Raw genomic sequence first — 261,978 nt, 5'->3', positions numbered from 1 at the left:
CATGACCACTTTATCCTAGCAACGGCTTGTATACGCTTGGAAAAGGGGTTTATCTACCTTGGGGGCACCCTTGCAGCACTGTGGGGAAGCCGGGGAACCCTTTTACTGGTTGCTATGGGATTTTACATGACCAATTTATCCTAGCAACGCCTTGTATACGCTTGGAAAAGGGGTTAATCTACCTTGGGGGCACCCTCACAGCACTGCGGGGTGGGTGGGGAACCCTTTTACTGGTTGCTATGGGATTTTACATGGCCATTCTATCCTAGCAACGCCTTGGATACGCTTAAAAAATGGGTTTATCTACCATGGGGGCACCCTCGCAGCACTGCGGGGAAGCCGGGGAACCCTTTTACTGAGGAAGGAAACAGCACAAAAATTCAAAAGCTGACTTAGGCCATAGTATACCCCCGGGGGATAAACTTTATACCAGGGGGTATAAAATAGTTTTTATAGTATTTCTCTAGGCCATAATGTTATCACTTCACTGTTTTTCTCACCCTATTGCTTATTTGTTGAAAAGTGTGCAGATCTGAACTGACAGTAGATGGCGCTGTCCTGTCAGTGCATAGTTAATGATAACTTGTTTTGTATGTTCTCTATGACACCTCTCTGCTCTCTATGACACCAAATCTTTTCCAATTTTGACAACCATGGAAGATCAATTGTATGACCAGCTTTTGAGATTCTACACTGCAACAGAACAAAGGTACCCTCAGTATACCTACGATCTACCTCCTGAGAAACGTGCAAATGCCAAGTCCCAGTTTAGACAAACAGCAAAGCCATATCGAGCCCAAGGAGGAATTGTTTATCATAGGGAAAAGGAGGTTCTTACTAAAAGTCGACTGCCAAATATCCTGAAGGCCTGTCATGACAACCCAATATCTGGGGGCCATTTTGGCAGAGATAAAACTTTAGCCAAAATCTCTGACCGGTTTTACTGGAAGGGAATGAAAAATGACGTTCACCAGTATGTGAAAGCCTGTCAAAAATGTTTTGTTATAAATCCCAAAATCACAAAGGAAGCTCCACCACTCAACAGTATATCAGTGCCTGGAAAAGTATGGAGCTTAGTTGGGATTGATATGATTGGCCCTCTTCAGGAAACATCAAATGGCAACAAATATATAGTTGCTGCCACTGATCATTTCTCCAAATGGACTGAAGCAACAGCTGTCCCAGATAAGAGTGCCAAGTCAGTGGCAAATTTTTTGTACTCCGTTATCTGTCGCCTTGGCTGTATGGAGACTCTGATTAGCGACCAGGGACGAGAGTTTGTAAACTCGATCATTGACAACCTGATGGAACATTTTCAAACAGATCACCGTATTTCATCTGCATACCACCCACAAACAAATGGCCAGCGGGAACGTGATAATCGGACACTTAAAGAAGCTCTTAGTAAGCTTGTCAATGACCAAGGAAACAACTGGGATCAATTCATCCCTGGTGTTCTGTTTGCCTATCACACATCTGTGCATGCTTCAACCAAGGTTACTCCATTTGAGGTCATGTATGGACGGAAGGCCAAGCTTCCCATGGACCTTAATCCCTCAAAAGATGATACGGTGGATCCCATGCCCATTTCAGATCATGCCACCCCTGATGTGCTAAATACACTGTCAAGCATTCTTAAAAAGCTGCACTCAGACGTCAGTACCAACATCCACTCTGCTCAAGAACACCAGAAGTGTGCCTTTGATCGCCGACACAAAAGCAACAAAGAAATCACTGCTGGTACCATAGTTTATATCAAGAATCAGCGCCGTATTCAACGCATAGGTTCAAAGATGGAACCACGCTGGATTGGACCTTATTTAGTTGTGGAATCCTTGACCAAGGGACGAGTAAAACTTAAGAACAACAAAACTGGCAAGATATTAAGCAACACATACCACACCAGCAACCTAAAGATTTACCAGGATAAAGAGGCTTCTCCACCATCCGATGATGATTATTCCAGTGACTCTGCCACACAGAAAAATAAGCAAACTAAGGCTTTCAACCTACTACCAAGTTCAAGAAGGAAGTATCTTAGCACCACTCTTGGCCTTACGTTTAGTAAGGTTGTATACTGTGGATGCAGACGAGACCTTGAACAACCACGGCGTACATATAAAACCAAAGGTGATGGAAACTGCTTCTTCCGGGCCATCAGCTACATCTTGACAGGAACAGAGGACAACCATTCCCTTCTCAGAGATAAAGTCATCCACCATATGAAAACTGACTTGACAAAAAAACTACAGGACTACTTGAACCAAAATGTGAATGAATATGTGAACATCTCTGGAATCTCTCGTGATGGAGTCTGGGCAACTGATGCAGAGATCATGACCACGGCGAATCTGTTGAGTTGCGACATAATAATCTACACAAACGTCGGTGACTCCATGGATTGGTTGACATATCCTGCAAGCTTCAATCTGCAGTCAACAACTGAACATGCACTGTATCTTGAAAATAAGCACGATCATTTCAATGTTGTTATCAGTGTTTAGCTTTAAACGTTAATTTGGTAGCAAGGACATGCTAGACTAAATGTCATAATACACAGAATGACTGTTGGGCGATTTGTTGCCCCAGATAATTGCATTGCATGATAAGTGACTTATAGCTAATGAGAAATTATTGCCCCCCCTCCCACCGCTAGGTGGTGCTGGCTCTGCTTCTACAAGCTCCAACGGCACTAGCCAGGTGCCGCTCTCCTCTATGGCGCCTGGCTGTGACGTCGGCGCATGGAGAGGCAGCGCCACCTAGCGGCAGGAGGGGGACCCCGTCTACCAGGAGACGGGCAGCGGCGGTTAGCGAGGGGGGGTAATCGGGCAGCCCCCCTAAGGTAACTATAAAATGGGGGGGTATTTGTAATGCATATGCATTACAAATACCCCCCTTTACAACTACTTTTGCCATGGGCAAAAGTTTTGTATAGTGGGAGGTACTCTTTAAGAATTGTCAGTTTGGTTTCTCAATAAAATGTTGAAGCATTAAGTAATTCTTGTGTATATCACTCAATGCAAATGATTTCATTGGGGTATAATATGAGCTGAGAGGTATAAATTGGGCTAGGCAACTTTAACCCCAGATTAGTTACATAATCTGGCCTGGAGGGGTATAGTTTGGCCTAGGCTATTTTACACCCCGGGGTATAGTTTGGCCTAGGCCAGTTTATGCCCGGGTATACTCTGGCATAGACCAAATTATACCCGGGGTTAATCTGGGACAGGGTTACTTTGGCCTGTTACACCGAGGAACCCTTTTACTGGTTGCTATGGGATTTTACATGACCACTTTATCCTAGCAATGCCTTGTATATGCTTGGAAAAGGGGTTTATCTACCTTGGGGGCACCCTGCTTGCTATAGGGTTTTACATGGTGTAAGTACCTTAGATTGATCATTTGAAATCGCTTAGCAACCAGGAAAAGAGTTCCCCAGCCTCCATGCAATGCTGCGACAGTGCCCCCAAGGTAGATAAGCCCCTTTTCCAAGCGTATCCAAGGCGTTGCTAGGATAAAGTGGCCATGTAAAATCCCATAGCAACCAGTAAAAGGGTTCCCCGGCTTCCCCGCAGTGCTGTGAGGGTGCCCCCAAGGTAGATAAACCCCTTTTCCAACCGTATCCAGGGCGTTGCTAGGATAAAGTGGCCATGTAAAATCCCATAGCAACCAGTAAAAGGGATCCCCACCCACCCCGCAGTGCTGTGAGGGTGTCCTCCAAGGTAGATTAACCCCTTTTCCAAGCGTATACAAGGCGTTGCTAGGATAAATTGGTCATGTAAAATCCCATAGCAACCAGTAAAAGGGTTCCCCGGCTTCCCCGCAGTGCTGTGAGGGTGCCCCCAAGGTAGATAAACCCCTTTTCCAACCGTATCCAGGGCGTTGCTAGGATAAAGTGGCCATGTAAAATCCCATAGCAACCAGTAAAAGGGATCCCCACCCACCCCGCAGTGCTGTGAGGGTGTCCTCCAAGGTAGATTAACCCCTTTTCCAAGCGTATACAAGGCGTTGCTAGGATAAATTGGTCATGTAAAATCCCATAGCAACCAGTAAAAGGGTTCCCCGGCTTCCCCGCAGTGCTGTGAGGGTGCCCCCAAGGTAGATAAACCCCTTTTCCAACCGTATCCAGGGCGTTGCTAGGATAAAGTGGCCATGTAAAATCCCATAGCAACCAGTAAAAGGGATCCCCACCCACCCCGCAGTGCTGTGAGGGTGTCCTCCAAGGTAGATTAACCCCTTTTCCAAGCGTATACAAGGCGTTGCTAGGATAAATTGGTCATGTAAAATCCCATAGCAACCAGTAAAAGGGTTCCCCGGCTTCCCCGCAGTGCTGTGAGGGTGCCCCCAAGGTAGATAAACCCCTTTTCCAACCGTATCCAGGGCGTTGCTAGGATAAAGTGGCCATGTAAAATCCCATAGCAACCAGTAAAAGGGATCCCCACCCACCCCGCAGTGCTGTGAGGGTGTCCTCCAAGGTAGATTAACCCCTTTTCCAAGCGTATACAAGGCGTTGCTAGGATAAATTGGTCATGTAAAATCCCATAGCAACCAGTAAAAGGGTTCCCCGGCTTCCCCGCAGTGCTGTGAGGGTGCCCCCAAGGTAGATAAACCCCTTTTCCAACCGTATCCAGGGCGTTGCTAGGATAAAGTGGCCATGTAAAATCCCATAGCAACCAGTAAAAGGGATCCCCACCCACCCCGCAGTGCTGTGAGGGTGTCCTCCAAGGTAGATTAACCCCTTTTCCAAGCGTATACAAGGCGTTGCTAGGATAAATTGGTCATGTAAAATCCCATAGCAACCAGTAAAAGGGTTCCCCGGCTTCCCCGCAGTGCTGTGAGGGTGCCCCCAAGGTAGATAAACCCCTTTTCCAACCGTATCCAGGGCGTTGCTAGGATAAAGTGGCCATGTAAAATCCCATAGCAACCAGTAAAAGGGATCCCCACCCACCCCGCAGTGCTGTGAGGGTGTCCTCCAAGGTAGATTAACCCCTTTTCCAAGCGTATACAAGGCGTTGCTAGGATAAATTGGTCATGTAAAATCCCATAGCAACCAGTAAAAGGGTTCCCCGGCTTCCCCGCAGTGCTGTGAGGGTGCCCCCCAAGGTAGATAAACCCCTTTTCCAACCGTATCCAGGGCGTTGCTAGGATAAAGTGGCCATGTAAAATCCCATAGCAACCAGTAAAAGGGATCCCCACCCACCCCGCAGTGCTGTGAGGGTGTCCTCCAAGGTAGATTAACCCCTTTTCCAAGCGTATACAAGGCGTTGCTAGGATAAATTGGTCATGTAAAATCCCATAGCAACCAGTAAAAGGGTTCCCCGGCTTCCCCGCAGTGCTGTGAGGGTGCCCCCAAGGTAGATAAACCCCTTTTCCAACCGTATCCAGGGCGTTGCTAGGATAAAGTGGCCATGTAAAATCCCATAGCAACCAGTAAAAGGGATCCCCACCCACCCCGCAGTGCTGTGAGGGTGTCCTCCAAGGTAGATTAACCCCTTTTCCAAGCGTATACAAGGCGTTGCTAGGATAAATTGGTCATGTAAAATCCCATAGCAACCAGTAAAAGGGTTCCCCGGCTTCCCCGCAGTGCTGTGAGGGTGCCCCCAAGGTAGATAAACCCCTTTTCCAACCGTATCCAGGGCGTTGCTAGGATAAAGTGGCCATGTAAAATCCCATAGCAACCAGTAAAAGGGATCCCCACCCACCCCGCAGTGCTGTGAGGGTGTCCTCCAAGGTAGATTAACCCCTTTTCCAAGCGTATACAAGGCGTTGCTAGGATAAATTGGTCATGTAAAATCCCATAGCAACCAGTAAAAGGGTTCCCTGGCTTCCCCGCAGTGCTGTGAGGGTGCCCCCCAAGGTAGATAAACCCCTTTTCCAACCGTATCCAGGGCGTTGCTAGGATAAAGTGGCCATGTAAAATCCCATAGCAACCAGTAAAAGGGATCCCCACCCACCCCGCAGTGCTGTGAGGGTGTCCTCCAAGGTAGATTAACCCCTTTTCCAAGCGTATACAAGGCGTTGCTAGGATAAATTGGTCATGTAAAATCCCATAGCAACCAGTAAAAGGGTTCCCCGGCTTCCCCGCAGTGCTGTGAGGGTGCCCCCAAGGTAGATAAACCCCTTTTCCAACCGTATCCAGGGCGTTGCTAGGATAAAGTGGCCATGTAAAATCCCATAGCAACCAGTAAAAGGGATCCCCACCCACCCCGCAGTGCTGTGAGGGTGTCCTCCAAGGTAGATTAACCCCTTTTCCAAGCGTATACAAGGCGTTGCTAGGATAAATTGGTCATGTAAAATCCCATAGCAACCAGTAAAAGGGTTCCCCGGCTTCCCCGCAGTGCTGTGAGGGTGCCCCCCAAGGTAGATAAACCCCTTTTCCAACCGTATCCAGGGCGTTGCTAGGATAAAGTGGCCATGTAAAATCCCATAGCAACCAGTAAAAGGCTATAGTCTGGCCTGAGGGTATAGTGTGGCCTGTTATAGTTTGGCCTAGGCTGTTTTACATCCTTAGGTATAGTTTGGCCTAGGCCAAAATATACCCAGGGTTAAATGTAGCCTAGGCCACTTTAACCCTGGGGGGTATAATGTGGCCTGGAGGGGTATAGTTTGGCCTAGGCTATTTTACACCCCGGGGTATAGTTTGGCCTAGGCCATTTTATGCCTGGGTATAGTTTGGCCTAGGCCAGTTTATACCCCGGGGTTAATCTGGGACGGGGTTACTTTGGCCTGTTACACCGGCAATGGCCACAAACCAAGGTGCAGCGCTGCCGTGAACTGACAGCAGCAGATTGTGGGGGGCTCCTGGTGTCAGACCCCCACTGATCTCAGAGTCATAGGTCATAAATGTCTAAATCACATTTAACTAACAGTACAGTTGTAACGACCCCCATTACTAGTGCAGAGTGTCCCAACACTAATAGTACAGCCAGGGTGCCCCCATTATTAGGGCAGAGTGTCCCAACACTAATAGTACAGCCAGGGTGCCCCCATTACTAGTGCAGAGTGTCCCAACACTAATAGTACAGCCAGGGTGCCCCCATTATTAGGGCAGAGTGTCCCAACACTAATAGTACAGCCAGGGTGCCCCCATTATTAGGGCAGAGTGTCCCAACACTAATAGTACAGCCAGGGTGCCCCCATTATTAGGGCAGAGTGTCCCAACACTAATAGTACAGCCAGGGTGCCCCCATTATTAGGGCAGAGTGTCCCAACACTAATAGTACTGCCAGGGTGCCCCCATTATTACTGCAGAGTGTCCCAACACTAATAGTACAGCCAGGGTGCCCCCACTATTAGTGCAGAGTGTCCCAACACTAATAGTACAGCCAGGGTGCCCCCATTATTAGGGCAGAGTGTCCCAACACTAATAGTACTGCCAGAGTGCCCCCATTATTAGGGCAGAGTGTCCCAACACTAATAGTACAGCCAGGGTGCCCCCACTATTAGTGCAGAGTGTCCCAACACTAATAGTACAGCCAGGGTGCCCCCACTATTAGTGCAGAGTGTCCCAACACTAATAGTACAGCCAGGGTGCCCCCATTACTAGTGCAGAGTGTCCCAACACTAATAGTACAGCCAGGGTGCCCCCATTACTAGTGCAGAGTGTCCCAACACTAATAGTACAGCCAGGGTGCCCCCATTACTAGTGCAGAGTGTCCCAACACTAATAGTACAGCCAGGGTGCCCCCATTATTAGGGCAGAGTGTCCCAACACTAATAGTACAGCCAGAGTGCCCCCATTACTAGTGCAGAGTGTCCCAACACTAATAGTACAGCCAGGGTGCCCCCATTACTAGTGCAGAGTGTCCCAACACTAATAGTACAGCCAGGGTGCCCCCATTACTAGTGCAGAGTGTCCCAACACTAATAGTACAGCCAGGGTGCCCCCACTATTAGTGCAGAGTGTCCCAACACTAATAGTACAGCCAGGGTGCCCCCATTATTAGGGCAGAGTGTCCCAACACTAATAGTACAGCCAGGGTGCCCCCACTATTAGTGCAGAGTGTCCCAACACTAATAGTACAGCCAGGGTGCCCCCACTATTAGTGCAGAGTGTCCCAACACTAATAGTACAGCCAGGGTGCCCCCATTACTAGTGCAGAGTGTCCCAACACTAATAGTACAGCCAGGGTGCCCCCATTACTAGTGCAGAGTGTCCCAACACTAATAGTACAGCCAGGGTGCCCCCATTACTAGTGCAGAGTGTCCCAACACTAATAGTACAGCCAGGGTGCCCCCATTATTAGGGCAGAGTGTCCCAACACTAATAGTACAGCCAGAGTGCCCCCATTACTAGTGCAGAGTGTCCCAACACTAATAGTACAGCCAGGGTGCCCCCATTACTAGTGCAGAGTGTCCCAACACTAATAGTACAGCCAGGGTGCCCCCATTACTAGTGCAGAGTGTCCCAACACTAATAGTACAGCCAGAGTGCCCCCATTATTAGTGCAGAGTGTCCCAACACTAATAGTACAGCCAGGGTGCCCCCATTATTAGTGCAGAGTGTCCCAACACTAATAGTACAGCCAGAGTGCCCCCATTATTACTGCAGAGTGTCCCAACACTAACAGTACAGCCAGGGTGCCCCCATTACTAGTGCAGAGTGTCCCAACACTAATAGTACAGCCAGAGTGCCCCCATTATTAGTGCAGAGTGTCCCAACACTAATAGTACAGCCAGAGTGCCCCCACTATTACTGCAGAGTGTCCCAACACTAATAGTACAGCCAGGGTGCCCCCATTATTAGGGCAGAGTGTCCCAACACTAATAGTACAGCCAGGGTGCCCCCATTATTAGGGCAGAGTGTCCCAACACTAATAGTACAGCCAGGGTGCCCCCATTACTAGTGCAGAGTGTCCCAACACTAATAGTACAGCCAGGGTGCCCCCACTATTGGTGCAGAGTACCCCAACACTAATAGTACAGCCAGGGTGCCCCCAATATTAGTGCAGAGTGTCCCAACACTAATAGTACTGCCAGAGTGCCCCCATTATTAGTGCAGAGTGTCCCAACACTAATAGTACAGCCAGAGTGCCCCCATTATTAGTGCAGAGTGTCCCAACACTAATAGTACTGCCAGAGTGCCCCCATTATTAGTGCAGAGTGTCCCAACACTAATAGTACAGCCAGGGTGCCCCCATTATTAGGGCAGAGTGTCCCAACACTAATAGTACAGCCAGGGTGCCCCCATTATTAGGGCAGAGTGTCCCAACACTAATAGTACAGCCAGGGTGCCCCCACTATTAGTGCAGAGTGTCCCAACACTAATAGTACAGCCAGGGTGCCCCCACTATTAGTGCAGAGTGTCCCAACACTAATAGTACAGCCAGGGTGCCCCCATTACTAGTGCAGAGTGTCCCAACACTAATAGTACAGCCAGGGTGCCCCCATTACTAGTGCAGAGTGTCCCAACACTAATAGTACAGCCAGGGTGCCCCCATTACTAGTGCAGAGTGTCCCAACACTAATAGTACAGCCAGGGTGCCCCCATTATTAGGGCAGAGTGTCCCAACACTAATAGTACAGCCAGGGTGCCCCCATTACTAGTGCAGAGTGTCCCAACACTAATAGTACAGCCAGGGTGCCCCCATTATTAGTGCAGAGTGTCCCAACACTAATAGTACAGCCAGGGTGCCCCCATTACTAGTGCAGAGTGTCCCAACACTAATAGTACAGCCAGGGTGCCCCCACTATTGGTGCAGAGTGTCCCAACACTAATAGTACAGCCAGGGTGCGCCCATTATTAGGGCAGAGTGTCCCAACACTAATAGTACAGCTGTAATGCCCCCACTATTGGTGCAGAGTGTCCCAACACTAATAGTACAGCCAGGGTGCCCCCATTACTAGTGCAGAGTGTCCCAACACTAATAGTACAGCCAGAGTGCCCCCATTATTAGTGCAGAGTGTCCCAACACTAATAGTACAGCCAGGGTGCCCCCATTACTAGTGCAGAGTGTCCCAACACTAATAGTACAGCCAGGGTGCCCCCATTATTAGTGCAGAGTGTCCCAACACTAATAGTACAGCCAGAGTGCCCCCATTATTACTGCAGAGTGTCCCAACACTAATAGTACAGCCAGGGTGCCCCCATTATTAGTGCAGAGTGTCCCAACACTAATAGTACAGCCAGGGTGCCCCCATTACTAGTGCAGAGTGTCCCAACACTAATAGTACAGCCAGAGTGCCCCCATTATTAGTGCAGAGTGTCCCAACACTAATAGTACAGCCAGGGTGCCCCCATTACTAGTGCAGAGTGTCCCAACACTAATAGTACAGCCAGAGTGCCCCCATTATTAGTGCAGAGTGTCCCAACACTAATAGTACTGCCAGAGTGCCCCCATTACTAGTGCAGAGTGTCCCAACACTAATAGTACAGCCAGGGTGCCCCCACTATTAGTGCAGAGTGTCCCAACACTAATAGTACAGCCAGGGTGCCCCCATTATTAGGGCAGAGTGTCCCAACACTAATAGTACAGCCAGGGTGCCCCCATTATTAGGGCAGAGTGTCCCAACACTAATAGTACAGCCAGGGTGCCCCCATTACTAGTGCAGAGTGTCCCAACACTAATAGTACAGCCAGGGTGCCCCCACTATTGGTGCAGAGTACCCCAACACTAATAGTACAGCCAGGGTGCGCCCATTATTAGGGCAGAGTGTCCCAACACTAATAGTACAGCTGTAATGCCCCCACTATTGGTGCAGAGTACCCCAACACTAATAGTACAGCCAGGGTGCCCCCAATATTAGTGCAGAGTGTCCCAACACTAATAGTACTGCCAGAGTGCCCCCATTATTAGTGCAGAGTGTCCCAACACTAATAGTACAGCCAGAGTGCCCCCATTATTAGTGCAGAGTGTCCCAACACTAATAGTACTGCCAGAGTGCCCCCATTATTAGTGCAGAGTGTCCCAACACTAATAGTACAGCCAGGGTGCCCCCATTATTAGGGCAGAGTGTCCCAACACTAATAGTACAGCCAGGGTGCCCCCATTATTAGGGCAGAGTGTCCCAACACTAATAGTACAGCCAGGGTGCCCCCACTATTACTGCAGAGTGTCCCAACACTAATAGTACAGCCAGGGTGCCCCCACTATTACTGCAGAGTGTCCCAACACTAATAGTACAGCCAGGGTGCCCCCATTATTAGGGCAGAGTGTCCCAACACTAATAATACAGCCAGGGTGCCCCCATTACTAGTGCAGAGTGTCCCAACACTAATAGTACAGCCAGGGTGCCCCCACTATTGGTGCAGAGTACCCCAACACTAATAGTACAGCCAGGGTGCGCCCATTATTAGGGCAGAGTGTCCCAACACTAATAGTACAGCTGTAATGCCCCCACTATTGGTGCAGAGTACCCCAACACTAATAGTACAGCCAGGGTGCCCCCAATATTAGTGCAGAGTGTCCCAACACTAATAGTACTGCCAGAGTGCCCCCATTATTAGTGCAGAGTGTCCCAACACTAATAGTACAGCCAGGGTGCCCCCATTATTAGGGCAGAGTGTCCCAACACTAATAGTACAGCCAGGGTGCCCCCATTATTAGGGCAGAGTGTCCCAACACTAATAGTACAGCCAGAGTGCCCCCATTACTAGTGCAGAGTGTCCCAACACTAATAGTACAGCCAGGGTGCCCCCACTATTACTGCAGAGTGTCCCAACACTAATAGTACTGCCAGGGTGCCCCCATTACTAGTGCAGAGTGTCCCAACACTAATAGTACAGCCAGGGTGCCCCCATTATTACTGTAGAGTGTCCCAACACTAATAGTACAGCCAGGGTGCCCCCACTATTAGTGCAGAGTGTCCCAACACTAATAGTACAGCCAGAGTGCCCCCATTACTAGTGCAGAGTGTCCCAACACTAATAGTACAGCCAGAGTGCCCCCATTATTACTGCAGAGTGTCCCAACACTAATAGTACAGCCAGGGTGCCCCCACTATTAGTGCAGAGTGTCCCAACACTAATAGTACAGCCAGGGTGCCCCCATTATTAGGGCAGAGTGTCCCAACACTAAAAGTACAGCCAGGGTGCCCCCATTATTAGGGCAGAGTGTCCCAACACTAATAGTACAGCCAGGGTGCCCCCATTACTAGTGCAGAGTGTCCCAACACTAATAGTACAGCCAGGGTGCCCCCACTATTACTGCAGAGTGTCCCAACACTAATAGTACAGCCAGGGTGCCCCCACTATTACTGCAGAGTGTCCCAACACTAATAGTACAGCCAGGGTGCCCCCACTATTGGTGCAGAGTACCCCAACACTAATAGTACAGCCAGGGTGCGCCCATTATTAGGGCAGAGTGTCCCAACACTAATAGTACAGCTGTAATGCCCCCACTATTGGTGCAGAGTACCCCAACACTAATAGTACAGCCAGGGTGCCCCCAATATTAGTGCAGAGTGTCCCAACACTAATAGTACTGCCAGAGTGCCCCCATTATTAGTGCAGAGTGTCCCAACACTAATAGTACAGCCAGGGTGCCCCCATTATTAGGGCAGAGTGTCCCAACACTAATAGTACAGCCAGGGTGCCCCCATTATTAGGGCAGAGTGTCCCAACACTAATAGTACAGCCAGAGTGCCCCCATTACTAGTGCAGAGTGTCCCAACACTAATAGTACAGCCAGGGTGCCCCCACTATTACTGCAGAGTGTCCCAACACTAATAGTACTGCCAGGGTGCCCCCATTACTAGTGCAGAGTGTCCCAACACTAATAGTACAGCCAGGGTGCCCCCATTATTACTGCAGAGTGTCCCAACACTAATAGTACAGCCAGAGTGCCCCCATTATTAGTGCAGAGTGTCCCAACACTAATAGTACAGCCAGGGTGCCCCCATTATTAGTGCAGAGTGTCCCAACACTAATAGTACTGCCAGAGTGCCCCCATTATTAGGGCAGAGTGTCCCAACACTAATAGTACAGCCAGGGTGCCCCCATTATTAGTGCAGAGTTTCCCAACACTAATAGTACAGCCAGAGTGCCCCCATTATTAGGGCAGAGTGTCCCAACACTAATAGTACAGCCAGGGTGCCCCCACTATTACTGCAGAGTGTCCCAACACTAATAGTACAGCCAGGGTGCCCCCATTATTAGGGCAGAGTGTCCCAACACTAATAGTACAGCCAGGGTGCCCCCATTATTAGTGCAGAGTGTCCCAACACTAATAGTACAGCCAGGGTGCCCCCATTACTAGTGCAGAGTGTCCCAACACTAATAGTACAGCCAGGGTGCCCCCATTATTACTGCAGAGTGTCCCAACACTAATAGTACAGCCAGGGTGCCCCCATTACTAGTGCAGAGTGTCCCAACACTAATAGTACAGCCAGGGTGCCCCCATTATTAGGGCAGAGTGTCCCAACACTAATAGTACAGCCAGGGTGCCCCCATTACTAGTGCAGAGTGTCCCAACACTAATAGTACAGCCAGGGTGCCCCCACTATTAGTGCAGAGTGTCCCAACACTAATAGTACAGCCAGGGTGCCCCCATTACTAGTGCAGAGTGTCCCAACACTAATAGTACAGCCAGGGTGCCCCCATTATTAGGGCAGAGTGTCCCAACACTAATAGTACAGCCAGGGTGCCCCCACTATTAGTGCAGAGTGTCCCAACACTAATAGTACAGCCAGGGTGCCCCCATTATTACTGCAGAGTGTCCCAACACTAATAGTACAGCCAGGGTGCCCCCATTATTAGGGCAGAGTGTCCCAACACTAATAGTACAGCCAGGGTGCCCCCATTATTAGGGCAGAGTGTCCCAACACTAATAGTACAGCCAGAGTGCCCCCATTATTAGGGCAGAGTGTCCCAACACTAATAGTACAGCCAGAGTGCCCCCATTATTAGGGCAGAGTGTCCCAACACTAATAGTACAGCCAGAGTGCCCCCATTATTAGGGCAGAGTGTCCCAACACTAATAGTACAGCCAGGGTGCCCCCATTACTAGTGCAGAGTGTCCCAACACTAATAGTACAGCCAGAGTGCCCCCATTATTAGTGCAGAGTGTCCCAACACTAATAGTACAGCCAGGGTGCCCCCATTACTAGTGCAGAGTGTCCCAACACTAATAGTACAGCCAGGGTGCCCCCATTATTAGTGCAGAGTGTCCCAACACTAATAGTACAGCCAGGGTGCCCCCATTATTAGTGCAGAGTGTCCCAACACTAATAGTACAGCCAGAGTGCCCCCATTACTAGTGCAGAGTGTCCCAACACTAATAGTACAGCCAGAGTGCCCCCACTATTACTGCAGAGTGTCCCAACACTAATAGTACAGCCAGGGTGCCCCCACTATTAGTGCAGAGTGTCCCAACACTAATAGTACAGCCAGGGTGCCCCCATTATTAGGGCAGAGTGTCCCAACACTAATAGTACAGCCAGGGTGCCCCCATTATTAGGGCAGAGTGTCCCAACACTAATAGTACAGCCAGGGTGCCCCCACTATTACTGCAGAGTGTCCCAACACTAATAGTACAGCCAGGGTGCCCCCATTATTAGTGCAGAGTGTCCCAACACTAATAGTACAGCCAGAGTGCCCCCATTATTACTGCAGAGTGTCCCAACACTAATAGTACAGCCAGGGTGCCCCCACTATTAGTGCAGAGTGTCCCAACACTAATAGTACAGCCAGGGTGCCCCCATTATTAGGGCAGAGTGTCCCAACACTAATAGTACAGCCAGGGTGCCCCCATTATTAGGGCAGAGTGTCCCAACACTAATAGTACAGCCAGGGTGCCCCCATTATTAGGGCAGAGTGTCCCAACACTAATAGTACAGCCAGGGTGCCCCCATTATTAGTGCAGAGTGTCCCAACACTAATAGTACAGCCAGGGTGCCCCCATTACTAGTGCAGAGTGTCCCAACACTAATAGTACAGCCAGGGTGCCCCCACTATTGGTGCAGAGTACCCCAACACTAATAGTACAGCCAGGGTGCGCCCATTATTAGGGCAGAGTGTCCCAACACTAATAGTACAGCTGTAATGCCCCCACTATTGGTGCAGAGTACCCCAACACTAATAGTACAGCCAGGGTGCCCCCAATATTAGTGCAGAGTGTCCCAACACTAATAGTACTGCCAGAGTGCCCCCATTATTAGGGCAGAGTGTCCCAACACTAATAGTACAGCCAGGGTGCCCCCATTATTAGGGCAGAGTGTCCCAACACTAATAGTACAGCCAGGGTGCCCCCATTATTAGGGCAGAGTGTCCCAACACTAATAGTACAGCCAGAGTGCCCCCATTACTAGTGCAGAGTGTCCCAACACTAATAGTACAGCCAGGGTGCCCCCATTATTAGGGCAGAGTGTCCCAACACTAATAGTACAGCCAGGGTGCCCCCACTATTACTGCAGAGTGTCCCAACACTAATAGTACTGCCAGGGTGCCCCCATTACTAGTGCAGAGTGTCCCAACACTAATAGTACAGCCAGGGTGCCCCCATTATTAGGGCAGAGTGTCCCAACACTAATAGTACAGCCAGGGTGCCCCCATTATTACTGCAGAGTGTCCCAACACTAATAGTACAGCCAGAGTGCCCCCATTATTAGTGCAGAGTGTCCCAACACTAATAGTACAGCCAGGGTGCCCCCATTATTAGTGCAGAGTGTCCCAACACTAATAGTACTGCCAGAGTGCCCCCATTATTAGTGCAGAGTGTCCCAACACTAATAGTACTGCCAGAGTGCCCTCATTATTAGTGCAGAGTGTCCCAACACTAATAGTACTGCCAGAGTGCCCCCATTATTAGTGCAGAGTTTCCCAACACTAATAGTACAGCCAGAGTGCCCCCATTATTAGGGCAGAGTGTCCCAACACTAATAGTACAGCCAGGGTGCCCCCATTACTAGTGCAGAGTGTCCCAACACTAATAGTACAGCCAGGGTGCCCCCACTATTACTGCAGAGTGTCCCAACACTAATAGTACAGCCAGGGTGCCCCCACTATTAGTACAGAGTGTCCCAACACTAATAGTACAGCCAGGGTGCCCCCACTATTAGTACAGAGTGTCCCAACACTAATAGTACAGCCAGAGTGCCCCCATTACTAGTGCAGAGTGTCCCAACACTAATAGTACAGCCAGAGTGCCCCCACTATTACTGCAGAGTGTCCCAACACTAATAGTACAGCCAGGGTGCCCCCATTATTAGTGCAGAGTGTCCCAACACTAATAGTACAGCCAGGGTGCCCCCATTACTAGTGCAGAGTGTCCCAACACTAATAGTACAGCCAGGGTGCCCCCATTACTAGTGCAGAGTGTCCCAACACTAATAGTACAGCCAGAGTGCCCCCATTACTAGTGCAGAGTGTCCCAACACTAATAGTACAGCCAGGGTGCCCCCACTATTACTGCAGAGTGTCCCAACACTAATAGTACAGCCAGGGTGCCCCCACTATTAGTGCAGAGTGTCCCAACACTAATAGTACAGCCAGGGTGCCCCCATTACTAGTGCAGAGTGTCCCAACACTAATAGTACAGCCAGAGTGCCCCCATTACTAGTGCAGAGTGTCCCAACACTAATAGTACAGCCAGGGTGCCCCCACTATTACTGCAGAGTGTCCCAACACTAATAGTACAGCCAGGGTGCCCCCACTATTAGTACAGAGTGTCCCAACACTAATAGTACAGCCAGGGTGCCCCCACTATTAGTACAGAGTGTCCCAACACTAATAGTACAGCCAGAGTGCCCCCATTACTAGTGCAGAGTGTCCCAACACTAATAGTACAGCCAGAGTGCCCCCACTATTACTGCAGAGTGTCCCAACACTAATAGTACAGCCAGGGTGCCCCCATTATTACTGCAGAGTGTCCCAACACTAATAGTACAGCCAGAGTGCCCCCATTATTAGGGCAGAGTGTCCCAACACTAATAGTACAGCCAGAGTGCCCCCATTACTAGTGCAGAGTGTCCCAACACTAATAGTACAGCCAGAGTGCCCCCATTACTAGTGCAGAGTGTCCCAACACTAATAGTACAGCCAGAGTGCCCCCATTATTAGGGCAGAGTGTCCCAACACTAATAGTACAGCCAGGGTGCCCCCATTACTAGTGCAGAGTGTCCCAACACTAATAGTACAGCCAGAGTGCCCCCATTACTAGTGCAGAGTGTCCCAACACTAATAGTACAGCCAGAGTGCCCCCATTATTGGTGCAGAGTGTCCCAACACTAATAGTACAGCCAGAGTGCCCCCATTACTAGTGCAGAGTGTCCCAACACTAATAGTACAGCCAGGGTGCCCCCATTATTAGTGCAGAGTGTCCCAACACTAATAGTACAGCCAGGGTGCCCCCATTATTAGGGCAGAGTGTCCCAACACTAATAGTACAGCTGTAATGCCCCCACTATTGGTGCAGAGTGTCCCAACACTAATAGTACAGCCAGGGTGCCCCCATTATTAGTGCAGAGTGTCCCAACACTAATAGTACAGCCAGGGTGCCCCCATTATTAGTGCAGAGTGTCCCAACACTAATAGTACAGCTGTAATGCCCCCACTATTGGTGCAGAGTACCCCAACACTAATAGTACAGCCAGGGTGCCCCCAATATTAGTGCAGAGTGTCCCAACACTAATAGTACTGCCAGAGTGCCCCCATTATTAGTGCAGAGTGTCCCAACACTAATAGTACTGCCAGGGTGCCCCCATTATTAGGGCAGAGTGTCCCAACACTAATAGTACAGCCAGAGTGCCCCCATTACTAGTGCAGAGTGTCCCAACACTAATAGTACAGCCAGAGTGCCCCCATTATTAGGGCAGAGTGTCCCAACACTAATAGTACAGCCAGGGTGCCCCCATTACTAGTGCAGAGTGTCCCAACACTAATAGTACTGCCAGAGTGCCCCCATTATTAGTGCAGAGTGTCCCAACACTAATAGTACAGCCAGAGTGCCCCCATTATTAGGGCAGAGTGTCCCAACACTAATAGTACAGCCAGGGTGCCCCCATTATTAGGGCAGAGTGTCCCAACACTAATAGTACAGCCAGAGTGCCCCCATTACTAGTGCAGAGTGTCCCAACACTAATAGTACAGCCAGAGTGCCCCCATTACTAGTGCAGAGTGTCCCAACACTAATAGTACTGCCAGAGTGCCCCCATTATTAGGGCAGAGTGTCCCAACACTAATAGTACAGCCAGGGTGCCCCCATTACTAGTGCAGAGTGTCCCAACACTAATAGTACAGCCAGAGTGCCCCCATTACTAGTGCAGAGTGTCCCAACACTAATAGTACAGCCAGGGTGCCCCCATTATTACTGCAGAGTGTCCCAACACTAATAGTACAGCCAGGGTGCCCCCATTATTAGGGCAGAGTGTCCCAACACTAATAGTACAGCCAGGGTGCCCCCATTACTAGTGCAGAGTGTCCCAACACTAATAGTACAGCCAGGGTGCCCCCACTATTACTGCAGAGTGTCCCAACACTAATAGTACAGCCAGGGTGCCCCCATTACTAGTGCAGAGTGTCCCAACACTAATAGTACAGCCAGGGTGCCCCCATTATTAGTGCAGAGTGTCCCAACACTAATAGTACAGCCAGAGTGCCCCCATTATTAGGGCAGAGTGTCCCAACACTAATAGTACAGCCAGAGTGCCCCCAATATTACTGCAGAGTGTCCCAACACTAATAGTACAGCTGTAATGCCCCCACTATTGGTGCAGAGTACCCCAACACTAATAGTACAGCCAGGGTGCCCCCAATATTAGTGCAGAGTGTCCCAACACTAATAGTACAGCCAGGGTGCCCCCATTATTAGTGCAGAGTGTCCCAACACTAATAGTACTGCCAGAGTGCCCCCATTATTAGTGCAGAGTGTCCCAACACTAATAGTACAGCCAGAGTGCCCCCATTACTAGTGCAGAGTGTCCCAACACTAATAGTACAGCCAGGGTGCCCCCATTATTAGGGCAGAGTGTCCCAACACTAATAGTACAGCCAGAGTGCCCCCATTATTAGGGCAGAGTGTCCCAACACTAATAGTACAGCTGTAATGCCCCCACTATTGGTGCAGAGTACCCCAACACTAATAGTACAGCCAGGGTGCCCCCAATATTAGTGCAGAGTGTCCCAACACTAATAGTACAGCCAGGGTGCCCCCATTATTAGTGCAGAGTGTCCCAACACTAATAGTACTGCCAGAGTGCCCCCATTATTAGTGCAGAGTGTCCCAACACTAATAGTACAGCCAGGGTGCCCCCATTATTAGTGCAGAGTGTCCCAACACTAATAGTACTGCCAGAGTGCCCCCATTACTAGTGCAGAGTGTCCCAACACTAATAGTACAGCCAGGGTGCCCCCATTATTAGGGCAGAGTGTCCCAACACTAATAGTACAGCCAGAGTGCCCCCATTACTAGTGCAGAGTGTCCCAACACTAATAGTACAGCCAGGGTGCCCCCACTATTAGTGCAGAGTGTCCCAACACTAATAGTACAGCCAGGGTGCCCCCACTATTACTGCAGAGTGTCCCAACACTAATAGTACAGCCAGGGTGCCCCCACTATTACTGCAGAGTGTCCCAACACTAATAGTACAGCCAGGGTGCCCCCATTATTAGTGCAGAGTGTCCCAACACTAATAGTACAGCCAGGGTGCCCCCATTATTAGTGCAGAGTGTCCCAACACTAATAGTACAGCCAGGGTGCCCCCATTATTAGGGCAGAGTACCCCAACACTAATAGTACAGCCAGGGTGCCCCCAATATTAGTGCAGAGTGTCCCAACACTAATAGTACAGCCAGGGTGCCCCCATTATTAGGGCAGAGTGTCCCAACACTATTATTATTATTATTATTAGATGGTAGCCCGATTATAACGCATCGGGTATTCTAGAATATGTATGTAGTTTATTTATGAAGATTTTAGAATAATACATTGAATACACAGGATTCGTCCGACCGCGACCAATTAGCGAAGCGTGGTTCAAGTCCCGCGCCAATTCGCAGCCGGACTGTGCCTGTCTCTGATTGCTCGCGGCCGGCCATGTAGTATATAACAGTCCACGTAGTATATTGCACAGCCCACGTAGTACACTGCACAGCCCACGTAGTATATTGCTCAGCCCACGTAGTATATTGCACAGCCCACGTACTGTAGTATATTGCACAGCCACGTAATATATTGCACAGCCCACGTAGTATATTGCACAGCCCACGTAGTATATTGCACAGCCACGTAATATATTGCACAGCCCACGTAGTACACTGCACAGCCCATGTAGTATATTACACAGCCCACGCAGTATATTGCACAGCCCACGCAGTATATTGCACAGCCCGCGTAGTACATTGCACAGCCCACGTAGTACACTGCACAGCCCACATAGCATATTGCACAGCCCACGTAGTATATTGCACAGCCCACGTAGTATATTGCACAGCCACGTAATATATTGCACAGCCCACGTAGTATATTGCACAGCCCACGTAGTATATTGCACAGCCCGCGTAGTACATTGCACATCCCACGTAGTACACTGCACAGCCCACGTAGTACATTGCACAGCCCACGTAGTACACTGCACAGCCCGCGTAGTACATTGCACAGCCCACGTAGTACACTGCACAGCCCACGTAGCATATTGCACAGCCCACGTAGTATATTGCACAGCCCACGTAGTATATTGCACAGCCACGTAATATATTGCACAGCCCACGTAGTATATTGCACAGCCCACGTAGTATATTGCACAGCCACGTAATATATTGCACAGCCCACGTAGTACACTGCACAGCCCATGTAGTATATTACACAGCCCACGCAGTATATTGCACAGCCCACGCAGTATATTGCACAGCCCGCGTAGTACATTGCACAGCCCACGTAGTACACTGCACAGCCCACATAGCATATTGCACAGCCCACGTAGTATATTGCACAGCCCACGTAGTATATTGCACAGCCACGTAATATATTGCACAGCCCACGCAGTATATTGCACAGCCCACGCGGTACATTGCACAGCCCATGTAGTATATTGCACAGCCCACATAGTATATTGCACAGCCACGTAATATATTGCACAGCCCACGTAGTACACTGCACAGCCCATGTAGTATATTGCACAGCCCACGTAGTATATTGCACAGCCCACGTAGTATATTGCACAGTCCACGCAGTATATAGCACAGCCCACGCAGTATATAGCACAGCCCGTGTAGTATATTGCACAGCCCACGTAGTATATTGCACAGCCCACGTAGTATATTGCACAGCCCACGCAGTATATAGCACAGCCCACGCAGTATATAGCACAGCCCGTGTAGTATATTGCACAGCCACGTAGTATATTGCACAGCCACATAGTATATAGCACAGCCCACGCAGTATATAGCACAGCCTACGCAGTATATAGCAATGTGGGCATCATATCCCTGTTAAAAAAAAAGAATTAAAATAAAAAAGTTATACACTCACCTTCCGTTGGCCCCGGATCCAGGCGAAGCAGTTACCGATGCTCCTCGCACGCTCCGGTCCCAAGAGTGCATTGTGGTCTCGCGAGATGATGACATAGTGGTCTCGCGAGACCGCTACATCATCTCGCGAGACCGCAATGCATGGAGCGGTCACCGGAGCGTCGCGAGGAGCGGGAAAGACCGGTTCTGGATCCGAGGGGCCAACGGACGGTGAGTATATAACGATTTTTAATTTTTTTAATAATTTTTAACATTAGATCTTTTTACTATTGATGCCGCATAGGCAGCATTAATAGTAAAAAGTTCGTTACACAGGGTTAATAGCAGCAGTAACGGAGTGCATTACACCGCAGCATAACTCGGTCCGTTACCGCTGCCATTAACCCTGTGTGAGCGCTTACTGCGGGGAGTATGGAGCGGGCACTGACTGCAGGGAGGAAGGAGCGGTCATTTTGCCGCCGGACTGTGCCCATCGCTGATTGGTCGTGGCTGTTTTGCCGCGACCACTCAGCGACTTGGATCTCCTTGACAGACAGAGGCCGCGATGTTATGACCTGGTGGGTACGGAGCGGTACTGAGATGACCTGGTGGGCAAAACCAATCATGGACTCACTAAGGAGCAGCGCTGAAATGACCTGGTGGGTAAAACAAAAATAGGACTAGCTCTGAGGAGGTGGTAACTTTACTGACCGCAATCCCTACTCCTAACACCAACACTAGAAATAGCCGTGGAGCGTTCCTATCTCTGCCTAGATGCCTCTGCACAGCCTAAGAACTAACTACCCCTGAAGATGGAAACGGAAAGCTATCTCGCCTCAGAGAAACCCCCAAAGGAAGATAGCCCCCCACAAATATTGACAGTGAGTGAAGAGGGAAATGACAAACTCAGAAATGAAACTAGATTTTTTAGCAAAGGAGCCAAACTATCTAAATAGACAGAGATAGAAAAGGCTACTGTGCGGTCAGTATAAAAACTAAAAGTCTACGCAGAGTTTACAAAAATAACCACCACACCGACTCACGGTGTGGAGGGGCAAATCTGCGACCCCAGAGCTTCCAACTAGCTGGAATATTTCATAATGACAAGCTGGACAAAAGAGACATAAATTGAACTGAACAGAAGGTCATAAGCAGGGAAACACCCAAAAACTAGCAGAACTTATCTTAAGCTGAAAATGGACTGGCCAACAGAGAACTTCCAGGAAAGGACTGAATCCACAGGAAATACATTGACAGCTGGCATCCACTAAAGCCAAAAGCCCAGTTAAATAACAAGGCCAGGAAACCGATTAGTGAACGCAGCTGCTAAGTTCCACTTGAAACCACCAGAGGGAGCCCAAGAGCAGAACTCCCAAAAATACCATTCGCAACCACAGGATGGAGCCCAAGAACGGAATTCACAACAGTACCCCCCCCTTGAGGAGGGGTCACCGAACCCTCACCAGAGCCCCCAGGCCGATCGGGACGAGCCAAATGAAAAGCACGTACCAAATCGGCAGCATGGACATCAGAGGCAAAAACCCAAGAGTTATCCTCCTGGCCATAACCCTTCCACTTGACCAGATACTGAAGTTTCCACCTTGAAAGACGAGAATCCAAAATCTTCTCCACCACATATTCCAGCTCCCCCTCAACCAACACCGGAGCAGGAGGGTCAACGGAGGGAACCATGGGCACCACATATCTCCGCAACAAAGATCTATGGAACACATTATGAATGGAAAACGAAGCTGGAAGGGCCAAACGAAAAGACACAGGATTGATAATTTCCGAAATCCTACAAGGACCAATAAAACGAGGTTTGAACTTAGGGGAAGAGACCTTCATAGGAACATGACGAGAAGACAACCAGACCAAATCCCCAACCCGAAGCCGGGGACCAACGCACCGACGGCGGTTAGCAAAACGTTGAGCCTTTTCCTGAGACAATGTTAAATTGTCTACCACATGAGTCCAAATCCGCTGCAACCTGTCCACCACAGAATCCACCCCAGGACAGTCCGAAGGCTCAACCTGCCCTGAAGAAAAACGAGGATGAAAACCGAAATTGCAAAAAAAAGGCGAAACCAAAGTAGCCGAACTAGCCCAATTATTAAGGGCAAACTCGGCCAACGGCAAGAAGGTCACCCAATCATCCTGATCAGCAGACACAAAGCATCTCAAGTAGGTTTCCAAGGTCTGATTGGTTCGCTCCGTCTGTCCATTTGTCTGAGGGTGAAATGCCGAAGAAAAAGATAAAATTAAAGGGCACCTGTCACCCCGTTTTTTCAGTATGAGATAAAAATACTGTTAAATAGGGCCTGAGCTGTGCATTACAACAGTGTATTTTGTGGACCCCGATTCCCCACCTATGCTGCCAAAATACGTTACCAAAGTAGCCGTTTTCGCCTGTCAATCAGGCTGGTCTGGTCAAAAGGGCGTGGTGTCTTCCCCCAGATCTTGCTTAGTTTTCCGTTGGTGGCATAGTGGTTTGCGCATGCCCAAGGTCCCGAATCCACTGCACAGGGGAGTTAAAAGAGCGCGATGTGCACTATTTCATTGGTGATTGGTGGGGGCGGCCATCTTCCTTTGGCCGCGCGTGCGCAGAAGCGGCGCTCTGCTGGCCGCGGCTTCAGGAAAATGGCCGCGGGATGCCACGCGTGCGCAGATGGAGATCGCGGCGGCCATTTTCCTGAAGCCGAGATGCGAAGACACCACGCCCTTTTGACCAGACCAGCCTGATTGACAGGCGAAAACGGCTACTTTGGTAACGTATTTTGGCAGCATAGGTGGGGAATCGGGGTCTACAAAATACACTATTGCAATGCACAGCTCAGGCCCTATTTAACAGTATTTTTATCTCATACTGAAAAAACGGGGTGACAGGTTCCCTTTAATGCCCATTCTACCACAAAAGGCCCGCCAAAACCTAGAAACAAACTGGGTACCTCTGTCAGACACAATATTCTCCGGAATACCATGCAAACGAACCACATGCTGGAAAAACAAAGGAACCAAATCAGAGGAGGAAGGCAACTTAGGCAAAGGTACCAAATGAACCATCTTAGAAAACCGGTCACAAACCACCCAGATGACAGACATCTTCTGAGACACAGGAAGATCGGAAATAAAATCCATGGAAATATGCGTCCAGGGCCTCTCAGGGATAGGCAAGAGCAAAAGCAACCCACTAGCACGAGAACAGCAGGGCTTAGCCCGGGCACAAATCCCACAGGACTGCACGAAGGAACGCACATCACGTGACAAAGAAGGCCACCAAAAGGACCTGGCAACCAAATCTCTGGTTCCAAAGATCCCAGGATGACCAGCCAACACCGAACAATGGATCTCAGAAATCACCTTATTAGTCCATCTATCAGGAACAAACAATTTCCCCACAGGACAGCGGTCGGGTTTATCAGCCTGAAACTCCTGAAGCACCCACCGCAAATCAGGGGAGATAGCAGAAAGAATCACCCCTTCCCTAAGAATGCCAACCGGCTCACGGACTCCAGGAGAATCAGGCAAAAAACTCCTAGACAGGGCATCAGCTTTCACATTCTTAGATCCCGGAAGATACGAGACCACAAAATCAAAACGGGAGAAAAACAAAGACCACCGAGCCTGTCTAGGATTCAAGCGCTTGGCCGACTCAAGGTAAATCAGATTCTTATGATCAGTCAAGACCACAACACGATGCTTGGCTCCCTCAAGCCAATGTCGCCACTCCTCGAATGCCCACTTCATAGCCAACAACTCCCGATTGCCGACATCATAATTACGCTCAGCAGGCGAAAACTTTCTGGAGAAGACAGCACACGGCTTCAACACAGAGCCATCAGAGCTTCTCTGAGACATAACAGCTCCTGCCCCAATCTCAGAAGCGTCAACCTCAACCTGAAAAGGGAGAGAAACATCTGGCTGACGCAACACAGGGGCAGAAGTAAAACGACGCTTAAGCTCCTGAAAGGCCTCCACAGACGCAGAGGACCAATTCACCACATCTGCACCTTTCTTGGTCAAATCGGTCAGAGGTTTAACCACAGTAGAAAAATTAGCAATGAAGCGGCGATAAAAATTAGCAAAGCCCAAAAATTTCTGAAGGCTCTTCACAGATGTGGGCTGAGTCCAATCATAAATAGCCTGGACCTTAACAGGGTCCATTTCAATAGCCGAGGGAGAAAAAATGAACCCCAGAAAAGAAACCTTCTGAACTCCAAAAAGACACTTAGACCCCTTCACAAACAGTGTATTAGCACGAAGAATCTGAAATACCATCCTGACCTGCTTCATATGAGTCTCCCAATCATCGGAAAAAAACAAAATATCATCCAAATATACAATCATAAATTTATCCAGATACTCCCGGAAAATATCATGCATAAAGGACTGAAACACAGATGGAGCATTAGAGAGCCCGAAAGGCATCACAAGATATTCAAAATGGTCTTCGGGTGTATTAAATGCTGTTTTCCATTCATCACCCTGTTTGATGCGGACCAGATTATACGCCCCTCGAAGGTCAATCTTGGTAAACCAGCTAGCCCCTTTGATCCGAGCAAACAAATCAGAGAGCAAAGGCAAAGGGTACTGGAATTTGACCGTGATCTTATTGAGAAGGCGATAATCTATACAGGGCCTCAAGGAGCCATCCTTCTTGGCAACAAAAAAGAACCCCGCTCCCAACGGTGACGAAGACGGGCGAATATGCCCCTTCTCCAAGGACTCCTTTACATAACTCCAGAAAGCGGCGTGTTCTGGCACAGACAGATTGAAAAGTCGGCCCTTAGGGAACTTACAGCCTGGAATCAAATTAATAGCGCAATCACAGTCCCTATGAGGAGGCAGAGGACTGGATTTAGGTTCCTCAAATATATCCTGGAAATCTGACAAAAACTCAGGAACTTCAGAAGAAGGGGACGAGGAAATTGACATCAGAGGAATATCACTATGTATCCCCTGACAACCCCAACTAGTCACAGACATAGATTTCCAATCCAGCACAGGATTATGTACCTGTAACCATGGAAACCCCAGCACAACAACATCATGCAAATTATGCAACACCAAAAAGCGAATATTTTCCTGATGTGCTGGAGCCATGTTCATGGCTAACTGTGTCCAGTACTGAGGTTTATTCTTGGCCAATGGCGTAGCATCAATCCCCCTCAAGGGAATAGGACTCTGCAAAGGCTCCAAGGAAAAACCACAGCGCTTGGCAAATTCTAAGTCCATTAAGTTCAGGGCAGCGCCAGAATCCACAAATGCCATTACAGAAAAGGATGACAATGAGCAAATCAGGGTAATAGACAAGAGAAATTTAGGCTGTACCGTACTGATGGTAACCGACCTAGCAACCCTCTTAGTACGCTTCGGGCAGTGAGAGATAGCATGAGTAGCGTCACCACAGTAGAAACACAGGCCATTCTGACGTCTGAACTCCTGCCGTTCTGCTCTCGTCAAAATCCTATCACATTGCATAGGCTCAGGACTCAGCCCAGAGGACACCGCCATATGGTGTACAACCTTACGCTCGCGCAGGCGTCGATCAATCTGAATGGCCAGAGACATTGATTCATTCAGACCAGCAGGCGTGGGAAACCCCACCATAACATCTTTAAGGGCTTCAGAAAGACCCTTCCTGAAAATAGCCGCCAGGGCATCCTCATTCCATTTTGCAAGCACAGACCACTTTCTAAATTTCTGACAATATATCTCTGCCGCTTCCTGACCCTGACACAGAGCCAGCAAAAATTTTTCTGCCTGATCCAAAGAATTGGGTTCGTCATAAAGCAATCCAAGTGCTTGAAAAAATGAATCTATATTGAGCAATGCAGGATTCCCTGGCTCAAGGGAGAATGCCCAATACTGCGGGTCACCACGCAGCAAAGAAATAACAATCTTCACCTGCTGAATGGGGTCACCAGAGGAACGGGGTCTCAGAGCAAAAAACAATCTGCAATTATTTTTAAAATTCAAAAATCTAGATCTATCCCCAGAAAACAAATCAGGGATAGGAATTCTAGGCTCAGAAACAGGAGTTTGAACAACATAGTCTTGGATACTCTGTACCCTTGCAGCGAGATGATCAACACGCGCAGACAAACCCTGAACCTCCATATCAGCACCAAGCTCCTGCACCATCCAAAAATCAAGGGGAAAAAAAAAGGACAAAACAAGCAACACAAAAAAAAAAAAAAAAAAGACTCAGAACTTTTCTCTTCCCTCTTTTGAGATGCATTTAACACATTGTGGGCCAGCTGTACTGTTATGACCTGGTGGGTATGGAGCGGTACTGAGATGACCTGGTGGGCAAAACCAATCATGGACTTGCAGCGCCCCAGAGTCCTGGTCGTTGCAGTAATGTCGCTCTGCCGCTAAGGGGAGTGATGTTACGTCTGACTGCACTAAAGGAGTTCACCTGATCAGGTAACACTCACATTACACTTCACACTCCGGCCACCAGGGGGGGTGGTTCTATCTAGTAGGCCACTCCTCACACTCTGGTAAAACTGGGGGTTGGACAGGAAGACAGGGAGAAGTAATTGGGAAGAGCTAGAGAGAGGACCTGTCAGGGATGGGATCCTGACAGGTTCCTAAGAAAGGACAAGAAGCGAAGTTTATGGTTCCGAGTGAGAAAAGCAGGAATACAGCAAAGAGGCAATAGAATACTAGAAGGAGTCGTGCTGTAAGATAGAGGCAACATCTTTTTGAGGTGCAAACAGTCGGTGGCCGGAACGCCGAGAAAGTAAGAGACTTTAAGCAATACTTCAAACCACGGCAAGACAGCCAATTATAGGTTGGCTGTCTCACACATATCACCTAAGCAGACAACGGAGGCAGCTGTGGGAGAGGGGCGACTCTAGAGTCCCAGAATAACTCCAGGCCTACCCCGTCATACGGGTGCGTCCTAGCCATATCACCTGGGGGACGGAGAGAACGAACATCAGAGACAGACAGAAGCAGTTGTGAGGACTATCCCGGGGTGCTCAGCAGGGAAGGACTACAACACACAGGCACTAGAAGGTAGACACTGATTCCCACCTGTGAAGGGGGCTCCTGATGTGCCTTCGGACCGGCCGGTCTCCGACAGCCCGGTTAACAGTGCCCTGGATTGGACACCTGAAGCCTTCAGTAAAGAGGTAAAGAGACTGCAACCTGGTGTCCTCGTTATTAACTGCGACCGGCACTACACCGCACCACCACCACCATCCACATCTATTATTGTACGCCCCTCAGCAGGGTCACGGACCGGGTCTAGCCACCGTGACAACCCCAGAGCAGAGACTCAGAGGCCCGGTACCGGGTACCCCTCGGCCCTGCGGCAGTGGGGGCGCTACAACTTGGCGTCACGAACAGGATCTACTTAAGCCTGAAGAATCAGGTCATGTGTGCCTTGGAACTGTGATTTATTGTGCTTGGACTGTGACTTATTGCAAAGACTGTGCATTACTATTGCCGCCCAGAGTTCCCGCCACAATTCGCCATCGCCGCGCACGGCGGAACTGGTCAAAAGAAGCGCGGAACGAGAAAACGCGGCAAAGCGCCAACCCCGGAAGAGGAACCCTGACCTCCAGCAGGTTAGTGGGAGGAAGGGACAGCCATGTCCGAGTCGGGAGGAGAGGAGGTGGCGGCCGCAGCCGTGGACGCAGGGGCAGCTCCGGTCCCCGCAGCGGGTGAAGCCGCGGCCCTAATACCACCACTGGCAGCCCCGGAGCCCGCTGCCCCCATCAGCCCGTCGGACACCGCCACTACCGCAAAGGCTATAATGCCCTTCTCTATGCCGTACCTGCCCGGGGCGGCCTGGCTCCCACGATACTCCGGGGAGTTGCATACCTTCGCTGACTTTAAAGAAGGGATCTGCAGCCTGCTCGAGTTCTATCCCCTGACAGAGCCTCAGAAGGTTAATATGATAACCGGCCAACTCTTTGGAGCGGCTCTGAGAGAAATGAAGTCCTGGCCCGCCGCGGATAAGGGAACAGCACAGCAGGTTTTTGCAAAGCTTAAAGCCACCTTCGATACCCGTACAGCTACAGAAATTAAGTTGACTTTCTATGGATGCAAACAGAGACCGCAGGATAGCTTACGGGACTATGCCCTTAATCTCCAGGAGGCGATGCGGGCCATTAAGCAGAGTGACCCCGACAGCATGCAGGATGAGGATAAACTCCTGAAGGAGCGGTTCATTGAGGGCCTCCTGTGCAGTCACCAACGGAGCCAATTGCACTTCCTGGCCATGCAAAATCCAGACTTGACTTTTGCGCAATTCAAGGATAAAGCTATCCAGGCATTGCAGGAGCGACAGCCTAGCCGTGCAGCACCTTCCAGGCGTCCCGCTCTCACATACCACCAGGAGGTGGCGTCGGATGTCCCATTCGCCGCCGAGGCCGATGCCCAGAGCCTAGAAGACGACTCCCCTGCAGGACTCCGCCTCCAGATGCAGGAGCTGACCAAGAGCGTTGCTGCCCTGGCCCGGACGGTGCAGTCCCTACAGGAGGCCCCCAAGGAGAAGGTCCAGCTGGCCTCCCGACCGGAGGATGTTCCTTGGATGCGACAGAGGAGGACTCCGCCGACCAGAGGCCGGGCCGACGATCGCTTCCATCAGGATGGACGACCCATCTGCCGCCGCTGTCATCAGGTGGGCCACCTTGCAAGGTACTGTCCTTTAAACGAGCAACCCCTGGGGCAAAGGGCCAACCCCCAGGAGTAGGACGGTCAGGCCCACAGCATTGGAGAGCCAAATACATTGGAGGGCGACCAGTTCTTCCTGTAGTGGTTGACGGCATCCCCCTGAATGCTTTGCTGGACACCGGTTCTCAAGTGACGACTATGCCTTACATACTCTATAAACGGTATTGGGAGGACACCGATATTACTCGTGGCCCCGATGACGATTTCACCATCATAATGGTGAATGGCCAGTAATGGTCAGCCATTGCCACAAGTGGGGTATAAAGAAGCCACCATCAAAGTGGGGCGGGTGGAATTGAAAGCCCAAGGAATTGTAATTGTTGATATTGACTGCCGAGAATGTAACCCCATGATGACTATCGGTACTAATGTTATAGAAAATTGTCTCGCAGAAGTTATTGTTTTGTTGCAACAGGTAGCAGAAACCGCTGGCCACAGTGAACAACGCGCCCTGCAAAAAGAAATCAGAGTTCTGATGCAGAGACAGCAGGTAGAGCTGAATGGTGGTGAGATTGGTCGTGTCACTGTGAGTGATTCAAACCCCATCGCGGTACCCCCCAGGAGCGAGATGTTAATATGGTGTCGGGCAGCCATAGGCCTCAGGGGTAAAGACTACCAGGCCTTGGTAGAACCCGTGTATTCGGATAATAGGCCTACTATCCTGACAGCTCGGGGGGTGGTTGACGTCCGCCAGGGGAGAGTGCCCATACGTGTCCTCAATTGTGGGGAGGAAGAGGTTCACCTCACCAAGTATGCCACGCTCGCCAAACTGTTCGCTGTCAATAATAATGTGATACAGACACCTGAACCCTTGGTCCCGTCAAACGTGGCGGAGGACAACGGTTCTGCAGGGCACTTGAAAGATTGGTGTCGGGAATTGCATGTGGGCACTGACTCTACCCCATCCCATCAAAAACAAGGGGCTTACAGGGTGGTTCACAAGTACGAGCAGGTATTCAGCAAACACCCCTTAGATTTTGGGCAGGTGAAAGGGATCCAACACCACATCCCCACAGGAGATCACCGACCCATAAAAGAGAGATACCGCCCCGTACCCCCAGCCCATTACCAGTGTGCCAAGGACATGTTGCGAGAAATGAAGGAGGCTGGGGTGGTGAGAGACAGTTGTAGCCCCTGGGCAGCTCCATTAGTCCTGGTTAAAAAAAAAGATGGTACAATGAGGATGTGTGTTGATTACAGGCAGTTGAATCGTATTACACATAAGGACGCATACCCACTGCCCAGGATAGAGGAGTCTCTGGCTGCCTTAAAATCTGCTAACTACTTCTCTACCTTAGATCTCACCAGTGGGTACTGGCAGGTTCCCGTGGCGGAGGCGGACAAAGAGAAGACGGCCTTCACGACACCGATGGGTCTCTGCGAATTCAACTACATGCCCTTCGGATTGTGCAATGCCCCGGGGACGTTCCAGAGGATGATGGAGTGCTGTCTGGGGCACAAGAACTTTGAAACCGTACTGCTGTATTTGGATGATGTCATTGTCTTCTCTAAGACCTACGAAGACCATTTGAAGCACCTGGCTGAGGTGTTTGAAGCCATGTCCAACTTTGGCTTAAAGGTGAAACCGTCCAAATGTCATCTGCTGAAACCTAAAGTGCAGTACCTGGGCCATGTGGTGAGCGCTGAAGGAGTGGCCCCAGACCCCGACAAGGTCACGGTGATCCAGGATTGGCCGAAGCCCAGCAACCTCCACGAAGTCCGGCAATTCCTCGGGCTGGTAGGCTATTACCGGAGGTTCATTAAGGACTTCACCAAGAAGGCCGCACCCTTGCAAGACCTGTTGGTGGGCCAATCAAAGAAGACCAAGGGGAAGAACACCCCATTTGATTGGAACGAGGGGCTGGAAGGATCCTTCACTTGCTTGAAGTCGGCACTGACGGGAGAAGAGGTACTGGCCTACCCCGAATACGACCAACCGTTTGTGCTGTACACGGACGCCAGCAATGTAGGATTGGGAGCCGTGCTGTCCCAGGTCCAGAAGGGCAAGGAGAGGGTCATCGCTTACGCCAGCAGGAAACTTCGTCCCATGGAAAGGAACCCTGACAACTACAGTTCCTTTAAGCTGGAATTCCTTGCCATCGTCTGGGCCGTGACAGAGAGGTTCAAACACTACCTGGCCTCAGCGAAATTCACTGTTTTCACGGATAACAATCCGTTGACACATCTGGACACCGCCAAGCTCGGGGCCTTGGAACAGCGGTGGATGGCCCGGCTGTCCAACTACAACTTCACCATCAAGTACCGGGCGGGACACAAGAATGCAAATGCTGATGCCTTGTCTCGAATGCCCAATTTGCCAGAAGCAGAGGAAAACCCGGAGGCGCTTGAAGAGGTGGAGCTACCTGCATTCCATCGCCCTAAAGCCACTCAGAACTCCCATCATGTGAGGAACGGGCACAAAAACCAACCGGATGCCACGCTGAACCCCCTTCCCCACCACGGGTGGGTGGAAACCCAGGATGGTGACCCCGCGGTCCGTCGGGTGAAAGAGCTCTTGACGCAGGCAGGGTTGCATCCCGGCCCAGATGATCCACAGGAGACCCAACAGCTGTGGCGAGGGAGAAGCAAACTGTTTATCCATGATGGCAAGCTGTGCCGGAGGAGCATCGACCCACGTACTCATGAATTGGTGTGGCAGATAGTGGTACCGAGGCGGGATGCGCCCATGGTTCTGGGAGCCTACCACGATGGAGCCGGACACTTCGGATGGAGGAAGCTAGAGAGGCTGCTCCGAGGGAGGTTCTATTGGATTGGCATGAAGAGAGCCATTGAGAAGTGGTGTCGGGAGTGCGGTCCATGTAGCCTACGCAGGAAGGACCGTGACAGCCAACGGGCTCCCCTGCGGCCTATCATCACCAAACGGCCGCTCGAACTGGTCGCGCTGGATCATGTGAAGCTGACACCTAGCCGGTCAGGCTATATCTACGCTCTTACCATCGTAGATCACTACTCCAGATTTTTGGTGGTTGTACCTGTCAAGGATCTAACGGCCAGGACTGCCGCCAAGGCCTTCCAGCAGTACTTTTGTAGGCCCCATGGCTACCCGGAGAAGGTACTGACCGATCAGGGACCAGCCTTCGAAGCAGAAGTGTTCCAAGAGTTCTGCCAACTGTACGGGTGTAAGAAGATCAGAACCACCCCGTACCATCCTCAAACCAATGGGATGTGCGAAAAGATGAACCAAGTGGTGATTGACTTAACCTGTGGCCGACAAAGTTGCCTGACTTGGTGGATATATACAATCACATCCCAGTAAATTCTACCAACTGCACTCCAGCGTACCTGATGCGAGGAAGGTCTAGCCAGTTACCCGTTGATCTGGACATGGGGGTCCTAGTCCCCGAAGATACCTCACCGGATGCAGATTGGGATGTAGAGAGGCAGCAAAGATACCGCAAAGTACAGGAGTGCGTAGAAAGAAGTCTCGCCCAGGCTAGGCAGAAACAAGAAAGGGACTACAACCAGCACGCTCCTGCGATTCCCCTGTCACCTGGTGAGCAAGTACTCAAACGAAAGAGGAGGCTACACAAGCTCGATGACCAATGGGAAGCGGAACCGTATACCATCCTGCCATCCGATTTCGACAGCACGAAGGTCTGTCTCATCAGCAAGGACAGAGGGGAGACCTCGACGGCGGTATCCAGGGATCACCTTAAGGTCTGCCCTGATAAGTTGAGAGAGAGGGAAACGGCTCCAGGAATCTCCCCACCTGTAGAAAATGTCCTTGGTGACTTTCCCCAGTCCTGGACTCAGATAAATCAGGCCATCGTGGTACCTGTTCTAACGTTCCCCCAGCTGAACCCACCAGAAACAAGGGTGGTACCAGATCATCCGGTCCCGCAGCCTCAGCAAGCTCAGCAGATCCGACCTGAAGATGCCATGCCAACCGTTGAACCGGCAAGTCCTCCCTCTGCTATCGGCGAATCTGTCGTACCCACTGTTGGTAGCAGCAGCCCTGAGCGCTCTAGCCTGCCAGTGCTACCCAGACTCACTAGAAGTGTAGCCAGAAGACAGTGCACTACACCAGCGGTAGCAAGCATAGCGGGCCCTGTTAGGTCAATAGCGACCACTGCGCTGCGATGGTCCACACGCAGCACTCAGAATCAAACTCCCCTCCGCTACAAAACGTGGAGGTATTAATGAGGGCTATTTAGTTGAAAATGTTTGTGTGCATATTTTCTGTTACAGGTTTTAAAAATGGACAACGGAGTAATGGACAGTGAATTGCTCCAAAGACTTTTAAAAGGGGACCCCTTTGTTTACCCGGGGTCCCCGTTGTTTTAACCACTGAACTGAGAGTCATAAACTGTGCATGACCTAACTTTCGCAACGTTCAAGAAATCCTCACCTCCCATAAGGGGAAGCACTGTTATGTTTAATTGTTTATAATCTTTCAAATTGTTGTGTGTTTCCTGTTAACATGTATTGTTGTTCTTGTTTTCCCAGTCCGGGAGTACTAGATTTAACCGGGGGGGAGTGCAGCGCCCCAGAGTCCTGGTCGTTGCAGTAATGTCGCTCTGCTGCTAAGGGGAGTGATGTTACGTCTGACTGCACTAAAGGAGTTCACCTGATCAGGTAACACTCACATTACACTTCACACTCCGGCCACCAGGGGGGGTGGTTCTATCTAGTAGGCCACTCCTCACACTCTGGTAAAACTGGGGGTTGGACAGGAAGACAGGAGAGAAGGAATTGGGAAGAGCTAGAGAGAGGACATGTCAGGGATGGGATCCTGACAGGTTCCTAAGAAAGGACAAGAAGCGAAGTTTATGGTGCCGAGTGAGAAAAGCAGGAATACAGCAAAGAGGCAATAGAATACCAGAAGGAGTCGTGCTGTAAGATAGAGGCAACATCTTTTTGAGGCGCAAACAGTCGGTGGCCGGAACGCCGAGAAAGTAAGAGACTTTAAGCAATACTTCAAACCACGGCAAGACAGCCAATTATAGGTTGGCTGTCTCACACATATCACCTAAGCAGACAACGGAGGCAGCTGCGGGAGAGGGGCGACTCTAGAGTCCCAGAATAACTCCAGGCCTACCCGTCATACGGGTGCGTCCTGCCATACCATCTGGGGGACGGAGAGGACGAGCATCAGAGACAGACAGAAGCAGTTGTGAGGACTATCCCGGGGTGCTCAGCAGGGAAGGACTACAACACACAGGCGCTAGAAGGTAGACGCTGATTCCCACCTGTGAAGGGGACTCCTGATGTGCCTTCGGACCGGCCGGTCTCAGACAGCCCGGTTAACAGTGCCCTGGATTGGACACCTGAAGCCTTCAGTAAAGAGGTAAAGAGACTGCAACCTGGTGTCCTCGTTATTAACTGCGACCGGCACTACACCGCACCACCACCACCATCCACATCCATTATTGTACGCCCCTCAGCAGGGTCACGGACTGGGTCTAGCCACCGTGACAACCCCAGAGCAGAGACTCAGAGGCCCGGTACCGGGTACCCCTCAGCCCTGCGGCAGTGGGGGCGCTACAGACTCACTAATGAGCAGCGCTGAAATGACCTGGTGGGTAAAACAAAAATATGACTAGCTCTGAGGAGGTGGTAACTTTACTGACCGCAATCCCTACTCCTAACACCAACACTAGAAATAGCCGTGGAGCGTTCCTATCTCTGCCTAGACGCCTCTGCACAGCCTAAGAACTAACTACCCCTGAAGATGGAAACGGAAAGCTATCTCGCCTCAGAGAAATCCCCAAAGGAAGATAGCCCCCCACAAATATTGAAGGTGAGTGAAGAGGGAAATGACAAACTCAGAAATGAAACTAGATTTTTTAGCAAAGGAGCCAAACTATCTAAATAGACAGAGATAGAAAAGGCTACTGTGCGGTCAGTATAAAAACTAAAAGTCCACGCAGAGTTTACAAAAATAACCACCACACCGACTCACGGTGTGGAGGGGCAAATCTGCGGCCCCAGAGCTTCCAACTAGCCGGAAGATTTCATAATGACAAGCTGGACAAAAGAGACATAAATTGAACTGAACAGAAGGTCATAAGCAGGGAAACACCCAAAAAGTAGCAGACTTATCTTAAGCTGAAAATGGACTGGCCAACAGAGAACTTCCAGGAAAGGACTGAATCCACAGGAAATACATTGACAGCTGGCATCCACTAAAGCCAAAAGCCCAGTTAAATAACAAGGCCAGGAAACCGATTAGTGAACGCAGCTGCTAAGTTCCACTTGAAACTACCAGAGGGAGCCCTAGAGCAGAACTCCCAAAAATACCATTCGCAACCACAGGATGGAGCCCAAGAACGGAATTCACAACACCGCGACCAATGAATATCCGTGACAGACAGACAGACAGAAGGACAGACAGACGGAAGTGACCCTTAGACAATTATATAGTAGATTATTATTTATTTATATAGCACCATTAATTCCATGGTGCTGTACCATGGCAGCTGTGGTAGTGGTGAGGCGACAGCTCTGGTGGTGATGAGGCGGCAGCTCTGGTGGTGGTGAGGCGGCAGCTCAGGTGGTTGGTGAGGTGGCAGCTCTGGTGGTTGGTGAGGGAGCAGCTCGGGTGGTGGTGAGGTGGCAGCTCGGGTGGTAGTGAGGTGGCAGCTCGGGTGGTGGTGAGGCGGTAGCTCGGGTGGTGGTGAGGCGGCAGCTCTGGTGGTGGTGAGGCGGCAGCTAGGGTGGTGGTGAGGCGGCAGCTCGGGTGGTTGGTGAGGCGGCAGCTCGGGTGGTTGGTGAGGCGGCAGCTCGGGTGGTTGGTGAGGCGGCAGCCCGGATGGTTGGTGGGGCGGCAGCTCGGGTGGTTGGTGAGGCGGCAGCTCGGGTGGTCGTGAGGCGGCAGCTGGGGTGGTGGTGAGGTGGCAGCTCAGGTGGTTGGTGAGGCTGCAGCTCGGGTGGTGGTGAGGTGGCAGCTCTGGTAGTGGTGAGGTCGCAGCTCTGGTAGTGCTGAGGCGGCAGCTCTGGTGGTGATGAGGCGGCAGCTCTGGTGGTGGTGAGGCGGCACCTCAGGTGGTTGGTGAGGTGGCAGCTCTGGTGGTTGGTGAGGTGGCAGCTCTGATGGTTGGTGAGGGAGCAGCTCGGGTGGTGGTGAGGCGGCAGCTCGGGTGGTAGTGAGGTGGCAGCTCGGGTGGTGGTGAGGCGGCAGCTCAGGTGGTGGTGAGGTGGCAGGTCAGGTGGTTCGTGAGGCGGCAGCTCGGGTGGTGGTGAGGCGGCAGCTCTGGTGGTAGTGAGGCGGCAGCTCTGGTGGTGGTGAGGCGGCAGCTCTGGTGGTGGTGAGGCGGCAGCTCTGGTGGTGGTGAGGTGGCAGCTCAGGTGGTGGTTGGTGAGGCAGCAGCTCGGATGGTGGTGAGTCGGTAGCTCGGGTGGTGGTGAGGCGGCAGAATGGTTTTTGCAATACTAATGGTACAGTCACAGTGCCTCCATTACTAGTGCAGATTGTCCCAACACTAATAGTACAGCCAGAGTGCCCCCATTACTAATATCACTTAGAGCCCATCCATGATGGTTGTCATCCAACCTAGAACAACATCTGCAGGGAGTTTGTATGTTCTCCCCATCCTTGCATGGGTTTCCTCCGGGTTCTCCGGTTTCCTCCCATATTCCAAACACATACTGATAGGGAATCTAGATTGTGAGCCCCGATGGGGACAGCGATTATAATGTATGTAAAGCTCTGTGGAATTAGTAGTGCTATATAAGTGAGTAAAATAAACTAGATGGGTATTTCCTGAAGGAACTACAGATAGTGCTTTGGAATGGTGCCCGGGCTGCCCCTGCAAGACTTTCACACTTGGGTGCCCCTCAGGCGGTCCGATTTGGTGGGTTGGGTCAATCTGGGTCTGATTTTGTGGGCGGGGTAAATCTAGGTCCGATTCGGTGGGCGGGGTCACTTTTGGTCCGATTCTGTGGGCGCGGCCACTCTGGGTCCGATTCGGTGGGCGGAGCCACTCTGGGTCCGATTTGGTGGGCGGGGCACCTTAGGGACCAATTTGGTGGGTGGGGTCACTCGGTCCGATTTGGTGGGCTGGGCACATCAGGGTCTCATTTGGTGGGCTGGGCACCTCAGGGTCCGATTTGGTGGGTGGGGTCACTCTGGGTCCGATTTGGTGGAAGGGGTCACTCTGGGTCTGATTTGGTGGAAGGGGTCACTCTGGGTTCGATTTGGTGGGCGGAGCCACTCTGGGTCCGATTTGGTGGGCGGGGTCACTCTGGGTCCGATTTGGTGGGCGGGGTCACTCTGGGTCCGATTTGGTGAGCCGGGCCCCTCGGGGTCCGATTTGGTGAGCGGGGTAATCTACTATATAATTGTCTAAGGGCACTTCCGTCTTTCTGTCTCACAACACCGCTACGTCATCATCTCATGAGACCGCAATGCACTCTTGGGACCGGAGCGCGCAACAAGCATCGGGTACCGGCCACTCCAGGTGCAACAAGCATCGTGTACCGGCCGCTCTAGGAAGTGCAACAACCATCAGATACCGGCCGCTCCAGGAGGTGAGTATGTAACTTTTTTATTTTAATTCTTTTTTTTTTTTTTAACAGGGATATGCAGTATACTATGTGACTGGACAATATACTACGTGACTGGGCAGTATAACTACGTGGCTCTGCGCTGTATACTGCGTGGCTCTGCATACTACGCGGCTCTGCGCTGTATACTACGCGGCTCTGCGCTGTATACTGCGCGGCTCTGCGCTTTGTACTGCGCGGCTCTGCGCTATATACTGCGTGGCTCTTCGCTGTATACTACGCGGCTCTGCGCTGTGTACTGCGCGGCTCTGCGCTGTGTACTGCGCGTGTCCGTGCTGTGTACTGCGTGTGTCTGCGCTGTATACTGCGCGGCTCTACGCTGTGTACTGCGCGGCTCTGCACTGTGTACTGCACGGCTCTGCGCTGTATACTGCGGGGCTCTGCACTGTATACTGCGGGGCTCTGCGCTGTATACTACGCGGCTCTGCGCTGTATACTGCGCGGCTCTGCGCTGTATACTGCGTGGCTCTACGCTGTGTACTGCGCGGCTCTGCGCTGTATACTGCGCGGCTCTGCGCTGTGTACTGCGCGGCTCTGCGCTGTATACTGCGCGGCTCTGCGCTGTATACTGCACGGCTCTGCGCTGTGTACTGCGCGGCTCTGCGCTGTGTACTGCGCGGCTCTGCGCTGTGTACTGCGCCGCTCTGCGCTGTGTACTGCGCGGCTCTGCGCTGTGTACTGCGCGGCTCTGCGCTGTGTACTGCGCGGCTCTGCGCTGTGTACTGCGCGGCTCTGCGCTGTGTACTGCGCGGCTCTGCGCTGTGTACTGCGCGGCTCTGCGCTTTATACTGCGCGGCTCTGCGCTTTATACTGCGCGGCTCTGCGCTCTGTACTGCGCGGCTCTGCGCTGTGTACTGCGCGGCTCTGCGCGGTATACTGCGCGGCTCTGCGCTCTGTACTGCGCGGCTCTGCGCTGTGTACTGCGCGGCTCTGCGCTGTATACTGCGCGGCTCTGCGCTGTGTACTGCGCGGCTCTGCGCTGTGTACTGCGCGGCTCTGCGCTGTGTACTGCGCGGCTCTGCGCTGTGTACTGCGTGGCTCTGCGCTTTATACTGCGCGACTCTGCGCTTTGTACTGCGCGGCTCTGCACTGTGTACTGCGCGGCTCTGCGCTGTGTACTGCGTGGCTCTGCGCTGTGTACTGCGCGGCTCTGAGCTGTGTACTGCGCGGCTCTGCACTGTATACTGCGTGGCTCTGCGCTGTGTACTGCGCGGCTCTGCGCTGTGTACTGCGCGGCTCTGCGCTGTGTACTGCGCGGCTCTGCGCTTTATACTGCGCGACTCTGCGCTTTGTACTGCGCGGCTCTGCGCTGTGTACTGCGCGGCTCTGCGCTGTGTACTGCGCGGCTCTGCGCTGTGTACTGCGCGGCTCTGCGCTTTATACTGCGCGACTCTGCGCTTTGTACTGCGCGGCTCTGCGCTGTGTACTGCGCGGCTCTGCGCTGTGTACTGCGCGGCTCTGCGCTGTGTACTGCTCGGCTCTGCGCTGTGTACTGCGCGGCTCTGCGCTGTATACTGCGCGGCTCTGCTCTATGTACTGCGCGGCTCTGCGCTGTGTACTGCGTGGCTCTGCGCTTTATACTGCGCGACTCTGCGCTTTGTACTGCGCGGCTCTGCGCTGTGTACTGCGCGGCTCTGCGCTGTGTACTGCGCGGCTCTGCGCTGTGTACTGCGCGGCTCTGCGCTTTCTACTGCGCGACTCTGCGCTTTGTACTGCGCGGCTCTGCGCTGTGTACTGCGCGGCTCTGCGCTGTGTACTGCGCGGCTCTGCGCTGGGTACTGCGCGGCTCTGCGCTGTGTACTGCGCGGCTCTGCACTGTATACTGCGTGGCTGTGCAATATACTACGTGGACATGCATATTCTAGAATACCCGATGAGTTAGAATCGGGCCACAGTCTAATAATCATAAGACTACAGATAGTGGTTTGGAATTGTGCTGTACTGTCACTTTAAGAGCTGATATTATCTGACAAAACTTGTGACCTGGTGAGCTGATGTAGATTTCATAGGAGTTGGCATAGTAACTGTGTCTGACTGCGCATATCAATGAGCTAATCAGCCAGGTGGCAGTTATTTTTAGAAATTGCCTCAGAAACCAGCCCATTATAAACGTATGGGACAATTTCCCTATTGAAACGCATTGAAAGACTTTTTTCAAACACAAATTGCGCAAAAACTACAAATCCGATCGGCACGAAAAATACTTAGCGCACCTCTCAGGAACGCTGGCTTCGAAATGACACCTCACTGGAGTCTGTGAGTTTAGCGGTTCGGGCCGCATTACGTGCGGACTGAATAATAAGAATAAGAAGAAGTTTACCACGGTGGAATAACAGTATAGTGCTTTGTTCCAAAGCACTATAATAAATTGAAAAAATCTAAGAGTCAATAAAAAGTAGCAAAGTGAATGCTGTAATACCTATATATGACCACAAGGTGTCAGGCACACTCCACCTACTGACATACAGAACACTGCCCCCTAGCACAGACCGCTGCTTTACACATTTGCAGCCTAGATGTGGATTTAGAGTCACTTTCTGTGTACAAACCTGAAAATTCACTTTTTGAAGAGATAACGATCTCCCAGAAAATGATTTAGTTTCCTTGAATGTATTCCCAGTGCCGTCCGCCAGGCCACAGATAATAATGGAGACAGCCATCCAGTTTGTCCTTGCAGAATAATGCTAGAACCTTCAGGCGTCTGTGCAGATGTCTCCTTCCACCCCGCACCGGCGCTCATCTTTACATCACTGCACCCCTCACTGTCCTGGTGGTTTTCAGCTGGAGGAGAGCAGCCATCTTCAAGATCTCTGCTTGCTGTCAGTGAATGAATGGCTAATTAATCGAGAGCGCCATGACACACGTGATCTGCGCCGACACTAGAAGCAATGACCGAGCCGTTCAACCAGGCACAGGACCAATGCAAATTGTGATTGGCTGCAGCGATCAAACAACCTAAACTGTGCGTCATTTGATGTTTTTGTGATTCAAGTCACCTGACTGCTGCAGCCAGTCACCAGCAGCAGTGGTCCTGTGGCTGGTTGTGCAGTGATGTGATCAGATCACAGAGTGACCTGCGCTGGATCCAGGACGGTGACAGCAGTGTGATTTGTTTGGGTGTCACTAGTTTGGAGGTTCTGTGGTTGTCACTAGTTTGGGGGCACTGTGGTTTTCACAAGTTTGAGGGTTCTGTGGTTGTCACTAGTTTGGGGACTCTATTGTTGTCACTAGTTTGGGGACTGTAGTTGTCACTAGTTTGGGGGCTCTATGGTTGTCACTAGTTTGGGGGCTCTGTGGTTGCCACTAATTTGGGGACTCTGTGGTTGTCTCTAGTTTGGGGGCTCTATGGTTGTCACTAGTTTGGGGGCTCTGTGGTTGTCACTAGTTTGGGGGCTCTGTGGTTGTCACTAGTTTGGGGGAACTTTGGTTGTCACTAGTTTGGGGGCTCTGTGGTTTTCACAAGTTTGAGGGCTCTGTGGCCGTCACTAGTTTGGGGGCTCTATGGTTGTCACTAGTGGCTGTCACTAGTTTGGGGACTCTATGGTTGTCACTAGTTTTGGGACTGTAGTTGTCACTAGTTTGGGGGCACTGTGGCTGTCACTAGTTTGGGGGCTCTGTGGTTTTCACAAGTTTGGGGACTCTGTGGTTTTCACAAGTTTGGGGGCACTGTGGTTGTCACAAGTTTGGGGGCTCTATGGTTGTCACTAGTTTGGGGGCTCTATGGTTGTCACTGGTTTGGGGGCACTATGGCTGTCACTAGTTTGGGTACTCTATGGTTGTCACTAGTTTGGGGACTGTAGTTGTCACTAGTTTGGGGGCTCTATGGTTGCCACTAGTTTGGGGGCTCTGTGGTTGCCACTAATTTGGGGACTCTGTGGTTGTCTCTAGTTTGGGGGCTCTATGGTTGTCACTAGTTTGGGGTCTGTGGTTGTAACTAGTTTGGGGGCTCTGTGGTTGTCACTAGTTTGGTGGAACTTTGGTTGTCACTAGTTTGGGGGCTCTGTGGTTTTCACAAGTTTGAGGGCTCTGTGGCCGTCACTAGTTTGGGGGCTCTATGGTTGTCACTAGTGGCTGTCACTAGTTTGGGGACTCTATGGTTGTCACTAGTTTTGGGACTGTAGTTGTCACTAGTTTGGGGGCACTGTGGCTGTCACTAGTTTGGGGGCTCTGTGGTTTTCACAAGTTTGGGGGCTCTGTGGTTTTCACAAGTTTGGGGGCACTGTGGTTGTCACAAGTTTGGGGGCTCTATGGTTGTCACTAGTTTGGGGGCTCTATGGTTGTCACTGGTTTGGGGGCACTATGGCTGTCACTAGTTTGGGTACTCTATGGTTGTCACTAGTTTGGGGACTGTAGTTGTCACTAGTTTGGGGGCTCTATGGTTGCCACTAGTTTGGGGGCTCTGTGGTTGCCACTAATTTGGGGACTCTGTGGTTGTCTCTAGTTTGGGGGCTCTATGGTTGTCACTAGTTTGGGGTCTGTGGTTGTAACTAGTTTGGGGGCTCTGTGGTTGTCACTAGTTTGGGGGAAATTTGGTTGTCACTAGTTTGGGGGCTCTGTGGTTTTCACAAGTTTGAGGGCTCTGTGGCCGTCACTAGTTTGGGGGCTCTATGGTTGTCACTAGTGGCTGTCACTAGTTTGGGGACTCTATGGTTGTCACTAGTTTTGGGACTGTAGTTGTCACTAGTTTGGGGGCACTGTGGCTGTCACTAGTTTGGGGGCTCTGTGGTTTTCACAAGTTTGGGGGCTCTGTGGTTTTCACAAGTTTGGGGGCACTGTGGTTGTCACAAGTTTGGGGGCTCTATGGTTGTCACTAGTTTGGGGGCTCTATGGTTGTCACTGGTTTGGGGGCACTATGGCTGTCACTAGTTTGGGTACTCTATGGTTGTCACTAGTTTGGGGACTGTAGTTGTCACTAGTTTGGGGGCTCTATGGTTGCCACTAGTTTGGGGACTCTGTGGTTGTCTCTAGTTTGGGGACTCTATGGTTGTCACTAGTTTGGGGACTGTGGTTGTAACTAGTTTGGGGGAACTTTGGTTGTCACTAGTTTGGGGACTGTAGTTGTCACTAGTTTGGGGGCTCTATGGTTGCCACTAGTTTGGGGGCTCTGTGGTTGCCACTAATTTGGGGACTCTGTGGTTGTCTCTAGTTTGGGGGCTCTATGGTTGTCACTAGTTTGGGGTCTGTGGTTGTAACTAGTTTGGGGGCTCTGTAGTTGTCACTAGTTTGGGGGAACTTTGGTTGTCACTAGTTTGGGGGCTCTGTGGTTTTCACAAGTTTGAGGGCTCTGTGGCCGTCACTAGTTTGGGGGCTCTATGGTTGTCACTAGTGGCTGTCACTAGTTTGGGGACTCTATGGTTGTCACTAGTTTTGGGACTGTAGTTGTCACTAGTTTGGGGGCACTGTGGCTGTCACTAGTTTGGGGGCTCTGTGGTTTTCACAAGTTTGGGGGCTCTGTGGTTTTCACAAGTTTGGGGGCACTGTGGTTGTCACAAGTTTGGGGGCTCTATGGTTGTCACTAGTTTGGGGGCTCTATGGTTGTCACTGGTTTGGGGGCACTATGGCTGTCACTAGTTTGGGTACTCTATGGTTGTCACTAGTTTGGGGACTGTAGTTGTCACTAGTTTGGGGGCTCTATGGTTGCCACTAGTTTGGGGACTCTGTGGTTGTCTCTAGTTTGGGGACTCTATGGTTGTCACTAGTTTGGGGACTGTGGTTGTAACTAGTTTGGGGGAACTTTGGTTTTCACTAGTTTGGGGACTCTGTGGTTGTCTCTAGTTTGGGGACTCTATGGTTGTCACTAGTTTGAGGGCTCTGTGGTTGTCACTAGTTTGGGGGAACTTTGGTTGTCACTAGTTTGGGGGCTCTGTGGTTTTCACAAGTTTGGGGGCTCTGTGGTTTTCACAAGTTTGGGGGCACTGTGGTTGTCACAAGTTTGGGGGCTCTATGGTTGTCACTAGTTTGGGGGCTCTATGGTTGTCACTGGTTTGGGGGCACTATGGCTGTCACTAGTTTGGGGACTCTATGGTTGTCACTAGTTTGGGGACTGTAGTTGTCACTAGTTTGGGGGCTCTATGGTTGCCACTAGTTTGGGGACTCTGTGGTTGTCTCTAGTTTGGGGACTCTATGGTTGTCACTAGTTTGGGGACTGTGGTTGTAACTAGTTTGGGGGAACTTTGGTTTTCACTAGTTTGGGGACTCTGTGGTTGTCTCTAGTTTGGGGACTCTATGGTTGTCACTAGTTTGGGGGCTCTGTGGTTGTTACTAGTTTGGGGGAACTTTGGTTGTCACTAGTTTGGGGGCTCTGTGGTTGTCACTAGTTTGGGGGCTCTATGGTTGTCACTAGTTTGGGGACTCTGTGGTTGTCACTAGTTTGGGGACTCTGGTTGTCACTAGTTTGGGGGCACTGTGGTTGTCACTAGTTTGGGGACTCTATGGTTGTCACTAGTTTGGGGACTCTATGGTTGTCACTAGTTTGGGGACTCTATGGTTCTCACTAGTTTGGGGACTCTATGGTTGTCACAAGTTTGGGGACTCTACGGTTGTCACACGTTTGGGGACTCTATGGTTGTCACAAGTTTGGGAGCACTGTGGCTGTCACTGTTTTGGAGGGCACTGTGGCTGTCACTAGTTTGGGGGCTCTATGGTTGTCTCAAGATTGGGGGCACTGTTGGCTGTCACTGTTTTGAAAGGCACTGTGGCTGTCACTAGTTTGGGGGCTCTATGGTTGTCACTAGTTTGAGGGCTCTGTGGCTGTCACTAGTTTGGAGGCTCTGTGGTTGTCACTAGTTTGAGGGCTCTGTGGCTGTCACTAGTTTGGGGGCTCTGTGGTTGTCACTGGTTTGGGGGCTCAGAGGCTGTCACTAGTTTGGGGGCTCTATGGTTGTCACTAGTTTGGGGGCTCTGTGGCTGTCACTAGTTTGGGGGCTCTGTGGCCGTCACTAGTTTGGGGGCTCTATGGTTGTCACTAGTTTGGGGGGGCTCTGTGGTTATCACTGGTTTGGGGGCTCTGTGGCCGTCACTATTTTGTGGGGCTTTATGGTTGTCACTGGTTTGAGGGGCACTGTGGCTAATACCAGTTTGGGGGGCTGTGTGAACTGCAGAGGCCTCCATATTAAGTCTGTGAGGACAGGGCATATTGGATGACGGGGCGGGTGCGGCATCGGCTGATTGAGCTGTCGGGGCTTTTGCTGTCACTGGTCACAATGTCGCGGGATGGTCACAGATACTGGTATAGATTAGGCGTCTCCTCATTAATTAGTCCCTGTAAATTAGTGGAATTTACAGGGGCTTTATCTGATGGGAGTTATCTCTGGGGCTCCTGATTGCCCTTGTCCTTTCCTCTCCCGTCCGCTGGTGTCAGATCCACTGACAGGTGCCAATTGATGGGGTCACATTTTTGGATTGTGTTGTGCAGAAATCGCTGTACAGATCATATCTCCGTGCCACAGACTGCGCCTTGAGCTGCCGCTTTTGGGCACAATTATAAAGCGTGGAGTCCCAAAAAGTCCTCTGTAATAGACTACACCTGACAACATACTGAGGCCAAGTAGAGCACATACTGTGTATTTTTCCATAGTGATTTTTTTTTAGTAGAAAGTCGACTGCCTTTAACGGTTTAAGCAGAGAGTGGGTGTGATGGAAAGTGGCGCCACGGTGCGTTTAATCCCCTCCATTTTTTCATTTTTGTAATTTCCTTTTTTCACCTTCATCTCAAGTCAAAAGATTTGATTTTTCTCTTTTCACGGCTGTATGAGGCCTGGAAAATGGGAAAAAAATGCAAGTGCAGAATAATGGTAAACAAAAGAAATGCAATTTTACCAGGTTTTTTTTTCAAGGCGTTATTGTGCAGCAAAAATGATCTTTTATCGTGATTCTCAAGGTCACAACGATTACGGTGGTGCAAAACGTTATATGAGCATAATCCGATAGAATAAAAGTAGCAATGGAGTGAAAGCGGTGTGCACAGTCCCGAGCAGTGTCCAGAGGCGATGGCCGTTTCGTGCATGGTTCCACAAGGCTATCTATCTACAGTGAAGGAAATAAGTATTTGATCCCTTGCTGATTTTGTACGTTTGTCCACTGACAAAGACATGAACAGCCTATAATTTTAAGGGTCGGTTAATTTTAACATTGAGAGATAGAATATAAAAATTAAAATCCATAAAATCACACTGTATAAATTATATAAATTTATTTGCATTTTGCAGTGAGAAATAAGTATTTGATCCCTCTGGCAAACAAGACTTAATACTTGGTGGTAAAACCCTTGTTGGCAAGCTCAGCAGTCAGACATTTCTGTAGTTGATGATTAGGTTTCCTCACATGTCAGGAGGGATTTTGCTCCACTCCTCTTTGCAGATCATCTCTAAATCATTAAGATTTTGAGGCTGTCACTTGGCAACTCGGAGCTTCAACTCCCTCCATAAGTTTTCTATGGGATTACGGTCTGGAGACTGGCTAGGCCACTCCATGACCTTAATGTGCTTCTTTTTGAGCCTTTCCTTTGTTGCATTGGCTGTATGTTTTGGGTCATTGTTTTGCTGGAAGACCCAGCCACGACCCATTTTTAATGTCCTGGCGGAGGGAAGGAGGCTGTCACTCAGGATTTTATGGTACATGGCTCCATCCATTCTCCCATTGATGCAGTGAAGTAGTCCTGTGCCCTTAGCAGAGAAACACCTCCAAAACATAATGTTTCCCCCTCCATGCTTGACAGTGGGGATGGTGTTCTTTGGGTCATAGGCAGCATTTCTCTTCCTCCAAACACGGCGAGTTGAGTTAATGCCAAAGATCTCAATGTTTGCCTTATCTGACCACAGCACCTTCTCCCGATCACTCACAGAATCATCCAGGTGTTCATTGGTAAACTTCAGACAGGCCTGCACATGTGGCTTCTGGAGCAGGGGGACCTTGCGGGCTCTGCAGGATTTTACACCTTTACGGCGTAATGTGTTACCAATGGTTTTCTTGGTGATTGTGGTCCCAGCTGCTTTGAGATCATTAACAAGTTCCCTCGTGTAGTTTTAGGCTGATCTCTCACCTTCCTCATGATCAAGGATACCCCACGAGGTGAGATTTTGCACGGTGCCCCAGATTGATGTCGATTGACAGTCATTTTGTATTTCTTCCATTTTCTGACTATTGCACCAACAGTTGTCTCCTTCTCACCCAGCGTCTTACTTATGGTTTTGTAGCCAATTCCAGCTTTGTGCAGGTCTATGATCTTGTCCCTGACATCCTTATAAAACTCTTTGGTCTTGCCCAAGTTGTAGAGGTCAGAGTCTGACTGATTAATTGAGTCTGTGGACAGGAGTCTTTTATAAAGGTGACTATGTAAGACAGCTGTCTGTAATGCAGGTAACGAGTTGATTAGGAGTCTAACTGGTCTGTGGGAGCCGGAACTCTTAATGGTTGGTAGGGGATCAAATACTTATTTCTCACTGCAAAATGCAAATAAGTTTATATAATTGACACAATGTGATTTTCTGGATTTTATTTTTAATATTCTATCTCTCAATGTTAAAATTACCCGACCCTTAAAATTATAGACTGTTCGTGTCTTTGTCAGTGGGCAAATGTACAAAATCAGCAAGGGATCAAATACTTATTTCCCCCACTGTATTATCTATTATCAATCTATTATCTATCTTTTATATATCTATTATCTATCTATGATCTTTTTATGTATCTAATATATTTCTATTATCTATACCTTTATACAGTGTACGATTCCTTTATTCATTTTGTCGACTAACTTTTAAGATTACATAGAGTATTATGGCAAGTAAAAGATGATGTTAAAAACGCATGTCATACGGATGGTAGACGAGAAGAAAAATATTATGGCATTCGCATAACAATAGGCAAATCATACGGATTCCACTCATCCAACTTTTCTGGAAGAGAATGGGACAGATTTTTTTTTCTTCACCAGTGTGAGCGAACTCTAAATCTGATTGATAAATCGAAAAGAAATATATGTTCTGGAATACAGCCAGACGTCCATATTACTGCTCAACAGAGGGAGGGGGCACTCGGTCAGGATCCCCCAATACTAACTAAATTGAAGAAAACCTAAAAAATGTATGAACACAGAATATTCTAAGTAAACACCATTAATGCTGCAGTATCCAATGTAGGCCTCTGAGAGGGTGGGATCATCACTGGAAAATCCATCTGATGGAAGGACAAATCCGCCCAAGGGAATCACAGGCAAAGATAAAATCAGGAGACGACTTTATTACCTGTCTGTAATAGTGATGGAAAACAAAGTAGATAAGAGGTAAAAAGAAATTGTATCCCCTGCCCAGAACATACCATGCACACAAGCAACCGAGCAAAAAACTACAACCCTGAGCATGTCCTGACAGCCACAGGTAAAAGGAAAGAAATGATCCATCACATGTGCAATTCACAGCTGCACTCACTATTCTGCTGGTGCAGTCACTGTGTACATACATTACATTACTGATCCTGAGTTACATCCTGTATTATACTCCAGAGCTGCACTCTCTATTCTGCTGGTGCAGTCACTGTGTACATAGATTACATTACTAATCCTGAGTTACATCCTGTATCATACCCCAGAGCTGCACTCACTATTCTGCTGGTGCAGTCACTGTGTACATACATTACATTACTGATCCTGAGTTACATCCTGTATTATACTCCAGAGCTGCACTCACTATTCTGCTGGTGCAGTCACTATGTACATACATTACATTACTGATCCTGAGTTACATCCTGTATCATACCCCAGAGCTGCACTCACTATTCTGCTGGTGCAGTCACTGTGTACATACATTACATTACTGATCCTGAGTTACATCCTGTATTATACTCCAGAGCTGCACTCACTATTCTGCTGGTGCAGTCACTATGTACATACATTACATTACTGATCCTGAGTTACATCCTGTATTATACCCCAGAGCTGCACTCACTATTCTGCTGGTGCAGTCACTGTGTACATACATTACTGATCCTGAGTTACATCCTGTATTATACTCCAGAGCTGCACTCACTATTCTGCTGGTGCAGTCACTATGTACATACATTACATTACTGATCCTGAGTTACATCCTGTATCATACCCCAGAGCTGCACTCACTATTCTGCTGGTGCAGTCACTGTGTACATACATTACATTACTGATCCTGAGTTACATCCTGTATTATACCCCAGAGCTGCACTCACTATTCTGCTGGTGCAGTCACTGTGTACATACATTACATTACTGATCCTGAGTTACATCCTGTATTATACTCCAGAGCTGCACTCTCTATTCTGCTGGTGCAGTCACTGTGTACATAGATTACATTACTAATCCTGAGTTACATCCTGTATCATACCCCAGAGCTGCACTCACTATTCTGCTGGTGCAGTCACTGTGTACATACATTACATTACTGATCCTGAGTTACATCCTGTATTATACCCCAGAGCTGCACTCACTATTCTGCTGGTGCAGTCACTGTGTACATACATTACATTACTGATCCTGAGTTACATCCTGTATTATACCCCAGAGCTGCACTCACTATTCTGCTGGTGCAGTCACTGTGTACATACATTACTGATCCTGAGTTACATCCTGTATTATACTCCAGAGCTGCACTCTCTATTCTGCTGGTGCAGTCACTGTGTACATAGATTACATTACTAATCCTGAGTTACATCCTGTATCATACCCCAGAGCTGCACTCACTATTCTGCTGGTGCAGTCACTGTGTACATACATTACATTACTGATCCTGAGTTACCTCCTGTATTATACTCCACCAGCAGAATAGTGAGTGCAGCTCTGGATGTAGTACAGCCAGCGATGGACATGGTATAACTCTCATCACTCAGCCCTCTGCTTGCTGTCATTCGCTCAGACCCGTGTGCCCATCACAGGACAGGTCTGTAACCACTGACAGGTCCCTAATTAATGACAGCAGAGATCCAGAAAACCGTAAGAAATGAAGATAATGCCGAGTGCAGTATGAGACATTTTATTACACACGGAGCCTGATCCCCGGCGGTGATAGAGGAGAGTCTGCGCCCCCAGCCGTGGTGCCACTGAGCCCCTCTCTCAGGATTTTGGATATTTGGGCCGAGTCCTTCACCATGGGGCGAGGTGCAGTGAAGATGTGGATGGAGGAAGATGATGACATGGTCCCAGGGCGGGTGAGTAACTAGTCTGTAATGGCGGTAATTAGGGTTGAGGGAAACGGATCGGACAATTTAAAAAAATCGCCGACTTTCGGCAAAGTCGGGTTTCGTGAAACCCGATCCGATCCCAGCGTGGGATCGGCCATGCGGTCGGCGATCTTCGCGCCAAAGTCGCGTTTCGTATGACGCTTTCAGCACCATTTCTCAGCCAATGAAGGTGGACGCAGAGTGTGGGCAGCGTGATGACATAGGTCTCGGTCCCCACCATCTTAGAGAAGGGTATGACAGTGATTGGCTTGCTGTCTGCGGCGTCACAGGGGCTATAAAGGGGCGTTCCCGCCGACCGCCATCTTACTTCTGCCGATCGTAGCATAGGGAGAGGTTGCTGCCGCTTCGTCAGAAGCAGGGATAGCGTTAGGGAGGGAAGATTAACCCCCAAACCGCTTGTGCTGTAGCGATTTCCACTGTCCAACACCACCTTTTGTTTGCAGGGACAGTGGAGGCTAGATTTCTGTGCATCAGCTCTGTAGCTTATAAGGCTCCCTGATAGCTGCATTGCTGTTTGTATGCCGCTGTGCAAACCAACTGCTTTTTTTAAAGCAAAAGTCTTGTTGCTCCTTTCTGCACAGTTATCTTGTTTATTTGTCCACACTTTTGTGTGTAGCAGTCCTTTTTATTGCTGCCATACTTGTCCTGAGATCATTGTAGGGAGATTGTTATTGAAGCACAGCCCCTTTTTTTAATATGTCTTCCAGCCACTTTCTGCCACGTACATTGTGTAGTGTAATACAGTGGGCCTGATTTTTGCAGCAGTCTCCCACACATAAAAAGGGAGAGTTAAATTCTCAACAAGTTTACATACACCTTCTACCTTGCTTTACAGTACCATATAACGGTTGATAGTTTGCTTACACTTTCCCAAAAATGAGGAAGTCTGGTGGAAGACGCCGTGGGCGGTCATTGCCAGCTGGTAATGATGATGGTGGTGGTGGTGGAGCATCTGGTGGTAGTGGGAAAAGCAAAATAGCACCTAAGGCTCGAGTTGTTGAGCCAGCGTCATCGTCTGGCTACACAAGGCCTCGAAGGCTCCCTTTTCTGGGAGTAGGAAAACCGCTTTTAAAGCCGGAGCAGCAGGAAAAAGTTTTCGCTTTCCTTGCTGACTCAGCCTCTAGCTCTTTCGCCTCCTCTTCCGAAAGTTCCAAATTTAAAAGAGTCATCAGTGGATGTTCATGGTCAGGAACAAGTCGCTTCCTTGTGTCCTTCACTCAAAGCAAAAGTGAAGGATGTGTCAGGTGACACTACAGTTTACTCCATGGAGCTCTTTACACATACCGTGCCTGGGTTAGAAAGGGAAATAGTTCACAGCCCATTACAAGATGAATCGGACATGGAGTGCACAGATGCACAGCCACAGCTAGATTTTTATGCTGTTCCATTGACTCAGATCACAACATTGCCCTCGCAGTGTACTGAGCCAGAATCTGACCCTGATGAGACTATGGTGCCCCGTCCCGAACGCTGTAGCACCTTACACGGTGACACAGAGGAAGGTGCACAGGACATTGAAGAGGAGGTGATAGATGACCCAGTTGTAGACCCAGATTGGCAGCCATTGGGGGAAATGGGTGCCGCTGGCACTAGCTCTGAAGCGGAGGAGGATGGTCCGCAGCAGGCATCAACATCGCAACAGCTTTCATCTGGCAGGCCAAAAAGGTGTGTCGAAAACAAAACCAGTTTTAGGACAGCGTGTCCATCCGGTGAAAGCAGCACAGCGTGCAATGCCTGAAAAGGTATTCGATAGTAGGAAGAGTGCAGTGTGGCAATTTTTTAACCAAGATCCGAATGATCAGTGCAAAGTGATCTGTAAAAAATGCTCAAAGACCTTTAGCAGAGGGCAGTATGTCAAAAATTTAAATACAACGTGCATGCGTAGACATTTAACCAGCATGCACTTGCAAGCCTGGACTAACTACCAAACGTCCCGTACCGTTGGTGCACCTGCTCAGAATGAATGTAGTCAGCAACGCTACATTGCTTCCCTCACTGTAAGCCCACCGGTTAGGACACCACCAGCAGCAAATGTGGAGGTATCGTTGCAAGGCCAAAGCAGTCAGGGAATCACAAGGTTATTGGTAGGAAACACTGTATGTAGGCCAACATCAAGAATACCATCACCAACCCTCTCTCAATCCGCCATGTCCACCACCGCTAGTTCCACCCTATGCAGCTCTCCAGTCCAGCTCACCCTACAAGAGACTCTCGTTAGGAAAAGAAAGTACTCATCCTCTCATCCACGTACACAGGGTTTGAACGCCCACATTGCTAGACTAATCTTGTTAGAGATGATGCCCTACCGGTTGGTTGAAAGCGAAGCTTTCAAAGCCCTGATGGCCTACGCAGTACGCTATGACCTACCCAGTCGACACTTCTTTGCGAGAAAAGCCATCCCAGCCCTCCACCAGCATGTCAAAGACCGCATTGTCCATGCACTCAGGCAGTCTGTGACTGCAAAGGTGCACTTGACAACAGATGCATGGACCAGTAGGCATGGCCAGGGACATTACGTGTCCATCATGGCACACTGGGTTAATGTGGTGGATGCAGGGTCCACAGGGGACAGCCATAGTGGGACAGTTCTGCCTAGCCCAAGGTCTAGGAAACAGTTGGCAGTAGGCGTTCGACAACCCTCCTCCTCCTCCACCTCCAGAAGCGAAAGCTCGTCAACAGAGTGCAGTCGCCCTACCACTCCATCTGCAGCTGCCAGTGTTGCACACGAGGTGTCCCATTATGGAACAGCTAGTGGTAAGCGTCAGCAGGCTGTGTTGGAAATGAAGTGTTTGGGCGAAAACAGACACACCGCGGAAGTTCTGGCCGAGTTCTTGCAGCAAGAAACTTAGTCATGGCTGGGCAGTGTACATCTTGAGGCAGGCAAGGTAGTCAGTGATAAAGGAAGGAATTTCATGACTGCCATAGCCCTTTCAGAACTGAAACACATACCTTGCCTGGCTCACACCTTGAACCTGGTGGTGCAGGGCTTCCTGAAAAGTTATCCGGGGTTACCAGCCCTGCTCCTGAAGGTGCGAAGACTTTGCTCGCACATCCGCCGGTCGCCCGTACACTCCAGCCGTATGCTGAACCATCAACCATCGCTGAATCTTCCCCAGCACCGCCTAATAATCGACGTTGCAACAAGGTGGAACTCCACACTGCACATGCTTCAGTGGCTGTGTGAACAGAGGCGTGCTGTAATGTATTTGTGGGAGGATACACATACACGGGCAGGCACTTGGATGGCAGACATGGAGTTGTCTGGTGTGCAGTGGTCGAAGCTACAAGACCTCTGTCAAGTCCTTCAGTGTTTTGAGGAATGCACACGGCTGGTTAGTGCAGACGACGCTTCATAAGCATGAGCATCCCACTAATGCGTCTGCTGATGCAAAGTTTGACGCACATTAAGGAACAGGCGTCTGCAGCCGAGGAGGACGGAAGTCTTGATGACAGTCAGCCATTGCCTGCTCAGGGAACTCTCCTGGACGAGGTGGCGGACGAAGAGGAGGAGGAGGATGATGGGGATGAATATATATTGGAGGAGGAAGCTTCTCAGGGGGCAATAGGAACTGGTGGCGTTGCAAGGTCAGGTACAATGTTTTTGCGGGAGACAACTGATGTTGATTTGCCAGAAAGTGCTCCTCAACCCAGCACAAGCAGTGAATTGACACCTGGAAACATTGGCCCACATCGCTGATTATGCCTTGCGTATCCTAAAAAGGGACCCCCGCATTATAAAAATGATGACCGATGACGATTACTGGTTGGCCTGCCTCCTGGATCCACGCTATAAAGGGAAATTGCAAAATATCATGCCACATGAGAACCTTGAGCAAATATTGGCTACCAAACAAGCAACTCTTGTAGACCGTTTGGTTCAGGCATTCCCAGCACACAGCGGCGGTGATGGTTCTCACACGAGCTGCAGGGGGCAACATGGCAGAGGTGTTAGAGGGGCACAAATCAGAAGTGGCGTTGGACAGAGGGGTTTTATGACCACGTTGTGGAGTGATTTTGCAATGACCGCAGACAGGACAGGTACTGCTGCATCAATTCAAAGTGACAGGAGACAACATTTGTCCAGTATGGTTACAAACTACTTTTCCTCCCTTATCGATGTTCTCCCTCACCCGTCATTCCCCTTTGATTACTGGGCATCTAAAATAGACACCTGGCCTGAACTGGCAGAATATGCATTACAGGAGCTTGCTTGCCCAGCTGCTAGTGTGCTATCAGAAAGAGTATTCAGTGCTGCTGGTTCAATACTGACCGAAAAAAGGACTCGCCTGGCTACCCAAAATGTTGATGATCTAACCTTCATTAAAATGAACCAATCATGGATTTCAAATTATTTTGCCCCACCTTCCCCTGCTGACATGTAGCTTTCCTGTAAAAAGGTCTTGCTTTTGGCCTCCTCTTACTGACTGCTCCAATTCCTCCATTTGCAGCTGCTGAATGTCCACCATAGGCCATTTTTACACCTCCCAAAATGGGCTGACTCCCCCCACAGGGCCGTGGTCACCACTTGGCGGAAGCACCTGTGCGAGTGCCTTTTGCCTGGACAGGTGGGTGTGCCCACTTTTGGGCGACGGCAATGGCACAGGGTCCCTCATAGTACAATGAAGTGTCTCTGGCGGTGGTGGTGCACACCCAACGTCAGACACACCGTCGTAATATGAGGGGCCCTGTGCCAGTACCGCCACCCACGAGTGTTCCCCCCCAGCTCAAACAGTGCTCTACCACTTGCAAAATTACCTCTCACTGCTCCACCACTGTTTAGTCTGTGCTGTTAAATCCTTCAATGGCACTGCCAATACCAATTTGTTGAAATGATAGATGATAGTAAAAATATACAGGGGCCCTGCCCTCCATTTAGACCTGTGAATACTATGCGCGAACTACCACTGTCTGCTACTCAGCAGAGGAACCCACCCCTGTACCTAGCTTTGCCACCTGTTTATTTAGGAACATTTTTTTGCAGACATTTAGCCCACTTTACTATTTTGGCCAACTAGCTGTGTCAGCCACTTCTTCCAGTTGTCATCCACCGAACAAAGCAATGCTGCCAGTTCACTCCTGTTACCAGTTTTGAACTGCATTTAGCCAACTTTTTTATTGTGGGCCTACTACCTGTGTCTGTCTGCGCCACTCATTACAGCTGTCCTCCACTGATCAAAGCAATCCCGCCCGTTCACTCCTGTTACCAGTTTTGAACTGGATTTAGCCTACTTACTTTTTTGGGCCTACAAACTGTGTCTGCCCCTCATTACAGCTGTCCTCCGCTGAACAAAGCAATGACGCCACTTTACTCCAGTTACCAATTTTGAACTGAATTTAGCCTACTTTTTTATTTTAGGCCTACTAACTGTGTCTGTCTGCGCCACTCGAGTCATTACAGCTGTCCTCCACTGAATAAAGCTGAGCTTCAATCTTGAGGCTTTCGGCCTGTATTTAGAATATGAAACTGCATTTGGCCTACTAGTTTGGTTGGGCCCTACTATTGGTGTCTGCCGCTCCTTGGTGTTCTCCTCCACTGATCAAAGCTGAGCTTCAATCTTCAGGCTTTCGGCCTGTGTTTAGAATATGAAAATGCATTTGGCCTACTAGTTTGGTTGGGCCCTACTAACGGTGTCTGCCGCTCCTTGGTGTTCTCCTCCACTGATCAAAGCTGAGCTTCAATCTTCAGGCTTTCGGCCTGTATAACATATTAAACTGCATTTGGCCTACTTGTTTGGTTGGCCTATTAACGGTGTCTGCCGCTGCTTGTTGTTCTCCTCCACTGAACAAAGCAGTGCCGCCTGATTACTCCTGTTACCCATTTTGAACTTTATTTGGCCCACTTTATTATTTGGGCCTACTCACTGTGTCTGCCTCTCATTACATTTGTCCTCCAGTGAACAAAGCAATGCCGCCTGGTTAGTCCTGTTACCAATTTTGAACTGCATTTAGCCCACTTTATTCTTTGGGCCTATATCTGTGTTTCCTCCTCATCCTGCCCATTGCCCAGCCACTGCTAGATGAGTCTGCTGGTACATTGACCCAGACCACTACATTCCCCTTGCACTCTACACAGCCAGTATCTGACCCTGCTGAAAGTCTGGTTCCCCTTCCCGCATACTATACCACCTTACACGGGGCCAAAGAGGAAGGTGCAGATGAAAGTGCAGGTTCCTTCATCAGGTGGGGGGGCATACTCGTTGGCGACATCACTGGCACAGGGCCCCTCATAGTACGCAAAAGTGTCTCTGCCGGTGGGAGGCGCCCCCGCCGTCAAACACCGCCGTACTTTGAGGGGCCCTGTGCCAGTGCCAATGCGAACGAGTGTGCCCCCCCTGCTTGCTCAGGATCACAGCACTTGCAAAGTTGAAATACTTACCTCTCCCTGCTCCACCGCTGTGACGTAGTCCGCGTTGCCTGGGCCCACGAAAAACTTGAGCCAGCCCTACGCCCCCCACAACTTTAGCCAAATGACCCCCAATTTTCAATGCCTAACTATTATTATAAAGTAAATTAAGATTGACAAGCTTCAGTAATAAGAATTGATGTTTTTGGCATTAAAATGGGCACTGTAGGTGTTTTCCTGTCCTCCACTCACTGCAGACTTTGCCTCCCCATTGACTTGCATTGGGTTTCGTGTTTCAGTCGGCCCCCGACTTTTCGCAATAATTGGCCGATTTCACCCGACCCGACTTTTGAAAGTCGGGAAACCTGACTCGATCCTAAAAAAGTAAAAGTCACTCAACTCTAGCGGTAATATGATCTCTGGTTACAGCAGCTCCATGGTCACATAAGGCACCCGGGGTGATGACTCACGGTGGCCGCGTACAGGCCACTAATGGCCATACGGTGAAACGACATCCTGACAAACGAGGGACTTCTAAAGATAGATATGTCAAAATCAGCAGCCAATTCCCCCCCGGGGGTCTGTGCAGATGGGTCGTATACCGTGATGACAACCTGGGTGAGATTCTACATCACTATTCAAAAAACTGCAGAATGTCAATTTACGCTGCAGATTTCTCAGCTGATTTAACCCTTTGAAATGAGGGAAGTGAGCAGCATCCTCTGGGAAAGAGGGGGTTTAGTAATCTGGTGGTCCCATGTAAAACACTTAAATCGAAAGTATAGCGGCTAAATGTATGATTGCCAGGATCCTGACCATGAGAATGGGGATAAGACAGTACCCTGTGATAATGGAGATGGTGTTAGTGAGCATGTGCGACCACTGCTCCCTCACTGTGGGAGAGAGGTCGCACATGCTCAGCACAGTTCCAGTCACTATAGGGGTTGTGGTCGCACTAACTCATTACTTCTCCACTCACTGTCTATAGGAGGTGGTCACAAGCAGTCACTATCGCTCCACGCATCGTCTATAGGAGTTCTAGTTGCACATGATCAGTACAGCTCCAGTCACTGTCTGTAGGAGTAATGGTCGCACATGATCAGTACAGCTCCAGTCATTGTTTATAGGAGTGGTGGTCGGTCGCTTATGCTCAGTACAGCTCCAGTCACTATCTATAGGAGTAGTGGTCACACATGCTCGGTACAGCTCCAGTCACTATCTATAGGAGTGGTGGTCTCACATGCTCAGTACATCCACATTCACTGTCTATAGGAGAGGTGGTTGCACATGCTCAATACAGCTCCAGTCACTGTCTGTACGTGGGATAGTTGCACATGTTCACTACATCCCCATTCACTGTCTACAGGAGTTGTGGTCACACATGTTCACTACATACCCATTCATTACCTATAGGTGTGATAGTTGCACATGCTCAGTACAGCTCCAGTCACAGTAGTTGTGATAGCTGCACATGCTCAGTACAGCTCCAGTCACAGTAGTTGTGATAACTGAACATGCTCAGTACAGCTCCAGTCATAGCAGTTGTGATAGTTGTACATGCTCAGTACAGCTCCAGTCACAGTAGTTGTGAGAGCTGCACATGCTCAGTACAGCTCCAGTCGCTGTAGTTGTGATAGCTGCACATGCTCAGTACAGCTCCAGTCACTGTCTGTACGTGGGATAGTTGCACATGTTCACTACATCATCATTCACTGTCTACAGGAGTTGTGGTCACACATGTTCACTACATACCCATTCATTACCTATAGGTGTGATAGTTGCACATGCTCAGTACAGCTCCAGTCACAGTAGTTGTGAGAGCTGCACATGCTCAGTACAGCTCCAGTCGCTGTAGTTGTGATAGCTGCACATGCTCAGTACAGCTCCAGTCACTGTCTGTACGTGGGATAGTTGCACATGTTCACTACATCCCCATTCACTGTCTACAGGAGTTGTGGTCACACATGTTCACTACATACCCATTCATTACCTATAGGTGTGATAGTTGCACATGCTCAGTATAGCTCCAGTCACAGTAGTTGTGAGAGCTGCACATGCTCAGTACAGCTCCAGTCGCTGTAGTTGTGATAGCTGCACATGCTCAGTACAGCTCCAGTCGCTAGTTTGTGATAGTTGCACATGCTCAGTTCAGCTCCAGTCACTGTAGGTGTGATAGTTGTACATGCTCAGTACAGCTCCAGTCACAGTAGTTGTGATAGCTGCACATGCTCAGTACAGCTCCAGTCACTGTAGTTGTGATAGCTGCACATGCTCAGTACAGCTCCAGTCACAGTAGTTGTGATAGCTGCACATGCTCAGTACAGCTCCAGTCGCTGTAGTTGTGATAGCTGCACATGCTCAGTACAGCTCCAGTCACAGTAGTTGTGATAGCTGCACATGCTCAATACAGCTTCAGTCGCTGTAGTTGTGATAGTTGCACATGCTCAGTACAGCTCCAGTCGCTGTACTTGTGATAGTTGTACATGCTCATTACAGCTCAAGTCACAGTAGTTGTGATAGCTGAACATGCTCAGTACAGCTCCAGCCGCTGTACTTGTGATAGCTCCACATGCTCAGTACAGCTCCAGTCACTGTACTTGTGATAGCTCCACATGCTCAGTACAGCTCCAGTCACTGTACTTGTGATAGCTGCACATGCTCAGTACAGCTCCAGTCGCTGTACTTGTGATAGTTGTACATGCTCATTACAGCTCAAGTGACAGTAGTTGTGATAGCTGCAGATGCTCAGTACAGCTCCAGCCGCTGTACTTGTGATAGCTCCACATGCTCAGTACAGCTTGTCGCTGTACTTGTGATAGCTCCACATGCTCAGTACAGCTTCAGTCGCTGTAGTTGTGATAGTTGCACATGCTTAGTACAGCTCCAGTCGCTGTACTTGTGATAGTTGCACATGCTCAGTACAGCTCCAGTCACTGTACTTGTGATAGTTGTACATGCTCATTACAGCTCAAGTCACAGTAGTTGTGATAGCTGCACATGCTCAGTACAGCTCCAGCCGCTGTACTTGTGATAGCTCCACATGCTCAGTACAGCTCCAGCCGCTGTACTTGTGATAGCTCCACATGCTCAGTACAGCTCCAGTCGCTGTACTTGTGATAGTTGCACATGCTCAGTACAGCTCCAGTCGCTGTAGTTGTGATAGCTGCACATGCTCAGTACAGCTCCAGTCACAGTAGTTGTGATAGCTGCACATGCTCAGTACAGCTCCAGTCACAGTAGTTGTGATAGCTGCACATGCTCACTAATGTTCTATTAACACTGGGCACTTTGTGAACCTGTTCTCATGATTGGTTGGGGGGGTCCAGTAGTCAGACCCCCAGAGATCACACAGTTATCATCTTTCCTGTGGAAAGGTACAGTAGTTTATGTTATTGATGGGACAACCTCTTCCCACATGTGTCTAATATATTCCACCCCTCTACTCAGGCTCCGCACATTTTTCGAATACGCTGTATAATTTTTAGCTCTGCTTACAGCGGAAATCTATCGTGAAGTCAATAATAAATGTATAAAATCATAATTCAAAAATCAAAATCTATAAAATATTTCAATATTAAAAGAAATCCATGTAAAAAAAGCAAAATTCTAATATTTTTAAATGTTTCACTAAAGTAATAAAAATCCACATTCACATCATATTGTAAGAATATTTGACCATGAAATATCATCATCCCCTCCCCTGGGGAATATGACGTCAGGTGAGGTCCAGGTGCCGGCCCCGGGGGGCCCCGTCTGAGCCTCCTCAGTCCGGCCAATGGGCGCCATGATGAATCCCATTGACTGGTGGGGGATGGAGATCATATCTAAGGCACTGTATATACATAGGATGGGGGTCATGCTTGGTGTTTGGGGGGACGTCGTTGCTTGGTGTTTGGGGGGAAGTCAGGTGTGATACATGAGGCTGCACCTTGCCCGGCGGGTCGGAAGGTGCTTACAGTAAGTCTGTCCCAATGACGTCCAGGTCTCCTAGTCCTCGTCTGAGCCACCCTCGGATGTGGGCACCTGCCAGGGCAGACTCTCGAAGAGGGAAACGGCTGTAAGATAAGGCAGAGATCAGCAATTAGTAATATTAGACAGAGCCATGCCCGCATAATACCGCTACAGAGTGCAAAGACAATACCGCCAATTACAGAAAACACCCCTAAAAGATCTCACATTACACTGCCATATAGTGTCAAGGTAATACTACCAATAACCGTACACGTAATGCCACCATAGAGTGCGCGAATAATATGCAATGCTGCCATAATACTCCACATTATCCTGCCAAGATAATACTGCTATACACAGATCACATAATACTACCATATCGTGCCCGAATGACATGCAATAATCTATAATACTGCCATAGAGATCTTGTATAATACCGCTATATACTGTAGTACATACATAATACTACAAACGACTTCTAAATTGTATCACCATACAGCGCTAAATAATAGACAGAGAAAATAGTTTCTCCGTCCTGCAGAAACCCTAATAAACTGGGGTCCTAATCACTAGCACTACATATGTGTGGGACAGAGCGGTCAGTACTTGGGGGGCTCCTGGACGTCCGGGTGCAGGCTTTATATCCCTTCTTAGACAGAGTGGGAACCCCGGCTCGGACGGGCACAGGTCGGATTCCGGCGTTCCACTCAGTACTCTTCGCCAGGTTCTTTGCTGCCGCCTTGTTGGCGGGGTATTCTCCAGACTGATGTACGGCCCAGCCCGGCCTGGATGGGGTCTTGCCTAGATTCCCAAATTCGGCTGAAATCGACATCTATGGGAACACAGCACAATGGTTAAACCTGCAGATCTGGACTTTGTAGAACTATCAAACAAGCTGCACTTTTTTTTTCTTTTTTTAACCCCTTTTTCTAAGAGTCACAATTTATTTTATTTTTTTTCTGTCCTGGTAGCAGTATGAGACAAGTTTTGAATGACACTGTCGTAGAGAAAAACTGTAAAATTCATAAAGACACCTCCAGAGAGGGGACATATCACCCTCCTCACATTGAACATATGGGATTAATATTAACTGGGGAAGTTAGAAAAAGTGTACAGTTCAACCTCCATTGAAGTAGGACCTCCTGCCATGAACAGGTAATTACAACAAGGGATCTCTGAGAAAGAGCCAACAAGTCTAGGATTTGCATACTGAGAGGCGGATAAGTACAGGGTCTTCCTCTGTTAAAAGGAATTATCTCTGGAGTAAGTGGTCAGTGATGAATATTGGGGGTTTGCATCAATCCAATATTTATGGAAGGTATATTTTCGAGATATTTTTTAGCGAAGGGACGAACATAACGCATTCATTCACATCATCGTAAGGCCTGACAAACGCCTCCAACTTAATATCGGAAAGATGGATGATGCAACCCACGCCATGTTTCATCTCTATAAAAAGGTAAAATCGTCATAGGAAACATAACAACGATATCCCGCACCTGGGACCTCCAGGGGTAAACATATCCTGTAAGTTGGGGATCTCGTAAACGTCTAAAAGACCTAGCAGATCCCACGATCAGCCATGTATGAGCTCATCAAGGGGAGGTATGTGGCGTAACCTTCATTTAATAAAAATCAGAGTTTGGGTTTCTGTCATTTGTCAGTTCTGGAAGACACAGTACTCTGTGGTTCTGTTGGTTGCTAAAAGGAGTTGTTCTAAGGCGTGCTTCCTTCGGCTAAGCTTTGAGCCATTTCCGTGACATCAGGTTTAGTATTATTTTGTTATCCCTTTTAATCTGTATGGTTGTATATTGATTTGTTCCCATTTTGTAACATCTTTGCATATTTTTTTTATAAACACTGCCTGTCTTTCTGGACTAAATATATAAAATGTAATAGCTCTGTTCCTCTTGCTCTGTACACCGCACCCCTGAGGCCATCTGCTACCTGTATAGGGTGTCCAATCGACCTGTATAAACGATTGGTTGTGGCATTTAATAGATCCTTTTCTAATTGTGAAGCTGGTTGTGATCGTATTGAGAATATATATATATATATATATATATATATACAGATATAATACAAAATCGGTAGCAACAATTACCAATTACTGACGAGTGATAGAGGAAGCCGTGGCTGCTTCCACTACTAGGCCGATTATTGGGGAACTCACAGTGAGCGTTTGGTATATACAGTACACCTCAAATTCCAACACATGGAATATATATATATATATATATATATATATATATATATATATATATATATATATACGATATATATATATTCCATGTGTTGGAATTTGAGGTGTACTGTATATACCAAACGCTCACTGTGAGTTCCCCAATAATCGGCCTAGTAGTGGAAGCAGCCACAGCTTCCTCTATCACTCGTCAGTAATTGGTAATTGTTGCTACCGATTTTGTATTATATCTGTATATATATATATATATATATATATATATATATATATATATATATATATATATATATATATATATATATATATATATATATATATATATATATATATATATATATATATATAAAATTATTATTAACATTTTGCAATGCTACTTAAAAAAAACTAAAAAATATAAGAAACCAAAGAATTTGCCATCAATCACCACATCATGTGAACAACAACTATTTTCTGGTCAATGGATGACGGCTTGTTGTTTGTGGGGCGAGCGGTAGTTGTAATTTTTTGGGGGCGGGAGGTGATGTTATAAAATATAGCAATTCTGGCATTATATTTTCTTTCACAGTGCATGATAAATATTTAAAAATGTTATTATCTCAGGCACTTGTGAACATGGCGATACCAAATATATACATATGATACTGCCCCCTGAGGAGGCGGATGCGAAACGCGCGTCGGGGTGCATGTTTGCACCTACTGACATGGATATGGATAAGAGCCATTAAATGGAATACTATCTCCCTTGCTATGTAGGTATTGCAAATGAATGGTCACTGACCTTAAAAAACTTTGACATCTTGTTGCACTCTACCTATGTGGTAATAGGGAGCCAGTCACCCCCTAATAGAATTTTCTGCACTGTCATTTTGATTATATGACTGGCTATGTGATTGCCTTTCCCCATATTTAATGTCTGTGATGTAACACCACTTATTTGGTGCTGAACTCAAATAGCTCTGTTTTTGACCTGTGATACATGTGATTGATTGTTTGTCATGATTTATTTTTGTTATTTAATTTGTACTTTGCGCATTTGTCTGGTGGTTGATATGTTCCATATTCTCATATTATAATTTCAAATATATATTTATTTAACTTTTCCATTTCCCTATTTACCTTTAGGGAAAATTTCAGACTCATATTTTGGGGGGGTTTGTTTGAATATTTTTTTGTTTAAATAGTTATTTTTCCTAATTAGTCACCTAAGGGGGATTTGAAACTGTGAAGGTTTGATCGGCCATACGATACACTGCAATACTTAGTGTAAAAATCTCCTATGTGATCCATTCTCCGGCAGGCCCCTCAATACCCCGAGATCACATCCCGTGACAGCTGCACACAGCACCACTGACAATTCATTGATTTGAATGGAAGCCGTGTAATGCCTTATTTCACCTCTGGAGGCGCTGCAGAGAAATGTCACGCTTGCTGCTATACTCTCCTACAGATCACAGCTTATCATTAGGAGACTTATGTGAAAGAAACACTGCGATCAACAGATCACTAAGGATAAGCTGTAACCTGTGGCAGCAAGTGATTGATTTCCCTACAGCGCCCCCGCAGAGCAAATTAGGTATTACATAGAGAAAATAGAAATAAACAAACTATGAAAGCAATGGACATGTTGGGTCCTCCAGTGTGTACCCACCTCAAAATTAGGTATTTAAAATTATTTTTGACCCTTTTAACCAAGTTCTATTAAAAGTAAAGTCTCTAATAAAACATTATTAAGGACAAGGCTCCCTAGGTCCAAGCATCCAAGATCAGCACCCTGATCTGATTCCAACCATCACAGTCCTAGTGATGAGGCAGTACACATAGAAAGCTGGGATCTTACCCAAGTAATATGTACCCCCTCACAGGAGCCCCCCAAGTGCTATAAATGTAGAACAGGAGAGACCTTTCTCAGGAGAGCTTTGATGTGAATGTGATTACTAACTCCAGGTAACAGAGGTGTCTAAGTGTGACAGCACCACTGACAGACAAGGACTGAGGAGGCCCAGGTGTGAGATCTCCCCACAATGAAGGCCCATGAAAAGAGAATGTGTGAACAAGGTGAGGAATGTGAGCCGGGACGTAAACACCATAATCCACTACACCAGGACGTGACGGGGGTAAACTGAGCGTACCGGGGCCTGTTTACTTAGCTAAAAACAGGAAAAATACACAAAATAATAATATTATTATGATAGACATGTACATCAATATTGGTAGACACAAACACGACCTCGCAATATTCCTGTATGCGATGGGGCAGTATTATAGCAGTTAGATTTTTATACAGAGGGGCATAGGGGCAGTATTATAGTAGTTATATTCTTGTACATAGGGGCAGTATTATAGTAGTTATAATCTTGTACATAGGGGCAGTATTATAGTAGTTATATTCTTGTACATAGGGGCAGTATTATAGTAGTTATATTCTTGTACATAGGAGCAGTATTATAGTAGTTATATTCTTGTATATAGGAGCAGTATTATAGTAGTTATATTCCTGTACATAGGGGCAGTATTATAGTAGTTATATTCTTGTACATAGGGGCAGTATTATAGTAGTTATATTCTTGTACATAGGAGCAGTATTATAGTAGTTATATTCTTGTACATAGGGGGCAGTATTATAGTAGTTATATTCTTGTATATAGGGGGCAGTATTATAGTAGTTATATTCTTGTACATAGGGGCAGTATTATAGTAGTTATATTCTTGTACATAGGGGCAGTATTATAGTAGTTATATTCTTGTACATAGGGGCAGTATTATAGTAGCTATATTATTGTACATAGGAGCAGTATTATAGTAGTTATATTCTTGTACATAGGGGGCAGTATTATAGTAGTTATATTCTTGTACATAGGGGCAGTATTATAATAGTTATATTCTTGTACATAGGGGCAGTATTATAGTAGCTATATTATTGTACATAGGAGCAGTATTATAGTAGTTATATTCTTGTACATAGGGGGCAGTATTATAGTAGTTATATTCTTGTACATAGGGGCAGTATTATAGTAGTTATATTCTTGTACATAGGGGCAGTATTATAATAGTTATATTCTTGTACATAGGGGCAGTATTATAGTAGCTATATTATTGTACATAGGAGCAGTATTATAGTAGTTATATTCTTGTACATAGGGGGCAGTATTATAGTAGTTATATTCTTGTACATAGGGGCAGTATTATAGCAGTTATATTCTTGTACATGGGGGGCAGTATTATAGTAGTTATATTCTTGTACATAGGGGCAGTTTTATAGTAGTTATATTCTTGTACATAGGGGCAGTACTATAGTAGTTATATTCTTGTACGTAGGGGCAGTTTTATAGTAGTTGTATTCGTGTACATAGAAGTGCAGCGCCCCAGAGTCCTGGTCGTTGCAGTACTGTGGCTCCGCCGCTATGGGGAGCTATGGTACGTCTGATGGCACTGAAGGAGTTCATCTGACCAGGTATCACATACACCAATACATTTCACAGTCGGGCCTCCAGGGGGAGCTAAGGGTGCTATTTATTAGGCCACTCCTCACCACTGTGGGTAAACTGGGGGTCAGGCAGGAAGTTAGATCAGAAGCTGACTGGGTTGGACCAGACAACACCTTGTGGCAGAGGGTGTTGTGGGGGAAGATTCGGTAGGGTCCCTGTCAGGTTTGGGACCCTGACAGAGGCCTGGCTACAAGAAGGAACGTCACGGGACCGTGCCTGCTCAGCATAGCGGCGGTGCCCTAAGAAAGGAACAGAAGCGAGATATATTGTGCTGAGTGAGAAACGAGATCAAAGCAACAAGGAGAAATACCAGTAGGAGTCGTGCTGTAAGACCGAGGCAACATCCTACTGAGGCGCACAACCGGCGGCCGGAACGCCGAGGAAGTATTTATATATCTAGCTCCAAGCAATACTTCAAACCAACGGCAGGACAGTCAGTCATAGGCGGGCTGTCTAACATACATCACCTATGAAGACATGGGGGGCAACTTGTGGAGAGGGGCGACTCTAGGGTCCCGGAAGAGCTCCGAGCCTACCCGTCATACGGATGCTGTCCTAACCGTAACATCAGGGAGGGACGGAGGATTAGCAGAACATCATCTAATCGAGTTGTGAGGGAACTTAAGAAACAGACACAACAGTTGTGGGGACTTTCCGTAAGCACAGCAGGGAAGGACCGCAACACATAGCGCTAGAAGGAAGGCACAGATTTCCACCTGCAAAGAGAACTCTGGAGGTGCCATTGGACAGGCTGGACTTGCGCAGCCTGGTGAACCGTATTCCGGACTGAGGACCCAGAGACCTTCAGTAAAGAGGTAAAGAGACTGCAACCTGGTGTCCTCGTTATTTACTGCACCGCACCACCACCACCATTTACCATCCGCAACTATCATTCACTGTACGCCCCTCAGCAGGGTCACGGACCGGGCCTAGCCACCGTGACAACCCCAGAGCAGAGACTCAGAGGCCCGGTACCGGGTACCCCTCGGCCCTGCGGCAGTAGGGGCGCTACAGAAGCAGCATTATAGTAGTTATAATATTCTTGTACATAGGGGCAGTATTATAGTAGTTATATTCTTGTACATAGGAGCAGTATTATAGTAGTTATATTCTTGTACATGGGGCAGTATTATAGTAGTTATATTCTTGTGCATAGTGGCAGTATTATAGTAGTTATATTCTTGTACATAGGGTCAGTATTATAGTAGTTATATTCTTGTACATAGGAGCAGTATTATAGTAGTTATATTCTTGTACATAGGGGCAGTATTATAGTAGTTATATTCTTGTACATAGGGGTCAGTATTATAGTAGTTATAGTCTTGTACATAGGGGTCAGTATTATAGTAGTTATAGTCTTGTACATAGGAGCAGTATTATAGTAGTTATATTCTTGTACATAGGAGAAGTACTATAGTAGTTATATTCTTGTACATAGGAACAGTATTATAGTAGTTATATTCTTGTACATAGGAGCAGTATTATAGTAGTTATATTCTTGTACATAGGGGCAGTATTATAGTAGTTATATTCTTGTACATAGGAGCAGTATTATAGTAGTTATATTCTTGTACATAGGGGCAGTATTATAGTAGTTATATTCTTGTACATAGGGGCAGTATTATAGTAGTTATATTCTTGTACATAGGGGCAGTATTATAATAGTTATATTCTTGTACATCGGGGCAGTATTATAGTAGTTATATTCTTGTACATAGGGGCAGTATTATAGTAGTTATATTCTTGTATATAGGGGCAGTATTATAATAGTTATATTCTTGTACATCGGGGCAGTATTATAATAGTTATATTCTTGTACATCGGGGCAGTATTATAGTAGTTATATTCTTGTACATAGGGGCAGTATTATAGTAGTTATATTCTTGTACATAGGAGCAGTATTATAGTAGTTATATTCTTGTACATAGGAACAGTATTATAGTAGTTATATTCTTGTACATAGGAGCAGTATTATAGTAGTTATATTCTTGTACATAGGAACAGTATTATAGTAGTTATATTCTTGTACATAGGGGCAGTATTATAGTAGTTATATTCTTCTACATAGAGGCAGTATTATAGTAGTTATACTGTTGTACATAGGAGCAGTATTATAGTAGTTATATTCTTGTACATAGGGGCAGTATTATAGTAGTTATATTCTTGTACATAGGAGCAGTATTATAGTAGTTATATTCTTGTACATAGGGGCAGTATTATAGTAGTTATATTCTTGTACATAGGGGCAGTATTATAGTAGTTATATTCTTGTACATAGGGGCAGTATTATAGTAGTTATATTCTTGTACATAGGAGCAGTATTATAGTAGTTATATTCTTGTACATAGGGGCAGTATTATAGTAGTTATATTCTTATACATAGGAGCAGTATTATAGTAGTTATACTCTTGCACATAGGAGCAGTATTATAGTAGTTATATTCTTGTACATAGGGGCAGTATTATAGTAGTTATATTCTTGTACATAGGGGCAGTATTATAGTAGTTATATTCTTGTACATAGGAGCAGTATTATAGCAGTTATATTATTGAACATAGGAGCAGTATTATAGTTGTTGGAAACTTGAAAGATGTGAATGGACTTATCTTGTAAAACCAGACAACATACCAGTGATTTTGCTTTGCGCAGTTTATAACATGCGGATGTTGGTCTCTTCTTTTTCTCTAAGTTCTGCTTGTTAAGGTTTGTTGTCCCAGCACTGGATTTTTGCCTGTGAAACATTCAGGATAATTATTACCCAGTAAAATCTCCAGTAATATATGGGAATACAGCTGGTCTTATGTGTAGATTTAGTTATGTTACTGACTTATATAGCCAGGGCTCTTTACAGACATTATCATCACTGTCCCCATCGGGGCTCACAATGTAAATTCCCTATGTCTTTGGAGTGTGGGAGGAAGGATAGATGTTACCGCTTATTAAATGGGATATAAAAATAGTGCTGAATGTAAAGAAAAGTACATAAATGTACTAAGACGGAAGCACAGGAAATAAACTGGGGCATTCAGGACAGTGGGAAAGCTGGGTGATTCCCTCTATGAGAGCGGCCATACTGATGATCTCCAGCTTTCCCAGAAAATTATAATGAAACGTCTGTAAAGAATGTAAATGAATGTGTGGACTAATCCTCGGATTGCCGCATGGCGCGTCTTTCATCGGGCCGGCGCAGGTATTTACGCCGAGTCTTTGAGGATGACGAGCTGTTTCCTGGGTGTCGGAGAATATTTATGGTGCAGGATTTGAGAAAGCAAACAAGCAGGATCTACCGATCCTCCTAATGTGATCTGTCAGCGCTGATCTGCAGGACGGATTGTGAACCTGTATGGAGCTCAGAGGAAGGCGAGACCCTGTAAATAAGGGCGACTCTCGAGGGTGCTGTTATGGCTAGTAAAACTCTAAAACCGGGGTGCATTGGCTTCACACATTAAATTTATTAACACCCCACCCTAGTGTGCTACAGTTCTCAGGACAGCACCCTGGGTGCCCTGTACTGCACGTCTGTACCTGGGAGACACGGAGCAGTTCTGCTCCAGAAACAATGAATAGCGCCAAGTACATGGCTGCCGAGCTCCAGCGTCATGGACGAGCAACTTCAATCCATCACTGCAGGGAGGCGGGAAAACATTGGAGAAAAGTGATCTATCACACACCGCACCGCACCTGTCCGCACCGCGCCTGGGACAGTCCAATAACGCACCTACATCCTGCCAACAACTGACAGGTCGCTCCATATGACAGATTTCATTATTTTCCCCCGCCAGCAGAATAGTGAGTGCAGCTCTGGAGTGTAACGCAGGATGTAACTCAGGATCAGTAGTGTAATGTATGTACACAGTGACTACACCAGCAGAATAGTGAGTGCAGCTCTGGGGTATAATACAGGATGTAACTCAGGATCAGTAATGTAATGTATGTACACAGTGACTGCACCAGCAGAATAGTGAGTGCAGCTCTGGGGTATAACACAGGATGTGACTCAGGATCAGTAGTGTAATGTATGTACACAGTGACTGCACCAGCAGAATAGTGAGTGCAGCTCTGGGGTATAATACAGGAGGTAACTCAGGATCAGTAATGTAATGTATGTACACAGTGACTGCACCAGCAGAATAGTGAGCGCAGCTCTGGAGTATAATACAGGATGTAACTCAGGATCAGTAATGTAATGTATGTACACAGTGACTGCACCAGCAGAATAGTGAGTGCAGCTCTGGGATATAATACAGGATGGAACTGAGGATCAGTAAAGTAATTTATTTTGTACAGTGCTTTCAGAAAGTATTCATACTCCGTGAACTTTTCTGCATTTTTTCACATTACATCCTCAAACTTAAATGTATTTTACTGGGATCTTATGTGACACCAACACAAAATAGAAAGCATTTGTGACATCTAAAGGAAATGATACGAAAGTTTTCTAATTGTTTTAAAAATAGAAATCTGCTAATTTGTGAGGTGCATTTGTATTCAGCCCCCGTAGTCTGATCCTCCTAAATAAAATCCTGAGTGACCAGTCACCTCCAGAAATCACATAGTTGGTAAACTGAGTCCACCTGGATATGATTTCTTCTCAGTATAACTACAGCTGTTCTGTGAAGGCCTCAGATGTTTGTGTGAGAACATTAGCGATTAAACAGCATCATGAAAACCAAGGAACCCACCAGACAGGTCAGGGATAAAGTTGTGAAGAAGAGTAAAGTAGGGTTAGGTTATAAAAAATAAAATTGCCCAAGTTCTGAACATCTCACAAAGCTCTGTTCAATCCATCATCCAAAAATGTAAGGAGTATGGCACAACTGTAAACCTAAAGATATGGCAGTAACTAAAACTGACATCCCAAGCAAGGAGAGCACTAATTAGGCCCGTGGTCACTCCGAAGGAGCTGCAGAGAGCCACAGCTCAGGTGAGAGAATCTGTCCACAAGACAACTATTAGGCCTCCTACTCACTTGCGAGCAACTCGGATGAGTCTCGTATGTTAAAACCCGGCTCTGCTGCCGGCACTCAGATCGGAGCGTGCGGCCGCATAGGAATACTTTCAGCCGCACGCTCCGCTCCTCTGTGCCAGGTGCAGTGCCGGGTATTGACGTGCAAGACTCATTCGAGTCTCACGCAAGTGAGTAGGAGCCCTGAGTCGTATATTCCACAAGTATGGTCTTTATGTAAGAGTGGCAAGAAGAAGCCATTTTCAAAAGCAAGTCACAAGAAGTCCCATTTCCAGCTTGCAAAAAGCCATGTAGGGGACTCAGCGAGCATGTGGGAGAAGATGATCAGGTCAGATGAAACCAAAGGAGAACTTTTTGGTCTAAAAGCAAAACACTATGTGTGGTGGAAAACTAACATTGCACATCACCCTAAAATCATCATCCCCACCGCCACACATGGTGGTGGCAGCATCATGCTGGGGTGATGCCTTTCTTCAGCAGGGGCAGGGAAGCTGGTTAGGTGATGGGAAGAAGGATGGAGCTAAATGCAGACCAATCCTGAAGGAAAACCCGGTACAGGCTGAAAAATACTCGAGACTGGGGCACAGATTCAATTTCCTGCAGGACGACCCTAAACCTCCTGCCAGAGCTACAATGGAGGGTTTAGATTCATGTGTGAACGGCCCAGTCACAGTCCAGACCGAAATCCCACTGACAATCTGTGACAAGACGTGAAAATTACTGATCACAGACGTCTCCATCCAATGTCACTGAGGAAGAGCGAGTGTGCAAAGAAGAAGGGGCAAAATGTCACCTCTAGATGTGCAAAGCTGGAGAGACTGACCCCAAAAGACTGCAGCCGTAACTGCAGAAAAAGGTGGTCCTACAGAGTACTGACTCAGGGGGCTGCATACAAATGCACCTCACAGATTTATATTATTAAAACATTTAGAAATCCCTGTACAATGTCACACTTCGCACATACTTGTTTATTTGTGCTACATTTAAGTTTGTGGGTGTAAAGTGAAAGAATGTGGAAAAGTTCAAGGGGTATGTAGACTTTTTCGAGGCACTGTACATTGGTGCACATTCATTTTAATTAGAAGTAAAAATCTTAATCCGGACACAGGTGACTTACGCCTGCCGCGCCTGCTCCATAGGAGCATAGTTATCCAGGTAGTTGAATCTGACGGTATCGGTGGGGTGTTTGTCAGATGACCGCCATGGTGGGAGGTCCTTCTTCCCTTCCTGAAACTTTGTTGTCCTCTGGGAGAACGGAGACGTGTGTTTTGTATCTAGAACTTCTTTACTAATTGGCTGCACGTCGATGACCACAAAGTCTTCCCTCGGAGGAGTCTAGAATGGAGGAGAATCAGATGTGGTCTTATACAACCTGTACAGATAGATACAATATCCGGGAGGACTCGGCTTACTCTACGCACCTTGGGCCTCGTCACATGAAGCTCTTTCACCATCTCTATGTACTGTCTCTTCCACACACCCTGCTCGAAAGGCGTAGGGGAAAAATTGACGTACCAACCGAAGCGCAGGCATTTTGGCATCCAGAGCTGGTCCAGTTCTGTTAGGTTCTTCCAGTGCCAGCTTGCCTACATGTCACCAAATGAGAAGTTGGTCAGCTTGGCATTGAGACTGAGGCACATTTGTTCTACTATGGTCTCGAAAACGTATAAACTGTTACAAATTTGAAGGCAGAATTTGCATGGAAAATATTTGACGTCTGAACATTATATTAAAGGACACTGCCACTTTAAAAAATAGTAGAGATGAGCGAACCAATCCAAGGATTTCCTGGAAACATCAGACCGCCCCTGAGGTTCCTTCATATTCTGCTCTAGCCCCCACAGGCGACCTACACTAGATCAGGCACCAAAAAGTAATCACTGAGGATGCAACAAACTCCAAGGACATGGAATATGGGCATCGTTCATGTTTTTAACATTGTGGGATTTAAGAAAACTCCTCATGACAGGTGAAAATTTAGTTTTTTTTGCATTTTAATTTTTTCCAAGTCCTGACTTTGCTGTTTATTCGTTGGCACATCAGTGAGAGGTCTGGTTTATTTTAGTTTTCAATGACCCCTTTCATTTTTCCAAACAAAAAACGGGGGGAAAAATTCACAAGGGGGGGAGGGTAAAATACAATTCCGCAATTGTTTTTTATGATGTCCTGATTCTCTAGGTCGGTACAATTACAACCACACCAAACATGGACCATTTTCAGAATTTTATTAAGGGAAAAGGATTAAAACTTGTAAAAAAAGAGGGGATTTAAAACTTTTATTGTTATAGATTTAAAAAAAAAAAAAAACTTTCTTTTTTTTCTCCTATGCATGCATACCTATTGGCAACCTGCAATCGGGTGGTGGTGATGGGTGTCACAATGACCACGTAACACGTTCGCAACACTCAAGGGAAGAGGGATAACTAACAAATGAACTGATTCCTCAAGTTTTGCAATTCACTTTTGGCAATATGGAGCAAAAATCTGGCAAATCTATTCTCCCACTGACTTTAGATCAGATATGTCAAACTCTGGCCCGCAGGCTAAATCGGGCCCACAGGGTGAGTATATTTGGCCTGCAATGACTGGCGGGTTCCCCTGACAGACATCGCACTTTCAACCGGTATCGCACTTTTAACTATATGGCATCCAAGCTGCCGATACAGCTGAAGGCAATGATGGAGGAAGGAGCGTCAGCTGACGGTCCCTCTCCCATCATTATACCTCTGCGTCTGACGTCTCAGGGCAGTGGGAGCAAAGACATCATTACCACGCGCCCGCTGTACCGAGATGTGCGGAGGATCTGAAGACAACATGAAGAGACAGGAGCAGCGGGGGAACGGGTAGAGGGAAGTTTTTGTGTGGGGCCATTATACTGTATGGAGCACTATGTGGGCCCATTATACTGTATGGAGCACTATGTGGGGCAATTACTGTATGGAGCACTATGTTGGGCCATTACACTGTATGGAGCACTATGTGAGGCCATTATACTATATGGAGCACTATGTGGGGCCATTACACTATATGAAGCACTATGTGGGACCATTATACTGTATGGAGCATTGTGAGGGGCCATTACACTATATGAAGCACTATGTGGGACCATTATACTGTATGGAGCATTGTGAGGGGCCATTATACTATATGAAGCACTATGTGGGGCAATTACTGTATGGAGCACTATGTGTTGCCATTATAATGTATGGAGCACTATGTGGGTCATCACACTGTATGGAGCACTATGTGATGCCATTATACTGTATGGAGCACTATATGGGGCCATTATACTGTATGGAAGGCAGTACAGGGCCCTGTTATACTGTATGGAGGACTATATGGGGTCATTATAGCGTTTACCATTATATACAGTTGGAGAATCATACTGTGATGGAGTCACCATTCCTTGTAGGTGGATTGAGGGAGGGGGTACAGTAGGGTCACCATACCGTGCATTTGGAAAATAAATACTGTACAGGAGTTCACTGTGGGAGTATCATACTGAGTTTGGGGGCATTTGTGTTTTCATCATACTTTATTATCTGTATTATTCAAGCTTTTTTATCCTTTGTTATTGCATATTTATATTAGGCCATTGGGCCATCTGCTTTTACTGCTCTTACCTAGCATATTATATTATTATATTATTCTAAAATCGGTTAATTAAATTGTACTTTGCTTGTGGGACAACCCCTTTCAATTTGTTTCCATATGAAAAAGTTCATCTTAATATTTGATGATCAGGAAAAACTTCCTCAATTGTAGACATTTTATTAATAAATATCAAGGTTGGTCCCGACTTTTACCGAGCTTTTAATTTGGCCCTCTGTGTATTTGACTTTGACATCCCTTTTAGATGAAGCTAACAGAATGAAGCCGCAAGCTGCTACTTGTGGTCTACCCCGAATAGGCACCTTACGGGGGTATTTCAGTGTCCCTTTCTAGTGCAGAGGTGAGAACTTTGTGTCTCTCGGGACTATTCCCTGACTACTCGGGGAATGACCGCTTCTTTTACTGGATTAGACTATGCCGGGCTCCGCGTGGGCGGGATCTTAATCTATAATGGCCACTGTGTGCCCACCTGTGCGCAGCGGCAGAGGCTGCGAGGATCCAGGAAGGAGAAGATGTAGAGGCTGAGAACTCTCGGGAGCACCGTGCTGAAATCCACAGCGTCTCGGGGGGCTTTCTCCTGGAGATGGCCACTGCAGAATCGAAGCTGCGACACACTGCATCGCTCCAACAGGTCACACAGGACGCGGCGTCTTTGGGCGTCCGACCATTTGTCAAACTGAGAGCGGAAGGAAAAAATGGCAGAATTACTAATGGGTAGAACAAGCTTTGGGGAGACGTCGGAAGAGGAAGGGGCATGGAGTATTTCTAGCGCCACTGTTTCATTGAACGGGGGCCATAACGATCGGACCCTGGTGGCATGTCCCCCAATGGCGTTTCCTCTTGAAACAATGCGCTTTATGGCACTACTGCAAATCCAGCATAAGTTTTGCAGATGGAAATCCTCAGCACAGGAAGTAAGGATGTGAGCTGTGGATAGTAGTCACCGTGGATGGGCCCAGGAATTGGCCCCTGTACAAAAATGGTATATGGGCCCCTTGCAGTCCAATAGCTCATCATAATGCACAATCCCACCTGCTTTGGAGGTGGTAGTGGCCCCGTTTACAATAGGGCCCCTGTGAAGCTGTCCAGGTTCCACCAATTTTATGTCTGCCCCCGTTTGGCCCCAACAAGGCAATGAACCTGAAGGGAACCATCTTATTAAAGTCTACGATGCTTTTTTGAAAAGTTTCTAATTACGGCTTCATGTAATGGAGGCTAATTAAGGTGGGGCCAGGAGAAGGGGTTGATTGATGGATGGGGTTCTTGGTTAGTACATCAAAGACCCCACGCAATAAGAGGCCATTGTACAGGTGTCAGGGCCGTAGCCTGGGTACACAGGTCATCAGATCTCAGATTACTTTCCGTAATGGGGCATCAATCAGCACTCTACCTACAGGCTCAGTCCCCGGCGCTGCAGAACCTCTTACTTCTATATGCTGGAATTTCCAAAGAGCTCAGACAGAGAGGATCTGAATTCAGGGAAGTTCGAGGGCGAAACATAAAATAATTTTTGAAAAATCTGATTGACAGTGCTGATTAGTGTTGGCAAAATCTGCCGGTTATACTGGGGCCATTAGTCAATCTAATGTACTGTATATGGGGGGACACCTGAGAGGTGATTATCGGGGAGAGAAGGATCAGCTTTGCTGAGCTGCAACATTCCCAAAACTTTTATAGGGCGTTCCATTGGGCATTTTACACCATAGAACTGGCGCCAAGAAGTCACTGATTTTTGCGCGTCTCTGTGAGTCATGTCTCAGATCTCAGTCCTGTAAATTCACAGCGGACTACCTGCACTGATACATTGTGACAAACCCTCAACTATGAAAAGTGTTCAGTCTTTGTAGGTGATCCTGCTGTTGGACATCCCCTTTACGTGTCTGTCTATGCATGGGGGACCTCCTCCATCATCCTCTGGTCAGTGCCTCCCATCATTTGCTGAGCATACAGTCCTCCATACAGACACCTGCGCTGGACAAATGTTTGCTCGGCTCTAGAAGGAGCTGAAAAGTAGAACTTTCCTCTACTAAGGGATGTCATTGTCCAGGGAGATGAACGGATTAGAACTAAAAGTACCGAAAACGTCCGACAATCCGGCATCAACATTGGATTTCCAGACTAAAGAGTGTCCGGTACTGGCAGCTTTTAAAACCTGAATGTTATGTATGTATACAATTAGGTCCAGAAATATTTGGACAGTGACACAAGATTTTTGCATTTTTGCTTTTTACCAAAACATATTTTAAGTACTATAATTAATCTGGGGGTAAAATGTCACCTCTCGGCTTTAATTTCAGGCTAGTCACATCCTAATTGGAGGAAGGGATTAGGAATTACAGCTCGTTAATATGTAGCTGCCTCTTTTTAAAGGGACTAAAAGTAATTGGAAATAATCTCAAAAGCTTATTAATAGGTTGCATGGGCTATTCCCTAATTAACCCATCATCAATTAATCCACTAAAAGGTCTGAAGCTGATTCCAGGCGTGGCATTTGCATTTGGAAGCTGTTGCTGTGAACCCAAAAAATGCGGTCAAAGGAGCTCTCAATGGAATAGAAACAGACCATCATTAGGCTGAAAAAAAAATCCATAAAAGAGCAAAAATGTTAGAGGCGGCCAAATCAACAGTTTGGTACATTCTGCAAAAAAAAAAAAAAAAAGGACATTGGTGAGTTTGGGAACTCAAAAGGCCTGGACGTCCACGAAAGACAACAGTGGTGGATGATGGCAGAATCCTTTCCGTGGTGAAGAAAAACTCCATCATAACATCCACCCAAGTGAAGAACAAACTCCAGGAAGTAGGTGTTTCAGTATGTAAGTCTATCAAAAAGAGAAGACTTCATGAGAGTAAACAGAGAGGGTTCACCACAAGGTGTAAACCAGAACTGGCAGCTTCTTTAGATGTTTTTTTGGCAAAGTCTAATATGGCCTTTCTATTTTTCAGGCTGATTAATGGTTTGCACCTTGTGGTCAACCCTCTCTATTTGCTCTCATGAAGTGGAGTATTCTGCAATGGCCGAGGCTTCACCAGATCTCAGCTGATCGAGACGCATTTCACAGGCTGAAGACAAAAGGCAGAAATATAAACAAGCAACATTGAAGTCAAAACAGTAAAGCCGGCAAAGCCGCACACCGGAGGAGACTAGCGATGGTGACGTCCATGGACCCCAGACTTCAGGCCGTCATTGCTGCAAATCCTCACACAAAAGGAGACCAGCGATGGTGACGTCCATGGATCCTAGGCTTCAGGCCATCATTGCTGCAAAGTCTCACACAGGAGGAGACCAGCGATGGTGATGTCCATGGACCCCAGACTTCAGGCCATCATTGCTGCAGAGCCTCACACCAGAGGAAACCAGCGATGATGACGTCTATGGACCCCAGACTTCAGGCCATCATTGCTGCAGAGCCTCACACCAGAGGAGACCAGGGATGGTGATGTCCATGGATCCCAGGCTTCAGACCATCATTGCTGCAAAGCCTCACACCAGAGGAGACCAGTGACTTTGACATCCATGGACCCCAGACTTCAGGCCATCATTGCTGCGAAGCCTCACACAGGAGGAGACCAGCGATGGTGACGTCAATGGACCCCAGGCTTCAGGCTATCACTGCTGCAAAGCCTCACACAGGAGGAGACCAGTGATAGTGACGTTCATGGACCCCAGACTTCAGGCCATCATTGCTGCAAAAGCCTCACACCAGAGGAGACTAGCGATGTCCATGGACCCCAGACTTCAGGCCATCATTGCTGCAAAGCCTCACACCAGAGGAGACAAGCGATGGCGACGTCCATGGACCCCAGACTTCAGGCCGCCATTGCTGCAGAGCCTCACACCAAGGAGACCAGCGATGGTAACGTCCATGGATCCCAGACTTCAGGCTGTCATTGCTGCAGAGCCTCACACCAGAGGAGACGAGTGATGGCGACGTCCATGGACCCCAGACTTCAGGTCATCGCTGCTGCAGAGCCTCACACCAGAGGAGACCAGTGGTGGTGACGTCCATGGACCCCAGGCTTCAGGCCATCATTGCTGCAAAGCCTCACACCGGAGACCAGCGATGGCGACGTCCATGGACCCCAGACTTTAGGCCAACATTGCTGCAGAGCCTCACACCAGAGGAGACGAGCGATGGCGACGTCTATGGACCCCAGACTTCAGAGAGTCATTGCTGCAAAACCTCACAATGGAGGAGACCAGCGATGGTGACGTCCATGGACCCCAGGCTTCAGGCCGTCATTGCTGCAAAGCCTCAAAATGGAGGAGACTAGCGATGGTGATGTCCATGGCGCCTAGATTTCAGGCCGTCATTGCTGCAAAGCCTCACACCGGAGGAGACCAGCGATGGTGACGTCCATGGACCCCAGGCATCAGGCCGTCATTGCTGCAAAGCCTCAAAACGGAGGAGACTAGCGATGGTGATGTCCATGGCGCCTAGGTTTCAGGCCGTCATTGCTGCAAAGCCTCACACCGGAGGAGACCAGCGATGGTGACGTCCATGGACCCCAAGCTTCAGGCCATCATTGCTGCAAAGCCTCACACCGGAGGAGACCAGCGATGGTGACGTCCATGGGCCCCAGACTTCAGGCCGTCATAGTTACATAGTTACATAGTTATTAAGGTTGAAGGAAGACTTTAAGTCCATCTAGTTCAACCCATAGCCTAGCATGCCCTAACATGTTGATCCAGGGGAAGGCAAAAAAAACCCATGTGGTAAGAGTAAGCTCCATCATGGGGAAAAAAATTCCTTCCCGACCCCACATACGGCAATCAGACTAGTTCCCTGGATCAACGCCTTATCAAGGAATCTAATATATATACCCTGTAATATTATACTTTTCCAGAAAGGTATCCAGTCCCCTCTTAAATATAAGCAATGAGTCACTCATTACAACATCATACGGCAGAGAGTTCCATAGTCTCACTGCTCTTACAGTAAAGAATCCGCGTCTGTTATTATGCTTAAACCTTCTTTCCTCCAGACGTAGAGGATGCCCCCTTGTCCCTGTCTCAGGTCTATGATTAAAAAGATCATCAGAAAGGTCTTTGTACTGTCCCCTCATATATTTATACATTAACATAAGATCACCCCTTAGCCTTTGTTTTTCCAAACTAAATAGCCCCAAGTGTAATAACCTATCTTGGTATGGCAGACCCCCCAGTCCTCTAATAACCTTGGTCGCTCTTCTCTGCACCCACTCTAGTTCAGCTATGTCTTTCTTATACACCGGAGACCAGAACTGTGCACAGTATTCTAAGTGTGGTCGCACTAGTGACTTGTATAGAGGTAAAATTATGTTCTCCTCATGAGCATCTATGCCTCTTTTAATGCATCCCATTATTTTATTTGCCTTTGTAGCAGCTGCCTGACACTGGCCACTGAATATGAGTTTGTCATCCACCCATACACCCAGGTCTTTTTCATTGATGGTTTTGCGCAGAGTTTTAGAATTAAGCACATAGTTATACATCTTATTACTTCTACCCAAGTGCATGACTGTCATGAATCCCCAATGGCTAGGGATAGCACAGGACAAGCAAAGTACAAATAAATAACGGACGAGCTCTAGGGTGATGGAACCTGGGCTGACCGCTGCCCTACGCCTGACAAACGCAACTAGAGATAGCCAGGGAGCGTGCCTACGTTGGTTCTAGACGCCACGCACCAGCCTAAGAGCTAACTAGTACTGCAGAGAAAATAAGACCTCACTTGCCTCCAGAGGAATGAACCCCAAAAGATATAGTTGCCCCCTCACATGTATTGACGGTGAAATGAGAGGAAGGCACACACATAGAGATGATATATATAGCTTTAGCAAATTGAGGCCCGCTGTAAACTAGAAAGCAGAAAGATACAAAAGGGGACTGAGCGGTCAGCAAAAAACCCTAATCAAAAATACCATCCTGAGATTACAAGAACCCATGTGCCAACTCATGGCACATGGGGAGAACCTCAGTCCACTAGAGCTACCAGCTAGCATAGAGACATAATAAGCAAGCTGGACAAAAAACCAAACAACTGAAAATCAGCACTTAGCTTATCCTGAAAGATCTGGGAGCAGGTAGGCAGGAACCAAACTGAGCACATCTGAATACATTGATAGCCGGCAAGGGAATGACAGAAAGGCCAGGTAAAATAGGAAACACCCAGTCTCTGATGGACAGGTGGAAACCAAAGGCCGCAACCCACCAAAGTCACCCAGTACCAGCAGCAACCACCAGAGGGAGCCCACAAACAGAATCCACAACAGTACCCCCCCCTTGAGGAGGGGTCACCGAACCCTCACGAGAACCCCCAGGGCGATCAGGGTGAGCTCTATGGAAGGCGCGGACCAAATCAGTCGCATGAACATCGGAGGCGACCACCCAGGAATTATCCTCCTGACCATAACCCTTCCACTTAACCAAATACTGGAGTTTGCGTCTGGAAACACGAGAATCCAAGATCTTCTCAACAACATACTCCAATTCTCCCTCCACCAGCACCGGAGCAGGAGGCTCAACCGAAGGAACAACGGGCACCTCATACCTCCGCAACAACGACCGATGGAACACATTATGAATAGCAAACGATGCTGGGAGATCCAAACGAAAAGATACAGGGTTAAGAATCTCCGAGATCCTATAAGGACCGATGAACCGAGGCTTGAACTTAGGAGAAGAGACCTTCATAGGGACAAAACGAGAAGACAACCACACCAAATCCCCAACAAGAAGTCGGGGACCCACGCGGCGACAGCGATTAGCAAACTGCTGAGTCTTCTCCTGAGATAACTTCAAATTGTCCACCACCTGATTCCAAATCTGATGTAGCCTGTCCACCACCACGTCCACTCCAGGACAATCCGAAGACTCCACCTGACCAGAGGAAAAACGAGGATGAAACCCCGAATTACAAAAAAAAAGGAGAGACCAGCGTGGCAGAACTAGCCCGATTATTAAGAGCAAATTCGGCCAGTGGCAAAAAAGCAACCCAGTCATCTTGATCAGCAGAAACAAAACACCTCAAATAAGTTTCCAAGGTCTGATTAGTTCGCTCCGTCTGGCCATTCGTCTGAGGATGGAATGCAGACGAAAAAGACAAATCAATGCCCATCTTGGCACAAAACGTCCGCCAAAATCTAGACACAAACTGGGATCCCCTGTCAGAAACGATATTCTCCGGAATCCCATGCAAACGAACCACGTTCTGAAAAAATAAAGGGACCAACTCAGAGGAGGAGGGCAACTTAGGCAAGGGCACCAAATTAACCATCTTAGAAAAGCGGTCACACACAACCCAGATAACGGACATTTTCTGTGAAACCGGGAGATCAGAAATAAAATCCATGGAAATGTGCGTCCAAGGCCTCTTCGGGATGGGCAAGGATAACAACAACCCACTGGCCCGAGAACAGCAAGGCTTAGCTCGAGCACACACTTCACAAGACTGCACAAAGGTACGCACATCCCTAGACAAGGAAGGCCACCAAAAAGACCTGGCCACCAAGTCTCTAGTACCAAATATTCCAGGATGACCAGCCAACACAGAAGAATGGACCTCGGAGATGACTCTACTGGTCCAATCATCCGGGACAAACAGTCTTTCTGGTGGACAACGATCCGGTTTATCCACCTGAAACTCCTGCAATGCACGTCGCAAGTCTGGGGATACGGCGGACAATATTACCCCATCCCTAAGGATACCAGTAGGCCCAGAGTCTCCAGGAGAGTCAGGCACAAAACTCCTGGAAAGAGCATCTGCCTTCACATTCTTTGAACCTGGCAGGTATGAAACCACAAAATCGAAACGAGAAAAAAACAACGACCAACGAGCCTGTCTAGGATTCAAACGCCTGGCAGACTCAAGGTAAATGAGATTCTTGTGATCAGTCAAGACCACCACACGATGTTTAGCACCCTCAAGCCAATGACGCCACTCCTCAAATGCCCACTTCATGGCCAAAAGCTCCCGATTACCCACATCATAATTGCGCTCGGCGGGCGAGAATTTTCTAGAGAAGAATGCACATGGCTTCATCACCGAGCCATTAGAACGTCTCTGTGACAAAACTGCCCCCGCTCTAATCTCGGAAGCATCAACCTCAACCTGAAAAGGAAGTGAAACATCTGGTTGACACAACACAGGAGCAGAAGAAAACCGGCGCTTAAGTTCCCGAAAGGCCTCCACAGCCGCAGGAGACCAATCAGCAACATCAGCACCCTTTTTAGTCAAATCAGTCAAAGGTTTAACAATACTGGAAAAATTAGCAATGAACCGACGATAAAAATTAGCAAACCCCAAGAACTTCTGAAGGCTCTTAACAGATGTAGGTTGTGTCCAGTCACAAATAGCCTGAACCTTGACGGGATCCATCTCAATAGTAGAAGGAGAAAAAATGTACCCCAAAAAAGAAATCTTCTGGACTCCGAAGAGACACTTTGAGCCCTTCACAAACAGAGAATTGGCCCGCAGAACCTGAAACACCTTCCTGACCTGTAGAACATGAGACTCCCAGTCATCAGAAAACACCAAAATATCATCCAAATACACAATCATAAACTTATCCAGATATTCACGGAAAATATTGTGCATAAAGGACTGAAAGACTGACGGAGCATTGGAGAGTCCAAAAGGCATTACCAAATACTCAAAATGGCCCTCAGGCGTATTAAATGCGGTTTTCCACTCATCACCCTGTTTTATCCGCACCAGATTATACGCACCGCGAAGATCTATCTTAGTGAACCACCTAGCCCCCTTAATGCGAGCAAACAAATCAGTTAATAATGGCAATGGATACTGATATTTGACTGTAATCTTATTCAGAAGGCGATAATCTATACAAGGCCTCAGGGAACCATCTTTTTTTGCCACGAAAAAAAAACCTGCTCCCAGAGGGGACGAAGATGGACGAATATGTCCCTTTTCCAAGGACTCCTTAATATAATTCCGCATAGCAGTATGCTCTGGCAGTGACAGATTAAATAAACGACCCTTAGGGAACTTACTGCCAGGAATCAATTCTATAGCACAGTCACACTCTCTATGAGGAGGGAGCGAATTGAGCTTAGGCTCCTCAAAAACATCCCTATAGTCAGACAAAAACGCAGGGATCTCAGAAGGAGTAGATGAAGCGATTGAAATCGGAGGTGCATCACCATGAACCCCCTGACATCCCCAGCTTAACACAGACATTGTTTTCCAGTCCAGGACAGGATTATGAGTTTGTAACCATGGCAGACCAAGCACTAGTACATCATGTAAATTATACAGTACAAGGAAGCGAATCACCTCCTGATGAACGGGAGTCATGCGCATGGTCACTTGTGTCCAGTACTGCGGTTTATTCATAGCCAATGGTGTAGAGTCAATTCCCTTCAGAGGAATAGGAACTTCCAGAGGCTCCAGACTAAAACCGCAGCGTTTAGCAAATGACCAATCCATAAGACTCAGGGCAGCGCCCGAATCCACATAGGCATCGACGGAAATGGAAGACAGTGAAAAAATCAGAGTCACAGACAAAATGAACTTAGGCTGCAGAGTACCAATGGCAAAAGATTTATCAACCCTTTTTGTGCGTTTAGAGCATGCTGATATAACATGAGCTGAATCACCACAATAAAAACACAATCCATTTTTCCGCCTATAATTTTGCCGTTCACTTCTGGACTGAATTCTATCACATTGCATAGTCTCAGGTGCCTGTTCAGAAGACACCGCCAACTGATGCACGGGTTTGCGCTCCCGTAAACGCCGATCAATCTGAATGGCCATAGCCATAGACTCATTCAGACCTGTAGGCGTAGGGAACCCCACCATAACATCCTTAATGGCCTCAGAAAGACCATTTCTGAAGTTTGCAGCCAGGGCGCACTCATTCCACTGAGTAAGCACCGACCATTTCCGAAATTTTTGACAATATATTTCCGCTTCATCATGCCCCTGAGAGAGGGCTAATAAAGCCTTTTCAGCCTGAATCTCCAGGTTAGGTTCCTCATAGAGCAATCCCAATGCCAGAAAAAACGCATCCACACTGAGCAATGCAGGATCCCCTGGTGCCAATGCAAATGCCCAATTCTGAGGGTCGCCCCGCAGGAAAGATATTACAATCTTGACCTGTTGAGCAGGGTCTCCAGAGGAGCGAGATTTTAAAGAAAGAAACAATTTACAATTATTCCTGAAATTCAGGAAGGTAGATCTATCTCCAGAAAAGAACTCTGGAATAGGAATTCTAGGTTCAGACATGGGAGTGTGAACAACAAAATCCTGTATGTTTTGAACTTTTGCCGCGAGATTACTCAGGCTGGAAGCCAAACTCTGGACATCCATGTTAAACAGCTAAGATCAGAGCCATTCAAGGGTTAAGAGGAGGTAAGAAGCAGCTAGACAGCAATTAAGGGCTAGGCAGCAAAACTCTGAAGGGAAAAAAAAAAAAAAATTTCCCTTAAACACTTCTATTTCTCCTGCTTCAGCCCAAAATATTAACACTTTGTGGGCCGGCTATACTGTCATGAATCCCCAATGGCTAGGGATAGCACAGGACAAACAAAGTACAAATATATAACGGACGAGCTCTAGGGTGATGGAACCTGGGCTGACCGCTGCCCTACGCCTGACAAACGCAACTAGAGATAGCCAGGGAGCGTGCCTACGTTGGTTCTAGACGCCACGCACCAGCCTAAGAGCTAACTAGTACTGCAGAGAAAATAAGACCTCACTTGCCTCCAGAGGAATGAACCCCAAAAGATATAGTTGCCCCCTCACATGTATTGACGGTGAAATGAGAGGAAGGCACACACATAGAGATGATATATATAGCTTTAGCAAATTGAGGCCCGCTGTAAACTAGAAAGCAGAAAGATACAAAAGGGGACTGAGCGGTCAGCAAAAAACCCTAATCAAAAATACCATCCTGAGATTACAAGAACCCATGTGCCAACTCATGGCACATGGGGAGAACCTCAGTCCACTAGAGCTACCAGCATAGAGACATAATAAGCAAGCTGGACAAAAAACCAAACAACTGAAAATCAGCACTTAGCTTATCCTGAAAGATCTGGGAGCAGGTAGGCAGGAACCAAACTGAGCACATCTGAATACATTGATAGCCGGCAAGGGAATGACAGAAAGGCCAGGTAAAATAGGAAACACCCAGTCTCTGATGGACAGGTGGAAACCAAAGGCCGCAACCCACCAAAGTCACCCAGTACCAGCAGCAACCACCAGAGGGAGCCCACAAACAGAATCCACAACACATGACCTTACATTTATCCCCATTAAAGCTCATTTGCCATTTATCAGCCCAAGCTTCTAGTTTACATAAATCATCCTGTAATATAAAATTGTCCTCCCCTGTATTGATTACCCTGCAGAGTTTAGTGTCATCTGCAAATATTGAAATTCTACTCTGAATGCCCCCTACAAGGTCATTAATAAATATGTTAAAAAGAAGAGGGCCCAATACTGACCCCTGTGGTACCCCACTACTAACCGTGACCCAGTCCGAGTGTGCTCCATTAATAACCACCCTTTGTTTCCTATCCCTGAGCCAGCTCTCAACCCACTTACACATATTTTCCCCTATCCCCATTATTCTCATTTTATGTATCAACCTTTTGTGTGGCACCGTATCAAAAGCTTTTGAAAAGTCCATATACACTACATCTACTGGGTTCCCTTGGTCCAGACCGGAACTTACCTCTTCATAGAAGCTGATCAAATTAGTCTGACATGATCGGTCCCTAGTAAACCCGTGCTGATACTGGGTCATGAGGTTATTCCTCTTCAGATACTCCAGCATAGCATCCCTTAGAATGCCCTCCAGGATTTTACCCACAGTAGAGGTTAAACTTACTGGCTTATAATTTCCGAGTTCAGTTTTTGTCCCCTTTTTGAATATTGGCACCACATTTGCTATACGCCAGTCCTGTGGTACAGACCCTGTTATTATGGAGTCTTTAAAGATTAAAAATAATGGTCTATCAATGACTGTACTTAGTTCCTGCAGTACTCGGGGATGTATCCCATCCGGGCCCGGAGATTTGTCAATTTTTGTGATTTTTAGACGCCTCCGTACTTCCTGCTGGGTTAAGCAGGTAACATTAAATTGGGAATTATTATCACTAGTCATATTGGCTGCCATGGGATTTTCTTTTGTAAATACTGATGAAAAAAAGTCATTTAGCATATTGGCTTTTTCCTCATCCTCATCCACCATTTCCCCCAGACTATTTTTAAGGGGACCAACACTGTCATTTTTTAGTTTCTTACTATTTATATAGTTAAAGAATATTTTGGGGTTATTTTTACTCTCTCTGGCAATGAGTCTCTCTGTCTCAATCTTTGCTACCTTGATTTGCTTTTTACATAATTTATTTAATTTTTTGTATTTATTTAATGCCTCCTCACTACCTACTTCCTTTAATTCTTTAAATGCTTTCTTTTTGTCACTTATTGCGCCCCTTACAGCTCTATTTAGCCATATTGGTTTCCTCCTATTTCTAGTATGCTTGTTCCCATACGGTATATACTGTGCACAGGTCCTATCCAGGATGCTAATAAATGTCTCCCACTTTCTTTGTGTACTTTTATGTCTCAGGATATCGTCCCAGTTAATTGCACCAAGATCCTCTCTCATCCGTTGGAAATTTGCCCTCCTGAAGTTTAGTGTCCTTGTCACCCCTCTACTACACATCTTATTAAAGGAGACATGAAAACTTATTATTTTGTGATCACTATTCCCCAAGTGACCCCCAACCCTTATATTTGCTATGCGGTCTGGCCTGTTGGTTAATATTAGGTCTAGCAGTGCCCCCCTCCTTGTTGGGTCCTGAACCAGTTGTGAAAGGTAATTGTCTCTCATAGTTGTCAAAAAACGACTACCTTTACTGGAACTGCAGGTTTCTGTTCCCCAATCTATTTTAGGGTAGTTGAAGTCCCCCATAATAATGACTTCTCCTTGAGTCGCAGCTTCATCTATTTGCTTTACGAGGATATTCTCCATTGCTTCCATTATTTTTGGAGATTTATAACAAACCCCTATCAGTAATTTATTATTTTTTCCCCCTCCCCTTATCTCCACCCACAGGGACTCTACATTTTCATTAGATTCACCTATATTATCACGCAGGATGGGTTTTAAGGTCGATTTTACATACAGACACACCCCACCCCCTCGCTTATCTGTACGGTCATTTCTGAAAAGGCTATAGCCCTGCAAGTTAACAGCCCAGTCATGGCTCTCATCCAGCCACGTCTCAGATATCCCCACCATGTCATAATTATGCTCCAACAAGATTAGTTCTAATTCGTCCATTTTGTTGGCGAGGCTTCTGGCATTAGTATACATGCACTTGATGTTCCTCTCTGTACCTCTATTCTTTCTTAAATTACTAACTGTTCTAACCCCACCCCCCATGCCACCGCCACCCCCAACTTCCTTATTTGTGCCCAGGTCTCTATCTGCACTATCTTCCCCTCCTATAAAATGAATACCCTCCCCCCAATCCCTAGTTTAAACACTCCTCCAACCTTCTAACCATTTTCTCCTCCAGCACAGCTGCACCTTCCCCATTGAGGTGCAGCCCATCCCTAGCGTAGAGCCTGTAGCCAACTGAGAAGTCGGCCCAGTTCTGCAGGAACCCAAACCCCTCCTTCCTACACCAATTCTTGAGCCACTTATTAACCTCCCTAATCTCCCGTTGCCTCTCTGGCGTGGCACGTGGTACAGGCAGTATTTCAGAAAATACCACGTTGGAGGTCCTTGCTTTCAGCTTGCAGCCTAATTCCCTGAAATCATCTTTAAGGACCTTCCACCTACCTCTAACTTTGTCATTTGTGCCAATGTGCACCATGACCGCTGGGTCCTCACCAGCCCCTCCCAGTAATCTGTCCACCCGATCAGCGATGTGTTGGACTCGAGCGCCAGGTAGGCAGCACACCGTCCGATGATCCCTGTCTTTGTGACAGATTGCCCTATCTGTTCCCCTAATAATTGAGTCCCCCACTACCAGCACCTGTCTGGCCTGCCCTGCTCTCCTATTTCCCTCCTTACTGGAGCAGTCACTCCTCCGGCTTTCAGAGGACATGCCTGGCTGCAGCAGTGCTACCCCTGTACTGGCACCCCCCTCATCTGCCAACTTAGCAAACTTATTGGGGTGTGCCAGATCAGGACTAGCCTCCCTGGCACTCTTCCCTCTACCCCGCTTCCTAACTGTCACCCAGCTAACTGCCTCACTGTCCTGCAGCTCCATCCTACCATCCCCCTCCTCATCTATCCCATTGAGCGTCTGCTCTGTGAGCAGAAGACTCCTCTCCATATTGTCTATGGATCTTAGTGTTGCCAGCTGCACATTTAGATCCAGTATCTGGGTTTCCAAATGCACAACGTGCTCACATCTCGCACAGCAGTATGCACCCTCGACCGGCTGATCAAGGACTGCATACATGTGGCAAGATGTGCACTGGATGGCATTAACAATAGTGGAGCACATTTCCTAATGGGGATTGCACCAGACAGAAACGTTAAATAAAAATAAATACAAAGTATTAATTAACACTTGGAACAGCAATTCCTCCCTTGGAAACTCCCTGATTCCAAAGTCACTGAATCACAAGTCACACTTACCGCCGTCCACACTTACGCTCAGGTCACACTCAGCTCGCTCACACTCGCTATGCTGAAGATTTAAAGATTTTTTTTTCCTCTATTTCCCTTCAACAACAAGCCACCTTGCTGTTCAAATGCACTTCCAAAAAGGAAAGCAAAGCTGCAAAGCCTCAAAACAGAGGAGACTAGCGATGGTGATGTCCATGGCGCCTAGGTTTCACACCATCATTGCTGCAAAGCCTCACACCGGAGGAGACCAGCGATGGCAACATCCATGGATCACAGACTATAGGCCGTCATTGCTGCAAAGGATTCTCCATAAATTACTAAAAATGAACATTTTACTTATGGTAAAGTTAATGTGCCCAATTACTATTGAGCCCCTGAAATGAGGAGGCTTTGTAGAAAAATGGTTGCATTTCCTAAACGTTTCACAGGATATTTTTTGTTCAACCCCATTAACTAAATCTGTTTCCATTTTGATTCCATCTCAGTTGTTTCATTTGACATAAAAAAAAGTGGCCTGCAGAGCTGAAATCAAGAAGATTCGGTTACAGCCCAAATATTTCTGGACCTAACTGTATACAACTATATTACGCTTCTTTCCTGTTAGCTCTCAGGTTGCTCACCTCCACATCCTATCATTGCCCTCTGCTGATTTTGGGTCTATATAGGTAATAATTACATAGTGCGCCACCATATAGCATCAGGCCTGTGTGCTCAGGAGCTGCCGGTATCTCTGTCTGTGTAGGAAATGTACAGAATATTCACTATCATCACCATTACACGGCTTACATACAGATAAAATGCAATTCTCAAAATTGCTCCTGGAAACAGTCAGCATGTTTGTCATCAGGCACACCACAAAAACGTATCTAGGGCACTTTGGCCTCAACAGCAGAATAGTGATTGCAGCTCTGGGGTATAATACAGGATGTAACTCAGGATCAGTAATGTAATATATGTACACAGTGACTGCACCAGCAGAATAGTGAGTGCAGCTCTGGAGTATAATACAGGATGTAACTCAGGATCAGTAATGTAATGTATGTACACAGTGACTGCACCAGCAGAATAGTGAGTGCAGCTCTGGAGTATAATACAGGATGTAACTCAGGATCAGTAATGTAATGTATGTACACAGTGACTGCACCAGCAGAATAGTGAGTGCAGCTCTGGAGTATAATACAGGATGTAACTCAGGATCAGTAATGTAATGTATGTACACAGTGACTGCACCAGCAGAATAGTGAGCGCAGCTCTGGAGTATAATACAGGATGTAACTCCGGATTAGTAATGTAATGTATGTACACAGTGACTGCACCAGCAGAATAGTGAGTGCATCTCTGGAGTATAATACTGGATGTAACTCCGGATTAGTAATGTAATGTATGTACACAGTGACTGCACCAGCAGAATAGTGAGTGCAGCTCTGGGGTATAATACAGGATGTAACTCCGGATTAGTAATGTATGTACACAGTGACTGTACTATGTGTGTAGACTTTATATAAGACCTGCAGCCGGATGGGACATGAATCTCCATCTCTGGGGCAATAATGAGCATTTCTGTTACTATGATGACATTACAGAAGTAGAATAACATACAAATGCCGATGTCACACAATTTCTATGGACACAATGTAATGATATTGATCATGGGCGACAGGCGCAGAAGTGACTTATACATCACGTGAATGGTGGACGGAGGATCGCCTCGTACCCACTTTCCTAATAATGCTCTTCTTTCTTCGAACACCTATGTAAATATAAAGGATGACAGCAGTAAATCACATGTATGGAGCGCACACAGGATACAATGCAGCACACTGGGAAACAAGCCTGCGGCCCAAGGGCGACACGACGCCCCGCTCTCTGCATTTCTATATAAAGCCGAGTCATTATCTTCTGCTCTCATTATCGTTAACTGCTCAGAAGTTTTCTTTTTGGGTTCTTCCACCATTTCCAAGATCTCTGCTTTGCAAAGTGGAAACCTTCCTGTTTACATTCAGGGGCCGAAATCCCTTAAGGACCGCGCTCTCCCTTGGGAACAAGAGCAAAGAAGAATGTTCTCATTCACTGACAGCAAGTTGTGGATCTTAACCCTTTCCTGATGGCGACAATTTTCATTTTTGCATATTTTTCCCCCTTTTTTCCTTTTATTTTTCCATCTCTATCGCTGTATAAAGGCTAGTTAGTTGCAGTTTGACACCGTTCATCTTACCATATAATGTATTGGGGAAAAAATTCCAAATGCGGTGAAATGGGGTAAAAAATGCAATTCTGGCATATTTTTTTAGCCTCCATAGGGAACTTGAACCTGTAACCTGTGTATTATATACTGCTATACTTAAATGGATGTTATCCATATTATTAATTAGCTTTAATTAGTTAGACAGCATGAACATAAGCAAGTTTGCAATTGACTTGCTTTTCCTAGCTGCTGTCGTTCTCCTGCAATGACAGCTTTTATCTTGCACAGTGTATAGCTAGCTTCCATGAAGCCTGGCCTCCAGACCCTAGCTGAGAGTGTGCAATGGTTACATAGTTACATTCCGGTAGAAGAGTTAACTTCTAACAGCCCAGTGACCTCTCTCCATCAGTAAGCTGCACACCTCTTCCCTCTCCCTCCATTCTAGCTCCTGACAAGATGCTGTTATCTATCTTGTAAAATTATCAGTTCTCAGCTCCGGATTCTTCCAGCACAGTTCTTCTAATAACGGCTCTCATTGTCCCAAACTTGTTCTAATGCCCTGTTATCTCTATGTGAAATTACAGTGACACCACTATATATATAAATAGTATAGTATATTAGCAGAACTTGTGCTGAGCTTCATAGTGCTACTAATACTACAGCTCTACTGCTCACCAGAACTGACACTCAAGGAAAAGACCCCAGAAGTGAGGAGACTGTAAGGAGACCACATAGGTCTGAGATGCTCAAAAGACAATTTGAAAGTACCCTTTTAAAGAGCTTGTACAAAACTTTGCGCAGTGGACCTGATGTGTGAATAGTATGAAACTCTGCCATATTCTTCTATCGGCACTCCCCTGGATCCAGCGATGGCTGCTCTGTGGTCTGCGTGGATATAGAAAGCTGGGATTTCACGGGAGCACTGCAGGCAGTGATTGGCTGCAGAGGTCAGGTGACTTAAACAGGGCTTCATTGGATGCTTTATGCTGACGGGCTGCTTAAAATTACCGGACTGCTCCACTGATACATTGTAACAAGTTTTTGGGGACAGAACTTAGTGGTGCTGCTTTGCTACGCTTACTAAGATGCCCTGAAACGATACACTGTAACAAAGCCTCAGCCGGACCGGTCTGTCTTAATGTCTGATGAATGTTTCCATTCTCCAACAGTAAGGAGAGATCTTGAGGCAATACAAAGAATATTAGAAAGTTTCAGAACTCTTCACTAAACTTTAACCATTCTTGTGCGCCCCTGGCCTCCCACCTTGTCGTTCATCAGCGGGTGGTTCAGGGGGGTCCAGGTGCTCATTTTCGTCTGCATCTTCGCCCCCTCCGTGTTCTTAGGTGGAGCAAACGCCATTTCTTCTATTTCTACATTTTGGGAAAAGAAAGAAGAGAGTTGACGGTGCGTGCTGCGCCATATTTACCCAGTCCACTCGCCCGTGCAGCGTCACCGTCACACAAAGACTTCGCTTATTTTAGTTTCGCTCACACAGAAATGGAATTTTTCCCGGTCACTCGGGATTACAGCTCCGGGGTGTTTGACTTGCGCAGCGGCTGCAGCCATTTGTCACAGGTGACATGTTTGGACAGATTATGACACGCGGATTGTGGATCTGATTCCTGTACGTTACGTGAAATTTAAACAAGAGCCGCACCTACGATCCCGAGCCGTCCTGCACCAGCGCGGGGGTCCGAAATATTCCTGGGGGCTGACATACTATGTGATTAGGGAGGTAAAGAACCTGCACAACCCATTAAAGAAGGACTCCGGCTTTTCTCAGACCCAACGCTCATACATGACCAGTTATGAGAAGGAAAATCAACGGGATTCAGAAAAGCATTTCATAAAATCCGGTCATCACCCCAAAAACTAATAGAGAACACACATTAAAGAAATATATGACCCCCAAATCAGATGCCTCAAATAGAGACCCCCCATTATATACAGACCTTCAACCAGGTGATTTGTAAAGAGACCCCAGACCAGATTCTCCATCTATACAGACATCAGGCCATGGCCCCCCAAACTATACAGACCCCAGACCAGTTCACCAATCTAAAAAGATCCCAAGCTAGATCCCCATCTATACAGATTAACCCAATCTATGCAGACTCCAGATCCCCAATTTATACAGACTTCAGACCAGATCCCCAATCTATACAGACTCATAAAAAAAAGAAACCCAGACCTCCACACTATACAGACCCCAGAACAGATCCCCAATCTATACAAATCCCAAACTAGACACTAGAACCAAATCTATGCAGACCCCAGAACAGGTCCCCAATCCATGCAAACACCAGACCAGATGACCTCCATCTATACTGACACCAGACCCTCAAACTGAAGACCTCAAACCAGACTACGATCCACACAGACCCAAATCTATACCATCTACTGTATACAGACCCTAATCAATATAAACCCTGTCACGAAAAGGGGGGTGACCTTTGGCCAGCACACGGCTATCACATGTGCAGGGGGCTTATCTTAGTTATCCCGCCACTACAATATGATGAAAACACAAACAAGGCCATTGACCTATCAATTTACCGCAGGGGCTTATTTTAGTTATCCCACTGCTGCTACAATATGTTATGAACTGCAGGGATTTATGTATATCCCGCTTTCCAATTCCCCTTCGGAACATGCAGCTCTCCAGCGCCCCCCTTACCCTCAGGTCAGTCAGAGAACTACACCTAGGATAATTAGTTCCGGATAGGCTGCTTCACTGTGGACTGACTAGCAGGAACGCTGCAGCGAGGGAATTATAAATGCTCAGGCCACAGCCAGACAATAGCTTATAAAACCACGTTCCGTTGCACCCAGCTTTACCCACCTAGCCCAGAACACACTTTGCTGCCACCAGCTCATATTCCTCAACATAGGGGTTCGAGCCAACCCAAATTAGTAGTGTAATTAACTTCAGGCACGTGAAAATTCGCATAGAACATGGAGAAGACGATCTAGTAATTTTATAGTTTACTCCAAAAGGTAGGCAGTGTTTACAGAAGGTATAAAAAAATTTTATAAAGTGAGGCAATCAAAGTATATACAAGCAATTAAAAAAAAAAAACAGGGATTAAAGAAGATAAACACTCACATGTTGCTTAGACCATCCTAGCTAACCATGCTGGGGGGATGAGCCAGACATCCCAATTCATCAGAGGGTCCTGCTGCAACAGCTTCTCAGGCAAGACTGAAGGCTAGGCTAACTGGCAGTAACTTATACTTGTAGGCTTGTGACATCACTAAAGGGGCTGGTTTACCTGCACCCTCCCCTAGCTGCCAGGGTGCACATTTTGGTACGAAAACTTATAATACTCATAAATGTGCTTGAGAACCTAGCAGAATAACGGAACACCCATCACTCATCTTATATTGAAATTAGGTTTCTAATGAGTCTAAACTTGGGCTAGCTTTTCCACTCTGTTTAGGAGAAATCCATTTCTCTGGTTATCTTGGTGCTAGATTTTGACAAAAGGCCCTGCAGAGAAGCTCTTTCAAAGCATGTTCCAAATATGTATCTTTCATATTTCTATCATACACTGGCGTCGCATTATGGCTTCTTTAATATCTCCCCACACACAGCAAGCCCAGGTGACAAAGAAATTCCTACAGGAGGGAAGAAGGAAGGAATGAGAAGGGTCAGAGCCCCACACTGGAGTTTCAAGTTACACAGGGTCTCGGCCATAGGGGTTTGTGCCTACACCAGCAAAGGCAGTGGGAAGGGAGAGAAGGGGGTCAGAATAGCCCACAGCGTGTGTCTTGTAAAGCTAAGCAGATACTCAAACATGGCATATTCACATTATCGTGACACCTCCCCCTTTTGGACTGTGCTACGGAGGCAGAACCTCTCGGTATTCCTCCGTGCGCATCTCAGCAGGTTCACCCCGGCGGGATAACCCATCTGCATTGCCATGCGCCCTGTCATGGTTCCCAATGGCAGGGACTCAGGCAAAAACGGACTAGCTCTAGGAATGATGGAATCTCAGATGACCGCGACGCTGAACCTAACACGCAACTAATAGTAGCCAGGGGGTGTGCCTACGATTATCCCTAGACACCTCGCACCAGCCGGAGATCTAGTTACCCCCTAGTAGAGGAATACACAGACCTGGCTTGCCTCCAGGGAAACCCCAAAAGTGATAGTAGCCCCCCACATATAATAGCGGTTAGGTAAGAGGAAAACACGTACGCAGTATGAATATAGATTCAGCAAAGAGAGGCCCTCTGACTAGATAGCAGAAAATACAAAAGAGGACTTCGCGGTCACCTCAAAACCCTAAACAGCCATCCTGAAATTACTTTAACTCCGTTATCAACTCATGACACCGGAGTAGTAATTTCAGATCACTAGAGCTTCCAGCAGCAAGAGAAATATAAATGCATGCTGGACAAACAAACACAAAAAATGCCAAAGATCCAACTTAGCTGAATTGCAGACTTGGAGCAGGTAGCAAGCAACAGAGGTGCTCTGGTAACATTGATTGCCGGCACTAGAATGACTGAGAAGCCAGACTAAATAGGAAACTCCCAGTTTCCTGATGGGAACAGGTGCAAGACAAAAGTCAGCCAGTACCACCAGTAACCACCAGAGGGAGCCCAAAAACAGAATTCACAACAGTACCCCCCCCTTAAGGAGGGGGCACCGAACCCTCATGAGAACCACCAGGGCGATCTGGATGCGCCCTATGAAAGGCGCGAACCAAATCAGAGGCATGAACATCGGAGGCAGTCACCCAAGAATTATCCTCCTGACCGTATCCCTTCCATTTAACCAAATATTGAAGTCTCCGTCTGGAAACGCGAGAGTCCAAAATCTTCTCCACAACATACTCCAATTCACCCTCCACCAGCACAGGAGCAGGAGGCTCAACAGAAGGAACAACCGGTACCTCGTACCTCCACAACAACGACCGATGGAAGACATTATGAATAGTGAAAGATGCTGGTAGGTCCAAACGAAAAGATACAGGATTAAGAATCTCCAAAATCTTATAAGGACCTATGAACCGAGGTTTAAACTTAGGAGAAGAGACCTTCATAGGGACAAAACGAGAAGATAACCACACCAAGTCCCCAACGCGGAGATGATGACCCACACGACGATGACGATTAGCAAACTGCTGAGTCTTCTCCTGAGACAACTTCAAATTGTCCACCACATGACTCCAAATCCGGTGCAGACTATCCACCACCGTGTCCACTCCAGGGCAATCCGAAGATTCCACCTGGCCAGATGAAAAACGAGGGTGAAACCCTGAATTGCAAAAGAAAGGAGAAACCAGAGTGGCAGAACTGGCCCGATTATTGAGGGCAAACTCTGCCAACGGCAAAAAGGCGACCCAATCATCCTGATCAGCAGACACAAAACACCTCAAATAAGTCTCCAAGGTCTGATTAGTTCGCTCCGTCTGGCCATTAGTCTGAGGATGGAATGCAGACGAAAAAGACAAATCAATGCCCATCCTGGCACAGAACGCTCGCCAGAATCTAGACACAAATTGAGACCCCCTCACAGGGATTGTGATTGTGCTATAGACTTGATTCCGGGCAGCAAGTTTCCCAAGGGTCGTTTGTTTAATCTGTCTGTGCCTGAGCATGCTGCTATGCGGGAGTATATTAAGGAGTCCTTGGAAAAGGGACATATCCGTCCATCCTCATCCCCTTTAGGAGCAGGTTTTTTTTTCGTGGGTAAAAAAGATGGCTCCCTGAGGCCCTGTATTGATTATCGCCTGTTGAATAAGATTACAGTCAAATACCAGTATCCTTTGCCACTATTGACTGATTTATTTGCTCGTATTAAAGGGGCAAAGTGGTTCTCTAAGATTGATCTTCGGGGTGCGTATAATTTGGTGCGGATTAAGCAGGGAGATGAGTGGAAAACTGCATTTAATACGCCCGAGGGCCATTTTGAGTATTTGGTAATGCCTTTTGGTCTTTCTAATGCTCCTTCAGTCTTTCAGTCCTTTATGCACGATATTTTCCGTAAATACCTGGATAAATTTATGATTGTGTATTTGGATGATATTTTGATTTTTTCGGATGACTGGGAGTCGCATGTTCAACAGGTTAGGAAGGTTTTTCAGGTTTTGCGGGCCAATTCTTTGTTTGTAAAGGGTTCAAAGTGTATTTTTGGGGTTCAGAAGATCTCCTTTTTGGGGTATATTTTTTCCCCTTCTTCTGTTGAGATGGATCCTGTCAAGGTTCGGGCTATTTGTGATTGGACGCAGCCTACTTCCCTGAAGAGTCTTCAGAAGTTCTTGGGCTTTGCTAATTTCTATCGTCGATTTATAACTGGGTTTTCAAGTGTTGCTAAACCTCTGACTGATTTGACTAAGAAGGGTGCTGATGTTGCCAATTGGTCCTCTGCGGCTGTGGAGGCCTTTCGGGAGCTTAAGCGCCGCTTTTCTTCCGCCCCTGTGTTGCGCCAGCCTGATGTTTCGCTCCCTTTTCAGGTCGAGGTTGATGCTTCCGAGATTGGAGCGGGGGCGGTTTTGTCGCAGAGAAGTCCCGATTGCTCAGTGATGAGACCATGTGCATTCTTCTCTCGAAAGTTTTCGCCCGCCGAGCAAAATTATGATGTCGGTAATCGGGAGCTCTTGGTTATGAAGTGGGCATTTGAGGAGTGGCGTCATTGGCTTGAGGGTGCTAGACATCAGGTGGTGGTCTTGACTGATCACAAGAATCTGATTTACCTTGAGTCTGCCAGGCGTCTGAATCCTAGACAGGCGCGCTGGTCGTTGTTTTTCTCCTGGTTTAATTTTGTGGTTTCATACTTGCCGGGTTCAAAAAATGTGAAGGCAGATGCCCTTTCTAGGAGTTTTGAGCCTGACTCCTCTGGTGATTCTGAGCCTACGGGTATCCTTAAGGATGGGGTGATTTTGTCTGCTGTCTACCCAGACTTGCGACGTGCTTTGCAGGAGTTTCAGACTGATAGGCCTGATCGTTGTCCGCCTGGGAGACTGTTTGTTCCAGATGAATGGACCAGTAGAGTCATCTCGGAGGTTCATTCTTCTGTGTTGGCAGGTCACCCTGGAATTTTTGGTACCAGAGATTTGGTGGCCAGGTCCTTCTGGTGGCCTTCCCTGTCTCGGGATGTGCGTGCCTTTGTACAGTCTTGTGATGTTTGTGCTCGGGCCAAGCCTTGCTGTTCTCGGGCTAGTGGATTGTTGTTGTCCTTGCCTATTCCGAAGAGGCCGTGGACGCACATCTCTATGGACTTTATCTCGGACCTCCCGGTTTCTCAGAAAATGTCCGTCATTTGGGTGGTGTGTGACCGTTTTTCTAAGATGGTTCATTTGGTACCCTTGCCCAAATTGCCTTCTTCATCTGAGTTGGTTCCTTTATTTTTTCAGAATGTGGTTCGTTTACATGGTATCCCGGAAAACATCGTTTCTGACAGGGGGCCGGCAATACTGTCATGGTTCCCAATGGCAGGGACTCAGGCAAAAACGGACTAGCTCTAGGAATGATGGAATCTCAGATGACCGCGACGCTGAACCTAACACGCAACTAATAGTAGCCAGGGGGTGTGCCTACGATTATCCCTAGACACCTCGCACCAGCCGGAGATCTAGTTACCCCCTAGTAGAGGAATACACAGACCTGGCTTGCCTCCAGGGAAACCCCAAAAGTGATAGTAGCCCCCCACATATAATAGCGGTTAGGTAAGAGGAAAACACGTACGCAGTATGAATATAGATTCAGCAAAGAGAGGCCCTCTGACTAGATAGCAGAAAATACAAAAGAGGACTTCGCGGTCACCTCAAAACCCTAAACAGCCATCCTGAAATTACTTTAACTCCGTTATCAACTCATGACACCGGAGTAGTAATTTCAGATCACTAGAGCTTCCAGCAGCAAGAGAAATATAAATGCATGCTGGACAAACAAACACAAAAAATGCCAAAGATCCAACTTAGCTGAATTGCAGACTTGGAGCAGGTAGCAAGCAACAGAGGTGCTCTGGTAACATTGATTGCCGGCACTAGAATGACTGAGAAGCCAGACTAAATAGGAAACTCCCAGTTTCCTGATGGGAACAGGTGCAAGACAAAAGTCAGCCAGTACCACCAGTAACCACCAGAGGGAGCCCAAAAACAGAATTCACAACAGCGCCCTGCCCATTTTGTGCTCGATGGTAAAGTCATACTGCTGGAAGGCAAGACTCCAGCATAGCAACCTTCCGTTGGTTCCACACAAGGCGTATAGCCAGCGCAGAGGGTTGTGGTCGGTCAATACAGTGAAGGTGCGACCATACAAGAAGGGCTGCAAGCGTTGCAGGGCCCAGATTATGGTCAGGCACTCATTCTTGACGGTGGAGTAGGCCACTTCCCTCGGCAGAAGTTTCCGGCTCAGGTACAACACGGGGTGCTCTTGGTCCTCCGAGTCAACCTGGCTGAGCACAGCACCAAGGCCAAACTCGCTGGCGTCGGTCTGCACCAAGAACGGTCGATTGTGTTGTGATTTTGCTTTTTGCTCCCTCTAGTGGTCATTAGTGATTTGACTCTGGAGCGTCTGTCTTTTCCTATATCCTCACCTGGGCCGTTAGTTCAGGGGCGTTGCTATATAAGCTCCCTGGACCTTCAGTTCAATGCCTGGCATCGTTGAAATCAGAGCTAATCTGTTGTGCTCTTGTCCTCTGATCCTGGTTCCTGTTTTTCAAGCTAAGTCTGCTTCTTTGCTTTTTGCTTTTGTTTTGTTTGGTATTTTTGTCCAGCTTGTTCCTATCTGTATCCTGACCTTTGCTGGAAGCTCTAGGGGGCTGGTGTTCTCCCCCCGGACCGTTAGACGGTTCGGGGGTTCTTGAATCTCCAGCGTGGATTTTTATAGGGTTTTTGTTGACCAGATAAGTTATCTTGCTATATTCTGCTATTAGTAAGCTGGCCTCTCTTTGCTGAACCTGGTTCATTTCTGTGTTTGTCATTTCCTCTTACCTCACCGTTATTATTTGTGGGGGGCTTGTATCTTGCTTTGGGGTCCCTTTCTCTGGAGGCAAGAGAGGTCTTTGTTTTCTTCTCCTAGGGGTAGTTAGATTCTCCGGCTGGCGCGAGTCATCTAGCGATCACCGTAGGCATGATCCCCGGCTACTTCTAGTGTTGGCTTTAGGAGTAGCTATTTGGTCAACCCAGTTACCACAGCCCTATGAGCTGGATTTTTGTATCTTGCAGACTTACACGTTCCTCTGAGACCCTGTCCACTGGGGTCATAACAGTATGCCAGGCCAGTATTAAATGTTTAATGCATTGCAGAAGTGGGATTATAAGAAAGAAAATTTTGAGTTTTTTTTTTCCCTCTCTCATTTTTTTTTTTCTTTTCCCCTTTACCTCAGAGTGGCTTAAGCTTGCTGCAGACATGAATGTCCAGACCTTGATTACAAGTGTGGACCAGCTTGCCGCTCGTGTGCAGGGTATACAAGATTATGTTACCAGAAATCCTAGGTCTGAACCCAAGATTCCGATTCCTGAACTGTTTTCAGGAGACCGATTTAAGTTTAGGAATTTCAGGAATAATTGTAAATTATTTTTGTCCCTGAAACCTTGTTCGTCTGGAGACTCTGCTCAACAAGTAAAAATTGTTATTTCATTCTTACGGGGTGACCCTCAGGATTGGGCTTTTTCGTTGGCGCCAGGAGATCCGGCATTGGCTGATATTGATGCGTTTTTTCTGGCGCTCGGTTTACTTTATGAGGAACCCAATCTTGAGATTCAGGCAGAGAAAGCCTTGCTGGCTATGTCTCAGGGCCAGGACGAGGCTGAGGTGTATTGCCAAAAATTTCGGAAATGGTCCGTGCTGACACATTGGAACGAGTGTGCACTGGCCGCTAATTTTAGAAATGGCCTTTCTGAGGCCATTAAGAATGTTATGGTGGGTTTTCCCATTCCCACAGGTCTGAATGATACCATGTCCCTGGCTATTCAAATTGACCGGCGGTTGCGGGAGCGCAAAACCGCAAATTCCCTCATGTTGTTGTCTGAACAGACACCTGATGTGATGCAATGTGATAGAAAAACCGCAAATTCCCTCATGGTGTTGTCTGAACGGACACCTGATTTGATGCAATGTGATAGAATCCTGACTAGAAATGAGAGGAAAATTCATAGACGCCGGAATGGCTTGTGCTACTACTGTGGTGATTCTACACAGGTTATCTCAGCATGCTCTAAACGTATATCTAAGGTTGTTAGTCCTGTCACCGTTGGTAATTTGCATCCTAAGTTTATTCTGTCTGTAACTTTGATTTGCTCACTGTCATCTTATCCTGTCATGGCGTTTGTAGATTCAGGTGCTGCCCTGAGTCTTATGGATCTCTCATTTGCTAAGCGCTGTGGTTTTATTCTTGAACCATTAGAAAATCCTATCCCTCTTAGGGGTATTGATGCTACGCCATTGGCAGAAAATAAGCCGCAGTATTGGACACAGGTTACCATGTGCATGACTCCTGAACACCGCGAGGTGATACGTTTTCTCGTTCTACATAAAATGCATGATTTGGTTGTTTTGGGGCTGCCATGGTTACAGACCCATAATCCAGTCCTTGACTGGAAGGCTATGTCAGTGTCTAGTTGGGGCTGTCGTGGTATTCATGAGGATTCCCTGCCTGTGTCTATTGCTTCTTCTACGCCTTCGGAAGTTCCGGAGTACTTGTCTGATTATCAGGATGTCTTTAGCGAGTCCAGGTCCAGTGCATTGCCTCCTCATAGGGAATGTGACTGTGCAATAGATTTGATTCCAGGCAGTAAATTTCCTAAGGGAAGACTGTTTAATCTGTCGATACCTGAACATACCGCTATGCGTTCATATATCAAGGAGTCTCTGGAGAAAGGACACATCCGTCCGTCTTCTTCCCCTCTTGGTGCAGGATTCTTTTTTGTGGCTAAAAAGGACGGATCTTTGAGGCCTTGTATTGACTATCAGCTTTTAAATAAGATCACTGTCAAATTTCAGTATCCTTTGCCGCTGTTGTCTGACTTGTTTGCCCGGATTAAAGGTGCCAAGTGGTTTACCAAGATAGACCTTCGTGGTGCGTACAACCTTGTGCGCATTAAGCAAGGGGATGAATGGAAAACCGCATTCAATACGCCCGAAGGTCATTTTGAGTACTTGGTGATGCCTTTTGGGCTCTCTAATGCCCCTTCAGTTTTTCAGTCCTTTATGCATGACATTTTCCGGAACTATCTGGATAAATTTCTGATCGTTTATCTGGATGATATTCTGATTTTTTCTGATAATTGGGACTCGCATGTGGAGCAGGTCAGGATGGTCTTTAAAATTTTGCGTGAAAATTCTTTGTTTGTCAAGGGCTCAAAGTGTCTTTTTGGTGTACAGAAGGTTCCCTTTTTGGGGTTCATTTTTTCCCCTTCTGCTGTGGAGATGGACCCAGTCAAGGTCCGAGCTATTCTTGATTGAACTCAGCCCTCGTCAGTTAAGAGTCTTCAGAAGTTCTTGGGTTTCGCTAACTTCTACCGTCGTTTTATCGCTAACTTTTCTAGCATTGTGAAACCTTTGACGGATATGACCAAGAAGGGCTCCGATGTGGTTAATTGGGCTCCTGCTGCCGTGGAGGCTTTCCAGGAGTTGAAACGTCGGTTTACTTCGGCGCCTGTTTTGTGCCAGCCTGATGTCTCGCTTCCCTTTCAAGTTGAGGTGGATGCTTCAGAGATTGGAGCAGGGGCCGTTTTGTCGCAGAGAGGCCCTGGTTGCTCTGTTATGAGACCTTGCGCCTTTTTCTCTAGGAAGTTTTCGCCTGCGGAGCGAAATTATGATGTGGGCAATCGGGAGTTGTTGGCCATGAAATGGGCATTTGAGGAGTGGCGTCATTGGCTCGAGGGTGCTAAGCATCGTGTGGTGGTCTTGACTGATCACAAAAATCTGATGTATCTCGAGTCTGCTAAACGCCTGAATCCTAGACAGGCCCGCTGGTCATTGTTTTTCTCCCGTTTTGACTTTGTTGTCTCGTATTTACCAGGTTCAAAGAATGTGAAGGCCGATGCTCTTTCCAGGAGCTTTGTGCCTGATGCTCCTGGAGTCGCTGAACCTGTTGGTATTCTTAAGGATGGTATTATCTTGTCAGCTATTTCTCCTGATCTGCGACGTGTGTTGCAGAGATTTCAGGCTGATAGGCCTGATTCTTGTCCACCTGACAGACTGTTTGTGCCTGATAAGTGGACCAGCAGAGTCATTTCCGAGGTTCATTCCTCGGTGTTGGCAGGTCACCCAGGAATTTTTGGCACCAGAGATCTGGTGGCCAGATCCTTTTGGTGGCCTTCCTTGTCTAGGGATGTGCGGTCATTTGTACAGTCCTGTGGGACTTGTGCTCGAGCTAAGCCTTGCTGTTCTCGTGCCAGCGGGTTGCTCTTGCCCTTGCCTGTCCCTAAGAGACCTTGGACACATATCTCCATGGATTTCATTTCTGATCTTCCGGTGTCTCAGGGCATGTCTGTTATCTGGGTGATATGTGATCGCTTCTCCAAGATGGTCCATTTGGTTCCTTTGCCTAAACTGCCTTCCTCTTCCGATCTGGTTCCTGTGTTTTTCCAGAACGTGGTTCGTTTGCACGGCATCCCTGAGAATATTGTGTCAGACAGAGGATCCCAGTTCGTTTCCAGATTCTGGCGATCCTTTTGTAGTAGGATGGGCATTGACTTGTCGTTTTCGTCTGCTTTCCATCCTCAGACTAATGGACAGACGGAGCGAACTAATCAGACTTTGGAGGCTTATTTGAGGTGTTTTGTCTCTGCTGATCAGGACGATTGGGTGACCTTCTTGCCGTTAGCTGAGTTTGCCCTTAATAATCGGGCTAGTTCCGCCACCTTGGTTTCGCCGTTTTTCTGCAACTCTGGTTTCCACCCTCGTTTTTCTTCGGGTCATGTGGAACCTTCTGACTGCCCTGGGGTGGATTCTGTGGTGGATAGGTTGCAGCGGATCTGGAATCTTGTGGTGGACAACTTGAAGTTGTCACAGGAGAGGGCTCAGCGCTTTGCCAACCGCCGCCGCGGTGTGGGTCCCCGACTACGTGTTGGGGATTTGGTGTGGCTTTCTTCCCGCTTTGTTCCTATGAAGGTTTCCTCTCCCAAATTTAAACCTCGTTTTATTGGTCCTTACAAGATATTGGAAATTCTTAATCCTGTATCCTTTCGCCTGGATCTACCTGTGTCGTTTGCTATCCACAACGTGTTTCATAGGTCCTTGTTGCGGCGGTACGTTGTGCCTGTGGTTCCTTCTGCTGAGCCTCCTGCTCCGGTGTTGGTTGAGGGCGAGTTGGAGTACGTGGTGGAGAAGATCTTGGATTCTCGTCTCTCCAGGCGGAGGCTTCAGTACCTGGTCAAGTGGAAGGGCTATGGTCAGGAAGATAATTCCTGGGTGGTCGCCTCTGATGTTCATGCGGCCGATTTAGTTTGTGCCTTTCATGCCGCTCATCCTGATCGCCCTGGTGGTCGTGGTGAGGGTTCGGTGACCCCTCACTAAGGGGGGGGTACTGTTGTGATTTTGCTTTTTGCTCCCTCTAGTGGTCATTAGTGATTTGACTCTGGAGCGTCTGTCTTTTCCTATATCCTCACCTGGGCCGTTAGTTCAGGGGCGTTGCTATATAAGCTCCCTGGACCTTCAGTTCAATGCCTGGCATCGTTGAAATCAGAGCTAATCTGTTGTGCTCTTGTCCTCTGATCCTGGTTCCTGTTTTTCAAGCTAAGTCTGCTTCTTTGCTTTTTGCTTTTGTTTTGTTTGGTATTTTTGTCCAGCTTGTTCCTATCTGTATCCTGACCTTTGCTGGAAGCTCTAGGGGGCTGGTGTTCTCCCCCCGGACCGTTAGACGGTTCGGGGGTTCTTGAATCTCCAGCGTGGATTTTTATAGGGTTTTTGTTGACCAGATAAGTTATCTTGCTATATTCTGCTATTAGTAAGCTGGCCTCTCTTTGCTGAACCTGGTTCATTTCTGTGTTTGTCATTTCCTCTTACCTCACCGTTATTATTTGTGGGGGGCTTGTATCTTGCTTTGGGGTCCCTTTCTCTGGAGGCAAGAGAGGTCTTTGTTTTCTTCTCCTAGGGGTAGTTAGATTCTCCGGCTGGCGCGAGTCATCTAGCGATCACCGTAGGCATGATCCCCGGCTACTTCTAGTGTTGGCGTTAGGAGTAGCTATTTGGTCAACCCAGTTACCACAGCCCTATGAGCTGGATTTTTGTATCTTGCAGACTTACACATTCCTCTGAGACCCTGTCCACTGGGGTCATAACACGATTGCTGTCGACTGCTTTCAACACAGGAGCGTTGCACAGTGCTGTTTTCAATGCCTGGAAGGCTCTCTCACAGCCGTCGGTCCAGTTGACGATGTGGGGTAGCTTCTCCCTGGTGTGGTCCGTCAAGGGTTTTGCCAGGCTACTATAGTTCTGTACGAAGCGCCTATAGTACCCAGCAGTGCCCAGAAAGGACATCACCTGTTTCTTGGTCCTGGGGGTGGGCCAGGACACAATCGCGTCCACTTTTCCCGGCTCTGGCTTCCTACCTACCCTGTGCCCCAGGTAGTGGACCTTTCTCATGCCCATCTGGCACTTTCTGGGCTTGATGGTCAGACCGGCTCGGTGAAGTCGCCTGAGCACCTCCTCGAGACGCTGCAGGTGTTCGTCCCAGGAGGAACTGAAGATGGCAATGTCATCCAAGTAAGCCACCGCGTACTTCTCCAGTCCCTGAAGCAGGTGGTTGACCATCCGCTGGAAAGTGGCAGGGGCATTCTTCATGCCGAAGGGCATGACCGTGGACTCGTACAGTCCTAAGAGTGTGATAAAGGCAGAGTTCTCCTGCGCCTCGAGGCTCAGAGGGATCTGCCAGTATCCTCGACTCAGATCCATTATGGTCAGGTATTTTGTGCCAGCTAACTTCTCAAGCAGATCCTCGATGCGCGGCGTTGGGTGCACGTCAGAGGCTGTGTGGCTACACAAACGGTGAACGCAGTGATCGCAGTCAGCCTGCACAAACAGTGAAAGCAGTGATCGCAGTCAGCCTGCACAAACGGTAAACGCAGTGATCGCAGTCAGCCTGCACAAACGGTGAACACAGTGATCGCAGTCAGCCTGCACAAATGGTGAACGCAGTGATCGCAGTCAGCCTGCACAAACGGTGAAAGCAGTGATCGCAGTCAGCCTGCACAAACGGTGAAGGCAGTAATCGCAGTCAGCCTGCACAAACGGTGAACGCAGTGATCGCAGTCAGCCTGCACAAACAGTGAACGCAGTGATCGCAGTCAGCCTGCACAAACAGTAAACGCAGTGATCGCAGTCAGCCTGCACAAACAGTGAACGCAGTGATCGCAATCAGCCTGCACAAACAGTGAAGGCAGTGATCGCAATCAGCCTGCACAAACGGTGAACGCAGTGATCGCAGTCAGTCTGCACAAATGATGAATGCAGTGATCACAGTCAGCCTCTTAGCCCTACTACCAAGGGACAGGACTCTTAACTCTACTATTCAGGGACAGTTTTCTTAGCCCTACTACAAAGCGACCATTTGGCAAAGTGGGCAACAAACCAATGGGCACAGTGAGTAACTAATCAAGCAGCACAATAAGCAACCAACCAATCAGCAGAATGAGCAACAGACCAATTCACACAGTAAGCAACCAACAAAGCATCACAATGTGCAACCAATCTATCAGCATAATGAGCAACCGGCCAATTGATACATTAAGCAACTGAGCTACCAACAAAATGAGCAACTGACTAATCAGCACATCGGGCAACCAACCGATCAATGCACACAATAAGCAATGAGCAACAATGACGGCACAGAACGATCATTAATAGATCAATCTGTTCACATACAGTATCAGGTTTTCAGCAGCACATCTACAGTTTTCACCAGGCAATGTGCTGCTGAGAACAAGAATTTCTGTTCCCACATAAACAATCCAATCATAATGAGTGAGCAGCATTTTGTTTGTTTAGTATAATACACCCCATAGTCCTCCATATATTATAATGTGCACCACAGTCCTCTATATTGTAAAATGCGCACCCCATGGTCCTCCATATAATATAATGTGCCCCATAGTTCTCCATATAGTATAATATATCCAATAGTTCTCCACATAGTATAATGCACCCCATAGTCCTCAATATAGTATAATACATCCCATAGTCCTCCATATAGTATAATGCACCCCATAGTACTCCACATAGTATAATGCACCCAATAGTCCTCAATATAGTATAATACATGCCATAGTCCTCCACATAGCATAATGCATACCCCATAGTCCTCCAAATAGTGTAGCATGTCCCATAGTCCTCCACATGGTATAATGCACACCCCAGTCCTCCATATAGTATAATATATCCCATAGTTCTCCATATAGTATAATGCACCTCATAGTCCTCAATATAGTATAATACATCCCATAGTCCTCCATATAGTATAATGCACCCCATAGTCCTCCACATAGTATAATGCACACCCCAGTCATCCATATAGTATAATATATTCCATAGTCCTCCATATAGTATAATGCACCTCATAGTCCTCCATATACTATAATTATATCCCATAGCTCTCCATATAGTATAATGCACCCCATAGTCCTCAATATAATACATCCCATAGTCCTCCTTAAAGTATAATGCACCCCATAGTCCTCCACATAGTATAATGCACACCCCAATCCTCCATATAGTATAATATATCCCATGGTCCTCCATATAGTATAATGCACTTCATAGTCCTCCTTATACTATAATATATCCTGACGACACGCAGATCTACCTATCCGGACCTGACCTCACCTCCTTACTCACCAAAATCCCACACTGTCTGTCTGCTATTTCAGCCTTCTTTTCTGCTCGCTTTCTACAACTGAACATGGACAAAACAGAATTCATCATCTTTCCCCCATCTCACTCTACCCCTCCACCAGACCTATCCATCAATGTCAATGGCTGCTCACTTTCCCCAGTCCCACACGCCCGGTGCCTTGGGGTGATCCTCGACTCTGCCCTCTCTTTCAAGCCACATATCCAAGCTCTTGCCTCCTCCTGCCGCCTCAAACTCATAAACATTTCCCGGATCCGCGCATTCCTTGACCGCAACACTGCAAAAACACTAGTGCACGCCCTTATCATCTCCTGCCTCGACTACTGCAACCTCCTACTCTCTGGACTCCCCTCTAGCACTCTGGCACCACTCCAATCCATCCTACACTCTGCTTCCCGAGTAATCTACCTGTCTCCCCACTATTCCCCAGCCTCTCCCCTATGCCAAGCCCTTCACTGGCTTCCTATCGCCCAGAGACTCCAGTTCAAAACCCTCACAATGACCTACAAAGCTATCCACAACCTATCTCCTCCATACATCTGTGACATGATCTCCCGGTACCTACCAACACGCAACCTCCGATCCTCTCAAGATCTCCTTCTCTACTCCCCTCTCATCTCTTCTTCCCACAACCTGTCATGATTCCCAATGGCAGGGACTTAGGCAAAAACGGACTAGCTCTAGGAAGATGGAATCTCAGATGACCGCGATGCTGAACCTAACACACAAATAATAGTAGCCGGGGGGCGTGCCTACGTTTTATCCCTAGACGTCTCGCACCAGCCGGAGATCTAGGCTACCCCTAGTAGAGGAATACACAGACCTGACTTGCCTCCAGGGAAACCCCAAAAGTGATAGTAGCCCCCCACATATAATAACGGTTAGGTAAGAGGAAAACACGTACGCAGTATGAATATAGGTTCAGCAAAGAGAGGCCCTCTGACTAGATAGCAGAAAATACAAAAGAGGACTTCGCGGTCACCTCAAAACCCTAATCAGCCATCCTGAAATTACTTTAACTCCGATATCAACTCATGACACCGGAGTAGTAATTTCAGATCACTAGAGCTTCCAGCAGCAAGAGTGAAAAAATGCGTGCTGGACAAAACAAACACAAAAAATACAAAAGATCCAACTTAGCTGAATTGCAGACTTGGAGCAGGTAGCAAGCAACAGAGGTGCTCTGGTAACATTGATTGCCGGCACTAGAATGACTGAGAAGCCAAACTAAATAGGAAACTCCCAATTCCTGATGGGAACAGGTGCACTGGAAATAAAAGACAAAAGTAAGCCAGTACCACCAGTAGCCACCAGAGGGAGCCAAAAACAGAATTCACAACAACAACCGCATCCAAGACTTCTTCCGCGCTTCCCCCATACTCTGGAACTCTCTACCCCAGCACATCAGACTCTCGCCTACCATAGAAACCTTCAAAAAGAACCTGAAGACTCACCTCTTCCGACAAGCCTACAGCCTGCAGTGATCCTGAACCTACTGAACCGCCGCACAACCAGCTCTACCCTCTCCTAGTGTATCATCACCCATCCCCTGCAGACTGTGAGCCCTCGCGGGCAGGGTCCTCCCTCCTTATGTACCCGTATGCCTTGTTTTTTGCTCATGTTTAATGTATTTGTTTATATTTGCCCCGTATTTCACATGTAAAGCGCCGTGGAATAAATAGCGCTATAAAAATGTATAATAATAATAATAGTCATCCATATAGTGTAATGCACCCCATAGTCCTCAATATAGTATAATACATCCCATAGTCCTCCACATAGTATAATGCACACCCCATAGTCCTTCAAATAGTGCAGCATGTCCCATAGTCCTCCACATAGTATAATGTTCCCCATAGTCTTCCATATAGTATAATACACTCCCCGTAGTCTTCCATATAGTATAATACACTCCCTGTAGTCCTCCATATAGTATAATACACCCCCTATAAACCTCCATATAGTATAATGCACACCCCATAGTCTTCCATATAGTATAATGCACTTCCCATAGTCCTCCATACAGTATAATACACTCCCCATAGTCCTCCATATAGTATAATGCACACCCCATAGTCCTCCAAATAGTATACTACACACCCCATAGTCCTACATATAGTATTATACACACCCCATAGACCTCCATATAGTATAATACACTCCCCATAGTCCTCCATATAGCATAATACACACCCCTAGACCTCCATATAGTATAATTCACCCCATAGTCCTCCACATCTATATATATAGTTGTCTAAGGGTTTTTCCGTCCGTCTGTCTGTCTGTCCTGGAAATCCCGTGTCTCTGATTGGTCGAGGCCGCCATGGTTGCCATGGCGACGATGATGTCATAAAGGTTGCCTCGACCAATCAGCGACGGGCACAGTCTGCCGCAAATTCTGGAATCATCATTGTCCATATACTACGGGGACATGCATATTCTAGAATACCCGATGCGTTAGAATCGGGCCACAATCTAGTAGTATAATATTCCCCATAGTCTTCCATATAGTATAATACACTCCCCTTAGTCCTCCATATAGTATAATACACCCCCTATAAACCTCCATATAGTATAATGCACACCCCATAGTCTTCCATATAGTATAATGCACTTCCCATAGTCCTCCATACAGTATAATACACTCCCCATAGTCCTCCATATAGTATAATGCACACCCCATAGTCCTCCAAATAGTATACTACACACCCCATAGTCCTACATATAGTATTATACACACCCCATAGTCCTCCAAATAGTATACTACACACCCCATAGTCCTACATATAGTATTATACACACCCCATAGACCTCCATATAGTATAATACACTCCCCATAGTCCTCCATATAGCATAATACACACCCCATAGACCTCCATATAGTATAATTCACCCCATAGTCCTCCACATCTATATATATAATTGTCTAAGGGTTTTTCCGTCCGTCCGTCTGTCTGTCTGTCCTGGAAATCCCGTGTCTCTGATTGGTCGAGGCCGCCATGGTTGCCATGGCGACGATGATGTCATAAAGGTTGCCTCGACCAATCAGCGACGGGCACAGTCTGCCGCGAATTCTGGAATCATCATTGTCCATATACTACGGGGACATGCATATTCTAGAATACCCGATGCGTTAGAATCGGGCCACAATCTAGTAGTATAATATTCCCCATAGTCTTCCATATAGTATAATACACTCCCCTTAGTCCTCCATATAGTATAATACACCCCTATAAACCTCCATATAGTATAATGCACTTCCCATAGTCCTCCATAGTATAATACACACCCCATAGTCCTCCATATAGTATAATGCACTCCCCATAGTCCTCCATACAGTATAATACACTCCCCATAGTCCTCCATATAGTATAATGCACACCCAATAGTCCTCCATATAACATAATGCACCACATAGTCCTCCATATAGTAAAATGCACACCCCATAGTCCTCCAAATAGTATACTACACACCCCACAGTCCTACATATAGTATTATACACACCCCATAGACCTCCATATAGTATAATTCACCCCATAGTCCTCCATATAGTATAATGTTTCCCTTAGTCTTCCATATCGTATAATACACTCCCTATAGTCATCCATATAGTATAAAACACTCCCATAGTCCTCCATATAGTATAATACACTCCCCATAGACCACCATATAGTATAATACACTTCCCATAGTCCTCCATATACAGTTGTGGCCAAAAGTATTGACACCCCTGCAATTCTGTCAGATAATACTCAGTTTCTTCCTGAAAATGATTGCAAACACAAATTCTTTGGTATTATCTTCATTTAATTTGTCTTAAATGAAAAAAACACAAAAAGAATTGTCCTAAAGCCAAATTGGATATAATTCCACACCAAACATAAAAAAGGAGGTGGACAAAAGTATTGGCACTGTTCGAAAAATCATGTGATGCTTCTCTAATTAGTGTAATTAGCAGCACCTGTAACTTACCTGTGGCACCTAACAGGTGTTGGCAATAACTAAATCACACTTGCAGCCAGTTGACATGGATTAAAGTTGACTCAACCTCTGTCCTGTGTCCTTGTGTGTACCACATTGAGCATGGAGAAAAGAAAGAAGACCAAAGAACTGTCTGAGGACTGGAGAAACCAAATTGTGAGGAAGCATGAGCAATCTCAAGGCTACAAGTCCATCTCCAAAGACCTGAATGTTCCTGTGTCTACCGTGCGCAGTGTCATCAAGAAGTTTAAAGCCCATGGCACTGTGGCTAACCTCCCTAGATGTGGACGGAAAAGAAAAATTGACAAGAGATTTCAACGCAAGATTGTGCGGATGTTGGATAAAGAACCTCGACTTAAGGTACCTTCACACGAAACGACTTTGTAACGATATCGCTAGCGATCCGTGACGTTGCAGCGTCCTCGCTAGCGATATCGTTTAGTTTGACACGCAGCAGCGATCAGGATCCTGCTGTGATGTCGCTGGTCGCTGAATAAAGTTCAGAACTTTATTTGGTCGTCCGATCGCCGTGTATCGTTGTGTTTGACAGCAAAAGCAACGATACCAGCGATATTTTACAATGGTAACCAGGGTAAATATCGGGTTACTAAGCGCAGGGCCGCGCTTAGTAACCCGATGTTTACCCTGGTTACCAGTGTAAAATGTAAAAAAACAAACAGTACATACTTACATTCGCATCCCCCGCCGTCCGCTTCCCACACTGACTGAGCGCCGCAAAGTGAAAGCGAAAGCACAGCACAGCGGTGACGTCACCGCTGTGCCCTGCTACTGCCGGCGCTCAGTCAGTCAGTGCAGGAAGCGGACGCCGGGGGACGCATGTAAGTATGTACTGTTTGTGTTTTTTACATTTTACGCTGGTAACCAGGGTAAACATCGGGTTACTAAGCGCGGCCCTGCGCTTAGCAACCCGATGTTTACCCTGGTTACCCGGGGACCTCGGCATCGTTGGTCACTGGAGAGCTGTCTGTGTGACAGCTCTCCAGCAATCAAACAGCGACGCTGCAGCGATCGGCATCGTTGTCGCTATCGCTGCAGCGTCGTTTCGTGTGAAGGTACCTTAACATCCAAACAAGTTCAAGCTGCCCTGCAGTCCGAGGGTACAACAGTGTCAACCCGTACTATCCGTCGGCGTCTGAATGAAAAGGGACTGTATAGTAGGAAACCCAGGAAGACCCCACTTCTTACCCCGAGACATAAAAAAGCCAGGCTGGAGTTTGCCAAAACTTACCTGAAAAAGCCTAAAACGTTTTGGAAGAATGTTCTCTGGTCAGATGAGACAAAAGTAGAGCTTTTTTGGCAAAGGCATCAACATAGAGTTTACATGAGAAAAAAAGAGGCATTCAAAGAAAAGAACACGGTCCCTACAGTCAAACATGGCGGAGGTTCCCTGATGTTTTGGGGTTGCTTTGCTGCCTCTGGCACTGGACTGCTTGACCGTGTGCATGGCATTATGAAGTCTGAAGACTACCAACAAATTTTGCAGCATAATGTAGGGCCCAGTGTGAGAAAGCTGGGTCTCCCTCAGAGGTCATGGGTCTTCCAGCAGGACAATGACCCAAAACACACTTCAAAAAGCACTAGAACATGGTTTGAGAGAAAGCACTGGAGACTTCTAAGGTGGCCAGCAATGAGTCCAGACCTGAATCCCATAGAACACCTGTGGAGAGATCTAAAAATGGCAGTTTGGAGAAGGCACCCTTCAAATATCAGGGACCTGGAGCAGTTTGCCAAAGAAGAATGGTCTAAAATTCCAGCAGAGCATTGGAAGAAACTCATTGATGGTTACCGGAAGCGGTTGGTCGCAGTTATTTTGGCTAAAGGTTGTGCAACCAAGTATTAAGGTACCTTCACACGAAACGACTTTACAACGAGAACGACAACGATCCGTGACGTTGCAGCGTCCTGGATAGCGATATCGTTGTGTTTGACACGCAGCAGCGATCTGGATCCTGCTGTGATATCGCTGGTCGTTGATTAAAGTTCAGAACTTTCTTTGGTCGTCAGATCGGTGTGTATCGTCGTGTTTGACAGCAAAAGCAACGATGCCAGCAATGTTAAACATGGAGCTAACGACCTGTGAGAACGATAAGTGCGTCACCGCTACGTCACAGGATCGCTCCTGCGTCGTTCTGGAGCTGCTGTGTTTGACATCTCTCCAGCGATGTAAACAGCGACGCTGCAGCGATCAGATCGTTGTCGTTCTCGTTGTAAAGTCATTTCGTGTGAAGGTACCTTTAGGCTGAGGGTGCCAATACTTTTGTGTGGCCCATTTTTGGAGTTGTGTGAAATGATCAATGTTTTGCTTTTTTATTCATTCTCTTTTGTGTTTTTTTCATTTAAGACAAATTAAATGAAGATAATAATACCAAAGAATTTGTGTTTGCAATCATTTTCAGGAAGAAACTGAGTGTCATCTGACAGAATTGCAGGGGTGTCAATACTTTTGGCCACAACTATAGTATAATGTTCCCCATAGTCTTCCATATTGTATAATACTCTCCCATAGTCCTCCATATAGTATAATACACTCCCTATAGTCCTCCATATAGTATAAAACACTCCCATAGTCCTCCATATAGTATAATACTCCCCATAGTCCTCATATAGTATAATACACACACCATCTACCTCCATATAGTATAATACACCTTATAGTCCTCCACATAGTATAATGTTCCCCATAGTCCTCCATATAGTATAATACACTCCTTATAAACCTCCATATAGTATAATACACTCCCCATAGTCCTCCATATAGTATAATACACTCCCTATAAACCTCCATATAGTATAATACACTCCCCATAGTCCTCCATATAGTATAATACACTCCCTATAAACCTCCATATAGTTTAATGCACCCCATAGTCCTCCATATAGTATAATGTTCCCCATAGTCCTTCATATAGTATAATACACTCCCTATAAATCTCCATATAGTATAATACTCTCCCCTAGTCTCCATATAGTGTAATGTTCCCCATATCCTCTATATAGTATAATACACTCCCCATAGTCCTCCGTATAGTATAATGCAGTCCCCGTAGTCCTCCATATAGTATAATACACTCCCTATAAACCTCCATATAGTATAATACACTCCCCTAGTCCTCCATATAGTATAATGTTCCCCATATCCTCTATATAGTAAAATACACTCCCCATAGTCCTCCGTATAGTATAATGCAGTCCTCATATCCTCTATATAGTATAACACACTCCCCATAGGCCTCTATATAGTATAATGCACTCCCCATAATCCCCCGTTTAGTATAATGCAGTCCCTATAGTCCTCCAGTATTACAGCCACTGTATACTCACTTATTTAAAAATAAATAAATCCCTCCGTTCCCCTGCTGCTCCGCTCTCTGCAGCGCGTCTCCTCAGCAGCTCCACCGCTGAGCACTGTGTGGTATGCGATGAAGTGATGTCATCACGCCCGCTGTGTGTGAAGCAGAGGGGGATGATGGGAGAGCGAGGGTCACCTGACACCATCTCCTCCATGATTCATTACAACTATATCGGCATTTACGATGGGGTGGTCTGGAGTCGGCGCTGGCAGCGGGTCCCTGTCTCATGGGCCTCATAGCGGCATGTCGCTGGCTGAGGGCCCCTGGGGGCATCGGGGCCCTAGACAAAAGCCTAGTTAGCCTGCCCTGGGAAGAGGAGCCAACAAAAGCTGAAGGAAAGGAGCGGCCAGAGAGATAGGAGGAGAACCAGGAGAGAGCGGGGTCCTTGCTGTGATGGAGCGGAGCACAGTGAGGAGGAGCTGGTGATCCACAGTGTCCGATGCTGCAGAGATCCAGGAGATCACCAGGGAGCAGTAGATTTAGCTGTTAGTAGATCATTAGAGCTGTGCGCTCAGGACACACATTCTATGATGTCACCCCCGGTGACGTCACACACCGGCAGGCTCCGGTCCGGTTACCTGGTCAGCGCAGGATCTCGGGCTCCGGGAGACGCGGACACAGCGGCGTGCGTCGTTGCTATGGAAACTGAACAGAGCCTCCTTACACGTCAATCACTGAGTGGGCGGTTCTGACCACGCCTCCGTAAGGGGCGGGACGTTGTTATAGCGACGAAAGGAGACCCCCTCAGAGCGGAGAAAAGATGCAGCAGCGATGGGCGGGGCTAGTGCTTCCTTCAGCGAAGCCTAGACTGAAGGGAGGGCGTGGCGTTACCAACGTGAAGGGTTGGTCATTCTGTATTCGGGGCGTGGTTACACAATAGGGTGGGGTCAAGCTGTGCGGCTACCGCCTGGCACTGAGGAAAGGGCGGGGCGTAAACTAGATGTGATGGGTGTGGTTCTGGGAGCTGGAGGCGGGGTTTGTTCCTGCCACCAGCAGCGAGAGCAGAGCGGAGCATTAGACGGCTCGCCTTCATCTGGAGAGGAGCTGCTGACAGCTGGTGAGTGACCGAGTGCTGGAGAGTCATAGATAGAGGCAGCCCCTGTACAATGGGCACAATGATGATGATGATGTGTATATAATTACTATAATCTGTTGTTATTGATTGTCATGTGACCATGCAGCACTGTGCATGATATCCTATAGATCTGTGATCGCTTGTGCTCCATTGTAACATTGTATCCAATAGAAATATAGAGATCATGAAGTATTGAAGGCTCATGCTTTATTTTGTTGTGTGTGTATGAAATATTATATATATACTGTATGTATTGTAATATATATATATATATATATATATATATATATATATATATATATATTCAGCAGATAGTGACAGATTGCACTGTGTTATATCACGTCCTTTTTGTTGCAATACACCTAATACACATACCCACAATTATATGAGTTATATCATCTGTATTGTAGTAGACAGCCTGTGACCCATTGGATGCTCCCCCACCCCCTATACATGACGCCCCCCGCACTGCAGCCCGGCCATTGTCGCCCATCCTCGCCCTATTATCACTCGGTTCTATTCTTCCCTGTGATTTAGGATGTAGCAGAGCCGGCTGTGACGTCGGCCGCTGTGTGCACCGGGCTCTATACCTGTATACATTACACGTTATAACGGGGCCCGGATTGTGGTTATTGACGCAGGGGCCCGGTCACCACCGGTGCTGCACAGGTTTATAGGATGAGGCCTAGGGGTGATGGGTGTCACATTGTATCACATGGTCGCCGGGGACTGATTATATATTATATCGCACTGATGCTGGATTACAGTATACAGAGAAGACCACGTGTATATAGAGGGAGCGTGCGTCCAGTGGCTGCACCATATATCCATATAGAGGTTGCAATCGCACCCGGGCCCTGGAGCCTAGGGGGCCCCAAAAGTCCCTTTGGCCTATAGAAAGACTATTGCTATTGCAGATTTAAAATATTTTGGGGCCCCGTTGGAGCTTTTGAATCGGAGCCCATGAGTTTCAAATTACGCCACTGGGTATGTCCCTCCTGTGTATACAGCAAGTGCACTGTGTGAGTATATATTGTCAGTGAGGAGGCTGTATATACACCGTATACTGTCTGCATCGTGTGACTGTACAATGAGTATAGAGTGAGCGCTGATTGTAGAGCATGTGCTGCCTGTATAGAGTGCGTCATATATAGTGTATCTGAAGAGTATATGATGTAATGTGCAAAACCTCCATCATCAGTATCTGGTGACCGCCCATCACCTCCATCATCTTGTATCTGGTGACGGGCGGTCACCAGATACTGATGATGGAGGTGACGGGCGGTCACCAGATACTGATGATGGAGGTGACGGGCGGTCACCAGATACTGATGATGGAGGTGACGGGCGGTCACCAGATACTGATGATGGAGGTGACGGGAGGTCACCAGATACTGATGATGGAGGTGACGGGCGGTTACCAGATACGGATGATGGAGGTGACGGGCGGTCACCAGATACTGATGATGGAGGAGACGGGCGGTCACCAGATACTGATGATGGAGGCGAGGGGCGGTCACCAGATACCGATGATGTAGGCGAGGGGCAGTCACCAGATAGTAATGGGATTTAGATTTTTCTTGTTCATTCACTTTTCTTTTTTAATTGCTAAAAATAAACTATTAACACTAATATTTTTTGATACTCTTACTCTGCAGCATTTTTCCACACGTGCCTAAAACTTTTGCACAGTGCTGTATATAGAGCATGTTGTGTTTGTATAGAGAATACTTCACAATACAAGCCAATCTTCCTCAGATCCCTCACATGATAAATTTGCTTTAAATTGCGTTCAATGTGATTTGCATGTCCAAGTCGTCACGGTCACATTATGTCGGAGACCACCCTGACACCATTACAGTGGGTACAGAAAGTCTTCAGACCCTTTGCTCAGTATTGAGTAGAAGCACCTTTTGAGCTCGTACAGCCATGAGTCTTCTTGGGAATGATGTAACAAGTTTTCCCCCCCCTGGATTTGGGGATCCTCGGCCATTCTTCCTTGCAGATCCTCTCCAGTTCCGCCAGGTTGGATGGTGAACGTTGGGGGACGCCATTTTCAGGTCTCTCCAGAGATGCTCAGTTGGGTTTAGGTCAGGGCTCTGGCTGGGCCGGTCAGGAATGGACATAGAGTTGTTCCGAAGCCACTCCTTTGTTATTTTAGCTGTGTGCTTAGGGTCTTTGTCTTGTTGGAAGGTGAACCTTCGGCCAAGTCTGAGGTCCAGAGCAGTCTGGAAGAGGTTTTCATCCAGGATATCTCTGTACTTGGCCGCATTCATGTTTCCTTCAATGACAACCAGTCGTCCTGTCCCAGCAGCTGAAAAGCACCCCCATAGCATGATGCTGCCTCCACCATGTTTCACTGTTGGGATTGTATTGGGCAGGTGATGAGCAGTGCCTGGTTTTCTCCACACATACCGCTTAGAATTATCACCAAAAAGGTCTATCTTCATCTCATCAGACCAGAGAATCTTATTTCTCATAGTCTGGGAGTCCTTCAGGTGTTTTTTAGCAAACTCTATGCGGCTTTCATATGTCTTGCACTGAGGAGAGGCTTCCGTTGGGCCACTCTGCCATAAGGCCCGACTGGTGGAGGGCTGCAGTGATAGATCACTTTGTGGAACTTTCTCCCACCTCCCTACTGCATCTCTGGCGCTCAGCCACAGTGATCTTGGGGTTCTTCTTTACCTCTCACCAAGGCTCTTCTCCCATTATTGCTTAGTTTGGCTAGACAGCCAGGTCTAGGAAGACTTCTGGTGGTCCCAAACATCTTCCATGTAAGGATTATGGAGGCCACTGTGCTCTTAGGAACCTTGAGTTCTGCAGAAATTCTGTTGTAACCTTGGCCAGATCTGTGCCTTGCCACAATTCTGTCTCTGAGCTCCTTGGCCAGTTCCTTTGGCCTCATGATTCTCATTTGGTCATATTCTGAGGAATAAGACGTGCGAGGGGGAAAACGTGCAGGGGGAACGTTCCCCTCTTGTTATGCCCCTATCATAGTGTTTGCAGCGTAGACGTGACTCCTGCCGCGCACAACATGATGGTTGTGATAAATGAGGAATTTTTTACACTGTTTGGGGTGTTAAAAACTGAGCACCTGCACGTCTCAAGGTGAAGATGGAGATTTCAGCACTTTACATGATCTCTTTACTGACAGGTAACCTGACACGGGGCCACATTGTCCAAATTATTAAATGTCCCAGTCGTGAGAATTACCAGAGTGTCACTGGTGGATATCGGATATGGGAGCGGATGATACGTGCACTTTATAATAAAGTTTATTGGTTTACTTATTTTGGTGGTCTCCCCCTTCTTTAGCGTACACTTCTCTTTTTTTCTTGTCTTAATTATAGTGTTTTTGTACGCTGTGGGATTGACCCCTCTTGTGTGGACAGTTAGTCCTTTAGATGGTGCCCTCCATATGTTGCTTTATTCGGGAGCGGATGATACATAACCGTTCAGATCTGCTTCTCAGGATTCCTGGAAAGCTGGGAGATAACTATCACGGCCACTAGACCCCAACGCAAGTCCAGTTAAGATTAATATTCAGAAAATTTCAGTTTTCTGATGCAAATGAAAAGCAGGGATATTTCTAATCCAATTCCACCGGCTCAAAAAAGATAATCCCGGCTGGATAATTCCTCCTGATCGGGGGGGATTCCTGGTGCTGCGCTTCTGTAAAGAGAAACGGTCACACTTCCCTTCGTTGATATATATAAAACTTCCTTCTCACCCCCGATGGGGGTGGTCTTTTTTGTCCTGTCTTTTTCTCGGGTCCTCTACCAGAGTTCTGGGAGTTTGAGGGTTCTGCGCAGGATCTTAGCTATTTCCAGCATTTCGGGTCCTCTACCAGAGTTCTGGGAGTTTGAGGGTTCTGTGCAGGATCTTAGCTGTTCCCAGCAGTTTGCTTTTCTGGACAGAGAGCTCAGATGTTGCTCCTGGGATCCGTTGTAACCATTTTTCCAACATAGGGGTCACTGCTCCAAGTGCTCCTACTACCACTGGAATCAGGGGGGCCTGCTGGGCTGTCGGGTGAGTCGATGCTAAAGACCCTGCATCACCAAGATTATGTATAATAGGACTGGCAGCCCCCGAAGCATGCGGGTGTGTTATTACCCCTGGTTTCATATATGGTTTATGGTCATTATTAGACACATAACTCTAATGTAGGAGCCTCCTCCTGGATTATCGGCCTAACCTGGTATTAAACGTAATGTACATCCTGTAACCTAACTCATACTCTGCTATCACAGAAGCTTTCTCTAGTGTCACCCCATGCTGAGCAAAGCCATTGCTGCCAAGAGATGTAGGGGAGGAAAATGATAACTACTCTGAGCACATCTCTTCCTATTAAAGTGATTGTCAGCGGCAAATAAATATCCTAACAAACGAAGACAAATATAATACTGCTCCTATGTACAAGATTATAACTACTATAATACTGCTCCTATGTACAAGAATATTACTACTATAATACTGCCCCTATGTACAGGAATATAACTACTATAATACTGCCCCTATGTACAAGAATATTACTACTATAATACTGCTCCTATGTACAAGAATATAACTACTATAATACTGCTCCTATGTACAAGAATATAACTACTATAATACTGCTCCTATGTACAAGAATATAACTACTATAATACTGCCCCTATGTACAAGAATGTAACTACTATAATACTGCTCCTATGTACAAGAATATAACTACTATAATACTGCTCCTATGTACAAGAATATAACTACTATAATACTGCTCCTATGTACAAGAATATAACTACTATAATACTGCTCCTATGTACAAGAATGTAACTACTATAATACTGCCCCTATGTACAAGAATATAACTACTATAATACTGCTCCTATGTACAAGAATATAACTACTAAAATACTGCTCCTATGTACAAGAATGTAACTACTATAATACTGCTCCTATGTACAAGAATATAACTACTATAATACTGCTCCTATGTACAAGAATATAACTACTATAATACTGCTCCTAGGTACAAGAATATAACGACTATAATACTGCTCCTATGTACAAGAATATAACTACTATAATACTGCCCTTATGTACAAGAATATAACTACTTTAATACCGTCCCCTATGAACAAGAATATAACTACTATAATACCGCCCCCTATATACAGGAATATAACTTCTATAATATTGAATCTGATTGTTACGATGTGTTATTTCACTTGTGTGAAGGTTTATTTCTGGCTTTGTATGGCGCTGTGTGTGGTCATTTATGATTTTATACATTATCAGGAGATTAGATGATCAGTTACCGTCTTACACAAGCTTAAGTTTGTTTTCTTCTTCCTCGTCAGTAATTTCCTGAATACACTTTTGTGATAATTGACGTTCTGTAATTAGAATTTTGTCTTTTAAAGTTCTGACATGTTTGAAAAAAAAAAAACAGGGACCAGCTTTGACTTGTCTTGTGTGGTTTTTTTTTTCCCTATGACTACAGATTGAGAAGCTTTGAGATCTGATTCTTACAATGAAGACGATGGTCTGGGAGTGCGGGTAGCGGCTGATCACTGGGAGGGCAGTTGGAAAATCCAGGGAGGAACCACCCGACTTTGAAAATGTGTCTAAAATCCCTCGGTGAACAGCTGGATCTGGAGCGATCACCGTACCGAGAGAGGTCCTTGCACTCGTCTTTGGTAGACAGCTAGTATTTCAAGGTCGCCATGGATTCTTCGGGTCTTATCATGGCTATTTACAGGATTTTTTGCCTTTTGTGGCTCTTCTTTGCACTCTCTGACCAAGCCATGGCGCACAGTCTTTTTGCCTGCGAACCCATTACACTAAGAATGTGTCAAGACCTTTCCTATAATTCGACGTTCATGCCCAATCTGCTGAACCACTATGACCAGCAAACCGCGGCCTTGGCGATGGAGGTGAGACCTTAAGGTGTTAATTTCCTTGATACTGAATATTAGGTGTAATTATATTTACTGTATATATCGAATGTGTTGGGAATCACAATCGAATTTTGACTACTTTCAACCCAGGAACAATATCATAGAAAGCCCGACATGTTTCGCCAGCATAACTGGTGTCATCAGGGAATTGAGGCTATATTATAATCTAAATTATAGCCTCAATCCCCTGATGACGCCAGTTATGCTGGCGAAACATGTCGGAGAGGCTTAAGCCCTCCCATACACCTTTAGATGGCTATTAGGCAAATGGTGGTTCAGCCGACAGCCTTCTTGCCCAACTCCTCCATACAATCCCCATACATATCCGGTTACAGTTGACCTCTGGGAGAACAAAAGGATCGCAGTCCCAAATCAGTCAAACCTAACCCTTAACTTCCCCAACAATTATTTGTCTGAAGCTCCAATACACATTAGACTTTTGACCGAACCCATCGATATCGTTGTACGACGTTGGTCTAATGTGCATGGGGATCTTTAGGCAACAGGTCAAGAAGGATCTAAATAATAAGTGACACCTGTCGTAGAGTTGTCGCCAAAGGATCTACCATGTTGGTTGGTCATTAGCCCATAACCCTGGAGATAATTAATGCACCCAGCCACTAGTCCTACTCTGTAGATGTTAATGTGCTTGTTGTGTCAACCAACTGCCAAGGGGCAGACAAAAAAAAAAACAACTTATGATTTACATAGGTAAATATCTCAGCAATAAGAACTTCCATCTGTTGAAGACCACTAAAAAGATAGGCACTACCAAATTTATAGGATGCCTGGCTCCTTAGAGTTTTCTATTCATGTAGTAGAGTGATGATGGTTCAATCATTACCTAAAATTAATACGAGCAATTTGAGTAGAGTAGACTCCATTCACTTGGTTCTCCCATCCAGGACAGGAAGGGCCTTGATCATGTTTGCTACCCCATCAGGCAATGAGAATCCACAATTTTTTTTGCCCTTTTTTTTTTTTTTTCTCACTGGAAATTACAGTTCAAACTTGGTCAATATTCATACTAGACAACCTACCCCAAAACTACCTTCTTAAGGCAAGAGGTCAGAGGAGGATCAGAAATGTTGGCTAAAGGTACCTTCACACTAAGCGACGCTGCAGCGACATCGACAACGATGCCGATCATCGAGGGTCTGTATTTAGGATATTAGACCCAACTGAGTGTGGATTATATGGCCGACCTAAGATCTTTCTTTTATGGACCTCTTTGCAGGTGCCTACTTCCATGGCATGTATGCATTATCTGGTTTAATAGCTGGGTGAGTGGAGGGTGTATTTTACCACCTTGTCTCCTGTCAACAACAAACTGGCCTGTCAGTCTACGTCTCCTGGTGATGCAAGGGTTAAAAGGAACCCGTCTGGTTGCATTCCCTGCTTTGAAGGTTGTTGATGGTCAAACTGTTGGAGACGTGGATGAGGGTGCTCCTTCGTTTGAAGTTGTAACTAATATTTGATTAATTTTGGTCTGTGTGGAAAGGTCACTTTTTTTTTGTTTTTTCAGGTTCAACTTTTGCTTTTTTTTGTTTGTTTGTTTGCTTTTTGTCAGTGACGATCTGGTCACCTTGGCCACCACCTTGGATGGAATATTCAGTACTTGTATGGTGGATGTTTTTGGATTGGGTTGATTGGCCATTTCTAAATCCCTGTTCTTGTTTGTGGAGAACTTGTGGAGATTATTACTACCAGATTCCAGGAAGCAAGTGGGCATGGAAGTGGCAGAGCAGTAGACCTTTCACTTCAGAGACCTCATAGTCTTTCTTCTGTCTGAGGATTAATTTTAAGCTCCTGTGCCTTTTTGAGCCCCATCATTTACCATGGCCCAGGTGTGACTGCCACTTCTGCTCACTCTATAGCTAAGCCAACATCTGTTTTTGCCACCATAGTTTGAGGAGTCATCTTTGAGACTTTATAATAATGGAAGCAACCTAAACCATTACTACCTTCTTAAGCCTCCAAACACCATAGATCAGTCAAATGATGGTTCAGCTGATTGTTCTGCCAACAGCTTTCTCGCCTGACTCCTTCATACTCTCTCCGTACATGTCTGGTGACAGCTTCTTTTAGGGACAACAAAAGATCTGGCAGACTAGAATCGGCCATTCTGGATCCTTAACTTCCCTAACAATTATTTGTCTGAAGCTCCCATACACATTAGACTTTCGACAACGCCCATCGATATATGTGGCCGACATTGGTCTAGGTTGGTGAAGAAGAATCTAAAAAAAAAAAGTGACACTTGTCGTAGAGTTGTCACCTAAAGGGACTGCCTTATTATGTGCTGTTGCTCCCATGGTGCACATGAAGCTCCAGAAGATGTAACATATTGTGCCAATATTTGGTATGTTCTGTGCTCCATTGGTGGAGTAGTCCTACGCTGGTGATGGTGGTGGTGAGGTCCTAGTTTCTCCACTAGAAGGAATGTTGTAAGAGCAGATGAAAGGAAATTGGAGCATCTTGCACCTGGATCATACTCCACTGGGCATGGTGAGGATTACCAAATCCGGGCAGTCAATGGTAGATGGATCCAACACAATGGATAGTTTCTCACACAACAGAGGTGGTTATTAACCAGGTGCTAGACCACATCAAACACCGGATTAAAGGATGTGGTGGGTGAATGGGTCCATTCACCACCTGGAACCTGACATGATGATTTGCTCATGGGCGATGATGGTTTTTTCCGTCCTGTGTTTACTAATCCGATGATTCGCTGTCATTGTGATCCTAATCTGACAATGGAGACTTAGGTTTCTCTATAGAAATGTCATATTTGTGTGCAAGATGGATTCATGGGAGCATTCAGGGTTCCCACAAAAAAATCCCTGTCTCCAGCAATACATAAGGCATTATTAGTATTCCTTTATACTATACATTTATTATTTACCGTGTCCACCTTCTTCCGTACTCCTCTACTGTTGTGCTAGTAGCAGTGGTGTGATAAGTGGCGAAATATATACAGACCCCAGAGCAGAGCTCCAATATGAATACAGACTCTAGACTAGACCCCTTTAAGAAAAAACAACAATGAATACAGACCCCCTCCCACCCCCCACCCCCCAGGCCAGGCCCACGAAGTTTAATACAGACCCCCCCCAGACACCAGACCCCCGAAATTAATACTGATCCCCCCCCCCCCCCAAACCTGCAGACCCAGGAATTGAATGCAGACACCTCCCAGGCAAGACCAACAAAATTAATATAGATCCCTCCCCCCAGACTGGACCCACAAAATGAATACAGACCCCCGCAGACCAGACCCACGAAACAAATACAGACCCCAGATCGCACACACAAAATTACTACAGACCCCCAGACCAGACCCATAAGATTAATACAGACCCCAAGACCAGACTCACGAAATTAATACAGACCCCCCCCACACCAGACCTATGAAATGAATACAGACCCCCGACTAGACCCAGAAAATTAATCCAGACTACAGACCCCAGATCGCACCCACAAAATGAATACAGACCACCAGACCCACAAAATAAATACAGACCCCCAGATTGCACCCACGACACGAATGCAGACCCCAGACAACTAAATGCACGTAGACCCCCGGGCCAATGTACTGCATATCCTCACCTCTTCATACCGGCAGTCTTCTACACGCTCAGGAGAGGACTATGTCCGGGTGCCAGGACCCTCTGTACGGCAGCCCCCCGACTATGAAAAGGATTGCAAAAGTGAGTAGATATGGCTAATCACCGCCTGGTCATTTTGGGTGGGTCCCCTGTTTTGTTTTTCAGTATAACCCCCATTACCATGTTAGACTTTTATTAATAACTTCCTGCTGAGATGACCCCCGAGCAAAAAGCAAAGTAACCCATGAACCGGTTCTCCTACGTGTCGCCCTGGAGCGGTTACTGTGTGGCGATTGATTTATGGCCCAGCCGGATGCGTCCTCGGGTGGTTTTCTCCATGCGCTGCACAGACCTGCCGTACAGTCACTGGCGAGATGGCCGGCACCGTAACATCTACACGGCTTTCCGGCTGTATCACTAATATATAGAAATTGGTTCATTCTGGTTTATCAGGTTCTGCCTCTTTTTATAGCCCCATGAGGGTTGAAATCGGCAGCCACCAGCTTTGCTGCACAATGGTGGGGGGCATTTACTTTTTTGAAAAAAAAAATGGCTTATATAGTAATCATCCATTAGAAAGACCGCTCATTGTATTTCAAGTCCCCAGGGAACACGCTTGCTTTCCCCACAGCACCCCCGCAGGAAAAGTGAGGCATTGCATAGTTATGTATTGTTTTCAATGCAAGCTGGTGGTCCTCCAGTGCTGCTATCCATACATCTCTCTCAATATATGCCATCCAGCGACCCCCAAAACTTACAATATGGGGAATACAGGCTGCTCCTCTGGTTCCCAATGCAAAAGGTTAATAATGTCATGCATCTTTTTGGGAAACTTTCACTGCATCCATCCTCCCTGTGAGGCTTGTGATTGATGCCTTTCTCCTACAATCCTTGTTTAATCAGTGACTTAAGAGCCAGTGATCTGTGATCGTGATCCGTGGAGTTTCACGCTTCGTCTATAACGCTGAGATAAATGATCTGGCGGGTGAATTTTGCTTTAAGTTTTCCGACATAACTTCTAAAATGGAGCGGAGGGGCAGGTTAAGGGGCTCACACTGAGTGTACCACAGCTGTAGAGTTTATGTACAACATTTATTGGAGTAGTGCTATTAAAAAAACGTGAACGTGGAAGTGGTTAAGTAACACGGAAAAATGGCTTGTATATGTAGTATATTAAAAAGAGGGCACCCACAGACCCCCACTCAGTATGGGAAACCCGACAACCCTCCATTCAGTATAAAAGCCTCACACATATAAAGAGGGCATACACAGACTCTCACACCAACTCTGCCCATCTCATCCTGAAGGTATGAGGGCCTCCCCAGCCCTCCATCACTCGGTATGAGGGCCTCCCCAGCCCACACCCACTCAGCATGAGGGCATCCTCAGCCCTCACCCACTCGGTATGAGGGCCTCCCCAGCCCTCCATCACTCGGTATGAGGGCCTCCCCAGCCCTCCATCACTCGGTATGAGGGCCTTCCCAGCCCTCCATCACTCGGTATGAGGGCCTCCCCAGCCCACACCCACTCAGCATGAGGGCCTCCCCAGCCCAAACCCACTCAGCATGAGGGCATCCTCAGCCCTCACCCACTCGGTATGAGGGCCTCCCCAGCCCTCCATCACTCGGTATGAGGGCATCCTCAGCCCTCACCCACTCGGTATGAGGGCCTCCCCAGCCCTCCATCACTCGGTATGAGGGCCTCCCCAGCCCTCCATCACTCGGTATGAGGGCCTCCCCAGCCCTCCATCACTCGGTATGAGGGCCTCCCCAGCCCTCCATCACTCGGTATGAGGGCCTCCCCAGCCCTCCATCACTCGGTATGAGCCCTCACCCACTCGGTATGAGGCCCTCACCCACTCGGTATGAGGCCCTCACCCACTCGGTATGAGAGCCTCCCCGGCCCTCAGCCACTCGGTATGATGGCCTCCCCAGCCCTCAGCCACTCGGTATGATGGCCTCCCCAGCCCTCAGCCACTCGGTATGAGGGCCTCCCCTGCCCTCAGCCACTCGGTATGGGGGCTTGCACCGAGTGCAGAGTGCATGCTTGCTCAACCTATAGCACTCCCGCAGGAAAAGTGAGGTATTATATAATATCTATGGATTCTCCTGGAAGCTGGTGGAGAACATAACTAATTGTCTGTGGTCCTGTTCTCCCGGAGGCTTGTGAACAGTGTCCCCAGCTGGTGTCTGGTCCTTAATAATCTTCATGTCCTCCTCTAATTGGTATATCGTCACAGGGCCAGATGAGCCTCCAGACCTGACACCGCCGTGATACTCTGGGGGCTCAGAATATATCCTCTCCCTTTCCAGACTTCCTGCTCATCTTTTATATGATTCCCTATATTAGGAATATGCCAAATGAGACAAAAAACGGAATCAAAACTGCATGTGTGGCCCAATATCCCACATCCTTCCTTTGTGCTCCTTCGGGTCCAGGAAGCTGAGATATTTGGTGCTGTATGTTGGGTTTTGGAACCTCTACATTTTCCTGATCAGGAGTGGTAATACTAGTTGTATAGGTCAATGGTGTAATGTCCTATGTGGCTCGTAGCAGGGACCAAAGGGGTCCTGGTCTACTAAGACCCCCATTCATGTTAGATAAAAGTCTACTGAATCCATCAAATGTGTATGGGACCTCCCAGACTTTCCCCCGATATCCTGGAAAAGAAGGGTCTGGCCATTGGAATTTCAGTGGTCGATCCCTTTGTTCCCATTGTGCCGAGCGTTCCTATGTATGGGGGGTTAGCTGCCAGTGGATCGATCGTTCGGCCACCAGCTGACTAATGTGAATTGAGGCTTAAGGAAAAAATGAGTCCCGAAGAAGGGACTGTCTTCAATCAATAAAAAAAAAATCAATAAATATAAAAAAAATCAGAAGTTTTAAAAAAATATTCACTTTATGAAGACTGAGTTCAGGTCTGATCCCGGGCCGTTGGTGTCCTCAGATCAGGGAGAGTGGTGCACAGCAGTGAAAGCGATGCCTACGATGGAAGGCCATTGTTGTCGGCCTTTCTCCCCTCAGGATGGACAGACCCCCGGCCGCCCCGCTGTGCACACACAGAGCCCTCATTGTCATTGTTCATCTCTTTTCAATGAAGTGGGAAAAATAGGATTTTGCTCACTCCCTCCTCCTCCCTTTCTAGCATTTGCTGGTTCAATACCTTGTTCCATTGTCCCACGTCTGATCAATACTCTCCCCCACGACGACCTCCATACAGACGAGCCGCATCCAGCAGAGATGGTGCAGATGGAGCGGACACTCCGAGACCCTGATTAAAGAAGATCCCCTTATTCCATAAAGGGGGGAAGGGAAGGAATGTCTAATTGAGGTGTCTCAAAACGATGCGGAGAGCAATTAGTGTTTGGTACAAAATCGGGAAATTTTGCATCAGGCAAGGGCATAGTTGTGGGGTGGAGATTGCAGTCATTCCTGGGCATGGGCAGAGCTGTGGGGCATGCGGAGGTATTACGACAACATGGGGCATAGCTCATAGGGGGGTTCAATGGTTGCAGCTGTACCTGGTAGAGGCATAGCTGTAGGGGGTGCGATGGTTGTGGTAGTTCCTGATAGAGGCATACTTGTAGGGGGTGCAATGGTTTTGGTCGTACCTGGTAGAGGCATAGCTGTAGGGGGTGTGATGGTTGTGGTCGTTCCTGGTAGAGGCATACTTGTAGGGGGTGCAATAGTTGTGGTTGTACCTAGTAGAGGCATAGCTGTAGGGGGTGCGATGGTTCTGGTCATACCTGGTAGAGGCATAGCTGTAGTGGGTGCAATGGTTGTGGTCGTACCTGGTAGAGGCATAGCTGTAGGGGGTGCGATGGTTCTGGTCGTACCTGGTAGAGGCATAGCTGTAGGGGGTGCGATGGTTCTGGTCGTACCTGGTAGAGGCATAGCTGTAGGGGGTGCGATGGTTCTGGTCGTACCTGGTAGAGGCATACTTGTTGGGGGTGCAATGGTTGTGGTCATACCTGGTAGGGGCATAGCTGTAGTGGGTGCGATGGTTGTGGTCGTTCCTGGTAGAGGCATACTTGTAGGGGGTGCAATGGTTGTGGTCGTACCTGGTAGAGGCATAGCTGTAGTGGATGCGATGGTTGTGGTCGTTCCTGGTAGATGCATACTTGTAGGGGGTGCAATGGTTGCAGTTGTACCTAGGCATAGCTGTAAGGGGGAATCAATGGTTGTGGTCATACCTGGAACTGGAACAATGATTGGCATCATTGGGGGGGGGGGAATTAAAACTTTAAAAAACATTTTTTTAATGGGGGGGTGCTTAAAGGATGTATATTTTGCCACAATTTTCCCCAAATCACAGCAAAAATTTAACCGAATTGCAAAAATCACGTGAAAAAACGTAGTGTAAATGCCTGTGTCCACAAGGGACAAGCTATGAGCGGATCCATGCCGACATCCACGATGCAGGTGGGTGAACCAGTTATCAGGCACAATTGAAGCTAACACGGTCTCTTCTGCAAAATGAGACTGGAGCTCACTGCAATTATTGATAATCATTGTGAAAAAATGGCTCATGTGAACAAGAACATTGATGTACACTGCTCCTTTGGGCACCTGGACCAAAAATGCATTTGACCGATAGCCTGTTATTCAAAGATCTAGGACAAGAAGCAATGATGGACCTTATCTACAGGTGGCTTCCAACCACTGTGGACCATGGTAATGATGGCCATGACTAGACTGAGACACTGGTATTTACTGAGGATATCTGATCTGTAGGGAGAATGCTCTCGTTCACAAACACCATAATTATCAGACACCTTCCGTCTAGCGACACCTGTTAATGACGGCTCTCGATGTAAGCATGTTACTAAGTCGCCCTTGTATTGTGGAGGTGGTTAGTTATACTTAGACCCGGGGCAGTGGTCTCCTGAAGATAAGATGCTTGTTATAGTAGACCCGGGGCAGTGGTCTCTTGAAGATAAGATCCTGATGTGGTCACTGATAGCAGCGGAGACATCACACACAAAGGCCATGTTTTGGCGTCCAGGCAGCAGGTTGCTGTCTCCTCCTGACCTGGTCAAGAACCACCCAAACCTGCTCCCAGTCTGGGAATCCAGTCTGCATGTTTAGAGCTGTTTATATACAGAGGACCCTGGTCTGGTCTGGTCCCATAAGTTTGAGAAGACTCTTATTTAAGGATTGTAAAACTTCCGGCACCATTGTAAAAAAAATAAATAAATCTCATAGACCTCAAACCAATTAGTTGCATGTGGCCTCATGTTTCTTTAAGAAGGGTTTAGGCTTGATGGACAGTGACAAAATGGCACTTATTAATTCCCTTCCCGGCTTTTTGATGTTTGTATGTGTCTGTATCCATGCTCTGTTAACATATTTATCACCTATCCACAGCATAGATGATAAATATTAGGATAGCTGGCAGTCCAACAGATGGGACCTCCAATGGTCCCCAGAACATTGATCCCAAAATCTCATATGTAAATGGAGTGCAGGGACTCCTTTTTAGGTTCCTGTTCTCAAAATCCGTAGGGGTTCCCATCAAAGTTCATATGAGCATAGACTTCTCACCTACCATGAGGATAGGTTGTACATTTATTTAATAGGACAACACCTTTACGATTTAAGATCCCAATTCATATTCGAATACCTTGCCGAACAATCAATCGGCTGACTGATATCTCTGACTCCTCCATACAACGGGGCTCACGCTCCAGCTCAATTTTCCCTTGTTCTTTATGAGCTGCTGCCAGACTCCTTCAGGATCAGGCATTGAAATTCCACCAGCCAGATACTTCTCCCACCCGTAGTCTTCTACTGGGGGAAAATCGTGAAGCCCCAAAACACCCAATACTATGAGCCAATTCTGCTTATTTTTTCAGGTTCAGACACTTTAAACTAAGGTGCATGAAGGCCTTTAGATGCCATCATCACAGATGACTGTCCATGAGCCATCATATAGACTCCGAAAAATATTGGTTAAAATTGATAATGCTTGACCTACAGAAATAATAAAAAATTTCCTCTGCCAAAGGTTGTAATACACATTCCTTCTACGTCTTTCTGATGCATTTTATGAAGATGCTGTCAGTATTCTGAAGTGAATACGATTGTATCCAGTGTAAACAATGCTCTGTGAGCTAAATACATCAGTTGCTATGCTGATCTCTCTGGTCTGTAGTCCAGACTCACAGAGCATTGTCTACACTGGATACAATTGTGTTCCTTTTTCAGCAGCTGCTCCACAAATCTCTGGTCTGGAGTCCAGGCTGTTTAGCTTACAGAGCATTGTCTAGACTGGATACAAATGTAACTTCTAGTCTTGGGATCTGCTAATATCTTAAGAGGAATAGATGTAATTATATCGATTTTAAAGAATGGTCTGTAGGGTGAGAGGTCTCCTACACCATAGGTAACCTGTCGGTTGGACTATGGTTCGGCCGGCAACGATCTCTGCTGACTTCCCAATTCTCAGGAACCCTTGGTCTGCCGAGTATTCCTTTGCTCTCTGTAAAAGAGTTGCTTCCGATGACGTCTTATCTCACCAAGAACAATTGGATTGGCTGTCCAAAATAGGACCTTATCACCCCCACCTGTGATGGGCAAGTTGGGAGGACAGCATACACTGTGGACTGTAGGCTGTCGGCGGGTTCGGATGACGTTAGTTTAATGTGTATGGGAGCTATAAACTAAACAGCTGTCACACAAATCTCTCTGGTCAGGAGTTCTGGCTATTTAGCTCACAGAGCATTGTATAAACTAGATACAATTGTACCCCCTTCTAGTGTCGGGGAACTGCTAATCTCCTGAAGGCGGAATTGATGCAGCTATGTCCAGTCTATTCATCTTTGCTGGGTACACTCGTAAGTAGTTACAAAAATCTCTCTGCTCTATTTAGCTCACAGAGCATTGTTTAGACTGGATACAATTGTACCGCCTTTTAATATCAGAAAACTACTAATCTCCTGAAGGCGGAATTGATGCAACTGTGTCCAGTCTCTCCACCTTTGTTGGTTAGTCATGTAAGCAGTTACAAAAGTTCTCTGCTCTGTTTGGCTCACAGAGCATTGTTTAGACTGGATACAATTGTATCTCCAAATCTGAGAGCTCTACGAATATCTTAAAAAAGGAATTGATAATGACCCTCAGAGCAGGTTCCTTCTTATGAAAGTGATTATTGAAGATACCCCTTACTCGTTGTTAAACATTTATGCCCCCAATGTTGATAATGCTGCCTTTTTTGCATCTGTCTCCCAGATGATCTTAACAACGGACTTGCCTAACTTGGTGGTGGGAGGCGACCTTAATGCTGTGCTAGATCCGCAATTAGATAGGTCTGCGGCCCTGCCCACTCCCTACTCCGGACCGGGACCTGGCTTGCTTAATCTCATGCGTGACACCCCTTTGGTAGACATATGGCGAGTACTACATCCGACGGCAAGGGATTACACCTGCATATCTAAGGCACATAAGTCCCTCTCACGTATTGACATGTTTTTGGTAGGTGAGTCTCTTTTGTCAGGGGTGATGGACGCAGCTATAGGGGATGCTGGGATTTCTGATCACACACCTATCACTTTATTCCTCCGCTGTGGTCGCGACTCACGTCAGCCGGGTTCATGGAGATTCCCAGCCTACTTGTTCAGGAGTAGGGAGTTTGAGGCATTCCTTAAACAGGAGTGGGGTAACTTTGTTGATGACAATATACAGCATTGGGATGACCCTGTACTTATGTGGGAGACGGGCAAGGCAGTTATGAGAGGCAGAATTATTGCATATGTGACAGGGAAAAAGCGTAAAGCGGGACAAGAAACGAGAGACCTTCAGGGATTGGCCATATTGGCCTATAGACGGTACCTGGGATCTAATAATTCAGAGGATTGGTCACAATGGCAGGACGCTCTATCGTTACTAAATGCACATTTGACTAAGATAGCCCAACAGAAAGTAGACTTTGTCAAACAACATTTCTTCAGATGGGGTAATAAAATAGGAACCTTACTGGCTAGACTGGCAAACCCAAAAGGTCCCAGACAAAAAATACCGCTTCTAGTGGACCCCATTTCAGGAACTCACCTGACTAATAGCAAAGACATATTACAGGTTGTTAATGCTCACTACACGGCCCTTTACTCCACACGGGGAGGGGACATATCCTCTATAACACACTCTTTAAATTCTTTGCAGTTACCTATGTTGACAGACTCCCAGCGTGCAACTCTTGAGATGCCTATCACACTAATGGAAATACGCTCTGCCATTACAACAATGGCAAATTATAAATCACCAGGACCGGATGGTTTACCTGTAGAATATTATAAATTGCTCTCTCCTGATATAGATCCCCTCCTCAAGGACCTATTTAATTATTATTTGGAAGGGGGCGCATCCCCAACCTCTTTTAACTCTGCATTGACTTCCTTAATTTTAACCCCTTTCTGTCATTAGACGTACTATTCCGTCCATGTGGGGTGGGCCCTACTTCCCAAGGACGGAATAGTACGTCATACGCGATCGGCCGCGCTCACGGGGGGAGCGCGGCCGATCGCGGCCGGGTGTCAGCTGCATATCGCAGCTGACATCCGGCACTATGTGCCAGGAGCGGTCACGGACCGCCCCCGACACATTAACCCCCGGCACACCGCGATCAAACATGATCGCGATGTGCCGGCGGTGCAGGGAAGCATCGCGCAGGGAGGGGGCTCCCTGCGGGCTTCCCTGAGCCCCCCGCAGCAACGCGATGTGATCGCGTTGCTGCGAGGGTCTTACCTCCCTCCCTGCCTGCTCCAGACCCGGATCCAAGATGGCCGCGGATCCGGGTCCTGCAGGGAGGGAGGTGGCTTCACAGAAGCCTGCTCAGAGCAGACACTGTGAAGCAGCCTGCACTTCTCGCAGATCGGTGATCTGTCAGAGTGCTATGCAAACTGACAGATCACCGATCTGTATTGTCCCCCCCTGGGGCAAAGTAAAAAAGTAAAAAAAAAATTTTCCAAATGTGTAAAAAAAAAAAAAAAAAAAAAAAAAAAAATATTCCAAAATAATGAAAAAAAAAAAAAAATATTATTCCCATAAATACATTTCTTTATCTAAATAAAATAAAAAAAACAATAAAAGTACACATATTTAGTATCGACGCGTCCGTAACGACCCGACCTATAAAACTGGCCCACTAGTTAACCCCTTCAGTAAACACCGTAAGGAAAAAAAAAAAAAAAACGAGGCAAAAAACAACGCTTTATTATCATACCGCCGAACAAAAAGTGGAATAACACGCGATCAAAAAGACTGATATAAATAACCATGGTACCGCTGAAAACGTCATCTTGTCCCGCAAAAAACGAGCCGCCATACAGCATCATCAGCAAAAAAATAAAAAAGTTATAGTCCTGAGAATAAAGCGATACCAAAATAATTATTTTTTCTATAAAATAGTTTTTATCGTATAAAAGCGCCAAAACATTAAAAAAATGATATAAAGGAGATATCGCTGTAATCGTACTGACCCGACGAATAAAACGGCTTTATCAATTTTACCAAACGCGGAACGGTATAAACGCCTCCCCAAAAAGAAATTCATGAATAGCTGGTTTTTGATCACTCTGCCTCACAAAAATCGGAATAAAAAGCGATCAAAAAATGTCACGTGTCCGAAAATGTTACCAATAAAAACGTCAACGCATCCCGCAAAAAACAAGATCTCACATGACTCTGTGGACTCAAATATGGAAAAATTACAGCTCTCAAAATGTGGTAACGCAAAAAATATTTTTTGCAATGAAAAGCGTCTTTCAGTGTGTGACGGCTGCCAATCATAAAAATCCGCTAAAAAACCCGCTATAAAAGTAAATCAAACCCCCCTTCATCACCCCCTTAGTTAGAGAAAAATAAAAAAATTATAAAATGTATTTATTTCCATTTTCCCATTAGGGTTAGGGTTAGGGCTAGAGTTAGGACTAGAGTTAGGGCTAGGGTTATTGCTAGGGTTAGGGCTAGGGTTGGGGCTAGGGTTGGGGCTACAGTTAGGGTTGGGGCTAAAGATAGGGTTAGGGTTTGGATTACATTTACGGTTGGGAATAGGGTTGGGTGTGTCTGGGTTAGAGGAGTGGTTAGGGTTAATGTTGGGATTAGGGTAAGGGGTGTGTTTGGATTAGGGTTTCAGTTATAATTGGGGGGTTTCCACTGTTCGGGCACATCAGGGGCTTTCCAAACGGGATATGGCATCCGATCTGAATTCCAGCCAATTCTGCGTTGAAAAAGGAAAACAGTGCTCCTTCCCTTCCGAGCTCTCCCGTGTGCCCAAACAGGGGTTTACCCCAACATATGGGGTATCAGCGTACTCAGGACAAATTGGACATCATCTTTTGGGGTCCAATTTCTCCTGCTACCCTTGGGAAAATACAAAACTGGGGGCCAAAAAATAAGTTTTGTGGGAAAAAAAGGATTTTTTATTTTCACGGCTCTGCGTTGTAAACTGTAGTGAAACACTTGGGGGTTCAAAGTTCTCACAACACATCTAGATAAGTTCCTTGGGGGGTCTAGTTTCCAATATGGGGTCACTTGTGGGGGGTTTGTACTGTTTGGGTACATCAGGGGCTCTGCAAATGCAACGTGACGCCTGCAGACCAATCCATTTAAGTCTGCATTCCAAATGGCGCTCCTTCCCTTCCGAGCTCTGTCATGCGCCCAAACAGTGGTTCTCCCCCACATATCGGGTATCAGCATACTCAGGACAAATTGGACAACAAATTTTGGGGTCCAATTTATCCTGTTACCCTTGTGAAAATACAAAACTGGGGGCTAAAAAATAATTTTTGTGAAAAAAAAAAAGAATTTATTTTCACGGCTCTGCGTTATAAACTTCTGTGAAGCACTTGTTGGGTCAAAGTGCTCACCACACATCTAGATAAGTTCCTTAGGGGGTCTACTTTCCAAAATGGTGTCACTTGTGGGGGGGTTTAATGTTTAGGCACATCAGGGGCTCTCCAAATGCAACATGGCGTCCCATCTCAATTCCTGTCAATTTTGCATTGAAAAGTCAAATGGCGCTCCTTCCCTTCCGAGCTCTGCCCTGCGCCCAAACAATGGTTTACACCCACATATGGGGTATCAGCGTACTCAGGACAAATTGCACAACAATTTTTGGGGTCCAATTTCTTCTCTTACCCTTGGAAAAATAAAAAATTGGGGGCGAAAATATCATTTTTGTGAAAAAATATGATTTTTTATTTTTACCGCTCTGCATTATAAACTTCTGTGAAGCACTTGTTGGGTCAAAGTGCTCACCACACATCTAGATAAGTTCCTTAGGGGGTCTACTTTCCAAAATGGTGTCACTTGTGGGGGGGTTTAATGTTTAGGCACATCAGGGGCTCTCCAAATGCAACATGGCGTCCCATCTCAATTCCAGTCAATTTTGCATTGAAAAGTCAAATGGCGCTCCTTTCCTTCCGAGCTCTGCCATGCGCCCAAACAGTGGATTACCCCCACATATGGGGTATCAGCATACTCAGGACAAATTGTACAACAAATTTTGGGGTCTATTTTCTCCTGTTACCCTTGGTAAAATAAAACAAATTGGATCTGAAATACATTTTGTGTGAAAAAAAGTTAAATGTTCATTTTTATTTAAACATTCCAAAAATTCCTGTGAAACACCTGAAGGGTTAATAAACTTCTTGAATGTGGTTTTGAGTACCTTGAGGGGTGCAGTTTTTAGAATGGTGTCACACTTGGGTATTTTCTATCATATAGACCCCTCAAAATGACTTCAAATGAGATGTGGTCCCTAAAAAAAAATGGTGTTGTAAAAATGAGAAATTGCTGGTCAACTTTTAACCCTTATAACTCCGTCACAAAAAAAAATTTTGGTTCCAAAATTGTGCTGATGTAAAGTAGACATGTGGTAAATGTTACTTATTAAGTATTTTGCGTGACATATGTCTGTGATTTAAGGGCATAAAAATTAAAAGTTGGAAAATTGCGAAATTTTCAAAATTTTCGCCAAATATTCGTTTTTTTCACAAATAAACGCAACTTATATCGAAGAAATTTTACCACTATCATGAAGTACGATATGTCACGAGAAAACAATGTCAGAATCGCCAAGATCCGTTGAAGCGTTCCAGAGTTATAACCTCATAAAGGGACGGTGGTCAGAATTGTAAAAATTGGCCCGGTCATTAACGTGCAAACCACCCTTGGGGGTGAAGGGGTTAAAGCCAGGTAGGAGCCCAACACAGATAACATCATACAGACCCATATCCTTGTTAAATCTGGATTATAAACTGCTGGCAAAGATTATGGCTAATAGGATACAGACGTTTCTCACTGAGATTCTATCACCTAATCAATATGGTTTCACCCGAGACAGACATTCGACTATTGCTGTTCGCACGGCAATCGCTGCCACCATAGTTTCAGCTAGAAACAAAAACTCTCCTAACATCTTGCTGAGCCTGGTCGCGGAGGCTGCGTTCGATAGTGTAGAGTGGCATTGGATACATGCGGTGTTAGAGAAACAGGGATTTGGTGAGAGATTTGCGACATTGATCAGATTACTATATAATTCGCCTACGTCCAAAATTATAGTTAATCAACAACTAACAGAGGGAGTGGAGTTAACTAGAGGCACTCGTCAGGGTTGCCCACTTTCCCCCATTCTATTCAACTTTGCCCTCGATCCTCTTATACGTGCTCTGGAGTCCCTGCCATTGTTTAGAGGGATACGGGTAGGGAGACTTAGCTTGAAGCTTACGGCATTTGCAGATGACATCTTGCTATACATTGCTAATCCAGAGGAGGCCCTTCCTGAAATTATGGCCCTTATAAATAAATTGGGGACTATGTCTGGATACTCTATTAATCCGACCAAATCTAAGGCACTTAACTTACGCGCTCCGCGCAAACCACCATGGGCAGGGTTGTACACCTTCGAATGGTGCAAAGAGGCTTTGCCTTACTTGGGGGTGCTTATAACTAGGAACCCTCATGATCTCCAGAGAAGTAACCTCTCTCCTCTTATGCAAAAAATTAAAAAGGAACTAGAAGGATGGCAGCATTTAACTCTTTCATATTTAGGTCGGGCATATTTGTTAAAAATGGTTGTTTTCCCACAGATATTATATTTTATACAATCTCTTCCAATATTGCTTTCTTCTAGTGAATTGCGGGTAATAAATGGTATGTTCCGCACTTTTATCTGGGGAAAGAAGCATCATGCTATCAGCATGGCCATATTGGAACAGCGTCCATTGAACGGAGGCATCAACTTTCCAAATTTGGAAAATTACAACTTGGCGGCGCTGCTTCGTTATCTTAAAGACTGGATTCAAGATACTTCCATATACACTAACACTCAATTAGACCAGAATTTGATACCCCATAGTAACTTATTATATCTCCTACATACACATAAGGAACTGTTACCCTCCTCAGTGATGGATAATCCTTTGATAATGGTGATGTGGACGATATGGCATAGGCTACGCCATAGATTTTTTTCTTAATGCACATTCCTCACTTTTCCTACCAATATTTGGGAATCGGGATGTTGGGTTGAGACTGGGGGTGGAGAATTGGAGTGCTAGATATCGGGCGGTGACAGTGGGTTCTATATTGGACTCTTCGACACGTAGACCACACTCCTGGGCATTCACTCGGAGATACCTTCCTTTGACAATGGGTTGTCTTGCGAATTGTGCAATCTTGGAGGTTTATGCTACAAGGGTGGGAGAGCGGTTATCGGATCTCGATTGGGAGAACCCATTGGACACCATGCTGAGAAATAGGTCTTCATTATTTCACTCTACTTCCAGATTCTATCTCTTTTTGAGAGGGGAGATGGACTATACTAAACGAAAAACAGGCCTTCCACGATGGCTTGCTCGTTTTCCGGACTTAACTTTAGAACATATTCTCAAGGCAATGTTTTATGCTTGGAAGGCTTTACCGGCCTCTTCTTATAGGGAAATGTTGCTTAGATTGTACCATGGCACATATGTATCCCCACATCGTTCGTTCCTTATGGGCTTATCCCAATCGGCTAATTGTCTGAAATGTGCGGCTCCTAGGGCCGACCTTTACCACCAGTTTTGGGATTGTGCGGTGATTAGGGGGTTTTGGAGTGAGGTGCAAAACTTTTGCCTAGGCCATCTCCTAAATTATATACCTTATACCCCAGAGTGGGCGATATTGGGAATATGGCCGGGGGAGGTATCAAGAATCACAAGAGGGGCCAAACGTCTGATATCTATAGTGTCCATGGTTGGGAAAAAATGTATCTTACAACAATGGATCACGGCGGAACCTCCTACGCTGACAATGTTTTTAAATAAATTAAAGCACGTGTTTCGTATGGAATGGATAGAGGCGCAGTTGGGGGAGGATCGCATGGTGTCCCGTTTTTTTGATACTTGGGAGAGTTTCATGGATATGTTCTCTGAGGAGATGAGAACTCATCTTATAGCTTGCTTCGAACAGTCCCCATGGTATATTACTAGGATACTGGCAGGAGATCCCCCGATTCGATCTGGAGGACATGATAGGGTGTGACTGAAGCGACAATACACTAAATAATTGTTACCAGTAGATTAATATGGTTTCAAAAATACAAAGTTATTATTTGTTTGTATTATAATCTTTATTTGGTTGTTCAAAAAAGAAACAAAATAAGTTAAAAATGAATGTCATTTCCTTTTTGATTATGTGATACTGTTGAGCTTACTGACCTCATGGACCCTGATTATAATTTCACATGTTTTAATTATATGTTTTCCAAGAGACGTAGAATTGTACACTAATATATGGATTAATGTATTACATAATTTGTGAACATGAATATTGTACCCTTCAATAAAAAACTTCTTAAACAAAAAAAAAGGAATTGATACATGAAGTATATTAAAAATTTGTCAAACTTCCTTTAAAGGGGAGCTGTCCACACTAGGACCTGTATTTTAAAAAAATTGGGTACTCCCCACGATGGGTAAATGCCGCTTTCTAGAGATTTGGATCTCTGAACTTATATGGACAGAATGGTGAAGGTGGCCATCCATGTCTCCAGGCCTCTCCCCGTGCTACGAGCAGGGTGCTTCAGCCTCATGTAGGGGGATTCTTTCCCATTTTACACGTGACCTGCAATCTTCGAGGAACAGATCATTCACCCTGGAGATCCTCTTCATAAAATATGGCCACGCATGCCGTAGGATCTCCTACTTGATAGATTTCTCTGCAAACATTGAGGACAGGCGGATTGTTTTTCACACTTTTTTTCCTTTTCAGAATTTTTTCTTTCTATTGTGGCAGGCATGCACACAGTAACATATTATGTTTTAAGCAAATATTAACCTTTTTAGTTCAGTTGAAGGCTGGTTTCATGTAGACCTATTGAATAATTGTGCCGTTACCCTTGTGTGTGTGACCCGAGGACATTTTTTTTTTTTTTTTATCCGGGTGTTGTTTGGTTGTTGGATCAGTCACATTTTGACAATCTGGTTTTAAGCAAATATTTGCAGATGTAAATAGAAGTAAAGGTAATGTCAATGTAGTTTTGGGCTAAAGAGCTAAGAAATGAAAGGGATAAATAATACGGCACAGCCTGAAGTTTTCGGGGGCCCAAATGTAAAATGTGCATTTTTAAAAAATATTTTTCCATATTTTTAATGAGTTTTAATCATTATTTTTTATTATCACAAGAAACTAAATATCAACTCTTTTTTTTTTTAATTTCACATTTTTTAAAAATCCCAAAATTAGTTACCTATAGTTGTTTCTTCCTTTTTTTTTTTTTTTTCCCCCTAATTTTGGAAACCAAACTTCAGCGTTCCTTACAAACCACGATCCTTTTGTGCGCAAAATCCCTTCACAGAAAATGATTTCCATGGTGACGGAGTCTTTTGTGACCTGACAAAAGTTGGTATTCAAATTTTTTTTCTTCCAGGAGGTGAATCTGGTCTTTGACTTGGTACCCTTTTCACACCCCTTGCTAAGCTTGGCCTGTTGCAACGCATGAAGGGGCGGCAGCGGGAGATTCCCATGGCTACTGAGATGAAAATGCAAGAGGAGGAGGAGGCTACGGAGCAAGGACAAAGGCCCTGTTAATTTCACTCTGAACACTCTGGGCAGGGTCTACGTCTCTTATCTTTGTTCCCGTTTGCTGCTAAAAATTTTGACTAGGAAGAGGTCCTTCCATTTCTTTAGCACTGACTACTTTGACTCCTTCTGAAACAAAAGTGGACAAATTTGAGGCGTAGGAGAACACCAAAGGGGGGGCCTGGCATATCCTGTCCTTATTTTATGCACCTATTGTCTTGCTCCTTTAGGGTTTTGTAACATATAGAGTAGAGCAAAAATATTTGCCCTGGGCATGTTCAACGTCCAGTCTGGTCTTCCATGGCCACCAGACAAAGCACTTCTGTAGCCGGCATCTTCAGCCTGGCTGTCTTTGGCAGTTGCTGACCCTCGCAACCTCATGACTGAGGTGCGGGACAAGTAATGATGAGGCTTGAGGCCAAGATGCCAGACTAAGGATGCTGACCACAGGAGTGAAGACTTACCTTGTTCGGCTGACACAGAAGACCAAACTTGACCTCAACTTTTAGTCAACACTAGTGCCATTCCCAAATGTGTTGCCTTGCTATTTTGTTCATAGAATCTTAGAATATTAGAGTTGGGAGAGATCTCCGGGGTCATTGTGTCCAACCCTCTGCTCAATGAAGGATTCACTAAACCATCTCAGACAGATGTCTGTCCAGCCTCTGTTTGAAGACTTCCACTGAAGGAGAACTCACCACCTCTCGTGACAACCTGTTCCACTCATTGACCGCCCTCACTGTCAAAAAGTTTTTTCTATTATCTAATCTGTATCTTCTCCCTTTCAGTTTCGTTCCATTGCTTCTCGTGTTTCCATGTGCAAATGAGAATAAGGATGATCCCTCTACACTGTGACAGCCCTTCAGATATTTGTAGACAGCTATTAAGTCTCCTCTTAGTCTTCTTTTTTTGCAGGCTAAACATTCCCAGATCCTTTAACCGTTCCTCGTAGGACATACGTTGCAGTCTGCTCACCATCTTTGTAGCTCTTCTCTGAACTTGCTCCAGTTTTTCAATGCCTTTTTTTAAAATGTTGTGCCTGGAACTGGACACAGTAATCCAGATGAGATCTGACCAAGGAGGAGTAGAGAGAGATAATTACTTCACGTGATCTAGACTCTGTTTCTATTAATATATCCTAGGAACTGTGTTTGCTTTCATCGCTGCTGCATCACACTGTTGACTCTTGTGCAGTCTGATCTATTAGTATGCCCAAGTCTTTTTCACACATGCTGTTGCTTAGTTCTATTCTTCCCATTCTGTAGATGTAATTTTAGTTTTTCTTTCCCAGATGTTAGTCCATGAGCCGGGCCAGATATCGGTACCACCCGGAGTGACTAATTTTCTTTGGTATTTTTAGGTAGATGCATGTCTGTAGTTTATTTTTTGATATGATAGCCCTTACATATACGTAGCTTATTAACCCCTTCAGCCCTAGGCCTATTTGTACCCAAGTGCCTAAGCCAATCTGACCTGTGCCACTTCATGGGCTAATAACTTTGGAACGCTTTCACCTATCCAAGCCATTCTGAGATTGTTTTCTCGTGACATATTGTACTTCACGTCAGTGCTAAATGGGAGTCAATATATTTTACCTTTCTATATAAAAAAATGCTAAATATTCGGAAATTTTGGAAAAATCGGCAATTTTTTAACTTTGAAATTCTCTGCTTTTTACAAAAATACTGATACCCCCCATAATAGTTATTAATTTACACTCCCCACATGTTTACTTCATATTGGCATCATTTTGAAAATGAAACCTTATTGTTTTACGACGTAATAGGGCTTATAGTTTTATGCGCAATTTTTCACATTTACAGCAAAACCCACTTTTCAAAGGACCAAGTCACTTCTGAAGTCACTTTAAGGGGCTTACATAACAGAAACCACCCATAAATTACCCCATTTTGCAAACTACACCCCTCAAGCTGTTCAAAACTCATTTTTAAAAACTGTTAACCCTTTAGGTGTTCCACAGGAATTTTAGCAGAATGAAGGCGAAATTTCAAAATTTCATTTTTTTTCCAGATATTACATTGTAATCCAATTTTACCTGCAACCTAGCAAGGGTTAACGGCAAACCCAAACTTGGTTACCCTAATTCTGCAGTTTATAGAAACACCCCACATGTACTCGTAAACTAAAGTATGGGCACACAGCACAGCTCAACACGGAAGGAGCGCTATGTGGTTTTTGGGTGGCGGATTCACTGGAAGAAATCTAGGGGGCCATGTCACATTTGAAGGCTGCCTGAGGTACCCCCACAGTGGAAACCCCAAAAAGTGACCCTATTTTGGAAACTACACCCCCAAGGAATCTTTTAGGGGGTATAGTGACCACTTTGACCCAACCAGTGTTTCACAGTAGTTGGAAACACTTGGTTGAGAAAATGGAAAAAGTGCATTTTTTACATGAAGGTGTCATTTTAGGCTCATTTTTTTATTTTTAAGAGGTGTACCAGCAAAAAATGCACCCCACTATTTGTTCACCAATCTCTCCCGAACACAACAACACCCGATATGTTGTCGTACACTGCAGTATTGGGGAACGGCAGGCCTCGGAAGGGAAGGAGCGCCAAATGACTTTTGGAGTGCAAATTTTACTGGAAGAAATCTAGGGGGCTATGTCACATTTGAAGACACCCTGAGGTGCCCCAACACACGCACACACACTGACACATACACGTTCTGTGCTGAACAGGACTCTCCGGTCTTCTCTGCAGAGCTCCTATCTCCCTCTGTAGAGGCTGACACCTCCCAGGCTTGTGACTGATCACATGGCCGTGACATCACCACAGGTCCTGTAGTCCTGTACTGTGTGCTGCTGCTGGTAAGGAACTTGTGGAGAGAGGGGGAACAGTCACCTAGCACCAGCGCTCCCAGCTCTAAGAACGAGCGCCTCATGAAGGTGGGCCCCTGCCTCCTCCTTCCCTGCGCGGCGGCCTTTCCCCCCGGCGGCTGTATTCGGCGTATAAGACAACCGCCCTCTTGGAGCCATGTTTTTCATGGCTAAAAAGTCGTCTTATACGCCAGGAAATACGGTAAATAAAATTTTAATGTTTTTCTTTGTGTTTGCAGGTGTTTACTGACTATCTAACGGCATGATGGAAGTACCAGCAAGGAAGAAATCACGGATCGACTGTATCATACACTGCTCTAATGATGACAGCGATGATCTGGCGTCCCTTAAGGATTTGGACTCCTGGAAAACATTGCTTAGGGCTGCAGAGATCAGGCAGCATGAATCAGTCCTGGTAGCAGCTAAGGGCCTTGAAGAAGGAGAAATACCACACATACAATATCACCGTAAATGTCGTAGTATCTTTACAATGAAGAAGTCACTGGATTCTATCCTTGGCAAGGGTGTCAATGTCGAAACAGCAAGCAAAATCTCCATGAGGAAGCTACCGAGGGGTGCCCCCAGTGATAGCAGGGTGTATGCCAAAGTATGTATCTTCTGTGAGAAGTCAAGCAAGTACCTAAAAGGAAAACAAACAAGGGAGCCAATTGTCCAGTGTGTTGAGCTACGAGCAGATGAGACGATCCGCAGAGCAGCGATAAGGAAAGGCACACAGAGAATACTTGGTTTACTTAGCAGAGACCTTGTTGCTGCAGAGGGGCACTACCACAAGTCGTGCTACAAACTATTCACAAAAGATGATTCCCAAGTGGCCTGTAGGTCTAGTGCAGCTGAAAATCAGGTCGAAAGCGAGGAAGTACGCTACGAAGAGGCAGAGAAAGAGGCCCTTGAAGAACTCTTCTTGTATATAAGGACTAAATTGTTCCCAAACCCAGAAGTACTGCCTATGATAAACCTCACATCTAGGCTTGAGAGATTAATGATATCCCGTGGTATCATCCAACTGAAACCATCGACAAAGAAACATGTTCGACGAAAACTTGAAACAGAGATTGGGGAATCACTCCGCTTTCTCTCAGATGAGAAAGGTAAGCTTCTAGTCTATCCATGTAGCCTATCAATGGACGACCTTGTCCGGCAAGTACACAGCATGACAAAAGATCTGCAAGAAGCAAGAGCTGCTAACTCTGGAGATATCGTAACCAAAGCAGCAATGCAGCTAAGGAATGAGATCAAGAAGCAAGATGTGAGTCAGCCATGGCCTCCCAATACAGATCAGAATGTCGTTCCTGCATTAGTCACTCAATTCCTGCAAACCCTGCTTACAGGAGATTGTGAGTGCCAAACTACCTGTGAAAGAGCTCAACGTCTTGCCACATCCTTCGGCAGTGACTTGGTTTTTGCTGTTACCAATGGAAAGACAAAGCCACCAAAGCACGTACTGCTATCCTTTGCAGTTAAGTCTTTGACCGGCAATACAGAACTGATTCGAACTCTGAATCGTCTTGGCCACTGTGTGTCATATTCAATGGCTGAGGAGATCGATACAGCCCTTTGTATCCAGAAGTTGGAATGTTCAAAGGATGACATCCCAATGCCAGCAAGTATCTACCCAGGTGTGTTCACAACCCTGGCCTGGGATAACATTGACAGACTTGAGGAGACACTAAGTGGAGCAGGTACATCTCATAGAGTCAATGGCATTGCTGTTCAGTCCAATGTTGCATGCTCTGTGACAAAGAAAGTCCTGCCAGATGTAACCAAGTCGAAGAAAAGAAGCATAACTCTGACAGAATTAATGCTACCGATATACAATGTTGGGCAGCGGGGAGAGCCACCCAGGATTGAGACTTCGAATGTTAACACTACCAAGGAGGTCCAGGATTCAAAAACCAAAAACCATATCTGGCTTCTGGCTAGAATGTCAGACCATGAGGATCAGACCACCAGCAGTTGGACTGGGTTCAACATAAAAATCCGCAGCGACATTGTAGTGGCCCAGGACACTGTAAGCTACCTGCCCACTATCAATGCTCCTGCAACAGCCATGTCCACTGTGAATGAAGTCTTGGAGCAAACACATGCCATCATGCAGACCCTGAAGCTTAACAGAATTGTGTGTGTGTTTGATCAAGCACTCTATGCCAAAGCTGCCGAGGTTATCTGGAAACAGGAGAAGTTCAAGAACATTATAATTAGAATGGGTGTCTTCCACACAATCTGTAATCTCCTCTCTATCATAGGGAACAGATTTCAGGATGCAGGCCTTAGAGATCTGTGTGTTGAATCCGGTGTAATCGCTGAAGGATCAGTGTCTGGAGTGATGGACGGCCGGAGGTACAACAGAGCAGTGAGACTACACAAGCTGGTCTATGAAGCACTTATGAGGCTTGCATGGAAAAACTTCCTTCCATGGCTAGAAGAAAACCATGCAAGGGACCTTCACCATCTGGATGAAACACTGAAGAACATCACAAACTTTCGCATCAGTGTGTCGCAGGGATCCTTCGAAAAGCTCTTGGATAATGAATCTTGCACACTTACCCTGAAGCTCTTTCAAGTTTATCTTGAGACCCTCAGAAATGAACAACTCTCAGCATTCTGGATGTCATACTTGGACATGGTCGAGACCATGCTGGCCCTGGTTCGAGCTTCAAGAGAAGGCAACTGGATGCTTCACCTAGGAGCAATCCGACAGATGATACCATGGTGTTTTGCCTATGACAAGGTCAACTATGCCCGATACCTAACCTATTACTATGCCACAATGTCTCGGCTGCCCATAGAACACCCAGAGGTCCATGAATACTTCATGCAAGGTGGCTTTTCGGTCCAGATCGGTAGCAAGAATCCTTTTGGACGAATTCCTGTGGACCAGACCATTGAAGAGACAATCAACAAAGACACCCAGACACCAGGGGGCACAAAAGGCTTCAGCCTCAAAGTTGGAGCTGTTTCCAGGTTCTACCTGACATCAGAGTACCGCAGTATGTACTTGAGGCAGCTGAGGGCCCTGGTAGGCCAACAATATACTGACTTCAGCCATTCAGACCTACAGGTGTCTAGGATTAGAAGAGATGAAGCCGATGTCCAATCTTTCGTTCAACTGCTGGAGACAGGTTGGGTGAACCCCTTCAACAAAGAGCATAATGGTGAACTTATCAGTTTGTCAACAGCGACTGTAGCACCACCAGATGTAGCCAAAGACCTTCAAGGGGCATACAGTATAGGAGAGGATGCATATCAAACATTCAAGGATGAGCGTTTGGGTACCGATAAGCCAACTACATTGTTTCATGACAAGATGACGAAGAACAAACTTAAAACGTTCTCTAACATCCAAATGAAGACACGCAGACAAGGTCTTGGCAAGGAGGTAATTTTGAAGGCTGACAGAAACCTATTTGGCCAGATGATACTTGTAGCTGAGAACAGAAAGCTACAAATGAGTGATGTCTTGACTCATCCCCTGGGTCCATTGCCATGGGCACTTGCCAATGGTGATGGGTCTATCCGCAAGACCAACAAGGCTGCCCTCGCAAGGGAGTTGGAGAGGAATGCTCGTCCTGCAGAAGTGATCCCCGAGCCCTCTGCAACCATCATTGATGGGATGAGCCTGGTTCAGAAACTGAAGGGAAACAATGCAACATTTGGCCAGCTAGCAGGCACAGCAATGAGTCGCGCTATCCATGAGGGTGCTAAGAGCAAGCGCATTGATATTGTCTTTGACGTCTACAAGGAGACATCCATCAAAGATACAGAAAGAGTCAACAGATATGAAGGCACAGGGATCCATTTCAAGAACATTCAACATGGGCACAACATCCAGCAGTGGAAAAAGCTTCTAAGTAGTTCCTCCAACAAGGCAAGTCTCATAAAGTTTCTGGTAGAAGAATGGAAGGCGAAACACCACAGGGAGAAGCTTGAGGAGAAGGAGCTGTATGTCACATGTGAGCAGCTCTGCTTTAAGATCACCAAAGAACAGTGGGAAGAGGCTGCTGACCTTAAGTCAAATCAAGAAGAAGCAGACACACGCCTCCTTCTCCATGCTCTTCATGCAGCAGAATCTGGTTACAAGTCGGTCATCATCACTTCGGAGGATACTGATGTCATGGTCCTGTGTCTGGGCATGTGCCACAAAATCCCATCCCACCTGTTCCAGAAATGCGGTACACAGAACCGGACAAGATTCCTGGATATCACCACTCTGAGCCGAACATTGGGAGGCAGCGTATGTGATTCATTGATTGGTATGCATGCATTTACAGGCTGTGACACCGTCAGTGCATTCGCTGGCCGTGGGAAGATGACGACACTCAAGCAGTTGAAGATGAACAAGACATACCAGGATGCCTTTCAGGAAGTTGGTCGTTCATGGGAAGTGTCTACCGAACTTTTTGAGAAGTTACAGGAAATCACCTGCCACATGTACCTGCCAACTACCCAAACAACTGAGGTAAACAGGCTCCGTTATCAGCTGTTCTGTGCCAGACGTGGAGTGGTAGAGTCAAGTCAACTCCCTCCTTGCCAGGACTGCCTTTTCATGCATGCACTGCGTGCAAACTACCAGGCTGCGATCTGGAGGAGAAGTCTGCAGAGCCAGCCATGGGTTGCAAACCCAACAGACTGCGGTTGGATGATAGATAACGACGGAAAGCTTGTTGTCAAGTGGATGCAAGGGGCACCAGCACCAGAAGCTATTATACAGCTACTGTCCTGCAAGTGTGTGCGGTCATGTGAACTTCCTCAGTGTACTTGCCTCAGCAATGGCCTGAAGTGCACAGACATGTGCAGATTACAGACATGCCAGAACAAGGGTACTGAAGACGAGCCAGTAGAACAACAGTCAGATTCAGAGTCCGATGTTGAAGATATTATGGAGTAACATATATATATATATATATATATATATATATATATATATATATATATATATATATATATATATATATATATATATATATATATATATATATATATATATATATATGCACATGACATGTTCAGTGTGTATTTACATAACTTGGATTAAATTTTGTTACAAATACTACATCTAGTCACTCCGGGTGGTACCGATATCGTCATATTTGGTTCTTGGCTCATGCTAAAATTCCTGTGGAACACCTAAAGGGTTAACAGTTTTTAAAAATGAGTTTTGAACAGCTTGAGGGGTGTAGTTTGCAAAATGGGGTAATTTATGGGTGGTTTCTGTTATGTAAGCCCCTTAAAGTGACTTCAGAAGTGACTTGGTCCTTTGAAAAGTGGGTTTTGCTGTAAATGTGAAAAATTGCGCATAAAACTATAAGCCCTATTACGTCGTAAAACAATAAGGTTTCATTTTCAAAATGATGCCAATATGAAGTAAACATGTGGGGAGTGTAAATTAATAACTATTATGGGGGGTATCAGTATTTTTGTAAAAAGCAGAGAATTTCAAAGTTAAAAAATTGCCGATTTTTCCAAAATTTCCGAATATTTAGCATTTTTTTATATAGAAAGGTAAAATATATTGACTCCCATTTAGCACTGACGTGAAGTACAATATGTCACGAGAAAACAATCTCAGAATGGCTTGGATAGGTGAAAGCGTTCCAAAGTTATTAGCCCATGAAGTGGCACAGGTCAGATTGGCTTAGGCACTTGGGTACAAATAGGCCTAGGGCTGAAGGGGTTAATAAGCTACGTATATGTAAGGGCTATCATATCAAAAAATAAACTACAGACATGCATCTACCTAAAAATACCAAAGAGAATTAGTCACTCCGCTTGGTACCGATATCGTCAAATTTGGTTCTTGGCTCATGGACTATGTAGAATCTTGCATTTCTGTCTGTTAAATACCATTCTATTAGTCGCTGCCCATAGATCCTTCTGGATCCATTCTCTGTCTTCTCTAGTGTGAGCTATCCCGCCTAGCTTTGCATCATCTGCAAATTTGATTCGTTTACCTTCAGTTCCCTTATCTAGATCGTTTATAAAAATGTTGAACAACACTGGGGACAGGACACAGTCTTGTGGTAACGCACTTGAAACACTCTTCTAATTGGATTTCCTACTGTCCCACACCGCTACAAAATTTCTTACCCTTATACATTCAAGTAGTTTTCAATTTTTTTTATTTTTTTTTTTAAATGTTGGTTTCCAGGTAAAGGTTACACACAGACATTTCGGAGAAGTATGCACTGTTTGACTCGAGGTGCCAGGTTTTGTGGCTACAACTAGTTTTACCAAAATGCCTCTCCTAGTATTCCTATCTGTTGTACCCTTCAGGCTATGAGATTTATGGCCAAGTACTTCTCAGAAGAGTACGAAATTTGAGCCATAGAGATCGTTCTCATGTTCTCTAAAGGCCCAGTGTGGTAAAGGTATAAGGACCGACCATATATAAGTGCTGTAACCGGATATATCTCATGAACTTTTCTGTAGGCCAAGGTCTTCAACATCTTCTCGTCTGGTTAAACCTAAGAACTATACTGTAAATTGAACTAAACACCAGCTTATTTATAGCTCTGGTTTTCTCTTTCTGGGCACATCAGAAAGCAGGGTTTGGATATAAATCCATGCTTGTTTTTTAGCTGCCTCAACTAACTGTCCAGGCACCAAAAATATGTTTGAAAAAGTATGTTTGAGAAAAACATTCCTCCTATTTTCCAAAAACATCAAGGCTTTTTGGAGAGCCCAACTGTGCATAGGAATTGGGGTCATTTTATCCAGACCCTTTGAACCCTTTTGATCCCGGTCCAGTGGCTCTCCCACGCTCTTCAGTTACTAACACCTCACATGTCTGAACAATTATTCCACCCCCTTAAATTATTAACCAAGATCATTAATCAATGACACCATTGAAATGTGCTGGACGTGAAACTCTAGAGGGATAGCTTGGTTACTTGGTTATGTCATATCATCAGTGTATTTATTTTTTTTTTTTGGTGCCCTGTTAAGAGGGTTCAATTTGCCGGGTAGTCTTAAGCCCCCCCATACACTTTAGATGGCTGTCAGTCAAATGATGAGCTCTCCTGTGTTCTTTATGAGAAAGACGATTTGCCAGTCCGATAAATGATATGTTAATTCCCTTGAAAATATTTTTTTTAGGAATGTCACACACATCAAAAAGTTGGTCCATATTGGCTGGTTTGGCCAACGTTGGCTTAATGTGTATGAAGGCCCTTAGTCTTTGTGTAGACCAGATTATATCTTCTTTGCCTGGTGTTAAGTTGGGTACAAGCCCGATGAGTGGTAGTTAAGGTGAAGCCCAGCTATAGTTTTTTTGTCCTTTGGTGCATTGTAGCCTAGCTGCTTCTTTGATAACTTCCAAATCTCCTCTATGTGTGGCCCAATTACCACCTGATCTAGAAACCTTTTCACTTAAGAAGAGGCGCCAAAGTCTTTAGATATATTATAATCCAGTCTCTTATTAACATGTCTGTTTAGTTTGACCTTTGATCGGTTTGCTCTACTTGGGTTTGGCGGGTCTTATGATAGTATCCGTGAGTGTTTCCGGCCCTTTTAACAACCGGAATAATGCCACCTATTAAGCAACCCAAACCTTGAAAGATCTGTGACACGACCTATTACTACATCGGCTCCCGGGCCGGTAAACCTCACGTGATGCAAAGGGCAGTGGTGGTGTAAGTAAACCAATGATGACATAGATTAGGGCAGTAGGGTTGACCCATAGTCAAGGAATTTAATTTAGTAAATCTCTCCCAACAAGGGTGTCATCTCCTGGAATTTAATCTCACATATCCATTTTTATTACGTCTTGGCACCTGAGACGAGGAGAGGATCAGTGTTTGTTTGGCTCAGGACGGATATTTTGAAAATCCGATCTGATCTCGTAATACCGGCTCTTAAGCTGATTACCTGTGACCATTGCCAAACCTGGTGGCTGACAATCCTCCTCACTTCCCATCATGAAACATCCCTTCCAATGTTACACGTGCATTATCAGAATACCACACACACACACACACACACACACACACACACACACACACACACACACACACACACACACACACACACACACACACACACACACACCGTCCTGTACAATTGTCCTCATTATTCTGTACGAGTAGTCTGTCCCTTGGACAGATAATAAGATTTTTCCACATTCCTGACGTGTGACGACATTTCATATCCTAGTTAATCAGGTTTGCAGGAAACCTTTTTTGTGTGTGGATTTTTCAGCCAGAAAACCTTTAAAACAAACAAACAAAAAACGCTTGGAAAATTCTACCTTTAGCTATGAGAAATCCCCTATACTGTTCATGTGCTGGAGTGTTTTTCAATGTTTTGAGTTTTTTCCTTGAAGAGACATTTAAAAACACCTGGTGCAACAAAGTGCAGATTCTGAAGGAAACCTTTCCAAACTAGGCACTGTACCGTCAAAAGGCTGCAAAGAACAGTTTAGGAAAAATTCTCATTCAAGCCTCTCCAAAAGGCTTCAGAAAATTAAAAATGCCTCCAGAAACTCGCCATAAAAGGAGCTTTTCCTGAAGCGGTGGCAGAGCGGTAGTCATGACCGAGCCGCTGTCCAGTGTGGTTCCGGTGCTTAACAGACAAACTGTATCCCAGTGTGGTGTAAGGTGTGAGGTGCATCAGTCACTTGTAGGCAGCAGGCCTCTGCTGTCTCCAGGCCTCTGCTGTCTCCAGGCCTCTGCTGTCTCCAGGCCTCTGCTGTCTCCAGGCCTCTGCTGTCTCCAGGCCTCTTCTGTCTCCAGGCCTCTTCTGTCTCCAGGCCTCTTCTGTCTCCAGGCCTCTTCTGTCTCCAGGCCTCTTCTGTCTCCAGGCCTCTTCTGTCTCCAGGCCTCTTCTGTCTCCAGGCCTCTTCTGTCTCCAGGCCTCTTCTGTCTCCAGGCCTCTTCTGTCTCCAGGCCTCTTCTGTCTCCAGGCCTCTTCTGTCTCCAGGCCTCCTCTGTCTCCAGGCCTCCGTTCTCAGGAGCTGCTGTACACAATTCAGGGAATACCAAGTTCTTTACACAGGCAAACATTTACTGTTCAGTGCAAGTTCATCAGGTGGTAAGAAGTGGGATAGAGGAGCACAGCAATTCCTATTTCCTTCCTCCTTAGCACAATACTACTTCTTCCCTGCCACTCGTTCTTCCTGGACTATACCCAAGCCCACTGACTCTATCAGCCTCAGGGATTTCCTGTCCAGTACAGCAATGCACCTGGTACCGGCCACCTGCCCTCCACGTAATTCCATGTCCATGACTTCAAAATGTCAGACCAGGCCTGAGCCCTAAGCTCCAGACGTTCTAGAAATGTCCATAATGGATTTTAGTTTGGCCTCCCACTGCCTTGAAGGATTGACCCATGTTGACCCTAGCAGCCCCTGCACCAGAACTTGTCCTTGGTACTGCACTTCACTCACTCCTCCTAATTCCTGCACTAAGCCTCCTATATACAACATGAGCCTCCACATAGCTTCCCATATATACAGCATGAGCCCACACATAGCTTCCCGTGTATATATAGCATGAGTCCTCCTATATACAGAGTGAGCCCCACACGGCCACTTTTTATGTGTACAAACATCCCATATATATATGGGAAAAAAAGGAGCCTCTGCTCCTGTCTCCGGTGCACTGACTCTCTGTGGTGTACAGCTTATGTGATGAAATGACTAGTGAGGAGCAAGTATACTCGGTACTCGAGATTTCTCGAGCATGCTCGGGGTCCTCCGAGTATTTGTTAGTGCTCGGAGATTTAGTTTTCTGCACCACAGCTGAATGATTTACATCTGTTAGCCAGCATAAGTACATGTGGGGGTTGCCTGGTTGCTAGGGAATCCCCACATGTACTTATGCTGGCTAACAGATGTAAATCATTCAGCTGCGACAAGAAAAACTAAATCTCCGAGCACTAAAAAATACTCGGAGGACCCCCGAGCGTGCTCGGAAAATCTCGAGTAACGAGATTACTCGCTCCTCACTAGAAATGACGTAATCGCGTCAGCTGTCTCAAGCACTGATTGGTGGAAGAAGGGGCCGTTTTGCCCCTTCTCTAACAATGTATTTACCGCTGTTTGAATGCTGAGGGTGCAAATAGCAGTGATTGTGGCAGCGGTCGGGCGGGGGAGGGCACTGTGCGCCCGTGGGCCACGGATTCAAGCCTTCGACTGTCTCGGTCTGTGGGCCAGACTAGAACAGCCAGAGGACTGGATGTAGCTCACAGGCCGCACTTTGCCCACGTCTGTTATTACATATAAAACCGCACAAGATTATACACACAGAGCAGTTATTGTCTTCGGGGGTGGGAACAGGGTGAAACGCGATATTTCTACACAGTGCACGCTTGAAAAACTGGGTTTTTAGCTTGTCAAAACCCTGTGTGAACATAACCCTAGACTATCTGCATAGGGAGTTTCTTTGTAGAGTTTTTTTTTGGAGAGAATGCTCTACAAGAAATACCTGAAAAATTGCAAAGAAAAAGGCTCAAATGACTCCTCCTATTCATTTTTATTGTAAAACCACTTTACAGGTTATCGTCAGTCTTTAAAAAAAAATAAAAATGTTTTTCCCACTTCAGGTTTTGAAAAACACCCCATGGTAGAAAAAAAAGTGCATGTCATCTCTTTGACGTGGATCCTGATGGGAAAATGCACCCAGCCAGGCACTGCCCGATTGAAAAGCTGCAAAAAAAGCTGACAGAAGGAGCATTTCCTGAAGCCATTTCCCTAAAAAAAACCTTTTATTTGTTTGAAATGAACTGTGTAGATATGTAATACCAAATATACTTATATTTTTTTATTTTATCTTTTTACATGGGAAATGTGTTGTTTTTAAATCATGTAATAATTCATACTATATACGCCAATACTTGAGTATGTTGGTCTGTGGCTGGGAATTACAGTAGTACCAAGATGGCCGTGATGGAAGGTTAACCCATTGGTTATCCATGAATACATCACAAAGGGGGTCTTGGGCGCCTGTACAGATGGCACACTGGGGTTGCACCACTTAAATGCTGCTCTCCGAGATTGCCTTTAATGTTTAAGGCAAGTGCCGGCTGTATAGAAAGCTGACGGGATCATCGGATGCAATGACGTCCATATTGGTTCCCATCCAGTTTTGCTAGTATCCTGACTTGGTTAATTTTTTTTTTTACATTTCATAATTACTGAGGATTTTGTTTTAAGTGACTTTAAGGCTCATGACGGAGCGTTTCGGTATATGGCTTTGGCGTTTCATTAAAGTTACTCGCTATAAATTATCAGCCGAACGGTGAAGGTGGAGAGGTTTCCCATTAAAGGTGTCTCGTCCTCATCCGTAGCACATCCATGGGATTCCACAATCGCCAAGAACGTGAAAAATCAACTGGGCGGCACGGACACTGGTGAAATAACCTGCGCCAGCCTTTAGGTGAATGGCAGTGTAAAATACACATGTGCCAAAACTGATGATAGCGGAAGGTTTGCATCTAGATGTGGACAACCTAGCGGATTTTCTTCTGTGTCGGGCTTCTGCCCTAAAGCTTCACATTTATGAGAGCTCTTTATGAACGTTGTCGGGATTTAATTGCCGGCGGCCATAACTTACCTGTTTTATGTATTTTGTTTATTATCGTACCTTCTGTTAATGTTTTTCTTTATTATTATTTTCCAGCCTTTCCACCCCATGGTAAACCTCGAGTGCTCCAAAGACTTCAGGCCGTTCCTGTGTGCTCTCTATGCACCCGTCTGCACCGAATATGGCCGGGTCACCCTCCCTTGCCGAAGGTTATGCCAGCGGGCGTACAATGACTGCCGAAAGCTCATGGATATGTTTGGCGTGTCGTGGCCGGAGGACATGGAGTGTAGCCGGTAATTCTAGTTCTCAAATCCATTGCTAAGGTCTATGTAGAACACGTGAAAAATACTTTTTCTAAGATCTCGTCCCTAGCTTAGGTGGATCAATACAGGGGTATCATTTTGCCGTCTGTGCGAGGACGCAGTCAGCTTATAGGCTATACACCTACTTGCCGGACAAGGGGTCTTGGGGCAGGAAGCCTATGATTTGCACTTCAAGATCCAACTCTGTTTCATCTTGGTGGCGCTCGTCAGAAGTCCAAGACCTGTTCATTGGGTAGAAGTTGGCCTCTGCTGTGTTGACACTTGTTCCTTGCGCCATATTTCCAATGCATTTTACGCCCTCTATATTATGGCAGTCGTCTTGCTCTAACATAAAATTAATGGGTGTTCCTGAGGGGTAGCAGGACTTGGGAGAATGCAGGATCTTGCATCATTGTGACCGTCACCCCTAATCTACAGGTCCTTAGTGATGAGTGAGCGTGCTCAGATAAGGTGTTATTGGAGCATTCCCTGTGAAGAAGACTCTTTTTATGGCCGGACCTGAAGGTCAGGGTAGAGACAGCTGAGAGACAGTCTCTTACTATAAATTACTCCAAAGGAGAAAGGTCAGGACAGTAACAATCCCCCATGTAATACGCCTGAAACCAAATACTTTGTCATGGTTGTAAATTTTGTGGGGTTTGACCAGAATCCTCCCATCTGATGATGTGAAACGTGCTGGACTCCTTTACATTCTTAAACTTTCTCGTTCGTAGTCCTCAACCCATGAAATGGTCGAATGAGAATACTATTCACATACAGGGAGTTTTAGATATTTACTATCCTCACCAAAACTGGTCTCAACGCACAACCCCTAAACTACATGATAAGGGGTCCATGGTGGAGCACATCTGTAAGCATATTTGAGCCCGAGACCTATTTATCCAGGAGAACATTCTGCAAGTTCAACTTGCAGCAAGGCACAATATGATATATATTTTTTTCTTTCAATTTGAGGTCTAATTTTTGGTGGAATTGCAGTAAAGATTTTTTTTACATGTGATACATATAACAGAAGTGTCTTCTACACTAAGAGGATTTGGATGGTCTGAAACTGGACACCACCTGTTATGTTGGCCCCTGCTGCCTCAAAAATAACTCTTGTGGTAGGGAAGGGGGTGGGGGACACAAGTGTTAATAAATCACACTGAGAGCATGTCCTAGTACATGGGGCAGATCAGGTCAACCAAGGGAGCAGATTGTTCACCAGTAAAGCAAAACAGGGAATGGTGATAAAAACAGACTAAAGCTGGTCATAGAAATGAATGACGCCTGAACCTGCCAATATCGACAGGTTTGACCGATGATCTATTGTGTATGGAGGCGCCGGATGTCTGATCGCGGACATCCTTCGGCTGACAGCCATGTAATGGCCATTTAATGTGTATGACCAGCTTAAAGCCGGGGATAGTCTACTCATACCGAGTGCTGATCAACGAAATTGAAAGTTAAAAACTGCCCTTCAAGCAGTTTTAACATAGGTCAATGGAAAATATATAGGAACCAAAACGTATGGTATCACAATCTGTAGTGACAATCTACCAAGAGCGATGATTTTAGGGTCCTCTTAAATTATCCATTCGGCTGATGCAGGGCACTGATCCTCAAGTCTCGCTATGGGCAGATTGTAACCCCAGCTTTAGGCTTTCTTGTTTTATCACCATTTCCAATTTTGTTTTACTGATGATCAATCTGCTCCTAACGGTTGGACCATTGTGCAATGCCACAGAGTCTTTCGTAAAAAATGTGATATTTTGGACAAATGCTAGTTGTATCTAGGAATATAGAAAAATAGCAGATGTTCAAGACTTTTTGGTGACTACTTGTCTTATTTTTCATTGTAGGTTCCCTGATTGTGACGAGCCCTATCCCCGTCTTGTAGACATCAGCTTTTCCAGCGAGCCTACGGACATCACCCCTCTAGCAGTGCAAAAAGACTACGGCTTCTGGTGTCCTCGGGAGCTAAAAATCGAGCCAGATTTGGGTTACTCTTTTCTGGGAGTGCGTGACTGCTCTCCTCCCTGCCCACACATGTACTTCCGTAGAGAAGAACTTTCATTTGCTCGATACTTTATTGGAGTGATATCCATAGTTTGTCTCTCTGCCACCCTCTTCACCTTTTTGACGTTTCTTATCGATGTAACCAGATTTCGCTACCCTGAGAGACCTATCATATTTTACGCTGTCTGCTACATGATGGTGTCGTTGATCTTCTTCATTGGGTTTTTATTAGAAGACCGTGTAGCATGCAACTCGGCCAGCCCCGGCAAATACAAGGCTTCTACCGTGACCCAAGGATCTCACAACAAGTCCTGCACCATGCTCTTCATGGTCCTCTACTTCTTCACCATGGCCGGCAGCGTTTGGTGGGTCATCCTTACCATTACTTGGTTCCTGGCTGCTGTTCCAAAATGGGGGAGTGAAGCCATTGAGAAGAAAGCACTATTATTTCACGCCAGCGCATGGGGCATCCCTGGAACCTTAACCATCATCTTACTAGCCATGAACAAAATTGAAGGAGACAACATCAGCGGAGTGTGTTTTGTAGGCCTCTACGATGTCCACGCCTTGAGATACTTCGTCCTGGCTCCTCTCTGCCTTAACGTCGTGGTCGGAGTATCTCTCCTTCTGGCTGGGATTATTTCATTGAATCGAGTACGGATTGAAATTCCATTAGAAAAGGAAAACCAGGACAAACTGGTGAAATTTATGATCCGCATTGGTGTCTTCAGCGTACTTTACCTTGTGCCCCTTTTGATCGTGATCGGCTGCTATTTTTATGAGCAGGCATATCGAGGGGTTTGGGAGACCACCTGGATCCAGGAACGTTGCAAGGAATATCACATACCATGCCCCTACCAGGTAAGGGTTTTAAGGGTGGTTGCTGTGGGATTCAAAGGGGTTTCCTGGGCTATGCTATTGAGGGTCTCTCTAAGACTTTCTGCAACCCACCAACTAGTTGAGTAAAGTGGCTTTGATAAGTGTTTCGATAAGCGCTTCATCACCTTCCTTGTCTACCAGCCTCATCTTCTGGTGAATTTTTCTGTACTGCAATACCTGGCACAATCACTACCAAGTGTATGGCGCTGCACTGGTAAACCAGTTCCACAGTTCAGTCAGCTGATCATTGATGATGCCACAACTCTGAGCCCTCACTAGGAATTCTTGGTAAAATACAAATCATCATGTAATATGGTCTAGGGCTTTGATTTAAACTTTTTTCAGGTACATATTGATCATAAAAAAAATAATTAAAAAATGTAAAAACTTTTTTTTTTTCTTTTTAAAAGACCCTAACAACTCCCGTTCTTCATCCAAACCCACCTGTCAATGTACTTCCAAAAGCCGATTTATATACACTCACCGGCCACTTTATTAGGTACACCATGCTAGTAACGGGTTGGACCCCCTTTTGCCTTCAGAACTGCCTCAATTCTTCGTGGCATAGATTCAACAAGGTGCTGGAAGCATTCCTCAGAGATTTTGGTCCATATTGACATGATGGCATCACACAGTTGCCGCAGATTTGTCGGCTGCACATCCCAAAGATGCTCCATACAAGGCAGGATGGATCCATGCTTTCATGTTGTTTACGCCAAATTCTGACCCTACCATCCGAATGTCGCAGCAGAAATCGAGACTCATCAGACCAAGCAACGTTTTTCCAATCTTCTACTGTCCAATTTGGATGAGCTTGTACAAATTGTAGCCTCAGTTTCCTGTTCTTAGCTGAAAGGAGTGGTACCCGGTGTGGTCTTCTGCTGCTGTAGCCCATCTGCCTCAAAGTTCGACGCACTGTGCGTTCAGAGATGCTCTTAGGCCTACCTTGGTTGTAACGGGTGGCGATTTGAGGCACTGTTGCCTTTCTATCAGCTCGAACCAGTCTGCCCATTCTCCTCTGACCTCTGGTATCAACAAGGCATTTCCGCCCACAGAACTGCCGCTCACTGGATTTTTTTTCTTTTTCGGACCATTCTCTGTAAACCCTAGAGATGGTTGTGCGTGAAAATCCCAGTAGATCAGCAGTTTCTGAAATACTCAGACCAGCCCTTCTGGCACCAACAACCATGCCACGTTCAAAGGCGCTCAAATCACCTTTCTTCCCCATACTGATGCTCGGTTTGAACTGCAGGAGATTGTCTTGACCATGTCTACATGCCTAAATGCACTGAGTTGCCGCCATGTGATTGGCTGATTAGAAATTAAGTGTTAACAAGAAGTTGGACAGGTGTACCTAATAAAGTGGCCGGTGAGTGTAGACTTACCATGTGGGACCCCTTTTTTATCATAGTTTCTCATGAGATCAGATCAATTGTGATCAAGAAAATCCAGGCAAAACAACTATTCAATTTCCCTACAGCTCCACCCCTGGAGGAAAGGAGGTATTACGCTTTTTTTATCCTTTTATCCTACTACGGTATTATATTTCTTTAGGTGTAGGTCTCCTTTAACCCCTTCCCGACCTTTGACGCATACGCTGCGTCATGAAAGTCTGTGCCAATCCGACCTATGACGCAGCGTATGCGTCATGGAATGATCGCGTCCCTGCAGATCGGGTGAAAGGGTTAACTCCGATTTTACCCGATCTGCAGAGACAGGGGGAGTGGTGCTTCAGCCCAGGGGGGGTGGCTTCACCCCCCCGTGGCTACGATCGCTCTGATTGGCTGTTGAAAGTGAAACTGCCAATCAGAGCGATTTGTAATATTTCACCTAAAAAACTGGTGAAATATTACAATCCAGCCATGGCCGATGCTGCAATATCATCGGCCATGGCTGGAAATACTCAAGTGACCCCCCCCCCCCCACACCCACCGATCGCCCCCCCAGTCCTCCGTTATGGGGTCCGGTCCCCTCCGTCCGCCTGCCGGCTCCCCCGTCCTCCTGTCCGCTCCCTCCTTGTTTGTAATCACCCCCCCTGTGCTCCGATTACCCCCCCTGTGCTCCGATCCACCCCCCCACCACCCCTTCATACTTACCGATCCTCCCGGTGTCCGTATGTCTCCTCGCTGGGCGCCGCCATCTTCCAAAATGGCGGGCGCATGCTCAGTGCGCCCGCCGAATCTGCCAGCCGGCAGATTCCTTACAGGTACATTTTGATCGCTGTGGTAGATTCTATCACAGCGATCAAAATAAAAAAAATAAATAAATAAACCCCCCCCCTTTATCACCCCCATAGGGACAATAATAAAATAAATAATGTTTTGTTTTTTTTTTTCGTTTTCCACTAGGGTTAGGGTTAGAACTAGGGGTAGGGTTAGGGGTAGGGTTAGGGTTAGGGTTATGGCATGTGCACACAGTGCGGATTTGGCCGCGGATCCGCAGCGGATTGCCGCGGATCCGCAGCGGATTGGCCGCGGATCCGCAGCGGATTGGCCGCGGATCCGCAGCGGATTGGCCGCGGATCCGCAGCGGATTGGCCGCTGCGAATTCTCCGCTGCGAATTCGTAGCAGTTTTCCATCAGGTTTACAGCACCATGTACACCTATGGAAAACCAAATCCACTGTGCCCATGGTGCGGAAAATTCCGTGCAGAAACGCTGCGTTGTATTTTCCGCAGCATGTCAATTCTTTGTGCGGATTCCGCAGCGTTTTACACCTGTTGCTCAATAGGAATCCGCAGGTGAAATCCGCACAAAAAAACACTGGAAATCTGCTGTAAATCTGCAGGTAAAACGCAGTGCCTTTTACCTGCAGATTTTTCAAAAATCGTGCGGAAAAATCTCACACGAATCCGCAACGTGGGCACATAGCCTTAGGGTTAGGGTTGGAATTAGAGTTAGGGTTGGAAATAGGGCTAGGGTTGGAAATAGGGTTAAGATTAGGCTTGTGGTTAGGGGTGTGTTGGGGTTACAGTTGTGGTTAGGGTTGGGATTAGGGTTAGGGTTGGAATTAGGGTTACGGGTGTGTTGCGGTTAGGGTTGTGGTTAGGGGTGTGTTGGGGATAGGGTTGTGATTAGGGTTATGGCTACAGTTGGGATTAGGATTAGGGGTGTGTTGGGGTTAGTGTTGAAGTTAGAATTGAGGGGTTTCCACTGTTTAGGCACATCAGGGGTCTCCAAACGCAACATGGCGCCACCATTGATTCCAGCCAATCTTGCGTTCAAAAAGTCAAATGGTGCTCCCTCCCTTCCAAGCCCCAACGTGCGCCCAAACAGTGGTTTACCCCCACATTTGGGGTACCAGCGTACTCAGGACAAACTGGGCAACAACTGTTGGGGTCCAATTTCTCCTGTTACCCTTGCAAAAATAAAAAATTACTTGCTAAAACATAATTTTTGAGGAAAGAACAATTATTTTTTATTTTCACGGCTCTGCGTTATAAACTTCTGTGAAGCACTTGGGGGTTGAAAGTGCTCACCACACAACTAGATAAGTTCCTTGGGGGGTCTAGTTTCCAAAATGGGGTCACTTGTGGGGTGTTTCTACTGTTTAGGCATATCAGGGGCTCTGCAAATGCAACGTGACGCCCGCAGACCATTCCATCAAAGTCTGCATTTCAAATGCCACTACTTCCCTTCCGAGCCCCGGCATATGCCCAAACAGTGGTCTACCCCCACATATGGGGTATCAGCGTACTCACAACAAACTGGGCAACAAATATTCGGGTCCAATTTCTCCTGTTACCCTTGTGAAAATAAAAAATTGCTTGCTAAAACATCTTTTTTGAGGAAAGAAAAATGATTTTTTATTTTCACGGCTCTGCGTTGTTCAACCCCCAAGTGCTTCACAGAAGTTTACGTGCTCACCACACATCTAGATAAGTTCCTTGGGGGGTCTAGTTTCCAAAATGGGGTCAATTGTGGGGGGTTTCTACTGTTTAGGCATATCAGGGGCTCTGCACACGTAACATGATGCCCGCAGACCAATCCATCAAAGTCTGCATTCCAAAACGTCACTACTTCCATTCTGAGCCCCGGCATGTGCCCAAACAGTGGTTTACCCCCACATATGGGGTATCAGCGTACTCAGGAGAAACTGGACAACAACTTTTGGGGTCCAATTTCTCCTGTTACTCTTGCAAAAATAAAAAATTCTGGGCTAAAAAATATTTTTGAGGAAAGGAAACACATTTATTATTTTCACGGCTCTGCGTTATAAACTTCTGTGAAGCACTTGGGGGTTCAAAGTGCTCACCACACATCTAGATAAGTTCCCTTGGGGGTCTAGTTTCCAAAGTGGAGTCACTTGTGGGGAGTTCCTACTGTTTAGGCACATCAGGGGCTCTGCAAACGCAACCTGACGCCCGCAGAGCATTCCATCAAAGTCTGCATTTCAAAACGTCACTACTTCACTTCCGAACCCCGACGTGTGCCAAAACAGTGGTTTACCCCCACATATGGGGTATCACCATACTCAGGAGAAACTGGACAACAACTTTTGGGGTCCAATTTCTCCTGTTACCCTTGGGAAAATAAAAAATTGTGGGCTAAAAAATCATTTTTGAGAAAAGAAAAATTATTTATTTTTTCATGGCTCTGCGTTATAAACTTCTGTGAAGCACTTGGGGGTTCAAAGTGCTCACCACACATCTAGATTAGTTCCTTGGGAGGTCTAGTTTCCAAAATGGGGTCACTTGTGCGGGAGCTCCAATGTTTAGGCACACAGGGGCTCTCCAAACGCGACATGGTGTCCGCTAATGATTGGAGCTAATTTTCCATTCAAAAAGTCAAATGGCGTGCCTTCCCTTCCGAGCCCTGCCGTGCGCCCAAACAGTGGTTTACCCCCACATGTGAGGTATTGGTGTACTCAGGAGAAATTGTCCAACAAATTTTAGGATCCATTTTATCCTGTTGCCCATGTGAAAATGAAAAAATTGAGGCTAAAATAATTTTTTTGTGAAAAAAAAGTACTTTTTCATTTTTACGGAACAATTTGTGAAGCACCTGGGGGTTTAAAGTGCTCACTATGCTTCTAGATAAGTTCCTTGGGGGGTCTAGTTTCCAAAATGGGGTCACTTGTGGGGGAGCTCCAATGTTTAGGCACACGGGGGCTCTCCAAACGCGACATGGTGTCCGCTAAAGATTGGAGCCAATTTTTCATTCAAAAAGTCAAATGGCGCTCCTTCCCTTCCGAGCCCTGCCGTGCACCCAAACAGTGGTTTACCCCCACATATGAGGTATCAGCGTACTCAGGACAAATTGTACAACAACGTCCGTGGTCCAGTTTCTCCTTTTACCCTTGGGAAAATAAAAAAATTGTTGCTAAAAGATCATTTTTGTGACTAAAAAGTTAAATGTTCATTTTTTCCTTCCATGTTGCTTCTGCTGCTGTGAAACACCTGAAGGGTTAATAAACTTCTTGAATGTGGTTTTGAGCACCTTGAGGGGTGCAGTTTTTAGAATGGTGTCACTTTTGGGTATTTTCAGCCATATAGAACCCTCAAACTGAGTTCAAATGTGAGGTGGTCCCTAAAAAAAATGGTTTTGTAAATTTTGTTGTAAAAATGAGAAATCACTGGTCAAATTTTAACCCTTATAACTTCCTAGCAAAAAAAAAATTTGTTTCCAAAATTGTGCTGATGTAAAGTAGACATGTGGGAAACGTTATTTATTAACTATTTTGTGTCACATAACTCTCTGGTTTAACAGAATAAAAATTCAAAATGTGAAAATTGCGAAATTTTCAAAATTTTCGCCAAATTTCCGTTTTTTTCACAAATAAACTCAGAAATTATCGACCTAAATTTACCACTAACATGAAGCCCAATATGTCACGAAAAAACAATCTCAGAATCGCTAGGATCCGTTGAAGCGTTCCGGAGTTATTACCTCATAAAGGGACACTGGTCAGAATTGCAAAAAACGGCAAGGTCATTAAGGCCAAAATAGGCTGGGTCATGAAGGGGTTAAAAAATGCACTAAATGGCACATTAAGAATCCTTTACTTTTTTTTTTTATGTCAATTATTGCAGTAGACACTGGATGTAATAAGAATGGGAGGATTGTTTCCTGGTCTGGCCTCGGTTGCACGATCTTGCCAGTCTTGGTAAATAAACCTGGTATGAGACACTCACATCATGCAGAACATAAGAGGACGGTATTATATTTCAGCACACAATGCCAGTATCATTAATGCTGGGCAGTGTTTACTTTGGAGACTCATCAGACAGGCGTTTCTCCTTTTTTTTTTTTTTTTTTAATAAAAAAATCTTAAAAAATCCTCCCCGACCAGATTATAGAGTAGGAAAAAGAGGCCATCTCCCACCTCGTTCCCACCCACCACAATAAAAACTTCCATCATGCTACCTACAATTATCATAAAAATGTGCATACTTGGTAGCACTATAATGTGAGGACTGTATAATACAAGCGCTGTATGGTGGCAATAATTTTTTTTTTTTAGGATCAGCCATCAGCAAGGAAGGAATAGATTTTTCTTTTTCAGCAATATGGTCCAGTCCGGAGGTCTCAGTGTTATCGGGACCAACCCAAAAACTCCTATTCATGACCGATGCTTGGGTGGCGAAACCATCGGGCGGATCTAAATCTGGTGGTCATGATGGAGAAGGGTTAATGGCCTCTGCAACAATCGATCCAGGGCCCGCCCGTACTCGAGGCCCGTGAGGGTGAATAAGGGAGGCCTTTTGATGTCTATGAGCAAATATCATTCAGCTGCCAGAGATGATAGATTACCTGGGCTGAAGGGTCAATATCAAGGAGCAAGGGCCGGTGAGGGGTTAGAGGCCGGCTTTGAAGAACATCGGTGTCTGCGTCATATCAGGGGTGGGTCACATCTATCCTATATTAAGTCATTCTTCTGCCTCTATTGTTCTCTGTTATCAGCCACTACAAGCTAGGGAGAGGCCGCCTGTAGTGTTCTTCAGTGGGATGAGTAGCCAGAAGTGCCGACCCCTCTGTGCCCCCCATGGCCGCCTCTTCAGATCTGTAGATACATCCGTGTGTGCCCGATATCAGGCGCTCCTCATACACGAGGACATCGGAGGCGTCTCGGGGTGATTGACATTAATAGGGTGACAGTTACCAGCAATGATTTGTTATGATTTTTGGGATGTAGACCATTAGCGGGCGAACAAGTTGTTAGACAAGTTCTGACGTTTCCCTTGTGAAGTGAATTACAGGGATTAGCACAGATTTATCACTCTGTTCTGGCTGATGTACACGGCCATCTGCCATCTCCTGACACATGTGTACAGCAATACACGACCCACAGCCGGGTATATGTAAGGAGGAGGGGGCTGTCATTGTTATGGGGGGTCTAAGGATGACGCACTGTTATGGGGGATCTGTGGAAGACGCACTATTATGGGGGATCTGTGGAAGACGCACTGTTATGGGGGATCTGTGGATGATGCACTGTTATGGGGGAATCTGTGGATGATGCACTGTTATGGGGGAATCTGTGGATGATGCACTGTTATGGGGGATCTGTGGAAGACGCACTATTATGGGGGATCTGTGGAAGACGCACTGTTATGGGGATCTGTGGATGATGCACTGTTATGGGGGATCTGTGGATGACGCACTGTTATGGGGGATCTGTGGATGACGCACTGTTATGGGGATCTGTGGATGACGCACTGTTATGGGGGATCTGTGGATGACGCACTGTTATGGGGGATCTGTGGATGACGCACTGTTATGGGGATCTGTGGATGATGCACTGTTATGGGGGATCTGTGGATGACTCACTGTTATGGGGGATCTGGGGATGACGCGCTGTTATGGGGGATCTGTGGATGATGCACTGTTATGGGGGAATCTGTGGATGATGCACTGTTATGGGGGAATCTGTGGATGATGCACTGTTATGGGGGATCTGTGGATGATGCACTGTTATGGGGGAATCTGTGGATGATGCACTGTTATGGGGGATCTGTGGATGACGCACTGTTATGGGGGATCTGTGGATGATGCACTGTTATGGGGGAATCTGTGGATGATGCACTGTTATGGGGGAATCTGTGGATGATGCACTGTTATGGGGGATCTGTGGAAGACGCACTATTATGGGGGATCTGTGGAAGACGCACTGTTATGGGGATCTGTGGATGATGCACTGTTATGGGGGATCTGTGGATGACGCACTGTTATGGGGGATCTGGATGACGCACTGTTATGGGGATCTGTGGATGACGCACTGTTATGGGGGATCTGTGGATGACGCACTGTTATGGGGGATCTGGGGATGATGCACTGTTATGGGGGAATCTGTGGATGATGCACTGTTATGGGGGAATCTGTGGATGATGCACTGTTATGGGGGAATCTGTGGATGATGCACTGTTATGGGGGAATCTGTGGATGATGCACTGTTATGGGGGATCTGTGGATGACGCGCTGTTATGGGGGATCTGGGGATGACGCGCTGTTATGGGGGATCTGTGGATGTCGCACTATTATGGGGGATCTGTGGAGGACGCACTGTTATGGGGATCTGTGGATGACGCACTGTTATGGGGGATCTGTGGATGATGCACTGTTATGGGGGATCTGTGGATGATGCACTGTTATGGGGGATCTGTGGATGACGCTCTGTTATGGGGGATCTGTGGATGGCGCACTGTTATGGAGGATCTTTGGATGATGCACTGTTATGGGGGATCTGTGGATGATGCACTGTTATGGGGGATCTGTGGATGATGCACTGTTATGGGGGATCTGTGGATGACGCTCTGTTATGGGGGATCTGTGGATGGCGCACTGTTATGGAGGATCTTTGGATGATGCACTGTTATGGGGGATCTGTGGATGATGCGCTGTTATGAGGATCTGTGGGTGATGCCTGTTATGGGGATCTGTGGATGACGTGCTGTTATGGGGGATCTGCGGATGACGCGCTGTTATGGGGGATCTGCGGATGACGCGCTGTTGTGGGGGATCTGTGGGTGTCACTGTTGCCCAGAGCCCCAATAACAGGTTATGGATATCATCAGGTCACACATGGCCATCTTATGCCAGTAAACTGGACCACAAGGTCTATGTGGAAACTTCTCCAGGAGCCCCAGGTTCCCATGTATACCGGTCCGGATGAGCAGTCTGTGGGGCAGACATGAAGGCCGTGGTCTTCATGTCATGGTGATCGCACTACTATTTTATGAAAACTGTGATCAGATCCGGCTTTATGATTCCCGTCCTGACCTTGACTAAAGCCCCCGTCTCACTAAGCGAGATCGCTGCTGAGTCACAAGTTTCGTGACGCAACAGCGACCTCAGTAGCGATCTCGCTATGTGTGACACGTAGCAGCGACCAGGCCCCTGCTGTGAGATCGCTGGTCGTGTCGGAATGGCCTGGACCTTTTTTTGATCGTTGAGGTCCCGCTGGGTAGCACACATCGCTGTGTTTGACACCTTACCAACGACCTCGTTGACGACTCAGACACTGAATCGTCATAATAGCTCCCATGTGACATCGTTGTACAGGTCACTGGTGAGATGTCAAACAGTGAGATCGCAGCAGCGATCGTTGGAAGATCTCACTGTTTGACATCTCACCAGTGACCACATAGCGACGCAGCAACGATCCCTGACAGGTCGTATCGTTGTCGGGATCGCTTTAGCGTCGCTAAGTGAGACGGGGCCTTTAGGAGTAAAAACAGAAATATCTATCACTGTGACCCCGGGCTCAGGCCTCCTCAGTACATAGAGCCCGGGCCCGACCAGACCTGGCTGCTCTGCAAGATTTGTGTGCGCCCATCATGGAGACAGAGATTTACCACATGAAGGTCGAACACCCCTCACATGTCCTCACATAGTAGAGATGTCCAGGAAACCTGCACATACTGAGACATGGAGCTGAACTGAGAAGCCCACCAACAAAGCCCACCATAAATTATACAGAAATCAATATTATAAAAAACAAATATATAAAAAAAGATTGCACATTGTTTTTTTTTCTGGATGTGACTTATCCGGTCCAATGTAAACAATGGTCCTTGGAAAACACACAAGGATATTTTTCCTATATCAGCGGTCATCTCTTTTTATTTTTTTTATTTTTTTGAAGTTTATATCTGCTTTATTTTATTTATTTTTTTTACTATTTTTGCAATTTCTGTTTAAGTTTTATTCTATTTACTTTAATGTTTTTTTCCAAGATTATTATTAGTATTTTATTTAATTATATAGATAATAAAATACAAATATAATGTTATTATTTTAAAATATACCGTATATATATATATATATATATATATATATATATATATATATATATATATATATATATATATATATATAATAATAAAAACATATATATAATGAACAAAAACATTATATATAATGTTTTTATTTATTATATATTGTTTTTATATATTTACTATTAGTAGTATTTTGATTAGTATTTGTTGCTTTATTTTTTCTTATCTTTTATGTTTTTATTATATTTTACACGTATCCAGCTGCTCAGGAAGCCAGATTGCAGACTGCGCTGTGATTTTAGATAATTTCCATAGCTTGGTAGAAACGCGCTGGAAACAGGATGTCATTAAAGTGACAGCGCTCCATTATAGTAACCGGTCTTCCCTATCTCAGCATGGCGTCCATATTAAACATAGACGTAACAAACCGACACCTGCGTCCTCCTTGTATCCCAGACCGGGCGACGAGTCCAGAATGTTAATAGTTAATTCCTTTCGGCTGCATACTGGAGCAGCAGAATGTGTTGCAGCCCCAATGTGAGGGGGGCCGATGTCTCGGAGGACCAGATGAGCACGGCGTATGTACCACTCCCTGAATACAAGGAGCAGATGCTCCCAGGATCCATTGTTCCATTTCTCCATTCCCGATGTCCAAATTCAGGACTTTAATCAGAACCATCCTGTCTGTGCGAGGCAGTAATCCTCACCCTGGTTATGCAGAGTTGTCACCTTTTACGCCATCCTCTGATATTCCATGGACGATGCAGTGTGAAGCGCGTGGTACTGCCGAGGCTCTGTAGACGCTGATGTAAACTGTATACATTCCCCTGCAGACCCCGTCACACTAATCACCAGCGTCAACCAGCGCTAATCTAAATATATTCTCTGTGTAACCACAATACGCCACGCGATTCACGCCATAAATATAAAGCATTGAATCGCTGTTACCATTATAGAGCCCTCCAAAAATAGAAAGAAAAATATATATATATATACGTTCCTGAGTCTGGGCTTTAGGGTTAAGGTTGATTTGTGCAGTACCTTCCCATTGACGTTTCCCCCTATAATAACCGTGCCCAAATGTGGGACTGTCCATACATGCAGGATGACACACGGGTGGCCTTTCTGGGTGCTTATGTCCTCCGTGTCAGTGGTGCCCCCATCATTAGTGCAATGTATCACCCATCTATGTATATCCTCTGGAGGTCCAGCTGCGGAGACCTCCACTGATCCCATGAATGCGTTTGAATGGAGCAGTATTGAGCATGTGCGACCACGGCTCCTACATGTGGTCGCACATGCTCAGTACTGCTCCATTCATTCTCGAGATCAGCTGGACCTCGAATGATCACGTGTGTATCATCTATCTTGTGCTGATAAATGTCTGATGTCTGGGGTTCTAGTTGCTAAGACCACCACCACTAATCCTGAGAACAGGGGTCTTGAAGTTCTCTGTGTGAATGGAGTTCTAGTGAGCATGTGCGACCACTGCTCCTTTCACTGTCTGGTGGTCACACATGCTCACTACTGCTCCACTCACAGAGAGGACGTTCGGACCTTATCTTTTGAGACAACTGGGCGTGGTCCTCAAGAAGACGGTCATATAGGAAATTCAAGAACCACTCCCACTTGTCTATAGAGGCTTCTGCACTATTATAAGTTTTCTAAAACAAGGTTTGTGGCCCTTTAATTGATTTTCACCTAAAAACAAACAAGTGAGGTAAAGAAATAAACACATGTCCTGGCATCAGGAGGGTAACAAGCAGAAACCTGCGCCACCGCCGACAATTCATTCATTATCATCGTACTGCAGGAAAGCCTGAGCGACAGGGAACCCGGGAGCGTACAAGACTAGAATCCGGTCTGGGTGTATCCCAGGTACTCCGTGTACAGCCCGACCTGTCCTGTAGCTCCTGGGACGTGGGTGAACTACAAGTCCCATCACGGCCAGATAGAATATTTAATAACTACCCAGAGACAAGTGCTTTAAATCTACTTGTTACATCCAGAGCTGCACTCATAATTCTGCAAGTTTTAAAAATGCCCTCCCACTGCAGATAACTCGCATCTTGCATAACAAAAGTAGCCTTAGACTTAAAGGGGTTGTGTAAGGTTAGAAAAACATGGCTGCTACTTTTTTCACCTAAAACACAGCGTCACAGGAGTGGTATCACAGCGCAGCTGCAGCCACTTCAATGGAGCTGAACTGCAATACCATACACAACCTGTGGATAAGTGTGGCGCTCTTCTAGGAAGAAGTCAGCCATGATTTTGTAATCTTGTAGAATCCCACTAATCCCCAGACGAGCTATAGTTTACATATTTTGGGGCATTTCTCACACCACTGAAAGTCCACTTAATAAGAAACACACTTAAAGGGAAACTTTCAGCAGATTTTTGCTAAGTAATCTGATGTAGGGGCTGAGATCCTGATTCCAACGATGTGTTACTTTGTATCACAACTGCTACACCCAGGAAACGATCACAATTTTCTCTGCTGCAGATCTAGCAGAGCTTGAATGCAGAGCGCTCTATAACCCCGCCCACAACACTGTCAGGAAGCAGATAAGTGGTGGGGGGGCGTGGCCGGACTAGGAGGCACTAGACACCTAGTCCTGCAGTGATAATCTCCTGCTGATAAAACACTGATTGTATCGAAACAGCAAAACACAGCCTAGTAAGTGATACATTGTTGAAATCAGGACCTCTGCCCCTGCATCATGCTGCTCCCAAAATACATAGCAAAAACCTGCTGACAGATTCCCTTTAATAAATTTGGCTCTGCTATTTACTCCAATTTCTGGTGCAAGTTCTGCCCAAATTAAGACCGAACCACTTTTAAGAAAAAACGGTGATTGAGTAAAGATTGCTAAAAGTCGCACATTTTTAACAAAAACAAATGGCAAATTTTTTTTCGAATTTTTATATTTAATAACAAATGAAGGTCACATAGCAAAAAAGGGGAAATGGCGAACCGTGGCCCAATAGGATTGCAATAATTGACACCAGAAAATTATAGTAAAAATTAAATATAGAAGTAACAGGTGCAGGTTTTAGACTGCAGAATATGGGCTGCCCAAAATGTGGCAAATCGATTAATAAACATGACGCATCTATACAACGACGGTCTAAATAAATTCTCCTCCTGCCACTTAAAAATATGAAAAAAAAAAAAAATGTAATAGCGCCACCCTGCATTCAGGTCATAACAGGTACTACAGCAACAAAAATTTTAAAATAAAAATCAAACTGGCACATACCACCCGTGTAACTCAATAAATCCCATCAGAGTGGCAATTATTCTGGGATTCCTGTATGTTTCTACTATGTAGAGCGTTCCCAGGTATCACAATCCATCAGAATGACCTGGCTGTGAACTAGGCTTTTAGCAGAAGACTGGCAATAAAGAAGCCCCATTGTCAAGGAGCTTGGTTTTTATCCCGGTCAGATGCAAGAAGTTGCTGAATCTTATCAGTCCTGAAACCAAACGCTTGAAGAAAATCTCCAATTTAAAGTTCTGCCAGTAGTTCCATTATGTAGGCGGCTCTCCGAAACTTTGCGCAGCCACCTCGAGAAGAGAGCGGAGCGATAGTCTCAAGTTGTGCAGATAAAACCCGAGCCTGAAAGTGAGACCGGCGGATCGTGTTGCAGCAAAAAGAGACATCGACAGTCAAAACTGCTTCTCTAAACTGGAAATTCAGGTTTCTCCATGACCTCCAGTCTACCCAAGAACGCTCCAGCTCCGGGGCTGTAGACACATGTCCGGTCCCATACCCTGCGCCGTATAAATCACCCCAACAATACGGCTCTGTGTGCAGAGAATTAGGTCGGAGGGTATGAGGAGACCTAAGGGAAAAGTTCCCACCAGAACACGACCCAAAACTCAATCCAACTTGGACATATCCAAATTTCCTGAAATGTTTTGTAAATGGTAAAAGTTGCAGAAGGTTTGAAATCTCGGAAAACATCTAACTCTTGTGATAAAGTCAACGGCAAACTTGGCGCTAGTCTCGCGGCTGTTCGACAGATGCAGCACATGCAGGGATCGGCTGTTCGAAAGACGCAGCACATGCAGGGATCGGCTGTTCGACAGACGCAACACATGCAGAGATAAGCTGTTCGACAGACGCAGCACATGCAGGGATCAACGACAGACGCAGCCCATGCAGGGATGGGCTGTTCGACAGACGCAGCGCATGCAGGGATGGGCTGTTGGACAGACGCAGCGCATGCAGGGATGGGCTGTTCGACAGACGCAGCGCATGCAGGGATGGGCTGTTCGACAGATGCAGCGCATGCAGGGATGGGCTGTTCGACAGACGCAGCGCATGCAGGGATGGGCTGTTCGACAGACGCAGCGCATGCAGGGATGGGCTGTTCGACAGACGCAGCGCATGCAGGGATGGGCTGTTCGACAGACGCAGCGCATGCAGGGATGGGCTGTTCGACAGACGCAGCGCATGCAGGGATGGGCTGTTCGACAGACGCAGCGCATGCAGGGATGGGCTGTTCGACAGACGCAGCGCATGCAGGGATGGGCTGTTCGACAGACGCAGCGCATGCAGGGATGGGCTGTTCGACAGACGCAGCGCATGCAGGGATGGGCTGTTCGACAGACGCAGCGCATGCAGGGATGGGCTGTTCGACAGGTGCAATATATGCAAGGATCAGCTGTTAGGCAATCCGGCTGTCTATCAGCTACGAGACATGCAGCCGCAGGGGCTAGAACATATTATAACATATTATTCGATCATGTCGAAGATGCCCTATTAGGACCCGAGCATGCTGAGAGAACACCTTAACTGACCACGTTCGCTCATCACTACTGAGAACCACAAAATCTTTTCCTGTTTCCTATTTTTTCACGCCATTGCAGATTTCTCTTTCTTTTTAAACACATGCGTGATTAAAATATATCAAAATATAAAATATCGAAAGCACTAAAGTAATTTACTGTGCAATCAAACCATTTGAAGCACACTAGTTTTGGTGAGGATATGTGCATCAGTCCTATATATATTACTGTAAAAAACGCTTGATATACATTTTAAAGGATCAGGATACTTCTCTCTCCCATACGCTGGATACAAATGAATTCATGCTATTTCTATTGCTTACTGTCAGGCATCTATAGTTACCACTGCTCAGTATTAATTTGCCACGGTCTGGGTCCCCCCTAATGCCCTTCAGGTAAAGCCGTTGCAAAATGCTCCCCCCTATACAACTTCAGAAGAAGCCGATGTAAAACGTTCCCCCAAACGCAGTTCTGAAGAAGGTGAAGTGAAACATCCGTTAGAAGGCAATGTTTTGCGTTGGCTTCTTCTGAACTGCATTGGGGGAACGTTTTACTTCGGCTTCTTCTGAAGTGCATTGGGGAGGAATGTTTCATTTCAGCTTCTTCTGTAGTGCGTTGGGGTGAACGTTTCTCATCACCTTCTGTAGTGCATTGGGGAGGAATGTTTCACTTCAGCTTCTTCTGTAGTGCGTTGGGGTGAACGTTTCTCATTGCCTTCTTCTGTAGTGCGTTTGGGGAACATTTCTCGTCGGCTTCTTCTGAAGTGCATTGGGGGAACGTTTTACTTCGTCTTCTCCTGAAGTGCGTTAGGGGGAACGTTTCTCGTCGGCTTCTTCTGAAGTGTATTGGGGAGAAAGGTTTCACTTCGGCTTCTTCTGAAGTGCATTGGGGAGGAATGTTTCACTTTGGCGTCTTCTGAAGTGCACTGGTGGAGCGTTTCTCGTCTGCTTCTTCTGAAGTGTATTAGGGGCAATGTTTCTCGTGGGCTTCTTCTGAAGTGCACTGGGGGAAATGTTTCACTTCAGTTTCTTCTGTAGTGCGTTGGGGAGAACGTTTCTCATTGCCTTCTTCTGTAGCGCGTTTGGGGAACATTTCTCATCGGCTTCTTCTGAAGTGCAGAGGGGGAACGTTTTACTTCATCTTCTGAAGTGCATTGGGGGAACATTTTACTTCGTCTTCTCATGAAGTGCGTTAGGGGCAACGTTCCTCGTGGGCTTCTTCTCAAGTGCGTTGGGGGAACGTTTCTCATCACCTTCTGTAGTGCATTGGGGAAATGTTTCACTTCGGCTTCTTCTGTGGTGCATTGGGGGAGCGTTTCTCGTCTGCTTCTTCTGAAGTGTATTAGGGGCAACATTTCACTTCAGCTTCTTCTGTAGTACGTTGGGAGGAAGGTTTCTCATTGCCTTCTTCTGTAGTGTGTTTGGGGAACATTTCTCGTTGGCTTCTTCTGAAGTGCATTGGGGGAACGTTTTACTTCATCTTCTCCTGAAGTACATTGGGGGAACGTTTTACTTCGTCTTCTCCTGAAGTGCATTAGGGGGAAGTTTCTCGTCGGCTTCTTCTGAAGTGTATTGGGGAGGAACGTTTCACTTCGGCTTCTTCTGAAGTGCGCTGGTGGAGCGTTTCTCGACTGCTTCTTCTGAAGTGTATTAGGTGCAACGTTTCTCGTGGGCTTCTTCTGAAGTGCACTGGGGGAAATGTTTCACTTCAGCTTCTTCTGAAGTGCGCTGGGGGAACGTTTCTCTTCGGTTTCTTCTGTAGTGCGTTGGGGGGAACATTTCTCATTGCCTTCTTCTGAGGTGCATTGGGAGAACATTTTACCTAGTCTTCTCCTGAAGTGCGTTAGGGGGAACGTTTCTCGTCGGCTTTTTCTGAAGTGTATTAGGGAGGAATGTTTCACTTTGGCTTCTTCTGAAGTGCGTTGGGGGAACTTTTTGCATTATGATGACCTAGCCATGTGATGCTTCCTTGCACATCAGCTCATAAAATCCTTCGTATTTTTATATTTTCATTATGTTTTGCTTTAATAAAAATATTTGATTATTTTTAAAGCAGTCTCCTTTTTTTATAGGCTGACTGGTTGATAATTCTGGGGAATTGCTCTGTATTATCCTAGCCCATTTATCGGTTGTTGATTTGTTAGGTTTAGATTCATTTTTGGAGTTGTGAAAAAAATGCTGCCGTCTTCTATGTACGGGAAGATCTACCCATCGGGCGAAATAGTGAAATCTTAGTTGCAACTTTTTTGTAAAAGTTTCAGGATGGCGCCACGTTAAATTAGTTGTCCACAATGGTGGTTGTAGGAAGCGTTTGGATTTCCAGCTTTTCAAGATGGACACGATCCAGGCTGCTGGACTATTTCCACACTTCAACACCCACCCAAAAAAAATTGCCTATATTTACATGCGTTTCTGGGTGGTTTTATATTCATCAACACCAAGTCAGTGGCATAGAATGTGGGGGTAATCGAGGGACAGATACCCCCGGGGTACAGAATTCTTGGGAGGCACAAAATTTAAAAAATAAAGTAATTCTGAAGATCTGGCACTTCTGACCGTTCGCCCCTGATCTCCAGACGAGCGCAATTTTGAACTATTTCCCAAAAATTATCTGTGATGGTGGGATATGTTATGTGGGTATCATTTTGTGTATAGTTTACTGATTATCATGGTGTTCTCTTGTAGGATGAGTTATTTGCCAATTGATGAATTGCTGTAATTTGCCATCTGATATCAGCCCCCACAGTTCTGTATTGTTATCTCTCCACAGGGTCAGTGAATAATGTTGTTTGCTAATATGCTAATGACATATTGAACTAGCTTGTTGAATCAATGAGCCCCTGCGACCCACCCCCCTAACCTGTGAATGAGGAGAGGGACTTGTAAATATCAGGGAGGTGACACACAGAGCAGTCCTGTGTGGAATGATGATGTGTGCACAGCACGTCAGAGAGAAAGAAGAGTATATGGACAATGCTATCCTCTGCTGGATTGTTGGACTTTTATCCTGTTACTGAACTGCATTCGGCTTCTGGACTATTTTATCCTGTGTGGTGGATCGTATATGGACCTTTCGTATTTTTGCCTAAATAAAGGTCTTGGAATTGTTTACTATACTCTAGCTCTGTTGATTGTGTGATACCGGAGTAGGACCCCGTGACATTATCTAAATATCACAAAACGTCGCACATTTTTGTGGCCAAAATTTTTTCTTAATTTTTACTTTTTGATACCAACAAAAACTGACACAAATGCCTTGATTCAATGCTCCATAAATATTACCAAAAATCTTTTTTTTTTAACCTTTTTTAGACCAGGAAAACTATAACCTTTGCATAACTTCGTGCACCCCTGTGAATAGGACAGTTTTTTTTTTTGTTTTTTTTGGTTGAGTTTTTCTTCATGGAAGTATCCTGAATAATTCATGATCACCATGCAGATGAGATTCTCTCCATTCTCACAGTAACTCTTCCCTATCCTGCACCATAACTGAATTAAAGGAACAGATGACAATATAATTATTACTGTTGTCGTGGTCATATGGTATAATGGTCTCTCGCCCCCTCCCTGCAGGTACGCAGCTGCTGCATGGAGACTTATAGACAAAGCCGCAGTCCATCTACCTAATGGCAGCGAGCAATTATTGGCTGCCATGACCAGATGTTCAGTGTGGTAACGGCCACTTCCATTAATAACCCAAGCTGATGCTTTGCCATTCAGTATAAAAGCAAGCTCTGCCAGAAAAATGAATGGGCGAAGTCATGTAACAATACAGATTTATAGCATCTGCCATTATCGGGGCTGGTGTCAGCACCAGGAACATCTTGACAGATCTCAGAACCTTGTGGGCCGGCCTAGATTAGTTGATGTGACCAATCATCTTTTAGCTGAATATCATCTGACCAATAATATTCATTAAAATTTCATGGGTCTCCCATAAAGGAGGTACCATAAAAGCTGCTGAGACCTCCACTAATCCTGGGAAAGGGGGTTCCAATGCTGCTGGTCCAAATGATGAGGTAGTGGGCATGTGTCACCTCCACTGTATTCACTGTATATAGGAATTGTGGTCACGCATACCCACTACTGCCCAATTTCCAATTCACAGAAGACCTTGGGACCTCATTTTTGGGATATCCGCCCAGTTTTCCTACATAAACAGTCTAGTCGTAATGTGGCAGGGAGTATGTAAATTGTACAGCCGCTGCTCCCAGTGGCGGGACCAGAGAACCCTCGCCGTGTTCAGTGCGTGCGTACGACTGCAGACTTGTAGACCAAGGCCAACAACCCCTTTAAGTATAACATTTTGTCTAGAAGTGTTTCTCCAGATTTCAAATCACCTCCTACCGGATTGAGAAATTGTGAACATTTAGGATTGCAACTAATTTTGTCTCAAGAGTCATAAAATGGCAAAAAAATTGCATAAAAACGCCAACAAAATTTGCAACTTTTTAATGGCACTAGAGCAAAAGTCTTGATTCCTCCCAAAGTCTACTAGAAAGATGTGTGCAAAGGTTAAAGGGATTACTCCATCGGGACAGTGGGGAAAATAAGTATTTGATACACTGACAATTTTGCAAGTTTTCCCACCTACAAAGAATGGAGAGGTCTGTAATTTTTATCATAGGTGCACTTCACCTGTGAGAGACAGAATGTAAAAAGAAAATCACATTGTATGATTTTTTTCATAATTAATTTGCATTTTATTGCATGAAATAAGTATTTGATCACCGACCAACCAGCAAAAATTTTGGCTCTTACGGACCTGTTAGTTTTTCTTTAAGAAGCTTCCTACTCTGCACTCATTACCTGTATTAATTGCACCTGTCTGATCTCGTTACCTGTATAAAAGACACCTGTCCACACAATCAATCACACTCCAACCTCTCCACCACGGCCAAGACCAAAGAGCTGTCTAAGGACACCAGGGACAAAATTGTAGACAAGGTTGGGATGGGCTACAGGACAACAGGAAAGCAGCTTGGTGAGAAGGCAACAACTGTTGGCACAATTATTAGAAAATGGAAGAAACACAAGATGACTGTCAATCTTCCTTAGTCTCGGGCTCCAAGTAAGATCTCGCCTCATGGGGTAAGGAGGATTATGAGAAAGGTCAGAAATCAGCCCAGAACTACACGAGAGGACCTGATCTATGACCTGAAGAGAACTGGGACCACAGTCTCAAACATTACCGTTAGGAAGACACTACACCGTCATGGATTAAAATCCTGCAGGGCACGCAAGCTCCTCCTGCTCACTCCAGCACATATCCAGGCCTGTATGAACTTCACCAGTGACCATCTGGATGATCCAGAGGAGGCATGGGAGAAGGTCATGTGGTCAGATGAGACCAAAATAGAACTTTCTGGTATCAACTCCACTCGCCGTGTTTGGAGGAAGAAGGAGCATGAGTACAATCCCGAGAACACCGTCCCAACCGTGCAGCATGGTGGGGGAAACATCATACTTTGGGGGTGCTTTTCTGCAAAGGGGACAAGACGACTGCACCATATTGAAGGGAGGATGCATGAGGTATGTATAGCGAGATTGTGGCCAACAACCTCCTTCCCTCAGTAAGAACATTGAAGATGGGTCGTGGCTGGGTCTTCCAGCATGACAATGACTCGAGACACACAGCCAGGGCAACTAAGAAGCATTTCAAGGTCCTAGAGTGGCCTAGCCAGTCTCCAGACCTGAACCCTATAGGAAACCTTTGCAGAGAGCTGAAACTCAATGTTGTCCAGTGACAGCCCCGAACCCTGAAAGATCTGGAGAAGATCTGTATGGAGGAGGGGGCCAAAATCCCTGCTGCAGTGTGTGCAAACCTGGTCAAGAACTACAGGAAACATCTGACCTCTATAAATGCAACCAAAGGTTTATGTACCAAATATTAAGTTCTGTTTTTCTCTTGTATCAAATACTTATTTCATGCAATAAAATGCAAATTATTTATGTAAAAATTATACAATGTGACTTTCTGGATATTTTTCAAGATTCTGTCTCTCACGGGTGAAGTGTACCTATGATAAAAATTAGGCTGCTTTCACACACCGTTTTTTTTGCCATCAGTCACAATCCGTCGCAGATTGTGAAAAACTGATGCGAAGGATCTGTATTTTCTCTAGTAGCCTTCCACGACAGCCACCAGGAGGTTGTCTCCATACCCTAATGGGGGACAGGAAGCACGAGAGGTTAAAAGCCCCTCCCACCTCCCATTAACCAGTGTCTTTCCTGTCCCCCATGGGGCATGGAGAGGTTTCTGGTGCGCTGCAGCGGTGGCTCTGAGCAGTGTACCTGTGTTTTTTTCTATGGGCCGGGCACTAATGGTCGGGTCCCTCGGGGCTTCCTCCTGCGCTGTGCCTCCCGTCTCCTCCGGATTCTGGGACCGCGTTCCCGGTCCTCCTGCGTCCTCTTGCGGGGACAAAGCTGGCCGGTGTATGCCCATCCCGGAGGCCTCCCTGAGCTCTCCGGCGTCTCCCCCTCACTGCACGCTGTTCGGCGACCCGGAAGTCAGGTGATCCTCCACTTCCGGGTCGGCGCTCCTGCACAGGAGCGATACAGGCCAGATCTGTGGATTACCGAACGGCGTGCGAGGCACGCTGCATCCTCGCACGCCTGCCTGGGACTTCGGAGGGGGAGGGGCGGCGAAATGCCTCGCGCTGGTGCAGGCTTATTTTCTATATAAGCTGCGAAGACGTCTCAGGTAAGCTGCTGTAGCATGGATTCGTCTTGCCCTGCAGCTGCAGAGCCCAGCGCTCCTCAAGCCCTAGTAAGTGTGGCAGAGATGGGTCCCATTCACAGGTAGTTCCTTATACACCTTCTTACACTGCTCCCTCTCTCTTTGCAGGCAGTGAAGTCTGGCCCTAAAAACATTTCCAAGCGCAAATGTGCTACCTGTAATGTAAAAATGCCGCTAGATTGGGAGAAAAAGCTGTGCCAGCCGTGTACAGATAAAATTGTCCGGGCGGAACACCCTTCATTAATTGAGGAGATCCGCTCCCTGGTTAGGCAGGAGGTTCAGACCTCTCTGGCCACGCTCGCCCCACCTCCACCGCCGCCACCATCCTCACCTGGTCCATCACTCCCCAAAAAGAGGAAAATCCAGGAGTATTCTGAGTCAGAGTCTGAGGGATCTTATACGTCCTCTTCTATCAAATGGGAGGATGTGTTACCCCATAAATCTGCGGAAATTAGAAAATATCTTTTTTCCTCTGAATACATTGAGGAATTGGTATTTGCAGTGAGGAACACGATGGGGCTAAAAGAGGAATCAGTTCCTCAGTCTATACAGGACGAACTTTTTGGTATACCTACTGAAAAACATCCTGGGTTTCCCGTCCATAAAAGCATAATAGACATGATCAATAATGAATGGGAATTGCCTGAGAAGCGTCTAACAACTCCTCCAGACTTTAAACATCGGTTTCCTCTTGATGAGGACGCAATAAAATGGAACATTCCAAAAATTGATGTTCAGGTGGCTAGAGTGGCTAAAAAAACAGCTTTGCCGTTCGAGGATTCCTCCCAGTTGAAGGACCCCTTAGATAGAAAGATTGAGAGTCTTCTCAAAAAATCCTGGGAGACGTCTACCTCAGCCCTCAGATTCAACATCGCATCCACCTGTGTGGCCCGCTCCCTCTTCCGCTGGATAGAAGAGCTAGAAAACCACATCTCTCAGGGTACCCCGAGAGAAGAGGTTCTGGACTCCCTGCCTATTTTGCACAGAGCGACTGGTTTCCTCGCGGACGCCTCGCTAGAATCTATCCGAGTGGCGGCCAGGTCCTTGGTCCAGACAAATTCAGCCAGAAGAGCTCTCTGGTTAAAAATGTGGAGCGGAGATGTCACTTCCAAAATAAAACTCTGTTCCATTCCCTTTAAAGGTGACTATGTGTTTGGGCCCTCATTAGATGACATCTTAGAGAAAGCCACAGACAGAAAGAAAACTCTTCCTGAACAGAGGCCTCCCAGGAAGCGTTTTTTTCGAGCCTCCCAGTCCTAGCCCTCCCAGGGTAGAGGAAAAGGGAAAACCGGGAGGTGGAGTTATGCTAAGGGGAAGCCTAAAAACATCCTTATTCCCCAGCAAGCTCAACAAGAAAAGCAATTACTCCGATCCGGTGGGGGGGAGGCTTTCGAACTTCGCTCACAGTTGGCAGAATATCTCCAACAGCCCCTGGGTGGTCAGTGTTATACAACAGGGGCTTCTGATAGAGTTCGATGCACCTCCCCCCAGGATCGTAAGAGTCACCTCCCCGTCATCTCGGGAGACTCAGAAACTGATGATGGCTGGAATTCATGGCTGGACTTGCTAGCCTCGAGAGCTATCTCCCCGGTCCCGGTGAACGAGCAAGGGAAAGGGCACTATTCCCGTATCTTCATAATAAAAAAGCCTTCCGGGCAATCTCGGATTATAATAAATCTGAAAGCTCTCAACAAAGTTATAACTTACCGCAAGTTCAAGATGGAGTCAGTAAAAACAGCCATCCCTCTAATAGCTCCTCAATCATATATGGCAACAATAGACCTCAAGGATGCCTATTTCCATATTCCAATGCATCCTCATCACAGGAAATATTTAAGATTTGCGGTCCAATTCAATCAAAAAATCTTACATTTCCAATACAATGTTCTCCCCTTCGGGATCTCCTCAGCCCCAAGGGTGTTTTCCAGAGTCATGGCGGAAGCAGTAGCCCATATCAGGAGCCAAGACATCGCTATAGTGCCATACTTGGACGACCTTCTAATAATTGGTCCTTCCGCCGAAATTCTCAATCAGAGAATTTCCAAAACTCTAAACATCTTACAAAATTTGGGTTGGATACCAAATCTAAAAAAGTCTCAGCTGTCGCCATCAAGGGTGAGGAAATTCCTCGGGGTCCTCTTGGATTCAGAGAATCAGAAATCTTTCCTACCAGAGGAACACCGAATAAACCTGATTTCCAAAGTCTCAGACTTCAGAAAACAACGTTCTCCGACTCTACGGACCGCAATGTCTCTCCTGGGGTCGATGACGGCCTGTATACAATCAGTCCCGTGGGCTCAGAGCCACTCAAGAGTACTGCAGGCACACATCTTAGGGAACTGGAACGGGAATCCAAATTCCCTGAACAGGAGAGTGTACACTCCTGGGAAGGTAAAGGTCTCGTTAACCTGGTGGGCGGCACAGTCAAACCTGCTAAAAGGAGTAGACTGGGTACAAGACCCTCTAATCACGGTGACAACGGATGCCAGTCAGAAAGGTTGGGGAGCAGTTGTGTCGCAGATCCCATTCCAGGGTCACTGGAACCAAAGAGAAAGTTCCAGTTCCTCCAACTCCAGAGAACTGATGGCAGTGGAGAGGGCCCTCCTGGCGGCCAGCAGTCTCATTATAGGTCAACATGTCAAAATTTATTCAGACAATATGACGACTGTTGCGCATCTAAAACACCAGGGAAGTCCAAAGTTCAACCAGCTGAGAGCAATATCAAACAGAATATTTTGCTGGGCAGAGAAACATCTCCTCTCACTATCGGCAATACACCTCAGAGGGTCAGTGAACATTCATGCAGATCTCCTAAGTCGTCACGACTTACATCCAGGAGAGTGGAGCCTGAAGGCGGACATTTTCAGAATGTTGACAGACAGATGGGGACTTCCCGATATAGACCTTCTAGCATCAAGTCACAATGCACAGGTCGAGAACTACTTCTCCCTGAACCCCAAAGACAGGTCTCAAGGAGTAGACGCCTTCGCTCACACATGGAGGTTTCATCTAGCGTACGCATTCCCTCCAATACCGTTACTGGCAAAGACCCTCCGGAAGATCCGGGACGATCAAGTCCAAACTATCTTAGTAGCACCGACATGGCCGAAAAGAAGCTGGTACCACCTCATAAAGGAACTGAAGGTGGATGGTCCAGTTTTTCTTCAAGCAGAAGATCTTCTCCGCCAGGGCCCCTTTTATCATCCGGAACCACAAAGGTTCAATCTGGCAGCTTGGCTATTGAAGCCAAGGTACTAAGGGCTAAAGGCCTTTCGCAGTCGGTAATTTCTACCCTACAGAAGTCTAGAAAACCTATCACCAACGCCATATATGGAAGAATTTGGAATAAATTCTCATCGTGGTGTCACCCTCATAATCCTGACCCTTTCCATCCTAATATCTCCCAGATATTAGATTTTTTACAAAAGGGTTTGGAGTTAGGGCTGAAGCCAAGTACCTTGAAAGTCTAAGTGTCAGCCTTGAGCTCTGTCTTCGATCAAGACCTTGCAAATCATCGGTGGATAAAGAGGTTTATGGTCGCAGCATCAAGGCATTGTCCAAGAAAACAAATTTTTTTTACCATCATGGGACTTAAACATAGTTCTAAAGGGCCTTACGGCTCCTCCGTTTGAGCCATTGTCATCTTGTTCCTCGCAACTTCTGTCCTGCAAAGCGGCCTTCCTGGTTGCAATTTCTACTGCAAGACGAGTGGGAGAAATACAAGCCCTTTCAGTTAGAGAGCCTTATCTTACCATAAGAGATGACTCCATCGTGTTCCGGCCTGATCCATGCTTTCTCCCGAAAGTAGTGTCAGAATTTCATCGATCACAGGATATAGTCCTCCCATCGTTCTGTCACAATCCTTCAAATCCGGAGGAACACAGATTTCATACTTTGGATGTACGACGTATAGTGTTGTACTATTTGGAACATACTAAATCATTCAGGATTGACAAAAATCTCTTCGTTCATCTTTCTGGCAAAAACAAGGGCAAGAAGGTAGCGAAGAGTACCATCGCCAACTGGATAAAGAAAGCCATTACCGAAGCATACCTAACTCAGAATATTGCTATTCCTGCGGGCCTAAAAGCTAATTCCACCAGATCTACGTCTGTCTCTTGGGCTGAAAGGGCTGGTGCTTCAACAGAGCAGATTTGCAGGGCAGCAACATGGTCTTCCTTGCACACTTTTACTAAGCATTACAGATTGGACTTCTGGTCCAACCGGGATCTTGCCTTTGGCCGAAAGGTTCTTCAGGCTGTAGTCCCCCCCTAAATACAGAATTGGTTGGCATTCCTCCTGGTGGCTGTCGTGGAAGGCTACTAGAGAAAATAGAATTATTCTTACCGTTAATTCGGTTTCTAGGAGCCTTCCACGACAGCATTAATTCCCTCCCGATGTTCTTGGATAATTTTTTTCTGAGAACCTAAAAGGTAACCGGTGCTATGGGTTCAGTTGTAAGTCACTGGTTAATGGGAGGTGGGAGGGGCTTTTAACCTCTCGTGCTTCCTGTCCCCCATTAGGGTATGGAGACAACCTCCTGGTGGCTGTCGTGGAAGGCTCCTAGAAACCGAATTAACGGTAAGAATAATTCTATTTTTTCACCAGATCTGACTAACTGATCCCGCTATTTGGATCCTAAAAAATAAAATGGAGCATGCTCAGTTAAAAAAAAAACAGATTCCCGACGGATCCAGCGCCTTAGGCTTCCATTCTAGCAAACGACGGACAGCGACGGATCTGTCTTTTGTCCATTTTTTCGATGGACACAAAAAACGTTACTGTGTCCGTTTTCTCAGGCCGCCGGATGAACAATTTTTGACGGATCCGGTGAAAAACAGATGAAACGTGAGGCCATCCGTCACAATCCGTCGCTAATACAAGTCTATGAGAAAAAAACGGATCCGGCGGCATCATTCGCCGGATCCGTTGCTTTTCGAAATTCAACTGATGGCAAAAAACTGAAGTGTGAAAGGGGCCTTACAGACCTCTGCATTCTCTGTAGGTGGAAAACTTGCAAAATCTGCAGTGTATCACATACTTATTTTCCCCACTGTATGCAATGCAACCTGCATCTATCTCAAAGAAGAAGCCCCGTCACCTGCTGTCCAGAATGGAGAGGTGGCCACAATGCAAAACGAGAAACTGATACACGGGGTGGAGGTGCGTTTATCCTGAATGTGCGAGTCCCAGATCCTGGCAGTGAGAGTGGGAAGCCAGCTCATATTGCACATTGTTATTGTAAGTCCACTGCTGGCATCACTAGTGCGAGCGCTATTCTTACTGGTGTACAAAGGCTTAGCGTGCAAAGATTTCTGCAGCTCGGCTAATTAGCAAATGCCTGTTTACCATCTTATCCTCCTCTGCCAGGAAGTGCACAATACATTGTCTTGGTAAAGAGGGTGGCGGTGCCCATAATCCGCCTGATACAGAGTATCAGACATGAGGTCTTGTTTGTGTGTCTCAGAAATCGTTCAGCGCAGTTGAAATTTAAAGCGGCAGTGATCGTAAAAAAAACTAACATGCCCTCTAAAACTGCTCCTTATGTATCCAAATATAGAACTACTATAATACTGCCCGATATTTACAAGACTATAACTAATATAATACGGCTCCTATGTACCAGAATATAACTACTATAATACTGCTCCTATGTACAAGAATATAACTACTATAATACTGCCCCTATGTACCAGAATATAACTACTATAATACTGCTCCCTGTGTACAAGAATATAACTACTATAATACTGCTCCTGTGTACAATAATATAACTACTATAATACTGCTCCTATGTACAAGAATATAACTACTATAATACTGCCCCTATGTACCAGAATATAACTACTATAATACTGCTCCCTGTGTACAAGAATATAACTACTATAATACTGCTCCTGTGTACAATAATATAACTACTATAATACTGCTCCTATGTACAAGAATATAACTACTATAATACTGCTCCTATGTACAAGAATATAACTACTATAATACTGCTCCTGTGTACAATAATATAACTACTATAATACTGCTCCTATGTACAAGAATATAACTACTATAATACTGCTCCTATGTACAAGAATATAACTACTATAATACTGCTCCTATGTACAAGAATATAACTACTATAATACTGCCCCTATGTACCAGAATATAACTACTATAATACTGCTCCCTGTGTACAAGAATATAACTACTATAATACTGCTCCTGTGTACAATAATATAACTACTATAATACTGCTCCTATGTACAAGAATATAACTACTATAATACTGCTCCTATGTACAAGAATATAACTACTATAATACTGCCCCTATGTACAAGAATATAACTACTATAATACTGCCCCTATGTACAAGAATATAACTACTATAATACTGCCCCTATGTACAAGAATATAACTACTATAATACTGCTCCTATGTACAAGAATATAACTACTATAATACTGCTCCTATGTACAAGAATATAACTACTATAATACTGCCCCTATGTACAAGAATATAACTACTATAATACTGCTCCTATGTACAAGAATATAACTACTATAATACTGCTCCTATGTACAAGAATATAACTACTATAATACTGCTCCTGTGTACAATAATATAACTACTATAATACTGCTCCTATGTACAATAATATGACTACTATAATACTGCTCCTATGTACAAGAATATAACTACTATAATACTGCTCCTATGTACAAGAATATAACTACTATAATACTGCCCCCTATGTACAAGAATATAACTACTATAATACTGCCCCCTATATACAAGAAAATAACTACTATAATACTGCTCCTATGTACAAGAATGTAACTACTATAATACTGCTCCTATGTACAAGAATATAACTACTATAATACTGCTCCTGTGTACAAGAATATAACTACTATAATACTGCTCCTATGTACAAGAATATAACTACTATAATACTGCCACTATGTACAAGAATATAACTACTATAGTACTGCTCCTATGTACAAGAATGTAACTACTATAATACTGCTCCTATGTACAACAATATAACTACTATAATACTGCTCCTATGTACAAGAATGTAACTACTATAATACTGCCCCTATGTACAAGAATATAACTACTATAATACTGCTCCTGTGTACAATAATATAACTACTATAATACTGCTCCTATGTACAAGAATATAACTACTATAATACTGCCCCTATGTACCAGAATATAACTACTATAATACTGCTCCCTGTGTACAAGAATATAACTACTATAATACTGCTCCTGTGTACAATAATATAACTACTATAATACTGCTCCTATGTACAAGAATATAACTACTATAATACTGCTCCTATGTACAAGAATATAACTACTATAATACTGCTCCTGTGTACAATAATATAACTACTATAATACTGCTCCTATGTACAAGAATATAACTACTATAATACTGCTCCTATGTACAAGAATATAACTACTATAATACTGCTCCTATGTACAAGAATATAACTACTATAATACTGCCCCTATGTACCAGAATATAACTACTATAATACTGCTCCCTGTGTACAAGAATATAACTACTATAATACTGCTCCTGTGTACAATAATATAACTACTATAATACTGCTCCTATGTACAAGAATATAACTACTATAATACTGCTCCTATGTACAAGAATATAACTACTATAATACTGCCCCTATGTACAAGAATATAACTACTATAATACTGCCCCTATGTACAAGAATATAACTACTATAATACTGCCCCTATGTACAAGAATATAACTACTATAATACTGCTCCTATGTACAAGAATATAACTACTATAATACTGCTCCTATGTACAAGAATATAACTACTATAATACTGCCCCTATGTACAAGAATATAACTACTATAATACTGCTCCTATGTACAAGAATATAACTACTATAATACTGCTCCTATGTACAAGAATATAACTACTATAATACTGCTCCTGTGTACAATAATATAACTACTATAATACTGCTCCTATGTACAATAATATGACTACTATAATACTGCTCCTATGTACAAGAATATAACTACTATAATACTGCTCCTATGTACAAGAATATAACTACTATAATACTGCCCCCTATGTACAAGAATATAACTACTATAATACTGCCCCCTATATACAAGAAAATAACTACTATAATACTGCTCCTATGTACAAGAATGTAACTACTATAATACTGCTCCTATGTACAAGAATATAACTACTATAATACTGCTCCTGTGTACAAGAATATAACTACTATAATACTGCTCCTATGTACAAGAATATAACTACTATAATACTGCCACTATGTACAAGAATATAACTACTATAGTACTGCTCCTATGTACAAGAATGTAACTACTATAATACTGCTCCTATGTACAACAATATAACTACTATAATACTGCTCCTATGTACAAGAATGTAACTACTATAATACTGCCCCTATGTACAAGAATATAACTACTATAATACTGCTCCTGTGTACAAGAATATAACTACTATAATACTGCTCCTGTGTACAAGAATATAACTACTATAATACTGCTCCTATGTACAAGAATATAACTACTATAATACTGCCACTATGTACAAGAATATAACTACTATAGTACTGCTCCTATGTACAAGAATGTAACTACTATAATACTGCCCCCTATATACAAGAAAATAACTACTATAATACTGCTCCTATGTACAAGAATGTAACTACTATAATACTGCTCCTATGTACAAGAATATAACTACTATAATACTGCTCCTGTGTACAAGAATATAACTACTATAATACTGCTCCTATGTACAAGAATATAACTACTATAATACTGCCCCTTATGTACAAGAATATAACTACTATAATACTGCTCCCTATGTACAAGAATATAACTACTATAATACTGCCCCCTATGTACAAGAATATAACTACTATAATACTGCTCCTATGTACAAGAATATAACTACTATAATACTGCCCCTATGTACAAGAATATAACTATAGTATATATTGCAAATGTGTCCACAGTCTCATTGCAAGTGTACAAATATGCCCCTATAGGCATGTCAAAACAGACATTACAAAATAGTAATGTCCCCCCATTTTTGACAGCAAGCCAAGTTAAAGCAGACAGCTGGGGGCTGGTATTCTCAGGCTTGTAAGGGGCCATGGATATTGCCCCACGAGCCTTAAGCCATGTGCACACGTTCAGTATTTTTCGCGTTTTTTTCGCTCCCATTATTTTCAGGGTATTCCGCATTTTTTGTGCAAATGTTGCATTTTTTTCCGCGAAAAAATGGCATCGCTGAAAAAAAAAAGCAACATGTTAATTAAATTTGTGGAATTGCGGTGATTCCGCACACCTAGGAATGCATTGATCTGCTTACTTCCCGCACGGGGCTGTGCACACCATGCGGGAAGTAAGCAGATTATGTGCGGTTGGTACCCAGGGTGGAGGAGAGGATACTCTCCTCCACGGACTGGGCACCATATAATTGGTAAAAAATAAAAGAATTAAAATAAAAAATAGTCATATACTCACCCTCTGATGGCCCCCGGAGTGTTCCCGCCTGTCAGCGCTGCATGCTCTCTCTTCCGTTCCTATAGATGCTCTGTGGGAAGGACCTGCGATGACGTCGCTGTCTGAGCGCTCACATGACCACGACGTCATCGAAGGTCCTGCACACACCATCAATAGGAACGGACGCCGCTGAGGAGATCGGCTGTCTGCAGAGGGTGAGTATAACCATTTTTTATTTTTTTTATTATTTTTAACATGATATCTTTTTACTATTGATGCTGCATAAGCAGCATCTATAGTAAAAAGTTGGTCACACTTGTCAAACAACAGTATGTTTGACAAGTGTGACCAACCTATCACAAACCAAAAGAAAAAGAAAAGGCCATAAAGAATGGGGATCAACCAGACAGCATGGATTTGTCCTCAGACTCCTATATGGACAGCATATTTAACGGTACATATACCATATATACAAACACATGGAACCTGTATAAGTCACATATTAAGAGAATAGTGGGTATTGAGGTACACAAATAAGAGGTGCATGCAGTATAACAACTATAAAAAGGTCACAGAAAGGCCTAAAATGAGGCCAACAAGTATAACTGGCAATAAATGCACGTAAGTTAATAATGCTCATATATAAAGCAGAAAAAGTAGCCCTGGAACTAGGTTCCATGTGTTTGTATATATGGTATATGTACCGTTAAATATGCTGTCCATATAGGAGTCTGAGGACTACTTGTACACCTGTGTTACTTCCATTTCCCCTCTTACTTGTATACAGGCATATGCCTTATTTTAGGCATTGTTTCTTATTGTTTTTAGATGTTTTTAACGGTTATGTCCTGTGTTACACCTTAATAAAGTTGTGTTTGTTGCACAAATCCATGCTGTCTGGTTGATCCCCATTCTTTATGGCCTTTTCTTTTTGTTTGTGATATGTCTATACTTTAAGATCTAGGTTGGATCCCAGTTTTGTATATTCTGTGGTGCCCCCATACCATATTATTTAAGTGTGACCAACCTGTCACTCAGTCAGTTTTCCAAGCGATGCTACAGATTGCTTGGAAAACTTTAGCATTCTGCAAGCTAATTATGCTTGCAAAATGCTAAAAAAAACACACAAAAAATGGGAAAAAAACGCAAAAAAAAATTTCCGGTTTTCTTCAGGAAATTTCTGCAAGAAATCCTGACGTGTGCATATACCCTTAAAAATAGCAGCCCAGAAAAGGAGCATCTATTAGATGCACCAATTCTGGCGCTTTGCCCAGCTGTTCCCACTTGCCCTGCAGCGGTAGCAAGTAGGGTAAAATTTGTGGGGTTAATGTCACCTTTGTGTTGTCAGGTGACATCAAGCTCACGGCTTGGTAATGGAGACGCATCTATGAGACACTTATCCATTACTAATCCTATAGTTATATGGTAAATAAACACACAGCCAGAATAAAGTCTTTTATTAGAAATAAAACAAAACACACTTTTACTTTTTTTTATTTAAGAATAACAAACACAGTTAGGTGAGTATAATGCCCATTCCACTGAATCCCTCGTCTCTTGTAATAATAAAAGAAAAATAAAAAACAATCATATCCCTCATCTGTCCGTCATTCTGTCCCAAGCTGTAATCCATGTCTGGGGATAAATAATTTTCAAACTGGAAGCTTCCAAAATGCGACCGTCCAGGCTGAGAACCACTGATGAATGAGCTGCTTCGAGCGCAGCATCAGTGAGCAGCGGTGACATCATCGAGGTTACTGCCAGTCAATGAGGCTGCGTTCCCAGCCGGGCTGAACTGCGGAGACCTCAGTGAGATCACCTCTAGCACTGTGAGAAAAAGTTGTGGGCTTGATGTCACAAGATGATACAAAGGTGACATGAACCCCACAAATATGAATCCCACTTGCCACCGCTACAGGACAGGTGAGAAGAGGCGGGCAAAGAGCCAGAATTGTCACATCTACAGTCATATGAAAAAGTTTGGGCACCCCTATTAATCTTAAGCTTAATGTTTTATAAAAATGGTTTTTTCTCTAGTCACCTTCCACGACGGCATATGGAGGTTGTCTCTTTGCCCTGATGGGGAACAGGAAACACAAGAGAGGTTAAAAGCACCTCCCACCTCCCATTCACCAGTGTCTTTCCTGTTCCCCATGGGACAGGGAGAGGTTCCATATGCTGTAGTGGCCGGTGACTACAGTCATTTCACAGGTCTTACCTGTATTTCAGCCGGGCAGCTGGGGTCGCCTTGTGCCTCTCCGTGGGCTGCTCCCGTCGTCCTGCTCGCAGGTACCTCGGGACCCTTCCCGGCCTTCCTGCGCCCCCGTGAGGGTAAAGCAGGCCGGGATCCCCAGCCGGGATCCTCTCTGTAGCTTCCCGGCTTCCTCCCTCCATGCTGCTTGGTCGGCGTTCCGGAAGTGACGTCAGCGATCTCGCGCGCGTCACTTCCGGTTTTTTCGTATCACCCTGAAGCCGGCTCTTCCGGGTTTCACCGGCGGCGGTGTCGGCACAATGGCGTCCCACACGTGGATCCCGGAGGAGGAGGAGGGGAAATTCTACCGCTGGAGGCAGGTGCTAGGAGAGTACTCCATAAAAGCCTGCTGAACCACCACTGAGGTAAGACTATAATCTCTTCAGTATGGATGGTTCTTTGTGTCCTGCACCTGCAGAGCCCAGCACTGCCCCTGCTACTGTGAGTATGCAGGGTCTGGATCCGGGAGGTAGTTTTTATCTTAGGGGTAGCTCCTCATTCTTCTCTCCCCCTCTGTTTCAGGGAGAAAAGTCTGCCCCTAGAGCTACTATTAGGAAGAAGTGTCCGGTCTGTTCTACAAAGCTCCCTCCTACCTGGGATAAAAAACTCTGCCAGCCATGCACGGACAGGATAGTTAAAGCAGAGCAACCTTCTCTGCTAGATGAGATACGCTCTCTCGTTAAACAGGAGGTACAATCTTCCTTAGCAGCCTTCACTCCTCCACCCCCACCTCCGCCACCACATTCCCCAGCTAAGAAGAGGAAGATTCAGGTCGTAGAATCGGATCCGGATTCTGACCACTCTTTTTCTTCATCTGCTGGCTGGGAAGATCCAGCATCCCCTAGGGCTGAGGTCAGGAAATACCTCTTCTCCTCGGATTATATTGAGGACCTGGTGTCTGCTGTTCGTAACACCATGGGGCTCGAAGAGGAACCTGTACCACAATCCATACAGGATCATATGTTTGGTGGGCTTAAATCGGAGAAAAAGGCAGGGTTCCCTGTTCATGCAAATGTGCTTAATATGATTGAGCAAGAGTGGGATCTCCCTGAGAAGCGCCTTAATATGTCTTCCGAGATGAAACATAGATTTCCTCTAGAAGGCGACCTTGTTAAACTTGACATTCCCAAGGTGGATGTGCAGGTGGCCAGAGTCGCCAAAAGAACAGCACTCCCCTTTGAGGATGCGTCGCAGTTAAAAGACCCTATGGATAGGAAGATTGAGAGTCTCCTGAAGAAATCCTGGGAGTCGTCCTCTTCTGTTCTCAAGGCTAATATTGCCTCTACTTGTGTTGCAAGGACCCTTTCCTGCTGGCTGGAGAAATTAGAATCGCACATTTCTCAGGGTACCTCCAGAAGTGAGATGTTGGATTCCCTCCCTATCTTACATAAGGCTACTGGGTTTCTGGCGGATGCCTCTCTAGAATCCGTTAGAATTGCTGCCAGATCTTTGGTGCTCTCTAACTCTGCCAGAAGAGCCCTCTGGCTTAAATTATGGAGTGGTGACGTCACATCTAAGGCCAAGTTATGTGCCATCCCTTTTAAGGGAGACTATGTGTTTGGTCCAGCTTTAGACGACATTTTGGATAAAGCGACCGACAAGAAAAAAGCGCTCCCGGAGCAAAAACAACCAAGAAAACGGTTTTTTCGTGCCCCACTGTCTCAACCCTCCCAGCCGAGGGGTAAAGGCAAGACCGGCAGGTGGAGCTATGCTAAAGGCAGAGGGAAAAATATTTTCGTCCCGCAACAACAGCAGCAGCAGCAGCAACAGTCATTTCAGCAAGATAAACAATGACTCCGACCCGGTGGGGGGAAGACTCTCAAATTATGTGGATCAGTGGCAAAACATCACCAGCTCCCACTGGGTCCTCAATGTTATCAAGGAGGGCCTATTGATAGAGTTAACTTCTCCCCCCCCTCAGGGTCTAAAGATTACCACCTCCTCAATGAGGAATCACAAACTACTAACATTGGGTCTCAGAGACCTTTTAAGATCAAATGTGATCTCCCCAGTTCCACAATCAGAATGGGGTCAGGGACATTACTCCCGCTTATTCATGGTACCAAAACCATCAGGGGAAGTACGTATCATCATAAATCTAAAAGGTCTGAATCAACATGTAAAATATCGAAGATTCAAGATGGAGTCTGTAAAATCAGCCATTCCCTTAATACATCAGCACGCCTTTATGGCGACAATCGACCTGAAAGATGCGTATTTTCATATCCCTATTCACCCGAGACATATAAAATATCTCAGGTTTGCGATTCAGGGGAATCATCAGGTGGAGCACTATCAGTTCAGAGTCCTCCCCTTCGGCATCTCATCAGCTCCGAGAGTGTTCTCCAAAGTGATGGCGGAAGCCGTGTCATTCATTCGGAGACAAGGGGTTTGTATAGTGCCTTATCTGGACGATCTGCTGATAGTAGCTCCCACCAAAGTGACCCTGGTATCTCATGTATCAACCACATTAGAGATATTGAAGTCTCTGGGTTGGATACCGAACATAAAGAAATCCCAGCTTCAACCCTCAAGAACCAGAAGGTTTTTAGGAGTAATTCTGGACTCGGAAAAACAAATGTCCTTCCTTCCAGAAGACCACAGACTACCATTGGTAGTAAAGGTCAAGAAATACAAGGAGACGAGATCTCCCACGCTCCGGGAAGGAATGTCACTTTTAGGCTCCATGACAGCATGTATACAGTCGGTGGCTTGGGCTCAAGCCCACTCAAGAATTCTCCAAACTCATTTGCTAAGCAATTGGGATGGTCGTCCTGGCTCTTTAAACAAGAGGTTTCACACTCCAGGTCGAGTAAAAGCATCACTAACGTGGTGGATGAAGTCTGAAAATCTTCGCAGGGGTGTGAGTTGGATTCAATTCCCGTTAACCACGATCAAGACAGATGCCAGCAAGAGCGGCTGGGGAGCCATGATAAATCATGTTCCTTATCAGGGTCTTTGGGACCCGTCAACCAGAGAGAGATCGTCAAACTTCCGAGAACTCAAGGCTGTGGAAGAAGCTCTCCTTACAACAAATCATCAACTCTCTGGACAACATGTCCAGATATACTCGGACAACATGACCACGGTGGCTCACATCAGGCATCAGGGCAGTACAAGATTCACCAGTCTGAAAAATATCTCTGCACGAATCTTTGCCTGGGCCGAGAAACACCTACTGTCTCTGACGGCAACTCACCTAAAAGGTACTGCCAATTTTCAGGCAGATTATTTGAGCCGACAGGATATTCACCCAGGCGAATGGAGTCTGGATCGGCAAACTTTCAACTTACTGGTAAACAGATGGGGTCTCCCGGAGGTCGACCTCTTTGCTTCTCACCAGAACGCGAAAGTAGAAATATTTTTTTCCCTGGATACAAGAGGAAATCCCAGAGCAATAGATGCCTTGGTTCAAGATTGGCAATTTCATCTGGCATATGCTTTTCCACCCATCCCGATCCTGGCAAAAGTGCTACGGAAGATTCGGATAGAAAAGACTCCAACTATTTTGGTCGCTCCATTTTGGCCCAAGAGAAGTTGGTTCAACATGATTATTCAACTTCAGGTGGACGGACCGTTAATGTTACCATCGAAGGCCAATCTCCTTTCCCAGGGCCCAGTGCTTCACTCGGATCCTCAGAGGTGGAATTTAGCGGCGTGGTTTCTGAAGCCAATGTGCTGAGAGCAAAAGGGCTATCTAACCCGGTTATAGCTACTCTTCAAAAATCCAGAAAACCGGTAACAAATGCTATTTATAATAAAATCTGGAAAAAATTTTCATCTTTTTGTCTGCCTAACCCTCCAGACCCTCTTAAGCCAGATATATCTAAGATATTGGACTTTTTACAAAGAGGCCTAGAAATTGGTCTGAGACCCAGTACTCTGAAGGTCCAGGTCTCGGCACTTAGTTCCATCTTTGACCAAGATCTAGCAGGACATCGCTGGATTAAAAGGTTCATGACCTCAGCAAACAGAATGAACCCTAGGAAACAAGTTATAGTTCCTCCATGGGACCTTAATATTGTGCTTCAAGGCCTTACAGGTCCACCGTTCGAACCTTTGTCTACCTGTTCCCCACAGAATCTCGCCTACAAGACTATTTTCTTGATAGCTATAACTTCAGCTAGAAGAGTGGGTGAATTACAGGCCTTATCAATAAGAGAACCTTATCTACTGGTTAGAGAGGACTCAATAGTTCTCCGTCTTGATCCTTCTTTCCTCCCAAAAGTGGTCTCTGAATTTCATCGTTCTCAAGAGATAGTGTTACCAACTTTTTGTAGTAATCCTGCAAACTCTGAGGAAAGAAAATGTAATACTCTTGATGTTAGACGTATCCTGCTACATTATTTAGATCAAACCAGTGCTCTTAGAGTCGATCACAACCTTTTTGTCCACTCTTCAGGACAAAATAAGGGGAAGAAAGTAGCCAAGAGTACCATCGCTTCTTGGATTAAAAAAGCCATAACAGAAGCTTACCTGGCTCAAAATAAACTACCTCCAGTAGGAATCAAGCCCATTCAACTAGATCTACGTCGGTCTCCTGGGCAGAGAGAGCAGGTGCGACTTCAGAGCAGATCTGCAGGGCAGCTACGTGGTCGTCTCTCCATACCTTCTCCAAACATTATAGGTTGGATGTATTATCCAACAGAGATTTAGTCTTCGGCCGCAAAGTTCTTCAGGCCGTTGTCCCTCCCTAGTGCCAATTAGTTGGTATTCCTCCATATGCCGTCGTGGAAGGTGACTAGAGAAAATAGAATTATTCTTACCGTTAATTCGGTTTCTAGGAACCTTCCACGACGGCACTAATTTCCCACCCTCTATATTTCCTGGATTAATTCTGGGACTCAGAAGGTAACCGGTGCTATGGTTTCAGTTATAAGTCACTGGTGAATGGGAGGTGGGAGGTGCTTTTAACCTCTCTTGTGTTTCCTGTTCCCCATCAGGGCAAAGAGACAACCTCCATATGCCGTCGTGGAAGGTTCCTAGAAACCGAATTAACGGTAAGAATAATTCTATTTTTTTGCAACAGCTATTTCAGTTTAATATATCTAATAACTGTTGGACACAGTAATGTTTCTGCCTTGAAATGAGGTTTATTGTACTAACAGAAAATGTGTAATCTGCATTCAAACAAAATTTGACAGGTGCATAAGTATGGGCACCCTTATCATTTTCTTGTTTTAAATACTCCTACCTACTTTTTACTGACTTACTAAAGTACTTTTTTGGGTTTTGTAACCTCATTGAGCTTTTAACTTCATAGCTAGGTGTATGCAATCATGAGAAAAGCTACTTAAAGTGGCCACTTGCAAGTTGTTCTCCTGTTTGAATCTCCTCCGAAGAGTGGCATCATGGGCTCCACAAAACAACTGTCAAATGATCTGAAAACAAAGATTATTCAACATAGTTGTTCAAGGGAAGGATACAAAAAGCTGTCTCAGAGGTTTAACCTGTCAATTTCCACTGTGAGGAATATAGTAAGGAAATGGAAGAACACAGGTAAAGTTCTTGTTAAGGCCAGAAGTGGCAGGCCAAGAAAAACATCAAAGGCAGAGAAGAAGAATGGTGAGATCTGTCAAGGACAATCCTCAGGTCACCTCCAGAGATCTGCAGCATCAACTTGCTGCAGATGGTGTCACTGTGCATCGGTCAACTATACAACGCACTTTGCACAAGGAGAAGCTGTATGGGAGAGTGATGCGAAAGAAGCCGTTTCTGCAAGCACGCCACAAACAGAGTCGGCTGAGGTATGCAAAAGCACATTTGGAGAAGCCAATTTCTTTTTGGAAGAAGGTCCTGTGGACTCATGAAACCAAGATTGAGTTGTTTGGTAATACAAAAAGGCGTTATGCATGGCGGCAAAAAAAACACAGTGTGTTGTATAGTTGACCGATGCACAGTGACACCATCTGCAGCAAGTTGATGATGCAGCTCTCTGGAGATGGTCTGAGGATTGTCCTTGACTGATCTCACCATTCTTCTTCTCTGCCTTTCTGATGTTTTTCTTGACCTGCCACTTCTGGCCTTAACAAGAACTGTACCTGTGTTCTTCCATTTCCTTACTATGTTCCTCACAGTGGAAATTGACAGGTTAAATCTCTGAGACAGCTTTTTGTATCCTTCCCCTGAACAACTATGTTGAATAATCTTTGTTTTCAGATCATTTGACAGTTGTTTTGAGGAGCCCATGATGCCATTCTTCAGAGGAGATTCAAACAGGAGAACAACTTGCAAGTGGCCACTTTAAGTAGCTTTTCTCATGATTGCATACACCTGGCTATGAAGTTCAAAACTCAATGAGGATGCAAAACCAAAAAAAGTGCTTTAGTAAGTCAGTAAAAAGTAGGTAGGAGTATTTAAAACAAGAAAATGATAAGGGTGCCCATACTTATGCACCTGTCAAATTTTGTTTGAATGCAGATTGCACATTTTCTGTTAGTACAATAAACCTCATTTCAAGGCAGAAACATTACTGTGTCCAACAGTTATTAGATATATGAAACTGAAATAGCTGTTGCAAAATAAACAATTTTTATAAAACATTAAGCTTAAGATTAATAGGGATGCCCAAACTTTTTCATATGACTGTAATAGATGTGCCTTTTCTGGGTGGCTGCGGGCTACTATTTTTAGGGGGTGGTCAATATCCATGGCCCCGTACCAGCCTAAGAATACCAACCCCCAGCTGTCTGCTTTAGCTTGGCTGGTTGTCAAAAATGGCGGGACCCCACGCCATTTTTTCCCCCCTAATTATTTAATTAAAAAACAGCATGGGGACCCCTCTATTCTTGATAACCAGCCTTGTTGAGGGTTGCAGTCCGCAGCTTTCAGTTTTGCCTGTCTGGTTATCAAAAATACAAGGGAACCCATGCCATTTTTTTAAAATTATTTATTTAGAGCGGAGGCGCCGGCTGATGAATACTCCCATCAGCCGCTCTGTCGCTGTTATTAGCGGTAGCAGGCGTAGGCTGATTGAAGTAGTAGTCCCATCAGCCGACACAAGTGACTGGACGTAAACTTTTTACATCTGATTGCATCTGCGGGCTGTTAAATGACAGTGTGGGAACCGCGGTTGTCTGACCTGCGGTAATGATGTTACCAACCATCAGAGGCAGTGTTTGCCGTGCTGTCATGCACATGACAGCGTAACAAACACTGGCTGTTCGGCCCTCCCATTCAAGTGAATGGGGTCCTGGTTTGGGTTCTGATCGGGTACTGTTCTGGTACCCAAACCCGCCGGACACAAAGATCCAGGGGTCCGCCAATCTCTAGTCACTCAGTAGCAAGTGATGGATTTATGACAAAAATATAGTTTTACTTAATCTGAGAGATAATCCGAGTTTACTGGTTATAAAAGGGAAATTTGATGATGGTTCCATATAAATACGGGTGTCCTCTCGTTTCATGCCATAGACTTTAACAACCTGTCTATTGCACCTTCGTAGCCAGCAACCCTTATATAAGACTTTTGAGTGTCCCAGACTGTGAGCCTAATAATGGCACCCTCTTCCTTTGATGTTTCGCTTTCCCTCGTGATCAGAAGTCCAGCACATGTACTATTCCGTCTGTCCATTTCCCCCAATTCGGTCTTGTGCATTCGGTGGTTTTTTGATCAAGGTCAACAGCTCAAGATTTGCAAGGCTGTGAATAATGTAGGGCCACAATCAGAAGAAGGTGGGGGAGGGTAGTGCCAACTTGCAGATACTTCTGCATTGAAGTCTATGGGAGCTAGAGCAAGAACCATACCAGTGGCGCTCAGTCTTTCCTTGGTTTTATCATGATGACTTGTTAGGGTATGTGCACACGCTGCGGATTTTGCTGCGGATCCGCAGCGGATTTGACGCTGCGGACCCGCAGCAGTTTTCCCAAAGTTTACAGTACCATGTAAACCTATGGGGAAAAAAAACGCTGTGCACATGCGGAAACGCAGCGGATTATTTTCCGCAGCATGTCAATTCTTTCTGCGGATTCCGCAGCAGTTTTCAACCAGCACCAATAGGAAAGTGCAGTTGAAAACCCGCAGAGGAATCCGCAGAAGAAACCGCGAGAAAATCCGCAGCAGAATCCGCAACATGGGCACATACCCTTAGTCGATAGCAGACTTAGTGCTGAATATATTGTCTATTTTCCTTTTGCAGGTAACCAAGACGAGCCGCCCAGACCTTATTCTCTTCCTGATGAAGTATCTGATGGCACTTGTGGTGGGCATACCATCTGTCTTTTGGGTGGGAAGCAAAAAGACTTGCTTTGAATGGGCAAGCTTCTTCCATGGGCGAAGGAAAAAAGAGTGAGTATCAATGCTTCCCCCCATTCACATTAGACTAATTTTGCACGAATCCACCAATATCGATGGGTTCGTCCAACAGACTGATTTGTATGGCAGCTATGGACAATTTATTGTCTTGGTGGAAATATCGATCTAGCATTTCCATTTTCAGACAGCTGACTGTATTGCCTCCCGGAGATAAGCCACCGCCAGATATGTCTTGTGAAAGCTCTCTTGAAAAGAACATAGAAGTGTTTGGAAAAGATGACTGCTGGCTAAACCATCGCCCGAACCATAGTTTGGACTTGGACAGTCAAGCTTTTTCTTGCCAAAAGAGGCCACAATAAATGGTATTCTAACATTTTTTTTCTCTATGCATTCTCTTAGCAGAGGTGTCCATGAAAGTCGGCAAGTTCTCCAGGAGCCGGATTTTGCTCAGTCTCTTTTACGGGACCCCAATACTCCTATCATTCGGAAATCAAGAGGAACATCTACTCAGGGCACATCCACCCATGCCTCTTCCACTCAGCTGGCTATATTGGATGACCAACGAAGCAAAGCCGGGAGTGTACACAGCAAAATGAGCAGTTACCATGGAAGTCTGCACCGCTCCAGAGATGGAAGGTGAGGGAGATAAATTAAAGCCTTGAATGTTGTAGCCAGGCAGCCATAGAGATGGCCTTAAGGGATGCTATAGGGCGCTATAAGTCTGATAGAGCCCACCCAATCAAAATGCCTAGAAAAACTACACCACTCATTGACATTAAAGAGAATCTCGTAGTGAACAGATGTCGGGGTAGAGAATGATCCAGCCTGTTAATTTCCAGCGGCCGATCATTTTGTTCTCCCTTGAGATAAGCCATTGTCCAAAGAGTCTGCACCAAATATCTTAGAAAACACGGGAACGCTGGGCTGAGTGTTCCTTTGTATGGGGAAGTCTGGAGAGACAACTATCAGCTAAGCTACCACTATCTATTGTGTATGGTGGTCACTGGTCATTAAAGTTCTATAGACCCCCATACTCATTAGATGGCTCAGTAGATCATTCAGTCACCAGCTTCTTTACCATACATAGGAGCGATCCTGTGTTTACTATGAGAAAGCTGCCAACAGACATCTCTGCTGGCGACTTATCTCCGAAGGATCGAAGCGTTCCAAATCAGCCATGCCCAAGCGACTTCTTCCCCGACCATCAGTTGGGCGGCAAACCCATACAAATTAGACTGTCAGTCGAACCCAACATTGGTCTAATGTCTATGTGACGCTTTAGGAGTAGACAAATCTCTGTCTAGAGGTGAACCTCTGTATCAGAAGGCTTCTCCCTCTGCTTTGTCTGCAGAGCATCCATACTAAGTCAAACCCTTAACTTCTCCTGTGAGTGTCGCGAGACTCCCATAGACAATATATGGTTGCCTGGTCCAACAGTAGGGTGAGGTAGACTTTACTGCGAATGGTGGTGTTTGGGCCTTGCTTTGAGAAATTTTTTTTGGTGTAACTCTCTATATTGTGTTGTTTTGTTTCGTTTCCCAATATATTTTTACATGAGTCAGAGCTAATTTCTTTTTCATACAATGGCTCCAAATCCTCAAACTACAATTTCCATGAAATTCCTTCTTAAGCTGTCTTTTTTTTTGGAGACTCAGTCTAGAGTAGTCATCCTATTCCATCTCACTCATTAAAATGTTGATTCCAAGACTTGCACTTACTGCCTGAGCACAAAGAAAGTATAATTGACCCATGTATTGTCCTTCTCCTAGGTACACGCCATGTAGCTACCGTGGAATCGAGGAACGGCTCCCACACGGCAGCATGTCACGTCTCACAGATCATCACTCTCTACACAGTAGCACCCACAGACTCAATGAACAGTCCAGACAGGGTAGTATTAGAGACTTAAACAACCCCCTCTCTCACATCACACATGGTACCAGCATGAACCTTGTCATTGAGGAGGATGGAGCCAGTGCTTGAACGACTTGGTGACAATTGCTCGTTGAAATCCACCATGTTTCCTTACCTACATGTGTTGATCGAACAGAAAAGCAGATGTGAAACCTTCTGAGATAGGTGGAACGAAGACTATTTCAGCTGACAGGACCATAAACTGGAGGACCTATTGTAGCAAAATCTACTTTAATGTCCACGCAAGGTTCCATATATGCTATGAACGATGATAAAAATCATCTCCTGGTGCTTTTGATTTCGGAGATGTTCTCACAAAGAAGAGTTCTCCAACAAGAGAACAGTCCTCCACGTTGGTTCATTTTGTGTCTCTCCAAATAACCAACCAATGGATGAATTATTATTGTTTCTCCACCTTCATACCTGGACTCTTAAATTATTTATTTGATCTTTTAAATCAATGTTCTTCATAATTGTTTTCCAAGAAAATTAAATCTAAGAAAGTGTAGAACCTTCCGAAAAGTTTAGAGTCTCTACTGCTGATTGAGTTCCACCATGGCACATGTCACATCACATGAGTTATCATTCTCTACACAGTGATTCCCTGAGGAGTCTGGGCAGATTTTGAGTCCTTACAGCTATAAATGTCATATAGGTGTTCTTTATGGCCAAGCTTTGGTGGTGACTCTGGCCATGAGATCTTCAGGTGGGACCAGAATAGCTTGTGGCAAGTGCTGCACAATTCGAGCCTTGCAGTTTATACCCTTTCAAGTGAGATCCCAAAAACATGTGACATAGGCACTAGTTCATTATAGAAGGGTTACGGGCAGTCGTTTCAACTTGTGTCAAGTAGAGTTTTGGTATTACTTGGTGTTGAAGTCAAGTTTTTAGGAATAATTAAGTCAAGGATGAGGCAACACTAAGTGACCCGTCCAGTTCTCCAGTTCCATCATCATCATCATTCAATTTCATCATTATTGGCCTTCATGTCCAAAGGACAATCGGCAGTAAATTGGGAACTGGACTCTTGAATTGTTTAAAAAAAAAAAAAATGTTTTGAGTCCCTGAAACCTTTACCAACAGAAGCCATAACAACGTCTTGGACATAACTTAAGCACTGGATTCTAGAAGTCAATGTGATCAGTGTGGGTATGTTTAGAAAATTCTGGTACAAACTTCTGAAAATTATCTTGTAGATATGTGAAAAGAATTTGTAATTTTTCAATTTTATTTTTTTTACAAAAATTTGGGTTTGGCTTTATTAAATCCCAGTTGTTGTTTTTTTTAACTTCTGATGAATGTGGGTTTACTGCAGTATTTAACCTCTTCCAGATCATAGGGAGATTTTTTTTTTCTGTTTTAAAGAATTATCTTGAAGGTCAAATGCTGTCATTTACGACTATGGAAAGTTTACAGTCATCTGGTAAAGAATTAACTTTTTCGCGCAATTTTGGCAGCTCTGTGACTTCTCCAGCCAAAACATCTCAATGGGTTGTCAATTTTCCAATAGAGCATCACAAATGATTTTGGTGAACACCATAACTACCCTTTTTGGGGAAATTAGTGGTAAGTTCATCTTTTAATTTTTTAATAATGAGATAAAGGCTTAAAACTAGGCGGGTGAGGAAGAGACAATCTGTACCACAAAGGTGAGGTTGTAGAAGACGGTTCCTTAGCAATACTAAGCCCAGCAACAAGTTAGAAGATGGTGCAATCTTCTGATTTGTTAAAACAGGACATTAATTTAGGTAAGAAAATTAAAATCTATCATTTTCCCTCCCAAATATGGCAGTGAGTAAGAGAAGAGCTTTTCTGGTCCAATTTGCTAAATCATGAAAATGAAATTTGGGGGTCTCTCCAAAACTGGTGCACTCCATTATTTAAGGACTGATATGATCCAGTCTCTACATTGCATCTTCCTGCTGAGCATCATGGGAGAGACGTTTGTACCCCACACCCATTGTATGATGGTCCCCTAGATTGCTGTACTATTATTTGCACTCGTTTGTGTAGATTTATATTGTACCTACCTGTTTACAAGGTGTCAACTTCTGATCTGTTACAGACCTTTTATTTTATTTTTTTTTTGTGTTAGCACTTTAACCAATGAGTGTAAAAAGTTGTTTCCTCTTGTCTGTAGATGTACATTTCAGTTTAGAAAGAGGTTGAATTTTTTGTTTTTTTGGTAATAAAGTTTCTGTGAAATATGTGAAAGTTTTCGATCTTATTTTTTTTATTACTTAAAAATATTAAAAATGGTAAAAAAAAAAAAATGTGGGCAAGTCATATGACGTATAATTTCACATGGATGTATAATGACGCGGCACTCAATGGTATGCACTAGAAATAGTGAAAATTTTAATTCGTGCAACCCAAAAAGCATAAAGTACATTAACGTTTTGGCCCTGAGGGCAGGTCTTCATCAGGATAGTGCTGGGATTGCTGTAGAATCCATGTATAAGTACAATTAGCGCTATAACAAAGGCGACTGCTGGGTGGCGCTGGCTAGCGAAAACAGGCGCCTTTACCACGGCATTAATTGTACTCAATCCGAGCACCATTCTGATGAAGGCCTGGAGTATGTGCCGAAACGTTAATGTACTTTATGCTTTTTGGGTTGGATGAATTAAAATTTTCACCATTTCTAGTGCATACCATTGAGTGAGTTATATCATGGTCTGGACCACTTTACTTATGGAGTGAGGTATACCCTCATTTACTGAATTTTCACATGCCGCCATGGTCCCTACATGCACAGCGCATCCACTCTCAATGCCTTGGATTGGTTCCACTCAGTTGGGTGTAATTGGGTTCCTTGGGGGCGGGACTTAAAGGTCCCAATTTTACCAATAGCAAAGCTGTTAAGTGTTCTCTAGTGTGTGCATCAGCTCGCTTACAGCTCTGATTTCCTGGATGGAGGATGAGATTGAAACTAGTTGTACTATACATTTATTTTCAGCTCTGCCCTTGGCCACTACTGAATTGCCCCCAGTTATTTCCAGCGCTGTGCAGCTGAATGTGGGCAGGACTGCAATGTGATTGACAGCTGAGCAGGACCTAGGCAGGACTGGGGATAGGACTAAAGCAGCCATAAATTTCCAACACTGAGCTTTGTATTTCTAGGGTCAATATAGGGACCAAATAATGCTACAATGCAAAGTCCGAATAATACTGCCACACCATACCCATATACTACCACTGCATGATGAGAGTCCAGGCAGACAACCCCTTTAAGCTAGCAGTGACTGCTGCTCCATAAGAGGGACACTGTGTCACAGGCCAGGCTGGTGTATCCACATCCGCAAGTCGTTAATACCTATTTAAAAGCTCATTTGCATCTAGACATAAATTAACCTCTTTAAGCTTTGGCGGTTTCTTTTAACAGTTCTTATACTATAATCTCATCAGAGCCCCCTCGGATCACGGGGTAAGCTGATAATGAGTATTTTTCCGGCTGCTGCACACTAATCCCTCGGAACTGAAAGATTGTGAATCTCACTTCTGGGTAGGAGCTGCTGGTGTGGATGGTTTTATAAAAAATGGGGCCCCGGGATAACAATCAAAGTATCTTCATTCCACAAAATGCTGCCATTAAGTGCCAAGAAAATATTGGTACATACAAACCATGTATATCGCTCAAACTATCTGCAGTATGTAAATAATACTTCTAATATACTCCCATATACTGCAAAGAAAAAACAAATTTATACAGTTATGGCTGAAAGTGTTGGCACCCTAGAAATTGTTCCCTAACATGAAGTATGTCTCCCAGAAAATTATTGCAATTACACGTTTTGTTGTACACCAAAAAATGTAGAGAGACAAATTGGACACAATTTCACACAAAACTCCCAAACTGAGTCAGACAAAATTGTTGGCACCATTCCAAAAATGTCTGTAAACAACTTTGTTTCAAGCATGTGATGCTCGTTCAGACTCACCTGTGGCAAGTAACAGGTGTGGGAAATATAAAAATCACACCTGAAAGCAGATAAAAAGGGGAGAAGTTGACACAATCTTTGCATTGTGTGTCTGTGTGTGACACACTTAGGGCTCCTTTTCACTTGTGAGAAATACGTGTGAGTCTCGCAGGGTAAAACTAAGCTCTGGCGCCGGCACGCCAGAGCGGAGCGTGCGGCTGCATAGCAATACGTGGAGCTTCACGCTCCGCTCCCAAGTGCCGGAGCCAGAGCTTGGTTTTAACATTCGAGACTCGCACGTATTTCTCGCAAGTGAAAAGGAGCCCTAAGCACGGAGAACAGAAAGAGGAGTAGAGAACTGTCCGAGGACTCGAGAACCAAAATTGTTGAACAATATCAACAATCTCAAGGTTACAAGTCCATATCCAAAGATCTTGATGTTCCTTTGTCCATGGTGTGCTACATAATCTAGACGTTTACAACCCATGGCACTGTAACTAATCTCCCTGGACATGGACGGCAGAGAAAAATTATTGAAATGTTGCAATGCAGGATAGACCGGATGGTGGATAAGCCCCAATCAAGTCAAAAAGAAATTCAAGCTGTCCTGCAGGCTAAGGGTGCTTCAGAGTAAGCGTGAAATATTCATCCACTTGTGAATGAAATTAAATGCTATGGCAGAAGACCCAGGAGGACCCCACTGCTGACATAGAGACATAAAAAGCTAAACTGCAGTTTGCCAAAATATATGTGAGTGAGCCAAAATCCTTCTGAGAAAGTGTCTTGTGGACAGATGAGACCAAGATACAGCTTTTTGGGAAAGCACATTATTCTACTGTCAACAGAAAACAGAATGAGGCTGACAAAGAAAAGAAGACCGTACCTACAGTCAAATATGGTGGAGGTTCAAAGATGTTTTGGGGTTAATTTGCTGCCTCTGGCACTGGGTGTCTTGACTGTGTTCCATCATGAAATCTGAAGATTACAAAGGGATTTGGGATCACAATGTAGTACCCAATGGTTTGCGTAATAGGTCTGGCTTGGCTGAATAAGAGGGTTCTGATGGGGAGGTATAAGGGGTAAATCGATGTAGGGAGACTTATTGGCCATGCAATGCTCTTATCCTAACTCATGCGACAAGGCACTTTAAAAGGGTAGATATTGACTTTTAGTATAGCTACTTCCAATAGGTGGCGGTATAGTTCCTGATCTCTTCCTCTTTGAAGAGGCTAGTTTGTGTATAGCCCCCAACGATCACTCATCGGAGACACCCCGGCAGTGTGTTACATTTTCCTGCAGCGCCACCACAGGGAGCCAAGAGAGCATAAAGATTTGCAGGATGCTGGTGCGTTACTGCCGGACCTGAGGTCAGTAAACCTCCTCCTACTTGTGTCAGGCTCGATGCCCCTTCTGAATAGCCGGCCCGGCACATCGATGACATCATACTGGACCTACCAATGGAATAATGATGTGATCACTGGACAAGGACATGCACATTTTTAACTTTTTCTCGATCCAGGGTGTCATACAAAAAATGTAAAACAACTAAAACATCATTTGTACCGCAAAATGATACTGATAAAAACTACTGGTTGACATACAATAATCGCGTCCTCTCACTGATCCATTGAAAGAAAAATATAAACGTTGTTGGTGTCAGGAAAATGGGGAAACAAACCAATTTTTTTTTTTTTTTAAGAATTTCATCCACTAAAATAATAATTAAAGAAAACAAAATAAGTTTAGCATCAGCAAAATCCTACTGGGCTGCAGAATTGTTTTGCCAAGACATTGAATGCTGTAAAAACGGAACCCAAAAAACAATGACATTGTCTTTTGAGCTCCGAAAAAAAAAATATATATTTTTTTTAACCATGTAACCGAATTTTGAATTTTCCCAAGTACATTATATGGTAAAATGAATGAGGTAATTGAAAACTACAACTCGTCTTGAAAAAAAACAAGACCTCCTCCGCCCTATGTAAAGGTAGAAATGAAAAAAAATAAAAAAGTATAGGTGTTGGAAGATGGGGAGGAAAAAATATGAGCATTGGGTAACATCAAATTGGTGGGGTTCCAACTTTTGGACACTTACCAGCAGTTTGAAGGAGCTGCAGCTTCTTTGATGGTTTCATCATGCCGTCTGCCTAGTATCGGCACTGCAGGATATGGCGGCGTTATATCATTGAAGGGACAATAATGCTATACACTTCACTGCTGCTACCAAATAGGCAACATATAGGTAGATGTCATATTATAAATACTGATTGGTCGGACCCCCACTTAATAGTCACAGCCTATCCCAATGATGGACCACCAAGATTAATTTCAAATAAATATGTGATATATACATCTAATTTGCATACCTTCTTTACGAGGAAGCATGGCCCTGCCTTTAAGACTCTGTACTCCAGAAACTTTACCTCCTAAACACCTCAAAAGCCTCTTACGAAGATAACCAGCACCCTGATCTGTACTGACGAGGGGCAAAGACTTCAAAAAGGTGTCTCCAGATACGTGTCGCTTTCTTTTGGAGGAAACTAGTTTGGTTACTATCCTTAGTTCTGAAAAAAAAAATCCCTAGCGAGGGGCTGCCACCAAGTCAAGTGTCCAGTTTTCACCCTTACGGTATGCCATTACCGTTCCTCCACTGATTATTCCCTTGTTGTTTTTTTAAATCTGTTATCAGGTATCAGAGAAATGGGCTATTTTTTTGTTTGTTTTGTTTTTGCAAGGGGACGTGGCTCAAACAGTAATTATGCGGAGCCTAAAGACACGCCCTAGAGGATCATGTGATGACTGCCAACGTAGCATTACCTGGTACTTTACCACTTTCTATGGTAGTATGGTGGTCTCCTCACAGAGGAACCGCACCCTCTAATGCTCAGCTAATAGCGGCAGACCACGCGCCTCCGTCCAACGTCTCGATCTCAGCAGTGCTTGCGTTCTCAGGATGCAGATGCCACTCAATACAATGGTGGAAAATAGAGCCGTCAGCGATATGCCCCACCATTCAGCCTGTGCGCCTTAGTCTCAATGCACCACGATGACATAGATCACGCCTGCTGCATGTAGCCTCAATGCAGAGTGCATCGGGGGAACGCAGAGAGGTGACTGGTTTTATTTCTATTTTGTAAGTCAGTACTTGTGGAGGGCACTGTGCGGTCTCACATGGTTTGTGGGGACTATATGGGCATCATACTCTTGGAAGCACTTCGGGGGCATCATACTTTGCTTGGGCACTGTGATGTCATCATACTATACTTGTGGGAGTACTGTAGGGCATGTTGTGTGTTCACTTTCTGGGTATCATACTGTACCAGTAGAGGCAATTTTGGGGGTCATCATACTGTATAGAAGCTATAAAAGTGTATCATTGTGAGTAAAAACACTACAGGCTTCAGTGGGAACTATAACGAAGTACTCTATAGGCATATCATTTATAGTTTTTTGTGATTCCATGCTCCCTGCCTCTTCTCTAGTTTTTTCTGTTGTTAGAATATTCTATTTTTTATGCACAAATATGATAAAGATGTATTTTAAACTTTACATTTTGGCATTTTACAGTTTTTTCCTCTAATTGGTTTTGAGGATGTGCATATAAATTACAAAGCTTCAGTGGGAGCATTATTTCCGTATATGTGCTGCAATTTTTTCCCCTATTCCAGTCTTTAAAAAGTTGGGATTTATGCCCTTCTGTGGCTGCACTTGAGCACCGTAACCCCACCTACGCCATCATTTTTTTTTTAAGGTATGGCCCAATTTAGACTTTTGCTATGGGTCTCCATGATTCCTGTGTATGTCCCTTTCTAGTAAGACTTTATCTAGACTGCCACAATAAGGCCGGCCTCACACTAGCGAGTTTTACGGACGTATGAGCACATAAACTACATCCGTAAAATTCGCATTACACACGGCCCAATGAATCTCTATGGCCCAGCTCCTATCAGCCGTATATTACGCATCCGTAATATACGGTCTTGTACGGCCGTAGAAAATCGCAGCATGCTGCGTTTGTCACCGTATTGCGCAAAAAAATCGCCAATGAAAGTCTATGGGGGCGAGAAAAATACGGATTCCACACGGACCAAAAGTGTGACTTGCGAGAAATACGCAGCGGTGTTAGTGAAAAGCCGGTAATTCAATTGCCGGCTTTTCATTTCTCCTGCACAAACCCGACAGGATATGAGACATGATTACATACAGTAAACCATCTCATATCCCCTTTTTTTTTTGCATATTCCACACTACTAATGTTAGTCGTGTGTATGTGCAAAATTTGGGTGCTGTAGCTGCTAAAATAAAGGGTTAAATGTCGGAATAAATTGGCGTGGGCTCCCGCGCAATTTTCTCCGCCAGAGTGGTAAAGCCAGTGACTGAGGGCAGATATTAATAGCCAGGAGAGGGTCCATGGTTATTGGCCCCCCTGGCTACAAACATCTGCCCCCAGCCACCCCAGAAAAGGCACATCTGGAAGATGCGCCTATTCTGGGGTGGCTGGGGGCAGATGCTTGTAGCCACGGGGGGGCCAATAACCATGGACCCTCTCCTGGCTATTAATATCTGCCCTCAGTCACTGGCTTTACCATTTTGGCGGAGAAAATTGTGCGGGAGCCCACGCCAATTTTTTCACATATATCGCGCTGAATTAAATATAAATACAGAATATATATATATGTGTCTCAATGATACACTGTATATATGTTTTAATGAACATTTGAGCACATAAATCCATTAGATGTCGGTTTTGCAAGCCTGCGAGAAAATATCGCAGTACGGATGCCTTACGGATTACATACGGAGGATGCCATGCGCAAAATACGCTGACACACCCTGCCTACGGATGACATACGGACCACTATTTTGGGGACTTTTCTGCGTATTACGGCCATAAAAAACGGACCGTATTTACATACGCTGAGTGTGAGGCCGGCCTAAGTGTGCGACCATCTGACAATCCTCCTCTTGACATCTGACATCTCTCTTCTCTTCCCCAGAAGATCTGGGGTCGGTTCTCCAAGATTTTTGGAACAACCTCCTGCCGAGATCCTTTATAACCTGTGTACAAGTGGTGCACCTTGTTGGATAACCATGGCTGAAAATCGAGGGATACTCTTTTTTTTGCCTTCTGCTTTTTGGGGCTTTTGGGGGAATTTCATTTTTCTTGCTATTTTCAATAATCTTTAAAATGTGTCATTTTAAAAAATTCTGAAGGAAAGAAGGGAGAAGGATTGAAAAAATAAGTCTAAAATTAGCGTAAAAGTCATGAAAAATTTGAGGCAAAAACAAAAATTCCTAAAACACAAACTTTTATTGCAAAAAAAGATGCAAAAAAAATAATAAGTTGGGGCAAAGTAAGATATTAGAAAGTTGTAAAACTTTTCCTAATAGTTATATAATATTTTTTTATAGGTCACTGTTCACGCCACCGACACTTGCTTCACATAACTCTGTTCTCACGACCGCGACGCTTCTAACATTTCATCACCTGTCCGTGAAAAATACCTTCCCACAGGATAAGTCCCACGAGGCAGTGACCTGTTCATGTTCTCTTCTCTCATTACCTCCTGTACGTTCACCTTCACACCTCAAATTCCTGTCCTTGCCCCCACTGGTGCTGCCTCAAGCCTCCCCTATTACATCCTCACCTAAGACCCTCATGAGAAATATCCGTGTCATTTTTTTTTTTTAACGTTTTCCTTTTTTTTGGTAAGTGCTTTTCAGACTTTTTAGACCTTTTCAGTGAAAGGAAAAATGTGTCCAAAAATTATCCCTTACATAAGTATCCTCCCGATTTAGCTTTGCTTGTCTTGTAGTCACTGATTCAGTATGGTTTTCACATTGTAGCTGTTAGTTGTCAGTGTCAAATTCTCAGTGCCAGGGTGCCCTCATTAAGTGCAAGAATGGAGTGCCCATTTTAGCAATATCCGCAGTGTCAGGCGGAGTGCGTCCAATTATAATGTGAGCAGAGAGTGTTCCAATTAACAACGACAGTCAGAGAGTGTCTCCATTATAAGTCTCTGCAGGGAGTGCCACCATATACAGTGCCAGATAGTTCCCCCAATTATAGCATCAGCAGAGTGTTTCCCCATTAACAGTGCTAGACAGAGCAATAGTGTCAGCAGAGAGTGCCCTCATTAATATAGCACAGCGTGCCATCAAAAACAGAGCCAGACAGACCGTCAAAAACAGAGCCACACTAAGAGCCCCAAATTAAAGTGTCAGCAGAAAATACGCCCATTATCAGGGCCAAATAGAGCACTCAATTAAAGTGTCAGCAGCAAGTACCCCCATTAACAGTGTCAAAAAGAGTGCCCCTAAATATTTGCCAACAGAGAGTGCCCTCATTAACAGTCAAAGCACAGCATGCCATCAAAGACAGCTAGACAGAGAGATCCCCCAATTATAGTGTCAGAAGAGAATATCCCCGGTTGCAGTGCCAGATAGAGTGCGCCCAATTAATGTGGCAAAATATAATGTCACATCAGAACATACCCCCATACACAGTACCAGATATACTCCATTTAAAGGTATCAGCAGGGAGTGCCACCATAAACAGTACCAGACATACTCCATTTAAAGGTATCAGCATGGAGTGCCACCATAAACAGTACCAGACATACTCCATTTAAAGATATCAGCATGGAGTGCCACCATAAACAGTACCAGACATACTCCATTTAAAGGTAGCAGGGAGTGCCAACATAAACAGTACCAGACATACTCCATCTAAAGGTATCAACAGGGAGTGCCACCATAAACAGTGCCAGACAGAGATAACACCCAAATTAATTAAAAATATTTACAGAACGACTCAAATTAGCAAAGACTTTAAAAATATCAAGGGGGCACAGTGTGCCCAGATAAGCGGTCACAGCAGAACATACTTGCATGTACAGTGCAGACAGTGTCCCCATAAACAGTACCACTCAGAGAGTGCATCCGATTATAGTGTTATTGGAGAGACCCCGATAAACAGCGTTGGGCACTAATTCATCTGTTGTCACCTGTGAGGACAAGAAAATCCATAGCTCCTTGGGGTGGTCATGGGTGGACTTTGGTCTCTCTCTTAGACAGCGCCAAGCCTGTTTTCATACAAAAGGAGCACACGTATCTCCTGCACTACACTCTCCCTGAACTGTGTGAGGAACTTTTCCACAAAGCCACCCAACAAGTTACTGGAAAACATGTCTCCATAAGTCGACCAAATATCATATCAGGTGGAAGTATTTGCTTTAGATTTCATGCCTCGTTTTGGAATTTATGGGTGGCATAAGCCTTTCATCTTGACTGCTAGGAATTATAAGTATTTAAGACATAAGAAAAGCAGAAAGTGTAGAGAGATTGAGAAAACGATAGGCACACGCAAAGGGGGAGAATCAGCCACCTTCTAAGCCGCCATGACAATTGTGTAATGACCTGTAACACATCAGACCTGGCTGAGAAAGCACCTTCTCCATGCCTCAACGGGATGCCAGCTATGAAGACGCCCAACTATCATCTCTCCATTGAATTGGAACTAGGTACAACTATGAAAATCTGTAATGTGATTATGAATCATTTTCCACCAGGTAGATAATGTGGATTTCGATGACCTGGTAAGTAAGCTATCTGGTGAAGACAATGTCACGTTCACTGTTATGGGAGGCAGCTTTGGTTGGTTACTATCAAGATCCTTCTTTCTTGAAATCTCAGAACAAGCATCCATAAGATTAGTCATTCTTATGAAAATTCTCTCAAGAAACTTTAGCTTGGTTGTTCAAAAACATTCTCTCTACACATCTCAGGTTGGTTGATCTCAAGAATGTTCTCTATAGACATCTCAGCTTGGTTGATGTCAAGAACGTTCTCTCTAGACATCTCAGCTTGGTTGATGTCAAGAACGTTCTCTCTACACATCTCAGCTTGGCTATTCTCAAGAAAATTTCCTTTAGACATCTCAACTTACAGTAGTTGTTCTCAAGAACGATCTGTCTAGATACCTTGGTTATTCCGAAGAATGTTCTCTCTAGACTTCTTAACTTGGTTGTTCTGAAGAACGTTCTCTCTAGATATCTTTTCTTGGCTGTTCTTAAGAATATTCTCTCTATGACACTTAGCTGTGCTAAAAAACATTCTCTCTAGACATGTTAGCAATGTTGTTCTTAAGAACATCTTCTGTAGACTTCTTAGATTGTTGGTTCCCAAAAGCATTCTTTTTACATAACTTAACTTTGTTGTTCTCAAAAATAGTTTTTTTCTCAAGAATATTCTGTCTAGACTGGATAGTTTTTTTTTATCTCAAGAACTTTCTGTTTAGATGTCTTAGCCTGGTAATTCTCAAGAACATTTTCTCCAAACAGCTTAGCTCACTTGTTCTCAAGAACGTTCTCTCTAGACATCTCAGCATGATTGTCACCAGAATGTTCTCTCTAGGCATCTCAGTTGGTTCTGTCTTGTGACTTCATTTAGGTAAGGAGTAGGTGTAGCAAAGAAGTGGCCATATATGAGTACTGGCACAGTCATTGTAGTTTATAGGAGAAGGGAAACACTCGACTGTTCCAGCGTCTCGCATAGTCTGGGGTATAATACAGGATGTAACTCAGGATCAGTAATGTATGTACACAGTGACTGCACCTGCAGAATAATGAGTGCAGCTCTGGAGTATAATACAGGATGTAACTCAGGATCACTCATGTATTGTATGTACACAGTGACTGCACCAGCAGAATAGTGAGTGCAGCTCTGGAGTATAATACAGGATGTAACTCAGGATCGGTAATGTATGTACACAGTGACTGCACCAGCAGAATAGTGAGTGCAGCCCTGGGGTATAATACAGGATGTAACTCAGGATCAGTAATGTAATGTATGTACACAGTGACTGCACCAGCAGAATAGTGAGTGCAGCTCTGGAGTATAATACAGGAGGTAACTCAGGATCAGTAATGTAATGTGTTATGATCCTGGTGGTAAGGAACACATGAACTGACCTGATGGGTAAACCAAAAGTAAGAACAAGCTCTGGGAATGTGGGAACTTTACTGACCGCAATCCTGATCCTATCAAACACACACTAAAGGCAGCCGTGGAGCGTTCCTGTCTCGGCCTAGACGCCTCTACACAGCCTGAGAAACTAGCTACCCCTAGAGAGAAATAAAGCCTCACTTGCCTCAGAGAAATTTTCCCCAAAGTGAAGGCAGCCCCCCACAGATAATAACGGTGAGTTAAGGGGAAAACACAAACATAGAAATGAAAACAGGTTTTAGCAAATGAGGCCCGCTAATAACTAAATAGTCCGAAGATAGCAAGGAATCTGTGCGGTCAGTATAAAATACTACAAATATTATCCACGCAAAGAATACAAAAAGACCCCCACACCGACTCACGATGTGAGGGGCGCAACTCTGCACCCCAGAGCTTTCCAGCTAGCAATAAAATAGCATATAAGCAAGCTGGACTGAACTCATCATATACTGAGAAACATTTTCAAAAAACAATGAGCAAAAATGGACTAGAATGAACTTAGCTACTCCACGAGGAGACAGGTCACAAGGGAAGTCCCAGAGAGATCTGAACCAGTACTGAATACAACGACAGCAGGCAACAAGTAAAGGTCCAGATGGAGTTAAATAGGCAGCAAGCCTAGCAGGAAACGAGGCAGCTGAGGTCCAGCTACAGACCAGCCGTAACACTCAAAGCCACCAGAGGGAGCCCATGAACAGAACTCACAAAGTACCACTCATGACCACAGGAGGGAGCCCGAGAATGGAATTCACAACAGTACCCCCCCTTGAGGAGGGGTCACCGAACCCTCACCAGAGCCCCCAGGCCGATCAGGACGAGCCAAATGAAAGGCACGAACCAAATCGGCAGCATGGACATCAGAGGCAACAACCCAGGAATTATCCTCCTGACCATAGCCCTTCCACTTAACCAAGTACTGAAGCTTCCGTCTCGAAATACGAGAATCCAAGATCTTCTCCACCACATACTCCAATTCTCCCTCGACGAACACCGGAGCAGGAGGATCAACAGAAGGAACCACAGGCACCACATACCTCCGCAACAATGACCTATGGAACACATTATGAATGGTAAAAGATGCTGGGAGGTCCAAACGAAATGACACAGGATTGAGGATTTCTGAAATCTTATAAGGACCGATGAAACGAGGTTTGAACTTAGGAGAGGAAACCTTCATAGGAACAAAACGAGATGACAACCATACCAAATCCCCCACACGAAGTCGGGGACCCACACAGCGACGGCGATTAGCAAAGCGCTGAGCCTTCTCCTGTGACAACGTCAAATTGTCCACTACGTGGTTCCAAATCTGCTGCAACCTATCCACCACAGAATCCACCCCAGGACAGTCAGAAGGCTCAACCTGACCTGAGGAAAAACGAGGATGAAAACCAGAATTACAGAAAAAAGGAGAAACCAAAGTAGCGGAACTAGCCCGATTATTGAGGGCTAACTCAGCCAATGGCAAAAAAGTCACCCAATCATCCTGATCAGCAGAAACAAAACATCTCAGATAAGTTTCCAAGGTCTGATTAGTTCGTTCGGTTTGGCCATTCGTCTGAGGATGGAAGGCCGAAGAAAAAGACAAATCAATGCCCATCTTAGCACAAAAGGACCGCCAAAATCTGGACACAAACTGAGACCCTCTGTCAGACACAATGTTCTCTGGAATACCATGCAAACGAACCACATTCTGAAAAAACAGCGGAACCAAAACAGAGGAGGAGGGTAACTTAGGCAAGGGCACCAAATGGACCATTTTAGAAAAACGATCACAAACCACCCAGATGACAGACATCCTCTGAGAGACTGGAAGATCCGAAATAAAATCCATGGAAATATGCGTCCAAGGCCTCTTCGGGACAGGCAAAGGCAAAAGCAATCCACTGGCATGAGAACAGCAAGGCTTGGCCCGAGCACAAATCCCACAGGACTGCACAAAGGAACGCACATCCCGCGACAAAGAAGGCCACCAAAAGGACCTAGCCACCAAATCCCTGGTACCTAAAATCCCAGGATGACCGCCTAACACAGAAGAAAGAACCTCGGAAATAACTCTACTGGTCCATCTATCCGGGACAAACAGTCTCTCCGGTGGACAACGGTCAGGTCTATCGGCCTGAAATTCCTGCAACACCTGCCGCAAATCAGGGGAGATGGCAGACAAGATCACCCCCTCTCTGAGGATACCAGCCGGTTCAGAAACTCCCGGAGAGTCAGGCACAAAACTCCTAGAAAGGGCATCGGCCTTCACATTCTTTGAGCCCGGAAGGTACGAAACCACGAAATCAAAACGGGAGAAAAACAGCGACCATCGAGCTTGTCTAGGATTTAAGCGCTTGGCAGACTCGAGATAAATCAAATTCTTGTGATCCGTCAAGACCACCACACGATGCTTGGCTCCCTCAAGCCAATGTCGCCACTCCTCGAATGCCCACTTCATTGCCAACAACTCCCGATTACCAACATCATAATTCCGCTCGGCAGGCGAAAACTTTCTAGAAAAGAAAGCACATGGTCTCATCACCGAGCCATCAGAGCTTCTCTGTGACAAGACAGCTCCTGCTCCAATCTCAGAAGCATCAACCTCGACCTGAAAGGGAAGAGAGACATCAGGCTGACGCAACACAGAGGCAGAAGAAAACCGACGTTTCAGCTCCTGAAAGGCCTCAACGGCCGCAGAAGACCAATTCGTCACATCAGCACCCTTTCTAGTCAAATCCGTCAGAGGCTTAACCACACTAGAAAAATTAGTGATGAAGCGATGGTAAAAATTAGCAAAGCCCAAGAACTTCTGAAGACTCTTCACCGAATGTAGGTTGAGTCCAGTCATAGATGGCCTGGACTTTAACTGGATCCATCTCGATAGTAGAAGGGGAAAAAATAAAGCCCAAAAAGGAAACCTTCTGGACTCCAAAGAGACATTTAGAACCCTTCACAAACAAGGCATTGGCACGCAGGACCTGAAACACCATCCTGACCTGCTTCACATGAGACTCCCAATCATCAGAAAAGACCAAAATATCATCCAGGTAGACAATCATAAATCTATCCAGATACTCTCGGAAGATGTCGTGCATGAAGGACTGAAACACGGAAGGGGCATTAGAAAGCCCAAAAGGCATCACCAAGTACTCAAAATGACCTTCGGGCGTATTAAATGCTGTTTTCCATTCATCGACCTGCTTTATACGCACAAGATTATAAGCTCCTCGAAGATCTATCTTGGTGAACCAACTAGCCCCCCTAATCCGAGCAAACAGATCGGACAGCAGAGGCAAATGGTACTGAAATTTGACCGTGATTTTATTTAGAAGGTGATAATCTATACAGGGTCTCAGAGAACCATCCTTCTTGGCCACAAAAAAGAACCCTGCACCCAAAGGTGACGAGGACGGACGAATATGCCCCTTCTCCAAAGACTCCCTTATATAGCTCCGCATAGCGGTATGTTCTGGTACAGATTAATTAAAAAGTCGACCCTTAGGGAACTTACTACAAGGAATCAAATTTATAGCACAATCACAATCCCTATGAGGAGGTAGGGCACTGGATTTGGGCTCATCAAATACATCCTGGTAATCCGACAAAAATTCAGGGACTTCAGAAGGAGTAGAAGAAGCAATTGACACCAAAGGAACATCGCCATGTACCCCTTGACAACCCCAACTTGACACAGACATTGCTTTCCAATCCAGGACTGGATTATGAACCTGCAGCCATGGCAGACCCAACACGACAACATCATGCAAATTATGCAACACCAGAAAGCGAATAACCTCCTGATGTGCAGGAGTCATGCACATAGTCACTTGAGTCCAGTACTGAGGCTTATTCTTGGCCAATGGCGTAGCATCAATTCCCTTTAGTGGAATAGGGACTTGTAATGGCTCCAAGATAAAACCACAGCACCTGGCAAATGACAAATCCATCAAATTCAGGGCAGCGCCTGAATCCACAAAAGCCATAACAGAGTAGGATGACAGAGAGCAAATCAAAGTAACAGACAAAATGAATTTAGGCTGTACAGTACCAATGGTGACAGACTTAGCGAACCTTTTTGTGCGCTTAGAACAATCAGAGATAACATGAGTGGAGTCACCACAGTAAAAGCACAACCCATTCTGACGTCTGTGATTTTGCCGTTCAATTCTGGTCAGAATCCTGTCACATTGCATAGACTCAGGCTTCTGTTCAGAAAACACCGCCAGATGGTGCACAGGTTTGCGCTCCCGCAAACGCCGATCAATCTGAATGGCCAAAGACATTGACTCATTCAGACCCGCAGGCGTGGGGAACCCCACCATAACATCCTTAAGGGCTTCAGAAAGACCCTTTCTGAAAATCACTGCCAGGGCACACTCATTCCATTGAGTGAGCACAGACCACTTCCTAAACTTCTGACAGTAAACCTCTGCTTCATCCTGACCCTGAGAGAGAGCCAGCAAAATCTTTTCTGCCTGGTCTACTAGATTAGGTTCCTCATAAAGCAATCCAAGCGCCAGAAAAAACGCATCCACATTTAGCAATGCAGGATCTCCTGGCGCCAGGGAGAATGCCCAATCTTGAGGGTCACCACGTAACAAAGAAATAATAATTTTAACTTGCTGAGCAGGGTCACCAGAGGAACAAGTCAGAGAAAGAAACAATTTGCAATTATTTTTGAAATTCAAAAACCTAGATCTATCTCCAGAGAGCAGCTCAGGAATTGGTATTTTAGGTTCTGACATAGGACTGTGAACCACATAATCCTGAATGCTTTGTATCCTTGTAGCGAGCTGATCCACAAGAGGACAGACCTTGAATGTCCATATCTGCAGCTGAGTCCTGAACCACCCAGAGATTAAGGGGAGGAGAGAGGCTAAACACACTGCAGAGGAAAAAAAAAAACCTCAGAGCTTCTCTTATCCCTCTTTTGCGATGCATTAACACTTTACTGGCCTGCTGTTCTGTTATGATCCTGGTGGTAAGGAACACATGAACTGACCTGATGGGTAAACCAAAAATAAGAACAAGCTCTGGGAATGTGGGAACTTTACTGACCGCAATCCTGATCCTATCAAACACACACTAAAGGCAGCCGTGGAGCGTTCCTGTCTCGGCCTAGACGCCTCTACACATCCTGAGAAACTAGCTACCCCTAGAGAGAAATAAAGCCTCACTTGCCTCAGAGAAATTTTCCCCAAAGTGAAGGCAGCCCCCCACAGATAATAACGGTGAGTTAAGGGGAAAACACAAACATAGAAATGAAAACAGGTTTTAGCAAATGAGGCCCGCTAATAGCTAAATAGTCAGAAGATAGCAAGGAATCTGTGCGGTCAGTATAAAATACTACAAATATTATCCACGCAAAGAATACAAAAAGACCCCCACACCGACTCACGATGTGAGGGGCGCAACTCTGCACCCCAGAGCTTTCCAGCTAGCAATAAAGTAGCATATAAGCAAGCTGGACTGAACTCATCATATACTGAGAAACATTTTCAAAAAACAATGAGCAAAAATGGACTAGAATGAACTTAGCTTCTCCACGAGGAGACAGGTCACAAGGGAAGTCCCAGAGAGATCTGAACCAGTACTGAATACAACGAAAGCAGGCAACAAGTAAAGGTCCAGATGGAGTTAAATAGCAAGCAAGCCTAGCAGGAAACGAGGCAGCTGAGGTCCAGCTACAGACCAGCCGTAACACTCAAAGCCACCAGAGGGAGCCCATGAACAGAACTCACAAAGTACTACTCATGACCACAGGAGGGAGCCTGTTGTGAACTCCATTTTCAGGCTCCCTCTTGTGGTCACAGATGGTATTGTGTGACTTTGGTTTTTTGGCTCCCCCTGGTGGTTTGGTTTATTATCCTGCGGGTCTGCTGGATCAGCTGCCTCGTTATTCACCAGGGAGGCTCCTATTTAGCTCTGCTTCACTTCCACTTGTTGCCGGCTGTCAATGTATTCAGTGCTATTCTGATTACTCCTGATTATCTCGTTTTCTGCCTCTTCAGGATAAGCTAAGTTCTGTTTGAATATTTTTTGCTCATCTGCCTGCAATATGATTTCTGTGTATGATGAGTCTAGTCGAGCTTGCTAACATGTGATTTCTTTTTGCTGGTAAGCTCTGGGGTACGGAGTTGCTTCCCCCGCACCGTTAGTTGGTGCGGGGGCTCGAGCAATCTCTGAGTGGATATTTTGAATAGGGTTTTTTATTGACCGCACAGTTTCCTTCCTATTTTCTGCTATCTAGTATTAGCGGGCCTCATTTGCTAAATCTGATTTCATCTCTGCGTTTGTGCTTTCCCCTTAACTCACCGTTAATATTTGTGGGGGGCTATTCTATATCTTTGGGGTCTTCCACTGAGGCAAGTGAGGACTTACTTTCCCTCCAGGAATATTCAGTTTCTCAGGCCGTGACGAGACATCTAGGATTTTTTAGGTAACGTTCCACGGCTGCCTATAGTTGTTTGCGGATAGGATCAGGTTGCGGTCAATCTAGTTACCACTTCCCCAGAGCTAGTAGTCTGTTCAGTTACTTAGCTAGTCCGACCTGCGATCCTTGCCTCTAGGATCATAACAGGAGCCCGAGAATGGAATTCACAACAGTAATGTATGTACACAGTGACTGCACCTGCAGAATAATGAGTGCAGCTCTGGAGTATAATACAGGATGTAACTCAGGATCACTAATGTAATGTATGTACACAGTGACTGCACCAGCAGAATAGTGAGTGCAGCTCTGGAGTATAATACAGGATCTAACTCAGGATCAGTACAGGATCAGTAATGTAATGTATATACACAGTGACTGCACCAGCAGAATAGTAAGTGCAGCTCTGGAGTATAATACAGGATCTAACTCAGGATCAGTACAGGATCAGTAATGTAATGTATGTTCACAGTGACTGTACCAACAGAAGAGTGAGTGCAGCTCTGGAGTATAATACAGGATGTAACTCAGGATCAGTAATGTAATGTATGTACACAGTGACTGCACCAGCAGAATAGTGAGCGCAGCTCTGGGGTATAATACAGGATGTAACTCAGGATCAGTAATGTATGTACACAGTGACTGCACCAGCAGAATAGTGAGTGCAGCTCTGGAGTATAATACAGGATGTAACTCAGGATCAGAAATGTAATGTATGTACACAGTGACTGCACCAGCAGAATAGTGAGTGCAGCTCTGGGGTATAATACAGGATGTAACTCAGGATCAGTACAGGATTAGTAATGTAATGTATGTACACAGTGACTGCACCAGCAGAATAGTGAGTGCAGATCTGGAGTATAATACAGGATGTAACTCGGGATCAGAAATGTAATGTATGTACACAGTGACTGCACCAGCAGAATAGTGAGTGCAGCTCTGGAGTATAATACAGGATCTAACTCAGGATCAGTACAGGATCAGTAATGTAATGTATGTACACAGTGACTGCACCAGCAGAATAGTGAGTGCAGCTCTGGAGTATAATACAGGATGTAACTCAGGATCAGTAATGTAATGTATGTACACAGTGACTGCACCAGCAGAATAGTGAGTGCAGCTCTGGAGTATAATACAGGAGGTGACTCAGGATCAGTAATGTAATGTGTGTACACAGTGACTGCACCCGCAGAATAGTGAGTGCAGCTCTGGAGTATAATACAGGAGGTAACTCAGGATAAGTAATGTAATGTATGTACACAGTAATGCAACTTTTTTGTAGATATTTTGTACATAAAGTAAATTGGCCATGTAATCATATTGTGGTTGTGTTCATCCTTCAGGTTGTTCCCAGTCATCCATTATATGGAGCCATCAGTCGTCTCTGAATCTTTGCTTTACTTCATTATATCTGATTTTTTCACACATTATCATTGCTGTCCCCATTGGGGCTCACAATCTAGGTTCCCTATCAGTCTTTGGAGTATGGGAGGAACCCGGAGGAAACCCACACCAGCACGGGGAGAACATACGCGCTCCTTGCAGATGTTGTCCTTGGTGGGATTGCATGCAGGACCCCTGCGCTGTAGTGCTGACCGCTGAGCCACCATGGTGCGGTATTTTTTATAACAGACCTATAGTGTGCAGCGCTCCGTACACATGGATTGCTGATGTCGCTGGATGCTGTGAGCCCACCTGGATATTCTCAGATTTAATTACTTCTTCAGATTTCCTCCAGAAACATTCCCGTCCTCTGGGTCGCGGCATAGAATGGAGGACATCACAGGTCACATCACTGGAATAGCCGCTTCCATAAGATGGCCAAAAGGCAAGTGCGTGAAAGGAAAGGTTAAAAAGCTCCCAGGTGTCTTTTGTTCCAGTTGTTTGGCTGAGGGAACATAATCGCAGCGGAGGGGACACGATCCAGGTACGTCTGACCACAGGTTACATTACAATACACCATAATGGCTTTACTGCTAAAGGGAAATTCTGATTAAAAAAATCGCTTTCTGACGTGTTATAGCAAGAAGTAGTTAATGGTGGGGCCAATATGGTGGTCTATAGAAACTGTCAACCCCTGTGTGTGCTCAAGGCACCTTGGTCATGGAACAGAAGGGGTGAGTATGCTGGATGGCAGCTTTGTAGCACATCGTTAGAGCTGATTATGCTGGATGGCATCTTGGTAGTGGAACAGCAGAGCCAAGTATGCTGGATGGCAGCTTGATAGTGGAACAGCAGGGCTGAGTATACTGGATCGCAGCTTGGAAATGGAACAGCAGAGCCGAATATGCTGGATCGCAGCTTGGTAGTAGAACAGCAGAGCCGAGTATACCGGATCGCAGCTTGGTAGTGGAACAGCAAAGCCGAGTATACTGGATGGCAGCTTGATAGTGGAACAGCAGAGCCGAGTATACTGGATGGCAGCTTGATAGTGGAACAGCAGAGCCGAGTATACTGGATGGCAGCTTGGAAGTGGAACAGCAGACCCGAGTATACTGGATGGCAGCTTGATAGTGGAACAGCAGGGCCGAGTATACTGGATTGCAGCTTGGAAGTGGAACAGCAGAGCCGAGTATACTGGATTGCAGCTTGATAGTGGAACAGCAGAGCCGAATATACTGGATCGCAGCTTGGAAGTGGAACAGCAGAGCCGAGTATACTGGATCGCAGCTTGGAAGTGGAACAGCAGAGCCGAGTATACTGGATTGCAGCTTGATAGTGGAACAGCAGAGCCGAGTATACTGGATCGCAGCTTGGAAGTGGAACAGCAGAGCCGAGTATACTGGATGGCAGCTTGATAGTGGAACAGCAGAGCCGAGTATACTGGATCGCAGCTTGGAAGTGGAACAGCACAGCCGAGTATGCTGGATCGCAGCTTGGTAGTAGAACAGCAGAGCCGAGTATACTGGATCGCAGCTTGGTAGTGGAACAACAGCAGAGCCGAGTATGCTGGATCACAGCTTGGTAGTGGAACAGCAGAGCCGAGTATGCTGGATCGCAGCTTGGTAGTGGAACAGCAGAGCCGAGTATGCTGGATGGCAGCTTGATAGTGGAACAGCAGGGCTGAGTATACTGGATCGCAGCTTGGAAATGGAACAGCAGAGCCGAATATGCTGGATCGCAGCTTGGTAGTAGAACAGCAGAGCCGAGTATACGGTATCGCAACTTGGTAGTGGAACAGCAGAGCCGAGTATACTGTATCGCAGCTTGGTAGTGGAACAGCAGAGCCGAGTATACTGGATGGCAGCTTGATAGTGGAACAGCAGTGCCGAGTATACTGGATCGCAGCTTGGAAGTGGAACAGCAGAGCCGAGTATGCTGGATCGCAGCTTGGTAGTAGAACAGCAGAGCCGAGTATACTGGATCGCAGCTTGGTAGTGGAACAGCAGAGCCGAGTATACTGGATCGCAGCTTGGAGGTGGAACAGCAGAGCCGAGTATGCTGGATGGCAGCTTGGTAGTGGAACAGCAGAGCCGAGTATGCTGGATGGCAGCTTGATAGTGGAACAGCAGAGCTGAGTATACTGGATCGCAGCTTGGAAGTGGAACAGCAGAGCCAAGTATGCTGGATCGCAGCTTGGTAGTAGAACAGCAGAGCCGAGTATGCTGAATGGCAGCTTGATAGTGGAACAGCAGAGCTGAGTATACTGGATTGCAGCTTGAAAGTGGAACAGCAGAACCGAGTATGCTGGATCGCAGCTTGGTAGTGGAACAGCAGAGCCGAGTATGCTGGATCGCAGCTTGGTAGTTGAACAGCAGAGCCGAGTATGCTGGATGGCAGCTTGTTAGTGGAACAGCAGAGCTGAGTATGCTGGATAGCAACTTGGTAGTGAAACAGCAGAGCTGAGTATGCGGGGTGGCAGCTTGGTAGTGGAACAGGAGAGCTAAGTATGCTGGATCGCAGCTTGGTAGTAGAACAGCAGAGCCGAGTATACTGGATCGCAGCTTGGTAGTGGAACAACAGCAGAGCCGAGTATGCTGGATCACAGCTTGGTAGTGGAACAGCAGAGCCGAGTATGCTGGATCGCAGCTTGGTAGTGGAACAGCAGAGCCGAGTATGCTGGATGGCAGCTTGATAGTGGAACAGCAGGGCTGAGTATACTGGATCGCAGCTTGGAAATGGAACAGCAGGGCCGAATATGCTGGATCGCAGCTTGGTAGTAGAACAGCAGAGCCGAGTATACGGTATCGCAGCTTGGTAGTGGAACAGCAGAGCCGAGTATACTGTATCGCAGCTTGGTAGTGGAACAGCAGAGCCGAGTATACTGGATGGCAGCTTGATAGTGGAACAGCAGTGCCGAGTATACTGGATCGCAGCTTGGAAGTGGAACAGCAGAGCCGAGTATGCTGGATCGCAGCTTGGTAGTAGAACAGCAGAGCCGAGTATACTGGATCGCAGCTTGGTAGTGGAACAGCAGAGCTGAGTATACTGGATCGCAGCTTGGAAGTGGAACAGCAGAGCCGAGTATGCTGGATGGCAGCTTGGTAGTGGAACAGCAGAGCCGAGTATGCTGGATGGCAGCTTGATAGTGGAACAGCAGAGCTGAGTATACTGGATCGCAGCTTGGAAGTGGAACAGCAGAGCCAAGTATGCTGGATCGCAGCTTGGTAGTAGAACAGCAGAGCCGAGTATGCTGAATGGCAGCTTGATAGTGGAACAGCAGAGCTGAGTATACTGGATTGCAGCTTGAAAGTGGAACAGCAGAACCGAGTATGCTGGATCGCAGCTTGGTAGTGGAACAGCAGAGCCGAGTATGCTGGATGGCAGCTTGATAGTGGAACAGCAGGGCTGAGTATACTGGATCGCAGCTTGGAAATGGAACAGCAGGGCCGAATATGCTGGATCGCAGCTTGGTAGTAGAACAGCAGAGCCGAGTATACGGTATCGCAGCTTGGTAGTGGAACAGCAGAGCCGAGTATACTGTATCGCAGCTTGGTAGTGGAACAGCAGAGCCGAGTATACTGGATGGCAGCTTGATAGTGGAACAGCAGTGCCGAGTATACTGGATCGCAGCTTGGAAGTGGAACAGCAGAGCCGAGTATGCTGGATCGCAGCTTGGTAGTAGAACAGCAGAGCCGAGTATACTGGATCGCAGCTTGGTAGTGGAACAGCAGAGCTGAGTATACTGGATCGCAGCTTGGAAGTGGAACAGCAGAGCCGAGTATGCTGGATGGCAGCTTGGTAGTGGAACAGCAGAGCCGAGTATGCTGGATGGCAGCTTGATAGTGGAACAGCAGAGCTGAGTATACTGGATCGCAGCTTGGAAGTGGAACAGCAGAGCCAAGTATGCTGGATCGCAGCTTGGTAGTAGAACAGCAGAGCCGAGTATGCTGAATGGCAGCTTGATAGTGGAACAGCAGAGCTGAGTATACTGGATTGCAGCTTGAAAGTGGAACAGCAGAACCGAGTATGCTGGATCGCAGCTTGGTAGTGGAACAGCAGAGCCGAGTATGCTGGATCGCAGCTTGGTAGTTGAACAGCAGAGCCGAGTATGCTGGATGGCAGCTTGTTAGTGGAACAGCAGAGCTGAGTATGCTGGATAGCAACTTGGTAGTGAAACAGCAGAGCTGAGTATGCGGGGTGGCAGCTTGGTAGTGGAACAGGAGAGCTAAGTATGCTGGATAGCAGCTTGTTAGTGGAACAGCAGAGCGGAGTATGCTGGATGGCAACTTGATAGTGGAACAGAAGAGCTGAGTATGCTGGATGGCTGCTTGGAGCAAAGCATCGAGACAGACGCCTTGGAACAGCACAACAGAACAAGCATGACAGTTGGAAGAGCTGAGCTGCAAATACAGATAGGCACCTTGGAACAGGATAGACGAGTTTGCGGGACACCAGAGATGAATTTGTGAGCTTGGTAGTGGAACGGCAGATCTGAGTATGCTAAATGGCAGCTTTGTAATGGAACAGCAGAGCTGAGTATACTGAATGGCAGCTTGGTAGTGGAACTGCAGAGGTGGGTATGGTAAATGGTAGTTTGGTTGTTGAATGGCAGAGCTGAGTATACAGGATGGCAGCTTGGTTGTACATGCACAGGGCTCAGTTTGCTAGATGTCAGGTTGGTAGTGGAACAGCAGAGCTCAGTATGCTAGATGGCAGGTTGGTAGGGGAACGGCAGAGCTGAGTATGCTAGATGGCAGCTTGGTAGTGGAACTGCAGACACATGCATCCAGACACCTTGGAACGGCAGAGCTGAGTATCCTAGATGGCAGCTTGGTTGTAAATGCACAGAGCTGAGTATGCTGGATGGCAGGTTGGTAGAGGAACTGCAGACACATGCATCCAGACAGACACCTTGGAACAGCAGAGCAAAATAGACAGGACAGCAAGTTGGAAGAGCAGAACCTCGAATGCAGACATCTCACGGAGATCCAGTGCAGCCACTTCATGACCTCAGAGATTGGAAATGTCCCGCATTCAGGCTGTTCATGAGGGGCTACAGCCCAGTCCACGTGTCCTACTAGTGGTCCATCTTACTGGAAAGCATTTCGTTACAAGGAGTTTTCTGGTTCTGTGACACAAGACATCAGGGCACCTGATTGGCCATCGTTGTATCTGAATGACCACTGTTGTAGAACTTTCTCCGACTGAGGAAATGTCATATTCCCTGGTCTTCCCAGGTGGACGAATGCTCATGGGTATTTCTCATTTTACTCTGAATGATCCTTTAATAAGCAAAGAAAGTTTCCAAAACTGTTGGTGTCTGACTCCAGTGGCGTAACTTGAAACTCATGGGCCCCAATGTGAAAGCTTCAACGGGGCCCCCAAATATTTTAAATCTTTAATAGCAATAGTCTTTTTCTATAGGCCAAAGCGACTTTTAGGGCCCCCTAGGCTCCAGGGCCCAGGTGCGATTGCAACCCCTGCACCTGTTGTAGTTACACCCCTGTGTCTGAGGTGTCTGAGGTCTTCTTCATGCTTCGGGAACTGACTGGGGTGAGTTGGGCCATTTCCACAACTTGTAGAAGAGGATCCATCAGAAGTTGGAGAGCACAAACTCAACTGCTCCTCGCTCCACCATTATATGAAGATGGAGATACAGGTGACATCAGGACATCCGGCCGACCTCCCAGAACTGAGGGACAACTTCCCAAATCTAGGAATGTGTTTTTGGATCCAGGATTATTGGATGGTATGGAACGATATGACCCTCATGGTGGCGTATCTGGTGTCCCGTGTCACCAACTTTATGTCCACGGGCGCCTTTAGATGTAAACACAAAACTGAGCTTTACTTACCCTCCCCAGGTCTAGTGCTGTATCTGCCTTTGGTCTGCAGTGGTTCTTCTCATCTTTAGCGATGCAGTCCATCATTGAGCTTAGTGGCTCTGCCCAGGTAGACGAGATCGGGGCAGCAGCAGATATGCCAATAGCTCATCATAGCGCACAATCCCACCTGCTCTGGAGGTAGTAGTGGCCCTCTTACCTCTCGGGCCCCCGTGTGGATGCCCAGGTTGCACCAATGGTATGTCAGAAGATTGGAGAACTCTGAGGAACCTCTATAATGGGCACGTGGATAAGGACATCTCTCATCCCACAAATAGACATTATAGGACTTTTCGCCCCTTCATCCCGATGATGGAGGAGAGACCTGTGAATAGCAGATAGAGCCTCGAGCAGGTGGAGAACTAACCAGAGCCGCCACCTTAAAAAAACATCCCTCTCCACACAAGATGCACTCACAATGGATGTGAAAACACCCTCCTCCTCCATTGTGCGTCCTCTATAGGCCTGGCTGCCCCTACACGAACAAGGTACCGCTGCTACAATCAAGTGATGATGGACAGGGTGAGTGACACAAGGGGGGGGGCCTCACGTAAAGCCTCCCGGCCACTTCTCTATTGTCCCTGCTGCCTGGGAGGTTGTAATGTACACAGACGGCAGCTGCCATGTCTGACCCTCCTTGTGCTCCCAGTGTTTGTGTTGGACGCTCCTGAAGACATACATTGGCAGTGCCCAGTGACGTGCCGCACCTCCTGAAGGAACCCATACAAGCAGTTGGCAAACCTTCTCCTGGCTGCTCACCACTCTGATTATCACTGCGTGTTTCGCGAAATACATATATATTTAAAACCCTTGGTGCATAAATTGTGCTTTTCAAGATCTCCACTTGCTGTCAGTGAATGGGAACACCACTTTTGTCGCTGAAAAATGAAAATGGCATTTTTACAGTAGAGACGCTAGGGCCGTATCATGTAACGAACCTTGCTTCCAGTGGCATAACTAGAGCTCGATGGATCCCAGGGCAAAATTTGGATCTGGGCCCCCACCTCCACATTGGTTAGATGTATGGGCTTTTGTGGCGTTCTAGAGCCTATATAAATGCAAAGAGGACTAGAACTCTAGTGCCACCTATTGGAAGTAGCAATCCTAACAGTCAATGTCGACCCTTTAACAAGCCTATAAAGACATACGTGTTCCCCCTCCATGTATTAGTGTCCCTATCCTGGCACCTTCCTTGTATAATATCCCCCATCCTGTGCCTCTTCCTTGTATAATATATCCCATCCTGGGCACCTTTCTTGTATAATATCCTCCATACTGGGCCCCTTCCTTGTATAATATCCCCCATTCTTGGCCCCTTCCTTGTGTAATATCCCCGATCCTGTGCCTCTTCCTTGGATAATATACCACATCCTTGGCCCCTTCCTTCTATAATATCCCTCATCCTGGGTCCCTTCTTTGTATAATATCCCCCATTCTGGGTCCCTTCCTTGTATAATATCACCCATCCTGGGACCCTTCCTTGTATAATATATCGCATGCTGGGCCCCTTCCTTATATAATATCCCCCATCTTGGGCCCCTTCCATGTTTGATGCCACCAATCCTGGGCACCTTACTTGTATAATATCCCCCCATCCTGGGCCCCTTCCTTGTATAATATATCCCATCCTGGGCCCCTTCCTTGTATAATATCCCCCATCCTGGGTCCCTTCCTTGTATAATATTCCCCATCCTGGGCCCCTTCCAGGTTTGATGTCACCCATCCTGGTCCCTTCTTTGTATAATATCCCCCATCCTGGGCCCCTTCCTTGTATAATATCCCCCATCCTGGGCCCCTTCTTTGTATAATATACCCCATCCTGGGCCCCTTCCTTGTATAATATCCCCCATCCTGGGCCCCTTCCTTGTATAATATCCCCCCTCCTGGACTCCTTCCTGGTCTAATGTCCATTCTGCGCTCTTTTCCAATCCATTCTGCGCTCTTTTCCAACATATAAAATAAACCAATCTTCTTACCTTCAACTTCTGTAGTCAGCAGCTCAGAAGAGCTCAGAAAAAGATAGAAAAGAGTTACAAACTCTCCCACTGGACTGACAGAACAAGCTCACTGATGGATTCTCAGATAACTCATTCTGCAGCCAGCAATAAATGATGCAGCACAGAGTCTATGGAAAGCAAACAGAATTTTTGATAACGAAACCCATTTACAAAAATGATTTTTATCCCAAATTATATGCGTCTAAACAACAAAAAAATAGGTGTACAACCCAGTTTTGTAGATACCTCAATCCAGTATTATGAATGTCACATGGTAGGAGAGGCCTCTTTTGTAGATTTTCACTGTATCACAGGAGCATAAAACTAATTATCCAGAGATCAATGTGATGGTGTACAGATAGGTTCGATTGAAAATCAGTGTCTTGGTACAATTGCAGAATTTTGGAGTCTAGAAAAATCCCTGAAAGAAATGTTGCTGTGCAGTTCCAGCTTTGACCACTAGCTGGCACTATAGTAGTAGTCCTTATACAGCACTGTCCCGCTATTTGTACACTATTCCGGGCAGGAATCTAGAACCTGAGCAGACTTTGCCGTAGTTACATGTTTCTCTCTCCATTTTTTTATACTTTCTATCCCTTAATCCTTGTATTGTGCCCATATAAACATTTATCGAACCCAAACTGTTGTTGAAATTCCACCTCCTATCTCATCTTGACTACTTCCTTGTCCTACATACAGAACGTGGCCTCCGGGTAAGTATTCACCTTTTATCTTTCCAGAAGACGGGATGAAAGAGACAAGCGATGAAAGAAAGCTGCAACGAATGTATCAATTTAGCAGCAATGCAACGTAGTAACGCCCCTATAGCCCCCATCTTCCACCCCTAACCCCCATCTTCCTCTCTTGCTGTTGCCTATTGAGCTTGCCAGAATGGAGGATTTCCTGCCAGACTTACCTTTTTTTTTTTTTGCCGACCCTCACAAAACCTAGCCAGTCTGGGGTTTTTAAGTAATGGCCATTTGGCCCCAGAACATTATCCCCAACCATCCATTTATTCTAGCTTTATATGTGATACATACCCAATACAAAGAGCAGGTGGGAGCAGCTGTCAATCCCTTCTCTGCCCAAATTGCTGGAAACCCCTCAGTAATTAGTGATGAAGGTTTCTTGTGCCCCGGTACCTCGGAGAGGTGGACAGGGGATGAATGGGGGCAGAGAATGGGAAGGAAATAGCTCTGCAGGGGTGCTACCTTGTAAAAAAGGGACGTGGTTATGACCTGAAAAACATGAAGCTAGTCAGCCCCAAAAGCTCCAGCAAGGCCCCCAACTATGGTGGGTCTTATTATTATTATTAAGGTCTTCTCTTAGAGACTAAACTCAATTTTTGGCCCCCAAATTAGGCTCCAGAGCCCGGGTGTGACGGCAAACCATTTACTCACCATACTTATGCCTGGGTCACGCCCTCAGAAGCTGTCCAAATGATGGCCAGATGGTCACCAAGTTTGGACATCCCGATGTTTGACGCTTGCACTTCTCCTGGGGGGAGGGATAGGGAGCTGCTCCAAGAACTGTCCAGACACAGACAGAGAGTTGTAGAATGTTTAGTTACAGGCTGGGATAATAGAGGTGCCCGGGCTCTTGGCGCGAACATGGAAAGGAGCCAAAATGGAGCCTCAAGGGTTTATGGCTTCCAAAAAACACCCCAAATAAAAAAAAGTTAAAAATGATTTTGTAGTAAATTTCAGTCTAATGTATCCAGAAACTGTCCAGATTCCCAGACTGTGTAATTTACCATATATGTTTTTTAAGTGTGGTGTTCTTTGTCATCAGCTTTCCACCAGCATTATAGGTGCTGGTACTTACTTTGCCGACTTCCCAGTTGTGACTTACCAGCCCTGAAATGAAAGCTCACCTCTTCCCCCACTTCCTGTAGAGAGACAAAGATCCGCCCCCACTTACTGCAGCAAAAAAGACCCACCCACACTTACTGCAGCAAAAAAGACCCACCCACACTTACTGCAGAGACAAAGACCCTCCTCCACTTCCTGTAGAGACAGACCTGCCCCACTTCCTGTAAAGAGACAGACCTGCCCCACTTCCTGTAGACAGACCTGCCCCACTTCCTGTAGAGAGACAGACCTGCCCCACTTCCTGTAGAGAGACAATCCTGCCCCACTTCCTGTAGAGAGCCAGACCTGCCCCACTTCCTTTAGAGAGACAATCCTGCCCCACTTCCTGTAGAGAGCCAGACCTGCCTCACTTCCTGTAGAGAGACAGACCTGCCCCCACTTCCTGTAGAGACAGACCTCCCGCACTTCCTGTAGAGAGAGAGACCTCCCCTACTTCCTGTAGAGAGACAGACCTGCCCCCCACTTCCTGTAGAGACAGACCTCCCCCACTTCCTGTAGAGAGACAGACCTCCTCCACTTCCTGTAGAGAGACAGACCTCCCACACTTCCTGTAGAGAGACAGACCTGCCCCACTTCCTATAGAGAGACAGACCTCCCCCACTTCCTGTAGAGAGACAGACCTCCCCCACTTCCTGTAGAGAGACAGACCTGCCCCACTTCCTGTAGAGAGACAGACCTCCCCCACTTCCTATAGAGAGACAGACCTGCCCCACTTCCTGTAGAGAGACAGACCTGCCCCACTTCCTGTAGAGAGACAGACCTGCCCCACTTCCTATAGAGACAGACCTCCCCCACTTCCTGTAGAGACAGACCTCCCCCACTTCCTGTAGAGAGACAGACCTCCCCCACTTCCTGTAGAGAGACAGACCTCCCCCACTTCCTGTAGAGACAGACCTCCCCCACTTCCTGTAGAGACAGACCTCCCCCACTTCCTGTAGAGACAGAACTCCCCCACTTCCTATAGAGAGACAGACCTCCCCCACTTCCTGTAGAGAGACAGACCTCCCCCACTTCCTGTAGAGAGACACACCTGCCCCACTTCCTGTAGAGAGACAGACCTCCCCCACTTCCTATAGAGAGACAGACCTGCCCCACTTCCTGTAGAGACAGACCTGCCCCACTTCCTGTAGAGAGACAGACCTGCCCCACTTCCTATAGAGAGACAGACCTCCCCCACTTCCTGTAGAGACAGACCTCCCCCACTTCCTGTAGAGAGACAGACCTCCCCCACTTCCTGTAGAGAGACAGACCTCCCCCACTTCCTGTAGAGACAGACCTCCCCCACTTCCTGTAGAGACAGACCTCCCCCACTTCCTGTAGAGAGACAGACCTCCCCCACTTCCTATAGAGAGACAGACCTCCCCCACTTCCTGTAGAGAGACAGACCTCCCCCACTTCCTGTAGAGAGACAGACCTGCCCCACTTCCTGTAGAGACAGACCTCCCCCACTTCCTGTAGAGAGACACACCTGCCCCACTTCCTGTAGAGAGACAGACCTCCCCCACTTCCTGTAGAGAGACAGACCTCCCCCACTTCCTGTAGAGAGACAGACCTCCCCCACTTCCTGTAGAGAGACAGACCTCCCCCACTTCCTGTAGAGAGACAGACCTCCCCCACATCCTGTAGAGACAGACCTCCCCCACTTCCTGTAGAGAGACAGACCTCCCCCACTTCCTGTAGAGAGACAGACCTCCCCCACTTCCTGTAGAGAGACAAAAGGCACATTTAAAGTTTAAGTTAAATTGCTCTTTATCCATTTGCGGTATAATTAATCAGACCTCACCATTAGTGATGAGCGAGTACACTTGTTGCTTGGGTGGTCTCCAAGTATTTATGACTGCTCGGAGATTACGTTTTCCTTGCCTCGGGTGGATGATTTACAGCTATTAGCCAGCCTGAGTACATGTGGGGGTTGCCTGGTTGCTAGGGAATCCCCACATGTATTCAAGCTGTCTAGTAGCCACAAATCATCCAGCTGGGGCAAGGAAAACTAAATCTCCAAGCAGTCATAAATACTCGGAGACCCCCCGACAACGAGTATACTCGCTCATCACTACTTACCATGATGACTTTGGACTATCAGTGAACACAGACTTTCCCAAATTCCGGGATAAGAGATGACAGTTGGTGCTCATAATGTTCTATGCAGAACGGTAACTGTCGTTTCAGGAGAACTCGCAGCAGAATGTCTGCTTCTGTCTCCAGCTCCTCCCTCCTCCATAGAATTTTAAATTCACCAACTGCCATCTCTTAGCTCAGTAATGTGACTATCTGCCTCTACTGAATGCAGATTTTACCCATAAACTGAGAATTGTGAGAATGAACGATCGGTCCAGGAGAATATATATATATATATATATATATATATATATATATATATATATATATATATATAGACATCCTGTGCAGACATTGAGGACGGTACTATTGAGATGCGTCTTCGTTCTTCGCGCAGCATATCCGCGGGTGAACTCAGGTTATGACAGTCCAGAAGATTAATGGTGGTGAATCTGTAATGTGGTGAAACCCAATCCCCGGTCTTACATTCTCAGGTGAGCGGATTCAATACTCACACGTTAGGAATGTCTCTGGATCTACGGTAACAATGAGAGGCTTATACTCTTACTACTAATGGATGCCGGAGCCAGAGAAGTGCCAAATGTGTGCGGTGGAATCTGCCGACAATGGCACACCTCAATCCACACCGACACTCGGGTTAACCCATGAGGAACCATCAAAAAGGTCTAGTCCATGTGTGGACAGTGGGATGACCCACAGCCAAGACCCGCAGACAAACTGCTCTATAAAGCCTTACTAATGAGTTTCCCTGCCTATACATACATATAGCCACCACTAGAGGGAGCTCACTACATACAGATTTATACAACATGTAATGTATGTACACAGTGACTGCACCAGCAGAATAGTGAGTGCAGCTCTGGGGTATAATACAGGATGTAACTCAGGATCACTAATGTAATGTATGTACACAGTGACTGCACCAGCAGAATAGTGAGTGCATCTCTGGGGTATAATACAGGATGTAACTCAGTAATGTAATGTATGTACACAGTGACTGCACCAGCAGAATAGTGAGTGCAGCTCTGGAGTATAATACAGGATGTAACTCAGGATCAGTAATGTAATGTATGTATACAGTGACTGCACCAGCAGAATAGTGAGTGCAGCTCTGGAGTATAATACAGGATGTAACTCAGGATCAGTAATGTAATGTATGTACACAGTGACTGCACCAGCAGAATAGTGAGTGCAGCTCTGGAGTATAATACAGGATGTAACTCCGGATCAGTAATGTAATGTGTGTACACAGTGACTGCACCAGCAGAATGAGTGCAGCTCTGGAGTATAATACAGGATGTAACTCAGGATCAGTAATGTATGTACACAGTGACTGGACCAGCAGAATAGTGAGTGCAGCTCTGGGGTATAATACAGGATGTAACTCAGGATCAGTAATGTAATGTATGTACACAGTGACTTCACCAGCAGAATAGTGAGTGCAGCTCTGGAGTATAATACAGGATGTAACTCAGGATCAGTAATGTATGTACACAGTGACTGCACCAGCAGAATAGTGAGTGCAGCTCTGGAGTATAATACAGGATGTAAGTCAGGATCAGTAATGTAATGTATGTACACAGTGACTGCACCAGCAGAATAGTGAGTGCAGCTCTGGAGTATAATACAGGAGGTAACTCAGGATCAGTAATGTAATGTATGTACACAGTGACTGCACCAGCAGAATAGTGAGTGCAGTTCTGGAGTATAACACAGGATGTAACTCAGGATCAGTAATGTAATATATGTACACAGTGACTGCACCAGCAGAATAGTGAGTGCAGCTCTGGAGTATAATACAGGATGTAGCTCAGGATCAGTAATGTAATGTATGTACACAGTGACTGCACCAGCAGAATAGTGAGTGCAGCTCTGGAGTGTCATAGAGGAAGAGGTGGAGCCTGCTGGCCGTGTGCTCTGTGTGCTGCCTAGAGAGAGCTCCTGGGAAGGGAGGTAAAGTTTTTAATCCAGGACTTTTTGTCTGCCCCCTTCCCAGGAAAGAAGGCTCATTTTGGGACTGGCCTCCGGGGCTGGGCCCCCGGCTCCCACCTCTCGGTCCAAGCCGGCGGGGGGTGGGAGGACTCCAACTCCGGCTAGGGCCACAAGATCTGGCCAAGGATCAGGCAAGGGATCCAGTATGAAGACCCGTAGGACCCCTGAGGCCACGGTGGCTCCTTCCCCCGGAGGTAGGCCTAGTACGAGCAGGGGTGCTGCAGCAGTGCCCCTTGGTTGGGGTACCAAGGCGGCTAGAGAATCCGCCGTGGTCTATGGTTCACGCATCCATGCGCACCTCTGCGAGTATGAGGACGCCTCATGGAAGCTAAAATCCCTCTGGGGGGAGTTGAGGGTAGCTAAGGAGAGGTCTGACAGGGCCTCCGGCAATAAGAAGGCCGAGCTATCCGCCGCGGTCAAGAAGATAAAAAAATCCATACAAGACCTGGAAAGCCGGAGGTGTGAGATCCTGGATGGCAGCGGGCCCTGCCGTGAAAAGTTGGAGAACGACGACCGGTTCAGAGCCATGACCGGTGGGGCTCCGGAGGGGTCACGGAGCTCCGGCCAGGTGGTGGAGGAGGATGATGAGGAAGAGGAATGCGAGGAGGAGGTCGCGCCCTACCCACCGCCTGGTAAGAGATCTCCAGGCGTCGCATAGCGGGATAGCCCCCGAGCAGGTGGCTCTCCCGTCAGATTCTGGCCCTTCAGGGGACAGCGGGAGCGAGGGGGAGGATGAGGATGGTGGTAGTAGCAGCGAGGGGGGCTGCCTCGTCATGCAGCAGATCCGGCAGATCGAGTCCCCGGTCCGTTTTAACCAGCTGAGGTTTGGGGATGAGATCTGCGAGGACGAGGCAACCAGGAGGGGGATGAAGAGGAAGGTTAAGAAAAGGAATAACAAGAAAACATCTACTGTGGAGAAATATGTGTATGTCCCCCTCTCTGGGGCCCCCCGGTCCCGCTGTGTGGCACCCGCTACCCACCCCGGCTCGGGCTCTGTTGTGGGTCCGCAGCGGGGGAGCGGGGAGATTACAGGCCATGACACGCAGGGCGCTGCCTCTGTTTGTGGTAATGGAGGGGGTAGTGATGTGTCTGATATGGAGCATGGTGTGGAAGGTGGCCCAGCGGTGGGCAAGAGAGTGGCAGCCAGGACCGCATCTCTGGCGGTGAGCGCTGGGGTGTCCGGGTACCCCACTTACGGATCCGCTAAAACTGGATCGCTTCTGGGGACCCAGGCACCTAGTAAAGGGGGAGGGGCCTGCGGCTCCGGCAGAACCGGCTCATAAAAAGAAAATGGTGGGGGCTCCCCTGGCGGGGTCTGCGGTGAAGTCGGGGTCTCCTGCATTGGGGGCACCGCCGCTGGTGGATGCTGAGGGGGAGTGGCCTAGCCTGGGGCCGGCTGCTGGAGTTGCTGTGGCCAGGCTGTTTGTGGCCCAGGGTGTGGTGGTGGGGGGCGCTGTGCCCCAGGGGACTGGTACTGCCGGGGGGATTCCTGGGGGTGGATCCAGCTCTGGGTCGGCTCTGGGGGTCCCGCTGCGGCCGGTCTCAGGGGGCGTGGCCTCCTCGGCACCCGCTGCCCATGTAGGAGCAGCTTTGGATAGCTGTGCTGTGCGGCTGGAGGCTGGGGGCGTGGCTTCCCAAGGAAAAGAAAAAAAAATGAACTTAGCTGCGGTCAGCAATGGAGCAGGGACTGCAGCTGCCTGGCGGGGTCCCCTGTGTCTGGGGGCTTACCTGCGGTGGGGGCTCTGGTGACAAGGCAGGATGGAGCTGCAGGCGGGTCTGCTCCTGGCTTCCTACCTGCCAGTGAGGGGGGAGGCTCTGCGCCTGCTGTGGTGGAAAGTCAGGCTGTGCTGCTTATGTCATATGGCAGCGCGACCCTTAAAGGGACACAAGCGCTGTGTGTGCCAAACCCCCCAGCAGGGAAGATGCCACCAGTAGGTGGCGGTAGCAGTGAACCTGGAAATACCCAAAAGGTGAGGCAAAATAATACTGACCCCGGTGTGCATGTGAGTGAGAGTGGGGTGACTGATGGAGTGGATGAGGAGGGTGCGGGCATGGAAGTGTCTATGGTTGAGGATGCGAGTGGCAGTGCGTCTAAGGTGGCAAGTGTGAGTACGGTGTCTGATGGTAGTGGGAGAAGGGGGGAGGGGGTCGGTCCATCTGCCCCCCCCCCCAGCCACAGGTTCTCTGAGTTATTCAGGGGTGGTGACTGGAGCCTTGGGGTCTAGTCAGGGGGTTTCCTCGCCTCTGGACCTCAGGGATAGCGTCTTGCGGCGCCGTTTCCTGGGGGCCCTCAAAAAGGGAGAACGGACGATCGAAGTAGAGGGAAGAGTGGTGGACTTGGCCTTTTGGCTGGATAGACACGGCCTGGCTGCCTTCCAAGATAAAAGGGAAGGCGAAACGGTTTGGTCCCTCCCGACAGCCGGGCAGGGGGTGGCCAGGCGGAATGTGGTCCGTCTTCGGTGGAGGGGCAGTGAAGCGTGCCCGCCAAGGGCGAGGGTTGTGGAGCTCCTTCTGAAGATGGACTTCAGGGCGACGGACATCTTTGCCCTGATTCATCCGTTTGGCACCTCCTTCTTCGATGTCAGTTTTGTTCGGCCAGAGGGCTTGGAGCTTTTCTGGTCGAATTTCGAACTGGCAAAGGGGGAGCCCGGCTGGCGAGACTTTGCCGTGCAGGCGGTGTCTCGCCAAAATAGTGTAAAGAGGGTGACCGTTCTGACAAGTAACGAGTCACTCTCTGGGGTCGACATAATGACGTGGCTTTCCCGTTATGGGGAAGTCACCGAGGTCCCTAAAAAAAATAGGGACGAGTTTGGCATTTGGTCAGGGGGCTGGACCTTCATGGTAAAGTTGAAGGTTTCAGGAGGTACGGTCACCCACATCCCCTCCTCAGCATTTCTGGGGAGGGACAGAATCCAGATCTTCTACCAGGGGCAACCGAAGGTCTGCCACAGGTGCGGTGATCCCCGCCACTTCAGCGCAGGCTGCAAGGTGCAGAAATGTACCTTGTGTGGCGGGGTAGGCCATCTTGCCACGGCCTGTGGTGACATTAGGTGTCACCTGTGTGGTGACCTAGGTCACCCGTATAGCCGCTGCCCCTGTTCCTTTTCCAGCACCATCTCTGGCCCGGCAGGGGGGAGCCAAGGGGGGGTCCCCGGTGGTGCAACTTCTGCTGGGGCTGAGGGTGGAGGCGTGAGGGGAGCTGAGGGGTCAGTGAGGAAAGGCGAGGCTGGTACATCTGCCCACCAGTGGCAACAGGTGAGGAGCCGTAAGGGCAGGGGGCAGGATAAGCCTCAGGTATCTGGGGTGATGACCGCCCCCACACTGGAGGCGGCAGCCGAAGCCTCTGAGGCCCTGGGGGAGAAGGCGGTGAGCGAGGAGATCCGGAGGATGGAGAGGGAGGAGTTGGCTGCTTCTGATAACTCTTCCCAGTATGAAAGTCTGGATGAAGAGGTGGTAGAGCAGCCTAAAAAGACGGGTGACAATTGTACCGGTAAGATTCGGAAGAAGAGGAAGAACAAGGCTAAAAAATCTAAGCCCCCCCCTGGCCACTAGGGTGCCTACGGAAGGGCTCGCCAACTCCCCTCTGATCCCCCTCTCCAATCGGTTCCAAGCCCTCGATGACTCTGCTGTGTCGGAGGTCGGGGGTGAGGGACCGGACGCAACATCTGGGGTGCCTTCGGGGAGTGGTGAGGTCTGTCCTCTGGGGGATTCACACTCCTCTGGAGGGGGGACTACCTCGGGGTCCAGGGGCGAGGAATCTATTTCTGGGAAGTCCAGTGCTGTAAAGGAGGATATGGACACCTCGGTATCTTTAAAGAGGAGGGGTGAGTCGGGCTCTTCCTCAGAGGGGGAGAGGAAATCAGGGGGTACTGTTAAAAAACAGGCCATCTAACTCAATCACCCACGATGGCGGAACCTACCCCGTTGACTCTGGCGTCGATTAATGTCGCCAGCATAAAGTCGGATACGGCTAGATTTACGGCCTTTGATTTTTTCACCCGAGTTGAGGCTGATATTTTATTTTTGCAGGAGACCAGACTATCGGACCTGGGGTCCATCTACAAAGCAAAGAGGGAATGGAGGAGTGGGCCCTCATACTGGTCTCTTGCGACCGAGCCGTATAGCGGGGTAGCGGTCCTTTTTAAGACCGCGGAGGTGGAATGCAGACGGGTTATCGAGGTAGAAATGGGGAGATGTTTGGTCCTTGACGTCTTCATGAGGGGACAGGAGCTTCGGCTCATCAATATATATGGCCCGCAATCTAAGTGGGACCGTAAATGTCTCTTCCTGAGGATCAAGCCCTATCTTTTTACGAGCCGGCAGGTGGTCTTCGGTGGGGATTTTAATACTGTAACCAGACTCCGTGATAGGGGAGGCCCCGGAGACCGGCTGGCTTATGATAGCGTAGCCTTGAATAGCATAGTAAGCGAAGCTCGCCTGGTGGATGTCCACATCCGGCACACCCCAGGTCACAGGGGTTTCACCTTTTTTAGGGGAAGCAGTAGGTCTAGGATAGATAGGTTTTTTTTAAAGGAGGAAGCCGTCTCTTCTGCAGTGTCCGCTGTTGAGGTGGAGTTCTCCGATCAGTTTCATTTTCTTTACTTTGAATGTTACAGAGACCCCCCGGATGGGGAGAGGCCTATGGAAGCTGAATTCGTCCCTTCTGGAAGAGGCGGAATTTCTTCAGAGCCAGGTACCTCTCTTGGGTCTTTGTAGCAGTAAGTCTGAGTGGTGGGAGATCTTCAAAAGAAGGGTCGCAAGGTTCTTCCGTCAGCTCTCGAGCCTCAGGGGCCTGAACAGGTACCGCCTGTATCGGGAGCTGGGGAGGAAACTCGAGCAGCTCGTCTCGACTGGAGGGGACCGAGAGGAAATCTCCAGGGTGAAGACCTTGCTCAAGGGGTGCCAGTATGATAGGCACACATCCTTGGTTTTTGAGAGGGATTTCGGGAGGTACCGCTCGCCCGACCCTTACAGAAACTGCTGGTTGTCAGTAAATTGCAAGATGGTGAGAGGACTGATTAACAGTACAGGGTCCCTGAACAGATCCAAATCAGGGATCCTGGAGGTGGTCAGATCCTTCTACTTGCACCTCTTGGGGAGGAGGGATCCTGATCGGGATGAGATGTCGGCTTTCCTGACTGAAACCATCCCTGAGCCAGGGGATGACCCCTCTCTTCATGTTTTGGCAGAAGCAATCAGGGAAGAGGAAGTGAGACGGGCGATTGATGGGCTCCGGCCCAAAAAGTCACCCGATCCGGATGGCTTAACATCCGAGTTCTACCAGACTTTTAGGGACTCTTTGGTCCCCCTCTTGACTGAGGTGTTTAATGAGTGCCTCTCCTCGGACATTCTGCCCAGTTCAATGAGGAAGTCAGCCCTGATTATCCTGTCAAAGGGTAAAGACTCGTCCCGTATTGAGAATTGGCGTCCCATAGCGCTTCTCAATACGGACCGAAAGGTTCTGGCAAAGGTGCTTTTTAATCGGTTGGTGCAGTTTGCGCCCCGGCTCCTTTCGGGGGCCCAGCACTGCTCTGTTCCAGGCCGCAGTACATTTAGTGCTGTGCGCGGTGTCCGGGAGGCAGTGGAGCAGGGCAGGGCAGGTCACTGGAAGGGGTACTTGCTGTCCTTAGGCCAGGCGAAGGCCTTTGACCGGGTTAACCATGAGTACCTCTGGTCCGTCCTTCTGAGGTATGGTCTGCCTGGGAGGTTTGTTGATTGGTTGAGAGTTTTATACCATGGGGCAGAGACTTTTCCACTCGTGAACGGTTGGGTCGGACACCCTTTTGAGGTGAGGTCTGGTGTCCGCCAGGGCTGTCCTCTGAGCCCACTGTTATACGTGTTTGCGATCGACCCCCTTTTAAGGAGGGTGGAGCGTGGACCGTTGGTGGGAGTCAGGATGGATCAGGCAGAGCCAGAGGCCGCCTTGAGGGTAGTGGCGTATGTTGATGATGTTTCCCTTTTTGTATCCTCGAGAGAGGAGGCAGATTGGGTGATGTCTGAGGTTGAACGCTACTCGGTGGCATCTGGGTCCATGATCAACCGGGACAAGTGTGAGAGTCTCTGGCTGGGAGGGGGAGATCCAAGTTTTGATCTCCCGGACACTCTTCCAGGGCCTCAGGCCACAGCAAAAATATTAGGCATCAGTTTCGGCCCGGGGGACTATCCCCAGCAAAACTGGGAGGGCAGACTTAAGATTGCCGCCCAGAAGGTGGATCAGTGGAAGGGTTGGTCTTTGACCCTAAGGGAAAGGGTTAGTCTTGCCAAGGGCTATTTGCTTTCTTTGCTAATATATTTGGGCAGCGTCTGCGTCTTGCCAGAGCCTCTTTGGACACGGGTCTACAGCCTGTTTTTCCAATTATTATGGGGAAATAGGCTGAACCTAATCAAGAGGGAGGTCACGTACCGCACGAGGAGACTAGGGGGGTTGGGTATGGTCAACCCAGTGGTGTTTCTAGTAAACACCTTTCTTAAGGCAAACATCGCCAACCTCTGGTTAGAGAGGGCTCCTCTGTGGGTATTCTCCTGTAGGGGGTGGTTTCGGCCTTTCTTCCAGGAATGGGAGGCAGGAGGGCAGGTAAAGGACCTTCGTATACCTCATGGGCATCTTCCGGCTTATGCTACCCCGGTTCTGAAGGTGATCCGTCGGTGGGGTCTGGGAGTGTGGGAGATCAGGACCATGTTGAGAAAGTTTCTTGACAATAGGGTCCTGTTGACCCACTTTCAGAAGCCCCTGGCGCTCAGGGATTTCCCAAGCCGGGATCTGGAGGTGGGGCTCGGGTTATTAAACTCTAAGCGGATCCCCTTGAAGTTTTGGGACTTGGCTTGGCGCTGCTTCCATGGGAAGCTGTATGTGAGGGACAACCTGAAGTGCAGATGCTCTGATGACCGGGATTGTCCCCGAGAGGAGTGTGGCGGTATGCTTGAAAGCATGGAGCATTTCCTGCTTCGGTGTCCCTTTAATACAGAGGTCTACAGCAGGGTGGGTGCTTCCATTGGCTGGCCCAGGCTGGCAGGTCTTTCCTATGCGGAGTGGGCCTATGGGGCATTCAGGTCCCTTGGTGGCCGAGATCGGGGCACTGTTTTCTTAGTTAGTTTAGTTACTAGGTTCCACACGTGGAATGCACGGTGTCTAGTGTCTACTCAGCGGAAAGTCCTCCAGCAAAAGTGCGCTTGCTGGAGTTTGAGAGGCTGGGTGCAGGGAGGGCCTCTCTTCTTTGGAGGGGTTTCTCCTTTAATGTGCCCTAGGGAGAGTTAAGTTCTGTGTGCCTGTGATAGGGTTGAGTTAGTCTTATTTATCTTTTCAGCTTTATTTTGTAGGGTCAGATAGATGTGTAGGGACAGGGAGGGACAGAAAGGGACAGTCTTTAGGGACAGGTAGTTAGTATTAGGTTGGTAGTGAGGGTCAGTGAGGGACAGGTAGGGGCAGATAGGGAGAGATTGGTAGGGCTATAGGGACAGGATTTTCTCTTTTGTGTTGTTAGGGAGGGTCAGGGTGATGTGTGGTAGATTAGGGTGAGAGCCTCTATGGTCTCCAGTTCCTGGTGGTGGGCTGTAACCCTCACTTACAGATTTTTGTTTTGTAATTGGTAACCCGGGTATAGGGCTTGCAAGCATTGAACTTGGGCCTGTTCTTTGGTCATGATTATGGAGTGTACTGGTTATTATTATGTTGTATTGATATGTTATTATAAGGTTGTGTGTATATATATATATATATATATATATATATATATATATATATATGTTACATGTGTACTATGATGCGTTTAGGGGGATTTAGTTTAGGTGGGGTGGGGGTTTTCTTGGGGGGTGGGGGGATGGGTTTTGGAGAATGGACGTCCGGCGGGATGCCAAGAGAAAAATAAAAAAGGCCATAAACTTTTATGGACCTTGCTGTGTAGGAAAGGCCACAAACTTACGTGGGACCTGGTGTGATAGGCCACAAACTCTCGTGGGACCTGGTGTGATAGGCCACAAACTTTCGTGGGACCTTTGGGGAACGGTGGTGGTTTAGTTTAGGAGGAAAAAATAAAAAAATTAAAAAAATATATAAAATAAAAAAATAATAAAAAAAATATATAAAATAAAAATATATATAAAAATATATGATTAAGTTTCGGCCAGATGGCCTATTTACTTTGTTTAGGGCAGATGGCTGACTTTTGTTTATTTTTCTAGGGATAAATGCATGGCTATGTGTGTATGAGGGGAAAAAGGAACAAAGGAAGGGGAAAAAAAAGGATATAGGTTGAGGTCTCTTCCCTTGCTGGGGGGTATTAATGAAATGGAGGAACATTTTGTTTGTATAAATCTGCTGGACATTGGACTTTTGGGGATTGTGAATAATTTGTTTTGTTATTGAGTTTGTCTGTAAGCTTTGTTTTGTACTTTTATAATAAAAAAAAGAGATACAGGATGTACCGTATTTTTCGGACTACAAGACGCACTTTTTCCCCCCCAAAAAGGGGGGGAAAATGGGGGGTGCATCTAATAGTCGCAATGCAGGCTTACCGTGGCGGCAGAGGTGTGGCGGCAGACGTGCGGGGATGAGGAGGCGCAGTGAGCGGGGTCCCTTTCCCCGGTGAGGTGATGCAGCAGCCCGGTAAGCAGCAGAGCCGGGTGAATCCTGTTATTAGCGGTGGTGGCGGCCATCTTCCGGAGGCCGCGCGTGCGCAGATGGAGCGCTCTGCTTCCCGGGGCTTCAGGAAAACGGCCGCGGGATGCCGCGCGTGCGCAGATGGGGATCGTGGCGGCCATTTTCCTGAAGTTCTTGGCTTCAGGAAAATGGCCGCTGCGATCTCCATCTGCGCACGCGCGGCCTCCCGCGGCCATTTTCCTGAAGCCCCGGGAAGCAGAGCGCTTCACCTGCGCACGTGCGGCCTCGGGAAGATGGCCGCCACCACCGCTAACAGGATTCACCCGGCTCTGCTGCTTACCGGGCTGCTGCATCACCTCACCGGGGAAAGGGACCCCTCTGACACCATACCTCTCACTGCGCCTCCTCATCCCAGCACCTCCTCATCCCAGCACCTCCTCATCCCAGCACCTCTGCCGGTAACCACTGCTGCAACCCTCCCATGGACACCAGGCCGTGGCGTCGCCCACCTAAGCAGGAAGGGACCCTGCTCAGGTGCACGCCGTACCGCATCACCCCACCTCTGCCGACACCATGCCTCCTGTGACCCTGCTCTGCCACCGCCAGCCCTCAGGTAAGATACTGTAAATTCGGACAATAAGACGGACCCCCATCTTATAAAAAATCTTTTTTTCTGCAATTTTCACCCCAAATTTGGGGTGCGCCTTATGGTCCGGTGCGTCTTATAGTCCGAAAAATACGGTAACTTAGGATCAGTACAGGATCAGTAATGTAATGTATGTAGACAGTGACTGCACCAGCAGAATAGTGAGTGCAGCTCTGGAGTATAGTACAGGATATAACTCAGGATCAGTAATGTAATGTATGTACACAGTGACTGCACCAGCAGAATAGTGAGTGCAGCTCTGGAGTATAGTACAGGATATAACTCAGGATCAGTAATGTAATGTATGTACACAGTGACTGCACCAGCAGAATAGTGAGTGCAGCTCTGGAGTATAGTACAGGATATAACTCAGGATCAGTAATGTAATGTATGTACACAGTGACTGCTCCAGCAGGATAGTGGGTGCAGCTCTGCTCAGCTGCTACTCACTGTGCTGATTGTGGGTGCGGTCGCTGCTGAACCTGCAGTGTGCTCCTGAGCTCCTGAGAACCACCACCTCTCCACCCGGGGACCTGCTCTCTCTCTTACCCAGGGAGGGAGTGGGTTTCCTGGGATGAGTGAAGGAGCCAAGTCCCAGGCTTCTGCTTCCCGGACCAGGCTGGCGGGGGGCAGAAGGAACCAGCAACCAGCCTGCACATCAGAGGATTCGGGGGTGAGACGCTCCACCAGGAGTCGCAGCAATGTGGCTCCTACTCCCCCCAGGTCTGCAGAGACCCAGAGAAGCCGCAAGGCTTCCATGGAGGAGAAGCCTGCTAGTGTGCAAGATGGCGGTCCTTCTGGAGGAAAGCTGAGTGCTCACGGAGGTGAAGCCGACCTCACTGAATAGGGTTGGGCGCTGCAGAGCCCCCGGGAGTCTGTGTCCACCTATGCCTCCCGGGTCATGAGCCACCTCCGTGAGTATGAAGACGCAAGCAAGACCATCACGAGGCTCCGAGAGGAGCTGCGCTGCACAAGCAACAAAGCTGCAGGTTCCTCCAAACCGAGGAAGAATCAGCTCCAGGCAGAGGTAAGGAGACTGAAGGATGACATCAATGAGCTTGAAGTCAGAAAAGCTTTCATCAGAGAAAAAAGTGGACCATTTAAGGAAAAACTTATTAATGAAGATCGATTCAGAGAAATGGCTGATAACAGAGAGCAAAGGCAGATAGGGCTGCAGCCTGAGAGCCAGGTGGATGATGATGATGATGATGAGAAGGAGGATGACCAGCAGAAAGCCCCACCTGGCAGCCTGCTTAGTCACTCACAGGCCACGTGCAGCGAGCTCCCTGCTGGACAGGCGACAATGACATCTCGTCGCAGTTCTGCTGGCTCTGGGGAGGACAGTGACATCGGCCAGGGAGGGGCACTAATGGCCGAGATCAAGCTCCTGGAGTCCCCAGTGTGCCTTCAGAACTTCCATCTTGGTGATGATTTGCCAGAGGAGGCACCTGGGGGCCGGAAAAAAAAGGTGAAGAAGATCAAACCTAAGCTGCAGGAAGCGGTAAGCTATGTATATGCCCCCCTCCCTGTACCCCCTGAGTCGGCTGCAGGGTCAGCTCGCTGTATAAGCCCCGTTGCCCAGCCCAGCCCGGGTTCTGCTGTGGATCCGGTGCAAAGGCGCGGGGAGACTACAAAGCAATGTAGTGAGGCGCAGAGCTCCGTTTCTGCTTGTAGTAGCGGGGACGTAGCAGCAGGTGCATCAGCCGAGAGGCTGGACAGTGAGGGCGGCCCGGCGGCGGGCGAAAAATCAGGCCACGATACTGTGGTGCGCTCCCCAGTGGGAGGGGGGAGCAGCCCGGTGTCAGGGGCAGCTCCGGTAGCCTCGGTGCCCCTGAATGCTGTTGCCGCTGATCACTTAGTTGAGAAGCGGCGGCAGTGTGAGGGGGTTACCGGGGCTGGGCGTTCCGGTCCTCCCACCAAAGTCCTGTTCTGTGTTGGCGCCGCTGGTCAACAAGATCCTGATGCTAAGGATCAGCGGTGCCTCACAACAGCGAAAGATCAGCGGCGCCTGGTAGCAACCATGAAGCAGCGGAAAATATCAACTGATGATGCGGAGGGCACACATAAAACCAGGGGTGAGGTCACCTCCAGTTCTGTGGAGGAGACTCAGCCCCTTGTGCCTGATGATGCGGAGGCCAAAATGTCACCCCCTGTTGTCACTGGTCCAGCAGGAGTGAATGTGGTGGTGGGTATGGATGAGGAAAACTGTCTAGTGGTGTGGTTGCTGGTTTGGTGGAGGGTGAGGAGGTTATGGAGGTGGGTAATGGTGATACTGTTGGTGTGGATGTGGTCACTGGTCCGGTTGCCCCCCCGGTGGTGGCAGCACCTGTCAGGAGTTATGCCGCTGTCACCTCCGGGGGAAATAGGGCGTCCTCCTCGTCTCTGGGCTCTGGGGACGGCATGTTGCAACGGCGTCTCCTGGAGGCTCTAAAGAAGGGAGAGAGATCACTAATGGTAGAGGGTCGAGAGGTTGATCTATCCTTCTGGATAGAGAGGCATGGCCTCGGGGCCTTCCGAGAGCAAAGAGGGGGGGATACAGTGTGGTCCCTCCCAACAGCCGGGCCGGGTAGTGTGCGTAGGAATGTGGTCCGTCTTCGGTGGAGGGGCAGTGATGCGTGTCCTCCAAGGTCGAAGGTTGTGGAGCTCCTGCTGAGGATGGGCTTCAAGGCGATTGACATCTACGCCTTGATACATCCCTATTCCACACCTGAGTTTGATGTCAGCTTTGTTCGGCCGGAGGGGCTTGAACTTTTCTGGTCGAACTATGAGTTGGCAAAAAATGAGCCCGGCTGGCGAGACTTTGCCGTTCAGGCGGTGTCTCGCCAAAATCAAGTCAAGAAAGTGACCGTGATGACATGTAACGAGTCGCTTTCTTGTTATGACATCATGACGTGGCTTGGCCGGTATGGAGAGGTAGTGGAGATGCCAAAGAAAAACCGTGACGAGTTTGGTATCTGGTCAGGGGCCTGGACGTTTATGGTAAAACTTAAGCGTTCAGGTGGTACGGTTGCCCACATACCATCATCTGCCTTCCTGGGTAGGGATCGTATCCTGGTCTTCTACCAGGGGCAACCGAAGCTCTGTCACAAGTGCGGCGACCCCACACACTTCAGCGCAAACTGCACTGTGCAGAAGTGTGCATTGTGTGGGGATGTCGGCCATCTTGCTGCATCTTGTGTGGAGATTAGGTGCCACCTGTGTGGTGAGTTAGGTCACCCATTCAGCCGTTGTCCTCGCTCCTTCGCTAACGCAGTCGTGACCCCGGTGGGAGAAAGCCGTGAGGCTGATTCTGCTGGGGAAGGGACTAGCAAGGGTGAGGGAGCTGAGGGGCCAAGGAAGAAAAGCAATAAAAAGACGCCTGCCCAGCTAAGGCGTCTAGACAAGCGCAGACAGGATAGGGAGCTGGGCGAGCCTCGGGCTACTGGGGCGGCCCCTGTCCTGGATGCCAGTCTTGCTGCTGAGGCCCCAAGGGATGATGAGTTGGATGAGGAGGTCAGGAGGATCCACAGGGAGGAGAGTGCCACTGCCTCAGAGTCCTCCCATTATGAAAGTATGGATGAGGATAATAGGCAGTGGCTAGAGGACAAGCGTAAGCTCGGCACCAAAAAGAAGAGAAAGAAGGGAGATAAAAAATCTTCTCTCACTCTGACCAAGGTACCTAAGGAAGGAAGAACCGACTCCCCTCTGGTTGGTCTTTCTAACCGGTTCCAAGCCCTTGAAAACATCTCTTCCTCTGAGGAGGAAGCTGAGGGTGAGGTTCTGGCTTCGGCGGGGCTCACAGGGGGCGCCGAGTCTCCTCCTTCTGGGAACGTAAGATCCTTGGAGGGAGGGACTGGCCCAGAGTCCGGAGACGAGGACGAAAAAAATAAAAAACGCGTGGAAATGGATACCTCCATGTCATTAAAGAGGGGGAAGGATTCCTCCTCTGAGGCAGAGGATAAGGGGAGTGGGAAAAAGAAAGCCATCTAACTCAATCACCAATGATGGCGGAACCCACTCCGTTGACGCTGGCGTCCATTAATGTCGCCAGCATAAAGTCAAATACAGCTAGATTTGCGGCCTTTGATTTTCTCAGCCGGGTTGAAGCTGACATTTTCTTTTTGCAAGAGACCAGGCTGCCAAACATGGCAGATGTGTTTAAAGCTAAGAGGGAGTGGAGACTCGGGCCCTCCTATTGGTCTCTTGCGGCCGAGCCGTATAGCGGAGTGGCGGTCCTTTTTACCGCACCGGTGGAATGCCGACGGGTTATTGAGTTAGAAATGGGGAGGTGCCTGATCTTAGATGTCCTCATGAAGGGACAAGAGCTCCGGCTCATTAACATCTATGGTCCCCAATCTAAGTGGGACCGGAAGTGTCTCTTTATGAGGATCAAGCCCTACCTTTTTACAAGTCGGCAGGTTGTCTTTGGAGGGGACTTCAATGCTGTCACGAGGCCCCGAGATAGAGGAGGTTCCAGAGACAAGCTGACTTATGATAGCGTCGCCCTTAATAGTATAGCTAGTGAGGCTCGCCTGGTGGATGGCCACATTCGGCACACCCCAGGCCACGAGGGGTTCACCTATCATAGAGGTAACTGTAGGTCCAGAATAGATAGGTTTTATTTAAAGGAGGAAGCTGTCTCTTCAGCAGTGTCTGTTGTTGAGGTGGAGTTCTCCGACCACTGTTTAATTTTGTTTTCTCTGAATGTTACAGAGACCCTCCGGATGGGAAGAGGCTTTTGGAGGCTCAATTCGTCTCTCTTGGAAGAAGCGGAGATAAGACAGTCCTTTGAGGATTTTCTTCAGAGCCAGGTACCCTTACTGGATCTTTGTAGTAGTAGGTCAGAGTGGTGGGAGATGTTCAAGGAAAGGGTGGCGAGATTCTTCCGCCAGCTCTCGAGCCTCAGGAGTCTGAGCAGGTACCGCCTGTATCAGGGTCTGAGGAGGAAACTCGAGCATCTTGTCTCAACTGGAGGTAGCCGCGAGGAGATCTCCAGAGTGAAATCTTTGCTTATGAGGTGTCAGTACGATAGACATGCATCTTTGGTTTTTGAGAGGGATTACGGGAAGTACCGCTCGCCCGACCCTTACAGAAACTGCAAGATGTCAGTGAATAGTAAAGTGGTTACAGGACTGGTCGACACTACGGGGTCCCTGAGGCGATCCAGATCAGGGATCCTGGAGGTTGTCAGATCCTTCTACTCGCACCTCTTGGGGAAGAGGGATCTTGATTGGGATGAGATGTCGGCTTTCCTGGCAGAAGCTGTCCCCGAACCAGGGGTAGACCCCTCTCTTGACGTTTTGACAGAAATGATCAGGGAAGAGGAAGTTCAGTTGGCGATTGAAGGGCTTGCTCCCAAAAAATCGCCTGGTCCAGATGGCTTAACATCTGAATTCTATAAGACCTTTAAGGACGTTTTGGTTCCCCTCTTGACTGAGGTATTCAATGAGTGTCTTTCCTCGGGCACTCTGCCGGTCAATGAGGAGGTCTGCTCTGATCATCTTGTCAAAGGGTAAGGACCCGTCTTGCATTGAGAATTGGCGTCCCATAGCGCTTCTCAATGCAGACAGGAAGGTTCTAGCAAAGGTGCTGTTTAATCGGCTGGTGAAATTTGCACCCCGACTCCTTTCGGGGGCCCAGCATTGCTCTGTTCCAGGCCGCAGCACATTTAGTGCTGTGCTCTGTGTCCGAGAGGCAGTGGAGCAGGGTAGGGCTGGTCACTGGAAGGGGTACATGCTGTCACTGGACCAGGCAAAAGCGTTTGATCGGGTTAATCACGAGTACCTCTGGTCCGTCCTTCTGAGATATGGCCTGCCGGGGGGGTTTGTTGATTGGCTTAAGACCTTGTACAGTGGGGCAGAGAGTTTCCCGCTTGTGAATGGTTGGATTGGTAGCTCTTTTGAGGTTGGGTCCGGTGTTCGCCAGGGTTGTCCCTTGAGCCCGCTGCTGTACGTGTTTGCGATTGACCCTCTTCTTAGGAGGGTGGAGCGTGGACCGGGATCGGGATGGATCAGGCAGCACCGGAAGCCACTCTGAGGGTGGTGGCGTATGCCGATGATGTCACTGTGTTTGCTTCCTCTCACGAGGAGGCAGGGTGGCTGATGTCAGAGGTAGATCGCTACTCGGAGGCATCCGGGTCCAAGATCAACCGGGATAAGTGTGAGAGTCTCTGGCTGGGAGGAGGAGATCCTGGTTTTGATCTCCCGGACACCCTTCCAGGACCCAAAGTCTCTGCAAAAGTCCTTGGCATCGAATTTGGCCAGGGGGATTACCCCAAACAAAATTGGGACAGCAGGCTAGAGATCGCCACTCAGAAGGTGAACCAATGGAAGGGTTGGTCTTTGACCCTAAGGGAAAGGGTAAACCTGAGCAAAACTTATCTGCTCCCTTTACTGATTTATCTGGGCAGTGTGTGCATCTTGCCGGAATCTCTCTGGACTCGGGTCTACAGTTTGTTCTTCCAACTGTTATGGGGGAATAGACTGAACCTGGTCAAGAGGGAGGTTACTTACCGTACGAGGAGACTAGGAGGGTTGGGTATGGTCAACCCTGTGGTATTCCTTGTGGATACCTTCATTAAGATCAATATCGCAAACCTCTGGAAAGAGAGGGCTCCTCCATGGGTATTCTCCTGTAGGGGATGGTTTCAGCCTTTCTTCCAGGAATGGGAGACAGGAGGGCAAGTGAAGGATCTTCGCACACCGCATGGACATCTTCCGGCTTACGCTACCTTGGTTCTGAAGGTAATTCGTCGGTGGGGTCTGGGAATGTGGGAGATCAGGACTCTGCCAAGGAAACTACTTGACAGTAGGGTTCTGTTGACCCATTTCCAGAGGCCTCTGGCGCTCAGGGACTGCCCAAGTCGGGATCTTGGGGTGGGTTTACATCTTTTGAATTCTATCCGGATCCCCTCGAAGTTTTGGGACTTGGCTTGGCGCTGCTTTCATGGGAAACTGTGTGTGAGGGACAATCTGAAGTGTAGGAGCTCTGAGGACAGGAATTGTCCTCGGGAGCATTGTGGTACCTTGCTGGAAAGCATGGACTACTTCCTGCTTCATTGTCCCTTCAACACAGAGGTGTACAACAGGGTGGGTGCCTTCATTGGCTGGTCTCGGCTGGCCGGTCTCTCCTATGCGGAATGGGCCTATGGAGCATTCGGAGACCTGGGTGGTCGGGACCGCTGCACCTTATTTCTAGTTAGCGCAGTGGTTAGGTATCACACGTGGAACGCACGGTGCTTAGTATCGACGCAACGAAAAATCCTCCCAGTGGACGATGTGTTTAGGACCATACTCGGTGACCTGGTGAAGGTGCGCTCTCTGGAGTATGGGCGACTGGGCGCACGGAGGGCCGCGCTCCTCTGGAGGGGCTTTTCTTTTAGTGTGCCCTAGTCTGGTCATCTCCTTTCCTGGTGGTGGGCTGCTGCTGACACTGTAGATTTTTGTTTTGTTTGATCATTATACAGTGATGTAGGGCTGCAGGCGCCGAACTTGGGCTTCGTGTTTTGTAATTATTGTGGTGTGTGCTGCTGTATATAATGTATATATTGTATATGGGGATATAGAATTGGGTGTAGGTATTAGGTTGGGTGGTGGGAAAAGGGGGGAGGTGGGATTATCTTGTGGGACTATGGGACACTGGGTTGTTTGGGGGAAAAACTGGCACTGCCTGATCTGGCCTATGGACGTTGGACATGGACTGAGGCATGAGACGCAGGACCAGCTCTCAGGTCAGTGCGGGGGGTTGGGAATGGAGGATAGCTTGTAGTATTGTATATATTTGTTTAATTTGTAGTTATTTTATTTAAAACTAAAAAAAAAAAAAAAAAAAAAGTTCCTGTATATAGTCTTTGTTTTCCATTGTTTATTTTATTTGTTATTATTATTTTGTTTGGTGACCGGACCTGAAGTTATTGTTCTGTATATACTGTATAATATGTGTGAGAGGAGAGAATGAGCGGCTGGACCAGTGTTCAGTATACTGATTATTTTCTGGCAAATATTTTTGTTATGTTTTCTGCTATTATTGTTGTTATGTTTTTCATTTTTATAATAAAAGATCTACAGGATGTAACTCAGGATCAGTAATGTAATGTATGTACACAGTGACTGCACCAGCAGAATAGTGAGTGCAGCTCTGGGGTATAATACAGGATGTAACTCAGGATCAGTAATGTAATGTGTGTACACAGTGATTGCACCAGCAGAATAGTGAGTGCAGCTCTGGGGTATAATACAGGATGTAACTCAGGATCAGTAATGTAATGTATGTACACAGTGACTGCACCAGCAGAATAGTGAGTGCAGCTCTGGAGTATAATACAGGATGTAACTCAGGATCAGTAATGTAATGTATGTACACAGTGACTGCACCAGCAGAATAGTGAGTGCAGCTCTGGGGTATAATACCGGATGCAGTGAACATTCAGTGTGCTCACTGTGGTTAATGACAAACTGTTGCTAGCTGATAGACATATTCAGGATTTCATTTTCAAAGGCAAAAACATTTTATCTAATTTTTGCCATTTGTTTTAATTTAGCACTTTCTTTCTAGCTATATTTTGCATTACACAGCTGCACACTCTTCGGTTAGCATATGCCTAGTGGTGACTTCACTCTCATCCAAGTTACAGCTCATGCAACGACTCTATCTCTTATTTTATCATTGCGTGTCATCGTACAGTAACATATGGTGCGTTTTTACTACTATTACTAATGATCACTGCACTGAAAATGTGGTCACAAAAGAACAAACATCAGCACTTTGTGCTCCAATGGATAGTTTTTCACAAAGTTATGGACCTTGCAGAGTAACATCACACACACATATATAGATATATATATGTCATATATCAGTCTCATCAGGTCTCAGGACACAGCGGATTTCTCCTAAACTAAATGGAATCACAAGAAACAATTTTCTCCCACTAGGTGGCGGTGCAGAGCCGGTAATAGGACCAGTCACTGACTAATGGCTGCTGGCGGCTGAGAATTAATGTCCATTTATCATTCTAATTTTAACCATTAAAATACCAGTTACTCAGCTGAGGGAATCTGCATTAAGTAGTGATTATGAGCCCAATTTGTTTCTACATGGAAAGCCACAATGTACGTCATCTAATTAACACAAATGTGTAAATTACACAGACCCAAGACCAGGGGGAAGAGCTGCTGAAAACAATGACTTTGTTGCATAAACAATCCGATCACAGAATCACACAATGAACTACCATTTTCATTATTCATTAGCTGAAGTGCGACAAGTTTAAATGTTGGGGAATTAGTATATATATATATTCGCTGATTATCTGGACTTATCATTTGCCCTTTAGTCTATGCCACACAACAGGTGACAATCCCTCACTCAGATCCTACTCTCTAGTGCTTTCCCTTCTAGAAGTCCCAGAAATTTCGAGCTCTCTGGGTTTCGAATGGTAGATATGTTAAATGACCCCTCTCTGGGACTTCTAGTGTTAAAAAGACAAACAGCATCTCAGGACATGTTCTCAATATGACTCTGTCTATAAGGAAATCTCAAGTACAAGAGTAATTATAACTGCTATAACACTGCTCCTATGTACAAGAATATAACTACTATAATACTGCCCCTATGTACAAGAATATAACTACTATAATACTGCCCCTATGTACAAGAATATAACTACTATAATACTGCCCCTATGTACAAGAATATAACTACTATAATACTGCCCCTATGTACAAGAATATAACTACTATAATACTGCTCCTATGTACAAGAATATAACTACTGTAATACTGCTCCTATGTACAAGAATATAACTACTATAATACTGCCCCCTATGTACAAGAATATAAGTACTATAATACTGCCCCTGTGTACAAGAATATAACTACTATAATACTGTCCCTATGTACAAGAATATAACTACTATAATACTGCCCCTATGTACAAGAATATAACTACTATAATACTGCCCCTATGTACAAGAATATAACTACTATAATACTGCTCCTATGTGCAAGAATATAACTACTATAATACTGCCCTCTATGTACAAGAATATAACTACTATAATACTGCTCCTATGTACAAGAATATAACTACTATAATACTGCCCCGTATGTACAAGAATATAACTACTGTAATACTGCTCCTATGTACAAGAATATAACTACTATAATACTGCTCCTATGTACAAGAATATAACTACTATAATACTGCCCCCTATGTACAAGAATATAACTACTATAATACTGCTCCTATGTGCAAGAATATAACTACTATAATGCTGCCCCTATGTACAAGAATATAACTACTATAATACTGCCCCCTATGTACAAGAATATAACTACTATAATACTGCTCCCTGTGTACAAGAATATAACTACTATAATACTGCCCCTATGTACAAGAATATAACTACTACAATACTGCTCCTATGTACAAGAATATAACTACTATAATACTGCCCCTATGTACAAGAATATAGCTACTATAATACTGCCCCTATGTACAAGAATATAACTAATATAATACTGCTCCTATGTATAGGAATATAACTACTATATTACTGCTCATATGTACAAGAATATAACTACTATAATACTGCCCCTATGTACAAGAATATAACTACTATAATACTGCTCCTATGTACAAGAATATAACTATTATAATACTGCCCCTTTGTACAAGAATATAACTACTATAATACTTCCCCTATGTACAAGAATATAACTACTATAATACTGCTCCTATGTGCAAGAATATAACTACTATAATACTGCCCCTATGTACAAGAATATAACTACTATAATACTGCTCCTATGTACAAGAATATAACTACTATAATACTGCTCCTATGTACAAGAATATAACTACTATAATACTGTCCCCTATGTACAAGAATATAACTGCTATAATACTGCCCCCTATGTACAAGAATATACTATAATACTGCCCCTATGTACAAGAATATAACTACTATAATACTGCTCCTATGTACAAGAATATAACTACTATAATACTGTCCCCTATGTACAAGAATATAACTGCTATAATACTGCCCCCTATGTACAAGAATATACTATAATACTGCCCCTATGTACAAGAATATAACTACTATAATACTGCTCCTATGTACAAGAATATAACTACTATAATACTGCTCCTATGTACAAGAATATAACTACTATAATACTTCTCCTATGTACAAGAATATAACTACTATAATACTGCTCCTATGTACAAGAATATAACTACTATAATACTGCCCCCTATGTACAAGAACATAACTACTATAATACTGCTCCTATGTACAAGAATATAACTACTATAATACTGCCCCTATGTACAAGAATATAACTACTATAATACTGCTCCTATGTACAAGAATATAACTACTATAATACTGCCCCCTATGTACAAGAACATTACTATAATACTGCCCCTATGTACAAGAATATAACTACTGTAATACTGCCCCTATGTATAAGAATATAACTACCATAATACTGCTCCTATGTACAAGAATATAACTACTATAATACTGCTCCCTATGTACAAGAATATAACTACTATAATACTGCCCCTATGTACAAGAATATAACTACTATAATACTGCTCCCTATATACAAGAATATAACTACTATAATACTGCTCCTATGTACAAGAATATAACTACTATAACACTGCTCCTATGTACAAGAATATAACTACTATAATACTGCCTCTATATACAAGAATATAACTACTATAATACTGTTCCCTATGTACAAGAATATAACTACTATAATACTGCCCCTATATACAAGAATATAACTACTATAATACTGCTCCCTATATACAAGAATATAACTACTATAATACTGCCCCTATGTACAAGAATATAACTACTATAATACTGCCCCCTATGTACAAGAATATAACTACTATAATACTGCCCCTATGTACAAGAATATAACTACTATAATACTGCCTCTATGTACAAGAATATAACTACTATAATACTGCCCCTATGTACAAGAATATAACTACTATAATACTGCTCCTATGTACAAGAATATAACTACTATAATACTGCCCCTATGTACAAGAATATAACTACTATAATACTGCCCCTATGTACAAGAATATAACTACTATAATACTGCCTCTATATACAAGAATATAACTACTATAATACTGCTTTGTGCAAAAAGAAAAAAAAGAGCATGAACCGCACATCCCAAAATCATACGTTGATCTAAAGCCGCTAGGCAAAAATTTATATTTTTCTTTTTACACAGAGCATGTTCTTGTCTCTTTCTTGGACCAGCGCTCCTCCCATTTGGCACAGGTGATTTTAATTAGCAGGAGACTGCAAAGTAAGGGGTCTAGTCCATTTTGGCTCTCACTGAAGAGCTGGAGGAAGGTGAGTTTAAATGCTCCTTTCATTTTGGTGCTGGTGCTGTGTGGCGGGCATTGTTGCTGTGGCTTTGTGCTGGTGGGGCGGCGCGGTCTGGAGTCATGGGGGCTCAGTCTCACAGCATGGGTGCTGTGGGGCAACAGGCCGTCCGCCCTGCTGGTGCATGGCCGCTGCGGCGGTGGTCGCCGCACGGCTCCGCTCCGTTAGGGCGTTAGGACCCACTACGAAGTTTGCCGTGAAGTGGCAGTGGGCTTCATACAGTCTGATCAGAATGTTAAACTGAAAACCTCATGTTCAGTATATACATTTTTGCCTAGCGGCTTTAGATCAACGTATGATTTTGGGATGTGCGGTTCATGCTCTTTTTTTTTTTCTTTTTACGCTATAATACTGCTCCTATGTACAAGAATATAACTAGTATAATACTGTTCCCTATGTACAAGAATATAACTACTATAATACTGCCCCTACGTACAAGAATATAACTACTATAATACTGCCCCTACGTACAAGAATATAACTACTATAATACTTCCCCTATATACAAGAATATAACTACTATAATACTGCTCCTATGTACAAGAATATAACTACTATAATACTTCCCCTATGTACAAGAATATAACTACTATAATACTGCTCCAATGTACAAGAATATAACTACTATAATACTGCCCCTATGTACAAGAATATAACTACTATAATACTGCCCCTATGTACAAGAATATAACTACTATAATACTTCCCCTATGTACAAGAATATAACTACTATAATACTGCTCCAATGTACAAGAATATAACTACCGTATATACTCGAGTATAAGCCGAGATTTTCAGCCCAAATTTTTGGGCTGAAAGTGCCCCCTCGGCTTATACTCGAGTCATGATCGGTGGTGGGGTCGGCGGGTGAGCACTGTCATATACTTACCTGCTCCCGGCCTCCCGCTCCTTCCCCCTGCCTGTCTCCGGGTGCCGCAGCCTCTTCCCCTGAGCGGTCACGTGGGACCGCTCATTAGAGAAATGAATAGGCTGCTCCACCCCCCATAGGGGCGGAGCCGCCTATTCATTTCTCTAATGAAGCGGTGCCGGTGACCGCTGACAGAGGAAGAGGCTGTGCGGCACCGAAGACAGGCAGGGGGAAGGAGCGGGACGCCGGGAGCAGGTAAGTATTACATATTCACCTGTCTGTTGTGAATTTGCTTTTTGCTCCCTCTAGTGGTTACTAGTTTTTTGACTCTGGTTTTTCTGTCATTCCTTTTATCCGCACCTGGGTCGTTAGTTAGGGGTGTTGCTATATAAGCTCCCTGGACCTTCAGTTCTATGCCTGGCAACGTAGTTATCAGAGCTAGTCTGCTGTGCTCTTGTCTACTGATCCTGGTTCCAGTTATATCAGCTAAGTCTGCCTTTTGCTTTTTGCTATTTGTTTTGGTTTTGTATTTTTGTCCAGCTTGTTGCAAATCTATATCCTGACCTTTGTTGGAAGCTCTAGGGGGCTGGTGTTCTCCCCCCGGACCGTTAGACGGTTCGGGGGTTCTTGAATTTCCAGTGTGGATTTTG

At 46.3% G+C, this 261,978-nt stretch overlaps 2 protein-coding genes across 4 annotated transcripts; one reads left to right on the top strand and one right to left on the bottom strand.

Moving 5' to 3' along the window:
• Positions 1-60,630: 60,630 nt before the first annotated feature.
• Positions 60,631-117,025, bottom strand: FBXO16 (F-box protein 16). Of its 2 annotated transcripts, none has more exons than XM_077291740.1 (9): positions 116,887-117,025; positions 93,413-93,519; positions 91,679-91,714; positions 75,833-76,039; positions 73,173-73,337; positions 72,869-73,086; positions 69,414-69,516; positions 61,704-61,929; positions 60,631-61,201 (listed from the first exon to the last, which is right to left on the bottom strand). In XM_077291740.1, the coding sequence occupies exons 2-9, from the start codon at positions 93,506-93,508 to the stop codon at positions 61,134-61,136; spliced, it is 1,119 nt and encodes a 372-aa protein (XP_077147855.1). In that variant the 5' UTR covers positions 93,509-93,519; positions 116,887-117,025; the 3' UTR covers positions 60,631-61,133. The 2 variants fall into 2 exon arrangements, with proteins under 2 accessions (XP_077147855.1, XP_077147856.1); XM_077291741.1 differs by lacking the exon at positions 116,887-117,025 and adding an exon at positions 116,280-116,400.
• Positions 117,026-117,232: 207 nt separating this feature from the next.
• FZD3 (frizzled class receptor 3) lies at positions 117,233-206,484 on the top strand. 2 transcript variants are annotated; one of them, XM_077291738.1, is made up of 7 exons: positions 117,233-117,365; positions 122,866-123,298; positions 157,470-157,666; positions 159,538-160,555; positions 202,241-202,389; positions 202,759-202,992; positions 204,126-206,484. In XM_077291738.1, exons 2-7 carry the CDS (start codon positions 123,089-123,091, stop codon positions 204,337-204,339), a joined length of 2,022 nt encoding a protein of 673 aa, XP_077147853.1. In that variant the 5' UTR covers positions 117,233-117,365; positions 122,866-123,088; the 3' UTR covers positions 204,340-206,484. The 2 variants fall into 2 exon arrangements, with proteins under 2 accessions (XP_077147853.1, XP_077147852.1); XM_077291737.1 differs by having other exon boundaries at positions 202,756-202,992.
• Positions 206,485-261,978: the final 55,494 nt, after the last annotated feature.

This window comes from Ranitomeya variabilis, chromosome 2 (assembly GCF_051348905.1).
Source record: "Ranitomeya variabilis isolate aRanVar5 chromosome 2, aRanVar5.hap1, whole genome shotgun sequence".
Lineage (NCBI taxonomy): Eukaryota > Metazoa > Chordata > Amphibia > Anura > Dendrobatidae > Ranitomeya > Ranitomeya variabilis.
Note: the sequence above shows the minus strand (reverse complement) of the source record. Positions and strands in the feature narration are given on the sequence as shown.

Bases quoted from the DNA above. Each gene is read 5' to 3' on its own strand.
- FBXO16 (XM_077291740.1), bottom strand. From the start codon at position 93,508: ATGGCGTTTGCTCCACCTAAGAACACGGAGGGGGCGAAGATGCAGACG. The intron at 91,715-93,412 runs GTGGGAGGCCAG...ATATTTACATAG, and splicing joins ACCCGCTGATGAACGACAAG to GTGTTCGAAGAAAGAAGAGC. The intron at 61,930-69,413 runs GTATGTTGTCTG...GTGTTCCCATAG, and splicing joins TGCGCAAAGCAAAATCACTG to ATGTCGATTTCAGCCGAATT.
- FZD3 (XM_077291737.1), top strand. From the start codon at position 123,089: ATGGATTCTTCGGGTCTTATCATGGCTATTTACAGGATTTTTTGCCTT. The intron at 123,299-157,469 runs GTGAGACCTTAA...ATTATTTTCCAG, and splicing joins CCGCGGCCTTGGCGATGGAG to CCTTTCCACCCCATGGTAAA. The intron at 202,390-202,755 runs GTGAGTATCAAT...GCATTCTCTTAG, and splicing joins CATGGGCGAAGGAAAAAAGA to CAGAGGTGTCCATGAAAGTC.